Genomic DNA, 288358 nt, shown 5'->3' on the forward strand with positions numbered 1-288358 from the left:
CACATGCATGCAATCAAAAAGAAAAATCCAGCACTCTAAACGCTGAAAAAATCTCAGAGGTACAGTCATCCCACATATTCGGAACACTTTTGTGATAATTTGTCAATAGCATGCCATCTTTTCTGTTAACCCTTTTGTTTTAAGGACCATTATTTGGACTTTCTTTAGCTTAGAGTGTACAATTTCCCGGTGTTACAAATTTCCCTGGAAACGGGAAATTTTTAATCAATTTCCCGGGAATTCCCGGGAAATTTAAATTTATTAAAAATTGTTCTGACCTTGGCTCTGATTAATATTTTGCATCAAAATAGTATATGACAACGACTCTATTGGTTAAAATAAGTGTTTGGTGTAAATAAGTGTGATCAACTAGTAGCTTGACTGCATGTAAAAAATCTTACAACTACAAGAAAATGTATATTTTTTCTAATCGTTTTCTAAATCGTACAATAATTCAAAAAATGATCTTTGGTATTTTTTTTCTTTATTTAATTAAGTTTTGTTTAATACAACCGAATTAGTTAAGAATAACTGTTGTCGGTCGTGTACTGCAGCGTTCAAATTCAATTTCAATGTGTGCTCTTAATACTATAGTTTGCTTTTAATTCATGTTTGCTACTACCAATTCAGGATTAGGATAAGGATGAGGAAACGGGAAACGGATGGTTGCTGTCAATGCTATAACAATAGAGTCCAACTCCAGGGTGTACACGGTTAAGAGAGCCATTTACTGCTCTCCACTCCCAAGAGTCCATAGGTTTGACAAGATTTACCGCGCTTGCCACGCGTTGCTTTTGTGGATTGGGTAATGTCTTGGGCAGGGATGGAATAATCACAAAAAAATCAATTTCGCTTGCGAACTTTCTTCACCCACGAAATAGAGAGGAGGCAAATCACGCAAAAGAAAATCGCTCCCGAAATTCTCCAAGAAAATCAATCTGTTGATGATTTTTTGTGAATTTCCTTGTCAGCACTTCTTAATAATATTTATTTCACTTTGTTTACACACATTGCCCATCTACAAAATGTGACAGGTCATTTTTCGACGTGTGACGTTACACTTGCAAGTGTAGTATTGAAAAAGATGATCCGCCGAATAATCAAGATGATGATTTTTTTAGATTCTTTTTACCGATCTTTCGTGCGCGAGAGAGGAGAGCTATGCTCCTTTCGGATTTTGTCTCTTGATGAACGTCCAGAGAATTTCTTTTGATGATGATTATTCCATCGCTGGTCTTGGGAGATCCGTGCGGGCTTAAAAATTATCGATTTTTCGATTTATGCGAAGTATAGTACAGAAACACTTCCAGACTAGTCATACCAGCTATGTACAGTAAGATTTCGTCATGGTAAGCGTCTGCAGATATACTTAGTTACTTTTTAATATACTAGCGTTTTTTTAATGATTTCTTATCAGATAAGATCTTAGTTTTTGTTTAGATATTATTATGTTGACAGTATTTCTAATATCCATTGGCAACATATGGGTCATTCCATCTGAAGCGGAACAGCATTTGAAAATTACCCTCTCCGATCCTGCTCAAATTTGGCAGAGCTATTGATACTATCAAAACATGCAAGAATCCCGAATTTCATCCAAATCGGACCACCCCCTCCATTTTTGTACCTCCCCAAAAAATCGACATTTTGGTGATTTTTGACCAAACCTCCTAGTTTCAAACGACGATAACTCAGGAACCACAAATCTTAGAGGGTCGGTCTTAGACTCAATTTTGAAGGAAATTGAACGTAGAATCCATTTCCGTGATCAAAATTTTGGTAAATTTATTTTGTCTACCTGTATTGCGCAATTGAAAACTTTAAACGGCCGTACCTCAAAACACCCCAACTTATTTTTTTTATTTGACCTCACCATCGTGTTCCCCGGCCAATTTTACATAAGAATCACTTATCGACAGAAATGAATATGTTTCGTTCCAGAGATATCGAATTTTAAAGTTTTGTGTTTTCGAGATTACCTACATCAGCTTCATTCGCCGCATCTGCTAGAAGCACACAAGCGGGCTAATCAATAACTGCTACCTGATCATTTATTAAAATAATGTTTCATCATAAATAATCTTTATCAAATTGGGCAAAAATTAACTGTATAACACTGTAGGAATCTGGAGTTTAATCGCGAATGTTTATCTGCTCAAAAAAATGAATGAGGTGAATTTCTGTGCTAACCCACAGGACAGAGCAATAACGACACACAGTAAAGGGCAGAATTGGATTCCGACGGAGCGAGCAGGAAAATGCAAATTGATCTGAACAATAAGTACACGATACATTATTGAGTAAAAAAATATGAATTAAAATGAATAAAATTTGTTGATACGTTGTACTCTAGTGACGGACGATCACAAGGAGTAGGAAAAGAATTTCTGGAAAGTATAAAACTGAAAAATGTAAGAAAATCACAAAGTTCGATCTGCTGCAAAGAGGCTAATTCCCCAAATTTAGTTGCGATGATTTCGACACCGTCCGAACAACAGTGTTTTTTTTTTCTTCTATCATTCTTGGATGCTTGAAACACAATACGGCTGCTGTCCTCACGTATAAGGATTTTTTTTTTAAATTAAATGTACCTTGACCAAAATCATCTTTTAATCAAATGGAGCTGGCTCACAATATAAAAATTGATTTTTTGCAATTCCGTCGTGAAACTACTTACTTTTCCTGTCATTCCTGAACGACGAAATAGCCTACTTTTCTGTACCAAAAATAACAGAATCGAACAGCAACACTTTTCAAAATAAATGCTGAAAAGTTCTTCTTTTCAGCACTGAAATGGGTGCTGAAAAGTTGAACTTTTCAGCACTTGTTTCGAAAAGTAACACTTTTCAACATTTTTTTTTGATTTAAACGATTTATTGACAAAACACATGCAAATTCGACTTAAAATTTCACTCAATGGGTGTTTTTCGAAATTGCAAAAAATGTTGTATACCATATATGGAACTCGTTGCAAAACTTGATTTTTTCAGCACTCGTCGTATTTATCCAACTCGGTGAACCTCGTTGGATAAATGTACGACTCGTGCTGAAAAAATCCTCTTTTTGCAACTTGTTGCATAAACTACTATAATATGATCAATCTTTTAAACCATAAATCAGATTTGCCAAATTATGGCAATGTGTCAATAATAATTTATAACAATAATAATAATAAAGCAAGTTTTGGGGTTTTTGCTGAATGGCATTATTTTGCTACCGCCCATGATAAAGCCCCTGGTCATGGCCTCGGAGGTACTCTAAAACGGTTAGCAACACGTAAAAAAAACGGTGCATTCAAAATAACCCAATAAATATCCCTTTCACAAAAATAGATTGATCAAGATATGAGAACAGCATCTAATCCCAGTGTTCCTCTAATGTTGCCATATCAGCGCTTTGGCATTCAATTACAGCTGATTAAAAGCGTTTTCAACTGAAATCGAGTGATAAATAGCTCAATGAGAAGTGAACAAGCAAGTTTCTATTAAAAGTTTGCAAAATGTGTTGTTTAAATAGTGAAAATGAGCAAATTGGACGAAACTAGGAGCGAGGACTTAATCTGCCAAACATACGAGAATTTCCCCTGTTAGCCATTTGAATAAATATTTGCGTAAAATTATAAAAATATAAATAAAATTTATCATCTCCCAGAACACCAGGTAACAGTTATTGATCAGCCCGCCTGTGTGCTTCTAGCAGATGCGGCGAATGAAGCTGATGTAGGTAATCTCGAAAACACAAAACTTTAAAATTCGATATCTCTTGAACGAAACATATTCATTTCTGTCGATAAGTGATTCTTATGTAAAATTGGCCGGGGAACACGATGGTGAGGTCAAATAAAAAAAATAAGTTGGGGTGTTTTGAGATACGGCCGTTTAAAGTTTTCAATTGCGCAATACAGGTAGACAAAATAAATTTACCAAAATTTTGATCACGGAAATGGATTCTACGTTCAATTTCCTTCAAAATTGAGTCTAAGACCGACCCTCTAAGATTTGTGGTTCCTGAGTTATCGTCGTTTGAAACTAGGAGGTTTGGTTAAAAATCGCCAAAATGTCGATTTTTTGGGGAGGTACAAAAATGGAGGGGGTGGTCCGATTTGGATGAAATTCGGGATTCTTGCATGTTTTGATAGTATCAATAGCTCTGCCAAATTTGAGCAGGATCGGAGAGGTTAATTTTCAAATTTGCACTTTTTCGTGCACAGTTGAGATGGAATGACCCATATTATACAGAAGAATTCCACGGCTCATTATTCCGTTTTGTGCAAGTGTTGTTCTGCATCTTACAGGGTATAGATTATTATTTGCAACGCTTCGAGTAATTCGATCGTGAATATTTGAAACCAGTGTTAGTTCGAGATTTGTTTTTATAAGATTATTGGCTATTTTGTAAATAAATAAGCATATTTCATATTTATTAAGTAAAGAAAGTGGTAAGGTATGACTATTGTAGAGTTGATTTGTTGGAAACAAAATTGGTAATCTTTTTATAATTTTAATTGATTTGTTTTGTAACGTTCTAATACACTGAAGATGAATTTCAGCAGCTGAACCCCATATTGAGTTCATATAAACCAGGTGGGGATAAATATACGCAAAGTAAATATTCCAAGCAGTTTTTTCACTTATAAAGTGTCTTAATTTTCTTAGAGCAAAAATGTAAGGCGAAATCTTAGATCTTACTAATTCAGTATGTAAATTCCATCGCAAATTTTCATCAATGATAACTCCAAGATACCTAGCACTATTGATTTGTTTTATTTCTTTTCCATTAACGTTAATTGGTATGCTTTGAGGTTTGCCTCGTAACGAAAACACAATATAATTCGTTTTGTCCAAATTGATTGCCATGTATTTATTGTTGAGATGTATTTTTTCATCAAAGTGTTTGGACAGTAAGTAAAATTAATCCACACTCCACAATAAAAAAAATTCTCTAAAACTTTTGACCAGTTTAAGAGAATATGGTTTGACACATCAAGTTAAAATGAAAAAAATCATGCAGAAATTAAGTTTTTAATAGCAAAAAAAAAAATCAAAACAAGTCATACTGGTTTCAGTTCTCTAACTAATTTTTTATGCTTTATAGTATTTCCTTAATTATCTAACTTTTCGTGTTTGTTTTACTTCAAACAACTTAATTTTTTCAAATATTTAGAGAAGGTTTTAAAATATGTTTGCATTTTTTGGGCACCCCTCAAACAATACAGTGTTCAGGTTTATAATTGACTTCAGACGTTATTTTTCTTAGCCAAAAATCATGAACTAAATTATACGATAAATTAACATCAATCCACAATCACTCTTCCATTTTTATTTTATTTTTTTCATATTTAACCCTAACACTTATTGAATACAAGGTATTGAACGAATTGTAGTAATTCTTCTTGCAAAAACCTATTTTAAATAATTAATGATTTCAATTCAATTTTCATCTTATTTGATCATGGTAAACAAAACCTTGAACAATCTCAATTTTGCTTTGGCGGTAAGGGGTTTAACTATTCTTTATTCTTTTTCTTCCAATTATACTTTAAAAAGTTTACCTGAATTGTAACAGATTATTTTCATAAAGCAAGGTCTATTTCCAGTTGCTTCAAAAATTAATATAATCAGACATAAATCTTGATATTAAATTGAGTTTCATCATTGATTATTTTTTTCCAGAGCATTTTCAAAAAATTGGTTCCAACAAATTAAGAAAATGTAAGGGGGATAGACAATAAAAAATATCAGACCATGTATAAATAATTACTAAGCTTGAGTTTCATTGGTTTCAGTGTGTGAAGTTATTTTTTTTGTTAAAAATATGTACTCCAGGAGTGAACCAAAGTTTGTTTACATCTGTTAGAAAAAAGTGTTCCGAATTTGTGGATTTTAAGGGTCCATGCATTCCATGATATAAAACGTAAAAAATTACAGTCGGTCGATACATCAATCGAAAGATAACAAGAAAAGCTTTCCCGTGAAGTTAAAAGCAAATCATCATGTTCAATAATCGATTTTCAATGATTTTTTAAACATTGGCTAATCTGTAAACCGTTCCGAATATGTGGGATGACTGTATTTTTCGTAATACTTTATCTTTTTTTATCCTTCACTAAATCAAAACATCCAACGATTTTAGTTTATTTTTGCCAGCTTAAAGAACGCCGTGCTACGATAAAGTACTACGATATCAACACTCGACGAACTTGGTGTTCCAGGTGATGCCGTCTGATCTCCGGGTTGGTCGTATTAGTTTAACTAGGCCACAGGGTGCTTGCGTCCTTTCTGGGTTGTGACCACACACTGGTACTACTGTACTGTTTGTCATTCATCATTCGGTTCAACTGGCAGAACGAAGCTTAATTTAAATGAGGATTCTCGAAACTTTTATCCTGCGCAAAGGAGGGGGAAGAATTCCGGGTGGAATGTTTATTCAATCAATTGCTGCTCATCGGTATGGCAATTGGGAATGTTTACCCAGGACTGATATGTTTTACACATTGAACGTATGCTCTCTTCTTTTCAAATAAAAGTTCAAATAAAACAAACGGGATCGGGAGGGTGGGTGAGGTTCGCGTTGATCGAATTTAATGTTGTTTTACTTCGTTGCAACACATGTTCGTGGCAATTGGCCCAAATTTAAGCATTGATTTCAAGAGAAGTTAAAATCAAGTCAAGTCTAGTCCTACATTCTCAATACCGTTCCGTAATCCTACAAACTTGTTAGAAGTCTAATCAATTACGTGTTCGTGCTTTCTGCCACTTAGAGCCCCATCCATGACAAGGCAGTATTGATGTCGCTGATAAATGACCCCTTTTGGGATACTTTGCTCCATTACTAGGTCGAACGAAATTAATCGACTCCTTGGGAGGGGCCATTACAGTGCTAATGGCAATTACTCACTTTGGTAATCGACAATAAAGGACCATCTAAAAGCTAAGACTTGCTACAAGCAGTAAGTGTTTCGTTTCCTCAAAGTTGTGGCAGAGCGGAATAACTACAGTATAGAGATAGCCAAGGATTCAGTGTTAAGCTGACACTAATAATACAGTAATTTATGCTTTATAAAAGTTCACCACTGTCAAGATGTTTCGTACAGTCTTTGAATGAGATGCAAATTGTTCTAGATTTCTTTCAGTTTCTTCTCCACATTCTTACGGACAGAGACAATGAACAACTTTTGTTACAATCCTACAACCTACATTGGATAAACTTTGTTTTTTTTTTCAGCAATACTTCTTCTTAACAGTTTCAAATCACTTCCATCTCATGTTTGAAACGTGAACCTACTCAATTTTGATCATCAAACTGTTCATTTCACGATTGCTATCAACTCGAACGGACAGCAAAAGTCTTCCAAGAAGCTACTCGAAAAAGCCCGAAAACATTCCTCGAGTGATTGAAATTGAAATTCCGTCAGCAGTTTTGCTGTAATGACAAGAAAAAGTAGCTGGCTATCGAAAGATATGGAGGGGAAATCCATTTGCAAATTGAAAGAAACGCTTCAGTGCTTTCGAATTTCTTTTGGGTTATCAATTTTTGGTTTAAAATTATAAACTTCAGGATGTGCCCTAAAATTTGAACGGTTAAGTTGATACCTAACAATACATTTGAAATTTAAGTGAGAATTACTAATAACTTCTTCTCCCAATAACTTCTTGAAAACACTAAATTCAAAATGCTCACTTTAAAAATTATTTCACAATCCTAAAAATCGACATGCTCCACCCCAGAGTCCGGAAATCGAAACGGAAGGAAATGGAAAATATGACAATTAACGAATGCCACACAGCCACCACGACTGAAACTGTGCTGTGCAGACGGCGAGTGATGGAGATTGTGAAAAGTAAACATTTACCTACTTTTTGACGAGCCCACAGGGACGGGGCTGGATTTTCCAGGATAATTTATCGCCATTCTGGCACTTACTGATCGCAAACGGGGGGAGGCTTCCGTTTGACATTAATGGTCCTCCACTGATGACTTTTAGCTGAAGCTTTCTGTTTGATTTGCCTAATAACCACACTGAAACGCAAATGAATTGACTCACAATCTGGGGATTTCAATCTCGCTTCAGTGGCGTTTCAAAAATATTGCCACTTTGGACATCGTCTTATTTTTAATATCTTTGTTGACGGTAACTTTTCGGAAAGAGATAAAAATCGATGGCAATTTTACACCAACTTGAAGTGGACTCATTGACGCGAATCAAACTGCTCCTCCATCAATCTAACTATAGTCCCTGTTTCAGATGGCTTCAGAAATGTGTACAGTTGCCATGCGACAGGGACGAAATGAATTCTTGAAGGGATTTTCCGGCACCGAAGAGGTGTGGGCAAATTGGCAGTTGGCCTCGTTAAGCTTAATTACATAAAATTCCAAATCGGAGGTTCACCGTGGTAACGGCTTTAATCTCTGCGGCGAACGTTGGTCAGAAAGGGTTCATATTAGGTGCAAAAGTAAATTTTAATTCCTATAATTGGGAAAATGTGTATTTATTTTTTTCAAGGCGGTTGAAAAAACTAGGACAATAAATATCAAAGAATCACTAAGGTTAGGTTTTAGGCTGAGCATAGTTGTAATGACGTATTGTAAAAGTGGTCTTAAAAAACAATAGCTTAAAATAAATCAAATTCAAGATTTCAAGATATGACAACTTGAAATAAAACAAAGAAATATAAAGAATAAAAGATACAACAAAAAATTTCATCGAAACCAGGCAAATAATTTAATTCACATGAAATAAAAGTTTTCAAAGTTGACAAATTTCTTTCCTAAAAAATTCTAATCAAATCAATTGTTTCAAGCATGGCAATAAGGGTCTTCTGTGTCTGTGAGATATCCACAAAAATAGCAATTTTTCGTTTATATGGCTTAATTGATATTCAATATTAAGAATGTTTTTTGATAAGACATTTGAAAAAGTCTTTATTTGTTTTAAGTGTTCAGTTACCGTAAACTAGGGCTTTAAATGTTTGTTTTACTTAGTTTTACAGTTACGACTTTGCTTAAAATTCATTTAAAGCATTTTTTCCAATTTTGATTTTAACAAACTTTTTTTTTTGTTGTTTAAGTGCAAACTTATGATCGATTTTGTTTGACAGATTGATTAGTTTTGGCATTGCTATAATTGGTTAATCAAAGATTTAATTTTTTTTTTTCAAAAATAGGACAGAGGACCGAGAAATCGCCCACTTCGTAGTGGGAATCTAGGAAATTTGACGAGAATTTAATGATAATTTATGGTTTTCGGTTCTATTTGATGTAGAATGTTGATAAACTATTAGATTTGAGGTTTCCACAAGCTTTTTGTCATTTACAAGATCATTTTTGTTGAAATTTTGCGTTTTAATAAAGTGCTCTGAAGTGCCCCCCTAAATCCAATTTTAAACCATCCTTGGAACCAGCCTTTAAATTTTAAAAATTTCTAGTTTTCTTTTGATTTCGGATTTGAAAATGTTATTAAAGAGTAAATGTGATATTTTGATGAAGTGTACCGCTTTCTATTTAAGCTATTTTTGATTTTTTTTTTCTAAATAATAAAGAAACCATTTATTTCTGAAAAAGTCGAATCAATGAGAACATTATCTGCCTTTTTCTTTATGAAGATTGTTTATCCATTACTTCGTTTCTGAGTTACATAACTCACTGTCGTGAGAAATGTCATTTTATGGGCAATTGGATGTACTTTTTGTATTTGAAATAACCCAGAAAGGTCATTTTTCATTTAGTAAAAAAATCATTTTTAAATTACGTGATTTTGGTAACTTTGCTATTAAGAGTGATCAATGTTCTGCCAAGTCTTGGAGCAGACAAAAACAATTTTTAATTTAAACATTTTTTTTACTTTTTGATGAAAAATAAGTTTTTTTTATTTATTTTGAGTACATCGTGGAATAGGACGTCCAATTTCACACCAAATTTCTATCTCTTCAAGGTTTTAAGCTTAAACTCATTGAATAACGTGTCTTAATAAAAATGTCGTACCGCCCCTCCGTCACGAGATATCGAAAACAAACGTAGGATTCGTGATCAGGGACTAAAATTACCTCAATGCATGCAAATTTTTACAGAAATCGAAGAGGAACCGGGGCATTTTTTCTCGATTTCGTGTAAGTTGGCGTAGAATTACTTACATGCAACGAATAATGTGACAAAAAAGCATGAATTGCATTTTTTAATATTTTTTCGTGTAAGCCTCGGTTTAAAATTTTTGAGAATTTTCCATTTAAATATGTGTAAAATTTTACTACACTGTAGTTGAAAATAGAATCCATAATTGCCAAGATAACAACAATAAAAAAGTGGGCAAATTGGGTAACACTTAGAAAAAACATGTTCGTTTATTTCGAGTACGATGCAATTTTTTTTAATTAATAAAATTCCTAGCGACTGCAATTTTTTGAAAGTTTTTTTAGTGTATTATCCATACTTTCTAAAGGTCAATTAATTAAAGATCGTTGCTTGCATTTAAATCAAATGTTGGGACTTTTCCCCCAAAAATTAGGTTGATACAAATTTTATTTTAAGTTTTTGACCCATGACTCTCGTTGAAATCGAGGAGGGGGGGAGACGTGGTGGTGAACTTAATTCCAAATTTCAATCCAGATTTTCAAAAAACTATGAGGCGAAAAGTATCTCAAAATGCTCCATACAAAATGCTCTTGCTCACTTCAAATTCTGTAATCGATCGCCAAACTTCAAACTTCCGATTGGGCTTATAATTGGACTAGAGGTTCATTGGCCAAAATAATAATTCAAACCGTATTTTTTTGGCCCTTTGGGCTCATGCATAACTTACGTGACGAAAAATCACGTTTCATACATAAGGTTTAAGTTTTGTATGGAGTAAAAATCACGTAGGGGGTAGGGGTTGATAATTTCAAATTTGAAGGCCACGTGGTTTATTCACGTTTATGCCGCTTTGTTGGGGTGGTCCAAAAATGGCACGTTTTCAAAAAAAAAAACAAAAAACTAAAAACTCCGCGGCATTTTAACCGAATTTAGCTCTCTAGCGCAAATAAAATACGGGGTATTTTTTAAGGGGGGTAAGGGAAATATACCCATTTTAAGCCTAATAAGCGGTCGTGTTTGAATGATGCTGAATAATCTGGAGTGTTCCTTGAATTTTACTAAAACCAAGTACACCAACGAGTAGAGCAACTTTTTGTGAACATTTCTGTTTATTTTCACTTTTATTAAAAGTTATGCTAATCCTTTTACAAGTATTTAAAAAATATATTTCCCAAACGCATTCTAATCAGTCGAGTGCATCGAGGCCACGCCCATTTTCCTATTTTCAGCTTAGTTCTTTTTTTCTTCCAGCGCTCTTTTGGGTCTGCTTAGTGCTGCCAACATTGATGAAATTTTAAGCGAACACTCACGAAAAGTATCATTTATAGAGAAAATTTCCTGGCCTCACTGGCTCACTCCAACAGGCGCTGCTGGTGGTGTTGGTGGCCACCCTTTGTTCTTTATTTGCCTTCGCTTTTCGCTCGGTTTTCTTCAGCCTTCGATTGGAATGGGTCGTCAGAATTGAAACGTCAAAAGACTTAGCGCGTTTTTTTTATGGCGCTTGCTAATTATTTCCATGTTTCGGGATTATTTTTCAAGTGAGTGACTAACTAATGTGCAGAAGAACATGTTGCTGGTAGTTGGAAGCAATTTTATATCTTAAGCGCTTTGAAATCGTTAGCGCAAGTGAAAAGATATTGATGGCGACTTTCGTTAAGCAGTTAACCGAATCAACATATTTTGGTGTGTTATGGTTATAAAATGAACGTTTTCATTATATTGACTATTAAAGAAGAGATCTGGATCTTCAGTGAACGATGGTTGGCTCCCACTGATCATTTTTGATTTTTTGATGCTGCTATAATTTTGTACACAGAAAAAAAATCATGGTAATATTACATCTGGGAAGGGGTACATCTTTTATGTCAGAAAAAAGGTGTAATTTTACCTCTGGAAATGTGTAATTTTACCACTTTTCTGGTGTAATGTCACTTTTTCAGTCTAAGTTGAGGTAAAATTACATCATAAAAGAGGTAATATTCAACCTTCCAAAATTAAAGCTTCCAAATTTACATAATTTTTTTCTGTGTAACTGAAAGACGCAACTCGTGGGGAATTGCTGAAAAGAACTTCAATCATCGGTATCCGTCATCTTCGCAAGAAAAAAGTATCCTTCTGAGATCATTTCACTCCAATTTTGAAACGTTCCACACTTGCAACGTTCCACAGATGAGTCAGCAGGTTCAAATCCAGCCATTATTGGCAATTAGTTAGCGCTCGTGTGCAGCTACTACATTAGTTCGCATGAGTTGGCCCCAGCTGTCAATAGAGAAAATTGATATCGATTTTCCGTGGAAAATTTCACCGTTTTGATTCCTGCCATTGCATGTTGGTGGTGGTGCCCATCAATCAGGGCCAGGTTCCGACATCAAATCATTTCCGGGATCATCCCCCCCCCCCCCCCATGTGGCAACGTCCGGCGGAAGCTGTGTCCATTTGGCCATATAATTTCATCAACGCTCAGCTCCGATTGGTCCGAACTAAGCCATGTCCTATCCCGGCTTGGCTGGATGCAGTTTCCCAGATTTGAATTATTCAGCCGTGCTGGTGGACAGTGAATAGCTTTTGTGGGTGGCGGCACAGGTACGTGCTGTGTGTGTGTCCGATTCCACGTGTCCCCGGGGTGTTGGAACAAAAAGAACACCCCCCACGAATCACGTTTTGATTGTTTAACTTTGGGATTTGTGGTGGGAATATTGCACCAACTGCTGCAACACCGGACAAAACACGTTGGGTGCACACTTTGTTTAGGTGTTTTTGCTGTCAATAATTGAGTTGCGGGGAATAATTTAAATGGGTTTACGATTTATTTATGCGAGGTAATGATATTAACCTATTTGAGAAGGGAAATTTGTTTGTATTTATAGTTAAATAAATTCAAATGCTATAATAAAACATTAAGGTAATTCAAAGTTCTACTTCAACACATTTTTAAAAGAAACAAATGTAAGTTACCCACAATCTCAAATTGCTGAAAATTTCCTCAAAGGACCATTGGGATATAATATGACACAAGCAAACATCAATGGTCGTCTTTTTTTAACTTTGCATGAAGAATAAAAAAAAATTAAATTTGCTGAAAACACAAAATTTAATGTTTTTTCAATTCAACGGGATCACAACAGAGAACAAAACTGGACCTCAATGAGGAGAGATTTAGATAAATAAACACACGAAATTGCTGCAGGACGACCACAAAACATAAATGCCTCCTCCAACCTCCAACCAAAAACCATTGTTGAGATGATTTTCCACTTGCTTTACCTTTTCACACGTACCCAACGTGGGTTGGGTAAGTGAGTGTGTATTTGCAGTACGTGTGAAAGCATACAACTATTTTTACGACCTTCCTCCCATGAGTTTCCGGGACTCCCTGTTTTCCGACTGATTTCATTTGCTGCTGCTGGTAAGAAGATTACGAGTTTATGTTCGGGCAATAGAGGAGACACATTTGTGTGAGCTGTTTTTCCTCGAAATTTGGGACAGCAGAGATCTCGCGAGGAATTCGAGTTTCGCTGGAACGATGTATGACTTGTTCCGGGAACGTCAATTTAGGCCAATTGCGTTGGAGAGTTGTTCAGTTTAGGAACGTTATTGAATTTTTTGGCAAGATTTTTTTTCTTGGTATCATAAAGGCGAAAAATTTGAGACATTGAAAAGAAGGACATAATGCACCCCTTGCTTTTCTTGTCACTGGGTGGAATTTTCCGGGGAAAATCAAAAACTAGAAGCCTAACATTGCACAATACTGCTAAAACTATAAAATATTGAGTTTTGATCTTAGTTTTGATTTACAAATCATATGATTTTAAGGTAAGGTTAAAAGTAAATTATTCGAAAAATGCGCTTATTTGATCAACATTTCAATCGGGACAACACGCACCGCTTTGACGAGCTTGCATAAGATCAGCAGTGTCATCTAGTGATGAGTAGTGACAACTGCTTGTAGTGAGTTTTTTCTTTTTTTTTTGTGGTGGTTCATTTTGCCCCAACGTTGTGTTGCATATTGCTCCGCACGTTTGCTTTGCTTGAATTAAAACTTTTTTTAAAAAATACAAAAAAGGTAAATTTTAGATTAGAAATTACTAAAAACCTTATCTACAACTTGAAATTATAGAATATGACCCTGAAACGCTATAAAAATGGGTATCGTAAAGTTTCAAAGCAGGGAATTTCTAATTTTAAGTTTTTTATATGCGTTCTCAAGCCTTTTTTAGGCTAGGTACCACCTTTCGTTTCTATTAAGCTTCTGGTGCTGGTGAATTGAATTTTTTGCATCAAAAAATTTCGAAATATTTTTAATGAAAAACTTGAAATTTGGAAAAATAAAAAGTCGTTAAACATTTTATTATTCTAACCCGAGGTGACAGGCTGAAATTTAATTTTACTTTTAAAATATTGTTAAACCGGTAAGTTTTGTTTCGATAGTTGTTTGAAAAAATGTATGTGGCCACACAATGTCCTTGTACCTCATTTAGTATCCGTGCCTTAAAAAAAATATTATTTTAAAATTCTGGCTAATACTGTCTTTCTTACAAAATTTTAGATTAATGGTGTGTGATAATCAGGTGAAACATTAGTAAGAATGCGTTTCTTTCGAAAACTCAGAATTTAATGTGTGTCGTATCCAGTTTAGAGCTGGACTTCGGATATCCGGATAATTTGCAGCATTAATCATTCTATTAGAAAATGAACTAATTTATTCAAGCCAGCTTTGTCTCACGACTGTGGGGTGACATAAAGATGAAACAAAATTATTTTACAGGTTTTTAAATGACCTTTAATTTTGTATTACATTTTGAATACTATTATCCAAAATACTATCCGATCCGTTACATTTTTATTCTTAAATCTATTTTGGATTCATCAATTATTTTTATCAAAATAATTTTCAGTTCTGCTACGATTTTCGTTTATCTCTTTTGATTTGGTTCGATTAAAAACATGATATCTGATGATTTTACATAGAAAAAAATGTAAATTATCCGGATATCCGAAATCCCAACTCTAATCCAGTTTAGAAGTTAAAACATTTTCTAAATTCATAAAACAAGATATTTGATAAACATATCAGTATAAACACAGTTTAGAATGATGATTTGAAAAAAGTCCTAATTTAATATGATATTTGATATTTAAAAACCTTATTTTTTTAAATATTTGCCCTACCCAAAGTGCAAACATATGATCAATAGTGTTCGACAGACAATTTGTTTCTGGCATTGCTATGAATCTTTGAAATAGATTTTTCAGAAATTGTTTAAAATTCATTTTAAAAGATTTGTTAAACCTTTTTTGATTTGGAATTTAAGGGTGCACAGCAACGAAGGAAGTTGTTGTCTTCTTATACCAAAATTGTCAAACTTACGAACCCAATCCTGCAACTACGGGATTGTAAAATTAATGAAACTTTGCTGTAAATTACTTGGTGGACAGTACTTTAGGGGATGAATAAAAAAATATTTCAATAGTACCCGTAGTTTTGAAGATACTAAAATGTCTGTAACAAAAATCTGGGTGCAAAAGCTCTGGTTGATGTGCACCGTTAAAAGTAATATCAAAAAATATTCGTAATATTTTGATAAAATTCTCCGTTTCAGGTTATAACTCTTAATTTTTTAATTAAAAAATACCTTTTTGAAAAAAAACGAATACAATACAAAATTCTATACTTTTTTTTTCTATTTTGAACATTTTTCATCCATTTTGTCATTGCTGAAATAAGATCATGAATTGATTTTTTTTTTATATTTTTAATGTTAAGGCCCATATTTGAAATATAATAATTTTATCAAATATTTTGTTCAAAAATAAGACATAATTTCACCACAGCGATGTTTTTGTTATACATTGAGAAAAGATGCCATAATTTTCAAGATACCATCAATAAAAAAATAAGGGCATTATTTAAAAAAAGATGTGAGGTAGAAATATTTACAAACTTAAAACAAACAAAAAAATATATAAAAATCATTCTTAAAAATTCTTAACGATTCCAATTTTTTTTATTTTCTTTTTAATTAGTTGCAGTGTTTTGATGACGTGCACACAAATCGATCACGTTTTGGTGGATGGTCGACACTTCTCGGACGTGATGGACGTCCGATCGTACAGAGGACCGAACATCGACTCTGATCACTTCCTGGTAGCGTGCAAGATCCGAGCTAGGCTGTCGAACGTGTTGACCATGCGGTTGAACGTCCAGCGCCTCGCGAGCAGCGACGTTGCTGCAGAGTACAGTCGGAAGCTCGACGAGCGGATCAACGAGGACGCGCCTACGGGTAACCTGGACGAGCAATGGGGAGCCCTCCAGAGCATCGTCAACACAACGGCTACCGAAGTGATCGGCCGACCAGAGGACGCAAACCTAAAGGGTGGTTCGATGCGGAGTGCCAGCGAGTGACGGAAGAGAAGAACGAGGCCAGGAAGCGTATGCTGGTGAAGGGTACGCGCCGAAACTGTGAGCGATACAGCGAGCTGCGAAGAGCTGAGAAACGAACCCACCGCCGAAAAGAACGGGAGTACGACGAGAGAGTACTTGCCGAAGCTCAAGCACAATACAACGCGAACGATAAGCGGAGGTTTTATGCAACTGTCAACGGTGTAAGAAAGAAAGCGACGCCTTCCCCTGTTATGTGCAACGACAGGGAAGGTAACCTGTTGACAGATAAGACAGCGGTAGCGGCCAGGTGGAAGGAGCACTTTCAACAGCTGTTGAACGGTGAGATGCGAGAGGGAATCGTCGAGGACAGGATGAACGTTGAGGATGATGGAATAGCTGTGGACCCGCCTACGTTGGAGGACGTGGAAAAAGCCGTAAAGGAGCTGAAGAACGCAAAATCCGCGGGAAAGGACGGACTTCCGGCCGAACTTTTCAAGCACGGGAGCGCGCGGATGATCGAGATTCTGCATCAAATCGTCCAGCGAATTTGGTGCGAAGAACAGCTTCCGACCGACTGGTTAGACGGGCTCATCACCCCAATCTACAAGAAAGGGCAAAGACTCGATTGTGCCAACTATCGAGGCATCACAATCCTCAACTCAGCGTACAAAGTACTATCCCGAATCCTGTGGAGCAAGCTGAGACCGTTGACCGAGACCTTTGTCGGCGAATACCAGTGCGGTTTTCGAGCGGGTCGGTCAACGACGGACCAGATGTTCACTCTGCGACAAATCCTCGACAAGTTCCGGAGTACAACCTGCAAACACACCATTTGTTCATCGACTTCAAGGCGGCGTACGATTCAGTCAAAAGAAACGAACTTTGGAAAATTATGCTAGAACACGGCTTTCCGGCGAAGCTAATTAGACTGATTCGTGCAACGCTCGACGGAGCAAAATCAAGCGTGCGAATAGCTAACGAGACATCTGAAGCTTTCGTTACGTTGGATGGATTGAAGCAGGGCGATGCTCTCTCGAACTTACTGTTCATCATAGCGTTGGAAGGTGCTGCTCGAAGGGCAGGCGTGCAAAGAAACGGAACACTCATCACTAAATCGCACATGCTGCTTGGATACGCTGACGACATCGACATCATTGGTATCGACCGTCGTTCAGTGGAGGAGGCGTTCGTCCCTTTCAAGCGGGAAGCTGCGAAGATCGGACTGACCATCAACACTGCCAAGACCAAGTATCTGGTTGCTGGCAGAGCGCGTGGCAGTGCAGGTGATGGTGTTTCGGAGGTGGAAATAGATGGAGAAAGATGAGGTGGTGGATGAATTTGTATATCTTGGTACACTCGTGACGTGCGACAACGATGTGAGCTGCGAAGTGAAACGGCGGATTAGTGCTGCAAACAGGGCTTCTACGGTCTTCGTAGCCAGCTAAGGTCCCGCAGCCTAAGGACGCCTACGAAAATCACGCTGTACAGGACCTTGATACTCCCTGTAGCTCTTTACGGTCACGAGTCGTGGACGCTAAAGGAGGCTGACCAGAGAGCACTTGGGGTCTTTGAGCGGAGAATCCTGCGTTCTATCTTCGGCGGCAAGCAAGTAGGAGACCGGTGGCGCAGGCGCATGAATTTCGAGTTGTACCAAGACTACAAACATGCTGATATCGTAAAGTCATCAAGCACGACAGGCTGAAGTGGGCTGGACATGTAGCCAGAATGTCGGACGAGCGGGCGGCTAAAACGATATTCAGCAGCGAACCTGGACGCGGTCGTCGGCTTCGTGGAAGGCCTCGTACGCGTTGGCTGTGTGCAGTCGACGAAGATGCAAGAGCGGCCAACATTGTAGGCGACTGGAGACGAGCGGCCCAAGATCGAGCATCCTGGAAATCTTCGATTAGTTCAGCGTTGGGTCGATAGACCTGTTGCTGATAAAGTAAAGTAAGTAGTAGTTTTGATGATATACTATTTAAAAAATTACAATTTTGAATTTAACCAAAGTAGGCCAAAACCAACTCATCCATCATTCCCATCGGCTACATATATAGTTGGCATTTTCTCTGCAAACATGATCATAATTTACAACTTTGGCAAAGATAATCAGAAAATTATTTTATTATTTCCAATTTTTGCATTTTAGGTGTTTTCGAAACCGCCTTGAGTTATACCCCGTTCGCACGGGCGAGTTAAAGCCGGTTTTAACGAAATGGTTATAAGTTATAACCAAGTTAAAACCAACCCGTTCGCACGGGCGCGAGAGGTTTTAACGGTTTTAACTGTTTTGACAGATTATAGCAGGCTGTGATGTGTTCTGTTTGATATATTTGCTCGGTTTGGTTTGTTTGATTTGGTTCGGCGTTCGTGCCAATGGCCGCGTTGAGAACCCGACCACCGGACATCATCTTATTCCGGAAACGGACGCGGCTCTGACGCAACTGTGTACGCCAATCCAGACCGCTTCCCTTGGATACATTCGAGTGGAGTGCTCCCAGAAGCAAACGGGCGCAACGGAAAAAGGTCGATTGGTTGTGTGTAAATTGTTCACAAGATTATTGTTTTCATTGGTCTCTTTTTAGCGATTCCGATGAATTTTGCCGGAATGCTTCCGTACCCCGTGTTGTACTACAGCGAGCTCGAACCGGAAATCGAAAGACTCCCAAGAGGCCTTAAATTACCCTTCCCAAATCGATTGAATACGATTCGGTGTTCTGTTTGGACCCACAAGCTGTAATCTCGATAGTTATGACTAAGCTGACCATCGTTTTTAGTTTGTAGTTTACTTATCTAAACATGCCCACAGCACGCAAGGAACCCATCAACGTTGTCCCGCGAACACCGATCCGCTCTACGTGAACGGACACCCGCTGGACCAGATCGAACCCAAGATTCTCCAGTATAATCTGCAGGAGCCGCTGCAGCAGCTCGTCAAGGAAAAATTCACCGGCGTGTACATCCGTAACTTGGTTTGCGGTGGTTGTCATGTCGTTCAGTTCTACGACATCCGCCAGACCATCTCATAGGCCTTGGATTCGTTTTATAAGAAGTACGTCGATGAGGCGTCTTTGAAGGCACTCATTACCATCCTGACTCAGTACGACCGAAACCAGCTGGTTGCTGACCCGTGTCGTTGCGAACCGAAGAAGTTCGAAGGTCCCGATGCCAGTGCTCGTTACCAGAAGTACCGTTAAACCCCGGCGTGGCCTCTCCATTATGTGTGGGGGAATTCTGTTCGGTATGCCCCATTTGGACACCTGGCTTTTGTTCTGGTGGGTTGGTACTGGATGTCAGTACATTCTAAGAATAGGAAAATCATTACAAAAAATGTGAGGAATAAAAGAAGAAGGATAATTCCCCAAAGCTGAAGCGTAACATACAGAGATGAAGTGGCAGGAGATGGATTCAAATGCGGGCTTTGTTCACTGAATAATCAGGGAAACAACGAACCCACGATGTAGACCAAACTGAAGTACGTCAGTCACTTTACTGAGATTAGATATTTCGTGGTAAGCGTGGTTCTCACACCAGTTGAACTGGGTTCGGTCCCAGTCTGCCCGGTGGCATTATTCGATATAAGATTTGTCTGATCATGCCTTCTTGAAACATTCGGACTCATAGTTTCGCGTAGGAACCTTGAAATAGAGAACGCCAAGGTAAAAGATTTAGAGCGAACAATTTGTTTTTTTTTTTCAATTGGTTCCTCGAATAAAAAAATATGTAGTACGCCCCCAACAAATTAAAATTTTATTTAACAAATTACAAAACGAGTGCTTCAACTAAATAAGATCGAACCAAAATGAATATCCACTCGTACTCCCGACGCGGTTCATGTCTATCAAGCTAACAGGTATCTGCAGATAAGTCGTGAGTAGGAACGTTCTTCCTACAGCTCCTTGGTACGGTAGGGCGTTTCCAGGGCGGAGTTTTTTTTAGCAGGTAGGGTTCCTCGCTTGTTGTGGAACCAGTACCGGGGGAGCATCAGTGACGTCACGAGCAGCTTGTTTTCAGTGGAGGATGTTCGGCTTCGCTGTTCGGTTCACACCACTGTTTTATCTGGTTACATTGCGATCGGACCAGGTTCTGCTTAGTCCGGCAGCTGAACGTTGTAGATGACCTGTCCAACACGCTCGTGCATTTAACCAAGTTGACTAAATTTATTACAATTACGCTACATATGAATTGCCTGAAAACGCAGAATCGACCGTTTCGATCTGCAGGTACGAGGGATCTAATAACTTAAATCTAAAAATCAGGATTACCGGATCAGCAGCTTAAGATTGCGTGCAGCCGTGGTCAGAGTGGTCACCTGCGTAGAATGGTCACAGTTGAACCCGACAGTGATGACCTGACCTTGGATGCAGGGTTGTTAGGCATGAACACTTCGACTCTGGTTCTCCTGCTTGCTGCTTGAGCAGGTTGAGCAATTTCCGGAGTGGTCTGCCCAGGAGTACTTAAGCCGGTGTATGTGTGGAAGCTTCTGCCTGGCCCGGCCAAGAGCTTCTCCCCTCGCTGTGATTTTCGTCAGTGCCCTCTTGAGGCCCGTTGGACTGCGGAATTGATATGCACTCTTTCTTCGGTATTGGCCAATACTCAAGAGTTGATATGTCGTTTGTTTTGGCAACCGATGCGCAGTCAGGTACAGGTGCGGACAAGCTGCGCGGTGCTGTGCAGGTAAATACGCGTAGTTTCGGACGATCGCCCTTATCTCCACGACACCAGCCCACTGAGAATTTTGGCTCGAGCCTCGAATCGATTCAGGCTCGATATCGAGCCAGATCGACTCGAGGCTCGAGCCAAAATTCTCAGTGGGAGGGTGACCCTTGCGCAGCAGTTGGGAGACGCGTTTGTGGAACTACAAAGGGATGACCAAACGTAAGTAAGACACCCGTAAACTGCAGACAGTCCGCCTCGGTGAAGGTAGAAATGCTGGAACTGGGAGTCCTTTTTGTTTGACCAGACTTCATGTACGTAACTCTTAACTTGCTTGCAAACTGGATCCGTTTCCGTGCCAGTCTCGACTAACTTTAAAGTGAGCGATAGAACTTCTTAAGACCGGCCGACGATCTCCTGCATGGTGTTGCGGTCCGACCTCCGACTAGGATGTTAGCCAGATAACCACAGGTTGATGGTGTTGATGGTGAGAAGGTTCTAGAAATGGAAATGTCGGTGAGAAGGTTCTGGATGTGGAAATGTCACCGCAGATGCTTATGGTCCATTTGGGCTTCCGCACAACGACACCTTCCATGCTGTAGTCTAAGGGGGCCTCGGTCGGAACATAGATTTCGGGTTGCCCCGAATGGAAAGCTTGACTTTGGGATTGGTGCAGAGTACCATTGAGTCGATTAAATCGATGGTGTACTTTGCTTGAAGCTGATCGACGTCGAGGCTGAGGCTGAGGCTGAGCTGGGGCACGAATTGTTGCAGAACGAGCTGATGGGATTCGCCTGATCAGCGGATCGTGGGTTGAGGCTCTGGTTTTGATCCTGGTGAACTGAAGTGGGATAAGACACGAGAACCGTCATAGATTCGACTACAGCTCAACGAGCCTGGGTGAAGCGAGTCATCCAGGAACTCCAGAACCCCGCGATTCGGATACTCCGGCATCACCGGTGGCTAACTCGTGGTTTATCCACTCAACATCGTGGCCAGAAACGGACGAGCAGCGACCAGCCGGCATTGCTGAATTGTGCTTCCTCCGTACGAACCATGAGCCAAACCGAAGACCAGCTCTACAACTACTACCCGTCGGAAACCGAGCAATTCACACTTTCGTCAACATACTCGAGTGCGATAGGGCAGGCACAAGGGGTCAGCGTAGACTACAACGACGTTGGGACGCCGGGGAGTTAAAGGTATACCACCGAGCAGCAGAACGAGACGGCTGAAGGTGCTTCCGGAGATGATTTCCTGCCTGAGCCCATGCCGACCCTGCAGAACAATAGGGGTTTCATTTAGACCGCCACAACCCTCGCTGTCGTCAGCAAACCTCCAACTGTCTATCGGCTCAGGGTCGTTTGGTACGCCGTCTAGCGATGGGTCTAAGTGGTTCAGCACTGAATCCGAGGTTGCACTTGCAGTCGGAAAAGGCGTATCCGGCCAGGGAAATGCAGTATTGTTTTAACTGAAAATTAAAAATTACCAGTTTCTATTATTTCAACTAAAATTTAAAACAAAATCCTGGATTCCTTCCGGTGGTGGTTGTTCTCCATTTGTTCTAGTTCCGGGTATTTTTTTTTCACGGTGCCTTGTCCGCTCCGGGGAATTGGGACGTGCCAGTACGCAAAAAGTTTTTTTTCCTGTCAATGTCAAAAGTTTTGCAAGTTTTCCAAAGACTACTATGAGTTTTCAAGTAGTCGAGTTCCCTTTTCGAGCAGTTTTAACCTGGTTATAACTTTTAAAACCAGTTTTAATTTGACAGATCGTTGTATGGGCAAAACCAAAGTTATAGCCGGTTTTAAGAGTTATAACCACTTTTGGTCTTATAACCGGTTATAACTCGCCCGTGCGAACGGGGTATTAGGGGTATTCAAAAACACCCAAAAAGCAAAAAAAAAATTGGACCTTTTTTTTAAAAAAAAACTCTAGACTTGTGCTTAACAAACCGAAAAAAATTCATACAAATAAAAAATGCCATGAAAGTTGACGAAATCAAAAGGTATGAAATAGTCTGTTTAAAAAATATATTTGGGATATTTTTTATAAGTCCACCATTACTAAATGAGTCTACTGGTACACCCTGAGACCGCTAGTTGTACACAGTAAAAAAATGTGTAAATTTGGAAGGTGTAAGTATTGAAGGTTGAATATTACCTCTTTTATGACGTAGTTTTACCTCAATCCATAAAGTATGTCACGCTAAAATCAGCCAAAACTTAAATATAAAAAAAATTAAATAACAACCCATAGTCTCAAAATTTTAAATACAAAAAGTGTTTTAAAATGCTTTTAACACTAGTTAAGTTGTTTTGCAATCATTAGTTTTCAAAAAAGTAAGATTTGACAAACAAAAAAATAGCGAAAAAATCTTTTTGCGATACTAAACATCGCAAATTTTCAAAAATTCAACCCAAAAATGCTAAAAATGATTTTAAACGCATGGGGATTACATTTTAAATCAATTTCATCTTATTGCACTTGAATTTCCACTGAAATTTTGAAGTTTTTTGAATAAATATATTTTTGCCCCCTGATTTTTCGGGCCAACTTTGAAGGAGGGGGCGACAAAAACTTTAAATATAATTTGTACCAGCCTTATTATTGGAGCAAAATCTGATTCCAGTAGTATGATTCTGTGATTTTGTAAAATTTCCAAATAAGTGACATAATTACTATCTTCTTCAGATTTTATGTTGACCACACAATACTGTGATACGGCAATTATCTTGAAAAAGTTAGTTTTTTTCTAGAAAATATCTAGTATTTTATACGAATAATGAATTTTAGTTACTAGTGCAATCAGCGACTTTTCACACCAAAGAATATGAACTTTCATTGATCTGCGATCCGATCACGTACCAGTCCACACCATCATATATCAAACCTGTCCATCGTGATGGACTGTGGCCTCTGTTGGACATCATTCAACTCCAACAAAGTTCCACCTCGTAACTCCTCACTAAACATCCCCAATAAAATATAGGATTACAGGGTCTCAACAAACAAAGCCTTGCTTCGACAGTCGTCTACCTCGTCTTCGTTCGCCGTCCACATTGGTACAAACTCACCCCAAGCTAGGAATCCATCACCGCCGCCGCTCGGAAGCCTCCGAAGTAATCCCGGAGCTTTCCGAGCCAGGTCCCGTGTCCTGTTGCTGCTGCTCCTTTATGGTCGTTCGAGGCCAAAACTTGCACACCCCTCACAAATCCCAAAGACAACTCGCACCCAGCAAAGATACACAGGAAAGGTTGCTTCCTCTCCCCTTCTAATGAATCCAGGCGACGACGTCCAGGCTAGGACCTTCCGTAAATTGATTGATCAAATCCTTCCGAACTCTTCACGCACCACCTTGCTTCCGTTGCAATCAATTTTTCAAACTTCACACGACCTCAACTGCGATTTTCTTCCTCCCCTCCCTTTTTCCAGTGTAGTAGCAAACACCCAAATTTGATTTTCCTCGATTTTCCTCGATGTGGCAACCCCTCGTTGCGTGGTTCTGTGTTTTCCGATTTGGTCGTCAACCTTCAACCTCTACTCTGTAATCCGTTTTTGGACCCAAGATTGGTCCTTTGAATCTTTCGATTGAATCCCAGGAAAAACACGTTGCGATTAAGCTTACATTTATGTGGTAGATACCCGTTTTGCGGAAGAAATTCGTTTGTTTAGAAAAAAATAAATCTAACGGTGAAATCGACGATTTTTCTTTTTTTTACAGTAAGCAGCTTCCAAAAAACACTAAATAGCTATCACAGACAATTAGGGGCGTACGTGATTGTAGTTATGCCTTACTTTTCTATGAACATATTGCACACTCACACACAGCGAGACAGAGCTTTTGAAAGGATTATTTTCATCCAGACTTTTCCTTTTTCCGGGAAATTTTCACGAAAATGACACCAAATAGATCACACACTTTTAAGACGACGTTGCACACGTAGCTGGCATGACGAACACTGATTCGCTGCGAAGTCCTTTGCCTCCTTCCTGTGGGATCTCTTCCGGGATATCCCAACACTGTAGAAAACTTTTCATTTAAACTACTCTAAACACGAATGGAATTAAGAACACAAAAAATTGCATTTTCAACCAAAAAACTTGCTAAATCAAACAAAAACTCATTCCAAACCACAAAAAAAAACTTCTCGCAGTGTTGCCAGCAGAGCTGGAAACTATTTTTGGACTGCGTTGCGCGCTCGCACCCGGAAATTCACTCACTCCACCCTCCCTTGCTCCTCCTCCTTCCAGTCTGGAAGCACTTCCGCCGTGACTTCCCCCTCCTGGAATCAACTGGTGTCCAACCGCGACGACGACGACGGCGGCTGAATCTACGAGAGAGCGCGCGCGGGAAAATCCGTTCCGTCCGACGGTTCGCGAGCGACTAAAATGTCCCGTTTGGCGCCCCAACTTCGTCGGTGATAACACACAGGGAAATGTGGTGGCGCTCTTCGTCGATTATTTTTGGCGATGAGAGAGAGAGAATTTTCCGAAGAGGGATTTTCAGCTCGGGCGGGAAAATGCGCAACAAGTAAGGAAAGGGGGGAAAGCTTTCTCGCACTTTATTAGTTGCATCCAGACCTGATGGATCGGGGCAGCTGTGAAGCAACAGATGCTGGCTGCAGAAGTGCAGCGGGTGCACACTCACGGGGTGCAAATTTGATTGATGGCAACAGGGGCTCTCCTGGCGGAAAAGGGTCACGCACTTTTGAAGAGGACAATTTTTTTTCCCGTAAAGGACATGAAGGACATAATAAAAACAAGCTGAAAAAAATTGCAGGTAGATTGCAATATGTCCATCAGAATTATACTCCGGAGCAAAAGTGCAGTGTTGCCATAACTTAATTTTACAAACTTCACCACAAAAGTTTCCCGCAGTTATCGGATGACTAACCTCCTTTTTGCAAGCCACAAAACAGCCGAGACTTAACAAACTCTCATGGTCCACCGTGACCCAGCTCCTTTCCTCTGCAAAAGGGCATCAGGACTACGCTACACTGTTTTCATCGTCGTCGTTGGTAAACACTTCAGCCGCATGAAGCGCTCACTCATCCAATAACCTAAACGCTTTGCCACCGTTTACGCCAAGGTACCTGCAAGGCTTTACGTTGTACCCCCCCTGGAAAAAAGGGTCTAGACTTGGTTGTGCGAAACGCTACCTTACGCGATTTTCCCGCGTATCAGATTTAAGGTGACGCTGGGGTTATGGGGGTTAAACGGGACTACCTTAACGTAAAAGTTTAATATTTTCAAAATTTATTTGTTTTATTTATGGTTCCAATATATCAATTTGTAAATCTGTATAAACAAAAATTGTAACCAAAAAACTTTAGCCCAAATTCCTCCATTCTAGTCTGCTGCGAGGAGATTATCTTCACCAGGTTCGATACCACTTCAGCAGGTAACCCAGAAAACGACGGAAGGAAGAGCATCTCTGACTGACGGTTTGTTTGCTATCGAGAAGCAATTTTCTCCTGAGCTTTTTCTCCCTATTTTATTGCGGTGCGATAAAGTGATCAACAGAAATTTCATCAACGGTTTTGCCAATTTTCTCCCAGTCTCAACCGTGTTTTCGTCCCTGCTTAATCGTGATTTAGTTGGACAGTTGATGGCTCTCCGAGGGTTTTATTTTTAATGTTTTGAGGATAAATCAAAAATACAAAAACTATACAAAAATACAAAAACAATACAAAAATACAAAAATACAAAAATACAAAAATACAAAAATACAAAAATACAAAAATACAAAAATACAAAAATACAAAAATACAAAAATACAAAAATACAAAAATACAAAAATACAAAAATACAAAAATACAAAAATACAAAATACAAAAATACAAAAATACAAAAATACAAAAAATACAAAATACAAAATACAAAAATACAAAAATACAAAATACAAAATACAAAAAATACAAAAAATACAAAAATACAAAATACAAAATACAAAAATACAAAAATACAAAAATACAAAAATACAAAATACAAAATACAAAAATACAAAATACAAAAATACAAAAATACAAAAAATACAAAATACAAAAATACAAAATACAAAAATACAAAATACAAAATACAAAAATACAAAAATACAAAATACAAAATACAAAAATACAAAAATACAAAAATACAAAATACAAAAATACAAAAAATACAAAAAATACAAAAATACAAAAAATACAAAAATACAAAAATACAAAAATACAAAATACAAAAATACAAAAATACAAAATACAAAAATACAAAAATACAAAAATACAAAAATACAAAAATACAAAATACAAAAATACAAAAATACAAAAATACAAAAATACAAAAATACAAAAATACAAAAATACAAAAATACAAAAATACAAAAATACAAAAATACAAAATACAAAAATACAAAAATACAAAAAATACAAAAAATACAAAATACAAAAATACAAAAATACAAAATACAAAATACAAAAATACAAAATACAAAATACAAAAATACAAAATACAAAATACAAAAATACAAAAAAATACAAAATACAAAATACAAAAATACAAAAATACAAAAAATACAAAATACAAAATACAAAAATACAAAATACAAAATACAAAAATACAAAAATACAAAAATACAAAAATACAAAAATACAAAAATAAAAATACAAAAATACAAAAATACAAAAATACAAAAATACAAAAATACAAAAATACAAAAATACAAAATACAAAATACAAAATACAAAATACAAAAATACAAAAATACAAAAATACAAAAATACAAAATACAAAAATACAAAAATACAAAAAATACAAAAATACAAAAATACAAAAATACAAAAATACAAAAAAATACAAAAATACAAAAATACAAAAATACAAAAATAAAAAATACAAAATACAAAATACAAAAATACAAAAATACAAAAATACAAAAATAAAAAATACAAAAATACAAAAATACAAAAATACAAAATACAAAATACAAAATACAAAAATACAAATACAAAAATACAAAATACAAAATACAAAAATACAAAAATACAAAAATAAAATACAAAAAATACAAAAATACAAAATACAAAAATACAATACAAAATACAAAATACAAAATACAAAAATACAAAAATACAAAATACAAAAATACAAAAATACAAAATACAAAAATACAAAATACAAAAAAATACAAAAAATACAAAATACAAAAATACAAAAATACAAAAATACAAAAATACAAAAATACAAAATACAAAATACAAAAATACAAAAATACAAAAATACAAAAATACAAAAATACAAAAATACAAAAATACAAAATACAAAAAATACAAAAATACAAAATACAAAATACAAAAATACAAAATACAAAAAATACAAAATACAAAATACAAAAATACAAAATACAAAAAATACAAAATACAAAAATACAAAAATACAAAAATACAAAAATACAAAAATACAAAATACAAAAATATTAAAATACAAAAATACAAAAATACAAAAATACAAAAATACAAAAAATACAAAATACAAAAAATACAAAAATACAAAAATACAAAAAATAAAAATACAAAAATACAAAAAATACAAAAATACAAAAATACAAAAATACAAAAATACAAAAATACAAAAATACAAAATACAAAATACAAACATAAAAAATACAAAAATACAAAATACAAAATACAAAAATACAAAAAATACAAAAATACAAAAATACAAAAACAAAATACAAAAATACAAAAATACAAAAATACAAAAATACAAAATACAAAAAATACAAAAATACAAAATACAAAAAATACAAAATACAAAATACAAAATACAAAAATACAAAAATACAAAATACAAAAATACAAAAATACAAAAATACAAAAAATGCCAAAAAATACAAAATACAAAAATACAAAAATACAAAAATACAAAAATACAAAAATACAAAAAATACAAAAATACAAAATACAAAATACAAAAATACAAAATACAAAATACAAAAATACAAAATACAAAATACAAAATACAAAAAATACAAAAAATACAAAAATACAAAATACAAAAATACAAAATACAAAATACAAAAATACAAAATACAAAATACAAAAAATACAAAATACAAAAATACAAAATACAAAATACAAAATACAAAAAATACAAAATACAAAATACAAAAATACAAAAATACAAAATACAAAAAATACAAAAATACAAAATACAAAATACAAAAATACAAAATACAAAAATACAAAATACAAAATACAAAAATACAAAATACAAAAATACAAAAATACAAAAATACAAAAATACAAAATACAAAAATACAAAATACAAAATACAAAAATACAAAATACAAAATACAAAAATACAAAAATACAAAAAATACAAAAATACAAAAAATACAAAAAATACAAAATACAAAAATACAAAATACAAAAATACAAAATACAAAATACAAAAATACAAAAATACAAAAATACAAAAAATACAAAAATACAAAAATACAAAAATACAAAAAATACAAAATACAAAAATACAAAAATACAAAAATACAAAAATACAAAAATACAAAATACAAAATACAAAATACAAAAATACAAAATACAAAATACAAAATACAAAAATACAAAAATACAAAAATACAAAAATACAAAAATACAAAAATACAAAAAATACAAAAATACAAAAATACAAAATACAAAATACAAAAATACAAAATACAAAAATACAAAAATACAAAAATACAAAAATACAAAAATACAAAAATACAAAATACAAAAATACAAAAATACAAAAATACAAAATACAAAAATACAAAAATACAAAATACAAAAAATACAAAAATACAAAAATACAAAAAATACAAAAATACAAAAATACAAAATACAAAAATACAAAATACAAAATACAAAATACAAAAATACAAAAATACAAAAATACAAAATACAAAATACAAAATACAAAAATACAAAATACAAAAATACAAAATACAAAATACAAAAATACAAAATACAAAAATACAAAAATACAAAAATACAAAAAATACAAAATACAAAAATACAAAAATACAAAAATACAAAATACAAAAATACAAAAATACAAAAATACAAAAATACAAAATACAAAATACAAAAATACAAAATACAAAAATACAAAATACAAAAATACAAAAATACAAAAATACAAAAATACAAAATACAAAAATACAAAAATACTAAAATACAAAATACAAAAATACAAAATACAAAAATACTAAAATACTAAAATACTAAAATACAAAAATACAAAATACAAAAATACAAAATACCAAAAATACAAAATACAAAAAATACAAAATACAAAATACAAAAATACAAAATATAAAATACAAAATACAAAATACAAATACAAAATACTAAAAATACAAAAATACAAAATACAAAATACAAAATACAAAATACAAAAATACAAAATACAAAATACAAAAATACAAAATAAAAAAATACAAAAATACAAAATACAAAAATACAAAATACAAAAATACAAAATACAAAAATACAAAATACAAAAAATACAAAATACAAAAATACAAAATACAAAATACAAAATACAAAAATACAAAATACAAAAATACAAAATACAAAAATACAAAAATACAAAAAATACAAAATACAAAAATACAAAATACAAAAATACAAAAAATACAAAATACAAAAATACAAAATACAAAAATACAAAAAATACAAAAATACAAAATACAAAATACAAAAATACAAAAATACAAAAATACAAAAATACAAAAATACAAAATACAAAATACAAAAATACAAAAATACAAAAATACAAAAATACAAAATACAAAATACAAAAATACAAAAATACAAAATACAAAAATACAAAAAATACAAAAATACAAAAATACAAAATACAAAATACAAAATACAAAATACAAAAATACAAAATACAAAAATACAAAAAAACGTACAAAAATACAAAAATACAAAATACAAAAATACAAAAATACAAAAATACAAAATACAAAAAATACAAAATACAAAAATACAAAATACAAAAATACAAAAATACAAAAAATACAAAAAAATACAAAAATAAAAAATACAAAAAATACAAAATACAAAATACAAAATACAAAAATACAAAAATACAAAAATACAAAAATAATTAAAATACTAAAATAATTAAAATACAAAATACTAAAATACAAAAATACAAAAATACTAAAATAAAAAATACAAAATACTAAAATACTAAAATAATTAAAATTACAAAAAATACAAAAATACAAAAAATACAAAATACAAAATACAAAAATACAAAAATACAAAAAATACAAAATACAAAAAATACAAAAATACAAAAATACAAAATACAAAAATACAAAAATACAAAAATACAAAAATACAAAAATACAAAATACAAAAATACAAAAATACAAGTGTAAGATAAAAATACAAAAATACAAAAATACAAAAAATACAAAAATACAAAAAAAAGTACAAATACAAAAAAAATACAAAAAAAACACAAAAATACAAAAATACAAAAATACAAAAATACAAAAATACAAAAAATACAAAAATACAAAAATACAAAAATACAAAAAATACAAAATACAAAAAATACAAAAAATACAAAAATACAAAAATACAAAATACAAAATACAAAATACAAAAATACAAAAATACAAAAATACAAACACAAAATACAAAATAAAATACAAAAAATACAAAAATACAAAAATACAAAAATACAAAATACAAAAATACAAAAATACAAAAAATACAAAAATACAAAAATACAAAATACAAAAATACAAAAATACAAAAATACAAAAATACAAAAATACAAAAATACAAAATACAAAAAATACAAAAATACAAAAATACAAAAATACAAAAAACAAAAATACAAAATACAAAAATACAAAAATACAAAAATACAAAATACAAAAATACAAAAATACAAAAATACAAAAATACAAAATACAAAAATACTTAAAATACAAAAATACAAAAATACAAAAATACAAAAATACAAAAATACAAAATACAAAAATACAAAAATACAAAATACAAAAATACAAAAATACAAAAATACAAAAATACAAAAAAATATAAAAAAATACAAAAATACAAAAATACAAAAATACAAAAATACAAAATACAAAAATACAAAAATACAAAATACAAAATACAAAAAATACAAAATACAAAAATACAAAATACAAAAATACAAAAATACAAAATAACAAAAATAAAAATACAAAAAATACAAAATACAAAAATACAAAAATACAAAATACAAAAATACAAAAATACAAAATACAAAAATACAAAATACAAAAATACAAAATACAAAAATACAAAAATACAAAATACAAAAAATACAAAAATACAAAAAATACAAAATACTGTAAAAATACAAAAAATACAAAATACAAAATACAAAAATACAAAATACAAAAATACAAAAATACAAAATACAAAAATACAAAATACAAAAAATACAAAAATACAAAAATACAAAATACAAAAATACAAAAATACAAAAATACAAAATACAAAAAATACAAAAATACAAAAATACAAAAATACAAAAATACAAAAATACAAAAATACAAAATACAAAAAATACAAAAAATACAAAATACAAAAATACAAAATACAAAAATACAAAATACAAAAATACAAAAAATACAAAAATACAAAATACAAAAATACAAAAATACAAAATACAAAAATACAAAAATACAAAAAATACAAAAATACAAAAAATACAAAAATACAAAATACAAAAATACAAAATACAAAAATACAAAATACAAAATACAAAAATACAAAAAATACAAAAATGCAAAAATACAAAATACAAAAATACAAAAATACAAAAATACAAAAATACAAAATACAAAAATACAAAAATACAAAAATACAAATATACAAAAATACAAAATACAAAAATACAAAAATACAAAAATACAAAAATACAAAATACAAAATACAAAAATAAAAAAAACACAAAATACAAAAATGTAAAAATACAAAATACAAAAATACAAAAATACAAAAAATACTAAAATACCAAAAACAAAAAAATACAAAAATACAAAAATACAAAAATACAAAATACAAAATACAAAAATACAAAAATACAAAATACAAAAATACAAAATACATAAATACGTAAATACATAAATACAAAAATACAAAAATACAAAAATACAAAATACAAAAATACAAAAATACAAAAATACAAAAATACAAAAATACAAAAATACAAAAAATACAAAAATACAAAAATACAAAAATACAAAATACAAAAATACAAAATACAAAAATACAAAAATACAAAATACAAAAATACAAAATACAAAATACAAAAATACAAAAATACAAAAATACAAAAATACAAAAATACAAAAAATACAAAATACAAAATACAAAAATACAAAAATACAAAAATACAAAAAATACAAAATACAAAAATACAAAATACAAAATACAAAAATACAAAAATACAAAAAATACAAAATACAAAAACACAAAATACAAAAATACAAAAAATACAAAATACAAAATACAAAAATACAAAATACAAAATACAAAAATACAAAATACAAAATACAAAAATACAAAAATACAAAAATACAAAAATACAAAATACAAAATACAAAAATACAAAAATACAAAATACAAAAATACAAAATACAAAAATACAAAATACAAAAAATACAAAAATACAAAAATACAAAAATACAAAAATACAAAAATACAAAAATACAAAATACAAAATACAAAAATACAAAAAATACAAAAAAATACAAAATACAAAAATACAAAAATACAAAATACAAAAATACAAAAATACAAAAACACAAAATACAAAAATACAAAAATACAAAAATACAAAAATACAAAAATACAAAAATACAAAAAATACAAAAATACAAAATACAAAAATACAAAATACAAAAAATACAAAATACAAAATACAAAAATACAAAATACAAAAAATACAAAATACAAAAATACAAAAATACAAAAATACAAAATACAAAAATACAAAAATACAAAATACAAAATACAAAAATACAAAAAAAAAAAAATACAAAAATACAAAAAATACAAAAATACAAAAATACAAAAATACAAAATACAAAATACAAAAAATACAAAATACAAAATACAAAAATACAAAATACAAAATACAAAATACAAAATACAAAATACAAAAATACAAAATACAAAATACAAAATACAAAAATACAAAATACAAAAAAATACAAAATATAAAAATACAAAAATACAAAAATACAAAAATACAAAATACAAAAATACAAAAATACAAAATACAAAAATACAAAATACAAAATACAAAAATACAAAAATACAAAAATACAAAATACAAAAATACAAAATACAAAAATACAAAAAATAAAATACAAAATACAAAATACAAAAATACAAAAATACAAAAATACAAAAATACAAAATACAAAAATACAAAAATACAAAATACAAAAATACAAAATACAAAAATACAAAAATACAAAAATACAAAAATACAAAATACAAAATACAAAAATACAAAAATACAAAAATACAAAAATACAAAATACAAAAATACAAAATACAAAATACAAAAATACAAAATACAAAAATACAAAAAATAAAAATACAAAATACAAAAATACAAAATACAAAAATACAAAAATACAAAATACAAAAATACAAAAATACAAAAATACAAAATACAAAAATACAAAAATACAAAAATACAAAAATACAAAAATACAAAAATACAAAAATACAAAAATACAAAATACAAAAATACAAAAATACAAAAATACAAAATACAAAATACAAAAATACAAAATACAAAAATACAAAATACAAAAATACAAAATACAAAAATACAAAATACAAAATACAAAAATACAAAAATACAAAAATACAAAATACAAAAATACAAAAATACAAAAATACAAAAATACAAAAATACAAAATACAAAAATACAAAAATACAAAATACAAAAATACAAAATACAAAAATACAAAATACAAAAAAATACAAAATACAAAAATACAAAAATACAAAATACAAAAATACAAAAATACAAAAAATACAAAATACAAAAATACAAAAATACAAAAATACAAAATACAAAATACAAAAATACAAAATACAAAAATACAAAATACAAAAATACAAAAATACAAAATGCAAAAATACAAAATACAAAAATACAAAATACAAAAATACAAAAATACAAAAATACAAAAATACAAAAATACAAAATACAAAAATACAAAAATACAAAAATACAAAAATACAAAAATACAAAAATACAAAATACAAAAATACAAAAATACAAAAATACAAAAATACAAAAACAAAAATACAAAATACAAAATACAAAAATACAAAATACAAAAATACAAAATACAAAATACAAAAATACAAAAATACAAAAATACAAAAATACAAAAATACAAAAATACAAAAATACAAAAATACAAAATACAAAATACAAAAATACAAAAATACAAAAATACAAAATACAAAATACAAAAATAAAATACAAAAATACAAAAATACAAAAATACAAAAATACAAAAATACAAAAATACAAAAATACAAAAATACAAAATGCAAAAATACAAAATACAAAAATACAAAAATACAAAATACAAAAATACAAAAATACAAAAATACAAAAATACAAAAATACAAAATACAAAAAAATACAAAAATACAAAAATACAAAAATACAAAAATACAAAAATACAAAAATACAAAAATACAAAAATACAAAAATACAAAAATACAAAAATACAAAAATACAAAAATACAAAAATACAAAAATACAAAAATACAAAAATACAAAAATACAAAAATACAAAAATTCCATCCGCTTCAGCACACACTCATTTTATTGCTCCAAAAATTTTCAATCCATGTTTATTTATTTGACGAGTCAATGAAAAGTAAATCGTACGTCTGTTTTGCAATCAAAACGTAGTTCATAAAACATACAACAACACAGCACAAAGGGAAAATGGCCCGCCAGGACCAATTTCAGGGCAAGAGCTTTATGGCGCTTGCATGACTTTCTGGGTGTGGGCTGTTAAATTGGAAACCACCCCCACCTTGAATGCCAGGAGTTCCAGACTGGAATGTGTATCAGGAAGCGACGATTTATGTTATGACGGCAAACTCGTGTGAGCTTTGTTTTTCTCGTGGAAACAGTTGGAAGATTTTGGCATATGCTTCATGAAATTTTAAAATGGTTTTAAAGGTATTTTTGAAGAATTTATTTTTAGGTCGAACATTTATCTTGGGCGTCATCCATAAAGTATGTCACGCTAAAATCGGCCAAAATTAACCCCCCCTCCCCCCTATGTCACACTTTGTCACACTTGCTCCGACCCCCCCTCGAAAAGTATGTCACGCTTTGTCGGACTCCCCCCCCCCCCCTCCTTACCATCTTGTTTTTTGTACAATTTTAGCATGATTATTTGGATTATTTTCAAATTCGAGGTTCAATCGAGAAAGTTTTGAATTTTTACAGGTGTATTTGGATTTTTTTTTTTTTGAATGTTGTAGAAATCATTATCAATAGTTTTTTTTTTGCAATCTTATGATTTAAGCATATTAAATCTATCATCAAAAACTCTGTTTCTTAATGCCTTGAATCGTGTTTTATTTATGACTAAAGTTTATCAAACATTAAAGTTTTTTATAACAATTTTTTAAGACTGAATTTTTAGTATTCAAGAAATTGTCTAGCGTGACGTCACAGTTTCACGTACCCCCCCTCTCCCCCTTGTCACACTTTGTCACACTTGCGACATCCCCCCCTCCCTCCCTAGAGCGTGACGTACTTTATGGATGACGCCTTGCTGAAAATTGTCTTTTTGAAAACTCATTCCATTAGGTGAATTACACCGAGTTCCTTAAAAGCTCCTTGCCGGCTCACCACACGTGTACAATGCACACACACACACACACACACACACCTTTATTTGTTTGACTGGCATTTGAGAAATGAGCAATTTTCCTCGGCACGCGAATCGAACGTTATTGCGGGCGGGAAAATGGCTTCCCGTCAGGTGAGAGTTCAGCAGCGCCGTTCGTGTTTGCTGTTTGTTGTTTCACGCTGAACGAAGCACGTGGCGTTTTAAATTCAAATTGATTGCTTGTGCAGCAAATTGATTTCCAACCTATGGCCTTACCCCTTTCTGCAATAAATTGTGGTTAAAGGTGAACCGGACAAAGGATCTTTTTTCATTGACTTTTAGTGTTACAACGTGTGATATGTCAACAAATTTGTTGAAAACAACATGTTTCAGCAAAGCTCATTTATATTTTGACTGAACATCAGCTGGGCCTTTTTGTCCAATTTTTAACTGCTTCTTTTGGCTTGTGAAGTTAGAGGGATGAAAAATAAAACATCAAAAACTCATCTCGCCTCAGCTGAAACAGTGCTTGAAAAAATCTGTCTGAATCAAGTCTGAATAAAGAAATTAAACAAAGAGAGGGGTGGATTTTTTTGCTGGTTCTCTTATTCGTTGAAACCAGCTGAGCGAACTTTTTCAATTTCAAGCACCCCTTTTCGTGTGGTTTTAAATACAGGCATAATTATCGGTGAACTTATTTGCACACTAATATCTCGGACAAACTAAAATATCCGGACCAAAAAGGTACATTTTGCGCTTGAGTTAAGGATGGTACAAAATCTGTTTCCAAAGCTTTTTTTAAATATGATTACTATTTACCTAGGGCTAGTAATTTAAAGAAGTAAAAATATCTTCAAAACAAAGCACATTTCAAATAAAATATTTACCAAAAGTACAATCTATACAATAAGGGAAATAAAATTGTGTTTGTTGTATTGGTTTTCAGCAAAACGAAAATATTAATATTTCAAAAAAGTTTAGGCAAAATTTCATTTATCAAATTATCATTCAACATACTTTTGTATTTTAAACCAAATTCAATTAAAACTTCAATCACAACTATTTTTTCCGAAATAATCTGCAATTTGCGCATCGCTAAAAAAATAGTCTTTAATAAAATATATCAACTGCTTTGCGTTTTTTGTTTTTTTTTTTTTTTCTTTGATGCTTTAAGTATGGTTAATAACCATTCTTTTTTATACATAATTGTACATGTGATGCTTTAATGTTCACATTGTGTTGCTCTTATTTAAAAAAAAAACATTGTTTTTTTAAAGCTTTACTTTTAAAATTGTACAAAATTTGCCTTTAAATTTCAAAACAATAATTCCAGTGACCGATTTCAAAATCATAATTAATGAGAAGTAAACATTGGCAAACTAAAAACCCTTATAATGCTTTGAAAGTTGCTACTCCGTTATTGACCAGGACCTCCAGAAGTTACATCCACGAGCCGTGGAAGTTGAGTGGGAGCTATCTTTCCTCGCTTTGCAACTTATCAAAGGCCCCTATCATGCTGATCAATACCGGCGCCGGCCACGACCAGTGGTAGGGCCACGGGGAAGTGGATGGGAATGTTAGTCCGATACTTGAGTGACCGCCCAATCGACTGCATCTCCGACAAAGTATCACATGAGTTTTGAGGGGGTTAGTAGATGGGTATGAGGTCAGGATTCACGAGTGACAGTGATGTGACCATGAGCATTTTGTTTATCGGTTGAAAATTTAAAATCTGAGGCAGCCGGCTGCGGAAAGATATATAATTGATTATTTAAAAAGTTTTTTAATCGAACGCGTGCCAACCGAGCAGTAGTGTTATGGGCTGGACTTATCAGCATATTTAACTGTTTGTAAAATTTAGATAACGCGAGCAAATTTCAAAAATAGTAAATAAAAGACGCTTTACTCTTCATAAAATCGATAGTTTGATAAGTTAATACTAAAACTGCCGGTTGGAATAAATTTTTGCGATCAACGAATATAAACAAATAGAAAACAGGACACCACGTAACCGATTAAAATGAAATTAAAACAATAACTTAAACGAACTAAACCTTTGGCGTGCCTTCCAATCAACGATGATAAAAGAAGAAGAAATAAAATATCAAATAAAAGGCTCCGAAAAACACGTTGCAGAGTAACCGCGAGGTCTCACTGGTCTATCCTAAATGTCAGCGTGTCTTTCGGTAAAATGAATTTTTCACCGTGAAAATTTAACACATTATTTGAAAAATAATTGCTAAATTTACCCGGCGCCGTACCTTCTGATCAACGGTGATATAGGAAGGGCTTTTAAAATCACAAAACAATTAATGTAACATTAATTAACGCACAAAAAAACACCAATCACTGAAAAAATGACACTCGAAACACGAATAAACCTGCAAGGCGTGCGCACTGCCCCACCATCCAATTCGACTCTGCTTTGAAAAATCTAAAATTATGCTTAAGTTAGCCTACATGGAAAAAGACAAATCGCGAAATGGTTATAAGAGGAGGAAATCAACTCGCGAGAACTCAGCTTTCTCCTCTATTGTGAATTTGAAAACCACCATACTCATGAATATGTTTTTTCGTGACTCTCAAATTCATGAACAGCAAAAAATTTGAAACTGAAATTGTTTTTTATTCTGTGTAGTTTTCGTAACTCTGATCTTGCTGATCTTATTTTTTCTCTTGTTAGAGCTTATAAGCAGTACTCAGAACAAGATCGCCGTCGATCTTGTTCGGGGAAATTCGTCGAAAATCGACGAAGACCATCTAAACAGTGCCCTCGAGCTGTCAAATGACGTCACGGCGTAAAATCTAATCGTAGCCAAACTGAAAAATCGCATGATCGCAATCGTTGATCTCCTTTAGTAAGTTAAAGTAATTTTTTCCCAGACCCATGAAGAGTATCGGGGCCGCATTTCCAAAGTGTTTTCAGTGGCTAATTCATAACTTAGTGTTAACATGTTGAGGTTAATGTTAAACATGCCATAGGTCGCCTCCCTAAGGTGTCGTGATAGGGTCTAGCTTGTGGTGATACACTACCTTTGATTTACTAAGCAATCGAATCGAAGGGAAAAGAAAAGATCACCAGTTGTGTTGGTCCGAGCCGGGATTTGAACCCCGATCTACCGCTTACGAGGCGAAAGCGTGACCACCAACACCATGATAAATATGATGCTTCCGCTATCTTGACATTTTTGACGGCGATCTTTCGTTTGAGTGTTCAGCAACACAGCATCCGAACCGGAACAAGTACCGGTCATCCTATACGGGATTATGCTAAATTGAATTGAAATTACTTTCCCAGGGACTTTCTTGTTGTGTAGAGTTCGTACATTCATTCAGAGAAATCTCGCACCCACGTGAAGCACCGGGGAGGTTGAATTTCATTATCGGAAGGTATCTAGAGGGGGGCGGCGGAGAAGAGGGTGCACCTTTTGAGCGCAAATGACGCCAACTTTACAGTTGTACACACTTGAAAGCGACTCTGCCATTTCTATGCTGCTGCTTTTCTAGTGGGAGAAGGAGCTTTTCTGTACGGTTCCTGAATATGGTTGCACTAATGGCTTGTTGCCTTTCAACCGTCTTTGGAGTACGTGATATGGATGTAGTTTTCTTGCTGCTCGAATTGGCTTGCCAATGCTGTAGCGGAGCGGAGGTTCATATTAAAATGGCACGTGTTGAGCTTTCCTGGGAGCTCATTTCAAAGTTGAGACGACTTATACAGGTATGGTAATAAGTGTTATGAAGCGGAACACTTTGTTAGAATAAACTATTCGTTTTTCTTGTAAATGCTTTTGAGTTACGTGGAAACGACTCGTTACATGTTTTATTGAGCAAAACATTGTTGTTCCAACACAGTGAATTCCAGGAGTAGATTTTCATCTCGGACAAACGCGAGCAGCAAAGACACAGCTCAAAGGATTAATCGTAGCATCTAGGGGCATCTTTTGAGTTGGAAAAACAGTGACCTGTTTTTCCTCACAACTGATATCCTTTGCTTCTTCCGCGAAAACAAAATAATGAAAACCGTGAAAACTCTTTTTTCCTTTCTCGTGTCCAGCAAATTCTTATCGTTGGCAGGAACAGCAATATCCTTTCCGGCTGACGATTCTACTGCTGTCGTAGTCATGGTTCCGGACCTCGGACGTCTCTATGTTGTGTTGCACCTTCTGGGTGATAAGAATCACGATGAGTTCCAGGAACAGCTACCTCTGTTTCGTATTTTTCATTCGATGCAACGAGCAAAAAAAAAGTATGCTGCTTGAAAACTCCAGTTGAAACGAGTTCTACAGCCGGCAAGCCGGCATATCGGTGCAAAGTTTTGCTGCTGGCTGGAACTAATTAATTTAATTAGAAAACTTGTATCATCAGCTTGATACCTGCAATGAGGAAGAGACACGCTGACGCTGCAGGCCGACAATGACTGCGTGATGAGGTCTTATTACAGTGAAGGATATTTGAAATAAATCCTAGCATTTAATTTAATGTGTTTTTTGCTGGAAATAAATATTGCACACATAAAACCATCAACTTTCCCCGAATAGAATGAGTTTTCACTTCGCATAACGAAAAATTTTGAAAACCACGGTAAAATGTTGTGGCTTTTCAGCTCAAAAACATTTTGATTGAAGCGAAACTATGTTTGCAGGCATTCACAATGTTCCAAAACTACTTTATCCCAACAATTTTGGGTTTTCTACACTCCTTTCACTAAGCTGGTCTAGTCACTCACTTTCTAAAAATGTGTGGCTATAAACAAAACAACCCTAGTAACAATGTAGGTTTTAAGTAGGCCATAAAGCCTATTTAAGTTGGATGAGGGTTTTCAGAACCCTGATAAAACCTGTAAGTTTAAAAATGTTACTAGGAATCAGTATCAATGTAAATATCAATTTCCCATAAAACCATATATTTAAAAAAAACAATTTGAAAAATCATCAAAACTTATGAAAAAATCAATGAAGCAGTCTGAGTAGGGAAAGCAGTTTTTAGAGCACTTTTATAGCTTCAAATTTGAAAACCGAAGAAGGGTAGCGTAGCCATCAATGAGAATTTAGTTATTTTTTTGTTTAATTTAGTTGAATTTGACCAAATTAGTTAAATTAAGTTGTATTAAGTTAAATTTAGTAAAATTAAGTAATATTAAGATAAAATAAGTAAAATTAAGTGAAATTGAGTAAATTTTAGTAAAATTAAGTATATTTTAGTAAAATTAGGAAAAATTATGTATAATTAAGTAATCTTTAGTCAAATTAAGTAAAATTGAGAAAAGTTAGGTAAAATTTAGTTAAATTAAGTAAAATTAAGTCAAATTTAATATTAATTAAGTAAAATAAATATGTTAAATTAAGTGTAATGGTTTTATATTTAGGATAATTTTGTTGAATTTAGTAAAATTTACGTACATTCATTTAAATTTTCCTGCATTTGGCAGAATTTTGTTAAATTTATTGTAATTTGGTAAAATTTCGTTAAATAAAGTTGTATTAAATTAAATTATGTTAAATTAAGTTAAATTAAGTAAAATTAAGTTTAATTAAGTTAAATTACATTAAATTAAGTTAAATTAAGTAAAATTAAGTTAAATTAAGTTAAATTAAGTTAAATTAAATTAAATTAAGTTAAATTAAGTTAAATTAAGTTAAATTAAGTTAAATTAAATTAAATTAAATTAAATTAAGTTAAATTAAGTTAAATTAAGTTAAATTAAGTTAAATTAAGTTAAATTAAGTTAAATTAAGTTAAATTAAGTTAAATTAAGTTAAATTAAGTTAAATTATGTTAAATTAAGTTAAATTAAGTTAAACTAAGTTCAATTTATTTTAATTAAGTTCAATTAAGTTTAATTTAGTTCGAATAAGTTAAATTAAGTTAAATAAAAAAAAAGTTAAATTAAGTTAAATTAAGTTAAATTGAGTTAAATTAAGTTAAATTAAGTTAAATTAAATTAACTTAAGTTCAAATAAGTTCAATTATGTTAAATTAAGTTAAATTACATTAAATTAAGTTTAATTAAATTAAAATATATTAAATAAAGGTAAATAAATTTAAATAAAGTTAAATAAAGTTTAATTAATATAAATTAAGATCAATTAAGTTCAATTAAGTTATATTAAGTTAAATTACGTTAAATTAAGTTTAATTAAGTTAAAATATATAAAATAAAGTTAAATAAAGTTAAATTAGGTTAAATTACGTTAAATCAAGTAAAATTAAGTAAAATTAATTTAAACTAAGTTAAATTAAGTAAAATTAACATAAATTAAGATTAATTAAGTTAAATTAAGTTAAATCAAGTTAAATTAAGTTAAATTAAGTTAAATTAAGTTAAATTAAGTTAAATTAAGTTTAATAAAGTTAAATTAAGTAAAATTAAGTAAAATTAAGTAAAATTAAGTAAAATTAAGTAAAATTAAGTAAAATTAAGTAAAATTAAGTAAAATTAAGTAAAATTAAGTAAAATTAAGTAAAATTAAGTAAAATTAAGTTAAATTAAGTTTTATTAAGTTTAATTAAGTTCAATTAAGTTAAATTAAGTTAAATTAAGTTAAACTAAGTTAAATTAAGATTAATTAAGTTAAATTATGTTAAATTAAGTAAAATTAAGTAAAATTAAGTTTAATTAAGTTTAATTATGTTGAATTAAGTTAAAATAAGTAAAATTAGGTAAAATGAAGTTATATTAAGTAATATGAAGTTAAATGAAGTGAAATTAAGCTAAATTAATTTAAATTAAGTTAAATTAAGTTTTTTTTAGTTAAATTAGGTGAAATTAAGTTAAATTTAGTTAAATTGAGATTAATTAAGATAAATTAAGTTAAATTAGGTTGGATCAAATAAATAAGTTCAATCAAGATAAAGAAAGCTACATTAGGTCAAATTAAGAGTAATTTAATTAAATTTAGTTGAATTTGGTAATTTTTGGAGAAATTTAGTTAAATTTGGTTAAATAAATTTAGTGAAATGAAGATTATTATTTAAATAAAGTTAAAACTAGCCAAATTAGCAACCATTAGAAAAATATAAAATAAAACCAGCAGAATTCAGTTACATATAAAAACGAGGTTCATTTAGTTCAATTTAATTTAATTTCGGGAAATATAGTTAAATTTAGTTGAGATCAGTTCAATTTTGGTAAATTTAGTAAAGTTTTGTTGAATTTAGTGAAATTTAGGTTAAATTAAATGTAGTTTGGTTTAAGGTTAAATAAAGTTCATTTTTCAAATATGTTAATAATTGATAGGATTAGCAAAAATCAGGAAAAAAAATAAACGAGTAGAAAGAGGTTTGGGTGCTCTCCCCCCATTCAAGCCTTTGGACTCCTAGGTTCGAGCAGAAACGTCGTTAATGTGGATGGTTTGTGTTGGTTTGTGTTTGAACATATAGTGTTCACATATCGTTCTTCGTTCGATCTCATAATCCGGACAAAACCATATTTACTGGTAATAATGTACATATCTTTAGCATAGTGCAAATTTAAACCCTTCAAACTTTAAATTAGCTTCTCATTCACTCTTCTATTTGTGTGTGTGTGTGTGTGTGTGTGTGTGTGTGTGTGTGTGTGTGTGTGTGTGTGTGTGTGTGTGTGTGTGTGCAACCAATTAAACGGGACCACGCGGTCGCTTCTTACAAATTGAGTTGTTTCCATGTATTTTTAGATCTTCATTCTATACATGCAAATAACTCGCATAGGCATTTGGAAGGTGTTAGCTCTGCCGAGCTTCGGTGACCCATTTCTACGCTGGCTAGCCGAGCGCGAGGTTCTTCAGCTTTATCGACAAGCCCCGCCCTGAAGAACGTTTGCACCAATCGCCTTGTCCTCAAATAGACAAGGACCCAGCGCGTATATAGTTGATAGTAACAGTATTCCTGATTCCAGTCATCGCTCACCAAGCTGTGATGGCGTAGTGGTTAGCATTTTTACTTGCCAATCCAAAGGACGGGGGATCGAACCCCGACTCGGGCGACTTTGATTTTTCGTTCATGTTCAGAGTTTCAAGATTAATATTTCCTATGAGCAGTTCTCTAGGATTTCGGTCATTCGATTTTTTTTTGTATTTTTTAATCCGGCTAAAACTTTTTTGGTGCCTTCGGTATGCCCAAAGAAGCCATTTTGCATCATTAGTTTGTCCATATAATTTTCCATACAAATTTGGCAGCTGTCCATACAAAAATGATGTATGAAAATTCAAAAATCTGTATCTTTTGAAGGAAATTTTTGATCGATTTGGTGTCTTCGGCAAAGTTGTAGGTATGGATACGGACTACACTGAAAAAAATGATACACGGTAAAAAAATATGGTGATTTTTTTTATTTAACTTTTTATCACTAAAACTTGATTTGCAAAAAAACACTATTTTTATTTTTTTTTTATATGTTTTAGAGGACATAAAATGCCAACTTTTCAGAAATTTCCAGGTTGTGCAAAAAATCATTGAGCGAGTTATGAATTTTTGAATCGATACTGATTTTTTCAAAAAATCGAAAAATTGGTCGAAAAATTTTTTTAACTTCATTTTTCGATGTAAAATCGAATTTGCAATCAAAAAGTACTTTAGTGAAATTTTGATAAAGTGCACCGTTTTCATGTTAAATCCAGTTTTAGGTGACTTTTTTGAAAATAGTCGCAGTTTTTCATTTTTAAAAAATAGTGCACATGTTTGCCCACTTTTGAAAAACATATTTTTGAAAAGCTGAGAATATTGAATGTTTAGCCCTTTTGAAATGTTAGGCTTGATTTGAAAATTTTGAAAATATTGTTTTCGAAAAGATCGGAAAATTTTACAAATGTTTCATATATTAACATTGAAAATCGGACCATTAGTTGCTGAGATATCGACATTGAAAAATGGTGGGCTGTTTGGGTGAGACTTAGAAAACATCAATTTTCCTGTTTTAAAACCTTTGCATTGTAATATCTCAGCAAATAAAGGTCGTATCAACAAAGTCCGAAGAAGTAAAATATCGAGAATTTTCTCAGCATTTCAAAAATATTTTGTTCAAAGGTGGGCAAACATGTGCACTATTTTTAAGAAATGAAAAACTGCGACTATTTTCAAAAAAGTCACCTAAAAATGGATTTAACATGAAAACGGTGCACTTTATCAAAATTTCACTAAAGTACTTTTTGATTGCAAATTCGATTTTACATCGAAAAATGAAGTTGAAAAATTTTTTCGACCAATTTTTCGATTTTTTGAAAAAATCAGTATTGATTCAAAAATTCATAGCTCGCTCAATGATTTTTTGCACAACCTGGAAATTTCTGAAAAGTTGGCATTTTATGTCCTCTAAAACATATCAAAAAATAAAAAAAAATTAAAATAGTGTTTTTTTGCAAGTCAAGTTTTAGTGATAAAAAATTAAATAAAAAAATCACCATATTTTTTTACCGTGTATCATTTTTTTCCAGTGTAGGTCGTATCCATACCTACAACTTTGCCGAAGACACCAAATCGATCAAAAATTTCCTTCAAAAGATACAGATTTTTGAATTTTCATACATCATTTTTGTATGGACAGCTGCCAAATTTGTATGGAAAATTATATGGACAAACTAATGATGCAAAATGGCTTCTTTGGGCATACCGAAGGCACCAAAAAAGTTTCAGCCGGATTAAAAAATACAAAAAATAAAATTGAAGAAAAAAGACCGATTTCGTAGAGAATTGCTCCTATACTTTCTCGTTGGGAGCAGATGGGAATCGAACCCAGGACCATTCGCTTAGAAAGCGAACACCGTAACCAGTCAGCCACGGCCGCTCCTTCATTCACTCTTCTATTTGACACCAAATTTACTCTCAAGCGAACTCCGACTCAGCAAACTTTTCCTTCAACTCCAGACGATATCAACCGTTTCTTTGTTCAGTTCTGGTCAAGGTGGTCTATGTAAAGGCGAACAAGTTAAAAAAAACTGCTTTTTTAAGTTTAGTTTTTACTTTTCTTTAAATTGACTTTGCATAAACAAAAACATAACATTGTAGAAACTCACCTTAAAAACAATGTCTTGGCATAATCCATATAGGAGCGAGCATGTGATGTCACCGCACCTCCCCGCGGTGCTAAGCTGTCTGAGCCAGTTTCCAACATCAACGCGTTCCCTCCAGCGGAAGGAGAAAACTTTTCCCACAAAAGGAAAAGAACCGGGCGCTGACATCTGTTGCTCGCAGCGATGGCTTTCGTCCGACCTGAACTCTTCCTTTTTTTTATTGGACAAGTTTTATTGTTTATTCCCCCGGGGGAGGGAAAAACTGCAAGGAATAAGGAGACATCTAAACATCTTGAGAAAAGGAGTAAATGCCTTCTTGGTTGACTCTTGTGGTTTAGAGGTGGGCTGAGGGGCGTGCAGTTGTCACCTTTTGTGCAGTAGCATTTTTATTTATTTATGCAGTACTCTCGTTAGAACAACGGAAACATTAAAGATGGGCAATGTACTGATATGTGCATGTGATATGTGCATCAACTTCCTTAGCTCGTATCTGTAACATCAATCATACATTTAAAAAAGTTAATGAAAAATCACAAATATTGCACTGTTGAAAATGGCAGCGACCTTTATTTTGACCCTATTTTAAGAAATTCGCTTTATTTTTTTTACTTCTTTCTGAAGTACCAGTAAGTTATTATCACAAAGCATCAAACGCCAATCACAATAAGCTAGATTAGCTAAATCAAACCACAACAAAAGTCCCAATCTGTGCCGATAAATCCGTGTAATACTATTTAATCCCCATAATTAGTACGGCTCATTCACGCCACGTGCTGGTCAATAAGGGACCTGCACACAGGCACTTGTGTTTCCTCCCTGCAGAGGAACAAAATTTAATTACGCTCCGGTAAACCAACCACTCACTCACTGACAGGACCAACGAGGTCGTGTGGGGGTGCTGCCAGACGCCGAACGGAAGTGGGTGCGGTGTTCGTTCCCGCAGCGTTGAATAATCCATTAGCCATTTGAATAATTGAGCAGGCAAACCAGACAATCTGGGTTTTGGTAGGAAAAAAGTTATCGACTGAGGAGAAGAGTGCTTAATTTAACAGTTTTCGAACGATTTTTGATGCAATGATTGGGAAAAAAACAAGAAACATGAAACAAGAAACAAGAAACAAGAAACAAGAAACAAGAAACAAGAAACAAGAAACAAGAAACAAGAAACAAGAAACAAGAAACAAGAAACAAGAAACAAGAAACAAGAAACAAGAAACAAGAAACAAGAAACAAGAAACAAGAAACAAGAAACAAGAAACAAGAAACAAGAAACAAGAAACAAGAAACAAGAAACAAGAAACAAGAAACAAGAAACAAGAAACAAGAAACAAGAAACAAGAAACAAGAAACAAGAAACAAGAAACAAGAAACAAGAAACAAGAAACAAGAAACAAGAAACAAGAAACAAGAAACAAGAAACAAGAAACAAGAAACAAGAAACAAGAAACAAGAAACAAGAAACAAGAAACAAGAAACAAGAAACAAGAAACAAGAAACAAGAAACAAGAAACAAGAAACAAGAAACAAGAAACAAGAAACAAGAAACAAGAAACAAGAAACAAGAAACAAGAAACAAGAAACAAGAAACAAGAAACAAGAAACAAGAAACAAGAAACAAGAAACAAGAAACAAGAAACAAGAAACAAGAAACAAGAAACAAGAAACAAGAAACAAGAAACAAGAAACAAGAAACAAGAAACAAGAAACAAGAAACAAGAAACAAGAAACAAGAAACAAGAAACAAGAAACAAGAAACAAGAAACAAGAAACAAGAAACAAGAAACAAGAAACAAGAAACAAGAAACAAGAAACAAGAAACAAGAAACAAGAAACAAGAAACAAGAAACAAGAAACAAGAAACAAGAAACAAGAAACAAGAAACAAGAAACAAGAAACAAGAAACAAGAAACAAGAAACAAGAAACAAGAAACAAGAAACAAGAAACAAGAAACAAGAAACAAGAAACACCAAACTCGTGCACTTCAAAACATTCAATCTTGCACAGCAAACCGACAAAGCAGTTCACACAACACTTTTGCAACATTGCAGTAAAGTTCCGCATCCTTTTTGCCGATGAGTTCGACACAATAATTACATTTATCAACAAGGATCCGCCTTGTCATGGATGTGAGCCCCCCGGGAGGATCAAAGAGCGCGCGCAAATTCTATTATTTATGTTCCATGTTGCGAAAACTGAAACTTGTGCCCAAGGTACGGTGAACTTTTCCCAACGCTGTAGCACACGCGTTTCTTTGCACAACTTGCCAAACAAAGAAGTCTTACTACTTCGTTTTCTGGAAAATTGTTTGCCACTGTTGCGGTGTTTTTGAACGTTCAGCGAAATTTTCATCTAAAAATCGATCGATTCTTGAAGGGCCAAACGTGGAGCAACTTTCAACCTTATGAAAGTCTTCTATCGGAAGCTGTCGAACGCTGTTCAAGACAGGAGTAGTAAAAATCGTTTTTTCTCAAATGAATAATCTTATTCGTATTCATGTTCACATGTCCATAAAATTTTGGCAGTTGTCTATACAAACCGGCTTTTAAAATATTCATAAATCTGAAAACTGAGGACGGATTTTCAGATAGTTTTGATGTTTTCGGAAAAAGCCTGATTATATGGATTTTCGAGCATTTCAAATGATAGGGTTGTTTAAAAAATGTTAAAGATATTTTTATTCCAAAAATCTACAAATGTTTCCAGTCTTCTTTTTCTTGAAATCAAATTTACAGGAAACTTTCTGATCTTTTCGTTTTTTTTTGTAGATGGTCAAGCTTGGCCATGACTTCTACAGGCGAAAAAATCAAATTTTGCAAAAAAAAAACATGTTTATTGGCTTTAACTACATTTGTAATGGACTTTTCGTGATTGGCGCTATTTATAATTAAGTAAATAAAATGTTTCTTTTTTTAATTATTTTCTTATTTTTATATTTCCTGACATTTAACATCAAATAGCAATTCTCTACCAAAATCGGAAATGGATTTTATTTTATTTTTTTTTATTTGGCTCAACATTTGTGAGGGCCTTCCCTATGGCCGAAGAAGCTATTTTGTGTCCTTGGTTCACCTATACAAGTCTCCATACAATTTTGGCTGCTGTCCATACAAAAATGGTACGTAAATATTCAAACAGCTGTAACTTTTGAGTAAATTTCTTCGGCAAACGTGTAGGTATTCTTGAGGACTAATGAGAAAAAACTAGTACACGGAAAAAAAATTGCCGATTTTTTATTATCTTTTTTTTCACAGAAACTCAATTTCCCAAAATACGTATTTTCGAAAAAATTTTAAATGTTTTAGAGGAGCCCTCATGGCGCTGTGGTTAGCGGCTTCGGCTGCCGATCCCTAAGTTGCTATGGGGCACGGCTTCGATTCCCGCCTTATCCTCCTGGCCTTCTATCGGATGGGGAAGTAAAACGTCGGTCCATTTGCGTAAAAGAGGTTTTGAGTGACTCACCACACATAACCTTCGGACGCCTAGAAATGAGCAGAAACTTGCAACAGAGACCACAAAAGACCCGGGGGTCGTTAAAGTGGATTGCTTTGCTTTTTAGGGGACAAACACCCGCAACTTTTGAGCCATAAAGAAGTATGGTCAAAAAATCTGCCGCCGAGTGATGCATTTTTGGAAAAAAACGAAATTTCATGCATAAACAAATTTGACCTAATTTGTTTATGTTAAATTGAATTTGCAATCGAAAAGTACTTTACAATTTTTTGATAAAAGGCTCCGTTTTCAAGATGTAGCCACCGAAAGTTTGATTTTATTGAAATATTTACAGTTTTTCGATTTTTTAAAAATAGTGATCATGTGTGTCCATTTCTAAAAATATTTTGAAAAGTACAGAAAATTTACTATAAAATTGTCTAAGAGACGTTGAAGATTGGACCTCTGGTTGCTGAGATACAGCGGCTTAAAGAAAAAGAAAAAGGAAAATTTAAATAATTTTCCGATCTTTTCGAAAACAATATTTTCAAAAAAATTTAATCAAGACTAACATTTCAAAAGGGTGTAATATTAAATGTTTAGACCTTTCAAAATGTTAGTCATGATTCAAAAAAATTTAAAATATTATTTTCGAAAAGATCGGAAAATTTTACGAATGTCATTTTTTTGTGTACGAAATTTTGATATTTTCAAAAAAATCATAACTCTGCCGATTTCGTAGAGAATTGCTCCAAATTTGAATTCTGAGACCTCATTTAAGTCCAATTTGAATAGTTGATTGCATATTCAATAATAAAATGCATTTTGTTCGGGCCGACATTTTTTCGAGTATCAAAAAAATCGAGTCTGGACTGTACTGTACAATTACATTTTGGCCAACTTGTGCCTAAACTCAAAAGTTAGCAATTTTGGTCATTTAATTTTCATAAAAAGGAGAAATTTCAAAAACGGGTATTTAACGCAATTATTTTTTTGTCTCGCTTGGAGTCGATGATTTTAGCGGATTGCAGACTAGATTTCGCCATGTAGTGTGATTGGTTGCCTAAGTCCAAGTTGCCTAGGAATTGATACATGGGAATATAACCTATTCCAACTGAATCAGATTCTCACCACCCATTGTCAGCCACTCCCATTTACACCGTGCATCAGGAACAAGGAAAGAGATTTGAAAGACAGGAAGTGTTTATGGTCAACTTTTTTAAGGGGATAACTATTTTTCTGAGAAGTCTAAGCAATATCTACAATTTGCCGAAGACACCAAATCGATTAGAAAATTCGTTCTCAAGATACAGATTTTTGAGTACTTTATTAGTTTTTTTTTGTTTTTATGGAAAGCTGCCAAAATTGTATGGTGATTTGAATGAACGAACCAATGATACAAAAAAATCCAATAAACTTGCTCAATCTTGGTAGGATTGCTCTATTATGATGGTTTTCGTTTTTCATGTTGATTATTTCTGTGTTTAATGTTATTGGTGCTGAAAAAGTAATCAACATTCTAAATTTTGAAAATTAGCTTTAAAGGCCAGGGCCGAGGGATTTTTTATCCAACCATTAAAATGGATTTTTTAGAAAGTATTCTTGAAAGATAATTTTTAAGTTTATATTCATTTGTTTTATATATTTTTAAAGTTCAAAATCAACCCACTTCCTTTTTTGTACCCATCAAACAAAGCGTAAAATATCGCTGCTCTTTACCATTGTTGTCTGCAATCGGAACTTCATTATTAGCATTAACAAGTGTAACATAATATATTCCACTCACTTCCAGGCGGGAACAAAGCGAGTAAATGCGTGGCGTGTGAAACTTTATGAGAATTGCAGTTACATCGTAAAACGACGTAAGCGACATTTCACATTTATATTTCATAAAACCATACGTTTTCTAAGACACTTTCGCCACATTGCTAGATTAAGCGACCGGCAGCAGCAGCGAGAAACCCATCAAATGAATTGATATAACCTTTCCGGTTGACTGGCTATCCACTTTGCAGACTTCATCCGGCCACCACAATCCGTTGGTGGTTGTTCCTCCGGGGAATCCTTCCCACCCCACTCACATACCATACATGTGTGAGCAACGGAAGTCGTAAGAGGTTAGGTGTCTGTCATAAAGTGGGAAAGTGATTGATTGTGCAATGCTGGATATGGTATTTCCGGTCATGGGTCCGCTCTTTGACCTCGCCGTCCCGGGGGGCGTCAAGGATAATTGTGGACTGAGTGGAATCGGCTGCGGATGCTCAGTTTCCGGAGTCCGGTCTGTAGAGACAGAGAAAGCGAGGGATTGAGTTGAAGAGCTGGTTTCCGAGAAATCGACAAGGGTAATCAATATGGCTCCAACACTTGTGGTTTTGAAGAGGATGTGGTTGAGCGAAGAGGAAAAGAAAATTGATATGATCTGCAGTACAATCAACCGATGGATTGCAAAAAAAAACAACCGCAAACGTAGAAAATAGCTACCTCTCATCATTTCTTAAAGCAAAAATCATCCAGGGATGCCACTTGGTTTTTTTAAATGTCTGTAAAAAAGTCTGTGTATGTCTGTGCATTTGTCTAAAATTCAAATATATCAATGCACAGTCATTGAAATACATCACAAATTGCATTTTAAGCATATGAAGACTAACGAAATAAGTTTCGACAAACAAAAAATTACAAAATATTAATTTAATGAAGTTTTTTAAAAGTCTGTGCCCCTCAAAAATGTCAAGCACAAGCTCAAAAGTCTGTGAAACACAGACAAATCTGTGCATCTGGCATCCCTGTTGGTGGCAGACATAGTAAAGGAAATCTGCCATTTTGAAATGGGTCATTGGAAGCAGCGCGATGGCTGTCACCATGTAATACCCGGGACTGAGATAAGCTGTATAGGCATAAGCCAAGTCTGATACAAAATAAACATTCCCATAATTTCGCTGCCACACACACAAGATTTCGTCTCCGTCGTGCAAACTTGTCGTACGTGCATTTTAGGCCAAATTGAGTTAGGATCGCCATTTTGTGCAGCTCACAATGCCTCACCTTTTGACCTTTACAGATCCCCAAAATTCGATTTTAGTCCTGAAACAAAGTCATCAAAAGCTCAAAATCACTCCAAGTGTTTTGGAGGCACTTTGAAATAACAAACTTACAACATTATTATTATATGCTTCATCAAAAATCAATCAAACTTATAGTAGATTAATGGGGTGTACGGACATTGTTTGGCCTAAACTTCGGACTTTAATTAGTTAATTATTTTTTGTAATTTTTTGATTACATTTTTTTCACAAATCAATGGGCAAGTCGGGGTCGTAATGAGGACATTCTCCCGCGTCGATTGATATATAAAACGTTACTTAATCCACCGTAGGGTGGTTGATGCCTTCCTAAGAATAACATAGTTTTGTTTTTGGTAAAATAAAAATGTCCAACCTACAAATCTAGAGTTTTTTTTTAAACGTCCCATGAACAAAAAAATAAATTTATGCTTTTTGGGTGTTTTTAAAACCGCCTTGTGTCAGGAGTAATCAGAAATACTTAAAAAGCAAAAAATTATTTTTTTTTTATAAGGTTGGTACAAATATTTTTAAAAGTTTTTGGCCCGAAAAATCAGGGGGCAAAAAAATTATTTTTACAATAAACTTCAAAATTTCAATGAAAATTCAAGTGCAACCAACTGAAATCAAATTAAACTACATTCTCCTACGTTTAAAATCATTTTTAGCATGTTTGGGTTTATTAAAAAATCTTAAGATTTTTTGAAAATTTTCGATGCAAAATCTTTTTTTTCGATACAATTTTTGTTTTTGTCAGATCTTAGATATTTTGAAAAAAAAAATGATTGCAAAACAACTGAACTAGTGTAAAATGCATTTTAAAACACTTTTTTCATTTAAATGTGAAGACTATGGCTTGTTATTTAAATTTTTATATTTTTTTTATTTTTTTGCCCCCCGCCCTTGACCTCGGCCAGGGCCGAGGGACAAAAACTTTTTTAAATATTTGCATCGGCCTAAGACCTTTTAAAAAAAAAATTACAAATCTTCTCTAATTATAAATTCATAAACTCATAACTAGGGTTAGTGAAATTTCACGATTTCGCGAACAGCGTGAAATCCGCAAAATTTGCCTATTTCCGCGAAATTCCGTGAAATTATATGTTTGTGTGAAAATGTAACGATTTTTCTCAAAATAATTTATTAAACTCAAAAAATAATAAAAATAATCCTGTGAACTAATGTAGAATTAAGCGAGTGAATACCCTGGTTTAATTACTAATATAGGGTTAGTGGTTTTTGAAATTCATTAAATTTATCAATTTTCTCAAATCATATTTTTTAAATAACGAACGAAGTTGACTTCATAGCTGTCGGCCACCATTGCTAGTGCCAACCACTAGTGTCTTCCTTTTTATCTAAAAGGACTTCGCCGCCCTGGGCTCCTAAGTGTATGAATGTATGGCACGGAGCGACGGCGCCGAATACCCTTATTTACACAAAGAAGGCGACCTCTGGATTGTGAGTCCAGTGCGCGGTCCGATTGATCCACACAGAAAAAAATAATGTAAATTTGGAAGCTTTAATTTTGGAAGGTTGAATATTACCTCTTTTATGATGTAATTTTACCTCAACTTAGACTGAAAAAGTGACATTACACCAGAAAAGTGGTAAAATTACACATTTCCAGAGGTAAAATTACACCTTTTTTCTGACATAAAAGATGTACCCCTTCCCAGATGTAATATTACCATGATTTTTTTTCTGTGCACACGGGCGGGCAAATATTTTAAATAACACCTTAATAAATATTTTATCCAAAAAGACTGTTTAATTAAATTTTATTAGTTTTCAATTAAAAAGCTTGAATATATATATGGGGACCATCCACAAACCACGTGGACACGGGTTTTCTCACAAAACCAACCTTTTTACGATCTTCCGGACTTTCTTCAAAATGGTTTTTTTAGCTTTTGAAGTACTTTACTAAACTTCATAATTTTAAGTAGGGACTTATGGGACCCCAAGACGAAACGAATGAAACCAAAACGGTCAAAATCGGTTTTGCCAGTTTTGAGATAATTGAGTGAGAATGTCTGTGCATTTGTTTAAAATTTAAATATATTAATTTAGTGTTATAGAAATCCATCCGAAATTGCGTTTTTAAGCATTTTAAGACAAAATAAGTAAGTTTTGGATGATATTTTTATAAATTATTTATATATTGAAGCGTTTCAAAAGTCTGTGTACCTCAAAAAATGTCTGACACGTGCTCAAATGTCTGTAAAACACAGACAAATCTATGCATATGGCCTGAGGATTAATGCCTATTTGCATTAATCTGAACAATGTTCGTCGAAGTCTTGATGAAAAATTAGAGTGTTTACTATTTAAAAATCTTCATATCGAGAAATTAAAAGTGAGAGTGTGTGCGTGCAACATGGAGTTAAACTTTTCTAAGTGCCATGAGAACCTTCACAGCAACTGCACAGAAAGTTTAACACCATGATGCACACACTCTCACTTTTAATTTCTCGATTATTAGGCTCTCCAATGGTAAACATTCGCACCTCGCCTGCCTCTCACGTGGGTCTCGTGGCGCAGGGGTAGCGGCTTCGGCTGCCGATCCCGATGATGCTATGAGACGCGGGTTCGATTCCCGCCTTATCCACTGAGCTTCTATCGGATGGTGAAGTAAAACGTCGGTCCCGTTTTCTCCTGTCTCGTCAGAGGCGCTGGAGCAGAAATCCCACGTTAGAGGAAGGCCATGCCCCGGGGGGCGTAGTGCCAATAGTTTCGTTTTCGTTTTTTTTTCTGCCTCTCACGCGCAACTCAACGAATCGCTTCGCCGATTGCCTGCGCAAAGGCGTATTCATCCAGTCCGGCTTCGTCAAATCCTCTCTTTCCAAGCAAGAAGCAGCTCAAACATACCGACCGTGCTCTCTCAATTCTACCAACCGGCATGCGCGATGCCGGTTCCTCCACCACCCCCCTTCGTCATGTTTCGTTATGCTGAGACCCCAAACACTCTCTTTTGTTCTCTTCGCTTGCTCTCTCTCCGTCGTGATTTGTTTGTTACGCGCTCGCAATTTCTTGGCTTGCTTCGATGCTTCTTCGTGCTCACCTGTGTTGATGATGCCACGCGCAGCAACAAGTTGCTTCCTTCTCATCCTCCAGCTGCTCTCAGTTGAGATTTGACCGTTGATCGTGTCGGTTGCGCGCCGATTCCGCGGACGATTCCTCCACGTGTGTGTGTGTGCCGTGTCGCCACCGAGATTTGCGGTTGTGTTTGTGTTTTGGTGTTGCGAAGGGGTTCTGTCACCGCGTCTCAAGAAGGTGAGTCGAGCAGTTTCGGCGATCGATCGTGATCTTCTCGGAGATCGCGCTTGTGCTATAGTTCTTCGCGGGTGGAAGCTTCGGAGAAGACTCGGCTGAGTGGATCGATGTTCCCAGGCCTTAAGAGGTTTGGCATGCCGAAAGTGAGTTAAGCCGCGGGAAAACTTGTGTAACGATACTCGCTGGGGACGTTTGCTTTTGTGACCAAGGTGCCCTTTTCGGAGGTCTGTTTCGGCGCGGACTGATGGAACATTCCGTAATGGAGCAAGGTGTTTTATGAGGGAAGGTATTCTTCCATCGACGTGAACAAACAGAGTGCCTAGTGTGAGAACAGCTTGGTTTTGTTTGGTAAATATTTCGGGTGGTAAATTAACATTCATGAATAGATTTGACTTTTTTTCGTCGTCGTCGTCGACTTGTGTCACTTTGAGAAGCTTTCCGAGGCGTTTAAGTCCCACCTGAAGCGAAGTGCGTGATCATTCGCGCTTGCGGGGAAATGAAAGTTGAACGTTGCTGAACAAATCTCAACCAACCAGCAGTAGAAAGTGTGAATAGACTCTGTCATTTTGGACATACGCTGCGCGCCAGTCAAATGACTGCGCGAAGATGATATCGCGCGCGAGTTGGCAATAGTAAACGTACAATATCTGCAAAGTCGTCGCCGAGAAGCAACGCGGAAACGGGTTTTGGACAGTTTTTCCGGCCCGCTCGGAGTCCGGACATTGAAGCGGGAAGTGATCAAGCGTAGCGTCTTCGCTTTGACGGATGATTGGACGGACGCGCACCATCGAAGAAGACGAGAGCTCTGTTTTCCAATTTCTCCAATTTCAGTTGGTGGAAGTTTTCGCACGCGCACGCGCAATTTTCTTGTTTTGTTTGGAACGCAGGTTGATGGAGAGGTGCAAACTGTTTTTGAAAAAAAAAAAAAAAAAACGTTGCATGAAATTTGAACACTTTGATCGTTATTCCTAATATCATGAACGCTTGTTCACGATTTTGGAAACTAATTTTATTGCGTCACACAGCAAACAAATCCAATGCTTGCAAAAGCATGCACATTACCTTTGTATTAAAAGTCACTTAATACTAAACACTGCAAAATTGCACTCAATCCCAGGACTCACAGAGAAGACTGGCGCCTTATCAGCTACATATTTCTGAGTGTAATATTACACACCGCTGAATTAATACTTATTTTGCTGTGGACAAAACAAGTCAAACTGGCACACAAAAAGCGAAGAAGATAAAGATGACTACTCTAAACTAGAGGCACAGTCTACAACGAGGAAAACAATATGCAATTTTCTTACCAAACGAAGAAGCGCTTCTCCGGTTGATGCTTTATTGTTGTGGATTTGCGCCATCGATTTCACGTGAGGAAAATAAAAGCTCTTCGACTCTTCTTTAAGCTCTTCAGCAGCAACAACAACAACATTGGCATGCATCTTCCATCGAAAGTGCAACAGGCTGCAACAACAACAACAACACTGGCAAGCAAGTCAGCTAGTCAGAGTGTTTTCGACCAGGCCACGAGCATCGAATTGCTCGAAACACGCTAGTTGAAGAGGATTCGTGTACGACGAAAGTAAAACGTCTTCTCCAGGGTGGCCTGAAGCAGCAGCGGATACAACTCGAGCACAACATTTCATTGGGGCGTGTTGCTGTATTGTAAACAAATTTTTTTGTAACAATAATTCGAATTTTGAAACGATTGCTAGCTTAGACGAAAATCTTGTCAAGTTCATGAAATTGTATTCACACAAACAAGATAGTTTCTTAGAAACAATTTTGCCCGCACGAAAAGTTATCTCCGGAACTCAGATGCAACTGCTGCTTGGGGAAAAGTTGCAGCGGCCTGATGGGTGTCGATAACGTTACCGCTGGAGGAGGAGTAGGCCCGGGAGGAAGATGCATCCAACAGAGCAGAGTGACGAGGCAGCGGCAACGAGGAATGTTTTGCAACGCTACAGCGATTGGTATGTCCGGCATTTGGGTAATGGCCGTCGAATGCCCCATCGGGGCCCGGGGTGGAGAGCCGAACGCCTCCTTCTGCTTCATCAACTCCAGGGGCGTAAATTGCAAACAACGATATTAGCGGTGCATTAGGCGGAGAAGGAAAGGAGCCTAATGTAACGCTGTGTTGTAGAGGCGAGCTCGACCTGGCGAGTCTGGCTGTTGGTGTGCAAATTGTCAGACAACCTAGACGGCATACCGGAGAGGTTGTTATGAAGTTTGAACAAAGTGCATATTAGTTGATTGAAGCTGATGGAGCTTAGATTGCAACATGCAAGCTAAGATTCATAGGTGTCAATGAGTTGAGGTGGGGCAAACTGCAAGTGTTTGTTTTTGATTTTACGAAAGTGAATGATCTTGTTTGATTGTTTCGACAGGTAGTCCGATATCAACACTGTTCGACTTGGTTATCCGGTGTCCTCGCCAAAGGTTTACTAAGCGATTCTTCGTGAAAAACTATTATTTTCTTGATTAATTAGAAGTCGAGTTAGAGTTCAGCGACCTGAAATTTGTAAAATGAGCTGATTCTTCTTTATCTTCTGGCCAATATTATGTAACATATTACCGGATTACTTAGTCTTATTTCAAATGATAATCTTATCTGATCTTCTACAAACCTAAACTAGAAAAAAAAAAGTTAAATTGAAATGTTTTGAAAAAACACGTCTTTTGTAAAAAATAAACTTTATTTTTCGCTGAATCTTTACTTAAAATGCAAATTATGAAAAACTAGTTTTTTATAAGTCATCTGTTCAGCTCACATTTTTCAACAAACTATATTTGTCAGTGTAAAAAATAATGCTTTCGTGTTTTTTTAACGCTCAGAAAAATATATTTAAAAAAATGTATAATCCGGTGTAATTCATAAAAATATTCGAACTAGAAATTCTTAGAGTTAGCATTGAAAAAATTAAATCGCGCAGTTTTTGCGAAAATTAATCATTTGAAAGCAACAAAAAAAACAGCAACAATATTCAAAATCTTAGCAATTCTCCCAAGAATGTTTTTTTTTGTTTGTACTTTTTCTACGACCAAAATCAAGTTGGTGTCTATAAAGTTAAACAGAATCACTACAAAAATCTTTTGAGCTATGGCATAAAATCCTGATTTTTGAAAATCGTGGACAAGAAGTCGAAGTTATTATTTTGTTTAAATTTCTAGATGAAAAATAAAATTTGCAATCCAAAGTAAGATATTGTGACTTGACTTTGTTACCTGTAAAAGTCAAGACTAAAAAGGGAAAGTGATTTTTGAATTTCGTATTTGAACGTAAGGCCGTTGCAAATATTTTTCAAAGTTTATGTCGCCCCCCCTTCAAAATCGGTCCGAAAAATCAGAGGGCAAAAAAAATATTTTTTTGTAAAAACTTCAAAATTTTAAAGGAAATAGAAGTCTAGCCAACTGAAAGCCATTAGAAATGCATTTTCCTGCGTTTAAAACCATATTGAGCATGTCTGTGATCGATCAAAAATATTTTTAATTTTTGTGAAATTCCCATGTACAGCACCGCAAAAAAACATTTTTTCGGCGAAAAAAATAAATCTCTTCAATACTTGGATATTTTGAAAACTAATGATTGCAAAACAACTGAGCAGGTGTAAAATGCATTTTAAAACACTTTTTTCATTCAAATGTTGAGACCATGGCTTGTTATTTGAATTTTATATATTTTTTATTTTTTTGCCCCCCCCCCCTCGATCCCTAAACAAAAGAAACTTTTTTGTATGGAGCGTGGACAATCGCCAACTCTCCTCCTTTCGAAAGTGTCCACGTACTCTATGGATGGCCCGAATGTGTATATTAATTTCACTGATTTTGCCTTCCTCACTAATCCTGCTCAAAAAATATACTATTCACATAAAGCTCATAGACGCACCTTCATGAAAACCTTTCGACTCAGAATCAAAAATTGAGCCGGATTTCATTTATTTAATCTAATCTAATCTAATCTAATCGAACACAAGCGCAGCCAGTCCGAAGAAAGCATCCTGGAAGAACTTGCGGTTAGATTACGCCTCAAGTCCTTTCTTGTCAATATTAATAATTGCAGTACATCCGAGTAACCCCAAAAATGTACAGCAAAAATTAAAGCGGCCAGGCCTACTGCGTTGCATTAACCGCAGAGACAGATTCGGTGAACGGATCACATTTCACAGAATCAACAGGGGAGGAAGGAGCCGGATTTCATTTATTTGTATTAAAAGTATGCCCGGATCAATCATGTGACTTATCGTTGGATAGGTATTCGGAATACCTTCCAAACGAGTCCAAACATTTGAAGATCTGGCAACACTGTCTCAAGTTATGACCAGTTAAGTGATATTTATGTACTTAAAAAAAAATCATAAGGAAGCATCCACATAGGTGGATTAAGTTAGCTTTTTTTTGTTTTCTTTTAAAAATTAATATTTCTTTGAAAATACTTAGGTTCGTTCCTTGACTACAATTTTTTCATCGAATGATTATAATATCAAATATCACAATTGTTTTTTTTTTATTAATGGTAGTGTATGCAACAAGTTGCAAAATGATTACTTTTTCAGCACGAATTGTACATTTATCAAACGGTGCCCTGCCGAGCTGGATAAATATGACGAGTGCTAATTAAAATCGAGTTTTGCAACGATCTTTTTTAGAAATTCAAAAAAAAAACATTTGAATGATTTTTAAGATAAATATTTGTTTACATCTTTAGTTGGACTTTCATGTGTTTAAGGGGTTACATACATGTAAATCGGAAAAACATGTCAGAGGTTAGTTTGAGCACACATTTAAACTTTTTTTAAATCTGTTTAGGGATATTAAAGTATACATTCCCATCTATTAACAAAATAAATTTGAAGACATTTGGTTGTATAATTGCCGAGATATTTGAAGTAAGCAGTTTAAAAAAACGGGTGCCACGATATCTCAACAATCACAGCAAAAAATCCAATGGTATAATCGCATGCAAAAGCACATCACCTTCGTCAAAATAAACACTTAATATTACATACTGCATGTGCATTTTTTACAAACATAAAAAAAAGTTTCAACCGACGGGATTCAAACCCCAGCACCAACAGTAAGGACTGGCGCCTTAGCCCACTCGGCCATCAGACCGATGTAAAGCTGAAAGAATAACCGCTTATATGAGCTTGACATTTCGGTCAAGTAGGTTTCTCATACTGGTGGGCTACATATTTCAGGGTGTAAAATTACATAAAATTGCATAAAATAATGCAATATTTATTTTACACCCAGGCCTTTCACACGCAGTCCTTTGGATTGGTAAGCAAAAATGCTAACCACTAGGCCATGACGACTTGGTGAACTTAGACTGGAATTAGGAATACTGTTACAGAGAGCGAGTTGTGGCGCTATAACCACGGCAGATAGAGTCCAGGGCATTCGTGGAAATACAATGTCCCATCCCAGAGGGTCCCGGAGTACCAAACCTTCTTAGCATGGTGCTCCCAACGAATACAACCAAATCTCGGAGCGTATGGTGGTGTGTCCCCACGCTTCTTCCTCCCCTGTCGATTCAGAATTGTGTTGTTGTTCGAACACTCAGTGCTCAAACTCAACCCAATTACGAGTCATCTCTGCGATACGGCTTTACGCAGTAGGCCTGGCCGGTTTAACGCTTGTGATGTTTCAATGCATTCTAATGCAATGGCGCACTACAAATGTTAATAAATGACAAGAAGAGTGCTAGGCGTCATCTAACCTAAAGCACTCTCCAGGATCCCTTCGAAAGATTGGCTGCGCTAGGGTCTGATTAGATTAGATTAGATTAGATGAGCCCATGAGTAAAGTACTCTGGGTAATTTCGGGATTTATCCTCTCCGTCCGCACACAGTACCATTTTACTACCGAACCGTGCTCTTTATTCTCTCGTATGCCGATGCCCAGTTCTGGGTGTTGAAAACGGATTCTTGATTTGTCTTTGGCAAAGTTGTAGGACTTCTTAGAAAAAAATAGTTATACACGGAGAAAAAAGAGTTCCCAAAATCGTGAACAAGCGTTCATGAAAATGGGAACCTCGAACAAAGTGTTCAAATCCTAGGTACGATTTTGAAAAACGTACCATGAAATTTGAACACTTTGTTCGTGGTTCCCATTTTCATGAACGCTTGTTCACGATTTTGGGAACTCTTTTTTCTCCGTGTACTAAAAAAAAAACTTTTTTAAAGAGACTTTTACACAACAAATTGGAATGCGCAAAATAACTTTTTTTTAATCTCATTTTCAGACATATTTTAGCTGACAAAAAAGAAAATTTTCGAGCTGTGGCGCAAAAATCAATTGGCAGTGCTGGCAATTCTTCGAAAAAAAAGATGCTTTTAGGAAACAATTACTATGTTTTGATTTTTATATTTGAAATCAAATTTGCAACCGAAAAGTACTTCCATAAATTTTGATATTGTGCACCGGTTTCGAATAATATACTCCTTAACGGTGCACATCAAACAGAGCTTTGGCACCCAGATTTTTGTTACAGATATTTTAGTATCTTCAAAACTACGGGTACTATCGAAATAATTTTTATTCATCCCCTAAAGTACTGTCCACAAAGTAATTTACAACAAAGTTTGACTATTTTTACAATCACATTGTTGCAGGATTGGGTCCGTAAGTTTGACAATTTTGGAATAAGAAGACAACTACTTCCTTCGTTGCTGTGCACCCTTACAAAAGTATTTTGTTGATAACGTGACTTTTTTTTCTGTCTTGAAAAAAATTAAAGTGGTTTTTAACATAAGTGTTGAGATGTGAAATATTTCTAACCAAGAAAAATCCTTGAAAAAAAGCAAAAGGTTTTAAGGGTGCACAGCAACGAAGGATGTTGTTGTCTTCTTATTCCAAAATTGTCAAACTTACGGACCCAATCCTGCAACTACGGGATTGTAAAATTAGTGAAACTTTGTTGTAAATTACTTTGTGGACAGTATTTTAGGGGAAGAATCAAAAAATATTTCGATAGTACCCGTAGTTTTGAAGATACTAAAATGTCTGCAACAAAAATCTGGGTGCAAAAGTTCTGGTTGCTGTGCACCGTTAATCATATTTTTAATTTCGCGTTTCATCATAAACAGATATGCTGGTTTGTTTATTTCTGTGAATTTAAACATAAAATGAGCAGTTTTTCAAATTCTTAAAATTATTGTACTAACTGTAAGTTTTTTTTCAAACTCTTACAGTCATGGCAGGATTTTTTTAAATATTTTTTAATCATGTCTCGTGTTTTTGGATGTTTGATCATAGGTAGATCATACATTTCTTCAGGAAGACAATTAATTTCTGTGTTTTTTAAATATAAACATTTCTTCGGAAATACTTATGTTCCTCGGTAGTTATTTTTTCTTCGAATATAATCAAATAACACAATCGATAACCATTTTTCAATTTTTAGTAGTTTATGCAACAAGTTGCAAATGATGACTTTTTCAGCATTATTTGTACATTTTTCCAACGATGCCCTGCCAAGCAGGATAAATATGACGAGTGCTAATAAAAATCGAGTTTTGCAACGATTTTTTTTTTGAAGCTCCGAAAAACACATTTGAATGTGCATACTTTGAAGCTAAACTTTTTTTTAAATTTATATATATTCAGATTTTTTTATGTGCATTTATTCAGTTAAAAAATAATAATGAGTATCCAATCACAATCGGTAACTTTTCACCTCAATCATGAAGGTAAACGTTTGTTTACCGTCATCAGGGGTGACATTGGGTCTGGGGGGTGAGAATGCTGAAATTTGTATGACCCAATCTCGCATGACAAATTTGTCCCACACATAAGGTCTGATTATAAGGGTCATCATAAGGGTCTGATTAGATTAGATTAGATTATTTGTACATTTTTCCAACGATGCCCTGCCAAGCAGGATAAATATGACGAGTGCTAATAAAAATCGAGTTTTGCAACGATTTTTTTTTTGAAGCTCCGAAAAACACATTTGAATGTGCATACTTTGAAGCTAAACTTTTTTTTAAATTTATATATATTCAGATTTTTTTATGTGCATTTATTCAGTTAAAAAATAATAATGAGTATCCAATCACAATCGGTAACTTTTCACCTCAATCATGAAGGTAAACGTTTGTTTACCGTCATCAGGGGTGACATTGGGTCTGGGGGGTGAGAATGCTGAAATTTGTATGACCCAATCTCGCATGACAAATTTGTCCCACACATAAGGTTACGTGTTAAATTTTCACGAAAAAACTGGATTTCCTCTTGATTTCTAGAAAAAAGTACTGAATGTTATAAGCTTTTCTGAAAGAGCACATGATTTTGAACCAAATTGCATCCATAACTCAAAAGTGATGAAAATGCATATGGGACATTAATGCGATCAGGGGCAGTATAGGACCTTTTGAAAAAACTCAAACTCAAGATATGTTTGGTTAACTCAAATACCAAAACAGTTTCGCAAACATTGCCGATACAAGTGGTAAAAACTTGATTGAAAAGACTTACTCGGAATCGACCTAACACCTTATAATGTGGCCCTCTTAAACCTTGCGGTTTCGTCAACGGATCCACAGACGTGTATCGTTCTTTTTGCGACAAGACTCCGCCTCCCGGGTCTCCTAAGTGTGATGGTATGGCACAGGGAGAGGGCACCGAATACCTATATTAACACTTAGATTTTTTTGCGTCCGCCTCGGGATTCGAACCGGCAACCTCTGGATTGTGAGTCCAGTTCGCGGTCCGATTGATCCACACAGGCAAACATTACTCTCGCACTCGAATGAATGAACTTTTCAGCGATATTTCGTAAGTATTATTAAACGGAATTACAAAAAAAAATGTTTTCGATTTGGGAAGAAAGTAACTTTTGGTGTGCCGTAATCATAAAAGTATCAATCATTTCAAAATCTAAATGATTCAATTAAAACACGCACACTAAAGTGTAACAATCCACCTTTAAAAAAAGAATTCATACCCCATAGAACTACTCTCCACTGACAGAATACAGTAGACTATCTGGCACAAAATAATCCAGTGGAGGGAAGCCCACGCTAAACTTTCTTTGAATCGTCACCGTCGTTAACGCCGCCACAGTACCCTCTATTGAGTACTTCCGGTAACGTTCCCGACTCAACTCAGCTGCAGGGCCGCCTAATTGGATAAGTGATCGTGTGCGCCCGCGAATCTCTGTACACATTGCTTAGTCCGGCTTCTCGGATTAGCTTGAAGAGTGCCAAATCAAGATTATTTCTCCACCGAAAAAAAAAGATCGTAAAGTGCCATTACTCAGACGGGATGAGTTAATTTAAAGTTGCTACTCGTCATCGTCCAGTTTCAGCAGATCCGCACTGCAGTCCCGTCGACGACCAGCAGCCTGACTCACTCGCAGAGTGCGTTTTCACTCGTGGACAAATCCGCGCTAGAAAGTGTTAATACAGTGACTGGCGAACCGGCTCGCATTACCATTCCGGGGCGAAAGGAGCGTCTATCATCAATCCAGTTTGTATCAATCGGCCACTGCCGGAGCTGAAGCGGCCCTGCGAAAGGTGTGGTGTCATGCCGGGCTATACGCAACAAACTTCTTTCTTTTTTTTGCACAGCGTTTCAATTTCATTCCAGCGCCAATGGGGCGATTTGTGCCGTTCCAGACGATTTGCAAAGGTTGTGCGTACCGAAATTTGAACGACGACTTTTCACTTGTTGTGACTGTTATTAGGCGTGCTCGTTGCGTTACGTGACTTGTACTCAACAGCTTCAATCAACGAAACTATGTTCAGATTTTCACGAACCCAACCCTTAGTAACTCTATCGAGTAAGTCTTTCAAGGTCTTCGTCCGACCTGGGTCTTGTTTACTTGTTTTTTCCTGGTTCGATACCACCACCGACGAAGACCAGAGCCCGTAGTAAGATGTACTAAGGCAAGCCAAATAACCAATTCACAGAGCTACTGGTAAATGCGGCAACTAGCTGGTGACCGGTTTTTTTTTCTGCGATTATCTTGCCACTGCCCGGCGGACCCGGTGACGACGACGGTGATGATGGAAGTCCAGGAAGAAAAGTGACACGACGACCAAGAAAACTTTCTCTTTCGTCGACGTGTGTTGTTGACCGGTGCGCTGCGACGACTGGGCCCGGGCTGCGAATCAAATGTTTGGTCACCGTATTAACGTGTTGCAAATTTTTACCGGGAATGTCAACTTGATCATAACGTTAGATGTTGAAATCTGGATCAGACATTGCAATCAAAAATGGCAAAAATCTCTGAAATGAATCTTGTATTTGTTGATTCACTATTACGATTTAAGATTTGGGTCCAAATTAAATCACTCACTTTAAATTTGGCACCAAACTGTTTATTTCTCTCGCACGACAGTCCAGATTGTTCCGCATTTCGTCGCTTGTATATTGGACCTTCTAAGCGTAAAGCTTTGCTATTTGATGTGTGCTGATTGCACCTAGTTTAATTCTACAAGGAAAGCGAGATGTTCAGGATGGTGACCAATATGGCGACAATATGGAATATTCACAATATTCCAGTAACACATGTTTTCGACTGAACGATTAACAATAAATTCGGGTCGCTAAACCTTAAACCGTCCAAAGTAACCTGGGAGTATGCAATCCAAGCTGGATTCCATTAGGCGTACACAGAATATTATTTAATTTTCAAACAACTTGCCTGTGACCGATCAACTAGGGGAAATACACCCTTTCTAATCTAACACCTATCATCGTCATATGAAGAGTTTGATGGCTATAAACTTACCAGCAAAAGCACCGCCTCAAGTAAGCACGCAAATTTATGTTATTTACTGACCAAAAAGATCAAATTTAATGCACTTTTGATCATAATTTCTATTTTGCGAGACCATTTCACACGCACACGCAAGATGAGAGGTTAACTGCTTAACGAAAGTCGCCATCAAAATCTTTTCACTTGCGCTAACGATTTCAAAGCGCTTAAGATATAAGATTGCTTCCAACTACCGGCAACATGTCTTCTGACGTTTGAATTTTGAATACCCATTCCAATCGAAGGCTGAAGAAAACCGAGCGAGAAGCGAAGGCAAATAAAGAACAAAGGGTGGTCACCAACACCACCAGCAGCGCCTGTTGGAGTGAGCCAGTGCTGCCAGGAAATTTTCTCTATAAATGCTACTTTTCATGAGTGTTCGCTTAAAATTTTATCAATTTTGGCAGCACTAAGCAGACCCAAAAGAGCGCTTGAAGAAAAAAAGAACTAAGCTGAAAATAGGAAAATGGGCGTGGCCCAATGCACTCGATTGATTGTAATGCATTTGAGAAATATAACATTACATAACTTTTAATAAAAGTGAAAATAAACAGAAATGTTCACAAAAAGTTGCTCTAATCGTTGGTGTACTTGGTTTTAGTAAATTTCAAGGAACCATATTATCCAGCATCATTTTGTAAGAAAACCCGTCATGCTATATGTTGTTAGAAAGGTATTTGAAAGACCTTTTCAACGCCTTCGAAAGATTGAAGATCTGACAAACCCATCAAAAGTTATGAGCACTTAAGTGTTATTTATAAACTTTTTTGAGGCCGAAGCTCAAATATTTTGATGAAGAAGTTGTCCGGATCTATCATGCGACCCATCGTTGCATAGGTAATCAAGAGACCTTTCCTACAAGCCCAAGAGATTGAAGATCTGACAACCCTATCGAAAGTTATAAGTACCTTAGTGTTTTAAATAATTTTTTTGTTGAGGCCGAATCTTACATATTTTGATAAAATGAGTATTATTTATACACTTTTTTGATGCTGTGTGGTTTATTCACTTTATGAATGCGAGGAAGGTAAGAAATACCTAAACGTGGATTAAGTAACGTTTTTAAGATAAAGACGTTTTAAAACTCTTTTTCTTTTCGAAAATGTCTTTATTTTGGCATTTAAACAAAGAAGAATTTTTTTTTGTTTATAGACTTTGTAAAATGGACTTCTGGACGATTTTTTCCCCTATACAACCCAATAAGACCCATTTTTTCAAACTACTGTAAAAAAAAACTTTCAGTAAAAATCAAGCCTAACATTAGAAAACGCCCAAAATTAGTGCTTATTAGAAAATTGTGAGTGTTTAGGTGAGACTTAGAAAACTGCAATTTTCCTGATTCTTTTTCTTTAAGCAGCTGAGCAATTCTCTACCAAAACCGGAAATGGATTTTATTTGTATTTTTTTATTTGACTCAAACTTTGTGGGGGCCTTCCCTATGACTAAGCTATTTTGCGTCATTGGTTCGCCCATACAAGTCTCCATACAATTTTGGCTGCTGTCCATACAAAAATGGTATGTAAATATTCAAACAGCTGTAACTTTTGAGTAAATTTTCTGATCAATTTGGTGTCTTCGGCAAAGTTGTAGGTATTGTTGAGGACTTTTGAGAAAAAAATAGGTACACGGAAAAAAAATTGTAGATTTTTTAATCAACTTTTTTTTCACTAAAACTCAATTTCCCAAAATACGTATTTTTTGATTTTCGAGATTTCGATATGTTTTGGGGGACAAAAATCCGCAACTTTTGAGCCATAGAGAAACAGGGTCAAAAAATCTGCCGCCGAGTTATGAATTTTTGAAAAAATAGTGATTTTTGGAAAAAAATGAAATAACTTGCAAAAACAAATTTGACATTATTTTTGATGCAAAATTGAATTTGCAATCGAAAAGTACTTTACAAATTTTTTGATAAAGGGCTCCGTTTTCAAGATATAGCCACCGAAAGTTTGATTTTAGTGAAATATTTGCAGTTTTTCGATTTTTAAAAATAGTGACCATGAGTGACCATTTCTAAAAATATTTTTTTTTAAAAGTTCTGAAAATGTGCTATAAAATTGTCTTAGAGACATTGAAGATTGGACCTCGGGTTGCTGAGATAGAGCCGCTTTAAGAAAAAGAAACACAAAATTGAAGTTTTCTAAATCTCACCAAAATAACCCACCATTTTCTAATGACGATATCTCAGCAACTAATGGTCCGATTTTCAAACATTTTTTTAAATCAAGACTTACATTTTTAAAGGGCCAAACATTGAATATTACGACCATTCAAAATACTAGTCTTGATTTAAAAAAATTAAAATATTTTTTTCGAAGAGATCGGAAAATTTCACGAATGTTTCATGTATCAACATTGAAAATCGGACCATTAGTTGCTGAGATATCGTCATTAGAAAATGGTGGGTTGTTTTGGTGAGATTTAGAAAACTTCAATTTTTAATTTTCAAAATTTGCAATTTTTTTTCCGTGTGCCTATTTTTTTCTCAAAAGTCCTCAACAATACCTACAACTTTGCAGAAGACACCAAATTGATCAGAAAATTCACTCAAAAGTTACAGCTGTTTGAATATTTACATAGGGGAGAGTGGGGAGACTTGATCCCCTTTTTTTGTATCGCACATAACTCTGTCAATTTCTCACAAAACTATAAACTTTTTGCATGAATTGAAAGCTTAAACATTCATCTATGTTTGGCTAATAAGGGTATTTCATCAGATGAACTCTTCGAATCATGCCAAGCGTTTTAAAAAAATATTTTAAACCGGCATTTTCAAAATGTTAGCGGTAACTTGATTCCCCTTTCAACATTTTGAAGAAATCTTAAGCAAAATGTTTCTTATTCATCCAAACTTTTAATTTTCTATAAGTTACAGAAATTTCACATAAAACCTGTACGTTTGTGTTCAAAATATAACAAGTTTAGTATGTAAAATATTTAAAAACTTAAAATATTATTTTTTAGACCAAAATTAAGCATGTTTACAAAAGCTGGAATTTTTTGTTTACAAAACTTTTGAAAAAAACATCAAACTGCAGTAAGTTATGTACAACTATGCTAAAGGAAACTATGTATGAAAACCCAGCCCAATTTATTAATCTTGAGGCTGATTCCAGTGACTGTAAAAATGCAGGGATCAAGTCTCCCTAAACGCACTTTTTTAAACAATTGATTGTAAAAATAGTATGACGATAAATTTAACATCAAATGCTTAAGGGTTTTGGAGTTGATAAGTTTATCATACAATTCATGTATAAAAAATATTTTTTAAAATAATTTTTGAGTGTTTTCTATACATATCAAAACAAAGAAAAACAAAACTCTTGGAAGTTTTTTGCAGCTCGTTTTAGAAAAATGTGTGTAACTCAATCTGAACATTTTTTAATTTTTTTCTTTGTTTTCTACAATGAGTTTTAGTTAATTTCGCACAACATTCTAGAACAAAGCTAATTGTTTTACCCACATGCTGACGAGATACAGGCTTGGGATCAAGTCTCCCCGGGGATCAAGTCTCCCCACTCTCCCCTACCATTTTTGTATGGACAGCAACCAAAATTGTATTGAGACTTGTATGGGTGAACCAATGACGCAAAATAGCTTATTTGGTCATAAAGAAGGCCCCCACAAAGTTTGAGTCAAATCAAAAAATACAAAAAATAAAAATGATCTAAATCGGCCGATTTCGTAGAGAGTTGCTCAGCTGTATCTTAGCAACCAGAGGTCCAATCTTCAATGTCTCTTAGACAATTTTATAGCAAATTTTCTGAACTTAAAAAAATATATTTTTAGAAGTGGTCACAAATCGTCAATATTTTCCAAAATCAAAAAACTGCAAATATTTCGCTAAAATCAAACTTTCGGTGGCTGTATCTTGAAAACGGTGCCCTTTGTCAAAAATCTGTTAAGTACTTTGCAAACGATTGCAAATTAAATTTTAAATTAAAAATTAGATCAATTTTTGTTTTGTATAAAAATTTAATTTTTTTTTTCCAAAAATCACAATTTTTTCAAAAATTCATAACTTGGCGGCAAATTTTTGACCATAGTTTTCTATGGCTCAAAAGATGCGTCCCCTAAAATATATTTTAAAAATCTAAAAAATCTTAAAATGTGTATTTTGAGAAATTGAGTTTTTGTGAAAAAAAAAGTTAATTAAAAAAAATTCTCCAATTTTTTCCGTGTGCTTATTTGTATGGAGACTTGTATGGGAGAACCAATGACACAAAATAGCTTCTTTGGTCATAGGAAAGGTCCCCACAAAATTTGAGCAAAATTAAAAAATACAAAAAATTTAAATGGTCGAAATTGGCCAATTTCGCAGAGAATTGCTCTACTAGAAGTTAAATAATTTTCAATTGCAAATTTTATTTTATATCTTGAAACAAATTTTGATATTCTATGTAAATTCGTGATTCCGGTATTAAACTTGGTTACGCTAAAAACTCTTGTTAACTCTAGAAAGATGCATTTTGTAGTTCCCTGAAGCATTTTTTTTTATTGTGAAAATTGATACTATCTATCTAGGAAATTGATTTTTAAGTAATACAAAATTTGAAAATTTGTTTTTTTATATGTAACTTTTTTTCTGATAAGTCTTTATCATAACCTACAACTTTGCCGATACACGAATTTATATTCACATGTCCATTTTGTATGACCAGTTCGCTATTTTAAGGAAAAACGAATGATGCAATATAGATTCTTTGACATTGAGAATTTATGGAAACAGTTTCGAGCAAATAAAAAATAAATAAATCAAAAAAGTAGGCCTTTTTAAAAATTCGTAAAATTTTGCTTTCAGATGTATAAAGATTTTGTTTAATTGAAAGATTATTTTTAATTGAAATTAATACAGAAGTCTGTACTGCCCATGTTTGAAAAACTGCTAAAACACCTTAATTGTTTGAATAGTTTCCAACCCAATTGCAAAGGTAGGCCAAATCTTATGTAAATTCGCTATCAGTCTCAATGCACCACCACAACAAATAATTTTCACCTTTCCCGATGATTACCCGGTCCGCGTCCAAACCCATTGATTTTCCCAACGTTGAAATTTAACACTTTTCAATTATTCAATCACGTGCTAGCGCGCACGCTGCTGCTGCCTTCAATTAACTTTCGCTTTGTAGGTTAGCAGTGCAAAACAAACAATAATGGCCGACGTTTCGTTTGTAATGACACCTCTTTGTATGTTTCCCAATTGAAGAGGAGAGGTGAGCCTGGCGTGCCTTCGCGGCGTTCAAATTAGGCTCCGCAATTACATCACGTTCGATTCACGTGTGAGAGGGAGCGTCATTTTCCCTCGCGCCCAATGAGCCGGGGAAAATCATCGATCGCACTCACAACTTACGTGAAAAAGCTTACACCGTCAGCTTTTAGGCAACGCTTTTCACTGGAAAATTGAGGGGGTGGAGGGAGGAGAGGATGGCTTTTTCCCCTTTTCATCATTCTTTCGTTTAATTTGGTACGTGCCAGCATAACAATTTGCTCGTGGTGTTAGATTGCTGCACTAGGGTGGTTCAGTTGATTTTAATTTCAAATATATTTGTTTTGGGAAATTGAACCTTAAGAAAAATCAAAGACAAGATTCCAAAAAAGCATTTTGAAAGACAAATCGAATTTGAGAAATTGCACTTTCCTAAAATTCCAAACCCTGCCAATTATCGAATTATATGCCCCGCGCAAATAGCTAGCAAATTCTTCTTCATCACGTGTATTAATTATTTCCTGTAGGGGGGGTAGAGTGGCGGGGTGGTATTGTGCTCTTTGGGTGCATCACCATGGAACCACCTTTTTACCATGGCAACATTTCAGCGCATGCATGCCAGCAGCAAACCGCACCCGGCTTCTTCTTTCCCTAGCCGAGCGTGCAATTTTGTTGCCAGCTTGAAAGTGCAAAGCCCCATATTTTCCATGTAACTAATTTGTGTAAACAAAAGCACTAAACTAAGTCGTTTTTGGGCCGGCCTGCAAATGTTTTGGGCACATTAGCCTCGGCACGGGGCCGAGAAATTTTGTAACGAAACTTATCGAATCGCGGGAAGGTAGCGTGATCGATCGCAATTATTGGGTGTTGCAAATGGAGGGATTATTATTCAATCAGATGGATGTGTGTTGTTGCAGTTTAAAGATGCATATTTAAAAAGAAATGGTTAGCAACTAGGTTAAAGATCACATATTTTATCTTCTTCACATAATTAAAAAAAAAACTTAAAGAAAAGAAAAAATCATTCTGAGAAACAATGTTTAGATTTTTTTTGTGTTCAATTGCGTATTCTGATTTTAATTTATTTATTTTTTCTTGCAAAAAAAATTAAGCAGTTGATTATTTTTTTAAATTGACCTTCTCTAGTTTAACTTTTGTATCCACCTCGATCCCAAACTTTTGCTGTAGTTTGAATTTTGCTTTAACATTTTGTTTTGTAGGCAATGTTCAGGAACTGAGCAGCAATTCAAATGATTTCATAAGAAAGCTGAGCAACTCTCTACGAAATCGGTCGATTTCGACCATTTTTATTTTTTGTATTTTTTTATTTGACTCAAACTATGTGGGGGCCTTCCCTATGAACAAATAAGCTATTTTGCGTCATTGGTTCACCCATACAAGTCTCCATACAATTTTGGCTGCTGTCCATACAAAAATGGTATGTAAATATTCAAAAAGCTGTAACTTTTGAGTGAATTTTCTGATCAATTTGGTGTCTTCTGCAAAGTTGTAGGTATTGTTGAGGACTTTTGAGAAAAAAAATAGGTACACGGAAAAAAAAAATTGCAGATTTTTTAATCAACTTTTTTTCACTAAAACTCAATTTCCCAAAATACGTATTTTTTGATTTTCGAGATTTTTTTAATATGTTTTAGGGGACAAAAATCCGCAACTTTTGAGCTATAGAGAAACATGGTCAAAAAATCTGCCGCCGAGTTATGAATTTTTTGAAAAAATAGTGATTTTTGGAAAAATCGAAATTTTATGCAAAAACAAGTTTGACATTATTTTTTAATGCAAAATTGAATTTGCAATTGGAAAGTACTTTACAGATTTTTTGATAAAGGGCTCCGTTTTCAAGATATAGCCACCGAAAGTTTGATTTTAGCGAAATATTTGCAGTTTTTCGATTCTTAAAAATAGTGACCATGAGTGACCATTTCCAAAAATATTTTTTTTTTGAAAAGTTCAGAAAATTTGCTATAAAATTGTCTAAGAGACATTGAAGATTGGACATCGGGTTGCTTAGATAGAGCCGCTTTAAGAAAAAGAAACACGAAAATTGAAGTTTTCTAAGTCTCACCCAAACAGCCCACCATTTTCTAATGACGATATCTCAGCAATTAATGGTCCGATTTTCAATCTTAATACATGAAACATCGTGAAATTTTCCGATCTCTTCGAAAAAATATTTTTAAATCAATACTTACATTTTAAAAGGGCCAAACATTGATTTAAAAAATTTCAAAATATTTTTTTCGAAAAGATCGGAAAATTTCACGAATGTTTCATATTTTAACATTGAAAATCGGACCATTAGTTGCTGAGATATCGTCATTAGAAAATGGTGGGTTGTTTTGGTGAGATTTAGAAAACTTCAATTTTCGTGTTTCTTTTTCTTAAAGCGGCTTTATCTCAGCAACCCGATGTCCAATCTTCAATGTCTCTAAGATAATTTTATAGAAAATTTTCTGAACTTATCAAAAAAAATATTTTTAGAAATGGTCACTCATGGTCCCTATTTTTAAAAATCGAAAAACTGCAAATATTTCGCAAAAATCAAACTTTCGGTGGCCATATCTTGAAAACGGAGCCCTTTATCAAAAAATCTGTAAAGTACTTTTCGATTGAAAATTCAATTTTGCATTAAAAAGTAATGTCAAACCTGTTTTTGCATGAAACTTCAATTTTTTCCAAAAATCACTATTTTTTCAAAAATTCATAACTCGGCGGCAGATTTTTTGACCATGTTTCTCTATGGCTCAAAAGTTGCGAATTTGTGTCCCCTAAAACATATCAAAAATCTCGAAAATCAAAAATACGTATTTTGGGAAATTGAGTGAAAAAAGTTGATAAAAAATCTGCAATTTTTTTTTCCGTGTACCTATTTTTTCTCAAAAGTCCTCAACAATACCTACAATTTTGCCGAAGACACCAAATTGATCAGAAAATTCACTCAAAAGTTACAGCTGTTTGAATATTTACATACCATTTTTGTATGGACAGCTGCCAAAATTGTATGGAGACTTGTATGGGTGAACCAATGACACAAAATAGCATATTTGGTCATAGGGAAGGCCCCCACAAAGTTTGAGCCAAATCAAAAAATACAAATAAAGTCCATTTCCGGTTTTGGGAGAGAATTGCTCATTTATGGTCCATTTTTTATTGTTTAGCAATTATTTTTAAGACATTTATTTCAGAGATTTGAACATCTCTAAAAAGAAATTTCAATGTTTTTATTTTTATTTTTAATAGCACCCAAATAAGTCGTTGCCTTCTTATTCCAATATTTTTTAAACTTACGGACCCAATCATGCAACAATTTGATTGTAAAAAGGTCAAACTTGTTTGAAAATAATTGTGTAGCCAGTACCAGGGATGCCACATGATTTTTTAAAATGTCTGTTTAAAAAAGTCTGTGTATGTCTATGCATTTGTCTAAAATTCAAACAAAGTATGTAAAAAAAGTATTTACACCCCTTGGGCACTATGAACATTTTGTGATGAAACATGTAAACAATTTAAAGTTTGACAGAAACCTAGTACTATGTTTTGTTCAGAAACTCATGCCGAACATTTTCCAAAAAAAGCTCATGAAAAGATGATTTCCATAAAAAGTTATATAACAAAAACTATTACAGAAATCAAAAAAGGTGCTAAAAAAGTTTGTACACCTTTCGAAAAATTAGCATAGACATTTAGTTAAATTAAAAGTTTGCAAAATTAAGTTTGGATAAGTTTTATATAGAATTTCAAGAGTTATATAAAATTTTATTCTAAGTAATTAGTAAACTATTCAAACTAAATTATTTTTTTAATCAGTCAAGGATGCCTATTTGGAGTTGGGAGACTGGATTTATGGTGATTTGTCAACAAATAACATTATTTATGTTAATTTTTCGAAAAGTGTACAAACTTTTTTTGTACCTTTTTTTATTTCTGTAATAGTGTTTGTTATATAACTTTTTATAGAAAATATATTTTCATGAGCTTTTTGTAGCAAAATGTTCGGCATGAGTTTCTGAACAAAAGTAGTACTAGGTTTCTGTCAAACTTTAAATTGTTTACATGTTTTATCACAAAATGTGCATAGTACCCAAGGGGTGTAAATACTTTTTTTACATACTGTATATCAATTTACAGTCATGGAAATCCATCAGAAATTTCGTCTAACGAAACACATTTTTGTTGATATTTATATAAAATATTAATTTACTGAAGTTTTTTTTAAAGTCTGTGTGCCTCAACAAATGTCTGACGCAAGCTCAAAAGTCTGTGAATCATAGACGTATCTGGAATCCCTGGCCAGTACTTTAGGAGATGAATCAAAAATGAAATTGTATAGTTCCCGTATTTTTGAAGATACTAAAATTCAAACTAAAATGTATGTAACGAAAATCTTGGTTCATAATTTCATAATTTTTAAGGAAATAAGTTTCCTGATATTAACGTTTCGTGACGTGAAAAGGAAACAGGCAAAAATTTGTTTTTTCGTTTCACCTAAATTCGCACGGGCTAATTATAACCGGTTTTAGAATGTGAAAAAGGTGAACTCTTTTGACAGTTGAGGTTTTTGAAATTGCTGTAACTAGCTTTACAGTGCACGTGTGATTGTGGTATAACATTTGAAAAGGTCTTAAGATGTAAAATTAGGCCCTGATCAAATGTTTGTCAAGAGTTTAAAATTTCGATTAATTTTTTTCGGAAATATCAGACAATTTCACGAATGTTTAATCTTTTGCCATTGAAATCGGATCAACAGTTAAGCACATTTTTTCTGTTTTTTTTTTCTTTTATCCCTCTACTGCCCAAAATTTTATATTTATTTTTCCCGTGTTCTACGAAAAACTTTTGTTCTACGAAAAACTTTACTTTTCTTGTTTTATGTTTTTGTTGTTTCATTTTTAATATTTTAATTTGCATTTATCTTGTTTAGTTTATGTTTGTTTTTGGTAGTATTTGGCCTACTCTACCACCAAATATAATTACATTTTGCCTATCTAATTTTTTCATGTTTTTACAGTCACTTTTTCAATTTTTTGCATGTTTTTCACATTATCTGCTATAGAATCGCACCAAAATTTTAAGAGTTCTTCTTTCCAATGCTTTTTAAAGATCAAAAATCGGTTGGAAAATTGATTTATGGCGATTTATTATATCGAAGCCCGTCTAAAGGCGGGGTTAGGTTGTAGAGGGTTAAGGCTGTATTTCATCAACTACAGTAGAGGTCCAAGCTTCAAAATTTCTAAACAAATTTATAGGAAATTTTCTGAAACTTGACTCCCTCGATTTATTAGGGAAAATTAGGCATCTGGACTTAGGGATCGCTGTTAAAATAGGTGGAAAAAAAATATAATAAAATAATAAAATTACAAAATCAGTGGCCGAAATTTTGGACACTAACTTATACAGTTGAAATTAATTCATCTTTCTTTAAAAATTATGTCATCCAGATTTTTATTTGTTAAACTATACATTATTGAAATAAAACACTGCTGAACTAAACCAGAAAGTCAATCGCTTAGCCAGCATTACGCAATGTTATCCAACAGTTAAAATCCGATACCGGACTAGTTATAAAAGTTATCTTTCACCTCACCACCGTAGGAGGGGCGAATATTTGCTCTGCACGGTTCAACTCTGTTGTCACCCCCAGAGCGTTGGAATTTTTTTTTGAATTTTTTTTTTTTGAATTAAATATACTTTATTGAATCTTTCTTATAATAATTACATTTGGTTTACATAATAAGTGGTCAGCTGTGGCTCTTCAGCTTTAATTTGCTTTTCGTGATTTAAACACTGTTCATTTTCATAACTTTAAAAGTATATGATTTATCATTTTTGTAACACTAGGTACAATGAGGAAAAAAAAATGTTAAGAAAACATAACCTAACCTAAAACTAACTTAAACTTACAATAAACTAAACCAATCCTTGAATCAAGGGGTATTCAGAAATAGCACATTTTTCCCTGAATTTCAAACATTTTTCTTGAATCTTCTGATCCAACATTTTTACTTCTGCTAATTCATGAACCTCACTTGATCTTGTCCAGCCAGGAACATTAAAAACCATTTTGAGTACCTTGTTTTGGACACGCTGGAGCTTCAATTTATGAGTTCTAGCGCAACACTCCCAAACAGGTACTGCATACTCAATAACGGGGTAAATTATTTGTTTGTAAACTGCTAGCTTATTTTTCAAAGAAAGCTTTGATTTTCTGTTAATTAAAGGGTACAAGCACCTGATGAGAATGCTGCACTTGTTCAATATTTTGTCTACATGCTGCCGAAACAAAAGTTTCGAGTCAAGTATGAGACCTAAGTAGACAACTTCCTTTGACCAGGGTATCGAAACATCATTCATTTTTATCAAAACATCATCCTTTGGGACAAATCTGGCCGATTTGGAAAGAGGAAAAATGATGGTTTGAGTTTTTGCTGCATTTATACGAATTTTCCAGTCGCCAAAGTATTCGGAAAGAACGTCAAGACCCTTCTGAAGACGGCCAACTAAATATCTGGTTATTTTACCCTTATAAATAACGGCAGTGTCATCAGCAAAAGTGACAACACACCATTACCAGGAAGAGTAGGCAAATCAGATGTAAAAATATTGTACAGAAGTGGGCCAAGAATACTTCCTTGGGAACCCCAGCATCAATGTTGAATAATCCAGAAGCAATCCCATTCAGAAAAACCCTGAACGATCTCTCCGAAAGATAGTGCTGGATAATTTTGATAAGATACATTGGAAAACCGTACAAATACAGTTTATGTATCAAACCATCATGCCAAACATTGTCAAAAGCCTTCTCAACATCCAACAAAGCCATAGCAGTTGATTTAGACTCAAGCTTATTCTGCTTGATGATTTTGGTTACTCTCGTAAGCTGATGAGCAGTATTATGTCCCTTACGGAAGCCAAACTGCTCATTCAAAATTATATTATTATCGTTGGTAAAATCCAAAAGCCTTGAATAGATGACCTTTTCAAAGAGTTTGGACAGACTACTCAAAAGACTAATGGGACGATAACTTGTTGGCGATGTTGGATCTTTTTGAGGCTTCAAAATTGGTATGACTTTGCCCAGTTTCCAATTGGTGGGGAAGTAACCAAGTTTTTTTTTTTTTTTTTGAAATTAAATATGTCTTTATTGAACATTCTTACAATAATTACATTTCTTTTACATGATAAGTGGTATGGCCTAATGCTCTTCATCTTTGTTGTATTTTTCGTTTTATTATTAACCGATCACATTTATTTATTTGCTTCAAATTGTTTTACATTATTGCATTGAATTGAATACATTTGGGTAAAAAAGAAAAAAAATCACTTTAACAGCTAATCCTAACCTAAAACTTAAAAAAATAAATCCATTGAAATATTCAAAATCACTAGAACGAGTAAACTACGAACTGTATTTTAAGATGAATGCTCCAAGAGTTCTTACTTGTTCCTGACGAGTTTTGCAACCTCGCAGTGTTGTTGTCATCTCGATGAAAATGTTCAAAAGTTCTTGTGGTGAAAACAGGTCACTGCTGCCTTCACCCGTTGATGCTGGTTGGTTTTCCCTCGGTTGCTGACTGAAGCCAGGAGGTGTTGTATTCTCTGCAACTCTTTGCCGCTGATTCAACGGCAATGGCTGCAGATTTGGAACCACTCGAACAGATCCTGCTCCTGGTGACGCCAAAGCAGGAAAATCCACGTCCGTGTATGCTGGTGGTGTTTTGCGACGATTTGGTTGGTGCCTCGTCGTCGCTTGCTGCCGAATTTTACAAACTCAGCACGTTTTGGGCAGCTTCGATTCTTGGTAGAATGGTCGCCGCCGCAATTGAAGCATTTGGCTTCGATGTTCTCGTTGATTGTTTCGCAAGCTTGAGTTTTGTGCTCACCTCCGCAGGTTGCACAACGACTCTTGATGAAACAGTTCCTTCCACCATGTCCAAACTGCAAGCAGTTCGAACACTGTGTCACGTCACGGTGCACTGGACGATAACGTTCCCAAGTCACGATGATGTTGAAAATTGCCCGAACTGCTTTCAGCTCAGACGGCGATGTCGATCCTTTCTCGAGATGAACCAGGTACAGTTGATCACGATACTTGATGTCCTTGTTGTGTCTCGTCATCTTGAAGACTTCGATCACGTTCAACTTAAGAGTTTTGAGCTCTTCTTTCAGCACACTCACATCCATGTCGTACAGGCCTCGGAGGACCTGTTTCATGGGGCGTTTACCTGGATCGTCATGGCTGTAGTATTCAATCTTGGTGTTGTTCAGGAAATCCCGAACGTAGTTGTAATCCTTTCTGGTAGGTAGCAGAATTTTAAGTCCAGCAGCACACAAGCGAATGGAAGCTCGTAAAGCACCAGATTTGATAAACCCCGTCAGCCACTTTCGCACCGAATCCGATGACGATGTTTTCACAAAATGGGTGGCAACTTTTCCCGTCGTTCAAATTCTTCCTTCTCGCTCACGTCCACAGGGAGGGTAGCGAACTGGTTTCCAGACGAATTTTGAGCGTCCTTGCTCAAACTGCCTGGCTTTGCAGGTAGCGCTTCGGCGTTCTTTAGCTTCTTCAAATCTGCCGATCCTGCTGGTGAGGACCGCCTCTTTTTCTTGCCGTGAGGCATTTTTGCACTTTTTAAGCACTTTTCAGGAGCTAAAATCCAGGAGTACCTCACTGAATGATGGTCCACAAAGGAATCATGAAGTAACCAAGTTGCAAACATTTATTGAAAATATTGGCTAGATGTTGAAAGAACTGATCACTTTGTTTTTTCAACACTAGATTAAAAATGTTATCAAAGCCAGGAGCTTTCATATTTTTCATTTGTTTTACTGCAACTTTGACTTCCTCACCAGAAACATGGGAATCTGCAGGAAATTCAAAGGTAGAGTTATTGATTGTTGAAATACTATTGGCAACTGATGTTTCTTTACGGCTGGTCATGGAAGCGCCAAGATTATGAGAACTAACAAAATGAAGCCCAAGTGCATTTGCCTTTTCCTCGGATGTAATCAAGGGAGAATCCTCAACAATAAGAGGAGGAATAGGCTTTGGTTTGTTTTTAAGAACTTTAGAAAGTTTCCAAAATGGTTTTGAATAATTCCCAAGCTGGCTTACATGTTTTGAAAATTCTTGATTTCTGATATTGTCAAGTCGGTCTTGTATGATTTTGTTCAAATTGTTCACTGAAATCTTTTTGTCATAGTCCCCAGTCCGTTGATATTGTCTCCTATAAACATTCCTTAGTCTTATCAAGTGTTTAGTATCTACGTCAATATCAGTTACCTTAAAATTAACAGGAACCTCCCGAACGTTGGCAGCCTCTGCTTGGTTGATAGCCTGCTGGATCACCTCCAGCGAACGATCAATATCGGCAGAAGTTTCCGGGTGTTGATCATAGTCGATGTTGCTGTCGACCACTTGCTGAAACTGCTGCCAGTCAACGTTGTGGTAATCTTTCCGGGTTGGTTGCCGCTGCGGAGTAACGGATGCTCCAACCTCCACAACCACCGGATAGTGATCAGAACTCAACTCTTCAAACACCTCAGGATGAGCCACGTTCTCAGCCATATTGGTAATGAAGAAGTCGATGATTGAGTGATTCCCAGACCGAGCCACCCTCGTTGGACGATCTGGACTCACAACGTTGTAGTATCCGTTTTGCAGATCGTTGTGCAGAATCACTCCGTTCCGATTCCTCCTGCTGTTGCCCCAAACTTCATGCTTCGCGTTGAGGTCACCAGCGATGATGTACTTTGCGCTCCGCCGTGTCAGCTTCTGGATATCGCTCTTCAGTTTTGCTGCTGAACCATCTCTGGAATTCACCTGACGTGGGCAGTATGCAGCAATGAAGAGTACTGGGCCAACCGAAGTGGGAATTTCCACCCCAACGGCCTCGATGATGTCCAGCTTGAAGTGTGGCAGCCGGCGTGGCTTGAGATCACGATGAACAGCGACAAGCACACCTCCTCCTCCAGAGGTGGTCCTGTCGAGCTGCGTCGCGATCTTGTAGTTTTGCAGATAAACTTTTTCACCGGGCTTCAGATGAGTTTCCGTGATGGCAGCTACGTCGATCTCCTTCTCGCGAAGAAAATCCACCAGCTCTAAGTTCTTCCTCCTAATGGAGCAAGCGTTCCAATTCAGCAGCTTGAGGGACCTACGATCCATACTGGATGACGAACGAGGTCAGCACTTCAATCTGCTGGGTCTTGGTTTTGCATCCACGCAGTGCAGCGGACATCTGTTTGAAAATATTGAGGAGTTCGGTTGAGGTGTAAAGATCATTACCATTTTCCTCAACTGCTGGTTCTTGGGTTGGTCTTGGCTCCTGGCTGAAGCCCGGTGGTGGCGGTCTCGGCTCCTGGCTGGAACCCGGCCGTGGATGATTCATCTCAGCTCTCTTCCTGGGATCCAACGGCAACGGTGCCAAGTTTGGGACCTGGCGTCGCGGTTGAAGAGGTGGAAAGTTTTGCTCCACCAGGGCTGGAGGAGTTCTACGACGCTGAGGCTGATTCTTCGTCGATGCTTGCTGCCGAATTTTCACGAACTCAGCTCTCTTGGGGCACTTTCGGTCGGTTGACGAGTGCTCACCGTTGCAGTTGAGGCACTTCACCAGCGAATCTTGGATGCACTGGGATGTGATGTGCGCATCGGTACCACATTTGGCGCAACGACGCTTTAGGTGGCAGTTCTTACCTCCGTGCCCGAAACCCAGGCAGTTGAAGCATTGTGTGACGTCACGGTGCACTGGTCGGTATCGCTCCCACGACACGATAATGTTGAAAACCGCTCGGATTGCCTTCAGCTCAGGAAGCGTCGTCGATCCCTTAGCCAAATGCAGCAGGTAGAGCTGGTCACGGTACTTGATGTCTTTGTTGCGTCGGCTCATTTTGTGCACGGCCAACACATCCAGTTTCAAAACTTTTAGCTCGGCAGCTAATTCCTCCACTGGCATGTCGTACAGACCTCTGACGACGATTTTGTACGGCTTATCCATGGCGACATCATGGGTAAAGTACTCCGCCTCGTTTTCGGTCAAGTATTCCTTAACCAGTTGATAGTGCTGCCTGGATTGCACCAGCACCTTAAATCCGTCCTGACACAGACGAATGTTGCCTTGGACTTTCCCAGACTTGATGAGTTCAACCAGCCCCGCTCGAAAGTCGATCGTTGCTGCTGATTGCCGCACATAAAAAGGAGGCAGTTTCTCCTTTCGCTGTTTCACTTCATTCTCCTTTGCTTCCGCTACCTGGTCCTCGTCAGGCAGTCCAGCGAACTTGTTGTTCTTCAAAAGCTGCTCCTCGTGCGACGAAGAGTTCTCCTCCTCCTCATCCATCGGTACAGTACCGTCGCTCTTTTTCGTCTTTTTGCTGTTCGATGTCACTTCCAAAAGCACCTTCCTCTTGGAAATCCCCGGTTTTTGGCCATCAGTTGAGGCCTCAACCTTCCTTTTGGAAATTCCCACTTTTTTGCCTGCTTGAGCCGCAGGTAGGGCGATATTGCCGGCGTTTTGCGCCGGGACGCGACGAGTCATGTTGAATCAGACAACCTTCTCCAACGAATGCTCGGATAACAATGCCAGAGCGTTGGAGATTTGCATGGTTCAACGAAAGTTAAAAAACTAGTATTTGCAAAAACTCCCATCCAGCGTTATGGTTCCCGCTCGCTGAACCGGTGATAGTTGAGAGTTCCATGACCACTGCGGCGCCACTCACCCTCCCGAGACTCCCGGGTCCGATCTGGTTTGTCATGTGACAAATTTTGAAATCCTATAGCCGAATGCGTCTCTTGCAAAAATCTGTGTGCGCATTCAAAAGTGCATTTCGAGTGCGTGACTGTCTGCCCTCGCTCTAGTTGCTGTTTTTATTTCTGCACCGCAAGTGTCATGCAAATACTGTGTGTGTTTGTGTGTGTGGAAAGCCGTTCCCACTTCACAGCGCGGCACTGCTTATTTTAGGGGTTGTTGGTTGACGTTGAACAACAGGCCTCGAAATTTCCAGATTAAAATTATTCTTTTGAAACTTTTTCAGCTCGCTGTTTGATCAACTCTGACTACTGGCCACTCTCCCCTACGACTTAACACCCACGAGAGTCCAGCCGGTCGTTGCAGCGAATTATTTCGCTTTTTTTTTCGTTGCTCGAAACACAATCTCTAATTACCGGCATGTATATATCAAAATTGCATTATCTAATGTGGGGTTCAGCTTTATTTTTTCGACTTTGTTTTTAACTTTTGCTCTCGGCGCGAGCGCCTTTTGGTCTGGCTTTGTCATGGAGTTCAGAGCGCGGGAAAACAGCAAAAAGTGCTCTGATTATGTCAGGTTGCGCCATGCCGGATTTAATTTTTCCTCTCATTGACGACGGAGCTGCTGACGGTTCGTGTCAACTACAGCAGTGTAGCAACTTGTTAGGGGTATGCAAAGTAGTCATCAGGTTTTTTAAATTTTATTTTCATCATCTGGTCTTTATGGGAACTGTCTCTTTCAGTTGTTGCTTTGAATTGCTATCCGAATTCATTCAGCATGTTCAACGTAATCATGCTAAAGGAATCCAAACTAACTTGAAGAAATTAAACAGGTTGCATTTTATAGGAAATCCATAAATACATCCCAATTTTATTTTTTTACACTTGAACATTTCTCCACTAAAACCGGAAATGGCTTCTATCTATATTTTGATTTGGTTCAAACTTTGTGGGGTCCTTCCCAATGACTTAAGAAGTCATTTTGTGTCATTTGTTCACCCATAAAAGTCTCCATACAATTTTGGCAGCTGTTCATACAAAAATGCTACGTAAATATTCGAAAACTGTAACTTTTGAAGGAATTTTCTGATCGATTTGGTGTCTTCGACAAAGTTGTAGAAATTGATGAGGACTGTTCAGAAAAAAATATTCCTACAAAAAACGCCAATTTAAAAAATCCTGATTATTTTTAATTTTTGAAACTTTTTATATGTTTACGGGGACGAAAATTCGCAACTTTTGAGCCATATATTAATAAATGTTAGGGGGTCCAATTTTCCCGGGTTTTGAAATTCCCGGGAAACGGGAAAAATATTTTTGGAATCCCGGGAATTCCCGGGATCCCGGGAAATTTTTTAAGCAGTAATAAAATCTATGTTTTCATTATATTTGTTGTTTTTCAAGCCTAAAATTACAGAATTAGCTCAATACTGTTAATTGGTGATAGTTCACACTTCAATCTTAACAAGGACAGCAGTTTTTTAAGATAGCTTAAAATACATTAAAAATCGCTCTTTGATGTGCTTTGAAATTTAAATGAACCGCAATTTTTAATATATTTCTTTTTTTTTAATTTATTTATATATCATGACCACAAAACCTTCAACAATTTCATTGAAACTGTCTAAAACAACAAGAATAAAAGACAAAAACACTTTGGATAAGTATAGAATTTTATGTTTTATATTAAAACATATTTTTAAAAATATCCCTAAGTCACTTCCGCCTACTGGAGATAATCGGGACTGCAGTCTAAACAGGAGATTTTAGAGCAATAAATTTGGAAATCGGTGTACTAACTGTTTTGTGCTATTCCTGTTGTAACTAAAATCAATCAAAACAATCAGAACAAAACAATAAAATTGCTAAAACAGCTGTCTAAATTCCTTACTTTTGTCCTGATTTGCTACAGGTGCCGGCTTTTGATGAAAAATAATTAAAAATAATAGTTTTTTTTTTCAAATTTAAAGCCATGAATATACGACAATATAATTCCAATTCTTTTTTAAATAAATAAAATTTAATAGAAAATATTTAAAGCGCAAGGCATTTTGCGGATCTGTAAACTAAAATTTCTGCAATTTTCCCTTACAAGCCAAATTAATGCTGATACATGCCGAATATAATTTTTAATGCTTTAGAATTCTTATCGAGTACTAATTATTCAACTATTCATGTATTTCCACAACCAAATCTGTAATTCCAAGCCAAAATTTGATTTGTTTTTAATTTCGGGAATTCCCGGGACAAAATTTAAAAAATCCCGGGATTCGGGAATTCCCGGTTTTGGAAAAATCCCGGGATTTTTGTCCCGGGAATTCCCGGGATGGACGCACTAATAAATGTTAATAAAATTGTGTTTTTTTTTGGAGAAATATAAATTTTCGCCAAATTATTTTTTTGACTTCGGTTTTTTATATAAAATAAAATCTGCAATCGAGAAGTACACTTCAGATTTTTTGATAAAATGCAACGTTTTTAAGATATTGCCACTTAAAGTTTAATTTTAAATTAAAAATTCCCGTTATTCGTTTCTAATAGTGTTAATCCCTAAATCCCTAAAAATATTGTTTTTGAAAAGTTGAAAAAAAAATTCCTATGAAACATTTCAGGTTGCTGAAAACAGCGAATAAAAGAAAAATAAACAAGAAAATTTAAGTTTTTACAGGGCAAGTGCAAACATTCAATAATACATCCATTTGAAATGTTAGTCTTGATTCCAAAATTTTAAAAATAATATTTTTGAAGAGATCATAAAATTTTACAAATGTTTCATTTTTCAACATTGAAAAGTGAACCATTAGTTGCTGAGATATTGTCATTAGAAAATGTGGGAATGTTTGGATGAGACTTAAAACTTCTATTTTCTTGTTTTTTTTTATTAATTCGCTGTATTTCAGAAACCAAAGGTACAATCTTTAATGTCACTTAGGCAATTTCATTGGAAATTTTCTAAACTTTTTGAACAAATGGAATAAAAAATCATTAAGGTGAAGCGGTGAAGCCGTCAATTAAAAAACAGGATTTTTTTCATTTAAAATTAATTTTAATTTCATTCAATGTCCACATTATCAAAAAATCTTATAACTTCTTTTCGATTGCAAATTTAATTTCAAAATTTTTTGTTGACCTAAATTATTTTTTCTTCCAAAAAAAACACAATTTTCCAAAAGATCATAACTCGGTGGCAACATTTTTATCCATACTCCTTTATGGCTCAAAAGTCCCCTAAAACATACCAAAAAAATTAAAAAAAATGCCGATATCGGGAATTTTTTTTTTTTGTAAAAAAAAGTCATTTTGTATGGACAGCTGTGAAATTTGTATGGAGCCTTGTATGCTTCAAATTTCAAAATGTTTGAACCAATTCAAAAATATAAATAAAATTATTTCCGGTTTTAGTGGAGAATTGCTTTATTTTTAGTAATAAAAAATCCAAATTAACAAAAGAAATTTTTAAAATTTTACAGGATATTTCAGAAAAAGTCACTTAAATTCAATTGGATAGTGTTATTCATTTAATTTCAAATCAACTCGATGTCAACTCGAACCATCAAAAACTGATGAATATTCCTCAATTCTTGATGTAATATTACACATTACAAATGGTAGATGAAAAATATGAAAATTAAACAAAATTTATAATTAAACATATTTAACAAAAAATGTTTATTTGAAAATTCTTATGTTTTATGTCTTTTTTCGATTGGGAACCAAAATTCAAAATTTTCAAAATAGAGCAATTCCAGCTCAAATCAGGAATTTTTCTGGTACTTTTGTACCCGACCCTCTCCGATTTCAATGAAACTTTGTAGACATGTTATTCTAGGCCTATATAAGCCATTTTTGTGTATATGGAGCCAATTGTACTCGAAAATGACATTTTAGAAGGGCGTAAGTTATTTAGATATTTTTGTATTCTGTAATTTAAAAATGACTGTATCTCGAAGGCGTTGCATCGTACCAAAAAGTGGTCAAAGACAAACTTGTAGGAAATTGGACGGGCTTTCTGAAAAAAATACACTGAAAGAAGAATACACTCCACTTCTATGGGATTTTTCAATTTTTATGTTTAAAAGTTAAATTTTAAGGTGAAGTCACGATTTTTTTTCGTTCAAATTTTTTGAGGAAATAGCTTAAAATGTTACAAAAAGACTTCCGGAAAACGCAAATGGTATGTCTCTCCTAAAAAAATACAAAAATCCTTTACTAAAACTGTTTTTTGAAAAGTGGTCAAAACGTCAAAATTTTCAAAAACCGACAGTGGGAATCGATTTTCCAGACAATTTTACATAAAAGTCTCCATATTAACCATTGTCCTAAGTCCAATCCTTGCGAAGTTACAGTGGTTTTAAAAATAAAAATGTTGAAAAAACAGCTTTTTTGGTGGTTTTTGGCATTTTCTATATGACAGACTTGATTTTTCAGCCTCGAAAATATTTTTACCAGAAAGCTCTTCCAATTTCCCATAAGTTTGCCTTTGACAGCTTTTCAATTTGACTTGTTTTAATATTTACGTAAGATGATTTACTATCCAGATTTCTACCACACTGAAAAAAATATTCTGTTTTAAGTAATGAACAATGTAATTAAGCTTATATCTGTAAACCCATGCATCCAGTTGAAATGCTGTCAAAGGCAAACTTATGAGAAATTGGACGAGCTTTCCGGTAAAAATATTTACGTGACTGAAAAACCAAGTCTGTCATATAGAAATCGCCAAAAACCACCAAGAAACCATTTTTTTCAACATTTTTATTTTTAAAATTGCTGTATCTTCCCAAGGATTGGACATAGGACAATGGTCAATATGGAGACTTTTATGTAAAATTGTCTGGGGAATCGATTCCCACTATGGGTTTTTGAAAATTTTGACGTTTAGACCACTTTTCAAAAAAACAGTGTTAGTAAATGATTTTTGTATTTTTTTAGGAGAGACATACCATCCTTCATTTTTCGTCAGTCTTTTGGTAACATCTTAGGCTATTTCCTCAAAAATATTGAATGAAAAAAAATCGTGACAACACCTTCAAATTTATGTTTTAGACTTAAAAATCAAAAAAACTCATAGAAGTGGCGTGTATTTTTGTTTCAGTGTATTTTTTTCAGAAAGCCCGTCCAATTTCCTACAAGTTTGTCTATGACCACTTTTTGATACGACGCAATGGCTTCGAGATACAGTAATTTTTAAATTGCAAAATACAAAAATATTTAAATACCATACGCCCTTCTCAAATGTTATTTTCGAGTACTATTGGCTCCATATACACAAAAATGGCTTATATAGGCCTAGGATAACATGTCTAAAAAGTTTCATTGAAATCGGAGAGGGTCGGGTACAAAAGTTCCAAAAAAAATCCTGATTTGAGCTGGAATTGCTCAATATTTAAAAATCCACCAGGGCATTAAACAATAATATAACGTTAATTAGTAGTTTATGCAACAAGTTGCAAAATGAAGATTTTTTCAGCACGTGTCGTACATTTATCCAACGAGGTTCACCGAGTTGGATAAATACGACGAGTGTTGAAAAAATCAAGTTTTGCAACGAGTTCCATATAACATTTTTTTGCAATTCCGAAAAACGCCCTTTGAGTGAAATCAAAAGTCAAATGTTTATCTGTTTTGTCAACTAACCGGTTAAACAAAAACATGTTGAAAAGCATTACTTTTAAAAAAAAGTGCTGAAAAGTTCAACTTTTCAGCATCCATTTCAGTGCTGAAAAGTAGAACTTTTCAGCATTTATTTTGAAAAGTGTTACTATTCAATTTTGTTATTTTTGGTAAAGAAAAAGTAGGCTTTTTCATTGTTCAAGAATGACTGGAAAAGTAAGAAGTTTCACGACGGAATTGCAAAAAAAAACGTACAACTATTTGCAGTGAAAATTTAAATTTTTGAAGGAAGGGGGGACAAACTCGAAGAAATAACAAGAATTTATAGATTTTGTAACTGGAAAACTCAATAATGGCAGCAACCTCCTAACTTCATTATTTGAATGTTCTCATAATTTCCTTGTTCAGGTGGATTTGAGGCAAAAGTTTTTTTAGGCAAATTATCAACCATTGCATTGTAACCTAGAGTTATTGTTTTGTCTTAAAATAACGGGGAATTTTATTCACACCATTTCAACCAGAATCAGTCTCGAAACCAAAGTAGGTCAATCACGCGTGGCCCCGACGTTAATAAACGCGGCACGTTTCTTACACCTTTCGAAAAGTTAGAAACCGTCCGACAAGTGCCTATGGCACTCATCGAAGAGATACCCCTTTCCATAAAATAGATGAACTACGTTCCGTCTGAATCTGAAATCAGAATCAACTCTAGAGAAGAAGCAACACAACTTACCATAAAAGTCAGTTCTGTCTCAACATACGGTCTTTCGTCCGATTCACTATTTTAGTGATTCGTACACGGTATGGTATCTTGTGAAAAGTGAAATTTTTGTCTATTTTCGTAAATTACACCTAATAAAATCACTGTTGAGAAACTTACAGGAAAGCAATTTTGGTTTAACTTATCTAGATAAGTTGATGTAACATCACAGTACACCACTGACGATCATCAACGTGCAGCTGCCGAGACTCAACGAAGATCGTTTTCCATTAACGAGAATCATCATTAAGGTATACCTTAGTAGAAGAGTTTAGCCTCACGACGATTGACTTTTCAAACTTTTTCTACGACTCCGGAGTAGAACTCCGCCGCCGGTAAACAATGCCATATTTGATGGGAGCTCTTCTACCTCTATTTATCTTCTGTATACACGGAGACCAGTTTATGATTCTAAGCCGGGGTAGGTTGCACAACTCGACGCAGTCTGGCGTCTCGAGGCTCTGTATTGATCTCCTCTGTTGATGTTGGAAGGAATTTTTCCCCAGAACTGCACGAGTTCGTCACTGCGCGTTGAAGTCACTGCCAGCGCGGATTTGTTTGTGTTTGCCCTTGGGGTAACCGTTTACACCGGTGTGGATGGATCTTCATGGCACGACCTGCGTCATGATCATGATCGCGCTGGACGATCTTTCTAATTTCGATCGAATGTCGCTGTCGTGCCGTCCATTGTTTATAAGGGTGATGGACTCGAGCTTAAATGTCAAACCGCGACTCAACTCGGAACTCTGTTGCTTCAAAATCTGCAAACAAATCCAATTTTAAGCTTAATTTCCTCAAATCGACACGCTTCCGTCCTGCTGAGCTGTTGACGGTCCGAAAGATTCGTTCCCTGTGAACCGGATGACTCAACGGGTCGAATTAGCTGTTGACCTCGAACGAGATTGAATCTTGGGAATTGGCGTTGAACTCGAAGATGTCTTGAATCATCGTCAGAACCAGCAACTTTGCCACAATTGATGGGATATTCAATCGTTGGCTTCAGCTCAACTAGTCGGCTAATATTCGTGTCATCATTATTGCCGTAACAAAATAGCAGCCACTTTTAATCTCCACAGGTTAATTCACATTTCATTAGCATCATAATACTCCAACTCGCCAAAGAAAGAGCCTCTCTTTCTATACTCCGGAACGCGTGCCTCAACCCTGAGCCCTGCGGTTACTTTTTCGAAGCCCCCTCTCCCGAACCCAAACTCTTGGAGGTCACTCGACCCCGGCCGGTTTGGAACCGCCGCCGCCGTGCACAGCTGCCGGGAACCGGTTTCTCCAGCTCGCGCTCTCGGCCTCTGTTTACGGTTCTACACCGCGTTCCAGAAGATCTTGTTTTGCTTTTGTTGTGTTCTCTCTCCACACACTCAAACACTCTTCTTTCCCTTCTGCGCGGCTTTGCTTTGCCTCTCTCCTCTCTTTCTCTTCACTTTCTTACGCCGCGCATTCTTTTCTTCCTCTTCTTCAATCATCTCTTCCGCCGCCACCGCCTTCTATGTTTTGTCTGGTATTGTGTGTTTACTTCTGCTTTTTCCTCCGCTGTGTTTACCTGTTGCGTTGTTTTTTCTTTTCTCTTTTCTCTCCCTCTTTTCCTTCGCGGTATCCCGCGAACGAGAATCGCGCGTTCCAATCGTCGTTGTCGTTGGATTTTCGTCCCGCGGGATGATGTGTGAAGAGATTCTTTCGGTTTGTGTGTAAATTTTACATTTACATGCGCTGCGCGTCCGGTTTTTTTCGAGTGGTTTTAGTGTGTGAGTTTGTGTGCCTTTTTACGGCATTGTCCCGTTTTGTTCTTGCTCGTGCTACGAGCGTTGAAAATGGGTTTGAAGGAATGATAAAAAATCTTGAAGAAAACAAACAATGAACTAACTATTTTTGATAGCATTTTGGAAACCTACCTTAATTATTTTTATCACATTCTCAAGTTAGTTTTTAACAGAATGCGGGAATTTGCCTCTTAAAAAAATAAACAAAATAGATACTAATTGTTCATCAAAAGCTATCAGCGATTCCACGTCAAACCAGCAGGATCCAGATCAAAAGTGTCCCGATTTGGCTCAAATTTGGCATGGGAGCAATTATCTACCAAAACCGGAAATAATTTTAACTTATATTATTTTATTTGGCTCAAACTTTGTGGGGGCCTTCCCTGTGACCAAAGAAGTAATTTTGTGTCATTGATTCACCCATAAAAGTCTCCATACAATTTTGGCAGCTGTTCATACAAAAATGGTACGCAAATATTCGAAAAGCTATAACTTTTCAAAGAATTTTTAGATTGATTTGGTGTCTTCGGGAAAATTGTATGTATAGAAATTTTGTTTTATTTTTTAATTAACTTTTTTTTTTACAAAATTTGTCCTACCCAAAATCTGTTTTTTTTTAATTTTTGATTGTTTTTTTATATATTTTAGGGGACAAAACCCGCATCTTTTAAGCAATTTAGAAGCTGGGTGCAGAATAGTTGTCCGCAAAGCGGCCTTAATTTAGAACTGTCAAAGCGGAACCAATTTACTGTTCGCATAATTATACCAAGAAGTGGCAAGTATTGTGATCGATCTAAAATTTATTTAGTCAGGAATAAAAAAAAATCGATGACTATTGAGGTATTCGAAGTCAAAACATCTTAATAAGAGGTTTGAAATCGAGTTTGGCATAAATCGTCGCTAAAATTTTATAATCGCTATGTCTACAAAATCTATGTTTATGACGCTTTTTTAAATGTTAGCGAGGAATTATCAATAACTATCAATAGTACTTTCCAAATAATATTGGATACTCCGATATTATCACTACACATCAAAGATACATAATCTCGGAACTTCCATTCGGTTGCTCTTCTGATTCACGAAATTCCACCCACTTTTGACACAATTTTTCATCACGTGGAAAACAAAAAAGGCCTCTTTTGGCCGCCCATCGTTTAGTCTACGAAGAAAAAAGTGCGAAGCACTTAATTTTTCATCTAAAACATCAACATCAACAGATCCAAAATGTTTCATAATAATTCACTTCAGCAGCAAAAAATATGTCACGCTTGAGCTTGAAAATAGCCTTCTACTTTGTTTATGTTTACAGCTGTAGTGCAGATGTATTAGTGTGGAGCAGTGGGGAGCTTTCGAAAATCACGTTACGCATTCTGTCTTTTCAGCACCCAGTTTAGAAGTATGAAATTTTTTTTTATTTTTGTTAAAAAAATGGTTTTTAACATTTTTTCACCTCATTTTTTTATGTAAAATCGAATTTGCAATCGGAAAGTACTTTTATTTTTTATAAAATGCACCGTTTTCAAAATATAGCCATTCAAAGTTAAATTTTACCGATAAATTCCGGTTTTTTGAATTTTTTAATTAATTTCCATGATCGTCCATACCTGAAAAAAAAATTCCAAAAATTCTGATCATTGAACATTGTACCTCTGGTTGCTGAGATATAGCGGATAAAAGAAATAGAAACAGGAAAATTTAAGTTTTCTAACACGGAGAGACTGTGCCCAGAAATTTTAACAATTAAAATTGTTGATTTTACTTTCGTAAATTTTAACAAAAACGTACTTGTTACTGCCAATATTCCGTTAAAATAACTAAAATTCAGTATTTATTTAATAACCTGTTTGTTGAAAATGCTAGAGGCAAAATGCTAACAGATTTCCCGAACTCGAATGAACGTGCTCGACTGTTAGCTTTTGTTTTAGGAAAATCAAAAATTTTGTTGGTTGAATATAATTTACATTTGGTTGAATATTTAGAAGATAAACTTGGGTTTGTTTACATCTGTCATTTGAAGTCAGGATTCGAACGAGAGCGGTCGGTTTGTTGAGTTTGTGTTGTTAATTGTGAAGTAAGAGGATGTGAAAGGTGAAAATTACACTATTTGGCTAGGTTGAAGTGGCAAATCGAAGTGCACACTGCTGCAACTGTGAAGGTGGAATTGGTGAGTAAGTTTGTTGATGATTTCTTTGCAGGTGATAAACTATGAAGAGCAAAACGAGGACATTCGCAATGGGGACCTCTGATGCGAGGGTACTTTATGATAATGTTTGGAGGAAAGAGAGGGGCAGTGGAAGGAAGAGGCGGGCCAACTCTTGCACGACAATACTTGCACGGGCAAATTTAACAAAATGTTGGTTAATCTAAGTAAGTATGGGTTTAATTTTACACAACAATTTATCTATTGTGTTTTTAATTAGAAAACTGAATCACCAGGAACCTTCGTGCTTACGATGGATATTTCAGAATCATCAACCATAAAATACATGGAAATGCGTACACATTATATCAAAATAAAAATTCGATGGTGGGAAATGTCTAAAAAATAAAATATATAAAAGATATAAAAAGAAGATATTAATATTTTAAAAATGCTGTTGAAAAAGACTGCTCAATAAACTGGTAAGTAAAACTCAAAATATTGTTTTCAGGAATCGGAGTACGTTAAATAAATTGAATCAAATGCAATGAAAGTATGTTGCCAAAAGTAGTTGTTAAATTAGTGCAAACTGGGTAAGTAGCATTATTGATATTTCTTGTTTATAATTACATTTATTTACGTTCCTTTTATCAGTTTAGAGCCGGAATTAATTTTTTATTAGATTATTAATAAATTTCATATGTCTATTTGCAGCAAAAGGTTCGCCTTGGTGTAAATTCTGGGTCCAACCTCAAGAAAAATAACTAAACATGAGACCGTTGTAGATGATGACGACTTATCGGATGATTTCTCAGTGATGGTAAGTGAATACAACACTTAATTGTATACAACATAATAAAAATATAAGCTTAAAACTTGGTGAAATTTTTGCTCGGTTTCTACTTTTAAGGAATTTACGAGAAATTAAACATATTTTTTGAACATGTTTAACAAAATTTGTAAAATGCTTTTTTTATTATAATTATTTTTAAAACATTAATCAAACATAACATGTTTTATAATAACAATTAAAAAAATACAAATAAGTACAAGTACAACAAGTTAATTTGTGAGGCATTATTACAAAATTTACTGCAAATTAAATAAAAATATTGCTAACTACAGCTAATTACTGACTACATGTACGAATATTTTTCTGTATTCAAGTAAGACATTAGTTAAAAATATAGCTAGAAATTCGGCCCAGCCTGTATCGTTAAATAATTAAAGAAAATATATATAGACACTAACATAAATTATGTTTAATTAAGAAATGTTTTGTTATAAACCACTAATAATTTGCTGCATGCAAAAATAGTTCAGTTGATACAACGAAAAAAAAAGTTAAAAAATAGTTGAAAAATATTGTCCAGCCTGTTTTTTACAGAATATTTAACAATTATTCAGCTGAAAACAAAAAAAAATAGTTAATTTTCTGAAAAAAAATATTCTAGCAGTCGACTGCTAGAATTTTTTTTTTCGGTCATTTAACCAACAAAAATGGCAATTCTAACTATTTTTTTGTTACTTTTACCTACTGGTGGTCAGCAATTTCGGGTTAACAAAATCAACAATCGATTGTTGAAAAAAAGCTGTGTAAAAAATTAGCCCATACTTTTAGTTAAATTAACCAAGAATTTCTTAGATTTGCCCTGGCCGGTCTCTCCGTGAAGTTTTACCCAAACAACCCTCCAATTTCTGATGTCTATTTCTCAGCAACTAATGGTCCGATTTTCAATGTTTTAAAACTGAAACATTCGTGAAACTTTCTGATCTTTTCGATGTATTTCAGTAACCAGTGGTCCAATCTTAAATTATTCTTAGATGAAAATGTTTACTTAATTAAAAATGATGTTAAGTACTTTTCGATTGCCAATTCTATTTTAACATAAAAAATGGGGTCAACAATTTCAAGTACAAGATTTATTTTTTTTTTTAAATCACTCAATTAAACAAAATCAAAACTCGTCGGTAAAATTTAGGTCCATACTTCTGAATGACTTAAAAGATGTGTTTTTTTTTCTCGAAAACATATAAAATTATCAAAAAAATTAAAACTACGAATTTTGGGAAATTGGTTTTCTGAGAGAGAAATCAATTTAAAAATTAGCAATTTTTTTCGAGTACCTATTTTTTCGGAATAGTCTTCATCAATACCTTCAACTTTGCCAAAGACACCAAATTGATCAGAAAATTCATTCAAAACTTACAGACTTGTATGGGTGAACCAATGACAAAAATGGCTTAATTGGTCATAGGGAAGGCCTCCACAAAGTTTGAGTCAAATAAAAAAATACAAAAAATAAAAATGTTCTAAATCGCCCGAGTAGAGAATCGCTCATGGGAGTTCCTTGGCCAAAATAATTCCGCCCGTATCTTTTTTTATGCGTAAAAGACGTTTTGGGTGAATCACCACACGTAACCTTCGGACGCCTAGAAATGAGCAGAAACTTGCAATAGATACCACAAAAGACCCGGGGGTCGTTAAAGTAGATTGCTTTGCTTTTTTTGCTTTTTTTGTTGGTGATTTATGTTAGTCATATCACAAATAGGGTGGTCAAAAAAATTAAGTTTTTCAACGATTTTTGGAACGGCTGGACCAATCTTAGCTCGCCACGTTTCAAATTAAAAAACTCAGATAACTTGAAAGCAAACAAAAACTATTTTTTTTTTTTTTTTTTTTGCGATGGCCTTTACTTTTTGGTAACCTTTCTTTCACTTTCACTTAACAGCCCAACCAATCACCTTTTCTTAAACTTGGCGAGCCAAAAAATATCAGCCCATCAGGAGATACGTTTTTTTTTTAAATGGGTTTTTTCGAAAATCGTTGAAATCGTTGAAATTTTTTAGACCTCCCTATTTTGGATAAGACCACCCTGATCGCAGAACAAAAAAATGCAGGTCTTACTATTTTGGGCAACAAATAAGCAAGACCTTTTTAAAGTTAAAAAATATTTCCGATTCCAAAATTATCTAAAATAGGAGAAATTCTCTGAGATTTCGGTCATTCGATTTTTTTGTATATTTGAATCCGGCTGAAACTTTTTTGGAGCCTTCGTTATGCCCAAAAACTTTAAATCAAGACTAACATTTCAAAAGGGCGTAATATTAAATGTTTGGTCTTTTTGAAATGTTAGATTTCATTTAACACCTTTGAAAATATTTTTTTCTAAAATATCGGAAAATTTCACGAATGTTTCATACTTTGACATTGTAAATCGGACCATTAGTTGCTGAGATATCGACGTTAGAAAATGGTGAGTGTTTTAGGTGAGACTTAGAAAACATCAATTTTCCCGTTTTCAAACCTTTGCATGGCAATATCTCAGCAACTAAGGGTCGTATCAACAAAGTTCATAAAAGCAAAATATAGCGAATTTTCTCAGCTTTTCGTTTTTTTTTTTAAATTTAAAAAAAAAAATAATAACTGCGACTATTTTGAAAAAAGCTACATAAAAATGGCTATATCTTGAAAACGGTGCACTTTATCAAAATTTCACTAGAGTACTTTTTGATTGCAAATTTGATTTTACATCGAAAAATGAAGTTTGAAAAATTTTTGCGACCAATATTTCGATTTTTTGAAAAAATCAGTATTGATAAAAAAATCATAAATCGGTCAAAGATTTTTTGCACAACCTGAAAATTTCAGAAAAGTTGGTATTTGATGTCCTTTAAAACATATCAAAAAATGAAATAAAATAAAAATAGTGTTTTTTTTGCAAATCAAGTTTTAGTGACAAAAAGTGAAATAAAAATCACCAAAATTGTTTTTACCTTGCAACATTTTTTTTCCAGTGTAGTCCGTATCCATACCTACATTTTTACCGAAAACACCGAATCGATCAAAAAATTCCTTCAAATGATACAGATTTTCGAATTCTCATAAATCATTTTTGTATGGACAGCTGCCAAATTGTATGGAAAATTATATGGACAAACTAATGATGCAAAATGGCTTCTTTGGGCATACCGAAGGCACATAAAAAGTTTCAGTCGGATTAAAAAATACAAAAAAAAACGAATGACCGAAATCTGAGAGAACTGCTCATTTTAAAAATTAAAGAACCGAGCCACCAAATTCTTACTTCTTAATTTAGTACCGTCAACTGGGGTGAATCGGGACAGCACGTTTTAAATCATTGAAAAGTTTCAAATTTGGAAATGAATGTACACATTTTGTTGCTCTGAAACCGAAACCACTCAAGAATATCAAAATATTAGGCTGCAACATTGCTAAAACTGCTGTCTCAATTCGCCCCATGTGTCCCAATTCGCCCCAGATGACATTACTACTGTTTTTTCATTCAATGAAAATTTACTAAAATTTAAAAATAAGAATTCCGTGAAAGAAAATTATTCCCTGCAATTCAAATTCCGACAATCACCCTGTATAATAAAAAAATATAACATTTCCAATAAAAAAAAATCAGGTCGTTATATGAACTCAAGCAAACATCAAAAATCCGTTTGACAGTCCCAAATCTCATCAAGAATCATGTCAGAAAATTTATGCAAATTATCGTGAAATTGAGCTTCACCGTCCTATCCCAATTATCCCCAGGCTAATTGATGGCTATCATCGCATCTGAGGAGCATTACACCAGTCAGCTTCAATCACCTGTTTTGTCAATCACATTCCGCTGGAGTTGAGCGCAGATTCCGCCGTCATGATTTGCTAATCAATTATACGACGGCTTCTTGGAAGCACACGATCGTTATGGCGTTTTTGCTATTGTTACTTCAGGGTAGAGATTTATTATTATTTGAGCCTGTATGGCTGCTATTTTTGCTGAATCAAGCTCCAAAAAAGTAAAATACTTGGAATTCGTGTACATTAGTCACACAGCAACTCCAACATCCGTTTGGTGACTTCCGTTAAAAAACAAACATCAATACATATAACCCCAAAAAAGCAACTCTTCCAAGGCGCCTCCAACGAAGTATTCTCCCTCAATATCCGCCATTCAAGTGCAGCTCTGAGGTTTGGTGACAATACACTTCCATAAGCGCGGTGGAACGCGCGTGAATTGCATTCCAATTAGCTCGGCGTTAAATCACCACCGCCCACTCACTACTGATTGCCTCTCCTCCTTTCGCGAGCTCGTTAATCTTAGTCATTCGACGACGTCGCCGAGATCAACATTTTGCGTGGTAAACCGTTTTGCGTGTACCTGTTCATTGAGCCGGTTATGCAACCAGCTACGCCGAGGCGCTACTGTTGCTGCTCGTAAATCCCAGTGATTCAATAAACTACGTGGTTTAATTAGCGTTTGGCATCGAGCGACCTTAAGCTTTTTCCACTTTTGGCTGCTCATTTAGAATGAACTCTGGTGAGGCATTACCTGTGTCGGATGAGCTGTACGGCTATTAATAAAGCTACCATATATCAATCTGTACGGCTGAGCCTCGACGTCATCGGAATGGACTTCCCCAAGGTAAAGGCCTGAGACGTTTGCTACGCTCAGTTATGGCAGTTCACGGTTAGTCGCTGCGCAACTACTCTGAGCAACGTGTTGCGCCCCATTCATCAACTCTGCGACCACGTGGTTCAAGCTGGCTCGTGTGCAGCGACTTATTTTTATACTCGTACTCGTCGTATCTACTCGAAAAAAATGAGTTCCGAAAATCGTGAACAATCGTTCATGGAAATGGGAATCATGAAATTTTGAAAAACGTATCATGAAATTTGAACACTTTGTTCGTGGTTCCTAATTTCATGAATGCTTGGTCACGATTTTCGGAACTCATTTTCTCTGCGTGTTCAACTTATATTGCAACTTGTTGCATAAATGTCTAACATGTCAACGCTGTCGTGCTATCTTGTCGTACGTCGCTTTTTGACGTTCCGAAAAAAACGCGTTTTAATGTTTGACCTTCAATAAATAAAAACAAGAGCACGCAATGTAAACAAAACAAACGCGATTTGTTTGGTTAACCATTTTGTGCGTTGTCCTGAAATTTGGTTGAATTTGGTTGCCGGAGTCCCGAGTTATAATTACAAATGTTTACGGTAGTCGGGCAAGTACGTGTGTCAAACGCGTTCTGACCTGAAATTCCTTTGGCCAATTGTCGCACGTACATCAATTTTCAGGCTGTGTCAAGATAGCATGACAAGATTGAAACTTCTTTCATATGAAAAGTGACAAAAATGCAGGAAGTTTTTTTTGGTTTTTATTGAATATCTCAGGATTCAAATCAAATTTTGGGGATCTGTGAAGGTCAAATGGTAAGGCATTGTGAGCTGCACAAAATGGCGTTCTTAACTCAATTTGGCCCAAAATGCGACAAGTTAGCAAGAAAGCGACGATTTGACCTGTGAAGTCTCTATCAAATCTTCTTCAAAATTGGATTAACATTTCTAAAAAATAAACTTGAACTACCCTTAATCCACCCGCGTGACGTCATCGCTCCACTTTAGTACACGCACCCTGATTCATTCATACCGAAATCTCAACCCTTGCCGAAAGCCCCGTCCTCGCTGGCCTCCACATGGTCGCACATTCACAGACACCAAAACGAGTGTTTATAGTTTTTTGCCTCCCCCCATAGTGTTCTCCCCTATTCGTTATTGGTGGTGGTGGTAACTCTCCCAAAGCACGAGTGCAGCACTACTCTCCGCTCAAGCTCGGTTTAGTTGCACTCTCGTGGTTCGTTCGTTCGGTTCGGTTGTTGGTGCTGATCGTCGCGTTGACGAAATCTCCGCGCGAAGATCACGAGTTTTATTAGCATTTTTGGTTTGTTGTTGCTGCTTTCATTTGTTGGTGGTCCCTGAAGAGTTTGCTGCAGACTATTGCCGGTGGGTTGTGCTACTCAACATTAGGATGGGGTTGGTGTTTGTGTGTGTGTTTATGTGTGATTTAAGAGAGCCTCTGCAGTAAACCCTGGGTAATTGGTTTGACTTTTGGCAAATCTCATCAAAAGCAGACGAATTGCTGCAGTGTACCTCACTAGTAATGTTGAAAAAATGAGGATTATGTACGATTGTTCGTTAAAAAGAAATAATAGTGCTTGTTTGTGAAACTGAAGTTCAATTTGCTCAAACAAATTGAATTTAATAAATCATTCAAATATATTCAATAAAAGAGTGATTTACTTGTCATTATCAATTTTCTTAGAGTTTTAAATTTTAGGAATTGTTATGAAATAATAGTTACACATAAAATATTTGATTTTTTTGTTTAAAAATCACGTGGAATTTCCCGAGGATTCCGAGTATGTCAAAATCGAGCCCAAAAAGTACCGTCTTGTTGGCCTACAGGGCAAAAGCTAACGGTGTTGAAAGATTGTTACATCGTAGAAACTATGAGAAAAACTGTGATTTGCCCAAACGTTATCACCCCTGACTTATAGTCCACGAAGTTCCATGAGGGCTGTTACAAAAAGATATTGGAGTTTCAAAACTATTTATTTTTAACAGTAATTTTTACGAGAAAACGTTAAACCAACCTTGAGAAAACGTCAAACCAACCTTGGATTTTGAAGTGCTTCAAAAGGCCTTTCAAATGCAACCAAAAGAATTGGATCTCTTCAAGTTGTTTGAAAAAATAACAGAATCGAATAAAAATCAAAATAAATGCTGAAAAGTTTTACTTTTCAGCACTGAAATGGGTGCTAAAAAGTTGAACTTTTCAGCACTTGTTTCGAAAAGTAACACTTTTCAACATTTTTTTTATTTAAACAATTTATTGACAAAATACATGAAAATTCGACTTGAAATTTCACTCAATGGGTGTTTTTCGAAATTGCAAAAAATGTTGTATGGAACTCGTTGCAAAACTTGATTTTTTCAGCACTCGTCGTATTTATCCAACTCGGTGAACCTCGTTGGATAAATGTACGACTCGTGCTGAAAAAATCCTCTTTTTGCAACTTGTTGCATAAACTACTATTATGAGTTCTGAATAAAAACTTGGTTAACTAATTAAAATTTATAAATAGGATAAAATCAAAGTTATTTTTGTAAACTTTGATATATGGCTTTATTGCGAAATTATAAGGATAACAATCATTTTTTATGTTTTTGTCTTAAATTAGCTAACTTCAATATTTACTTTTAAAATAAAATCAGTTGTTAAAACACTACATTTAAGAATATCTTTAAAAACTCATGCAAACGGCTGTAAACTGATATAAATACTTAAGGCCGTTGCAAATATTTTTCAAGGTTTATGTTACACTTTTTTCATCCAAATGTTGAAACCTAGGCTTGTAATTTCAATTTTTATATGTTTTTTTTTATTTTTTTTGCCCCCCCCCCCCTCGACTTTGGTCAGAGCCGAGGGACATAAACTTCAAAAAATATTTGCAACGGCCCAATTCAATTTTCACTAAAGTTCTGAAAAAAGAGATGATGGATGGATGAAGATGATTTGGAATAAAAAGTTTTTTTTATGTTATAATTTTTCTTTTGGAAATCAATTTTTTAGTCTTCCGTAATCAACTACAAATATTTCGACAACCCTTGAGTTTATTTCAATGTAAAAAATCAATATTTTGTAAGAACTTCCTATCTTTTCATTTCAAATTTTCCAACCAACTTTGAATTTTCAAAGGCTTTAAAACGGATCTCTTTTTTTTTCAAAGTAGTGGGAACACATTTTTACTCCCACGATTTCAAATGGACTTTGTTTTTGCAAAAATGGTACATTACACATAATAATATAAAAATTTCTCACAAGCTACACAGTAAATCAATGTTTATTCTGTTTAATTATTTTTTTACGATACAAAAAAAATCAAAAATAAACAGAGCAGACTTAAAAAATAAAACAGTAAACTTATGACAAAGACTTAAATAATAAAAATAGTAAAAATAACAGTAAATAGAAAAAAAAAGTGAAGCTAGGAGTCAGGGTTGTTAAAATATCAAAATATCAGCTCTCAGCAACTACAATTATCCCGCCTGAATATTCATGCCTCAAATACAAATGCTTTTCTCTCTATATTGAAACTCTCAGTGCCGAACATAGCCGAACACGTTTTCGTGTTTACACACTCGCGATTGACTTTTTCCTTTTCTCTCTCATTCCCGCTTGCACGATTATCCAACCCTCACAGCCTTTAACCATAAAAGCCGGCACAAAACCAATTTCTGCAAGCGCAGTTTTATGGGACGTCATGCGAGGTCGGCTTCTAATAGCCATCTCGCGTTCTCTCATTGCAGTTTTCGGAGAGAATGAGAGACTCCACGGTGAGAGCGCATAGTCGAGGAAAAGGGGAGGAGTGATAGAGAGAGAATGATATCGCTGGGAATTACGAGACACAAGAAGAGATCTCACAAGCTATAGTGACAGCCGCTATACTCTCGGATATTTTTGGTGCAGAGATAATCAATTGACAGCTTTTCTATCACTCATTTGCAACACTGCTACACGGATAGAAATCCTGTCCGTGTGTTCAGAAACATTCGTCGATAAAATCGAAAACATTGAATGTTTTCGATTTTGAAAACAAAATTTCCAATTATGTCAACAATGTCGACGAAATCTGCTACTTTGTTGCCTACATCTCGGCGTCAGCCGTTTCGTGTGTTAGAAATATCGACCACAACGCTAAGCAGTGATGACGTTTCGGGACTTTGTTTTTTTTTTCAGCTAACAGATCACAACACACCTTTTGGCCACCAAGTCGCGTCGCGCCGGTTTTCCGGGCCGTTTCCTGTTACCGTGACCAAGTCTTTCCGGTTTCGTGAACGTTTCCGGATTTTTGATTTACGCGGCAGTTGCGATTGCGTTTTTTGACTGACAAATTCGGCAAACGGTCTTCTCGTTCCTCGTTTTCGGTTCCAGAAAATTCCGATGCGGTGGCAGTTTTCGGCAAACGAAAATAAAAGTTTAGTGAAACATGAAGACTCGAAAAAACCTGGTTCCTGGTGTTATCAGTGACCTCGGTAAAGAATTGCTTTTGTCGAACCATGTTATTCTTTTGAACGCTGTTTTTAATGGCAAGTTACAGCCGGAACAACCCGGATCAGCCAAGTGAATATTAGAGAGTGGCCAGCACCAACAATTCCGACCTACGGGACAGCACTGTAACCGTTTCATCAAACTCTGCCCGTTCGAGAGGATGCATCAAGTGGAATAACCAGACAAATGTGGAGTCATTTTGAAAAATTGAGGTAAATTATTTTTTGCCTTGTTTGCTCTACCACCCAACCGAAACAGCCTCGAACCCCCAACACCTCAACACCTTCTTAACCCTCTAGTTCCCAATCTAGTTCAATCTAAATGACATTTCTATGGAACCATCCATAAACCACGAGGACACTTTTGAGAAATTTAGTAAAATAATAAATGCCAAAGATTTTAAGGTTTGAGTACTATTGTTAATTTGATTTGGTTAACCGCGGTGGATTTTCTTGAAATAATTCGAACTGTCAAAAATCCACCAAAGCATCTACCACATTGATCGCAAAAAAAAAACTGTGGAAGCAAAAAATCCACCGGTAGATGCTTTGATGGATTTTTAACAGTTCGAATTATTTCAAGAATATCCACCGCGGTTAACCAAATCAAATTAACAATAGTACTCAAATCTTAAAATCTTTGGCATTTATTACTTTTACTAAATCAAATTAACATTAGTACTATGAAAATTACGATGATTTTGATATTTTAAAGTAATCTAAAAATCTAAAATCTAAAAATCTAAAAATCTAAAAATCTAAAAATCTGAAAATCTAAAAATCTAGAAATCTAAAAATCTAAAAATCTAAAAATCTAAAAATCTAAAAATCTAAAAATCTACAAATCTCAAAATCTCAAAATCTAAAAATCTAAAAATCTAGAAATCTAAAAATCTAAAAATCTAAAAATCTAAAAATCTAAAAATCTAAAAATCTAAAAATCTAAAAATCTAAAAATCTAAAAATCTAAAAATCTAAAAATATAAAAATCTAAAAATCTAAAAATCTAAAAATCTAAAAATCTAAAAATCTAAAAATCTAAAAATCTAAAAATCTAAAAATCTAAAAATCTAAAAATCTAAAAATCTAAAAATCCAAAAATCTAAAAATCTAAAAATCTAAAAATCTAAAAATCTAAAAATCTAAAAATCTAAAAATCTAAAAATCTAAAAATCTAAAAATCTAAAAATCTAAAAATCTAAAAATCTAAAAATCTAAATATCTAAAAATCTAAAAATCTAAAAATCTAAAAATCTAAAAATCTAAAATCTAAAAATCTAAAAATCTAAAAATCTAAAATCTAAAAATCTAAAAATCTAAAAATCTAAAAATCTAAAAATCTAAAAATCTAAAAATCTAAAAATCTAAAAATCTAAAAATCTAAAAATCTAAAAATCTAAAATCTAAAAATCTAAAAATCTAAAAATCTAAAATCTAAAAATCTAAAATCTAAAAATCTAAAAATCTAAAAATCTAAAATCTAAAAATCTAAAAATCTAAAATCTAAAAATCTAAAAATCTAAAAATCTAAAATCTAAAATCTAAAAATCTAAAAATCTAAAAATCTAAAAATCTAAAAATCTAAAAATCTAAAAATCTAAAAATCTAAAATCTAAAAATCTAAAAATCTAAAAATCTAAAAATCTAAAAATCTAAAAATCTAAAAATCTAAAAATCTAAAAATCTAAAAATCTAAAAATCTAAAAATCTAAAAATCTAAAATCTAAAAATCTAAAAATCTAAAATCTAAAAATCTAAAAATCTAAAAGTCTAAAAATCTAAAAATCTAAAAATCTAAAAATCTGAAAATCTAAAAATCTAAAAATCTAAAAATCTAAAAATTTAAAAATCTAAAATCTAAAAATCTAAAAATCTAAAAATCTAATAATCTAAAAATCTAAAAATCTAAAAATCTAAAAATCTAAAAATCTAAAAATCTAAAAATCTAAAATCTAAAAATCTAAAAATCTAAAAATCTAAAAATCTAAAATCTAAAAATCTAAAAATCTAAAATCTAAAAATCTAAAAATCTAAAAATCTAAAAATCTAAAAATCTAAAAATCTAAAAATCTAAAAATCTAAAATCTAAAAATCTAAAAATCTAAAAATCTAAAAATCTAAAAATCTAAAAATCTAAAAATCTAAAAATCTAAAAATCTAAAAATCTAAAAATCTAAAAATCTAAAAATCTAAAAATCTAAAAATCTAAAAATCTAAAAATCTAAAAATCTAAAAATCTAAAAATCTAAAAATCTAAAAATCTAAAATCTAAAATCTAAAAATCTAAAAATCTAAAAATCTAAAAATCTAAAATCTAAAAATCTAATAATCTAATAATCTAAAATCTAAAAATCTAAAATCTAAAAATCTAAAAATCTAAAAATCTAAAAATCTAAAAATCTAAAATCTAAAAATCTAAAATCTAAAAATCTAAAAATCTAAAAATCTAAAAATCTAAAAATCTAAAATCTAAAAATCTAAAAATCTAAAAATCTAAAAATCTAAAAATCTAAAATCTAAAATCTAAAAATCTAAAAATCTAAAAATCTAAAAATCTAAAATCTAAAAATCTAAAAATCTAAAAATCTAAAAATCTAGAAATCTAAAATCTAAAAATCTAAAAATCTAAAAATCTAAAAATCTAAAAATCTAAAAATCTAGAAATCTAAAAATCTAAAAATCTAAAAATCTAAAAATCTAAAAATCTAAAAATCTAAAAATCTAAAAATCTAAAAATCTAAAAATCTAGAAATCTAAAAATCTAAAAATCTAAAAATCTAAAAATCTAAAATCTAAAAATCTAAAAATCTAAAAATCTAAAAATCTAAAAATCTAAAAATCTAAAAATCTAAAAATCTAAAAATCTAAAAATCTAAAAATCTAAAATCTAAAAATCTAAAATCTAAAAATCTAAAAATCTAAAAATCTAAAAATCTAAAAATCTAAAATCTAAAAATCTAAAAATCTAAAAATCTAAAAATCTAAAAATCTAAAAATCTAAAATCTAAAAATCTAAAAATCTAAAAATCTAAAAATCTAAAAATCTAAAAATCTAGAAATCTAAAAATCTAAAAATCTAAAAATCTAAAAATCTAAAAATCTAAAATCTAAAAATCTAAAATCTAAAAATCTAAAAATCTAAAATCTAAAATCTAAAAATCTAAAATCTAAAAATCTAAAAATCTAAAAATCTAAAATCTAAAAATCTAAAAATCTAAAAATCTAAAAATCTAAAAATCTAAAATCTAAAAATCTAAAATCTAAAAATCTAAAAATCTAAAAATCTAAAATCTAAAAATCTAAAATCTAAAAATCTAAAAATCTAAAATCTAAAAATCTAAAATCTAAAATCTAAAAATCTAAAAATCTAAAAATCTAAAATCTAAAAATCTAAAATCTAAAATCTAAAATCTAAAATCTAAAAATCTAAAAATCTAAAATCTAAAATCTAAAAATCTAAAATCTAAAAATCTAAAATCTAAAATCTAAAAATCTAAAATCTAAAAATCTAAAATCTAAAATCTAAAATCTAAAATCTAAAAATCTAAAAATCTAAAATCTAAAAATCTAAAAATCTAAAATCTAAAAATCTAAAATCTAAAAATCTAAAATCTAAAATCTAAAAATCTAAAATCTAAAAATCTAAAATCTAAAAATCTAAAAATCTAAAAATCTAAAAATCTAAAATCTAAAAATCTAAAATCTAAAATCTAAAATCTAAAATCTAAAATCTAAAATCTAAAATCTAAAATCTAAAATCTAAAATCTAAAATCTAAAAATCTAAAATCTAAAATCTAAAATCTAAAATCTAAAATCTAAAATCTAAAATCTATCTAAAATCTAAAATCTAAAATCTAAAAATCTAAAATCTAAAATCTAAAATCTAAAATCTAAAATCTAAAAATCTAAAATCTAAAATCTAAAATCTAAAATCTAAAAATCTAAAATCTAAAATCTAAAATCTAAAATCTAAAAATCTAAAATCTAAAATCTAAATCTCTAAAAATCTAAAATCTAAAAATCTAAAAATCTAAAAATCTTAAAATTAAGATTTTCAAATTTTAAATTTTTAAGATTTTAAGATTTTAAGATTTTAAGATTTTAAGATTTTAAGATTTTAAGATTTTAAGATTTTAAGATTTTAAGATTTTAAGATTTTAAGATTTTAAGATTTTAAGATTTTAAGATTTTAAGATTTTAAGATTTTAAGATTTTAAGATTTTAAGATTTTAAGATTTTAAGATTTTAAGATTTTAAGATTTTAAGATTTTAAGATTTTAAGATTTTAAGATTTTAAGATTTTAAGATTTTAAGATTTTAAGATTTTAAGATTTTAAGATTTTAAGATTTTAAGATTTTAAGATTTTAAGATTTTAAGATTTTAAGATTTTAAGATTTTAAGATTTTAAGATTTTAAGATTTTAAGATTTTAAGATTTTAAGATTTTAAGATTTTAAGATTTTAAGATTTTAAGATTTTAAGATTTTAAGATTTTAAGATTTTAAGATTTTAAGATTTTAAGATTTTAAGATTTTAAGATTTTAAGATTTTAAGATTTTAAGATTTTAAGATTTTAAGATTTTAAGATTTTAAGATTTTAAGATTTTAAGATTTTAAGATTTTAAGATTTTAAGATTTTAAGATTTTAAGATTTTAAGATTTTAAGATTTTAAGATATTAAGATTTTAAGATTTTAAGATTTTAAGATTTTAAGATTTTAAGATTTTAAGATTTTAAGATTTTAAGATTTTAAGATTTTTAGATTTTAAGATTTTAAGATTTTAAGATTTTAAGATTTTAAGATTTTAAGATTTTAAGATTTTAAGATTTTAAGATTTTAAGATTTTAAGATTTTAAGATTTTAAGATTTTAAGATTTTAAGATTTTTAGATTTTTAGATTTTAAGATTTTAAGATTTTAAGATTCTTAGATTTTTAGATTTTTAGATTTTTAGATTTTTAGATTTTTAGATTTTTAGATTTTTAGATTTTTAGATTTTTAGATTTTTAGATTTTTAGATTTTTAGATTTTTAGATTTTTAGATTTTTAGATTTTTAGATTTTTAGATTTTTAGATTTTTAGATTTTTAGATTTTAGATTTTTAGATTTTTAGATTTTTAGATTTTTAGATTTTAGATTTTTAGATTTTAGATTTTTAGATTTTTAGATTTTTAGATTTTTAATCGATAGATTTTATTTTTTTGGGTAGATTTGAAAATTATGGGATTTTTTCGTTACATTTCAGATTTTAAGATTTCTTTTTTAAATTTTTTTAGAGGATTTGAATTTCATAGTTTTTGGTTTTTGATGTTTAGATTTCTGAATTTGAGATTTTTATAGTATTAGATTTTTAGAATTTTTATCTCATGATTTTTGAATTTCAAAATTTTTAGGATTTAAATTTTAAGATATTATATAGTTTAACATTGTAATATTTTCGTTTTTTATTGTTTTTGTTGTTCATTGTTTATTATTGTTTATTTATTTTTACTGATTCCATTTCTAGGCAGCTTGTTGCCAGCAGTTCGTGCCATTCGATGTGGTCAAATTCGATGACCAGGATCCGTTGCCGTTGTTTAGAACTGCTTTTTGTTGTTGGCCGAACTCGAAGAAGAAAATTTAACTCAGGTGTGCAGCAGGGTGAGTTGATTTAAAGAATATTTAGATGAAATACAGCCTAATTGTTCTCTCGTTCAATTTTAGTACAAAACGCCGGAGGAAATCGCGGTTTGGATGAATCGATAGCATCTTAACCAAAGGCATAAAAGTACTCCTGCGTCATCCGGCCGAGGACGATCCTGACGCTCAAGAACTAAAAGAACAAACAGAAACATTCATGACATAGATTCGAGCCAGCACGCTAACACCGGAAGCTGGTGAAATGTCAAATGATGAGGTTAGCTCGTTTGTGGTGCCGCGAACTTAACTCGTCATCTTGCCAGCTAGATCAAATATAACTGATCGAACTCTCATCTGGACCAGACCTGCTACAGGCTGTCGCTTTTGGAAATCACGTTCGACGATATGAAAGAAGAAGCAAGCCATGATCAACGTGCCGCTGGAAACTCTTGGTGGGAAGGAAAATCCACTAGGACCTTACATAAATGGACTTTTCATGCCCCGACGTGTGTCCCAATCTGGCCTTGTGAAATTGGTCTGATGGAAGTAAGTAGTCTTCAGATATATTCAAGTTTCACAAACTAATCACCTCTTTCAACAGGCCTATTCGGTGATGCCAAGAAGTAACTTCCCACCTGCCGGTTGTCAAGGCGCCCGCCTTTCGTTCAAGTCTGGCCGACCGTACTTCGTTGAGCTGATGCTGCGCACCGACGTAGCCAAACTGACCGCGCCTGATGAGAACGTCGCAATTGGCTCTAAGTACTGATCCAAACGAGCAGCGGGTAAGATCCTCAAGTTCAAACTCCTTTGCACAATCTCTAATCCCTCTTCCAATCAATTTAGCTCTGATGCCTGATGCACGTTCATCGTGACTACGAACCACCTGCTTATGTTGCGCGAATACATTAGGACTCAACTTCGTCGGTCTACCTCAGGCGCAGGAGGTCATAGCAACTCCAGCTTGATGCTATCCTCGACTAAGGAGACTGTCAACCCGAACACGCAGCGGTGCTGACAAACCACGTTCCGGCATCAATTCGGATGGTAGGCCTTCCTTCTGGAGCAGTTCCGACATGGGCCCAAAGCTGACGAAATTAATCAGTATATTGGACTAATCTTTTAGATTTTAATTCACATTATGCCTAAATATTTGTGTGCAAGTTAATTGCTCGTTTTAAAATGAAAATAAAGTAATTTTATGCAAATAAATTGTTTTTTAATATTATTTACTGTTCCGAAATTGTTTTGAACTATAACGGTCGATTTGAAAAGCAAAATATCGACGCTACATCGATACTTTGCAAATTGCATACATTTCGGCGCATTCAGACCATGATATTTATGTTGACGAAATCAACAACATTTTTTATCGATTTCGTTGCAAATGTTACCGGACGACTGGTCGATAACATTCTGAAACGAATTTTAGAACGAATCGACAACAATGTTGTCGATTTCGCGGACAGGATTTCTATCCGTGTAGGAGTGCATTTTTAAATTATGTTTTTTTTTTGTATTTGCTCATGAATTCTCAAAGTATGAACATGTCTTAATACATTTTTTTTAAAAATGTTGCATTTTAGTTTTTTAAACATTATCTTGCGAGTATTTTTTAAAACCCTTTTAAAAACAATTATTGAATAACATAGTTTAATATTTCGCGATTGAAGTTATTCAAAATTCAGTCCAGACTCGATTTTCCGAAGGCCTTGTCAAATTTCCACTTTGAATAATCGAATCACGAAAAAACATTTTTTTTCGTTGTCTTATTTTTGATTGTTGAGTTTAAACTACTATAAAGTGATTTAAAATTTTTTCAATCCAACATGGCGGCCAAAATGACGGTGATGAAGTACAGTCCAGACTCGATTATCCGAAGGCCTCGGACAAATTTCACTTTGGATAATCGAAACATCTGATAATCAAATCTCGAAAAAAATGATTTAGACATTTTTAATCCAAGATGGCGGGCAAAATGGTGGTGATGCAATGTTTCAAAAATGCATTTTATTTTTTGATAGGCAATCCACACCTGAAATTTGACTAAAATGGGGTCGTAGAACTCAAATTTTATGTTAAAAACACGAAAAAGAAAATTTTGTTCGTGATTCGATTATCCGAAGTCCCAAAAAAAACCTTCGGATAATCGAACTTCGGATAATCGAGGCTTCGGATAATCGAGTCTGGACTGTATTGAAAAAAGGCATTATGCTATTCAATAGGCATTCAACAATTCAAATTCGACTTAAATGGGGTTGCAGAACTCGAATTTGATGTTAAAAGTAAGAGAATAAAAAATACGAAAAAATTTGTTTGTTCGTGATTCGATTATGCAGAGTCTCATACAAACCTTTGAATAATTTTGAACAATCGAACTTCGGATAATGGAGTCTGGACTGTATATCAAGCATTTAACTCATTTTCGATTGACATTTACCAAACATTTGATAAATTTATTTTTCGTTGAATTGTACTTATTTTAGGAAATCATGGTAATATTTTATCTGGGAAAGAATACAATATGTTAGAAATTTTACCTCTGAAAATGTGTAATTTACCGCTTTTCTGGTGTAAATGTAACTTTTTCAGTCTAGCTTGAGGTAACCATCCACAATTACACCTTCCAAATCTACTCAATTTTTTACTGTGTAATTATCAACAGCTAAATTTGACTGAATTTTCCAAATGAAAGTTTATAGCATTGCTTTTTAAGTATAATGAAATGAGTTCTTTCGATTTTATTCATTTGGAATTGGAATTGTTGACAAATAATTGTATCATAATTTAGCACTATGCTTATCATAACTTATCACATTTCCAAATCGTGAGAACCACTCCAATATTACGTGCTAAGTTACAGTAAACATAACCTTAAGCATCACGTTGAACTTTCTCCCAGCGAAACGCAGTAGTTTATGTCCACAAAAACCTTACTAATGGCAGTGAGAAAAGCAACACACCCCGAAAATAAAGCCATCTTCGCACCGCAGTCTTTGGATGCTGAAACCCGGCCCTGATGGTTAATTAGTCCACCCCCTTCGGGCTTAAAGGTGACTCCAAACCCCCTTTGCAAACAAAAGGCAGAGTCGTAAAACGTTGGTTTAGGGTTGTTGTTTTTCGTTTTTTGCTCTATTTTATAGGTTTGCTCACTTTCGTTAATCAGTTTGTTTTTTGTTTTCTCTATTTTCAGGTGACAAAGCAGGAATCGTTTGACCACTGCCGCAAGGTTTTTTGAGAGTTTGTGTTTAAAGTTGGTGTGTGTGTGAGATAATTGGTCCGAGCAGAAGAAGAAGAAATAGCGAAGAAATATTGAAACGACGAAACATAACAGCAAAAAGTGAAGAAAAAAGAAAAGTCATAACCAAACCAGTGTCATAAAAGTGGTTAACAAAAAAAGAGCAGAAATAAAATGTGATCAATCGGATCGGTGTGGTGTAACGAAAGTAAGAGATGGAAAGAAATATAATATAGTGAAGAGAGAGAGAAAAAAAAACGAAGAAGTAAAAGTAATAAAACCATTCGATGGAGAAAAATGTTGTAGCGGCCGATCATCGCCTTTTGCGTAACCGTCACCAAAAAAAAAGTGCTTTCACTGCGAATGCCTTTGTGAGGCGGTGTAATTAACCTCTGCCAAGATAGTCGTTTGTGCGTGGGAGAACGGGCTACTTTTAAGGAGTGCAACCAGAAAAAAACGCAAAAAGAGGCAAATCTGTGAAATTTTCGGGGGCTCTCGACGATACCCCTTAATCATTTCGGGGAGGGGGAAAAAAACGAGTAAAGTGTGGCGCGGAAAAATGGGAAAATCAAACCATCGATTGTTGCGCCTGATTGGGCTGATTGGATTACAGTGCAGCCTAATGATGGTGCTGGTGGCGGTTTGTGAGGGGCAGACTAGTGGCGGCAGCAGCAGTGGAGAAGGTAAGGGAAGCGCTTGTGATAATGTAGCGCTAGACGCTATCGATCGGTGGAGAAGTTCTGGGGAAAGATGTGAGCGGAATGGCAATTAGGTCGCAACGTGGTCAGGAAACTGACAAATACTTGAAGAAGTGTTTACTCTGATGTTGTTCTTCATAGTTTTTTTCCCCAGGGTTACCCGAAATAGTAGCCTTTGAAGCAATTCCGATTCCTGCCTTTGAAAATTTGGGGACTCCAACTGAATCTGACTCCACAGCCCTGGTTTAACCCTACATCTGCAGGGTGGCCACTTGAGTACAGAATTCTACCAAATCCACACAAAAGAATATTGCAAAAAAGTCGAAAATTTTGGATTTTGTTTTTCAAAATTTCGAAAATTCTGAGCAAACTGCATTAGAAAATACTATCGTAATCTTGAATAATTTTATATTTTTCAAAATATTAAAATCAAATGCACGTTAAGAGAACTTTCTTCAAAACTGTAGATTCATTTGACTATGTTAATCTAATTAAGAATGATAGGGATTTATTTTTGACTGAGTTCATAAAATATAATAGTAAAAGTTAAGAGCGAGTTTTTCACCAATGTGTAACAGGTCGTATCGAGGTGCTCCGATTTGGATGAAACTTTCAGCGTTTGTTTGTCTATACATGAGATGAACTCATGCCAAATATGAGCCCTCTACGACAAAGGGAATACCCCACTTCCCTTTGACGGGCTTTGAAGTTTGAGGTCCAAAAAACCTAAAAAATATTAAAATTGCTCGCATTTCCGTAAAACTTCATCAATTCCAACTCTCTTAGATGCATTCAAAAGGTCTTTTGAAGCACTTCAAAATGTGCCATAGATATCCAGGATTGGTTTGACTTTTTCTCATAGCTTTTGCAAATTACTGTCAAAATGGATTTTTTTAAAACCTTAATATCTTTTTGCAACAGCCTCCAACACCCATACTCCCATAGTTCAAAAGATAGGTAATTACATGGACTATAAGCCTACGGTGCTAACTTTTTGGCCAATCGCAGTATTTCTCATAGTTTTTCGATTTTTCTAGAACAAACATTTTACAACGTTAGTTTTTGCCCTGTAGGCCGCCATAGCGGCACTTTTTGGTCTCAATTTTGTCATATTCGGAATCCTCGGACAATTTCACGTGAGTTAGTAGTATTGGAGTTGTAAATTTGATTTAAAAAATAATTAAATAAAACATTTTTGAAAAAAGAAATAGATCTTATTTACCCTATGATCAATACGTCAAATGCTGTATCAAGTAGGCGAAAACCTGTTTTACCCCTAATCCAACAAATTGTGAAAAATATTTTAATTCATTCTTAATGGCAATTTTTCCAATCAAATTTACAACTCCAATACTACTAACTTACGTGAAATTGTCCGAGGATTCCGAATATGACAAAGTTGAGACTAAAAAGTGCCGCTATGGCGGTCTACAAGGCAAAAACTAACGTTGTAAAATGTTTGTTCTAGAAAAATCGAAAAACTATGAGAAAAACTGCGATTGGCCAAAAAGTTAACACCGTAAGCTTATAGTCCATGTCATTACCTATCTTTTGACCTATGGGAGTATGGGTGTTGGAGGCTGAATTTTGAAGTGCTTCAAAAGACCTTTCGAATGCATCTAAGAGAGTTGGAATTGATGAAGTTTTACGGAAATGCGAGCAATTTTAATATTTTTTAGATTTTTTGGACCTCAAACTTCAATGCCCGTTTTACCCCACTTCCCTTTGTCGTAGAGGGCTCATATTTGGCATGAGTTCATCTCATGTATAGACAAACAAACGCTGAAAGTTTCATCCAAATCGGAGCACCTCGATACGACCTCTAGAACAAACCGAGCAATATTTACAAATACTGCCTCTTAATTTAAAACTAAGATTTCGAAAGCCCAATTCTTAAAAAAAAAATTAAACATATATCATTCCAAGCAAAACATTGTAAATGGACCGATATGAGTTTGTAAACAAAGAATGTATCTTGCTCACGTCAGATGAGGAGTGAGAAGGAAAAACTTTTCATTTCAATTTCACATTGACCCATTTACATTGTTTTGCTTGATGTTAATGGCATTTTGTCACATTGTTAAAATATTTGAAAAACAGTTCATACTAAAGTTCGACAATTTTTTTCATGAAAATATAGCAAAATCTTGATCAGAAACAAATCTGAGCATTGAAAAGCTGTTTACCTAATAGGTTCCCAAAATTATTTTTTCTATTCTCAGTAGGGTGACAATAATAAAAATCGACATCAGGGATATCCTCTGACTCGATTCCTTAGTATCTGTGCCAAATCGGTCAAGGTTTAAGGGTCGCTTTTTATCGTCGAAGTTTATATGGGGAAAATAGCAAAAAATGTATGGGTAAATACATCGTTTCAGTATTTTTCTGCCAGGTAGCGCGGGTCTTGCCCCAAAATTGTCCAAGTGTGAGATTCTTGTAAGAAATTTAATTTGCTACAATTTTGCCGAAGGGTGCAAAACGACCCGAGTTGATCCTGATTTTTGGTGATTTTTTTAGTAATAGGTATTTTTATATATACTTCCTATACACCCTTTATATACTTTCAAGCCGATATCTTTTTATCGCATTGCTAATAACTAAGGCTACCAACTGTATGGATTTTTTCCTTACCATACGGATTTTCGACCTCTTCGCGGATTATTAACAGGCCGGAATTTTTGTAGGGAATTTTACGCATAATACGGATTTGTACGGAATTTTTGCAATTTTTTAAACATTGAATTGCTTGCAATTGTTTAAACATTGAAAAGCTTTTGTTAACTAGACATTTTTATTTAACTGTGAGTTTGATTTAAAAAGGGAGAGTTTTCCGGGTTTTCCTCAATTAAAACTTGAATTTTTATGTTAATATGTTAAAAGGACCTTTAAAAATGAACTCTAGAATTGTTCTTTTAGAAATTCCTTACAAAATATATGTATCCATTAAAGGATCCAAAAGCTTTCTAAAATTTGTCAAAACCTTTGGACATTTGAATTAGCAAATCTAAAGTTTTTTTTTTAATGGTCCTATAAACTGTTGTGTTTCACATGTTATAGGACCTTTTCAATAAAAAAAAACTCTGGAAAAGTGTTCGCGAAAACACTGAGAACCAGGGTAGGTAAACCATCACCATCGCACTATCATTGATGCATATTTCGGTGCGTTCCTCGTCTCTTAAAATTTCTCTTCTCTTTCGCAGCCGAGTGATGGTCGGCTTGCTATCGCGAATATCGAAAGCCCAACGAACCGATGAGAAATACCGTATCGCTGGCTCCGATGGAAGTATCGTTCCAACCGGAGAGACACGCACACGAAATTGCTGTATACATACACTGGAGCTCACGCACACAAATGAACTCATTTCTACAGGGCTTACGGGCGAGAGAATTTCACGATTGCTCTTTCTCTTGCTTTTTGAGCGAGGGGACTGGCCGTGTGAGAGATTTTTTTCCGTCTTACGCATCGGTTTGTTCGTTGCTCGCTATTTCATCGGCGTCGTTTTCGCTTCGCTCTCTTGATGCAGTTTTGGGAGAGCGCCAAAAATTTGATGATTTGAGCGAGGGACGATATTTAAAAGCCCTAGCCATCGGCGAGGAAACGAGAAAATACCATCCCTGCTGAGAACGATATTATTCGTAAAAGCAAACTTGACATTTCGTAAACTTTCAAACGTTTACCAAAAAAAATTGAAGAACATAATGATTTGATTCAAATCACAGTTTATTTTATGAATACTTTTAAACGTTCATTTTGTGAAATTTTTTAGCTGTTTAAACGACACAGTTTTATATTTTAATTCTCAAATTTATTTAATTTGATTAATCTAAATAATTCCTTGACAGTTTTTGTTATACCATGGTGTCATATCGGCAAAGTGTACGGATTTTTGCTCAGCAAGAGTTGATAGCCTTACTAATAACTAAGGCTACCAACTGTACGGATTTTTTCCTTACCGTACGGATTTTCGACCTTCTCCGCGGATTTTGAACAGACCGGAATTTTTGTACGGAATTTTTCGCATAATACGGATTTGTACGGAATTTTAACAACTGTGTGTGTGTGTGTGTGTGCAACCAACCAAACGGGACCACGCGGTCGCATCTTACAAATTGAGTTGTTTCCATGTATTTTTAGATTTTAAAATTCTATACATGCAAATAACTCGCATAGGCATTTGGTGGGTGTTAGCTCTGCCGAGCTTCGGTGACCCATTTCTACGCTGGCTAGCCGAGCGCGAGGTACCTCAGCTTGAACCGACAAGCCCCGCCCTGAAGAACGTTTGCATCAATCGGATTCAAACGTTATTTAGAACTTCCGAACCCTTGTCAAATGGACAAAGACCCAGCGTGTATTTAGCAGGTATCATTTGTTATGCATTTGTTTTGGATTGATCTCACCAAATATCAGCTGTTCTCTCCTAGTTCGTCCTTATTCTCACTCTACGAACTGCGCCAGCGGCCCGATGATATTCCTCCAAAGTGATGTTGATGGGGCCGCTACTATTTCTTCACGATCCAGAGCCGGATATTCAGCCACGGCCCTGATGTAGGCTTTTTTCTCCACGTCGTTCAAGCACTATGCACAACTGGAACTTTTCACAATTACACAATTTCAAATAATTTCACGGCCTCCCGGAATCCACTGGGCAATAATGTCGAAAAGTCTACGAAACAACACCAAAACACCCAAAGCAGGATCGAACACACTATGGATGACGGCGACGACGACGATGGTGAAATCCTGGCTTATGGACTATGCTTATGGACGCGCGAGCGGAAGTCGACTCGTTACGTCTTCTCCGATACAAACCGCCTAACTTCACCCAACTTAACCCAGCTTTTCCACAGATTTCACAAAATAAAAATATAGCAATTTAATGTTTGTAAACAGTCCTGAGTCCTCGGATAACACTTGTCAAATTGCGAACCCATGAAGCAGAAATTGATATTTCTGACAACTCGTCGAGCAGAAAATCTGACACGGCACGAAAACGAAACGCGAGTCCGAAGCGCAAAGAAGATGAAGAAGACAACTTTTTAGGCATTCAAAATTCGTATTAAAACACCAAAAAACAATTGAAAACTTTTGAAAATCCGCATGGAAACAATAAAAGGAATAATTGCGCAACTTTTTCGCACTAAATCAACACTTCAAAATCACTTTTACACTGTACAATGACGTAATTAACAGCCGCGCTGTTTCCAACGAACCGAACGCTACCACAGACTCAACAGACCCCTTCTTTGTACGGAATTTTAACAACTTTGTAAAAATTTCATTGCTTTTTTGATTGGGCCAAAGCTTTCTCTAATTAGATATTTTTATTTAACTGTCAATTTGATTTTAAAGGGATACCTTGCATAATTTTCCGGGTTTTCCTCAGTTCAAACTTGATTGTCAATGATTGTTCTTTTCAAATTCCTTACAAAACATATTTATTAAATTGAAGATCAAATTTTGGCTTGTGAAAACCTTGTGTTGTGCTTGTATTTATAGGATCTCTAGAAATGTTTTCGTGAAAACACTAACAGCGATATTATTCGTAAAAGCAAACTTGACATTTCGTAAACTTTTAAACGTTTATTAAAAATATTTTTAATTCCCAAATTCCAAACTTATCTAAATACAGTGGACTCTCTGGCTGTCGATCTTCTCGATGACAATATTGCTCCAGCTGTCAATAAAATTGTCAGTCCCTTAAAGAAGATTGCTTGGATTTTCCGTTCTATAATTTGATAACTCCCTCTCTCGACGGTCTCTTCAATATCGACAACGAGAGAGTCCACTGTAATTCCTTGACAGTTTTTGTTATACCATGGTGTCATATCGGTAAAGTACACTGGTTGGTCACTTTTTCGTTTGACACTTTTTTAGTTTGTACCCCGTTGGTTGGTCAAAGTCAAACTAAAAAGTGACGAACTGTCACTTTTTACACGGCGCTCACGCACACTATCAAAACAAACGTTTGGTAGTGTGTGTGAACGGAGTTTTAAAAGGGGTGTCAAACTAAAAAGTGACCCCGTTCGTTTGACAACAGTTGGTGTCAAACAATCGGGGTTTGAGTGTATACGGATTTTGGCTCAGCAAGAGTTGGTAGCCTTACTAATAACTCATCAGGATCAACTCGGATCTACTTGCATCCTTCGACAAAGTTGTAGGAAATTAAATTTCCTAGAAGATTCTCACACTTGGGCAATTTTAGGCGCGACCTGCGCTATCTGCAGCCAAAATCTTGAAGCGAAGTTTTTCCCCATACATTTCCGCGATTTTCCCCATATAAACTTCAACGATAAATAGCGACCCTTAAACCTTAACCGATTTGGCTCAAAATTGGCACAGTTACTTATTATTGCCTAAAGAATCTCTAAAGGGTATCTCTTGGGATTTTTTTTTAAATTTCAATTTTTCTTGTCACCCTAATCCTCAGTCAAGTTACACCATTATATTTGGAAACATTTTCGAATCAATCACATTGTAGTAGAGAATAGTTTTCTGAGCAAATTCCGTAAAATAAGTATCAGTGTTGGCTCAATATAGAGAATTGAAAAAAATAATTTGGGAACAGCTTTTTAACGAAATAATCTATGGTTTGCATTTTATTATGCTCAAATTTGTTTCTGGGCAAGATACAGCTGTATTTTCATGACAAATTGTATTGGTTCTTCCAACTTTGATTTTGGGAGAATTAATAGAAAGTTACAAATCTGATAATTTTGTTCGGAAACTTTGTCTTGAAGGTCAAACACTTGCTTTTTAACCTATTCAAAATTGTTTGAACTTCTTTTTTTCAAGTGTATATTGAAATTATGAAGAGGAATACAAAACAATTAAAATTTTTCTTTACTGCATAAATTACCCAAGTAAAGTCCTACGAAAGGTTATCAACATTCCACGCGTAATCTTTCCATTACAATCTCACCGCAATCAATCGCTGTAGGGTGATCTACGCGGATTGAGAAACATAAACGCAACTCATTCTCATTGCGGCCCCATGCTCCGTATCTTCCTTCTACTCTCATCATCTCCAAAGACTTAAACACGTCCGAACGGCGGAAACCTGTTTTCCTTCGAGCTTCAAAGCGAAAGGCTAAATTTGCTCGGCATTTTTCTGCGGCATCTTGCGCAGCAAAACAAACATTATAAACAACAACATTACAACGTCTGCGGTTTTTTTTCTAGACTTGTTTACTTGAAGTGATGTAGGGTTTTCACTAGGGAAATGTGAATTTTACGTTTGAGTATAAATTGTGAGTAGAGTTCTTCAAACTAAAATAAATGTTTTACATTTTTTGTTATTCTCAATTTCTCCAAAATCCCTTTAAAGTTAATTAGATTCAAATTTCATTAATGATTTACTTGCTTTGATGTTTTAAATTTGACTCGTTAACATTATCAATTCGTTTTATAATTTTGTTTAGAATATTAGAAAGCCCACCATAAATTAAGTTTATTTTTTGTCCTAGACATTAATATTAATTATTCACAGAAAAGTGATAAAAATCATCACAAAAATCCCTTTCTAACCCAGTCAACAGAAACGCATACAAATTAGCCCCAACATCATCAACTGGGACAGTACCCCTTCGATTAAACGCATATTTCCCCACACAAAAGCTCCATCACTTATGGGCTATAGTCTCATTAAGCCCTGCCGCGTCAAACCACACGTTCACCTTAATGGGAAGCGTCATTGATTTTCAAAACAAGCCCCCTCACATTAACACAGTTTGTTTGTTTTTTTTCCTTCATGCTCTACTTTCGACGATCATTCAGTGGCGTTCAGTTGGTTTAACTAAAGCATGCACCACGATTATTGACTTGATTTTGTTTTTGCAGCTAGCGTACCAACACGTATGGAAACACGTTTATTCATGGGACAAATTGAGCCTGGGATCGTGAGCGAATTGAAACAGAACGCTCATGCCTAGATATGCGATGAGTTTGAGATTACATGAGCAATTTGCCCCATCAGTTATAATTTTAGCCAAATAAATAAATTTATAAATAGAACGATGCCTTAACTAAAAAAAAAATCGAAAGCCATGGGATTTTTTGCCTGAATCAATTTTCAAGAACATTGAACTTAGTCAGTTTGAACAAAACTGTCAGTTCAGGTTTGCAAAAGTGATAATTGCGTTTTCTATTTTTAAAACTTTGAAATTGGTAAACTGTACTAAAATTTTGGCAAATGTTATTAAACAATCTGCAAACTTAAGCAAATTCAATGTTACCCTAAATGCATTAAGTAATTTGTAGATGATTTCTGTAAACTGCCAAACATTGAAAAAGGGTTTATATCACCTTTTGGCGAAATCGAGATTTTCACTACAAGTTCTAAAACAGATGCCAATGTATCATTTGAAGAAAATCAATAAAATAGTGTTATAGGTTGGCTGCCGATCCAAAAAACCAAACGGCTAATATGCCATTCTAATGAGAAATTGCTTTGACGAAAATTTGGTGACGAAAAAATTAATTCAATAATACGCCCTTTTAAAATGTTAGTCTTTATTGCAACATTTTCATAATATTTTTCAGACAATTTCACAAATGTATTATTTTAAATGGGGGGCTGTTAAGTTGAGACTTTGAAAACTTCAATTTCTCTATTTATTTTATCGGCTGTATCTCAGCAACAAGACCATCAATATTTCTTGGACAAATTCTTAAAAAACTGTGAGCTCCACGATTTTTTTTTTCAGAAATGGCCAATCATGGGCATTATTTAAAACAATAGAAAAACTGCTAGATTTTAGTTGAAACCAAACATCAAGTGAAAACATCTCCAAAACACTTTATGAGAATTTGTGTAAAGTACTTTTCGATTGCAAATCCAATTTTATATTTCTTTTCGATAAATATATTTTGAAATTTTTTGAATCAAGACTAACATTTCGAAAGAGCCAAACACTCAATATTACGTCAATTTAAATTGCGAGTCTATATTTCAAAATTTTCAGAATATTTGTTTAAAAGACCATATTTTTTTTAAATAAAATTAAACTTTAAGTGGCTATATCTTGAAAACGGTGCACTTTACGAAAAATCTGTTAAGAACTTTTCAAATTAGATTTTACATTTAAAACTGAAGTCAAAAAATGTTCTTGACAATTATTTTTATTTAAGAAAAACGAATTATTTTTAAATTGCCGGTAACATATTTGTCTCTATGGCTCGAAATTTGCGTGTTTTTATCACATACAAAAAAAAATTGAAATATACGGTTTTTGATTTTTTTTTTGTGAAAAATAGTTAGTTAAAAAATCGGCCCATTTGTTTTTCTGAATAGTCCTCATCAATACTACAATACTTTGCGGTAGACACCAAATCGATCAGGATATTCCTTTAAAAGTTACTGATTTTCGAATATTTACGTCCAAATTTATGAACAGCTGCCAAATTTGTATGGAGATTTATATGGGTAAAACGGGGTGACTTTGATAGGTTTAAGATTTTTCCGCAAAATAAAGAGTACAGATTAAATACTTACGGAATGCTATGGAATCATACTAACCATGGTAGAGAAGGGTTCATAGTAATTCAAGAAGAAGTTTTCATAACATTTTTAAAAGTTAAAATAATTAGTTAACTATAATTAAGAAAATGTTGTTGAACAGCATTATTTTAATATTCGCAAAGTGTTATGATTTTCTCAATGAACATGATTTTGAATCGGAAAACGGATTGCATTTTCGGATTCTTTGGACAATTTTCCATTAGAAGAAGGTAAAATAAGTTTGTAAATAATAAATATTATGTGTTTTTAAAACCATTATTCCAAAGGAACTTCAAATTTATAGGCATTTGCAGTTGAACAAATTTCATATAAAATGTGAATCGATAATTTTAAACACAACACTGGTTTTTACGAATAAGAGGTAAAATTGTGATCAATTTTTCCTGAAATTTATATGTATTTTGTTGAAAAGCTTTAAAAACTTAGTTAACTTAATATGAGTTTGTTTTTTTTATGGAATATAGAAGCAACCTACGAAAAAACGAAGTTGACTTTATAGCTGTCGGCCACCATTGCTAGTACCAACCACTAGTGTCTTCCTTTTTATCTACAAGGACTTCGCCGCCCTGGGCTCCTAAGTGTATGAAAGTATGGCACGGAGCGACGGCGCCGAATACCCATATTTACACAAAGAATTTTAGAGCGCCCGCCGCGGGATTCGAGCCGGCGACCTCTGGATTGTGAGTCCAGTGCGCGGTCCGATTGATCCACACGGGCGGGACATAGAAGCAACCTTAGCGATTGTAAATTTTACGTAAAAATAAAATTTTTTGCAATTCCGTCGTGAAACTACTTACTTTTTCTGTCACTCTTGAACGACGAAATAGCCTACTTTTCTGTACCAATCATAACAGAATCGAATAGCAACACTTTTCAAAATAAATGCTGAAAAGTTCTACTTTTCAGCACTCCAATGGGTGCTGAAAAGTTGAACTTTTCAGCACTTGTTTCGAAATGTAACACTTTTCAACATTTTTTTGATTTAAACGATTTATTGACGAAATACATGGAAATTTGACTTAAAATTTCACTCAATGGGTGTTTTTCGGAATTGCAAAAAATGTTGTATGGAACTCGTTGCAAAACTTGATTTTTTCAGCACTCTTCGTATTTATCCAACTCGGTGAACCTCGTTGGATAAATGTACGACTCGTGCTGAAAAAATCCTCTTTTTGCAACTTGTTGCATAAACTACTATTAACATCCTCAATTTGATTTTAAAAAGAAAACTGTTACTTAATCCACCTTTAGGTAGTTGATGCCTTCCTCACATTCATAAAGGGAATACACTACACAGCCTCAAAAAAGTATATAAATAACACTTACTTTATCAAAATCTCTGAAATTCGGCCTAAAAAAAGTGTAATAAAAAAACTAAAGTACCTATAACTTTTGATAGGGTTAGGGTAGGCTCTTTGAAAATATCTATTGATTACCCATCCATGGTACCCAGCATGGTAGATCCGGACAACGTTTTCATCAAAATATTGAGATCCGGCCTCTAAAAAGGTTATAAATAACACTTAAGTGGTTATAACTTTCGATAGGGTTGTCAGATCTTCAACGTTTTGGGCTCGTTGGAAATGTCTTTTGAATACCTTTCTAAAAATGTATAGCATGACGGGTTTTATTTCAAAAACCACCCTTTTTACAATCTTCCGAAGTTTAGCTAAAATCGTTTTTTAGCATGACTTTTGAAGTATAATTCTAAACTACATAATATTAACTAGGGTCTTGTGGGACCCCAAGACGGATCGAATGAGACCAAAACGGTCCAAATCGGTTCAGCCAGTCCAAAGATAATCGAGTGCATATTTTTCGGTGCACGGACTTACAGACAAACACATGCACAGACATTTGTTCAGAATTTGATTCTGAGTCGATAGGTATACGTGAAGGTGGGTCTATGAGGTCGAATAAAGAATTTCTTTTTTCGAGTGATTTTTTAGCCTTTCCTCATTAAGGTGAGGAAGGCAAAACTAGGACTATCAAAGTCACTCCGGAATTCAAAATAATAATTTTCAACACAATTATTTTTTAAGAACTATTGAAAAAAGAACTTGTTTTTTACAAAAATAGTGCATGGATCATGTGTGCCCTACCACAGTACATTTTTTTAAAATAATAATCTTGAGGCAAACCTTAACAGTTTGAAAACATTTCAAAAATAAATTGAAATCCTATCAATGTCACCCCGGTATGTTACCGAAGTTTGAGACACATAAACAAAATACAAAAAATAAAAATGCACAAAATCGGCCGATTTGGTTAAGATTTGCTCATAGAAAAATGACACTGTATAGAAAACAAACTTTTTTTTAAATTTATTTTTCTCCCTCTCCTTTTTCCAGACCTTTCCACGACCACCGCCGAAGCCAGCACCACGACCCTCACCAACGCCATCGATCCAGATCAATCATCCTCGACTGTGATACCGCTGGATGTTCTTCCGCTGAGTAACAGTACCACTCCGGGTCACGAAAATGACGTGACCACCATCACCACAACCAAAGAAAGTCTCGAAAGTGGCGCTCCATCAACAGAGTCGTCCACGTCGACAACCACAACAACGTCCCACTTGACCTCGTCCGAATCCGGCGCGAATGAGGTAAGCACCGAGTCCGAACTGCTGGACCAGGTCACCGCGAGACAACAGAGCGCCGACAACAAACCGGTTCTGCTGCACGTGAAGAGTTCGGAGGAGGTCGCCAACGACCGCGACCCGGCCAACCCCCCGTCGATCTTGAACCACTTTGTTCCGGGCGGGGAAAGCTCGTCGGAGGAACTGCTCAAGATGAGCGAGGGCTCGAAGGAGGTCGAGGTGACGCCGCGAGGTCGCTCGATCAGCTTCGGGGCGGAAGGTCCGATCAACTTTGTGACGGCACCGGATCTGGCCACGACGCTGGGACCCAGTTCGACGACGACCACGGCCAGGTCTGCGGCGCACACGGAACTCGGTGATTTGTCCGATATTAGTATGGAGGAGGAAGAAGAGGAAGAGGGTTCGAAAACGAAGAAGACCGGGGATGATGTGATGAACGCCGTGAGTCATCACAGTACGACGACGGAGGGGCCCCAAGTGATGGCCGGGCGGGATCTCGAGACGGCGATGATGATGGTCGTAGACGAGTGCATCTACAACGGTGTCGAGTACAAGGTAAGTGGTGTGAGTTGTCAATAATTGGCAATAAAGTGGAAGTGTGGTGTCGTTGTCGTTTTGGGGAAGTAAAGTGAAATTTTATTGCCTGTTTGATGAGGTACTTGTGTATGGCTTTGCGGTTCGGTTAGCCGCAAAGTAATTTTATGGTAATTTTAGGATTTGTTTTAATAGAAACTGTCACACATTTACAAAAAAAATTGTAATTTATAAGGATTTCCAGGTTACTTGCCAGTCAGTCTATTAATTACACTAATTATTGGACTTTAATGTTTAATTACTTTTATTACTCAATCAATTGAAATAAAAAAGTTACTTAATCCACCTTTAGGTGGTTGGCGCCTTCCTCACATTTAAAGGGTGCTATCCAAAATAGACACAAAATGGCGGTGTTTTTCAGTGTTTTATCAATTTGACTCATTATGTGCTTACAACTTATGATAGGGTAGTCAGATCTTCAATTCAATTCGTGTTCGTTGAAAAGTTCTTTGAATAACCTATCCAAAGATAGGTCGCATGAATATCATGAGATGAGATGAGATGATCAAGAGATCTGGCCTCGAAAAAGTTCATAAATAACACTTAAGTGTTTATAAATTTTGATAGGGTTATCAGATCTTCAATGTTTTGGACGTGTTGGAAAGGTCTTTTGATTACCTATCCAACGATAGGTCGCATGAGAGATCCGGACAACGTTTTCATCAAAATATCTGAGATCCGGCCTCTAAAGAGTGCATAAATAACACTTAAGTGCTTATAACTTTTGATAGGGTAAAGGTCTTTCAAATATCTTTCTGAAAATGAATAGGATGAGGGGTTTTCTTAGAAAAAACACCCTTTTATCAATCTTCCAAACTTTAGTTAATTTCGTTTTTTAGGCATAACTTTTGAAGTACCTAACGTAACTCCATAATTTTTAATAGAGACTTAAGGGACCCCAAGACGGATCGAATGAGGCCAAAACTGATTAAATCGGTTTAGCCAGTCTTGAGATAATCGAGTGACAATTTTTTGATCAACATCCCACCACACACACAGACATTTGCTCAGAATTTGATTGAATTTTTGATAATTTCATAAAACCACTATTTAATAATAGCTCAAAAGGTGGCACTTTTTGTTCACTAAAACATATCAATGAAGAAAAAACGGAGGTACTACGCAACGGAAAGTTTTGGCTTCATACTCATTTTTTTTAAATATAAATTTTCTGAAAATTAAGAATTAAATAAGCGACTCTAACTCATATTCCAACTCCGGTTTCTTAAATATTTGTGGAATCTTATTGCGGATTTTGAATTTATTTAATTGAAAATTATTTTTTTAACGTCAAATGAATTTGCAATCGAAAAGTACTTTACTCCTTTTTATTTTTTATTTTTTTGATAAAATGTACCGTTTGCATGTTGAAGAAACCTATTTTTTTTTTCAAGTTTTATGAGTTAAAAAAAATATTCATGAATCGTAAGAGAGTAATCGTAAGAGCAGAGAAAATTACCAAAAATGTTGTTCCTAGAACAAATAGTTTCTAAGATTCAGCCTCACAAAGAATTATAATCGATGAAAATTAATTCCTCCAAGTGTCATCAAATAAGCCAGGAATTTTCCTCTGACGATATCTCGCACACTATTGGTCTGATTTCCAATGTCAACAATTGAAACTTTTGCAAAATTTTCTGATGCGTCAGAGTTTTATTTTATTTTATTTTTAAAGTTTGTCTTGAATATAAAATAAGAAAAAAATATCTATTTCTGAAATATTAACAGATGAGCATGATTTTAAAATTCAAAATTTATTTTTACTGTAAATATCAGAGAATGTTTTAATATTTTTCATTGAAATCAGACCAAAAAATTCCGAGATATCGTCAGTTAAAAATACAGGCTAATTAGGTGACACTTATGGAAATTCATTTTCATCCATTCGAATGCTTTGTAAGGCTGTTTTTCAGAATTTATTTGCCTAGTTTTCAAGTTTTAGACAAAAAATATTTGCAAAATTTTGTCAGTTTTTCAAAAATATGTAATAAAAGCAACAAAAGGAAAGCATTTCTTTCAAGAATTTTTTATAAAAAAAAAACAACTGAAAATCCAAATGTATGCCAAAAAGAAGCTATAACTTAAAAACGGTGAATTCTATCATATGGGTAATTCTCTACCAACTCACACGAAATCGGGAAAAGTTGTCCCGGCCCCTCTTCGATTTGCGTGAAACTTTGTCCTTAGGGGTAACTTTTGTCTCTGATCACGAATCCGAGGTCCGTTTTTTGATATCTCGTGACGGAGGGGTGGTACGACCCTTCCATTTTTGAACATGCGAAAAAAGAGGTGTTTTTCAATAATTTGCAGCCTGAAACGGTGATAAGATAGAAGTTTGGTGTCAAAGGGACTCAGAATTCCGAAAAAACTTATTTTTCATCGAAAAAAAACCCTAAAAAAGTTTTAAAAATTCTCCCATTTTCCGTTACTCGACAGTAATTTTTTTTTGAAACATGTCATTTTATGGGAAATTTAATTTACTTTTCGAATCTACATTGACCCAGAAGGGTCACTTTTTCATTTAGAACAAAAATTTCATTTTAAAGTTTCGTGTTTTTTCTAACTTTGCAGGGTTATTTTTTAGAGTGTAACAATGTTGTACAAAGTTGTAGAGCAGACAGTTACAAAAATTTTGATATATAGACATAAGGGGTTTGCTTACAAACATCACAAGTTATCGCAATTTTACGAAAAAAAAGTTTTAAAAAGTAGCTCTACAACTTTGTAGAACATTGTTACACTCTAAAAAATAACCCTGCAAAGTTAGAAAAAACACGAAATTCTAAAATGAAAATTTTTGTTCTAAATGAAAAAGTGACCCTTCTGCGACGGTTTTAACGTGGGAATAACATTTTTTGATATTTGAAAATACTAGACCAATAACATTTTATGTTATTTATAACAAGATTTGTTATTCGTCGTTATGATTTTTTTTGTTATTGGATTGTTATTGTAATAACAGACTAATATTATTTTTAGTTATTTTTCGAACAAATCTTTGTTATTATTTTTTGTTATTTTAACAACTAATCCAATCATTCCAATAACAGTTGGAGGTATTCTTCCATAACAAAAAATGTTATTCCAAAGCTATTTTGGCTTTCAACCAATATCAGACCAATAACAATTTTTATTATAACATAAAGTGTTATTAAACCCTAATGCAAAAATGGATTTTTCAAGAAGATTCCATAACACTTTCTATTAGTTCAACAATATTTGTTATTGAATTGGCATGAATTTTGTTATTACCGTCTGCCCGGGTTTCCCTGGCTAATTTTTATCCAAGATTATATAAATATAATGGAAATTAACCAACATTGAACAACTATGTAACATTTTGGCTATACTTCTTTATAATGAAGTTTTCAAAAACTTGTTTTTGATAAATATTAAAAAAAAAAGAAATTTGTTAATCAATAATGAAATTGAAAACAATCATTTCATTCTTTTTAATCTGCTGATCCTTGAGTAGCGAGCGAACCTTTAATTAGTATTCTATTATTTTAGGTAAAAAATACATTGAATATAGATTGCTAACCAAACTCAAAAAGATCCAAATATTTTATCTTTCTAACTGTTGCAATTAATAAGTTTGTTTAAATAAATAATTATTTAAATTACTCATTAATTACTTTGTAAATCCTTAGTAATTATTCGATAGAATGCATGAGGCAGCTATATTTGTTTTTTTTTTTCACTTTTGAATACAAATTAATGTTCATAGATAATTTGCCATTAAAAATTTTATAATTAACCTGGCCATGGTCTTCGTTTTCTACATACACGAATGGTATTCCGGGTCTATAGGACCCAGAAATGTTTTCGGCTGCCAAAATTCGAAATTGTAACCGATTTTGGATGTCTTGGCCGCAAATGAAAGGCTAGGATGTCTACTTTCTGAATCTGACCGGCAGAACCGGTTTTGGACACCGTGGCCACCGGGAACCTGCTCTAACTGAAAAAAGTCCTTCTTGAGGCCCCTACTTTAAGGAACTGTATCTCCGAAACGATTGCACATAGCAGGTTGCTTCCGGTTGCATTCGACAGATAATAACCTGAATTTTAAGCTCCAGAAAAAATAATTGGTCCATAGTGGCCACCGGTTCCGGTAACACGGAACTTCCGGAAAACTTGATTTTTGCAGTTATTGACATAAAACCGTCACACGAACCAGTCTTTTGAAACGGATTATTTTGCAAATCATTGCAGAAGGATACTACATACTACCCCTGACTATTTGGTATCGGTTCTGGCCAACTGTGGCCAATCCGGAACCGGTTCCAGGGTACCACAAAAACGGATCCAATAATTGTCACGCTAGAAACCCGTCATGTTGCATATCAAACTTCATGAAATTGAAAGTTATGATCATCTGAGGTCATGCCGATGTCTTCTGACCCACCCTGGTGACTCCGGAACCGGTTACCGGTGGCCACTGAGAGACACTATCGGAATATGCAATGAACCCTATCATCCGACGTATCAAACTTCATGAAATTGAAAGTTATGACCATCTGAGGTCATGCCGATGTCCCCTGACCCAACCTGGTCACCCAGGAACCGGTTACCGGTGGCCACTGAGAGACACTATCGGAATATGCAATGAACCCTATCATCCGATGTATCAAACTTCATGAAATTGAAAGTTATGACGATCTGAGATCACGTCGGATGATAGGGTTGATTGCATATTCCGACAGTGTCCCCAAGTGGCCACCGGTAACTGGTTCCGGAGTGACCAAGTTGGGTCAGAGGACATCGGCATGATCTCAGATGGTCATAACTTGCAATTTCATGAAGTTTGATACGTCGGATGATAGGGTTCATTGCATATTCCGATAGTGTCCCTCAATGGCCACCGGTAGCCGGTTCCGGAGTGACCAGGTTGGGTCAGAGGACATCAGCATGACCTCAGATGGTCATAACGTTCAATTTCATGAAGTTTGATACGTCGGATGATAGGGTTCATTGCATATTCCGATAGTGTCTCTCAGTGGCCACCGGTAACCGGTTCCGGAGTGACCAGGTTGGGTCAGAGGACATCGGCATGACCTCAGATGGTCATAACTTTCAATTTCATGAAGTTTGATATGCAACATGACGGATTTCTAGCGTGACAATTATTGGAACCGTTTAGGTACCCTGGAACGGTTCCGGATTGGCCACAGTTGGCCAGAACCGATACCAAACAGTCAGGGGTAGTATGTAGTATCCTTCTGCAATGATTTGCAAAATAATCCGTTTCAAAAGACTGGTCCGTGTGACGGTTTTATGTCAAAAACTGCAAAAATCAAGTTTTCCGGAAGTTCCGGGTTACCGGAACCGGTGGCCACTATGGACCAATTATTTTTTCTGGGGCTTAAAATTCAGGTTATTATCTGTCGAATGCAACCGGAAGCAACCTGCTATGTGCAATCGTTTCGGAGATACAGTTCCTCAAAGAAATTTGCAATCTTTTTTCAAAATTTTTCAAAGAAGTATACACCTCATTTTTCGAAGAAGACCGCGACCGCGACTACTTTTCATATATACCGGAATTTCCAAATGACGTCTCAGTCAATTCTTTGTCAGAAACGGAAGTACGCCAGGCATTGAAGGACTTAGACTCATCAAAAGGACCAGGACCCGACGGAATAGCACCTGCATTCCTAAAGAACCTTGCAGAAGAATTGGCATATCCACTGCATCATCTTTTCAACATGTCAATAAATACTGGAAAATTCCCACAAACATGGAAAAAGTCTTTTTTGGTGCCTATTTTCAAGTCAGGCCCAAAATCAGACATACGTAATTATCGCGGAATTGCCCTTTTGTCTTGCATTCCAAAACTTTTTGAATCTATTATAAATGAAAAAATCCTTCAGCAAGTAAAAAACCGCATCACATGTAAACAGAACGGCTTTTTTAAAGGCCGCTCTACTAGCACCAACCTTTTAGAATTTGTAAATTTTACACTGAATGCAATGCATAATCGCAATTTCGTAGAAGTAATTTACACAGACTTTAGTAAGGCATTTGGCAGAATCGACATACCATTATTAATCTTCAAACTGCAAAAAATTGGAATTCAACCGAATCTTTTGGAATGGCTTGAGTCATATTTGACTAAGCGCGAACAAACTGTTCGCTTCCAAAATGTACTATCGGAATCAATTCACGTCACCTCTGGGGTTCCGCAAGGATCCCATCTAGGACCTCTTCTTTTCATCTTGTATGTAAACGACATTTCCTTCATTCTTAAAAAAATTAACGTACTTGTATATGCAGACGACATGAAATTGTATATGGAAATAGGAAATGCCAATGACAGTCATGTATTCCAAAACGAAATTAATCTTTTCTACACATGGTGTAGTAAAAGCCTACTCCAATTGAATGTAAATAAATGTAATTCCATTGCCTTCAGCAGAAAACATGAAACACCAAACATAACAGTATTATTAGGAAACCAACCAGTAGAAAAATGCAAAGTAGTACGTGATCTATCCTAGACTCACAACTAACTTTTGTAGAACACTATAACACCATAATAAACAAGACAAAAAGTACATTAGGCTTTATAAAGCGCTTTGCATTCAACTTCCAGGACCCGTATACTATTAAATTACTCTATATAACGTATGTCAGGCCACTCTTGGAATACTGTAGTATCGTCTGGAATCCATACTATGCCGTACACCAAGCACGTATTGAATCTGTCCAAAAACATTTCTTACTGTACGCACTACGTAAACTTAACTGGACTGCATTTCCTCTCCCATCGTATGAAGCACGCTGCATGCTCATAAACATACAATCATTACAAGAACGTCGTAAATTTGCCATGCTCTTTTTCATCAACGACATTATTTCTCAACGCATACAGTCAGCAGCATTATTTTCAGTAATACGCAATAGTATTCATGAACCAAGCCGTACTCTTAGACATTCACAACTTTTTGGAATAACTGCATACACGACAAATTATTTAAAAAATTCGCCATTAAATCAAATGATGCGCTTTTATAATGAAAATTCACAGTACATACATTTCGACATGTCTAAACCGGAACTACGAAAAAATCTGTACAATAGAAATAATATCTAGTATGTAAGAAAATTGTAAGTAGTCTACATAAGCTTGACGAATAAACAATAAAAAAAATTAAAGTAGGGGCCTCAAAAAGGACTTTTTTCGGTTATAGCAGGTTCCTGGTGGCCACAGTGTCCAAAACCGGTTCTGCCGGTCGGATTCAAAAAGTAGACATCCTAGCCTTTCATTCGAGGTCAAGACATCTAAAATCGGTTACAATCTCGAATTTTGGCAGCCGAAAACATTTCTGGGTCCTATAGACCCGGAATACCATTGGTGTCAGTTTTTTTGGCGGGCACTTCCGGTGGCCACCGGAAGTTCATTTTTGGCCAGAATGTGTGTCTTAATAAGTTACACAAAGTCACAAAATTTCATATCTCTAGGTGTTTTTGGTCAAAAGTTACAATCACTTTTATAGTGCTACTGGGTCCTATAGACCCGAAGACCATGCCCGGGTTAAGGTTCAATCTCAAAACAAAGTCCTACCATTGAAGTCAAAACCTGTTTCGATACGGTTGCTCAAAGCTTCCTGTCCCACATCCATCACTCCCCGATTCCACAACAAATCCGGCAATTAAATTACGACCCCGTAACGAAAACCTTAAACTACTCCCCCTTCTGAACAACTAGCAGTGTTGTCACAGACGGGTGCTGGTTGTTCTAGGTTATGTTAATTAGTTTGCGAGCCGCGGTCCCATTGTCCAAAATCAGTCTCGCATGCCCAATTAGACAAGTTTTGGAACGCTCAACTTTTGCGATTGAATAATTTTTCGCAGCACCCGAATTTAATGGCCCAGGTGATGGTAATTTTTTAATTGCTTTCGAAACGGAACCGGAACAGCAAAAAAAACCAACTCGGAGATAAAAATCCTGTTTTGAAATTGTTCGACCAAATAATGGGCGCAGAAATAAAATCATTTTCGCATTTCAAATTGCGGCTTGCGCAAGTGGCCCGCGCCGATTGCGAGGTGTCCGTGGCCAATGTCGTAACTCGCCACCAGATGGCCACCAGATAATAGTGATGATGATGAACGTGTAAACCCCGCTGACGAGATCATCATAACAATGGGCCAGACTGGAGGTTGGGGTGTGAATTTCATAAGAGAGTGATTGTAGGCTTTATTTACTTTTTAAGTTCAAGGTCTTGCATTCACATACGAGAACACACAATGGGAAAGACCTCAGTCCAAGGGCCACTAGTACAAGTCACTATAGTTAGCATAAGTGGGTGAGATGATTTTCTTATCAGGGCGAAGAAAATGGGGTTGGCCCACTTTTCAGTGCAAGCAGCCTAAGCGTAATGGCAGGGTGTTGAAACGGGCACTTGTATGGCTGGAGCTTTTAATATTGGGTGCCGCTTTTAACGACCTATTAACTAAGGCGGTAGTCCGTGTAAATATGTTGTTGGCTGATGGCGCCACCGCTGCTGTAAGTGATCCGAGGTAGAGTGTAGCCGTAAAATGGGATTTCAGGCTAAATAAAAATCAGTTTATTTGAAAGGTTTATCGATTACCTCAACAGCTGCGCATCATTAGATTTTGTCGAATATTTAATCATCGGAATAGCTGTGAAAAAAAAGTTTTCCAAAATACTAGGCGGAAAATATAAATTGTTTATTGAATTCTAAATTGCCATAAAAAATTGGAAAATGTTTGGAAGTAATTTTATACATAATCACATAATTATTACATGTTCAAACTATGAAATTTATAATTTATCGTGTATAACTGTAACCATAAAAATATTACATCTCAAAAGCTTTCAAAATCCTCAGCAAGCCAATAAGTGATCCTTATGTAAAACATAAAAAAAAACAAAACAAAAAAAAACAAATTACATTATTACAAATGTGCAGTTGTTAAAAAAAAATACAAAAAATCCTTTAAAAAATATTTTTTCTAAAGATTTACTTTTTTTGGTTCGATTTTCACTGTTAAAAATGTAACTTTATAGCAATTCTAACTCAAATCAGTTATTTTTCTGGTACTTATGTACCCGACTCTCTCCGATTTCAATGAAACTTTTCAGACATCTTATCCTAGGCCTATATGAGCCATTTTTGTGTATATGGAGCCAATTGCACTCGAAAATTACATTTGAGAAGGGCGTAAGTTATTTAAATATTGTTGCATTTTGTAATTTGAAAATAACTGTAACTCAAATCCGTTGCATCCTATCAAAGACGTGGTTAAAGACAAACTTGTAGGAAATTGAACGGGTTTTCTAAAAAAAAAAATACACTGAAAGAAAAATATACGCCGCTTCTATGAGATTTTTAAATTTTTAAGTTTGAAAGTTAATTTTTTATGGTGATGTCACGATTTTTTTCGTTCAAAATTTTTGAGGAAATAGCCTAAGATGATACAAAAAGACTCTTGAAAAATGCAGGATGGTATGTCTCTCTTACCTTAATGCAATAATCATTTACTAAAAGTGTTTTTTTTTTTTTGGAAAGTGGTCCAAACGTCAAAATTTTCAAAAACCGATAGTGGGAATCAATTCCCAGCGGTTTATTAAATAAAAATTCTGAAAAAAGAGGTTTTTTTTTGCTATTGGCAATTTCTATATGACAGGCTTGGTTTTTCAGTCTCGAAAATATTTTTATCGAAAAGCTCGTCCAATTTCCCATAAGCTTGCGCTGGAATTGCTAGTAAAATCACTTAAGTATAGAAATAATTTTGATATTTTAGAATCAATCAGTATTCAGTATTCTTTTGAAAGGGCTTAAAATACCTTTTGTACAATTTTAAAACATATGTCAGATTTAGCATTTGGTGTGTAATTCCTACAATTACAAAAATCTGAAAGTATTTCGAAAAATTTCATCCCCGGGCAAAAGGTAATAACAAATTTCATGCCATTTCAATAACAAATACTGTTAAAGTAACAAAAAGTGTTATGGAATCTTCTTGAAAAATCCAGTTTTGCATAAGAGTTTGATAACAGTTTATGTTATCATAACAAAAAAATAAAAACAAAATAACAAAAAATAATAACAAAGATTTGTTCGAAGAATAACTTAAAATGTTATTAGTCTGTTATTACAATAACAATCCAATAACAAAAAAATCATAACGACGATTAACAAATCATGTTCTAAATAAAATTAAATGTTATTGGCCTAGTATTTTCAAATGTCAAAAAATGTTATTCCCAAGTTATTTCCGTCTGCTCGGGTCCACATAAAAACGCTGCGCTTTATCAAAAAAAATGTTTAGTCATTTTTGATTCAAAATTTGATTTTGCATCTAAAAATTGCTTGAAAATTTTGTTCGACAATATTTTACAATTTTCCTAAAATCTTATTTTGTCAAATTCTCGGTTTAAGATTTTGCACTGTAGCTGTTTTTTTTCTCCTTAAAATAAATCGAAAATAAAAAAGTTTATTTTGGGATTTGAGATTGGTAATAAAAAGTTAAATAAAAAAAATGCTGATTTTTTTCGTGTATCTATTTTTATTCTTAAATTCATAATTAAATAACTAAAAACTTTTCGAGCAGACGGAAATGACTTGGAAATAACATTATTGTTATTTGAAAATACTAGGCCAATAACATTTTATGTTATTTATAACAAGATTTGTTAATCGTCGTTATGAATTTTGTGTTATTGGATTGTTATTGTAATAACAGACTAATAACATTTTACGTTATTCTTCGAACAAATCTTTGCTATTATTTTTTGTTATTTTAACAGCTAATCCGATTATCCCAATAACATTTGGAGTTATTCTTCCATAACAAAAAATGTTATTCCCAAGTTGTTCTGGCTTTCAACCAATATTAGACCAATAACAAATGTTGTTATGATAACATAAACTGTTATTGAACTCTTATGCAAAAATAGATTTTTCAAGAATATTCCATAACACTTTCTGTTATTTTAACAGTATTTGTTATTGAAATGGCATGCATTTAGTAATTACCGTCTGTTCGGGTTGCCGAAGACACCAAATAGATCAGAATATTCCTTCTTAAGATACAGATTATTTACATGTCCATTATTAATGACCAGTCCGCAAAATTGTATGAATTACATAGGAAATTACTCAGTATTGTTTTAGTAACAATAATATAATAAACAACAACATTAATTTTACGTGTAAAATTAATGCATAAAATGCATTTTGTATGTCTGGCTGTCAAATTTGTATAGAATATCCAATGATGATAAATTTCTACTTTGATAATAAGGAACCACCTCCCAAAGTAAGAATGAATTCTTTAAAGGGACCATCCATAAACCACGTAGACACTTTTTTGGGAATCTGTTACCCCCCCCCCCTTGTGGACTTTTTTGTATGGATCGTAGACAATCACCAACACCCCCCCCCCTGAAGTGACCACGTGGTTTATGGATGGTCCCAAAACAAGATCATGAATAATCGATTGCAGAAGTTCTGGAGAAGTCTCATGCACATGCACATTAGGGTGTATTAAGAAAATCGTTTGTCCAGCAAAGCATTTTTTCAGTTCTTTTTGGGGTCCTAAACAACTCCCTGAAGTTTGGGAGCGATTGGTTAAAACCCCACTTTGCGCATTTTGTTATTTTTATTCTTTACAAATTTCAGCATCAAATACATAGAATTTGCAAATTTTAAGGTATAAATTTGCCTCTTTATGTAATTTTACCCAAATTCATGGGTAAAAAATGAAATAACGCAGGAAAAGATGCAATTTTCAGTTCACTTATTTAATTTAACTTAGTTTCACTATTTCACACACTTTTAGACAACAAAAATTTCAGACCGATTTTGAAATGTTCATCTGTTTATTTATTTATTTTTAAAGAATTAGAAAAATATACATCATCATTATGTAATTTTACATCAGAAAATAAGCGAAAATGCGATGTAAAATGATCACATATTTCTGTTTTTTGTTTTAAGTACACAGAAAAAAAAAGTTGAATTTAAGAGTGTTGAAAATTTGGTAGGTTGAATATTACCTCTTTTTTGAGTAATATTACATAAACAATGTTAAAAAATGTGAACCTGTGTGAAACTGATGAAAATGTCAGTTAGATTACGAAAATTATCATTTATCTGTTAATTATTCAAAAGCTACCTGACGCTAACAAATTCCCACCATCAAAATCATCCACCAAACCGCTCTCTTCCTATTGTTAACAAATTACTAACCTGGTGGTCAGCGAATCCCGTTGACCGATGTGATGAGCGATTGCCTCGGCGGTTTGATTTGCGGGAGGAGCTTCTCCGTTGCGCAAAGCCCGTTGACATCACTTCACCACGCTGAACAGACTGACTGACTCATCCGTCCGGTTTTGGCGCGCGATGTGTTTTGCATTTGAATGCGCATGCAAATGAAATATTGCCCCGATGGTAGCCAACCATTCAGAGTTGCACACCTTCAGTGGTTTTGCACAATTATTCGTGGTTGATTTTTTCTTCCTATTATTGTTTCTCTAAAGCTTCTATACCTTTAGTTTTTGTTTCTTTTGTATTTTGGTGTGCTTCTGTTTTCATTCAAGTTATAAACTTATTTAAAATTGCTGAAAATGTGTACAAAATAGCAAAATACAAAATTGCCTTATTTCAAAAAACAATTAAAACTTGTTGTATTTTCTTCCAATATAAACCCAATGACCCTGAACAAATCTTGAACGATCAGAACCAATTTTCATCCAATTACTCAAAAAAGCACAAACCAATAGTACCCTCAACCTTGGCCCAGGGTCGACTTGCATAACCAAAAATTTCGTCGTTGATTGATGGTTGTTCAAAAACACACACGCAAAAAAATTAACACGTTTTCTCCATCTAATAATGTTGCCACCGTTTGAAAAAGTGCCCTCCATCATTACCTGCGACCTCGTGCGTCCTCGTCATCGTATTGAGTCATGTTTCATCTCAATTTGATAAATTGCCCGCGGTTCCTTTCCCGCCAACCAGCGCGCGCGTACGCATTCAAATCGCTCCAATTTGGCGTTGCGGGGACTCATTATTGAGTTTCGGAGGTGAACTGCAACAACTTGGAAACCAGTTGCTCTACGCGACGAGGTCGCTGCTCTTCAGAGCTCTTTTTTCAGAATTGACATATGGGGGTCTACGAGATGCGTACGAAAGATTTGCAAGAGTGAATAGGTTGAACTGAAATGAAACTTGTTGACCTTTGTTCCTAAAATGGCTTGGATTTACTCAATTTTTTTTTGTTGGATCAAATAATGAAATTCAAATGTTCAGAACAGATGGTAAATAAAAATAAACTCTCTGCCATTTTTCGTTGAATCCACCTTAGCAATCGTGACAAAGTCCCAAACCAGGTCCCGCACGAGATGACCTTTGTAGAAGAGAAGTTTTTATGATTTCGCAAATTGACTTTTCTTTGTATTTTTTTTATTTGCCATACAATTTTGCGGGCTGGTGGGATTTTCTGATCGTTTAGGTGTCTTCAGCAAAGATGTAGATTTTAATTAGGACTACAGTACCATCCCATTGTTGGCAACACGTTTTTTTCAAACATTTCTGCTTGCCAAAAATCAACGCCAATTTTAAATTTTTCATAATTGTGTAAAGTTTTGGCCTTTGATCAACAATTTAGAAGAAAATTAAGGCTCATTCATCAGTCTTGTCGCTAAAAACGAGATGGCATTGTATTCAGAAAAAATAGTTACTATCTCAAAAAAAATACACATTTATTCATTTAACTATTTTTACTGAAAGTAGGATCCCCAAAAACCTACTTTTTTAATTATCGGATTTTTTTATTTTGTTATAGGGAACTGCATAATGGCGCATGGTGCATACTGGATAAAAAAAATACTTAAAAGGCTGTCAAAAAAAAAAAACTTCACAAAATATGTTTAATGGCTAAATCAAACGAAACGTACTTTCCGATTTTTTGATATGGTGCACCGTTTATGAGTTTTAGTAATTTTTAGGTTATGAAGGAAAGCCACCCCTGAATGAAAAAACAACGTCAAAGGCTGACATTTTTTCTTCTTTCCTACCTTTCTCTGAGACTTTGATTCGACCAATTACCTTAGTTTCTGAGACACAGCCTTACATAGAAATAGAATCGATAAAAAAAGTTTTTCAAAGTGTCACCTGATCAGCCTGAAATTTTCAACAGACGATATCTGGAAAACTCTTGGTTCGGTTTTTAAATGTTGAAACAATAATCTTTTGTGATTTTTGCCTTTCTTACAAAAGAAAGGTTTAAGGTTTGCTTTTGGAAAAACGCTTTTCTCAGAAATCTTTAAAAAAAAAATCGTGCCCGGCGAGGATTCGTCCCAGGAAAAAATCCTATTACTAAATTGAAGGTTTAGATGCGCTCTTTCGATTGAATTTTGGCCCGAATGCCGGAACTCAAAGTCTGATTTTTGAGAGCTCTTTTTCTGAAATACACGAGCGATGTCTGTATCCGCTCTTAAAAAATTGTGTCTTCCATCATTGGAAAACCGCTCGTAAAACCCACAATTTTTATATTTCAGATTTGTAGCCGTGGGGTCGGAGACGAACATTTTATTTTTCGATTCACAATTTTCGACCAGCAAATGTGGTCAAAGCCATTTTTAGAGGTTACGATTTTACAGATAACACTATCAAATTAAACGAATTCAGTTTCAAACAAAAAACCATTCGAAAACATGCGCCATAAACTGCTTGGGCCCAAAATTTGTAGCTTTTTAAAAATGTATTTCCAGAGATATAGCCATTTTAGTGTTTTTCGTCTTATTTTTACCCTATTTTTCCACATTATTTTTTTGGTTTTATACAGAATCATATACTGAACATCAAATTCGAAGTCCCGACTCGTTTTCGCTCGAAAGCTTGTCAAGTTGAAGCTTCAACGCCAGCGCTTTTACGCTTGCACGTTTTACGCTGCGCGGGAAAGTGTTCTTTCTGGCTTTTCATAATAGATCGACAAAGTGCAATATCGATACATATTTTTTTAAGTTAATTATAGACTAACAATAAAGACTTAGTACCCTTTGGGACCATCCATAAACCACGTGGACACTTTGGGGGAGGGGGTAAGGCGATTGTCCACGCTCTATACATAAAAGATTTTTTTTGTATGAACAATTGTCCACGATGGGGGGGGGGGGTTCGAGAAATCCAAAAAGGTGTCCACGTGGTTTATGGATGGTCCCTTTATTTTGTTCTTATAATATCAATCCAATATGTTTTTCTTAATTAAATGTTAATATCTTGCGACAAATAATAAACCTCTGAAATTTAAAAAAAAAATGGCATTCGAGGTTTAGCCTAAAAGATTCGAATCTTTAGGTAAAATTCTCACTGGGTGGTATCATTATGTTTCTGAAAAATTAATTGCACCAATTTATATCTGGGAGTTTTATCATTTTGTAAGAAAGGCTCTATTTCACCTCTGGTGATATTAAATCGGGTTTTTTTTCTGATATTTTCAATGAAAATAAATTCAAAATTAAATCAATCAGAAAAGGATTACAAATCGATATTTTTCCTCATTTCATTTTATAGTTCAGATTTTAAAAATTAAAATAATTAAATTTTAAAAGGTCGGAAAATTTCACGAAAGTTTAATCGAAAATTGAACCAATAGCTTTCGTGAATTAAATTGATAACTTTTCAGTACATGGTTAAAATCTAGTGCAATTTTCCAAAGTATTCTTTGCGTTATTTAGTAGATATATTTCTTAAAATAAATGAGACCGTTGATTTTTTTTGTATTACCCCCTCCGTTCAAAATCGGCCTGAAAATCAGGGGGCAAAAAATTGATTAAAAATGTAATTAACATTGGATAAAAAAAACACTGGTAAAATCGATTGTTAACTATTCAGAAAACATTGTATAATGCTTATTTATGTATTTTGAATAAAATAATGACATTTTAAGCATTTAAAAAAAATTGGGACCACGGATGAAAAATTATAAGACAGTTTTTTAATGTTTTTTTTATTGTTAGGCATTTTTTGATACTAGCATATCTGTTATGTTGTATTTTGTAATGCTTTCAATTTTTTTTTAAGTCTGGCTTATAATTTGAAATTTTGATTTTTTGCCCAACATTTTATAATGCTTAAAAATAAGTGTTTTTAGCCAATTCACAAAATATTCTTGATTATAACATTTTATTTTTTTTTAAAAAGAGCAGACAATTTAACAACATTTTTTTACATTGGAAATCGAACCAATAATTTCCGAGACATCACAAGGTGAAAAGGCAACCAGCAGTCCGTTCAACATATTTAAAAAAAGGAAAATCTTAGAAAATTTGCTCAGCCTTTCGAAAATATTTTTGGCAAAAAAAACCTTTCCTTCAAAGTATTTGAAATTGCAAAATACTGAATAATTTTCGAAAAAAATAAATCTTAGGATGCTTATAACGGTGCACTTCATCAAAAAAGGTGTTTAATAATTTTCAATTATAAATTGTTAAAATTTTATTTTACAATATTTTGGATTTTATTTTTGCAAAAAACTCTATTTAAAAAAAAATCATAACTCCGATATGGGACCATCCATAAACCACGTGGACACTTTATTGTCCACGCTCCATACAAAAAAGTTCACGATGGAGGGGGGAGGGTGCGATTTCCAAAAAAGTGTCCACGTGGTTTGTGGATGATCCCCTATAAAATTTTACACCATTTTAAACTAAGAGCTGAAGATGACATTTTCAGTTTCCTAAGACATATAAAAAAATCGAACATTTCAAGATACGTATTTTATAATTGAAATTTTAGTAATAACATGTCAAATAAGGCCGATGCAAATATTTTTCAAAGTTTTTGTCCCTTGGCTCTGGCCTGGGTCGAGGGAAAGAATTAAAATAACAAGCCATAGTTTCCACATTTGCACGGAAAAAGTATTTTAAAATGCATTTTACACTAGTTCAGTTGTTTTGCAATCATAAGTTTTCAAAAAATGTTAGATTTGACGACAACAAAAATTTTAGCAAAAAAAAACTTGTCGCGATAGTAAACATCGAAAATTTTCAAAAATTCAAAAGATTTTTAAATCAACCCAAACATGCTTAAAATGATTCTAAACGCAGGGGAATGCATTTTAAATTGATTTCAGCTGATAGCAATTCTGAAGTTTTCAGAAATTTTTTTTGCCCCTTGATTTTTCGGGCCAACTTTGAAGGGGGATTCACAGTCCTATAAATAACTTAAATATATCTTTGCTGATGACACCAAATCGCCCATTTTGTATGACCAGCCCGCAAAATTGTATGGAGCTATGGAAAAACTCATGATGCAAAATGTCCTTTTTTTGAAAAAAATCTTTAAAATGAAATAAGTAAATCACAAAACAAGAGAAATCAAGTGTAACCTAAACGAAGAAAAATCCGTTCCCAAAATCGTGAACAAGTGTTCATGAAAATCGAAACCACAAACAATGTGTTCAAATTCCATGGTTCGTTACAATTTCTTCCTCAAATTTACTTCCGTAACAATTTCCTAAACAATTAGTTTGCATGTTTTTTTTTTCTCCCTCCTTCCAGACCAACCAAACCGTGGACCGGGGCTGCGACGAGCGGTGCGTGTGCGAGGAGGACGGCAAGTGGCGCTGCGAACCGCGCTGTCCGCGGCCACTGATCAAGCGGGGCAAAACCCTGCCGGACGCGGGCTGCTACGAGAGCCCCTCGAAGACGGACGAGTGCTGCGCCAAGCTGGTCTGCCCCTCGGAACGGCTCGTCGACGGACGATCGGGTGAGTTTGTTTTTGGGGAGTTTCTCGTAAATTTAAATTTTTCTATTATCAAAATTTGCCGAGCAATTTAATTTGATAAACATAAATGCTTCTATTAAAAATCAGATTCAGCAATTGTGCAATCCACTCCGGCATCGTCACACACCCCTTTGGGTTACACGTTTTGATCAGATTTAGCAACAATTTCGTTCAACATTCCGATCGCATAACTTAAATATCGAACAATTAACAAAGGAAAAGGAAAACCCGCTCCGCCACCCATAACATCTTGCATTTTTTTTTCACTTCGTGCTCAGGTCTACCTGCATTTTTCAACTTACCTTCGCGAAGAAGATAGAAACATTGAATTAAACCACCTAGCAGTTAGTTACTGTTTTTTGTACCCTAAATATTTTTTTTCAGTAGAGATTTAATTTCATGTTTAATGCAACTCACTGAAAAAAAAATCATGCAGTCTTCTTTAGATAGTTCAATAAAACAGTCCCAATTTCGTTTTCGTTTTCATCTGGTGCATTTTTTTTTTTGCGAAATTTCGCATCAAATCATTAATGGTTCGGAGGGAGGGGTAATTAATTTGCAATTCTAATTCCTCAATTGCAGCACCGCGACTGTGTTGCGTCCAACAGCTTTATTGTTCGCCCTTTGTTGTTGCTTTTTGTTCTTCTTTGTGTTTTGCCTTTTTTGTGTCTATTTGGCAGGTTAGATAACAAACGAAACGATTGATTCCGGCTGATCGTGTTGGGTGGCACGTGAGAAGACGATAAGTTGACATCAAACCCTCAGCTTTTCAATTTTTTATCGACAAATTTGACAAAATATAGATTTAGAAAGTCAAATGACACCTCTTTTAGATAAGGGGCTGGGCCCGAATAATTTATCGCGGTGAAAATGTTAAAAAATTTTAAATACAAAAAAAATACCAATTAATGCTTCACGATTAACAAAATAAAAAAGTTTAAAAATTGAATTTACGAGCCATGGTTTCAACATTTGAATGAAAAAGGTGTTTGATAATGCATTATACACCTGTCCAGTTGTTTTGCAATCATTAGTTTCCAAAATATCTATGAATTGAGGAAAATTTTATTTTTTGCGAATAAAAAAGCAGTGCTGTACAGCGGAATTTCATCAAAAAAAAAATCAAAATATTTTAATCCAGCCCAAACATGCTAAATAAGATGATCAATGCAAAAAATGCATTTTACATTTTTTTCAATTGATTTAATTTTATTTTTTCTTCATTAAAATTTAAAAAAAAAATAAAATGGCAAAAATTACCAATCAAATTTAAATTTAATGAAATCATAAATCTCACAGAAGGATTCGCCCTTTACATATGTTTTTGGGCTAATTTTATTTTTTCTCACAATTTTGTCTCCTTTTTCCTCACTGTAATGACTTTCAATAATAAATTTTGATTGACCTATGGTTACCATTTGAAAACAGATATTTTCCCATCGTAACTGTTTCACATTTGAGCAATTCTCTTAAAAGTTGACCGAATTTGAGCATTTTTATTTCTGTTTTTTTTTTATTTGACTCAAACTTAATCATTCCCACAAAAGAGTGTAACTTCAGTTTTTTAACCCAAAAGGATTTAATTTCCATTTTTCACTTGACTTCTGGTAATATTCGGAATATTTACAAAAGTGTCCATCTTTGCCCACTTCTGAAAAAAAATCAAATAGTTGGGAAAATATTTTCGACCATTCAAAAAATACAAAATAATTCAATTTGGCAACCATTCTTTAATTTGGGAACTTTTTCCGATCTTTAAAAAAACTAAATTATAAATTCTTGGTTAGAATTTTAATGTTAATCATTTCAAATATTTGGCAAGATTATAAAGAAGAACTATACTTCTTTTGGGCCCAAAAGGTTGGTTTTTTGTCTCCAAGACTATACCAAAACTTATTAAAAATTAAAAAATGCGGAATTTAAAAAATCGTCAAAAAAGCCTTGCACCTATAATTTCTAAACAGACATTCGAAATACCTATTTTTTTCCGTAGACGCCAAATCGATCAAATTAAAAAAAAACCTTTTTCGATTATTTACGTACCTTTTTTGTATGCACAACTCAGTAACAACATTTCAAAAGGGCGAAACCTACGATCCTGCCATTTCGGGAAAATCAACATTCAAAATTTTGCAATTCCGATCAATTCCTATTTCCACAAAAAAGCATGAAAACCATCATTTTTGTCAAAACGTTATAGAAAATAGCAAAAATTGAAATTAATTAAGGTATTTTTGCTATCAAAAATTGAGAAAAACAAATTACGCCTTTTTGAAGAGCGTGCCTCCATTTTCGCCCCACCGTATTCGCCACCCACTCAACCAAAACAACGGTTTAGCCCGTCAGGTTACGCCGCAAAGCAAAAGTAAACAACAGATTCGCCCTTTTGATTTTTGTTCATTTTTCGGATTTTAAAGAAAAAAGGGGTGAAACAACTATTTTATCATTGTGAAACGTTACAGTCAGTGATAATATAGTGATATTTGCCACCTCAGTGATAAAAAAATTGGTCTAGAAAGCCTTCAGAAGGAGTCCGATTCAGGCCAAGAATCGTTGAGCCAGGATACACCGTAAGTAGCAAGTTGGTTTGACGATGTGGTCTATATTGAAGTGACGTTCCTTGGGGTGTCCCCGCCGGAAGTGGGAGACATGGCACCTGACGACTAGGCCACCCCGCGACACCATCCTGCCTTCTCTATCTTTGCATAGCTTCAATGGTTACGGAGGCGATGATTTTGTACGGCATTCCTCCTAAACCTCCCTACACTAACTTTTTGTCCTGCAACTGCTAGACCCAGAATCCCCGGATGTTCCAAGAACCGGTAAATTATGGACCTTCATATCTATATTGTGAATCCAGACCAGATCCGATACTACAATAATTGAAATTAAAAAGTTATGTATTTAGGATCATACAAATCTGTGTTTGTTGTGGAATTGTGGTCAGAGACATCAGAAACATACATTTTGATCCATTTTGAGGATTGTCAGGTTAAAATTCACTAAATTATAACGAAAATTTGGTGTTTCTAAATATACGTCGGAACTTGCAGAAAACACTACATTCGCCCCTCGTGATTGGATGAAAACACAAGGGCGGAAACTCAATTTGGTTTGTTTTGATTGATGTTGTTGATTAGCCCTTTTGTTTTTTGCTTGTAAAACTACGTATTTTCGGAATTTTGTGATGATGGAGGGTGTTTTAGGATCAGTTTTGTTCGCTTTATATGATTCTGACAAAAACTCAGTTTGTTTACATCTGAGGGTTGAAAAGTTGTTACTGAACTGCTAAAATTGTATAGAGATGCCCTTTAAGTCTGAGTCACTGTTATTCTAGGCAATCATCTTTAGGGTTAGTGAATTTTCACGATTTCGCAAGCAGCGTCAAATTCGTGAAATTTGAAAATTTACGTGAAATTCTATGAATTTAACAATGTTCTTATGTTAAGGCTTAAAAATAACAACATTTAACAATAATTTCATCCATAATGCTTTTATATGTAAATTATATTAGTTTTCAATTGAATAGCGTGACAAAAACTATTGGAAGAATAAAAGAAAAACATGCATTCAAAAATGTAACGCAATTTACTTAGAAATGAATGTTCCGAATATCTAAAAAAACTAACTTAATGTACCTTTGTGGTTGGAGCCTTCCTCACTCTTTGCCAACAATGGCTGATATGATGCGTTTGGACACAAGATTTCTATCTATTTTTTTAGATCCGGAACTCGAGACAGGGTTGCCAGATCTTCTATGTTTTGAACTCGATTGAAAGGTCTTTCGATTACCTAATCAACGATGGATCCGGACATAGTTTACATACCGTCAGTGGGGGTGACTATGGGTCAAAAAACGATACACCTCTCGAAATTTCTTAATAACAAAAACAATTTAAATAACATCGAAAATCTTTCAACGTAGATTTGTTCTTAGATAGTTTACTAACATTTTCCCAAAATATGGTGGATTTTGATGAACACTACCTTAAATGCCAATAGTTTGAAAATTGACCCAATCTCACCCCTTAGAGGGGGTGACATTGGGTCAAATGAAACTAAAATGATGCTCAAATACAACGATATGGTAAAAACAAGTCATCCAACAGCGTTTCTTGTTCGAGGGAATCGTATTGACACGCTACAATGTTTGAAGTGGAGATTTTCAAACATTTGGGTAGTTTTCGAGCAATTATAACAAAAACATTAGAAAAATGATTTTTCGTGAGGTCATTTTTGGCCAAAAACGTACCCCCACTTTAGACATCGGCCAAAATAACAGGATTTGTTCTAGGAACGAGATTTTTTCAGCGAAGTCATCTTAAGATGTCCCCTACACAACCCCTTTAACAGAATTCAGTTTCATTGAGAATAACCTGAAAAATGGTAAAATCCGTAAAAAATCACTTTGACCCAATCTCACCCCCCAGACCCAATGTCACCCCCACTGACGGTACATTTAAGTAAAATCCGGATAAATGCAAAAACACATTTTTATACATAACGTTTGAACTACTTATCGAAACTTTATAAAAACCAATAGGTACGTATGGTAATTACCCTAAACAGATTCGAATTCCAAAATTTGAGCATAATCGGTTTAGACAGTGCTGAGAAAACTGAGTAACAATTTTGGTCACACACACACACACACACACACACACACACACAGGCATTTGTTTAGTTTTCGATTCCGAGTCGATATGTATACATGAAGGTTGGTCTACGAGCTTTTTATAAAAAGTTCAAAGTAGAAAGTAAAAAATAAAAGGAAAGGGAAATCGGAAAAAGTTGCCCTGACCCCTCTTCGATTTTCGTGAAACTTTGCTCTAAGGGGTAATTTTGGTCCTTGATCACGGAGCCGAGGTTCATTTTTCGATATCTCATGACGGTGGGGTGGTACGACCTCTTTAATTTTTCTGGATTTTCACTAAGACACGTTTTCAGTGATTTTTAGCTCAAAACCGTAAAGAGATAGAAATTTGGTGTCAAAGGGACTTTTGTGTAAAATTGGACGTCCGATTTGATGGCATACTCAAAATTAAAAAAAAAAATTCATCAAAAAAGTTAATAATATTTTTTACAAACCACTGCCATTTTCTGTTACTCAATTGGTAAAAATCGAGAGACTTGTTATTTTATGGGAAATTAAATGTAGTTTTGAATCTGCAACATAAACATTTTTTGATAAATTGATGATTTGGTCAATTTTTTGAAGTTTTACCCTCTAAAACTCAATGATTTAAAAATTGATAATTAAAAAAACTATTTGTTTTATTCAATCAAAATCAAATTATAAATATTGCTCCTTCCCTCCCCTCCGCAGACCCCTCAACCGACGACACCTCAGCGGACCACCATTCCACTGCCGGCCCAACCACCACCACCTCAACGACAGCCATCGTCGTTACCAGCTGCATTCACCGGAACCAGTCGTACCCGGTCGGGGCCAAGGTGGAGATGGGCTGCGAGAAGATCTGCACGTGCAACGCCGAGGGTGAGCTGGACTGTGCCGCCCGCTGTCCGCCGATCAACGAGACCCGCTCGGAACACTGCGTCACGCTGCCGGACCCGAACGATGCCTGCTGCCATCGGGAGTTTTGCGACGTCATCCTGGACGACCACGAGCAGAACGGCATGGTGATGATGATGGCTCCGGCCTCGGCGTCCTCTTCACCGTCCAAGCTGCTCGTTGATGGCGCTCCGAGTGGCAGCAGCAGCACAGAGAAGAACGACTTCAGTGGGGAGATTGACCAGTGCGAGTTCCGCGGGAAGATGTACACCAAGAACCAGCAGTTCCACGACGACTGTAACGCGCTCTGTCTGTGCACGGACGCCGGCGTTCACTGCGCCAAGATCGAGTGTCCGTCGCACTTTGGACTGGACGTGCTCGATCCGCACTGTCTGCGGTGGGAACCGGAACCGGCCACCTTCCGGGCGATCGCCCCCCGCTGCTGTCCGGAACGGATGCGGTGCGTTGACAATGGGACGTGCGAGTTTAAGGGTCAGTCGTTTGAGAACTGGTCGGAGATTCCGAGCAATCTGACCGGGTGTGATCAGCACTGTTACTGCGAGTCCGGGAATGTGGAGTGTAGGCCGGCGTGTCCACCGGTGCCGAAGAACCCGCCGCCGAGTTTGCCGTGCAGCCCACGAATGGCCCGGCTGGCGCCACTGCCCGATGACGATTGCTGTAAGCACTGGACGTGCTCCGGAGGTGGCGGGGAGCCGGCGATTACCGGTAAGTTTATTGTATGGTTTTGTTTTTTAGAATGACGCTTTTTATATGCACTTTTGTTACTTTTTGATTTGGTCAACATTCATTTAAACGTTCTTTTAGGTTTTAAAAGTTATTTTGTATCATTATGTGATTTTAAAACTAAAACAATAATGCAAAATAAGCAACCAAAAATCGTAATTCTATTTAATTTGGAGTTATGGAAACATGGATCATTTTTTTAACAGTCGACTCTCTGTTAGTCGATCTTCTCGATATCAATATTGCTCCATCTATTAATAATTTTTAGGCCCCTTCAATAGCATGTTTTGATCTTTTCGTTTTTTTTTTTTTAAATTTGATACCTCCCGCTCTCGACGGTCCCTTCTATATTGACGCAGAGTGAGTCCACTGTATCATGTTTTTGTTGAAAAGTGTTGCTATTCGATTCTGGTATTTTTGGTACAGAAAAGTAGGCTATTTCGTCGTTCAAGAATTACAGGAAAAGTAAGTAGTTTCACGACGGAATTGCAAAAAATGAAATAGGAATAAAAATTCCTTGATACAATCGTGATTTTTTTATTTTCTCACTTTTAATTTCAAATTCGAGTTCTGCGACCCCATTTTAGTAATATTTGAATAGTTGATTGCCTTTTAAATTACAAAATGATTTTTTTCAATATTTCGTCGCCACCTTTTGGCCGTCATCTTGGATTTAAAAATTATTGATCCAAAAAATCAAAAATAAGACAGACTTTTTTTCGTGATTCGATTATTAAAAGTCAATTTTTGATAAGAGTGTCGGATAATGTGTTAAATTTTGAGGGACTTTTTAGGCTTTTATGATACAAAATGACTTTTTTTGACCAAAAAGAATGCTCGATTGAGAATGTTAAATTCAAACCAATGACTTGTTGTTGCTTCCCTGCTTGCAAATCTATCCTTTCCCACCCTCCCCCTAACCAACCTACTGTATCGTTTCATGATGTTATGTGCGACGCATCTTTCTCTCACATCCGGCACTACACTCGCGCCACAATGCACCCAAATTCGTCAAATTCTCATTTCATGTCCCCCGCCCCAAAACCACGAACTCAGGCAACGACGTGCTCAAGCCACTGCTCATGCCCCCGGACACGATCACGCAATTTCTCCCGACCAAGTCGCCGAAAAGTGAGAAAGGAGAAAAGGCGCCACCGAAACCGGACCGAGAATCGCCGGAAGAAGGCCCGCCACAGCACTTGCCGTTCTACCCCACGGTCGATGGCAAACCACCCCCGAAAGTGCCCCAGGAAAAGCCGCACAAAAAGTATCCCAAGGACGATTCTAAAAAGGATCACTACAATAATATCTACCCTGGTGGCAGCGGCGTCGGCGGCGGCATCGTCGACCAGCACGGACCACCTCCGCCACCGCCACCCACAAGCTTCGGAACCGGCTACGGGGACGCCCCGAAACCGGCCACACTCGGCGTGCAACGGCCCGGCCCACCCGGCTACTACGGTCCCGACCTCAAACCGAGCTATCCGAACGACTACAATCCGTACGTGCACGTGAGCGGACCTCCCGGCTCGGTTCCGCTTCCCCCCGGAGGACAACTCCCAGTCCATCCACTGGACAAGCAGCTGCTGAACGCGCTCGGCGGTGGCAACCCCCAAAACATCCCGCCAAACATTCGCATCGAACAGCTGCTGCAGCAGATCCACGCCCAAGACCCGAACCCCCAAGGTCCACCTCCTCCGCACGTCCTGCATCACCCCGGTGGCCAGTACCCCCAGTCATCGCAACCGACGGGCGTGGCCGCGGTTGGCAACGGACTCAACTACAACCAGTACGGTGAGCAGCCGCCCCTAGACCTTGGACTATTGCCGCACCATCAAAGACCACCCCCACCGCCACCACCATCACAATCTGCAGGTGCACAAACACACACACTTATCAATCACTTACATTTTACATATAACTAGCACATAAGCATCCAGCATCTAAATGTTACCTGTTTCACGTGTGATCTGTCCTCTTTATTCATTCTCGCAACCTGCGTCACGCCACGTGTGAATGTTTTCAGCATGATTTCAGATATTTCCTACTGTACATTATTGATGCATTTTGTGTTTGTGTGTGTTTTCTATGGCATCAGCGCTCGGAAGGTACGCCGGCGCGCTTTAGATTGATCGTCGTTACTTACTTGCAGCTTATAATTTGCAAGTAATCCACCAGACCTTCAAACATTAAAACTTTCTTCAAAAGTTGTAAATAAAGATAATTGTGAAAATAAGTTGATATCATGAAAAAATATTTCAATAATTCAAACATTCTAACAAAAAAGGATACTATTTATCGTTGGCACGTTATCGATTATTTTATCGGTGAATTGTTTTCGATCCACGATCCAAAACGTTATGAACAATTTTTTTGAGCATACCCTCTCAGGTTAAGAGCAATTTTAGAGCTTTTAGCGTAGGGACCATCCATAAACCACGTGGACACTTTAGGGGGGGGGTATGGCGATTGTCCACGCTCCATACAAAAAAGTTTTTTTTTATATGGACAATTATCCACGAAGGGGGGGGGGGGTCGAGATTCCCAAAAAAGTGTCCACGTGGTTTATAGATGGTCCCGTATGTATTTTTTGTATTTTTATTTTTTTACAATTGAGTGGTTTTCTACGATTTTGCAAAACGACCTTTCTTGTATTTTTCTTATTTGGATGAAACTTTGTCCATACAATTCATATGCCAAAAGAGCAATTTTGCATCATATGTTTTCCATACAATTTTGCGGCCTGGTTATATAAATATATCAAGGTTGTTAACGATAAAATTATCGAGACTTGATAACGATAACGATAGTTCTATCGTTATCGTTTTTTCCGATTATTCTATCGGCGATAATCTTTAAAATCTTTCTAAAATCGATTAATCCAACCATAGGGGCAGGGGGGGCAGAATGGACCGCCTAAGGGAAATGCACCAAAAACCATAGAAAAACATAAAAATCTATGAATCCTGGGTAGTAGGCTTATGCTTTAGAATGTTACCTTCAATGTTGTATACTTGGTTGATGAAAATTTTTTACTTAAAACTATTTTTGAGCCACTTTGAAAAAAAAAGTTTTTTCGAATAATTTTCCAGGGTGCGGGGCAGGATGGACCACCCTGCGGGGCAGAATGGGCCACCTTAGAAAACAAGCCATTTCTTCTAAAACAACGTTAAAGGGTGATAAGAAATTACTTGAGGTACCTTTCCATTATAGTTTCCATGAAATTTGATCACTTTTATAAAAATAGTAACTTTAAAAAACAAAGATTTTTGAAAATAGTGCAAATATGTCGAAAAAAGACACTATTTTTACAACTAAGCGTCGAAACAACTATAAAATCCACTTTTGTTGCATTAAACGTGATTTGTGAAGCTACCAGGAGTAAAATAATCCATTTAGCTCAATTTTTTAAATTTTTGATTGTTTTTACAAGGCAGGAAAAGGGTGGTCCATTCTGCCCCCAAGTGGATTTTAATTTAACACTTCCACCACCAAGCCTCTAAATGATTTTAAGGTTCCGTTGTTGTTTGTATACCTTGGTAGTAGCATCTAGTAACGTTATAAGCATTGAGCAAACTTTTCAAACAATCCAACTTTTCAGAAAGCTTATTTAAGAACCTCGAAATAAACAACATTTGCGTGGTTTTGTCATAAATTTACATTTTTGCTCATAATTCGAAAAATACAATGAATTCAAACGCAGTTTTCGGTATGGTGATGTTATTTGACGTCCTTTATAAGACCCTTGCCTTACAGTTGGTCTAAATCCATCCTAAAGCCCAAAACCAAGGGTGGCCCATTCTGCCCCCATGGTCCATTCTGCCCCCCCTGCCCCTATCATGTTAACCCTCTACAACTTAACCCCGCCTTTAGACGGGCTTCGATCTAAAAAATCGCCAAATATCCATTTTTCAACCAATTTTCGATCTTTAAAAAGCATTGGAAAGAAGAACTCTTAATATTTTCGAAAATTTTAGGGTTGGAAGTTTAACTTGTTTTATGTGACTTTGCCAATGTTTTTAAAAATTACATTTTTTTAGGGGTCAACTTTGGCTGTGTTTTTTATTAACATTTCCTATATTTTCAGTAGAAAGAAGTATGCAGTAATTTTTGTAGTGCCCAGACTATGCCTCTACGCATTTTTTTTACAATTTAAATGATGATGGGGACATTCTATAGCAGAAAAGTGAAAAACAAGCAAAAAATTTAAAAAGTACTGTAAAAACGTGAAAAATTAGATAGGCAAAATGTTATTATATTAGGTGGTAGAATAAGCCAAACACTACCAAAAACAAACATAAACTAAACAAGTTAAATGCAAATTAAAATACTAAAAATAAAACAAGAAAAACATAAAATAAGAGAAGTAAATAAAAAATAAAAAATAAATCGATAAAAAAAATTCGGGCGGTAGAGGGTTAAATTTTCAATGCTGTTTCACTGTTTCACTAAGAATATATTTTTTGAAAATGTAGTAAGTTTCAAAAAATAAATATGTACTCAAATTGTTGACAAATTACCAAATTTTTTTATATACTCAAATTTTCAAAATATGCAATATGTATGGGTATCTAATCAAGGGAAATTTTGTAAGCTTTTTTTCTTTTATTAGATTTTTTCTTTTGGAATACTTAAACTTTCACATATTACCGTATTTTTTGTAAAAATTCAAATACGCAATATGGGTATCAAACGACGCAAAATTTTGTATGATATGAAGCAAACACAAATTTCACTTCGTTTGATACGCATATTGCGTATTTTGAAAATATTAGTATTATCGACAAAAACGGTGATTTGTAAAAAAATTCAGTATTTTCCAAAAAAAAAACTCTATTAAATTGAAAAAGCAAACGAAATTCCAATTCGTTTGATACCCATATTTCGAATCTTGAAAATTTGAGTAATTTTGAAAATATAGGTATTTTGTGTTTTTTTTTTGGTATTTTACAAAAATACTTTAATGAAGTGAAAAGAACATACCAAATTTCGCTTCGTTTGATACCCATATTGTAAATTATAAAATTTTTAGTATTTTCGAGAAAATACGGTATTTTTTTACAATTTTGAGAACTTTGAAACTTACTACATTTAAGAAAATATATTCTTAGTGAGAACATTGAAAATTTAACATGATATGGAATTAATCGATTTTAGAAAGATTTTAAAAATGAGTTATCGTTCATTATCGGCGATAAGATTATCGCCGATAGAATTATCGAAACAACGATAATAACGATAACCATTATGAGACGATAATATTATCGATTAACAACCTTGAAATATATGAAAATCTGTATCTTGGGACGGTATTTTTTGATCGATATGATGTCTTCGGCAAAGTTGTAGATTTGAATTAGGACTAACAAGAAAAAAAATAGTTACACTTTAAAAGAAAAATCCATTTTCATTATTTTATTTTATCAAGTAGGAATCTCATAGATCAAAGATATGAATTTTTGAAGAAAAAAAATATGACTCTTTAAAATATCGAAAAAGGGGTCATAAAATTAACCAATTTTCGATAAAGTGGACGGTTTTGAAAGATTAATCACTATAATGTTATAATTTTTGGAAATGACATTCCTTCAACTCACTTTCTGAGACTTTGATAATTTGGCAATTGGTTTTGGATACAGCCTCACAAACAATTGGAATCGATGAAATTTTTTTTTTCTAAGTTTCATCTCGGATATCTCGGAAATTCTTGGTTCGATTTTCATGTTAGAAATGAAACTTAAGTGAAATTTTCTGATTTTTTAAATAAAAATTATTTCAATATTTAAAAATCAACCATAACTTTTGAAAATTTAATTTTGTAGACTTTATTTTTTCCTCATTTCATATTCTAGACCGAGCATTAAAATTTAGAATTTATTTTTATTGAAAAAAAAATCACAATAAAAAATCTCAGCTTATAAAAAATGATAGTTTTAGGGGTAATCTACCCTTTATGATTTTTTTTTTAAATTGAAAAACGTTAAAAAATTCCGAAAATTATAACCTCAAAGTGACTATAACTCCAAAGCGGTGCACTTTATCAAAAAATCGTATGGTTGCAAATTTTATTTAGATTCAAAAAAATTTTTTGATTGCATTTTCGAAATAAAAAAGAAATCTTAAATGTATATATCTGGAACTTAATTTTGAACCATCATGCACTATGGCTTGTAAGATGTGTTTTTGAGTATTTTTTGAATAAAAATTGAAATAAGGAGCCATGTTTTCAACATTTCAGTGAAAAACGTGTTTTAAAATGCATTATACACCTGTCCAGTTGGTTTGCAATCTTTAATTTTGGCGAAAAAAAAGTTTTTGCCGTGCTGTACATCGGAATTTCATAAAAATTCTAAACATTTTTAAACGAGCCCAAACATCCTAAATATGATTATCAATGCAGATAAATGCATTTTAGATTGTTCTTCTGTTTTCGGAGACATTTTGAAGTTTTTTTTAAACAATTTTTTTTGCCCCTGATGTTTTGGACCAATTTTGAAGGTTTTTCCTCAGCTAGTCCTACAACATTGTCCTAGACACCAAATCGATCAGAATGTTCCTTCAAAAGGTACAGATTTTCGAATTTTATGTAATTTTATTTTAGTCTTTGTACGGACAGCTGCCAAAATTGTATGGAATCCTGTATGTTTTGTTTGGTCATGGGGGCCTCACTAAGTTTGAGCCAAATCGGCCGATTTCGTAGAGAATTGCTCCCTTTTTTACAAGATTTAAAGATAACGAAAAATGAATCTATGACATTTCCCCGAAACCCACATTCCCGAAGAGACATTTCCCCGAATGCCACATCTCCGAAAAGACACTTTCCCGAAATTTCATTTACCCGAAAATCATTTCCCCGAACAATCCATTTCCCCGAACGGCCACATCCCCGAATGGCGACTTCCCCTAAAAACCATTTTCCCGAATGACCACTTCCCCTAATTTTCCATATCCCTGAAAATCATTTTCCCGAATGACCATATCCCCGAACGGCCATTTCCCCGAACGCCACGTCCCCGAACCTGGTCAGGCGGGTATGGCCGTTGCCCTGAACCGCGCGCGCTGTTCTGGGCAACGGCCATACCCGCCTGACCAGGTTCGAAAGTAGCGATCAATAAAGTATCATGTCCACAATGGAACGTTCAAAAATTCCGAGCTTCACTTGAATTTTGAATATTCAAATTGATGTAAGTGCGACAACTGGCCAAATGGATTTAAGGTCAAAACGTGTTTGACACACGTTCAGGCCCGACTACCGCAAAAATTTGTAATTGTTCCTCGGGACCTTGGCAACTAAAATCAACCAAACTTCGGGACAATGCACAGAATGGTCAACCAAACAAAACGTGTTTGGCTCTATTTTTCGTTTATTCAAGGCCAAACATAAAAACGCGTTTTTCTCGGAACGTCAAAAAGCGACAAACGACAAGACAACACAACAACGTCGATTTGATACATTGATCATTTCGCAAAAATGCTTTTAGTTGAAAATCAAAATACAGTCAGACTCGATTATCCGAAGGCCTTGTCAAAAGTTCACTTCGGATAATCAAATAATACAAAAAAAATAAGTCGTCTTTTTTTTTTTGGCTGTCGAGCCCCTAAACTACTTTAAAGTGATCAAGTAATTTTAAATCTAAAATGGCGGTGATGAAATATTCAAAAAATGCATTTTGTAATTCAATAATCAACTATTTAGATTTGATTGAAAGGGTTGGTCGCGGAACTCGCATTGGACGTAAAATTTTTTAAAAAAAATGTTCATAGCCATATGCCAAAATTGATTAAGACAAATCAGTTCAGTTAAACAAAATCTAGGAACAAACTGAATCCTGCGCATCGAGTCGTCGCATAAAGCCGTTGCTATTTAATCCTTACCACGTAGATACCGTTTTGGAAAATTGTCCTTTGCTGAAAATTGCCGCTACAAAAAAAATCTTTATTTTATGGAACGTGGATGATCTCAATAACCCGCACTCTTGAAGCGTCCGCGTGTTTTATGGATGGCCTTCTACGGTTATTTGTTTTTTTTTTTCAATCTAAAAAAACACGTAGGAGAATTTAATATTAACGTCATACTTTAAAAAAAAAATCCCTAAATAACAATATAGTTTATATCAAGGTTATCATTCGGGAAAATTGATTTTCGGTGAAGTAACCATTCGGGTATATGTAAATTCGGGAAAACGACAGTTCGGTAAAATGGCCATTCAGGTAAATGACATTCGGGGATATGGAATTTTCGGGAAAATGATTTTCGGGGATGTGGAATTTTCGGGAAAATGATTTTCGGGGAAGTGGCACTTTCAGGGAAATGATTTTCGGGGATGTGGAATTTTCGGGGAAATGATTTTCGGGGATATGGGATTCGGGAAAGTGGGATTCGGGGATAAGGGATAAAACCCGAAAAATAGGGTATTTGTTTTGAGATTTATGAGGATGACACAGTATTTTCAAGTAAAATTTCAGATTTCCAAAATACATATATTTCATCAACAATAGTCAAATTCCTAACACATTTCTTCCCATCCAGGTCCCAACCTCGGCTACCCCTCGTCCTTGGCAACTGACCTGCGCGTGCTCCAACTGGACGCGATCGACCCCAACACCGTTCGGGTGATCTTCATCGTACCACAAGTTTACGTCGGTCTGCACGGTCGCGTCGAGTTGCGCTACACTCGCACCCGCAACAACGACACCAGCACGTGGCAGGCACAGGTCTTCGCCCCACCAGACGATCTGATCGCGACTTCGCAGCTGGAGTTTGAACTGCCCGGGTTGGAACCCAACACCGAGTACCGAGTCAAGATTACGCTGGTGCTGCGGGATGTCAACTCGCAGCCATCTAGTCAGGTGTACAACGTGAGGACGCCCTCGGACCGGGTCATTACGCCACCGACGTTGATCAACACGGACTTGGGACACTATCCACACCTGGGACATCCGACCAACTTCCTGAAGGAGATCATCCAGGATCCGATGCTGCAGACGCAGGACGTCAACGCGTCCTGGGCGCGGATCAGCTGGCGCAAGCTAGACGACGAAGAGTTGGACTACGTGGACGGGATTCAGCTGCGGTTCAAGGAAATCGACGGCATGGTGTACGACGCGACACCGTTGATCCACCGGGCGCTCAGCGAGTACACGCTGGAGAACCTGAAGCCGCAGACGCGATACGAGGTGGGCATCTTCTTCATTCCGTTCCCGGGCCATGGCGAAGAGGTCCGCGCCGGAGAGATGCTCCAGTTCACGACGGCTGCCCGCGTTGACATGTACGGTTTCGAGGTGATCGTGAACGTGAGCAAGGTGAAGGCCGGCAGTGTGGAGGTTAGCTGGTCGGGCGTACCGTACCCTGAGGATAAGTACATCAACATCTACCGGGCGATCTACCAGAGTGATAGTGGCAAGGAGGACTCCAGGTGAGAGTCACTTAAACTTTAGCAAACCCGAAACCGAATTAATCTCTTTGTTTTAATTTATTTTCAGTGTCTTCAAGGTGGCCAAACGCGACTCGACGACGGGGACGCTGATTGCGGACCTTAAGCCTGGCACCCGGTATCGGCTCTGGCTGGAGATGTACCTCACCAACGGAAGCATCAAGAAGAGCAACGTGGTGAACTTCATCACGAAACCCGGCGGGCCGGCGATTCCGGGCAAGACTGGTGAGTAAAAAGTCAATTTTCAGCTAAAATTGGTTCAGGAAAACACTTTAGCGAGCACAAGATATATAAAATTTGCATTAATCCAGGAGAAATTCTACCTGTTATTAAAAAAAAAATCAATATATGACCAACAGTTCCTTAAAAATAAAACCTTAAAAATATGTAATAATCTGTTTTCTACATTTTGATCGTTGTAGTCATAACTTTATTCGAGAATGTTTCTGAATTGAAAACCTTAATATGACTGGTTTTGAAATGCGTACAAAAAATAATTCAAAAAAAGGAAAAAAAGGAAACGACATAGACGTAAGTTCTCCCTCAATAAGTTTTGCTTAGAAATCTCCGAAACTTTGAGCGAATGAAACCTAAAGCTGAATTATGTGATCAATGCCTTATGATCTAATGATGAAAACAAATTTGTGTTTTATACAGTTTATAGTTTCAAAAAACGGAAGAATGTAATAATTCAATAAATTGTTTCTATATAATTAAATAAAAGAAATTGAAAATGCTCAATTTAAAAATAATCCAAGCAAAATCTTAAAATTAAATAAAAAAAAATAAAAAGGTTAAACCATTTCAACTTCATAACGATAAAATTATCGAGGTTCGATAACGATAGTTCTATCAGCGTTCAAACTATTTACAATTTTCGTAAAAAAAAGAAACTCAACACCAAACTCCTAAAAAATACTTTTTTAAATGGAAGCACTCATTATTTTGATTCAGAGTAGAAACATAAACAAAATAATAGTCTTTGAAAAATAACTGAAAGCTTAAAAATACTTATTATTTCAATGTTAATTTTGTAAACTTGAAAACGTATAGTTTATTAACTTCAATTCAACTCGAAATTCCAAAAAGTGAAAGATTATTGAATATAATATTTTATTCCTAATTTTATTTTATGTAATATCTAGGAATTCGTTTAAAAATGTTGATAAATAGATCTTGTTTGATAAACAAAAATAAGTAAAAATCTTTTGATTCATAATAAATAATATGAAAATCTGTGTCAAATGCATTTAATATTTATTATGATTTAAATGGCCTTTTTATTCTAAAATAGATTGAAATCGTAAACCTTTGACCAGCGAGGGTCAGAGTCGAGACGGCTAAAAGAAAGGGGCGCGACAATGTGGGAAAGGGAAATAATTTGTGATTGTAGACGGTATTGTTTTGATTCGCAGTATGTTGAGTCTACTGCTGTGGATGTACCTGAAACATCGCACAACGGGGTTTCTCTTCTCTTCATTCTCAGCTACCACCTATCTCCTTTTTTTTATTATTTTGCTCTACTGATTCTTCTATTTAATATCCATCATTTGATTTTGATTTTACTAACTTTTGATTCTCTTATCTCTCAAAGCTTTTCCACTCTTTTTTACCAATTGATACTGCTGTAACAAACTTTGTTTTGTTTTTCCTTAAAAATATACTTTTCCTTAATGTACTAGTAATATCAAGTCTATTTATCATTCGCCTAATCTTTTTTGATTTTATTGCGAATTTATTTATTTGAATAATTCTTTATCTGTCCTATAAATTATCATTACTATAATCTAAGCTTGTTTTGTATCTCTATTTATTATCTATTGTCTAATTTTACATCTAATACATCCAGCTTCTCATTTTTATTCTTTTAAATACGCTCATCATTCTCTTACTATTGATTCTTGATTTTTATAAAATATATTCTCTTTTACTGTCTATTGTTTTCAATCTTCACCCTTTTTTCAAATAAGTGAGGTTTGAGCCCTTACTCAATTTATGGAATGGTTAAAGGATTAACACAAATATTACTATTGTACTTTTGGTAAACTTTTATAACATGCTTAGGACCAAAAATTGTAACAAAACACCGCGACAAAAGAAATAGCAACATATAAACACGACTCAACACTAGGAAAGGTTTCAGAAGAAAACAATACACAGTAAAATAACAACTAGTTTTTGAATTCAAACTAAAAATTAAACAGTTTTTTTCTTTCCTGAAAATTGATAGGCACACTATAAATGGTTAGGCGCTTATACTTACATCAAACCCTACGTAATGTACCACCCCGGCCGAGTTAAAATGCGTAACCGGAAAAGAAGGTGTGCATGCCTGGCACGAACACTCAAAGCGTGTTCTAGCGTGTTGCTCGTACTGACTCAGAGCAAGGGTAAGATGTAGGTGTAAGGGCAGTGCGTGTTCGTCGGGAACCTGGTGCATAAGATCGGTCAAGGCCCGTTCTTACACTGAAAATTGCGAATTGCGAATTGCGAATTTATTTATTTGAATAATTCTTTATCTGTCCTATAAATTATCATTACTATAATCTAAGCTTGTTTTGTATCTCTATTTATTAACTATTGTCTAATTTTACATCTAATACATCTAGCTTCTCATTTTTATTCTTTAAAATACGATCATCATTCTCTTACTATTGGTTCTTGATTTTTATAAAATAAATTCTCTTTTACTGTCTATTGTTTTCAATCTTCACCCTTTTTTTCAAACTTGTGAGGTTTGAGCCCTTACTCAATTTATGGAATGGTTAAAGGATTAACACAAATATTACTATTGTATTTTTGGTAAACTTTTATAACATGCTTAGGACCAAAAATTGTAACAAAACACCGCGACAAAAGAAATAACAACATATAAACACGACTCAACACTAGGAAAGGTTTCAGAAGAAAACAATACACAGTAAAATAACAACTAGTTTTTGAATTCAAACTAAAAATAAAACAGTTTTGCTTTAATGAAAATTGATAGGCACACTATTAATGGTTAGGCGCTTATACTTACATCAAACCCTACGTAATGTACCACCCCCGGCCGAGTTAAAATGCGTAACCGGAAAAGAAGGTGTGCATGCCTGGCACGAACACTCAAAGCGTGTTCTAGCGTGCTGCTCGTACTGACTCAGAGCAAGGGTGAGATGTAGGTGTAAGGGCAGTGCGTGTTCGTCGGGAACCTGGTGCATAAGATCGGTCAAGGCCCGTTCTTACACTGAAAATTGCGAAATTGCGAATTGCGAATTTTGCTTCGCTCTTATTGTTTTCAAAAAAGTACGGTATTTTTGAAAATTGGAGTATTTTACACAAAAAAAACTCTAATAAAGTGAAAATGCATTCAAGATTGAAAATATATGGTAAACACACACACACACACACACACACACACACACACACACACACACACGGTATTTTTTTTTTTTTTGAGTATTTATACGTTTGAAAAATTGAAACAAGTGGTAAAACTCCATTCCCATGACCCTAGTTTTTTTTTTAATTTTAGTGCTTCAACATATTATTATTATTATTATTAAATTTAGGTTATGAGTATAGCTTTGTCCTTGAATTTTCTAAATCAAAGAAGCCATTTTTCATTATACAAAAAAATATCATAATTGAGTTTGGAGGGGGGTCTGGAAGTTTACTTTTATTTTTTGTTGATAAAATATAATGCATCGATGTCCCCTCGTCATTTTATATCAGCCCAGAGATTGATTTAAGTTTATCAGAAGTTGTCAAAGTCTCGTTTCACCTTAAATAATACAAGATCAATGTCGATGATAATATTTAGTCAAATTTAAAAAAAAATGCATTTTCGTGACAAAAAATTAACAGCAAAAAAATGTTCTCTTTCTCCAGGCAAACTGTCGGTCGCCGGTGCGGACGCGCCCCCCGGCGATTACTACGGCCCGCTGGTGGTGGTCGCCGTGATCGCGGCCCTCGCCGTCATGTCCACGCTGATTCTGCTGCTGATCCTGACGAGACGGCGCGTGCAAAGTGCCACCATCACGCCACCGCGCAAGAACGAAGTGTCGTACGACAATCCCAGCTACAAGGTCGAGATTCAGCAGGAAACGATGAGTGAGTTTGGGAGTGATTCCAGAATTGAATTGTTGCTAACGGGGTTCTTATTTCAGATCTGTAACCACGTGGCTGCGGAAGGGAGGAACAACCTACTTTGGGAGATTTTAATCTAACTTATCTACGAACAAAAAAAACCGACTGCCATACACCACCGCATGGGTAGTTTCTGTATATTTATTTTACTCCGTAAAACTGCTTGAAGAGAAACAAAAAAAAACTGTAAATAGGCTAGATTGTAGGAACTTATGTCAATAACGCAGAAAAAAAAAACTTTCAAATCCGTCCTGCAGCAATCTGCAGCTAAACCAAAAGTCTTCCTGTCCGCACATTCCATCCCCCCACCAAACTTTGTAAAGACTTGTAACCAATACTGCACGTGGCTGGCACGTGTAGTACGAATTCCCAGTGACCATTCCAAACTCTCAAACAGTTATTAAAAGTTAGATATGAGTTTATCATTTTTTTTGCTAGCAGAATAAAACGTGAAAAGGCTGTAAATATACGTTAAAGTTAACGCGAATCCTTGTTCAATAGTTTAGAGCGTTAGGTCAATGTCTCTGTCCTAGTTTAAATCTCGACTTACTTTTTTTTGTGTAAATAAGGAAATATATTTTTAAATAAATTGATTTGTGTTTTCAGATGTCAATCCGAAATGCCGTTAGCATATCTATCATATCTAGATTACTTTTTCCTATTCTGATAGAACCTTTTTAAAAGGAATGTCTCACTCCTAAAATACCCGTAGATATTATTGCCAAATATGAAAGACAAACAAATGCATTATGTATCAACATTTTCTCATTTAAAATTAAACATGATTCGATTCTGACGTAACTTCTGGTATCCAGAAATGTATAGGCCATCGCTTAAATTTTTGAGTTATGGCAGTGATATATTTTTCCTTAGAAGCCCAACTAATAACCTTTCTTTTAAATTGTGGCGCTTTAAAATTGGTTCAACCATTCCGGAGATATGATTTTTTTTATTATTTTTATTTTTTTTTTAAATCAGTTGCAAAGTAACCGCCGACAATACAAGTCGCATTCTCAACACCAGTCCACAGTTTGTGTGCGCGTCGCCGCTTTTTCAAAATGTACACCGTAGACAAAAACAGTGTGGTTCTGGATTTTTGTCAACTCCAAAACCAACCAAGCCCAAAGCTTGTAAAAAAAACTTCTCGCAGACCTTCAAACAAACCAAGAAAACTTGCGAGCATTGCAATTATGCAATAGAAGAAGAATAGCCGTGCTGCAGTTTGCCGATTCAGCAATGGCCTCGTCCATCATCGACAAACCTCTGGTATATCAGGGTTGCAAAATCCCGATTTACCTGGACAACAACGCTACGGAAGTTCGTGTGCTTGACCTACCTCTAGGCATAAGCAATGATGACGTAGTCAAAGTGATGAGTAAATACGGCGAAATTTTAACCATCACCAACGACCGCTGGATTAACTTCTTCCCAGGGATCCCAAATGGAGTTCGGACCCTGCGGATGTTGCTGAAACAGCCAACGCCGAAATCAATCACTGTAAACAACGCTGCTGCAGCAGTGACGATTATAGGCAAAAAATCGCTTTGCAAACTCAAAGCAAAGAACAAAAAATGTGGGGATTCGAGTAAAAAGGTGAACCAAAAAAGCAGTACACCACCGACTGAACCTGAGCCAAGCAGCAGCAGCAGCAGCAGAAAAAGCAACAACAGTAAGCCAGACCAAAATGCAATGCAAACAAGTGAAATTGCCGAAGAATCTAACGATGGATTCGAGACCGTGCTTTCTAAGCACACTCGCAAATCCCGGAAGCGCTTGCAAGCATATTTGGACGCGGATTACGACTTAAGAACAAAACGAAGAGAGATGGCCGAAGAAGAAACAACAGATGAAGAAGACGAAGATGCCATACAAGCAAAATATTATTACAATAAGTATTATGAGTTAACGGTTAAATCCTCGAAGGAAGAAGACGAAGAAAAAAGTAAAGAACTTGATAATTTAAGATCCAAATTTGCCCGTAAATATTTGAAACTAAGACAGAAATCGTTAGAAAAAAGGCATGGTATCAATTATTGAAATATAGCCAGACAAGTGATCAAAAACTTTGTAAACTTTCCTCTTCTACTATCCACCTTGAAGAGACGAATGCACAATGGTGTAAAATCTCTATAATAAATCAAAAAAAAAAATTTAAATGTGATTTTTGCTAAATTTGACGGAAAACGCAATTTTTTGGACCACCCTATTTCGGAAAGGAGCACCCCACTCGGAAAATAATCTGGTAAATTTGAGTGTCTGGCGCAGGCGGACGTTTGTCGTACAGTTCAGACACACTTGGCACTCTTATTCTAGCCAAGTTTTGCGTAACGCCAGACGAATCTGGCGAAAATCGGGCAAAATTTCAGCCAGCTGTCTGGCAGCAAAATCAACCGGTTCAATCGGTTGAACCGTGCACGACCGGTTTGTGTCATATTCGCCAGAAATCATGGCAGAAATCTGGGGCAAATCTGGGAGAATTTCTGCCAGATGGCTGGCGCAAGCCCCCAGACGAACGCCAGAAATGCGTCCGCCATTTCCGACCGGGACACTAATCGCCAAACAAAAAATACGGATCTTATTGTTTTGGCCAAGGAATTCCCATGGTAATTTTGAGCCGAATTGGAGCACTTTTGATTTGGATACATTCTGTTTGACGTGGAATCGCTGTATTATAAATCTTTTCGATTCAATCTATTTTGTCGTTTTGATTTTTGACTTTTTTGTGTTAAATTATGTTTTGTTTTAGATTTTTTTTTCATCTTTTTTGATTAGTTTAAGATTTATTTTTATGTTTGATTCCTGTCGATTTTTTTTTCGATTTTATAATTTTTTGATGATTTTATTTTGTTTTTGTTAGTTTTAAAGATTTTAAACGTTTTTAAATTATTTTCAAATCTAAAGAACCAAGAGCAAGACGAAAAAATTTAAATTTCTAGCCATTAAAAAAAATATCACAAAATGCTTTGAGTTAACGCCAATTATGCTGCTTTCATAAATTATCAAAAAATTTTAGAATTCATAAAAAAGTTTCATGTCTTTTTTTAAATTTTGTTTTAATACTTAAATGATGTTACAAAAATCAGCCAAAGAAAAAAAATCTCAAAGTTTATTTTTAATAAATGTGTTCTTTTTCAACCAAAACTTGTTAAATTGACTGAACAAGTATATTGTGATATTTTTTTAAGACTGCAATTGATTTATTTTGAGAAATCAATTAAAAGCGAACATTCATGTCAAAGCAACATTCAAAGAAAATAGTCGCCTTTGCCAAAATTAATTGAAAAATTGAATTCCATCAGAGCAATGAAAAATATTGAGAAAATAGATTGCTATTTTCTTGATACTCTAAATAATAGTTTATTAATTTTTCGTAGGAAACTAACAGAATTTAGCAATATTTTCATTCGCCGTAATAACAATTTAACTATTATTTAATTTTAAATTTGAAAGATATAATTTTAAAAGAAATCAAATGATTTAAGCATGATATTTAAAGATTAAATAAATAGTTCTTTTTTATCATTTTAGTAACCTTTCAGATTTTTTCTGAGTCCTGTTTAATTTTCACAATATTTGAATTTTGAAAAATTCAATGTTTGAATTTTGAAAAATTCGTAACAGATAAGATTATATTTTCCTATTGATTTTTTATTCTATTTTTGAAAAGTGAGATGAAAACTTTAAAAATATTTATAAAAGTTATTTTAATTGTTAGATATTTTTATTAAATTTGGCTTTAATATGAAATTCAATTCAATCAGCGAAAACTGTTTAGCTATATAAGTCGAACATTAAAAAAAGCAGCTCAATAAATGACAATACGCATACCCTACATTATGGTTTAAAAAAATATTTTTTAGTTTTATTTATATTTATTTGAAATTAGTTAAAAGTTTCTTTTTCGTGGCACGTTAAGTGCAGATTTTTTTTTTTTAGTTTATTGAAAAATAATATATAAGGCCGTTGCAAATATTTTTTGAAGTTTATGTCCCTCGACTCTGACCAAAGTCGATTGGGGGGGCAAAAAAATAAAAAAGTATAAAAATTGAAATTACGAGCTATGGTTTCAACATTTTAATGAAAAAAGTGTTTTAAAATGCATTATACACCTGTCCAGTTGTTTTGTCATCACTAGTTTCCAAAATATCAAAATATTGACGAAAATTTTATTTTTTGCGAAAAATAATTTTTTTGCGGTGCTGTACATTGGAATTTCATAAAAATTCAAAACATTTTTAAACCAGCCCAAACACGCTAAATATGAATATCAATGCAGAAAAATGCTTTTTAGATTGTTTTCAGTTGATTAGACTTCTATTTTCATGGAAATTTTGAAGTTTTTTGGAAAACTATTTTTTTTGCCCCCTGATTTTTCAGACCAATTTTGAAGGGGGGGGCGTTTGCAACGGCCTAATAAAACAAAAAAAAATAGTTTCTGTAAGTTTAACAAAAGATTTTAATAGTTATTTTAATATTTTTAACGTTCCTTGAAATTTCCGTGAAATTTGCAATTTTTTAGCGCGGAAAATCACTAAGCCTTAATATAAAGCACGATTTAAACACGAATAAAATAAACACGAAGCAAAATCTAAATCCAATTATTAATAATTTAAGTTTTAAGATTTATCATTCTACTTTTATATTTCTAAGAAAGTGTAATCCATATGAATTTTGAACACATTAGTTGCTTTTCAACCCAACACATCAAAAACACCCTTTAATGTTCAAAATATATTTTTTGCAATTTCGTTGTTAAACTAAATACCTACTTTTCCTTTCATTCTGGCATAACGTCATTCAATTGCAATTAGCTGATTCTACTACCACATAACCGCCAAAACGACGTAAACGCCACGGGGCATAAGATTTAATGAAGTTTTTTTTCAAAACCTTTGTTTCCTTATAATATTTGGAAAGTACAAAATAAGGCTTAGGGTTCGTTTTAAGGCTCATTTTATCAAAATGCTATTTTTCCAAGATCAGTAGTGTCCCTCTTAAGAGACTCTTAAGAGAGAGAGAGAGCTCTTAAAAAATCTTGTTTAGGTGGGGCAAGTGTACCATATGGATTTTTAGTATGGAAAAAAATTACGAATTGCTGCAACAACAAATTTTAATGTGAAAAAAAATACATAAAAGTTCTTAAAAACTGATAATCAATTGTTTAAAAAATTGTCCATACGGAAACGGAATCGACGTAACACCTTATAATGTGGCCCTCTTAAACCTTGCGGTTTCGTCAACGAATCCACAGGCGTGTATCGTTCTTTTTGCGACAAGACTCCGCCTCCCGGGTCTCCTAAGTGTGAAGGTATGACACGGGGAGAGGGCACCGAATACCTATATTTACACTTAGAATTCTTTGCGTCCGCCTCGGGATTCGAACCGACGACCTCTGGATTGTGAGTCCAGTGCGCGGTCCGATTGATCCACACAGGCAGACGTCCATACGCGATATAATAATATCATGAAAATTTACTATTTATCATCTAAGTATTTTTTTTTTTTCGTAAAAACGGTCAAATTTTAAGTAAAATTTTATTTTTTAATCTAAAAATGAAAGAAACGTTTCAAATACATCCTAATCTGATGTATCTAAGTGATAATAGTTCAATTGTTAGTAAATTAGCATGTTTTTTCATGCATTGTTCCTCTTGCCCCAACGGGTTGTTCGTCTTGCCCCACTAGTTGAGTAGAACGTACGAAAAATCTAAAATATTAAAATCAATTTTTTACATTAAAAAACAGATTTTTTTTTAAAACTTGTTCTATCAAAGTCTCAGTCAAGACCTGGAATAAGATGATTCTAAAAAATCCGACAGATTTTTTAACGTTTTTAATGGGTTATAACGAGCATTTCCTTAGCTTGTTACACTTGCCCCACTTTCCCCTAAGTAAATATAATGTAAATGTTAGGGGGAAGAATGAGGTTTAAAAAAATATAAATTGCGGATCCCTCTAACGATTATCTTGAGATATGGCGGAAAAAATAGATAAATGAAACTGTGTTTTTATTTTATATAAAATATTTAATACTCGGTATTTCTTTTCGAAACAAATCAGTCTTCGTTTAGAACAGGTAGATTAAGGATCAAACGTAACAACAGCTAATAACGCTAACTCATTAAAAAATACAGGAACACGCCTCAATCAGCAGTAAACCTGTACAACCCCTGCCCCGTCTTCAGCAGGAACCCCTGAATATTCATCGTATCCAGCAGCGCGTTAAAATCCGGTCCCCCTCCGCCCGCAATCGCCTGCAGCTCTGCCACCGAAAACAGAAACTTCTTCGTCGCCTGCACCTGCGTCTGGAGCGCCCGCACCAGCCGCTTAACCTGGCTCGTCTGGCTGGTGCCCGTTCCGTTCATCATACGCAGCGGCTGCAGATCACCGGCGTCGTTGCTGAACACGTCCACCATGCTGAAGCGCAGAATGGCAATCACGTCCAGGGCGTGCGCCACGGTCGCTTCCGCAGCGAGGTCCATCCGGGCGCGGGCCTGTGTCAGCCGGATGAGCGCCTCGATTTGGCGCGTCGTCACCGGGAAGCAGTGCATGCCCTGCTGGGCGCGGCGGATTTCCCCGTAGAACGAGCGCAGTTCTTGGGCGGCATCGCGGCTGAGGCGCGGGTTGAAGTTTTTGCGGGTGAAGGCTGGAATAAGAGATATTGAAGTTTGGATTGAGATTCGAAAGGGTTTGAGACGTACCGATGTACTTTTGCATCAGTTCCTCTGGCAGGGTGTCCATTTTCTCGCCAGGGCGCAACTTCAAGCTCTGGTGCAACGGCGGCGCTTGGGAAGATTGCGATTGGGACGAGTGGTGGCCGTTGGTGAGGAGTGCTTGCAGGGCTGCGCCGCCCTGAGCGCCGAGGTTTCCACGGAGGTCCATGTGTTTGGTGTACATCCAGTCAAGCTGAACGTCGTTTTGGTCCAGCTGGGTGAAGACGAGATCGAACCGGGAGAGGAGGGCCGGTTTCATTCGGATGTTTTCCGACACGGTTTTCGACCTGTCGTAGCTGCCTCCGGCCGGGTTGGCCGCGGCCAGGATGGAGGTTCGGGCGGGCATGGTGCACATGACGCCGGCCTTGGTGACGCTGATGACTTGCTGTTCCATGGCTTCCAGGAGGACCTGGTTGTTGGCGGACATTTTGTCAAACTCGTCGATGCAGCAGACGCCCTGGTCGGCGAGGACGAGCGCGCCGGCTTCCAGGGTTGCTCCGGTGCCCTTTTCCGAGCGGACGTTCACCGTCAGACCTGCGTTGGTGGTGCTGTTGCCACAGACAAAGATTCCACGGGGAGAAACTCGGGCACAGGCTTGCAGGATTTGACTCTTGCCGATGCCGGGATCGCCCACGACGAGGACGTGAATCTCGGAGCGACGACCTCCAGCGATGGCAGATCCGCCGAATATTCCCAGAAGAAGTCCGGCTTTGATCATTTCGTGGCCGTGGATCATCGGGCAGAGCGATTGGACCATCAACCGAAACACGCTTGGTTCCGCTCGAATCGCATTGACGGCCTCCAAGTCCAACTCCGTGAATTCCTCGCCCCGATGCCAACCCGGTTTGGCGTTCTTGTTGCTCCGGACGGCCACTGCCTTCAGGTAGGTCTTGTACATGGTGGCCGAGCTGTTCGCCCTTGCCGAGTTCTCTTCCTGCGAGCGGCACATCACGACACCGGTCACGGTCACGTCATCCCCCGGACAAACCGCGTCTACCAACTCGTGACCGAACTCAACCTCGATACTCCGTGGAACCTGTCCCTGCTCCGACCGAGCGCCCATATTCGACTCCTGCAGCCGGACCTTCTGAAACGGTTCGTTCCTCGTGTACGGCGACCAACGTTCCGCCGCAAAGTTACTCCGCGCCTTGCAGCCCTTCCGGCAGGACGTCGGAACCGTGTACGCACCAGTCGGCTGCCTAATCACCTGCAGCCCGTGGCACAGCGAACATCGGAACGTCAGCCAAGTCGAAATTATGATCGAACCTTCCGCTCGCGTAATTGTCCCTCGCACAGCAATCAACTTCTGCCAGTTGTTAATGTTCAGGTAGCGCAAATGAACCTCCGGACCGTACCCAAGAACTCGCGCCCGTATCGGCCGCAACGGATTGTCCTCGCGCATCCCCACACCTCCCTCCTCCTTAACGGTCCGCTTCGTCACCGTCTGGTGCATGGCCAACCCCACAATCGCCAACGTTCTCTCCGGACTATTCGTCAGCTCCTCCCCGAACGACGGCCAATCCCGTCCCAAACCCCCGTCCTTCTCCACCTCCCCCAACTCAAAGTGAAACGAGCAGTGGTACCGAACCTCGCCCCAATCATACTCCCCCCTCCCCAAAAACGCCTCCATCGCCTGCACCTTCCCCACAATCGCCGACCCAGCGCGATACCCCTCCTCCGGCAAATACAGCTTCCAACCAGGATACTCACACGTTTCCCTCTCCACCATAATCGAATCGATCGGCTGCAGTTTCTGACTTTCGGCCCCATCGGCCACCACATACCCGACGGGTTTCTCCCGCGAAGAGGCCGCTCCACGGGATGGGCCACGCCAGAATACGCGACTGCGCCAGCTGGATTTGCCGCGGGCGGTGGAGCCGCCACGGCCCCGGGAGCTGGACGGTGCCGGAGGGTCCATTCTGTGGTGGGATTTAAACTGGAACGAGAGCGCGCGCGCTCAAACAATGAACACAACCGCGGAACGGGCGAATGTTTTGAATTTTGACAGAAGGTTTGTTTTCGTCGTGTACCGTTAGTAGGGAAGGACAACTTTGATGTGGAAATTACTTTTTTTACGCATTTCAAACACAGTCAAACTTTTTTGTACAATTAAATGGTTCGACAAACCCATAAAAAAAAATAAAGTTTATTCACAACTCAATTTTAATTCTATTATTTTTCAGTTCAAAGCAATTCGTCGATATCATGTTAACTTGTCGTACGTGCATTTTGGGCCAAATTGAGTTAAGAACGCCATTTTGTGCAGCTCACAATGCTTCACCTTTTGACCTTCACAGATCCCCAAAATTTGATTTCAAACCTGAGATAATCCATAAAAACCGAAAACACTCTGTGCATTTTTATCACTTTTCATATGAAAGAAGTTGCAATCTTGTCGTGCTATCTTGACACAGCCTGAAAATTGACGTTAGTGCGACAAATGGCCAAAGGGATTTCAGTTCGACTACCGTATTTAAACATTTGTAATTAAAACTCTGGATTTCAGCAACCAAATTTAACCAATCTTCAGGAAGATGCACATAATGATCAACCAAACAAAACGTGTTTGTTATTGCTTACATTACGTGCTCTCGTTTTTTTATTATTCAAGGTACACTCAAACCCCGATGGTTTGACACCAACTGTTGTCAAACGAACGGGGTCACGTTTTAGTTTGACACCCCTTTTACACGGAGTTCACACACACTGCCAAACGTTTGTTTTGATAGTGTGCGTGAGCGCCGTGTAAAATGTGACAGTTCGTCACTTTTTAGTTTGACTTTGACCAACCAACGGGGTACAAGCTAAAAAAGTGTCAAACGAAAAAGTGACAAAAAGCGACGTACGACAAGCACGACAGCGTCGAATTGTCACGAACTGTCACTTTTTACACGGCGCTCACGCATACTATCAAAACAAACGTTTGGTAGTGTGTGTGAACTCAGTGTAAAAAGGGTGTCAAACTAAAAAGTGAGCCCGCTCGTTTGACAACAGTTGGTGTCTGCTTTTTCATGATGGTTCATTCCAGTGGCGACTCTGACAGAAGGGAGCACGCGTATGGGAAAGGTTTTACGGTATCTGTGACAAATCGACGCTGTCGTGCTATCTTGTCGCACCCGCCGTTTCGACGTTCCGAGAAAAACGCGTTTTAATATTTGACATTGACTAAACAAAAACTAGAGCCCGCAATGTAAACAATAACAAACACGTTTTGTTTGGATGACCATTCTGTGCATTGTCCCGAAGTTTGGTTGAAGTTGGTTGCTGGAGTCCCGAGTTATAGTTACAAATGTTTACGGTAGGCTAACTTGTACGTGCGTCAAACGCGTTCTGACCTGAAATCCCTTTGGCCAGTTGTCGCACTTACAACAATTTTCAGGGAGTGACAAGATAGCACATGATTGAAACTTCTTTTATATGTAGAGTGACAACAATGCACGGAGTTTTTTCGGTTTTTCTTGAATATCTAGGATTGAAATCAAATTTTGGGGATCTGTGAAGGTCAAAAGAAGAGGCATTGTTAGTTGCACAAAATGGCATTCTTAACTAAATTTGGCCCAAAATGCACGTGCGACAAGTTAGCACGGCGGCGACGAAATCTTGAATTTCTTGCGAAGGGAGAGGCACGTAAACTATTTTTACTGAGAAAATCAGCATATTTCGCAAAAGTTTCAGCAATTAACATTGAAAATCGAATCAATAGAGACATCGTTAGTTGAAAATGGCATACTAATTAGGTAACACTTCGAGTAAGTCATTTTTATCAACTCGAATTATTTGTTAGGCTGTACCTCAGAAACTATTTGCCCAATTTTCCAAGTTCTAGAGAGAAAAATATAGGAAATTATCTCAGCTGTTTTTCGGTAAAAAATAAAATATTTAAATATTTAAACATCAAAATGCTAAAACGACCGCAAATACAAAAATATAATAGCTGAAAAAAGTGATATAAAAATCTGTAAACAAAACTCTAAACAATAGAATTTTAAATGAAACAAGCTAAACCCGACAAACTTCGTCTTGTCTTTTTTCTACTTTTCTTGACGTTTTAAACTAGTTTGCTTATTCAGCCTCTTGTTATCAAAATTTGATTTTACGTAACTTTTCCGATACAATCTGCAGATTTTTCCCAATTGGTTCCAGAGTAGCCATAGTTGGCAGTTTTTGGTGTAAGAACCTTCCTTGGGCTTATACGAACCCAACGCAACAAAGAGCACTGATTCGCGTTCGAACAAAACCGTCGATTTTTTTTATATAGGGGAAATATACCCATTTTAATCACTCTAAGCCGTTCGACCAATTCCCATCACTTTTGCGCGTTTCCACTATTAAATCAAAATTTTGTTTCATCAATGGAAAGTTGCTTGCTCACTCTAATTGGAGCTATTTATTACTTTGGAACAGTCAAAAACACTTTATGTAAGCTGTAATTCATGATCAAAGTGCTGATAGGCCGATAATAGAAATAGGCTGAGAAAGGGTATAGTTCCCCTATATAGGGGAAATTCTCGTATGTTTGGCAGGTTAAGCACTCGCTCCTAATTCCGTCCAATTTGCTCATTTTCACTACTTAAACAACTAGATTTGCAAAACTTTTGATGGAAACTTGTTTGCTCACTTCTTATTGAGCTATTTATCACTCGATTTCAGTTGAAAACGCTTTTGATGAGCTGTAATTGAATGTCAAAGTTCTGATATGGCAATATTAGAGGCACGCTGGAATTAAATGCTGTTCCCCTAGATAAAAATAATTTTCAATTCTTTTAATTCTAAAATCCTTGAACTCTTTAATTCTCGGATTACTTTTCAAAAGGCCGTAAGAGCCATCGATAAACAAAGTCCTTTTTGCATCGGTATTCGACATACTTACGAAAAACCAAACTCAACAATGCTTGAGATTGTTCATCTACATGTCCTTCATGTGCCCCAAACTAAAAATAAATGGAATTTTGTTTCATTTTGCAGAAAAACGAAAATTAGTGTCGAAGGTCACGGTGCCTCTTACGGCTTTTTGAAAACTCACAACTTCTTAAATTTCTAAATATCTAAATAAAAATATCTTCGGATCACTTCAGATAATCGAATCTTTGGTTACTCGAACCAGAGATTTTATGTTGTTATCTTATTTTGGATGGTCGACCCATAAACTAATCTAAAATGATTTAGAATTTCTAAATCAATGATGGCGGCCAATATGGCGATGATAACATATTGAAAAAAAAAATGCATTTTTCAATTTAAATCAAATATTTAAATTTGATTAAAAGAGGGTCGCAGACCTCAAATTTGATATTAAAAGCAAGAAAATTAAAAGAAACGTGAAAAAATTTTTTGCTCATGATTTGATTTACCGAAGTTTGGATAATCGAACTTCGGATAATCGAAACATCGGATGATCGAGGTTCTCGGATTATCGAGTCTGAAATCTATTTACAATTTTGTTTTTTTTTATTTTTAAATTTCTGATTTTTTTTTACTTCTTTGCCGGAAAATTTCATGATAATTGTTCTTGTGCTTTAATATAAAGATTCTGCGTTTTGAGCAATATGAAAATAAGTGATGTGTTGATGTGCAAGCCAGAAACAAATCCTAAAGTGATGAAAAGCAAACAGGCTTAGAATGTGTTAAATTTATCAATTTATTTTGTTGTTACACATTTCAACTTAAAATGGAGTTAACAATTGTAACAAACCTCTGGATACGGAATCTCCGCCAGTGCAACATTCAAGAGATTCTGGAAATTCCACCTCCGAAATGGTTCCAGCATGTGATCTCGGAATGCATAATTTGTAGTTATCTAGAAATAAAAGAACAAATCATAAATTTTTTTTCTACTTAATAATTCATTGTTCTTACCCCTCTCGCAATCATTTGCACGTAGCCGTTGTTCGGATGCCCAACCACGACAATATCGTTCTGGTTGTTGATGGACATAAAGTACAAACTGCCGGTCACCTCTCCCGTGGCAAAGTCCCGCCGCGTGTTGAGCGGAAGGTTAAACTGCCCGTAGGTTACCAGCAGCGTTCCCGTGCCCTGATAACCCTCGACGTCTGCGTAGAAATCCAACGCCACTCCAATGTTCCTCCACAGCAGGGAAGCTTCGATGGCCACGTGGGTGTCCAGCCGAATCTCTCGGAAACCTTGCATGTTCAACTCGATGGCCCCGATCCGGGCAACGAAGGCCGAGTGGAAGGAAACGTTTCCATCCAGCCGGATTCCCTCCGAAGAAATGCTGATGGATTTTGCGTTAAGGCATCGTTGAATTTGTGTAATAAGATTGGTCTTACTTGATCGAAGCCGTGTAGTCATCGATAGGCAAATCCGGGCCAGTTATGAATCGAGTTTCCAAAATTTCGACAACTCGCTTGGCGACTTTTTCGATGTACATTTTGGAATTCTGAACTGAAAAAAAAACGAAACATACTTCTTTTTTTATTTGAAAATTTCAAAGTAAGCAATATCTACCTGTCACAGCAGCATCTCCAAACTTTACATCAAATACTACGAAAATTATTATTAAAAATAAACGAATAATTCTCGGAAACATTTTATAGACAGTCAGATCGGTAGCAATCACTGAAGCAATGAGTTTAAACAGCTCCTGCTTCAAGTGATAAACTTAATCGAACCGACTAATCAACGGTGACGTTAGCCTGGATTGGTGGAGATTAACTTGATTCTGGCATCAGCGTAGTTCAAGGGAACTGTAATAAGAGTATGCTCTCTCAAAGGAAGAATTAATTTCTATCGATTTTCTAAGTAATTTATAATTGAAAATTAATTGAGTTCTGCTCAAAAATTAAAAAAAAAAATATAAAGTATCTGTATTTATTTTAAAAATTTAACAAATATATGAAAATTTATTCAAATATATCAAGTGGAATTAATGATTTCGTAAGTTACTTTTCAGCATTTGGCATTTTGTACTTTATTTTGTATTAAAATTAGTTTACTTATAAACATGAACAGCACTAGAAATCATTTTTTATCAAAATTTGTTAAAAGGACATTTTTCAAAACTGTTATGCCTCGGGATTCAAAATTAGAAATTCCAAAACAGCTTAAAAAATATTGGGTTATTTTTTTTATGTGAAATATGGAAAATTATTAAATTAACAACAGTTTATTCCCTAAACACAGAAAAACTTTTCTTTAATACCATTTTTTAAGCTAATCAAATTTTATTTTTTTTATTGCTTCGTTAAGCATAATTTTCTACATGATATATCTTAAAAAATAAAATCGAATGAATTGTTCGTTCAACACCATTGCCTTGTCCATTCTCTATCGCTCTCTCCATTAAAAACAAGTTTTTTTTTTATAAATTCATTGATATCTTGCAATTTTTTTTGATAGCAACGTAACTGTAATGATGGCTTCCCACCCACTAACATTTACCCACAATATCCTCTATAACAGCCGGGAAACCGTGCCACAGCAAATAAAGTAGTAATCCAGCTGCGTGTAAAAGGCCTGGGTGTAAAATAAATGTTGCATTATTTTATGAAATTCTATGTAATATTACACACTGAAATATGTAGCCCATCAGTATGGGAAACCTACTTGACCGAAATGTCAAGCTCATATATGCGTTTATCCTTTCAATTCTTCATCGGTCTGATGGCCGAGCGGGCTAAGGCGCCAGCCCTTACTGTTGGTGCTGGGTTTGAATCCCGTCGGTTGCAACTTTGTGAGTAGAAAAATTGTACATGCAGTGTGTAATATTAAGTGTTTATTTTGACGAAGGTGATGTGCATGCTTTTGCATGCGATTTTACCATCGGATTTTTTGCTGTGTGGTGTAGGGGTAAGCGTGATTGCTTCTCACCCAGTCGGCCTGGGTTCGATCCCAGACGGTCCCGGTGGCATTTTTAAAGACGAGATTTGTCTGATCACGCCTTCCGTCGGACGGGAAGTAAATCGATGCTTGTGTGCTCTCTTATACTAACTGACATTTTGGTGGTTACGAGAAAATCGATTTTTTAACTTTGAATTACTGTTTCTGGGAAACTATTCGACAAACAATTGTCCTAATAATTTTAAAGTATGCTCCTGACATAACTTAAAGACATGGTAAAATATGAAAACTTTTGAAATGCAAAAAAAAATTTGGCAGAGAAATTACGAAAAAAATCACGCTTGCAATTAGCACAAGTGTGTCTTGAACAGTGATTTGTATGAGTTAGCACAAACGTGCACAGGGCGAATTTTGCAGTTGAGCTAAAATGCTTCTTCGATGGCAGAGTCGTGTATACTTCCAACGTGGCACTTGGTACAAAAGTGCGCAGAGTCATTTTATTGTAAAAATAGTAGTTATTTGTTGTTTAAATGTTTTTTGCGTAGTAACTTTGAATTGTTGCTAGTTAAGGAACATTTTTCTCAACAATACTTTTTTAATATACTTGTTTATCATTAAATTTAGTGTGAAAATTGCAGTTTTTGAGAGCAACTACCGTTAAAACTTGAATTTTATGAAGAAAAACATAGTGAAATGTGAGGTTTCATAAATATAAGTATGATAATCCATGAAATAGCTTCAATAAGACCAAGTATAACGAAAACCGAATAGATCTACGCTTACAAACAGAAGAAAAAGATTTTGTAAAAACTTTGAGCTAGTTTATTTTATTTCCATCATGTCATACGACCTTTTTAGAAATGCGAGATATCCAGGACACAACCCCTAGAACTGTTATGGTAGATTGCAGTTAGAACAAGTGTGTCTCTTGCAATGGATTCTTGGTTTGTATCGAATAGAACAAAAGTGCTCCAAAAAAATCAATGCTTAGTCTTTGAACATGGACGACCCCTACAGTTGTGCTAAGTGTGCACAACTAAGTGAATGATGTTGTTACGTAATTTTTTGGTTTGGACGACCCCTGCAGTTGTGCTAAGTGTGCACAACTACTTAAAAATGGTTTAAATTGGATATTTGAGTAAGGCTAAGTTTGAGATTGGCTAGTGGATATTATGTTACGTAGTTTTTTTGGATTGGACGATCCCTGCAATTGTGCTGAGTGTGCACAACAAGAGTTCCCAAATGAACCGGTTAGGGTAGGTTCACCTATTGATTCAGCTTAAACCTCCCTTTGTGGTTCAATCCTGGTTCAGTGAACCATGAACCATTCGTTACACCGTGACATTAGTTACACCGAACATACGTTTCACCGTAAAATTCGTTACACCGCAACATTCGTTAAACCGCAACATTCATTACACCGCAACATTCGTTACACCGTAACATTCGTTACACCTTAACATTCGTTACACCGTAAAATTCGTTACACCGTAGTATGGTTACACCGTAACATTCGTTACACCGCAGTATGGTTACACCGTAACATTCGTTGCACCGTAGTATGGTTACACCGTAACATTCGTTACACCGTAGTATGGTTACACCGTAACATTCGTTACACCGCAGTATGGTTACACCGTAACATTCGTTACACCGTAGTATGGTTACACCGTAACATTCGTTACACCGTAGTATGGTTACACCGTAGTATAGTTACACCGTAACATTCGTTACACCGCATCATTCGTTACACCGTAACATTAATTACACCGTAACATTCGTTACACCGTATCACTCGTTACACCGTATCCTTCGTTACACTGTATCATTCGTTACACCGTAAAATTCGTTACACCGTAACATTCGTTACACCATCACATTCGTTACACCGTAACATTCGTTACACCGCATCATTCGTTACACCGTATCATTCGTTACACCGTAGTATAATTACACCGTAATATTCGTTACACCGTAGTATGGTTACACAATAACATTCGTTACACCGTATCATTCGTTACACCGTATCATTCGTTATACCGTATCATTCGTTACACCGTATCATTCGTTATACCGTATCATTCGTTACACCGTATCATTCGTTACACCGTATCATTCGTTACATCGTAACATTCGTTACACCGCAACATACATTTCACCGTAAAATTCGTTACACCGTAACATTCATTACACCATAACATTCGTTACACCGTGACATTCGTTACACCGTGACATTCGTTACACCGTAACATTCGTTACACCATAACATACGTTACACCGTAACATTCGTTACACCGTAACATACGTTACACCGTAACATTCGTTACACCGTAACATACGTTACACCGTAACATTCGTTACACCGTAATATTCTTTACACCGTAACATTCGTTACACCGTAACATTTGTTACACCGTAGTATGGTTACACCGTAACAATCGTTACACCGTAACATTCGTTACACCGTAACATTTGTTACACCGTAACATTCGTTACACCGTAGTATGGTTACACCGTAACCTTCGTTACACCGCAGTATGGTTACACCGTAGTATGGTTACACCGTAACATTGTTATACCGCAACATTCGTTGCATCGTAGCATTCTTTACACCGTGACATTCGTTACACCGTAATACACCGCAATTGAAACATTTTTAAGTCGTTGTGCACACTTATCATAACTGCCGGGGTCGTCCAATAAAAAAAACTACGTAACAACATCATTCATTCACCAATATCACACTTAGCCTAACTCAAATATCCAATTCAAAAACCCCCCAAGTAGTTGTGCACACTTAGCACAACTGCAGGGGTCATCCATTAAAAAACTATGTAACAATAACATTCACTAATTAATCTCACACTTAGCCTAACAAAAATATCCAATTTAAAACATTTTTAAGACATTGTCACACTTAGAACAACTGCGGGGGTCGTCCAATCCAAAAACTACGTAACAATAACATCCACCTACCACCCGGTCGGGAAAAAATCTGGTAAATTTGAGTGTCTGGCGCAGGCGGACGTTTGTCGTGCAGTTCAGACACACTTGGCACATTTCTTTTAGCCAGGTTTTGCGTGACGCCCGACGAATCTGGCGAAAATCTGGCGGGATAACTCACAGCTGTCTGGCACAAAAACCAATCGGTTCAATCGGTTGAACCGTGCACGACCGGTTTGTTGCATATTCGCCAGAATTCTGGCAACATTCTTGGGCCAGTCGGGGGGAAAATCTGCCAGACGTCTTGCGCAGCTAAGTGCAGCGCCCAAGACAAAACGCCCGCCAGGCGCCCCCCTTTTCCGTCTGGGCAATGTCACACTTAGGGGTCATCCAATTAAAAAAACGCTGCCACTAAATAATTATTTGACACACTTCGTCTAACTTGCAACTTCTTCACGTATCCAAATGTGCACACTTGTGCTAATTGCCTTCCAAAATAGTGCTCCATAATATTGCTCAAACTAGTAAGGACACCTGGCAATTCACCATAATATTATAGTGTAATCGTATTTTTATGGATTTGCGTGTTTTCAAAAGGTCAAGCCATCCCACTCTAACTTTTGGGGGGGGAGCGGGCAATTATCGGGCATCGCCAGTGCCAGTTAAGATTCTTAAGCCAAGACACCCACCCTAAAAATTTCGATTTTTGTGTTGCACACTCACACAATATCACTCGCGCCCGCCGGCACGCACACTACCTCAGTTATCGTAACGCGCAAGCTGTCAAACATTTTTGTTTGCTTTTTTCAAACGTGTTTAGAAAAATTAATTGACTGGAGCGCTTTTTTCTTCGATTTAAACAAATAGCATGCGAAATTGAAGGTAAGTTTTCTTATTAATTAATCACATAACATATAATCAACTTCTTTTCCCGAAAACAGATTTGATGATTTTTCCAGCCTGTGGAACACCGGGATGACTTGGCAGCTTCCTCCTCCGCCACCTCTTCCTAGCGGCGCACAGCATCTCCGACGACCAAAACGGCAATCGTGGCCTGACCCAACTCCCGGCAACATTGGCGACAATCCGGATCATGCTGAACGCGCTGCAGGTCGTCGAACCGGTCGCTGCCAATCCGGCAGGCAGTTTTTCCAGGCTGCAAGAGCGGAATGATTCTCCGCGCCGTCGCCTCGGCCAACTCAATGTTCCCCGACGGATCAACCGTGGACGAGCTGGTCAACTCGCTGCAGCGCAAGATGCTGTACGAGCAGGCAGTCGAACCGGCCGCCGCCAATCCGGCCGTCCAGCAGTTTGTCCAGTCCGTCTGCCCCAACATCGGTGCTGATTGAAACGGTCGCCGGAGCGAAACAATTCTCTTCGTCGTCACCGCAGCAGTCTGTGGCCAACTCATTGTTCCCCGGCGGATCAACTACGACCAAGCAGTCCAACTCGCTGCAGCAGATTCAATCTCTCGCAACTTCAGGGACGTCACGCAGCCGGGGCCGGTTTTTTTGCACTTGAGGAGACTATCGTGGAAGCGACCACCCCGGAGGTCAGCACGACGAAGGTTACCACGGAATCGCTGAAGGAATCCCTGCGGAAACCTCGCCGTCGGAAGACCGAACCGACTCGAAGCAACAAGATCTTCCAGCGGAAGTTGATTCAGTGGTCACCGCAGCAGTCAGTGGCCAACTCATTGTTCCCCGGCGGATCAACCGCGACCAAGCAGTCCAACTCGATTCTTCACTGTGTTCCGTTCTCTCGCTATTTTTTTACGACATAAAGTTACAAAATTGCCTAAATGCAATTTTACCTAAATTTTACTATATTCAACTAAATGTTGCGTAATTTATCAAAAATAGATTTCACAAATTTAAAAACTATATTTATAGGAATTGAATTAAATTGTACTAAAAAAAATTGAATCTAATTTAAGCTTAAGTTTAAATTTTAAACTAATGTTTACTTATTTTGACTTGTTGAAACTAAATTCATAAAAACCTAACTAAATTTTACTTCATTGAATGTAATATAACTTAATACAACTTATTTTACTAAATTTAACTAAATTCAATACAATTTACCAAAAATAACTAAATTCAATGAAACTTAACAGCATTTGACCTAATTTAACTTTATTAAATTTATCTTAATTTTACTAAATTCATCAAAAATTAAGTAAATTCAGTCAAATTAACTTATATTCTATTATACTTAACTAAATTTGACTGAATTTAACATAATTAACTAAATTCAACATAAACTAACTGAAATCTACTACATCCAATAAAGCTTAACTAGATCTGACCTAGTTTAACTTAATTTTATTTTAATTTAACTTAATTCTACAAAATTTATCAAAATTTCACTTTAATCTTAACTAAACATAATTTAACTGAATTCAACGCAATTCAACGTTATTTAACTTAATTCAATGTAATTCAACTTAATTTAACTTAATATAACTTAGTTTATCAAAATTTAACTTAGTTTATCAAAATATAATGTAATTTAACTCAACTGAACTCTATTTGACTAAATTTAACTATACTTAATAAATTTTTTAAATTTATTTTACCTAATTTATCTTTATTGAACCTAATTTACCTTAATTTAACTTTGTCTATTTTAATTTAAAATTGAATAACCAAATTCAACTAAATTCAATTGAATTACGTAAAATTTAGCTAAACAAAGAAACTTAGATTAACTTAGTTAATTGAACATAATTTAACTTACTAAATTTTACTTAGGTTATTTAAATTAAGCTTTATGTAACTCAATTTATTTTTATTTAACTTAAATTACCCTTATTAAGCTAAATTTAGCTTAATTTATATTTATTAAAAGTTAGGTTTTTTCAATTTAACTAAATTTATCTATTCCGAACTTAATTTTGCTTAATTTATCTTTATTTAAATTATTTTACCGTATTTTTTTTAAATTCATTTCAATTTATAATTATTAAACTTTTTTTCTTTAGTTAACCTAATTTACCTTAATTCAACTCAATTTTTCTTTATTTAACTTAATTCAAATTATTTTACCTAATTTAACTTAATTTAAATGAATTAAACTTAATTTGACTTAATTTAACATAACTTAATTGAACTTATTTCAACTTAATTTAACATTACTTAATTTATTTTTTGAAAATTTATTTTACCTAATTTATTTTTATTGAAACAAATTGAACTTTATTTAATTTAGTTTATTTGAATTTATCTTTATTTATCCTAATTAAAATAATTTAACTTAATTAACGTTATTCAATTTATTTTACTGACTAACTAAATTTACTTCTATTTAAAAAAAATAAACCAAATTCAAAAAAAATCAGTAAAACTTCACTAAGTTTAACTAAATTTAAATTAATTTAACTTAATTTACATTGATTGAACATAATTTTAGTAATTTAGTTTAGTATTATTATGTTATATTATGTTAAATTTTGTTATATTTAGTTAAATTGAGTTATGTTTATTTAAGTTTGATTGAGTTTAGTTGAATGTAGTTATTTTTTTAAATAGAATTATATTTATTTAAATTAAGTTGAATTATGTTAACTAAACTAAGTTAAGTCCAATTTATAGAAATAAGTTAAATAAAGTTAAATTCATTAAATTAAGTCAAATTAAGTTAAATTAAGTTAACTAAAGATAAATTGAGTAAAATTAAGTTAAATAATGATAAACTAAGATAAATTTACATACACTAAGGTAAGTTAAGTTGAATTACGTTTAATTAAGTTAAATACAGATAAATTAATTTGAATACAGATACAGTAAAATTAAGTTAAATAAATGTGAATGCAGTTAAATTTTGTTGAATAACGTTAATTAAGTTAAATAATTACAATTCAGATGAATTAAGTTAAAAAAAAAGAAAAACTTAGTTAAATTAAGTCAAATTTAGAGAAATAAGTTAAATTTAGTTAAATTTCGTTAAAGTTAGTTACATTTAGTTAAATTTAGTTAAATTTAGTTGAATTTAGTTTAATTAAGTTAAATTAAGTTAAATTAAAATAAATTCAGTAAAAGTAAGTTGAATTAAGTCAAATTAAGTAAAATTATGTTAAATTAAGTTAAATTAAGTCAAATTTAGTTAATTTAAGTAAAAATAAGTTAGATTATGTTAAATAAATTAAATTAACTAAAGATAAATTAAGTAAACTAAGATAAATTCAGTTTAACTAAGTTAAATAAGTTAAATTAAGTTATATTAAGTTAAATTAAGTTAAATTAAAATAAATTCAGCAAAAGTAAGTTGAATTAAGTCAAATTAAGTGAAATAATGTTAAGTTAAGTCAAATTAAGTTAATTTAAGTAAAAATAAGTTAGATTATGTTAAATAAATTAAATTAACTAAAGATAAATTAAGTAAATTAAGATAAATTCAGTTAAACTAAGTTAAATTAAGTTATATTAAGTTAAATTAAGTTAAATTTAGTTAAATTAAGTTAATTTAGGTTAAATTTTAGATAAATTAAGTTAAATACAGATATAGAAAGTCAAATTTAGATAAACAAGTTAAAAATGTTAAATTCAGTTAAATTAAGTCAAATTAAGTCAAAGTAAGTTGAATCAAGTTAAATTAAGTATTATTAAGTTAAATTAAATTCAATTAACAAAGATAAATTAAGTAAAATTGAGTTAATTTAAGATAAATTAAGTTTAGTTAAGTTAAATAAGTTAAATTAAATTATATTAAATTAAATTAAGTTATATTAAGTTAAATTAAGTTATATTAAGTTAAATTAAGTTAATTTAGGTTAAATTTATTAAAATTAAGTTAAATTAGGATAAATAAGTTAAATAAAGACAAATTGAGTTGAATTAAGATAAATTAAGTAAACTAAAGATTAATTTACCTAAACTAAGGTAAGTTAAGTTGAACTACTTTGAATTAATTTAAATACAGGTGAATTTAGTTAAATAATTCAACATTCTCAAACTTAATTTGATTTAGACAAACAAAAATTTAACTTAATTCAACTGAATTTATTTTTATTTAACTTGATTAATTTTTATAAAATTAAATTCACCTCATTTTAATTTATTTTATCTTAATTTAAATTATTTGAACCTAATTGACGCAATTCAACTCAATTTAACTTAATTTAACTAAATGCAACTTAACTTTACAAAATTTTACTAAATTAACTAAATTCAACAACATTCAATGTTAAAAGTTAAATTAGGACAAATATTAAGATAAATTAAGTTAAATTAAGTTAAATTATGTTAAATTCAGATATATTAATTTACATGAAGATTAATAAGGTTTAATTAAGATCTATAAACTAATTTGAGTTTAATTATGTTGAATAAAGTTAAATTAAGCTTAAATAAAATGAATTAAAATTGATAAAATTTAAATAATTTAAATTATGTTAACTTACGATAAATTAATTTAAATTTAGATAAAATACGTTAAATTAAGTTGAATTTTGTTAAAATGAGTTGAATTACATAAAGTTTAGCTAAAATAGAAATTAAGATAAACTAATTTCATTGAACATAGTTTAACTTCCAACAACTTAATTTAACTTAGGTTATTTAAATTAAGCTTAACTTAACTTAATTTAGCTTTATTAAACTGAAATAACCCTTATGTAGCTAAATTTAGCTCAATTAATCTTTATTTAAATTAATTCAACTCAATTTAACAGAATTTAACTTAATAAATCTGCTCTGAACTAAATTTTGCTTAATTTATCTTTATTTACTTAATTTACCTTAATTCACAATTTATCTTTAGTTAACTTGATTGATCTCAATTTAAATTTTACTAAATTTAAATCTATTTAACAAAAAAAAAATAATTTAACGTATTTTATCTCAATTTAACCTTATTTATCGTGAGTTAACTTAATTTAAATTATTTAAACTTTATCAAACTTAATTTATAATACTTTAGCTTAATTTAACTTCATTCAACTTAATTAAACTCAATTTAACTTTATTTATCTTTACTAAACCTTTTTTATCTTTATGTAAATTAATATATATGAATTTAGCATAATTGAACTTTTTACATTGAATGTAGTTGAATTTAGTAAAATTTTGTAAAGTTAAGTTGCATTTAGTTAAAATAAGTTAAAGGGAGTTGAATTGCGTTAATTTTTTTTAGGTTCAAATAATTTAAATTAAGATAAAGTAAGTTAAACTAAGGTAAATTTAGTTTAATAAAAATAAATCAAGTTAAATAAAGATTAATTCAGTTCAATTTAGTTAAATTTTTGACAATCAAAATCAAATTAAGTTTAATAAAGTTGAATTATTTAACTTAATTTATCTGTATTTAACTTAATTCAAAGTAGTTCAACTTAACTTACCTTAGTTTAGGTAAATTTATCTTTAGTTTACTTAATTTATTTTAATTCAATTCAATTTGTCTTTATTTCACTTAATTTATCCTAATTTAACTTAATTTAACTTAATTTATCTAAATTTAACTAAATTTAACTTAATTTACCTTAATTTGACTTAATTTAACTAAATTTAACTTAATTTCATTCAATTTTACTGAATTTAACTTAATTTTACTTAATTTTACTTAATTTTACTTAATTTTACTTAATTTTACTTAATTTTACTTAATTTAACTTAATTGAACTTAATTTTACTTAATTAAATTTAATTTTACTGATTTTTACTGAATTTAACTTAATTTTACGTAATTTAACATAATTTAACTTACTTTAACTAAATTAATTTAACTGAATTTAACTATATTCAACTTATTTTTCTTAATTGGACTTAATTTAACTTAGTTTATTTTTTTTTCAACTTAATTCATCTGAATTGTAATGATTTTCACTTAATTACCGTAATTCAATTTAATTTAACTGAATTTACCATTATTTAACTTAGTTTTACTTAATGTATCTGTTTTCAACTTAATTTATCTGTATTCAACTTAATTCAACGTAATTCAACTTAATTTACCATAGTTTATGTAAATTTAACTTAATTTACCTTTATTTCACGTAATTTTACTTAATTTAACTCAATTTAACTGAATTTACCTTAATTTAACTTATTTTTACTTAATTTAACTTAATTTAACTTTATTCAACTTAATTTAACTTAATTTAACTTACTTTAACTAAATTAATTTTACTGAATTTAACTTTATTTTACTTATTTCTCTTAATTGGACTTAATTTAACTTAGTTTTTTTTTTTTTTTTTTTTTTCAACTTAATTCTCTCATGCTCATGCTCATGCTTAGTTTATTTTTTTCAACTTAATTCATCTGAATTGTAATGATTCTAACTCAATTAACGTAATTCAATTTAATTTAACTGAATTTACCATTATTTAACTTATTTTTACTAAATGTATCTGTTTTTAACTTAATTTATCTGTATTTAACTTAATTCAACATAATTCAACTAAACTTACCATAGTTCATGTAAATTTATCTTAATTTAACTTAATTTACCTTTATTTTACTTAATTTATCTTTAGTTAACTCAATTTAACTTATTTTTACTTAATTTAATTTAATTTTATTTAAGTTTAGTCAATTTACCTTAATTTTTTTTTTTTACTTAACTTACTTTGACTTAATTTAACTTAATTTTGCTAATTAACTTATTTCTCTAAATTTGACTTAATTTATCTGTATTTAACTTAATTCAACGTAATTGAACTTAACTTACCTTAGTTTACGTAAATTTATCTTAATTAACTTTTATTTAACTTAATTTTACTTATTTTATCTTTAGTTAACTTAATTAATCTCAATTCAACTCAATTTGTCTTTACTTAACCTAATTTGACTTATTTTAATGAATAAAACTTTATTTAACTTATTTCTATAAATTGGACTTAACTTAACTTAGTTTATCTTTTTTCAACTTAATTCATCTGAATTGAAATGATTTAAACTTAATTAACGTAATTCAACTAAATTTAACTGAATTAACCTTTATTTAACTGTTTTTTACTTAATGTATCTGTATTTAACTTAATTCAACGTAATTCAACTTAATTTATCTAATTTCAACTTAATTTTACTAAGTTCTTCAAAATTTAACTAAATTTAACTTTATTAAACTAATTTTAACTAAATTTATCTAAATTTATTTGAAGTTAACTAAGTTCAACTAAATAGACCTTTACCTCACTAATTTCAACAAATTTAGCCATCAGAACCAATAAGACCACTTGAAAGTCATGTAATCATACTAACCAAACTTATATTTATCTTAACATGTACAATTAGATTAAGTTTTCGTTGATTTCATAAGATTTTTTTTCAATAAAACGAAAATCTGGTGTGTCAACCAATTTTTATTTCCGTAACCTGTAATCCGAAATGAAAAAAAGAAGAAGAAGCACCCCCCAAAATGCGGCCCGTTCCGCTCCCGTTTTTTAGCCCGTTATCGTGGACAAAATGTGCCCAAAAGCGTGCCACAGACGGGCGTAACACATCGGCCAAAATACGTAACGCCCGCCTAAATGTTGCATTCTGGCACGAAAAAGGCCACAACGAGGGGAAAAAGCGTGCTGAAAATCGGGCCCGCTTTCTGGCAAAACGTCCCCGCTTTTTGGCCGTTTTCCGCCCATTTTTCTATGTGGGATGATGAAAAATAAGAGAGCACATCCATGATGCGTTCAAAAATGTCAGTTAGTACAAATGGTTGCAAGGCGATATCACCGCGTAGGAAACGAATTTTTCAGATCTGTTAGAAGCGTTTTGTAGGGAATTTAATTAGCTAAAAGATGTCATCATTAACTCATTTTGGCCCAAAAGTAAGTTAGTACATCAGAGCACAGAGGCATCGAAATGTTGACCCCGGACTAACTTAAAGGTTAGGTCGTTAGCTCAGTCCAGGTGTAGGAGTCGTCTCCCTGGGTCCTGCCTCGGTGGAGTCGCTGGTAGGCATTTGGACTAACAATCCAAATGTCGTCAGTTCGAATCCCGGGGTGGATGGATGCTAAGGTGTAAAAAGAGGTTTGCAATTGCCTCAACAATCAAGCCTTCGGACACCTAGTTTCGAGTAGGAATCTCGCAATCGAGAACGCCAAGGCAATGCTGTAGAGCGAATAATTTGATTTTTTTGATCCTCTATAATTACTGTAAGCTTGAAGAAAAATGTAATTACAAAAACTGACTCTGTCCTAACCAAGTTCCAGTACTGAAAAGGACCTAATTAAAAATAATTCTATGAAAAAAATAACTGTAATGATGTTTTGCCTTTCTTACAAAAGAAAGGTTTAAGGTTTGCTTTTGGAAAAACGCTTTTTTCGGAAATCTTAAAAACATCGTGCACGGCGAGGATTCTTCCCAGGAAAAAATCCTATTACTAAATTGAAGGTTTAGATGCGCTCTTTCGATTGAATTTTGGCCCGAAACCCAGAACTCAAAGTCTGATTTTTGAGAGCTCTTTTTCTGAAATACATGGCCGATGTCTGTATCCGCTCTTAAAAATTTGTGTCTTCCATCACTGGAAAACCGCTCGTAAAACCCACAATTTTTATAAGTCAGATCTGTAGCCGTGGGGTCGGAGACGAACATTTTATTTTTCGATTCACAATTTTCGACCAGTAAATGTGGTCAAAGCCATTTTTGGAGGTATTTTTTGGACTATTTTACAAATTCAATTCAATTCAATTAGTTTTTATTAGTAAATAATCAATTCACAATATCGTAATTTTATAACCTAATAGAGTTTTGGAGTACCTTTCAACTATGATTTGTACTATAGTTCATTTTGATGTAATTGGATATTCTAACAATGGATTTGCCAAGAGAAGGAAAAATTATTTAAAAAAAAAAAAACCTTCGAAATTTGCTAAGGAAAAGGATAGAAATAGAAAAGCTTAAAACTAGATCACAATTTGTTTTGTCTGTTGACGTCGAAAAAACTGCGCTGCACTAGGCAGCTTATCCGTTGTAGATATACTTCATCATCAGCTCACTAAGAGCTTGGAATTGTTCTGCCTTGTTTCGGCAGGCACGAAAGCGCGTGAGCATCTCTCCAGCAAGGGCGAAAAACTCAGGAAGCGTGAAGAGATCATCACCAGTAACATCAGCTTGTCCCGGGGGAGTACCGACGCCAGAAGCGGCTACTCTAGCGTACGAACCTCCCCAACCGGGAGGGAACGCTGGTTTGGTCGATGGAACCGCTCCGCCGCCAGCTGCTGCAGCGTTCGAGCTCAAAGTCTTCGGAGGTTGGCGGGACGCTGGCGCTTTCTTCTTCTTGTCCTGCTCCTCGAGGTACTTTTTCCGCGCGGCACAGCCACGGAAATTCGCCGTGTGGTTTCCACCACAGTTCGCGCACTTGACGCGCGCTTTGTGCTGCTGGGCGTTTTCCCCAGCTGGTCTTTCCGCGGAAGATTGCACCTTTCGGTGAAGTGGGTCTCACCGCACTTTACGCACCGGGGCGGAAGATTGCAGTTTCTTGAACCGTGTCCGAACTTTTGACAGCGGTGGCATTGGGCTGCGTCGGCGGGATTCTTCATGTAGAATCGCCACGTCACAAAGAATCCGTCCAGTGCTTTGATCCGCCGAAGGTCCTGGATTTTGACGGACTCACGATCGAAGTACATGAGGTACAATGTGTACGTACCTGTCACCGTTATCGTCTTTGATAGCACCTTAATCTCTCGAGGCTTAACCTTGATGCCCGATAGGTGTTCTTCCAGGTCGGAGATCGGGCGGTCCGGATATCCCTGAAGGACGATCTTCACTGGGACCTTCTCTGCAGGGTCAAATGTAAAAAACTTGAAGTTTCGCAACTTCAACTTCTTCACCACCATGTTGAAATTCAGTTTGTTATGTGTAATAACTTGCACTGACGTTTTACCTATTTTCAGACAATATTGGAGGCCCTCAAGCAACTCGTCAACATCGTCTGCCAGCGTATCCAAAATAAAAATTGGAGGTGGACGTCGTTCCTTCGGAGAGTTACATTTTTTCTTCTTTTCTTGCTTGCGCGCAAGTTCAACATCGTCATCGTCGTCGCCAGTACTGCTGCTGTCACTGGCGGTGTTGTTTTCTTCTCCACTCAGCATCTCAAATTCGTTGCTGGTGGGAACGTTGGAAGTGGTTGTTGTCGTGGTGCTTGTGTACGGCTGCTGCTGCTGCTGCTGGCCGGAAGTGCTTCCGGATGCCCGGGTCGATTGTCTCGTCCGTACAGGGGACTCACGTGGACGGTATGACACGTGTAAAAACGATGGATCGGTGACGTCACTGGGCACGCTCCCGTGCGCGATGGCGGTCGATGCGGCGTTGGTGTGTTTACCTTTCTGCACTCTGCCGGTAGATGAGCTTCGCGGGTTTTTCGAGGCCGCACTCGAACTGCCACGGCCACGGCCGGCCCTTGGCATGCTGGAGCAGCAAACTCGCGGGTAATCACGGTAAATTACGGCGAAAAAATCGAAAAGTTTGAAGAGCTCCGAACACTTGACTGTTGCTGGCTGGTGTTGCCAGTCCCGTTTTGATTTTACAAATAACACTACCAAATTTTAAGAATTCAGTTTCAAACAAAAAGCCATTCGAAAACATGCGCCATAAACTGTTTGGGCCCAAAATTTGAAGCTTTTCCAAAATGTATTTCCAGAGATATAGCGATTTTAGTGTTTTTCGTCTTATTTTTACCATATTTTTTCCTATTATTTTTTTGGATTTATGCAAAATCATATACTGAACATCAAATTCGAAGTCCCGGCTCGTTCTCGCTCGACAAGTCGTCAAGTCGAAGCTTCAACGCCAGCTCTTTTACGCTTGCGCGTTTTACGCTGCGCGTGAAAGTGTTCTTTCTGGCTTCTCATAATTGATCGACAAAGTGCAATAGCGATACATATTTTTTTAAGTTAATCATAGACTAACATTATAGACTGAGTACCCTTTATTTTTTTTTCTAATAATGTCAATCCAATATGTTTTTCTTAATTAAATTTAAATGTCTTGCGACAAATAATGTACTTCTGAAATTAAAAAAATGGCATTTGAGGTTTAGCCTAAAAAGATTCGAAGCTTTAGGTAAAATTCTCACTGGATGGTATCATTATGTTTCTGAAAAATTAATTGCACCAATATATTTCTCGGAGTTTCATCATTTTGTGAGAAAGGCTCTATTTCACCTCTGGTGATATTAAATCGGGTTTTTTTTTGAAATTTTTTTCGCTGAAAATGTTTGAACATTAGGCTTGCAATAGATTTGAAATTAAAAATGTAATTTTTTTTATTATGGAAATGAAGGTCTTAACAACTGAAAACAATTTGAAATATATTTTTCTGCGTTGAGATATTACACACTGAAACCACGATGGTTTGGCCATGGACTATTAATTATGGTTTGACACCAACTGTTGTCAAACGAAGGGGGTCATTGTTTAGTTTGACACTCTCTTTACACAGAGCTCACACTTACTACCCAATGTTTGGTTTGATAGCTATAGTAAGTGTGAGTCCCGTGTAGAAAGTGACAGTTTGTCACTTTTTAGTTTGACTTTGTCAAACCAACGGGGTATAAACTAAAAAGTGTCAAACAAAAAAGTTACCAGTCACCGGGGATTGAGTGTATTCACAAGAATATAAAATTCCGACGAAACAACACGAAATATTCTTTTGCTGTCTAAGTCAAAAAATATATTTAAAAAAAACTTTTAGAAACATGTTTGACCTTTTCACTCTCCACCACCCTATCCAGTCACGTTCGACACACAGACACACTATTGATAACAACTGATAACGCACCACCAGATTGCTAATATCTGGAAGGTGTGAATGGAATTCGGTGCGGTTCGCAGAATGCGTCGCCTGAGGTGGTGAACTTAGTACGAATTTTTCCTCCGACCGCGTCAGTTTACTAGACATTTGCTTGGGAAAGGAGTTTAAGACGGTGAATGAAAAAATAAAATAATAATAATCACGAAACGGTTCTCAACTAGGCGCATAAAAAAGGTGAATATGATACGGACTTTGTCGTTTTAAAAGTCGTTTTATAAAAAAAAAAAAACATTTTGCGAACACAAGCTAAATAACCTTGTTCAACATTATTTGCAATTTTTCACTATGGATCGGCTGCAAACGCTTTCAAGTTTACTTGAAATTCGGATGATCCAAATATAGACATGTTGTTGAAATAGGAGGATATTCCGTATAAAACAACGTACAAATGCTATTTCAAAATTGTGCTTCAACACGTTAAAAATAAAGGTTGCCTATCTTTTTCGAGCTCAATTTGAAACATATTGTCGGAAGTGTAATTTTAAGGTCAGGATAATCCTTATCTTCAAATTGAATTAGCTTCAAAGTTGATATAGCGATATTGAAAACATGTTAGGTCTTATCTGTGATAGTGAGTAAATTTTAATTGAAGAATTCATTGCGGCCATTTCCCATTTTTCACAAGAATTTGTTAATTGACTAACCTAGACTTGCTGCACCATATTGTGACCCAGGTGATTAGATATCGAGCGGAGCTTGTTATCGTACCTCGTATAAAAATCCGCCATTTTTGCATTCGGCATCCCCAATAAAAGTTCATTGCTCATGGCCCGGCGGATGGCTTATCTGGAAATTATTTTGATACCCGGGGGACATATTTGACACCCAAATGTCGTAGAGATTGCCGTCAAACTGTTCAAATTCGACAGTTTGCATTCCGAAAAGTTGACCAATCAATCAGAAAGCAAGCTTCCACGTGAGTCCCGAGCTGTCGCACGTTGACAGCTGCTCCACTGAGATATCAGCTTTGAATTCCGCTTGGGCGATCGTTATCAGTTCGGACATTAAGTGCTAAGCCACGCACCACCAATATTTGCCAAATTGTGTTTGCAGTTAAAAAATTGTTACAATGTCTAACATTGTTTGCTATGAATCTCCTCTTTCAGATGAAGGCGCTAAGCTGCATCGGCGTCTGTTCGGTGCTGGCAGCACTGCTTGTTGGTGTCTACTCGGCTCCAAATCCGTGCGAGAACTTTTCGGAAGGTCTGGTATGCAACGAAACGCACTACGAAAGGTATCGACAGTGCATAGAAGAATCGAAAACGGTTCGCCAGAAGCGACAGTCACTGTGCGAACAGCTGGCGAAGCTCCAGGAAGGTCCCACGCTGGTAGAAGCGGCTCAAGCCGATGAGGCAGTTGTGGTGTTACCTTCCGTTCAGGTTATTCCTGCATTGGAATCTGTTAAAACAGTTGATCCGATTGAAACCAACGATATTCCGGACCTGGATCCGCCCAGCATTGAGTTGAAGTCTCTCAATCGGAAGGTAATTATTCAAGGAGACGACGAGGACGAAGAGTACGAGTACCACGTACCGACGAACGTAACGACCGTGATCCGACTGACCAACGTGGTCAACAACACGAACGTGGTAAACGTCCCGACGCACGTCAACACGACCAACGTGAACAACATCCACATCTACTCGAACATTACCGGAGTCGGCGATGATCAGCCAGCGTCCGGAGAAGAAGCAGAGAAGTGCTGCACGGCTGTTCGACCAAAGACCTGTCACGCATCGACGCAAGGATTCAAGTGTCAGCACAAAAAGTTTCGAACCTGTGGACCGCAGTGCACGTCCAAGATCGTTCACGTGCAGCGGAGAAAGCGTTGCGATCGCAATGGAAACTGCAAGGAAAAGCTCGCGTACGTGCCGCAACCGGAGAAGCCCACCTGCGTCTACGTCGATCAGTGGCCGTTCATCGCCTGTGGCAAGCCGGCTAACATGGAAGTCATCTGCGATGGATGCTACGATCACTACGGGTACGGATACGATGCATTCAACGGTCCAGTGCCAGCCCAATGCCAAGGTTGTTACGACGATGCGATCGATCAAGGTCCGCTGTACCGTCGAGGTCCGGTTTTGCAACCCTTCTATTACCACGAACCTCCGTGCTACCTCACCGGATCGTGTCCCCCGACTTACGGCGATTGCGGTTACGGATGCTTCGGACACCAGATGATCGATCCGGCGTGGGGACCACAGGCGTCCCAGTACGATCCCATGATGGACCCCTCCAACACCGGTTACTACGAGGAAGATCTGCAACTCTCCAACGGAACCGATACGGACTGGGGCGTTCCCGTGCACAAGTGTACCGTCGTGTCAGAGGACAACACCATCTCCGTGCAGAACTGCACCAGCGGCGTGGACAACCAGTACGCGGCAGCACCGTCCAACTATCCGTACTACAAACCGATGCAGTATCCTCCAGCAAACCGGCGGTCACCCTACACGGTCAAACAGCGACAGCAGCGGCCAGAGGTGGACGAACGGGAACCGGCGTCCGGCTTCGGTTCGGAAAACGTCGCGTTCGTCGTAGACGACGAAGAAGATTACGATTTTGACCTGTAGTGAGCGTGTGCTCAGTTGTGAATCACCCCTTTGATGGACGGCAGCTCTGCCTGATTAATCAAAACACTGCCGGATTTTTTAATTTTTGTTTTTGAGTGACTTTGAACCGATTACCGAATTGCTATCTTCGAAGTTTGCGGAGCATAGCGATCGATGAGTGATTCACAAATCTAGTTCAATTTAAACTGCTCGTGAGCTGTCTTTTATTCAAGTCTATGATGCGATGTGTGTGTATGTCTACTATATTTGTTGTTCTGAACTGCCGTTGGAACCTGAGCTGCTAATCGTGAATAAGACCTTTAGTTAACAATAAAGGAGATAAAAAACCGACTAATTTTGAAACTTTTAATTTTTCACAATAACCGCTTGTCCTTGAGCTTAAAAAGTCATCGTAAATTCTTCACTGTATTCGGAACTTTGAGCAGATCAATAAAACGAACAAGTACAGCGTTCGGATTTGATAAGAGCAAGCCCCATCTAAACTCGTCCACTTGTTATTACTCAATATGGCGATAAGAGCGCGTTAACGATGGCAACTTCCTCTGTCAAGCCCCACATTTTTTCGGCACGATCGTGCTCCCGATTCGCGATCATCAGTTGTTTGCCGACGATCGTCGGAGTTGCCGTCAACAAAAAATGCAGCTTTCACTCATAACCTGCGTTGCACTGGGTTGCATTCTTGCCGTCACGACGACTGCGGACAACAGCGTCGATGATCTTTGCCTCAACGGAACACGTGACGAGTCGGGAGCGTGTGTTTGCAAACCTGGCTACAGTGAGTTCCAAGGAAGATGCTACCTGTCGATCAAACCCGTTGAACGTGGACCAGATGTTCTACCACGATCATCGTACAACTACTGTCCGCCTGGATCGGGTTGTGCTCCCGCGGTTTGCACTGGAACGCTCTGCGGAAGCTCGTGTCCTCCGGGTTACGTACTGCAGGCTGGATTCTGCGTCATACCTAGTCCACAGTGCCCAGCGGGTACGCTGTACCGCAACGGCTTCTGCTACTCTCACATTCCACCGCTAACCCGGCTTGAGATAGTGGAACCCCTGAAGGTGGACATTCCGGTTCCACCACTTCCCGAGGGCAGCATCGAAGAGGAATCTACCGCGTCCGACATCGAAATCGTGCCAACTCGCAGACCCCTCCGACCACGGCCCAACCCGATAGACCACGTAGTGAACAACGTGAACACCGTCAGCTCGCCGACCAACGTTAGCACGCACAACGTAAACAACGTGTTCATCCACATTACGCACTCCCGGAAGAACGGAGCGGTCAAGGCTGTGGTGATAAGAAACAACGAAACGACGGTTTACGAGGATCAACCAAAGCTGCCACCAAGCAAGCCAACCCCACCAACGGACGAAGAAGTCGAAATTCTCGAACCCGAAGTGGTGGAACGGCCGGAAAATCGGTGCTGCATCATCGTGTCGCCGCGAATCTGCCGCAAGCAGGAACACGACGAGTGGGTTTGCTTCCACCGGAAGCACTACCGCTGTGGGCGCTTCTGCACGGCTGAGGTGGTTTATTTGCGACCAAGGCGGCCGCTGTACAACAACTCCGTGCTGATCATGCCGCCCAGTTACGAGACGGCGCTGCGGTACGGCGTGTGTCGCTGGGGCGTCTGTCCGCCGATTGGTGAGTACATCGGAGTAATGTTGTAGTACAGTGCAAGGTACAGGCGGATAGGCGAGAGTCTTAGAAGAGTTCAACTGGTCACAGTTCAACCACTGAAGCTTAAATATGCCACACATTAGGCGTGATCAATTATTTGAATTAATGGGGAGATTTCAAATGTTTAGAATTTTCTCTTGGCAGGACTTTAAAATTGTTGCCAATGGGTTGCGCTTATGTCAATTTTTATGTACAACGGTAAAAAACACGATTAAAATCCTTTGTTGATCACTTTTTTTTTTCATTTTAACGCAAAAAAAAGACAAGACAACATTTGTTCGTTGGATCAACAATGGTCCCCTTGGCCCGAGCATGGGTAAATAACAAGGAGATGTGTAATAATACCTTTCTCTGTTATCAATACCAAATTTTGGTATTCCTGGGCCCATTAAAAATCAAGATCAAATTTGGTATCATGCCAATTTAATGTATTGTTTTGATATTGCAAAATTGCAGAATTTGTCAATGGTCCGACTCCACATTTTGGTATTCTTTTGGTATTACAGTATTTTTTCAAATTCTTTTGAAACTATGGGAAAATTATGATCAATTTTGACAATATAAATGATTTTGCGCTAAAATGACATCTCAAAGCGAATGTTTTTATAGAAAACGGGAAATTTCAAACTTGATTTTAAACATTTTTGATATACCCCCTGAAGAAATAACTTGAAATTGTGGAATATTTTCTAAGCCAGAATACCATAATTTGGTATTAAAGTGTTTTATCAAATTCCTCTTGAACTATGGGAAAATTTTGACCAATTTTGACAAAATAAATAATTTTGCGCTAAAATGGGGGAGCGGCCGTGGCTGACTGGTTACGGTGTTCGCTTTCTAAGCGAATGGTCCTGGGTTCGATTCCCATCTGCTCCCAACGAGAAATTATAGGAAATATTAATCTTGAAACTCTGAACATGAACGAAAAATCAAAGTCACCCGAGTCGGGGTTCGATCCCCCGTCCTTTGGATTGGTAGGCAAAAATGCTAACCACTAGGCCATCACGGCTTGGTGAGCGATGCCTGGAATTAGGAATACTGTTACTATCAAACTATATACGCGCTGGGTCCTTGTCCATTTGACAAGGGTTCGGAAGTTCTAAATAACGTTTGAACCCGATTGGTGCAAACGTTCTTCGGGGCGGGGCTTGTCGATAAAAAGCTGAGGGACCTCGCGCTCGGCTAGCCAGCGTAGAAATGGGTCACCGATGCTCGGCAGAGCTAACACCTTCCAAATGCCTATGCGAGTTATTTGCATGTATAGAATGAAGATCTAAAAATACATGGAAACAACTCAATTTGTAAGAAGCGACCGCGTGGTCCCGTTTGGTTGGTTGCACACACACACACACAATAAATAATTTTGCGCTAAAATGAAATCTCAAAGCGAATGCTTTCATTAAAAATCGAAAATTTCAAACTTGATTTTAAACAATTTTGATATACCCTCTGAAGAAATAACATGAAATTGTCAAACTTTTCTAAGTCCGGATACCATATTTTGGTATTAAAGTGTTTTATCAAATTCCTCTGAAACTATGGGAAAACTTTTACCAATTTTGACAAGATAATTAATTTTGCGCTAAAATGACTTGAAACCACCCAACAATGTTAAAGCTGATTTTCATTTTTTTTTTATATACCCACTAAACAAATTTTTAAAACCGTTGAAATTTTAGAATTTTGGTGAATTTCAATCCAATTTCATTTCAATAACACATTTTTTTCAATCTTGTTATTTTCAAAAAGCTTCAAGAACTTCAAGCACAAGCCGTTCATCAATGACAAATGTATTCGATGTGGTGAAGAATTTCACTAAGAACAACATGGAATCATCAGGTGAATAGATGTGGCTGTTGCATATGGATCATTTCCGTTTTTTCACTAACTGCAACTGCTGCCCTTAAAAATGGCATGAAAAAACCAAATTTTGGTATTACTTGTGCAAATACCAGCGACCAAAATGTGCCCTTGGTTGCCTAGTAATAGATGGTAAAATACCATGAAATCATACCAAAATCATGTATGTGGGAGACCACAGGAATACCAAAATATGATTTTCCAAGGGTGCAGGAATACCTAAAAATAAAACCATGGCAATACCAAGTTTTGATATTCAAGCAATGTTCAAATATCCAGAAGACCTCAATTTGGTATTGAAATGGTTTTATTTTGTGTAATTATTTTACCTTTGGAATAATATGGTTTGGTATTGTTGTGCCCTTCTACTTACAAGACGTTGGTATGATTTCATGGTATTTTACCATCTATTACTGGGCAACCAAGAGCACATTTTGGTCGCTGTTATTTGCCCAAGTATTACCAAAATTTGGTATTCCCGTGTTATTTACCCCTGCTCGGGGGAGCGAGCTGTCAAGTAGGACATTTTCTATTAAGAAGGGCCGCGAACTAAATTTGTTTAAATTGATTTGAAAATCCATTATAAATCCTTTGCGATTGTACAAAGGGTCATTGTACTCAGGAAAATAATCATTATGGTTGTGAACAATAATATTACAAATTTAGGTTTAATTTTAGAACCCAATTGTATTTTGACAAAATATCAGCAAAAGATAGGGTTAATCTGTCACATTATTGTTTTACAGATTGTTCCGGCTGCCTGTTTGGAAAGTATCGTTGTCACTACAAATGTTACACGTACGATTGTGCCCACCAAGGCGGCCCTGGCTGTAACTTTTTGAATCAGGACGAATTTTGCGGCGATAACAGCGACGAATTGTGCGGGGCGCAGACTGGAGCGGATGAATGAACTTTAGACAGTGTAATGAGAGTTGTTCAATGTGTTCCTAAATAACAAATCACGATTTTTAATAAAAAGTCCTTTTATGTACGTTATTTTTCTTTTTTTAAGCTCTGTTATTTCTGACTGCATGATATTATTTTAAATATAGATATAAATACATAAGTACAGTTTCAAACCCGATTGAATAAAATAATAATACTTGATTCAAACATTTTGTTTATTAACTTGACTAAAAAAAAGTAAAGAAAAAGAAACAAAATTGCAATAACATATTTTTTCAATGTCTTAATATTTAAAAATCATTAAAGCTTTTTTCGCTGTGTTGACTCTGAAATGATACCGAAGTTCTTGGAACTGCTTGGTCAGAGGAGGTAATACTGTTGTGATATTCGGTGATTATTTAAGGTGAACATGAAACGGTTCTACTTTTCAGTTTATTTTTGTAGCTTCAACGAGTAGGATTTTGTCTTCCATTTGTCTTAAATTGATCATAAAATTTATAATTCAAAGGTAAGTGAAACTAGATGCATTATAGATAGTAAGGATGGGACCATCCATAAACCACGTGGACACTTTTTTGACAATCGCTGAATCCTCCCCCCTCCCCTTGTCCACCTTGTGTCCACGTGGTTTATGGATGGTCCCGATGTAATGTAATTTAATCGCTTTTCCACAGATGAAACCGACAACTCTTCTATTTCTATTTGGCTTGCTGCTGGTGGTTTCAACAGCAAATCCTGTGCCGTCGCAAAACTATAAAAAGAGTCTTGCTGAGATTCTTTTTTCCAGCGAGGTGGATGACACTGTTGAAAGTCGCCCGAAACGTCAGCTGGTAATGACGGCCTGTGATTACATGCCGTACGAGGCTTGTCCTTACTCTCAACCTGTTGTCATGTGTCCTCCAGGTAGTCATCTGCACAATGGTCAGTGCGTAGTGCACCCACCTTACTGTCCGTACTGTTATGTTTGATTTCAAGGACAATAAAATCGAAATAAAAAAAGTGTTGTTGTTTTATTTAGCCCGTAAACAAAGGTGACAAGGATAGGACCTTATGTTGGCATATCAGCAATTTGATTTTCAGTGACAGCTTCTATAAAGCGTTTTCAACTGAAATCAAGTGATGAATATTGAATTTATAGAAGGAAGTTTTCCAAAAGATTTTTTGTTTTAATAGTGAGAAAAAGAAAGTTGGGTGGAAATAGGTATAAACTTGTTTCGGTAGAGTCGTAGTTAGGCTAGTAATCCAAAGGTCGTGCGTTTTCGGTAACTGGGCAGAGAACCGAATTCTGCTCGCTAACTGGGCTGAATGAAAAATTACGAGGGGACCACCGATACAGAATATTTTTTCTGAAGAGATACAAAAATAAAAGTTACTCATATTTATTTACAATGCTTACTTTTTCACTAATTGTGACTTAAAATTAAATAAAAAGTAAAAAAAAGTTATTTATTGAACATGATATTTGCCTCCATTAACCCCTCGGCCATTTCGATTTGTATTGGTTTTTTGACGTTTGTCTGCTTTTTAACTGGGCTGCGGAGAGTATTATTTTGCGATGTCGCAGATAAATTCCCTGGCTGATTTTTGAATCCTGCAGCTCTTCCTGGTCCAGCGAATAAACACCGCTAATTCTAACGAAGCTAATCCAACAAACAGAGAACATTTTCACTAAACCAGTAGGTTTTCAAACGAAATCAAACAATAAAGACAGCTTCTGGATAGATACAACCGCATCGACTTCATAAACAACTTCCATTCATAATTATCAAAAATGACGATCTCGCCGTGAACTTTCTTAAGATTTCTTGACTTCAACTGCAAGTTCCAAAAGCAACATTTTTTTTTATTTTTGTAAAAAAAAAAACAATTTGTAATGATCGATAACAATACTCTCTACTTTTGGCGAACAGTTAATTGGTTCCACTTTGACAGTTTAAAATTGAGACCGTTTTGCGAACCACTATTCAGCACCCAGTGTAGGACCTTTAAAAAAAACCCTGAAATTTCAAGATTTTGTATTGAGTGGAAAAAAATTCCTAAAAAGAACCATTTGGCTAATGAAACAATCACCAAATCTCAAAATATATTCTTGATTTAGCACAAACAGATATATTTTCTCGATATATTTTTTGAAAATATTATGTTTGGTTTTGTTTTCAGGACTGAAAATGTCTGTTGGCACAAATAATGCATCAAGAAAGGATATAAGCAAATAGTATTTTTTTAAAATAATTTTCGTAATTTAAAGACGCAACTTTTGGTACATTTATAGGTCATCGCTTAAATTTTGAATTTATCGCAGTTTGAATGAAAAAAGTTTTTTTTTTCCCCGTTTCCGCCATTTTCCCGTTTTTTTGCGCGCTGCGCTTCGAAAAACCCAGCTTTATTTACAAAAAATCATTTCTCCAAATCCTGTTGATAAAACTTCACAATTTTTACATATATTACGTAAAATTATTCGAGGAATTTGATAAAAATATTTTCAGTCATAGGCTCACCTAATGACCAAACAATAATTTTTAATTTCCGCCAAGGAATCCCCAGAAATTGAGCTCGACGGGAGATTTTTTTTCGAATCATACTGTTTTTGTGAGGAATTGCTGTATAGAAAGGTCAATTTGTGATTTTTTTTGGATTATTTGCTCAATTTCCAGCAAAAAAAGGTTTATAACTTTGATTATTTTAGAAACCAAATTTAACAATTTCTAGCCTCGTCTTTAACTTCAATCCAGTTCGAAAATACATGGGAATCTATGTGCGCAATAAACTAGACCAGCTTAATAACTGATAATAATTCTAAGCAATATTTCTAAGAAAAGGATTGGTTAATTTCAAATCATTACACTGACCAACAAAAATTCTGCGCAGGTTCAACTCGAGAGGTAGCATGAAGTTTTGGGTCCCCGAAACCACGAGTACTTTGATTTTTTCAAAAATATTTACACAAGGCCGAATGGTTTTTCTCCAAAGTTTGTATGGAGAATTAGTGCTGTTCGCTACTCCCACATATTGCATGTAATTTTTTGCTTGTATGCAATAGCGACGAACCGCCCTTATTCTCCATACAAACTTTGGAGAAAAACCATTCGGCCATGTCTAAATATTTTTGAAAAATTTAAAGTACATGTGGTTCTGGGGACCTTAAACTTCATGCTTCCCCTCGAGTTAAACCTGCGCAGTCATTTTTGTCAATTTTTGTAGGTCAGTGTTATCTTATAATAACCGAGTCATTCTCGGAAATGGAAAAACAAGAAGTTTGTGAATTTATATAACTTGCATAAATAATAATAATCAAAATCAAAAATACTATGCAAAGTACTTCGATATTAGGTTTAAAAAAAGATTACTTTAAGTTTCAACCTCTGTACCCACACAACCTTCATTCTATCAACTATTCTTAGAACATAGATCATGGCTACGAGAACACGATTGATGATAAGTTGCTACAATGTTTGTTCGAAATACTCAGCCTGATGATTTCTTGGAACGGACCGATCGGGTCAACATAGGTCAAAATCGTGCGAAATTTGGTGATTATTTAAAAAACCCCTCCAGATCGCTCGCTCAGTTTGCTCCGGGTGTTTCGCGAGAAAGGATGGTTTTATAAATTTGCGAAACTGTTTGGAAGAGTGGATTTCATGGTAAGTACGAATTTTAAAATTGTTCATAGTGGTAAAAGTTGATGTTAAAATCAAACTAATGAATTTAATAAGCCTTTGGGTAGCTCGAACAATAAGTTCAAAATTTGCATAATCTTTTTCTAAATTTGAAATATAATGGAATTACGTAACGTCTGAAAAAGTAGGAAAACCTTGGACTAACGGAGTTTCAAAAATCGTTTCTTTTTCCAGATGCGATCAACGGTCGTTTTCCCGTTGTGGGTCGTTCTGCTGGTTGCGCTTGCAGAACCAGCGCGGGCCATCAATTTGAGAAAGAGTCTCCAAACGTTCAATCTGACCGAAGAGGCTGATGAGACACCCAAGAATCGCTCGGCGCGTCAACTGATGGCGACGCCATGTGGCTACCGACCTCAGGGGGCTTGTCCCTACACACAACCCATCATTTGCCCCCCAGGAAGTAATCTGGAGAATGGCCGCTGCATAGTCCGCCAAACGTACTGTCCGGCCGGCTATCAACTGATTGGTAACCAGTGCCAGCAACCTGTTTGTCCCACCGGGTACCAGATGTACAACAACATGTGCCACCGTATTCCGGCCGAGTTAGCTACTCAGTGTACTAAGGATACAAAAGTTCCAACCTGTGCAACTAATTACACGTTCACCGGAACGCAGTGCATGAAGCAGGAATCTCAACCCTCCCAGACGGAGTCCATAACTTCTACCAATATCGCCCCTCTTGTCTGTCTGCAAGGCTACACCCTGAGTCAGGACAAGTGCATCCGGTATGATCGACAACCGGCCAGATGTTACCGAGGTGAGCTACGACTTGGAGATTGCGTTGTGGATGCGGAGTGTCCAGTACAGTTCAGGATGGATGAGTACGGTCGTTGCGTCAGTGTTGTAGATGTACCAGCGGTCTGTCCGAACGGAACTGTACTCAACGGTGGAGTATGTCAGTATCCTAACCCGATATGTCCAGGAAACTATACCTCCGTTAATGGACGATGCGTTCTGGAACATTCGGTGCCGGTCCAGTGTCAGGGTTCTTCGCGCTTTGTAGACAACTACTGCGTAGTATCGGAACCGACTTGTCCATCGGGCTTCACCCTCAACAACAGCCAGTGTGTGCAAACGCGACAAGATCAAGCCAGATGTCCACCCGGAAGTTACATGCAAGATAGACAGTGCATCACCAAAGAAGTGCGCTGCTCCTCTGGAGTTCTTCAGGATGGATACTGCGTTGAGCACGACCGACAGCCAATCCGATGCCCACCGGGATCGCGTTTCGAGCGAGGCTACTGTGTGTCGGATCAGCCTCTGTGCCGCGGTGGTTACGAGTACGACCAGCGGTACGGACAGTGCGTAAAGTACGACCGTCGTCCAGCCATTTGCGATAAGGGCTTCCGGTACACCGAAGGCGAGTGTGTCAGTGAGCGTGTTTCGTGTGATGCTGATTACACTATCAAAAATGGCGAATGTGTACGAGTGGAACATAGTGTCGAAAAGTGCCCATCGGGAAGCTATCTGCTTCATGGTAGGTGCGTACAATCAACCCCAAGCTGTGATCGTGGCTTTGAGCTCAAGGACGGAATATGTGTTATGCAAGATCAGAGGGCGCCAATTTGCCCCGACGGATCATACTACCGTGACGGATACTGCAGACTGGCTGGCGGACAAGCATGTTCGGCTGGATTCCTACTGAAGGATTCCCAGTGCGTTAGAGAGCAGTCGGCTCAGCCGGGTTGTCCGAGTGGATTTGTCTACAAACGAGGATACTGCCTTGCCCTACCAACGTGTGACAGTGGGTACGTTCTGGAGCAAGGAGTTTGTCGGCAACGCATGGTCGGACCAGTCTCGTGTCCGGAGAATTCAAGGTACGAACAAGGCATGTGCATAAGCAATGATCTTGAATGCATTTCTGGATTTGAACTACGCGAAGGAACGTGTGTTCGCGTACACAAGGTTAACCCAACCTGTCCACCGAATGCCGAGTTTTACCAAAACCAGTGCCGTGTCAAGACAACAGCAACGTGCCCTTTTGGAGCAACTATCATGAATGGCGAATGTCGTATGTATGAAACGGTGCAGCCGACCTGTCCTGGAGGCACATATTTCCAAAATGGTGCCTGTTATGGCGCTATGCAACAGCTTCCGGCCTTACCAACTCCATGCGCAACTGGATGTATCCAACAGCAGCAGCCCTGCGCTGGAATCTGTAACCAACAACCGTGCGGATACAACTGGATGTGCGGAGCTGGATCATGTGGATCTTGCGGTGTTGCTCAACAGTTAGTACAGCCAGTCGTCCAGCCAATTGTTCAGCCGCAAGCGCTGATCGGTCAAACAGCGCCGGTGGCCGCAACCTGTGCTGCTGGATTTGAGATGATCGGTGGAATGTGTACCCGCAGCTACACTGTCGCAATGCAATGTGCAGCAGGATCTCAACTAGTGAACAACGAGTGTGTGTACAATTACCCAATGAGTTGTGCAGAGGGTACGAACATGGTGGATGGACAGTGCGTTCAGTACGAACGTATGCCACCAAACTGTCGAGCTGGATTCCACTTGAAGAACAACAGGTGTGTTTACATGTATCCGGACTGCAGCACCGGCTATCGATTGATAAGTGGCATATGCACTAAACTTGTTGAGAAGCCTTCGGTTTGTCCGTCAGGCATTCGTAAGATGAAGAACTACTGTGTCGCACCACCGGTTTGTGTTTCGGGATTACAGCTGCGTGACAATGTCTGCCAAAAGGTAGAGTACGAAGTACCTCGTTGTCCCGTGGGTTACATTGTTCGAGATGACTTTTGCGTGGCTGCTTTCACATGTTCCGAAGGATATCGCTTCGCTGACAATTATTGTGTTAAAAGCGAACAACGGACCCCTGTTTGTCCGACGGGTGCAAGACTGATAGACAACCAGTGTGTTGTTCCTGGTCCCACGTGTGACAATGGTTATGATCTTCGCAGTGGAACATGTACGAAGATTCACCGTAAGCCTATTTCTTGTCCACCGAACAGTCGCTTACAGCAGGACGTTTGCGTTGGATCGGCTAGGTGTGACCAAGGCTACCAGATGATCTCGGGTCAATGCTCTCGGCCGGATCACATTCCAGCACAGTGCCCGCATGGATTCTTCATCGACTACAACCGTTGCGTTTCTAAGGATCTGATCTGTCCCAGCGAGTACCGCATTGAACGGGAGGAGTGCGTTCGAGATCGCCACGATGCGGTTTCGTGTCCAGCGGGTTCTACCCTGCAGGGCAATGTTTGCGTAGCAGGTCAACCAATTTGTGAGGCTGGATTCAAGGCACAACAAGGGGCATGTGTGAAGCATACCTATCAAATGCCGCAGTGTCCTGCGCAAACGGTCATGATGGGTAGTTATTGTGTGCGTAATCCGGAATGTCCCACAGATTACCGTTTCACTGGTGGCGTTTGCGTCAAGTTACAGTACGCTACTATCCACTGCACTGTGGGAACTCTGCTGGACGGCAAGTGCATTGCTCCAGGTCCCAACTGTCCGGATGATTATAATTTTGTAGAGAACCACTGCATTCAAAACCGTTACGAGAGCCCGTCTTGTCCGGATCGAAGCCGGCTCGCGCAGAATTACTGCGTCGTTGATCGACCTCAGTGTCCCGAAGGATTCAAGTACAGTAGCTCGATGTGTATCAGAGCCATTTCGGTTGCGGCCACATGCCCTCCAAATTATACCCTGCGAGAAGAACGTTGCGTAACCGACCGAGTCGTCACGCTGCAGACTTGTCCCAGCGGGTACAGCCTAAAGGGATCGCTGTGCGTCAAGGTGGAATACACTGCGGTTTCTTGTCCAGCAGGATACAATCTGGAGATGGGACTTTGCGCGAAGACGGTATGCAGCGATCCTGTTCAACCTGTAGCACCCATCGCACCCCTTCCCGATGTTGGTTTTCCAGTGCCTTACCCTGGACAAACCATCAGCTCTCAAATCATAGCTGGACAAGCAATCAGTCCTGGCCCAATCATTTCAACTGTTATCAGTACCGATCCAAGACCCGTAGATGTGGCCATCACCGCTTCAGAGCCCAGCGGAGATATTTTCGATGATTTCTTTGCTAATTTGGGTAATACCAATCTGCACTACGTTGCCTCTTCCGTCGGATCCAGCGCATCGTGGCAGGGAATTGACAGTGCACCGTTGGTGATCAGCAATGAAACAAGAGAACAGGTTCACAGCTCCAACGAAGAAAGCGTGGTGGCTGTGCCGGTGCAAGCCGAATTTTACTCCTGCACGGTGATTTCACCGAAGATTTGTACCAAATACGACGACGAGTGGAGCTGTACTAATAAGCATTTTGAGAACATTGAATCTCGCTACTGCCGTGAAGGTCAAAACATTACGCTGACGGTCGAAATTTCGGACTATGACGACGAGAATGAGGTGCTGGTGATGCCAGTTCGTACCGATGAAGCTGATGAGGATTACACCGAAGATAACGGAGACGAAGAGGCTGAATATGGTTTGTTGAACAGACTTGATTTTCAGTAGAGAAAGATCGTTACATTTCTATGACTCTTTTTAGATTGTTCCGACTGTACTGGAGGGGACTACGACTGTTCCAAGTCCTGTTACGATTACTGTCCAGGATGTAGTCACTATCTGAACGTGAACGATTTTTGCGGCGAAGAACCGAAACCGACCGAAGGATGCTCGAGGGAGGATGGTTGCCGAGGGGACAACTGTGTTGACTGAATGGTGTCGAGCTTGTGTTAGTTCAGTCTTTAATGTGAAATTAGGTTTCAGTAGGAGCCTAGGAAATTAATCATAAAACTTGTCGAAATATGTTTTGAAGTTGAGCTTAATAAAGTTTGATTACCAATAAAATGTTTAATAAAAAAAAATATTATTATTTTCCGAATAGGGTGTAAATAAGGCTACCAACTCTTGCTGTGCAAAAATCCGTACACTTTGCCGACTTGACACCATGGTATAACAAAAACTGTCAATGAATTATTTAGATGAATTAAATTTAATAAATTTGAGACATAAACATATAAAATTGTGTCGTTTTTATAGCTAACAAATTTCACAAAATGCTATCAGAGTGCTTATGACTTGCACGTTAAAAGTATTCATAAAATAAACCGTGATTTGAATCAAATCATTATGTTCTTCAATTGTTTTGTTAAACGTTTAAAAGTTTATGAAATGTCAAGTTTGCTTTTACGAATAATATCGTTCTTAGTGTTTTCACGGTCGCTTTTCCAGAGTTTTGTTTTATTGAAAAGGTCCTATAACATGTGAATAGAGAGAGGGTGACGAGCGGGAATTCCCGGGAAATCGATCATTTTTGGACCTCTCGATTCCCGGGAAATTTGGTCGAGACTCCCGCATGGGAGGGCAGCGAATGACAAACATGTTAAAGCTGCCTGAAATAAATTAACTACCACCCGCATGTGAAACACAACAGTTTATAGGACCTTTAAAAAACCATAGATTTGTTAATTCAAATGTTCAAATGTTTTCACAAGTTTTAGAAAGCCTTTGGAAAGGGATAAATATGTTTATTAAGGAATTTCTAAAAGAACAATTCTAGAGCTTTTTTTAAAAGGTCCTATCAACATATGAAAGACACTCAACTCTAGAATTATTGATAATCAAGTATGAATTGAGGAAACCTAAAAAAAAGTCTCCCTTTTTAAATCAAACTCACAGAAAAACAAAATAATATAGTTAACAAAAGCTTCGAGCAAATCAAAAAAGCAATTCAATGATTAAAAAGTTGTTAAAATTCCGTACAAATCCTTATTATGCGTAAAATTCCCTACAAAAATTCCGGCCTGTTAAAAATCCGCGAAGAGGTTCGAAAATCCGTATGGTAAGGAAAAAATCCGTACAGTTGGTAGCCTTAGGTATAAATAATAAAAATAAAAGTGGATTGTTTCCATTGTCGAGCAAACACGGTGTCTTCCTGCTTGAGGCTTTGCTGGGCTGCAGGTTGTTTGATTGGAGTCTGCATCTTCGATTGATTGATCTGGACCTCTTGATGCAGCAATGGGCCAGGCTTGGATGCGATGTGGTTAACATCGAAAACGCCTCTGGAGTTGGGAGTTTGCTGCAATCAATTCTGCCATTATTGCTCTAGATTCTGACTATCCTCGTCATCACATCAAACATGCTTTGAGAAATTGTTGCAACAGAGTGGTTATCCATGGATTTGACTAAAAGCAAATAGTGATCCAAATCAGTGTGCGAGAGTTTTTCAATTAAAGATACTAAACTGAACTGTGCACAATAATTCGCCTTCCATTTCCCTCTGTCTGAAACTTTTTGTGCACGTCTCGAAATTTACACGAACTTAACATTCCGTCAATTTTTGCGACCTATTTCTTAATGAGCCTAGTAACACGCAGTGCATGTAATCAATCGACACGTTTCTAATTACATCGAATCCCGGAAATCAGCTTCTTTATGTTTTCTGCTTTCCAAAATAGCTTTAGTGTATCGTAATGCGTTTTTAGAGTAACATTTGTTTCATATCCAAAACTAATCTGTCTGTTGACTAAATCTCCTGGATGGAAACTGTCGTATACGCGCGCTGGACGTTGGATTACCCGCGACGGGCAAATAGACTAGCGAACGTAACGGAAATAAAACAGACTTAGTACAAGTTAAAACGTTTATTCTTGTCCGCAGACGGAAGTAGAATGGCACGATGGCACAACACAAAACGGGACAGCTTATAAAACATCGAACGCGCTGTGCTGCGTCACACAGTGGCAGACTGGCAGCCACTTGTGAGCCAGCGGCGCGCGGAAGGTGGGGGCACTCCGCGCACTTTCTCTGTCCTCAACATCTCCCCTCTTAATACAGCTGGTAGTAGTCGAATCTTACAGGCGGTCTACGATTCCTATCGGAACGCCGAAGTTCAGGTACCAGCTGCGGCACGATGGTTGGCTCCGACGTACTTGATGAAGACGAGGAAGACAACGACGACGCAGCCGAAGAAGATGGTGTTGCACCACTCTCTTGTGGAGGTAGCGATCCAGGACGCGGCGTAGAGGACGCACACGGCGGCGTCTCAACTTGGTCCGGAGATTCTGGGGTTGACGGGCGTGGTGTACTGGACGCGCTCGTTTGCGTCTCAGGAGGGTCCGCAAGCTCGGGAGAAGACGGACACGGCGTCAACTGCATCGGGCTCAACGGTGGCAGCTCAAGGACCAACGACGGTTGCGTAAGCTTCCACTCACCGAGTAGGACGTCTAACGGCAGCGCTTTCGGTTTGGCACGCAGTGAAGCAGCTGGTCCGCTCTCGGAACGACTTCGCAGTTGGTTGATGTGCGAGCGGATGACGCGTTGGTTGCCGACGTGCACGTTGTACATCACACTTCCAATCCGCTCGAGGATGACTCCAGGTGTCCATTTCCATGCGTTGCCGGAGTGAACTTGAGCGTACACGAGGTCTTGCTTGGCGAAGCTTCGACGTTGGTCTTCCTTCTGGGGCGGTTCGGGATCGGCAGGTGGGCGAAGTAGTTCGAGACAGGTTCGGATTTTGCGACCGAACATTATCTCGGCTGGAGACTTGCCCTCAGGTGCGCAGCGGTTTGGGGTGCTGCGGTACGCCAACAGGAAGATGTCTAAAGCTTCTTCGATGGTGCCTCTCCCCTCCGAAATCTTCTTGACGGCACGCTTGAAAGTGTCCACGAATCGTTCCGCTTGCCCGTTGGACTGCGGGTGGTACGGAGCGGTCGTGGTGTGGTGGATGCCGTTCGAAGCGCAAAACTCTGCAAATTCGGCACTCGTGAACTGCGTCCCGTTGTCGCTCACGATGATAGTAGGCATGCCGAGTTGGGAAAACATCCGGCGGAGGATAGCGATGGTTGCGTGGGCAGAGATGCGCTGCGTGCGAACTACTTCAGGCCACTTCGAAAGGAGTCCACTGCTATCAGGAAATAGTCGCCGTTGATCGGTCCCGCAAAATCTATATGGATCCGTTGCCACGGGCCAGCTGCTTTCGGCCATGGCACAGGAGCAGAGTGCGGCGGGGACCGTGCTACCGAGGCGCATGGCTGGCATGCTTTCACGTAGCCCACGATTTCGTCATCCAGGCTGGGCCAGTACACGTAGCTCCTGGCAATCTGCTTCATGCGCACCATCCCAGGATGGCCTCGGTGCAGCTGCTCCAGACACCGCTTGCGATGCTGAGCAGGGATGACTAGTCGTTCGGCGAACATGATGCACCCGTCCACAACGGTGAGCGAGTCGGCACGGGTTTGGTAGCGCCGGATCTCCGGATCGGCGACTTTCACTCTTGGCCAACCCTCAAGAACGTACCGATAGATCTTGCGGAGTTGTGGATCGGACTGGGTGCTTTTGGCAACGGCTCTAAAACTGAGAGGCAACGCATTAATCGACTCCGTGGCTACTGACCTGATGTCCTCCTCTAGGCGGACGCTGGCGATAACGTAGTCCTCCTCTGGTCGTACGTGCTGATTGATCAGACGAGATAGCACGTCGGCGTCGCCAAACTTGTCGGTGGAGACGTACTGGATGGAGAAATCGTAGAGGAGCAGGTTCAGTGCGAAGCGTTGCAACCGGTTTGCTGTGTAGACCGGAATCCCCTTTTTTGACCCGAATATGCGAAGTAGCGGCGCGTGGTCGGTCTGTAGCAAAAATCTCCGACCAAAAATCATTTTGTGGAACTTTGTAACCGCAAACACGATGGCCAAACCCTCGCGATCCGGCTGACTGTAGTTCTGCTCCGCCTTCGTGAGCGCTCGCGATGCGTGTTGGACCACCTTCACAGAACCATCGGGGAACTTGTGCGAGATCGTCGCCCCGAGTCCAACGGATGAGGCGTCAGCAGAGACAATAATCTCCTGCCTTGGGTCGTAATGTGTAAGAAGCAGACCGGAGGTGAGGATTTGCTTGAACTTCTCAAAAGCTTTTTGGCACTCCGAGTCCCACACAAACTTCGCATCCTCCTTCAGCAGCTTGTCGATTGGGTAGCGCAGCATCCGCATGTTAGGCACGAACTTCCCGTAGTAATTTATTGCGCCCAGGAAGGATCGAACACCAGACACATCAGTAGGAGGCGGCATGTTGACAATGGCCTCGATCTTCGCAGAGTCTGGTCGCAGCCCGCGGCTGTCGATGATGTGCCCCAAGTAGCGGATCTCAGTCTTCCCAAACGAGCACTTCTCGAGACGAATTGTGAAGCCGTAGTCTTGAATACGTTGCAGAACGGCTTTGAGGTTGCGATCGTGCTCTTCTTGGGTTGCGCCGCCGACGATGACGTCATCGAGATAGCAGGACGCTGCTGGGATTCCGGCCAGCATGGTGGACGTGATCTGCTGGAATGCGCCGGGGGCATTCTTGACGCCGGGCGCAAGGCGGTTGTAGAGGTAGAGGCCACGATGGGTGTTGATCGTGAGCAAGTGGCGGTCCTGTTCGTCTACCTCAACCTGCAAGAAAGCATCAGAGAGGTCGATCTGGCTAAATACCTTGCAGTTGGCCAGCTTGGCGAAGATGTCCTCTGGAAGCGGCAGCGGGTACTGGTGTGGCTGAAGGACAGCGTTGAGGCCGGTGGAGTAGTCTCCGCAAATCCGGATGGAGCCGTTGGCCTTCCGCACCACGACAATCGGGGCGGCCCACTCCGAGTAGTCGATCGGAGTGATGATGTTGAGCTGCTGCAACCTGTCCAGTTCGCGGTCGACGGCCTCAACCATCGCGTAGGCCACCGGACGTTTGGGACAGAAAACTGGTCGGCAGTTTTCTTTCAGCTCCAACTTCACCTTTGTTTTGGTGCACAATCCGAGGTTTTTGCTGAACACCTTGGGAAGGCCGACTTGAGTGCCGGCGCTGGGTCGGGAACGCTGGATACGTTGCAGCAGTAGCTGTCCATCGGGATGGATGCTAGCCCAAAGCTGTCCACAAGATCCGAGCCAAGCAGCTGGAGTGGTTTCTCGGTTACGCGGATCAGCTCGTTGCGGGTGCTTCCGGCGATGGTGATGTCGCAGCGGAACTCGCCGTTCAGCGACAATTCCGTCCCAGAAGCTGTTTTAGCGCGAACGGAGGGCGGCGATAACCTTGGGCAGCCAACTTCGCTCCACAGTTCCTTGCTGATCACGGTGATGTCGGATGCTGTGTCCAGTTGAAGCCGGATCAGTGTCCCGCCGAAATCAACCGAAACGAATCTCCGTCGCTTCTGCACCGTGCACTCGTTGATAACCACCACGTTACTGCTGACCGAGTCCCTCGGGCCTCCTCGTTTGAAGGGTTTCAGCGGCTTGGCAGAACTGCAATAGCCCTCGCGATGTCCGGTGACTCCGCAATCGGCGCACTTGTGGTTCCGGAAGGTGCAGTCGCGGACGTAGTGTTCCGCTCCACAAAACCAGCACGGACGCGGCGGCTTGCTTTTGGACTTGCCGGCAGCGTAAGGTTGTTGATCTCGGTCGCGCCTGTTGCTTTTGTTGCGTTCGAATCGTTGCTCGACTTTGTTTACGTCGGAGGTTGACGGCGTCTCGATCATGGCGTTGTCATGTTGTAGGTTTAGTAGACGCTGACACTCGTCTGACAGCTGCTGCAGTGTGACGTTAGTGTTCTCCTCGATCTTGGAAAGAAGTCGCGTACGGATTTCGGCGTCGCTCCCCGACTTCAATCCGCAAACGTAAACAAGGCATTTGAACTCATCTTGGGTGAGTTTGCCTAAGTCGAATTCGACGCAAAGCTTGTTCACTCTGCAGGCGTACGAGACGTGATCCTCGGTTGGCTGCTTCGAGATTTGGAGGCACCGATAGCGCCTGCTCACGACCGATTCCTTCGCACCGAAGAGGCTCTTGAGCGTGTCAACGGTGTCGGCGAAGCTGAAGTCCTTGGGGACGGCGGGGAGTATGAAACTCACGTATCGTTCGTGCTCGGGAAGGCCGAGCTTTCGCAGCAATAGCCGGACCTTGGCGTCATCCTGCAGACGGGCAGCGTCTTGGGCGAACAGATCGTCGTACCGGGAGTACCACGCCGCGAAGGTTACGCTGTTGTCGGCGTCGTACCGGAAGTCCTTGATGTTCCCAGCAAGCGAGTCGATGATCTGTTCCGGGTTGAGAGGTGGCTGGGTTGCGCTTCTTGAAAATCGCTCCATGAACTGCTGCTGCTGCTGGACAGTTTGCTGCACCGAAGCTACCAGCTGCTCGAACATCCCCATCATCCGGATCATCGGATCAGGATTCTGCAGCTGCTGCTGCTGGCGGAGTTGTTCTTGACGGAGTTGTTCTTGACGGAGTTGTTCCTGCTGGAGTTGTTCCTGCCGGCGCTGTTCCTGCAGCTGTTCTTGGCGCAGTTGTTCCTGCCGGAGCTGTTCCTGGCGCAGTTGTTCCTGCTGGAGCTGTTCTTGGCGCAGTTGTTCCTGCTGGAGCTGCTCCTGCCGCAGTCGTTCCTGGCGAAGCTGCTCCTGGTAGAGGAGCTGGGCATCCGAGTCGCTCATTTCGGATCCGCTGGAGCTCCTCCTTCGTTTGCACGCGGGTGCCGAAATTTTTGTTGTTTTAGGTTAGGACGTTTCCCACCTTCAAAAAACGAATAAAATCCCGGCGATTCGACGAATTTTCGTCGCCACTGTCGTATACGCGCGCTGGACGTTGGATTACCCGCGACGGGCAAATAGACTAGCGAACGTAACGGAAATAAAACAGACTTAGTACAAGTTAAAACGTTTATTCTTGTCCGCAGACGGAAGTAGAATGGCACGATGGCACAACACAAAACGGGACAGCTTATAAAACATCGAACGCGCTGTGCTGCGTCACACAGTGGCAGACTGGCAGCCACTTGTGAGCCAGCGGCGCGCGGAAGGTGGGGGCACTCCGCGCACTTTCTCTGTCCTCAACAGAAACAATAACTGTATGCTTCGTAACTGTAACGACCGTGAAAAGTCCTTTTGGAGGGGTCATAAATCAACAACACAACGAATAACACATTAAAATTATTTTTATTAATTAGGCGATACAAACAATTATAAAAACACGAAGTGTACTCGCGGGAGAAGTTCACAACCAACTGTAAGATGCTGTTTTAACGTCGACGAGGTGATGCAGCAATAACACTCGTGAGTCCTGCTGTAGGTGGTGGTGCATGTGGATAGGGATCCTCACAATTCCATATCCAGCAGTAACCATTGAACTGCTTCATTGCTTGTAGTTTACATCTTGCTATCGAGAAATTAAAAGTGAGAGTGTGTGCGTGCAACATGGAGTTAAACTTTTCAAAGAGCCATGGTAATCTTCACAGCAACTTCACAGAAAGTTTAACTCCATGTTGCACACACTCTCACTTTTAATTTCTCGATAGTATTCACACAACATGCGACTATCTGCACTGAATCTGTTTTTGTTACTCGAATGTGTACTGTAACCTGGGGCGAATCGGGACTTCAGTCTGAATAGGGACAGCAGGTTTTAGAGCACTCAAAAGTTTGGAAATCAAAACACTATTTTTTGTTAATCTGTGTCTGTTCTATCCGAAACCATTAAAAAATATCCAAATCTTGTGCAGTAACAATCCTAAAACAGCTGTCCCACTTCACCCCAGATGACGGTAAGCCTTCGATGGACATTTCTAATCTAATCTAATCTAATCAGACCCTAGCGCAGCCAATCTTTCGAAGGGATCCTGGAGAGTGCCTTAGGTTAGATGACGCCTAGCACTCTTCTTGTCATTTATTAACATTTGTAGTGCGCCATTGCATCGGAATGCATTGAAACATCACAAGCGTTAAAGCGGCCAGGCCTACTGCGTAAAGCCGTATCGCAGAGATGACTCGTAATTGGGTTGAGTTTGAGCACTAAGTGTTCGAACAACAACACAATTCTGAATCGACAGGGGAGGAAGAAGCGTGGGGACACACCACCATACGCTCCGAGATTTGGTTGTATTCGTTGGGAGCACCATGCTAAGAAGGTTTGGTACTCCGGGACCCTCTGGGATGGGACATTGTATTTCCACGAATGCCCTGGACACTATTTGCCGTGGTTATAGCGCCACCAACTCGCTCTCTGAAACAGTATTCCTAATTCCAGTCCACGCTCACTAAGTCGTCATGGCCTAGTGGTTAGCATTTTTGCTTACCAATCCAAAGGACGGGGGATCGAACCACGCCTCGAGCGACTTTGAGTTTTTCGTTCATATTCATCATTTCAAATTTATGTGTTCTTAACTTTCTCGTTGGGAGCAGATGGGAATCGAACCCAGAACCATTCGCTTACAAAGCGAACACCGTAACCAGTCAGCCACGGCCGCTCCCTGTAAGCCTTCGATGGACATTTAAAGAAAAAAATGGAAATCAACGGTTAAGCAAACATTCAATATTCCATCGTATGGGGAAGTTAAAAGTCGGGCCTGGCTTTAGTTGTTGTTAGGCCGTTAAGTCATCCTAGGGTTAGGTGTGTCCTCCCTCATATAAATACACACATAAAAAAAAAGCAGTTTGGCGTCGCTGCTGGTCGTCGGTTCGATTCGCAATCCAAAAGTCGTCGTTTCAAATCCAGGGGTGGTAGGTTCCTTGAAGTAACAACACTTTGGGTTGTTACATTCAAGCCTTTGGACTCCTAGGTTCGAGCAGAAACTGTGTAGCCCTCAAGTAAGAGGGCGTGAAGTATCACGCCCTCTTACTTGAGCGAAGTGATATCCAGCAATAAAAACACAAGCCCAAGACGTTCGCTAAAACTGTCAGATATATCATTTATTCTCTCATTGTGATGATTTTCCATAATTAACATAAATTTCCTTAAAAACTAAAACGTAACGTTCGCTGCCGGGAGCATTTTTAAAATATTCGCTTAGCTATTGATAAACTCTGTAATCTCAAATTCATGATAACATTACTCTTACGGGCTGAACACACAGACATGAAGTGGTTACTGGCTATGGGAAGGGGGTGGAAGTAAAACTGGACGAATAAATTCTCTTGTAAACAAAGGTAATAAACAAATAGGACCAACATGAAATCTCCTCACCAGCATCGTGGGCACTAGCATTATTGTGGGGTTATCAGCGTGCCTGTGTTCTAGAGTTAAGATTCCGCCTATGGTAGTGATGCTTGGCTCTGGTATCGGTGCACTGGGAACGGGTGGTTTCACCTAGCTTTCATCATTTTGTGTGTGTCAATTGGTTGCTAACGCTTAGTGCGAGTTGACCTTCTTCAGCTCTTCGAGCTCCTCCTCCGAGTTAACCGAGTCCTGTTCGTCGTCGGAACCGTGCAGCGAGGGGGCCGGCGTGGTGTGACCTTCAAAATATAAACAAAAACACTAAGAATAGGAACATTTGGTAGGGATGTGGTCAGAATACGAACGGGAAGAGCTGGGACTTGGTGGAGCGCTGACCGGACGTGGGTAGTTGAAATCGGAGGCGCGCTTCAGGTACGACTCCGACTCGTCGACGTAATCCGGGTAGACCGTCTGCAGGGCCTTGATGCGGGCTTGGCGGTAGTACTGTGAAAAGATTGGATTTGCGTAAGTGGATGAGGGTGGACGAAATATGTCTGTACTTACGATTCCCAGATTTCTCCAGTCGAGCAGGTCGCTCAACCGCTCGGTACGGTTACGCTGGATGATGCGTTGACGCCGGTTGAGCTTGGAGAACTCAAACATATACTTGGACAGTTCCTGCACGCTCTCCTCGACGCTGACGTGGCGCCGGTCGACAATATAGATACCGTACGACTTGGGGTCGGCGATGTGCTCGTGCATGAAGCACCCAAAGCCGGACAGGTTGGTCGTGATGCTCGGGATGCCCATCACGGTGCACTCGGCCGGAGTGTAGCCCCACGGTTCGTAGTACGAAGGGAAAACGCCCAGATGGCAACCACGCACAAACTCCTCGTAGTCCAGCCCGAACAGAGGGTTGGTCGAGTTGAGGAACTCCGGATGGAAGACGATCTTGACGCGATCGTACTTGGTGTTGAAGAGGTGACATCTGCGCACCGAATCCAGCACGGGGTCGTTCCAGTCGTCCACGATGTTGTGGGTGGTCACCGGTGGGTTGGTGTCGCGTTGCAAGCTGTACAGACAACGCTTAATCTTGACGATATCTTCCTTGGTGAGAATTTCGTTGCCATCGGGGAGGGAACCTTGCAGGCAGGTCTCGTACATGCGCTTGCCAATCTGCTGCTGTACACTGTTGATGGTTTCGCGCAACTGTTTGATGACCGCATGACCACGGAGCGACTCCACGTTGAAATTGTTGGTTTTGGCTGGGAAAATCAAAAATGCAACCACCGTAACATCGGGCAGGTGATTCTTCAACAGGTGGTTCAACCGAGCCAGTGCTTCGATGAAGATGTCAGCACCCTTGTTCGAAAACTCGTACCTTCCGGCAATGAACATGTACAGCGTCTTCTCCAGGTCAAAGTTGATGTGACCGTAAAAGTGTCCGCGAGTGAACTCGTGAATCTTTTCCTTAGCCATGGCGTGCAGATTCTGGAACTCGTGGATCGCGGAAAACTTTTTCACGTTCAACCCGTTCGGCGTGATGATGTCCGGCTTGCGCTTCAGCAGATGCTCCGACTCGTAACCGGTAATCTCCGAAACCGTAGTGAACACGTGCGATAAATGAGTAGCGGCCCGTTCCAGGCAGTACCGATGGTAGATCTGACGCTTGCCCGCTTCCTCGTCCACCGGGAACTTGCTCAGGTTGTTGTAGAAATCGGTATTACCCGCGCACAGATATCGTCCCAGCAGGGTTGCATGGGTCGTGAACACCGTAGCTACGTCCACGTGGCGGGTACGCAGCGCAATCAAACCCACACCCGCCTGCCACTCGTGAAAGTGTGCCACAATACGCGGCGGTCCGTACTCGTTGTCACGGGAGTATTGCTCGGCGCAACGCTTAAACTGCAATACAAAACAAACCATTAAGCCAATCGCTCCCACCAACTCCCTTCACGACCATACCTCCGCGATAAAGGTAGCAATAGTGTAGCCCAGGATGACGGCATCGTTGCTCTCGACGTCCAGGTGCGGAATTCCAACATTGGACGACTCCCACAACTCATGCTTGTAGCCGTCCATCTTCCAGGCGGCCGAACCCAGATCAAAAAGAATGATCTGCGGGTTTCCGTCGACCAGCCAGCGTCCACAGTGCACCTTGATGCCCTGGTTGCGCATCTCGCTGACGGCCTTGTACAGCGGACCATTGCTCGGGAACTCGCACGCCTCAACTTCGGTTCGGGCGGACGCCTCCTTATAAGGACCAATCAGGCAGTACTGATCCCCGAGCTCCTCCGTAGACACGAACGCCTTCGAGCGGATAACCGTGTAAATTCCACCGACTACCAAAAAAACAACAAAACAAGAATTAAAACCTCAACACCCCAATCAAATCGATCTCGCCTCACCCTTGTTGGCGACCTCCCATGCGACCTCGAACGTCCAGCGGTTCTCGGTGTTGGCCGAGTGGCCCCGGTCCAGGAAGGCCAACAGGTCCGATCCGGACTCGACGCGCGAGTAGCGACGACTCATCCTGCTGCAGGAAGGAAGAAAGGGCAACAAATTAGAGCAGGTGACAAGGTCAAGCGTGGTAAGTTCCGCCGCCGCAGCGGTGCCAAAAGTGTGTAAAGGGATATTTTTAGCCGTCGAAACGTCGCGGTGGTGGTGTTGGTCATTAACTTCAATACATTTGCAACAGCTGAATGAGAAACGTGGCGGTGGTGGCGCAGCAGTCTGAATCAATCCGAGCGCGATACACAGCTGATTGAGGTGGTGAAAGGCGGGAAGGGGGGTTGTGGTGGTTGGGAGGATTGAAACATGAAGTAGAGTGTATCGAGAAGTCCTAAAACCAATTGAATTTTTTTTTAAACACTCCAAAAACATCGGAATTAAAAACTATGCTATGGTTGTCAAATACTGCAGACCGAGACATCTAATCGCATCCTGCAATTGTGACAAGTCTTCAGCCAAATAAAATTTGTTATCTTTGGTTATTTCAACATCAAACACTAAAACGCGTTTTACATTACACGCCAAATATTTTGTTAAAAAATGAAGGATTAATGGAATAATTATATTAACCCTCTACCGCCCAAATTTTTTTTTTCGGAAATATTTATTTTTCCCGTGTTCAGGAGGTCATTTTGAGCAACTTTTGTTCTGCACACTTGGCTTCGACAGCTTCGAGAGAGTAGACGTTTGTGACGTGCGCGCTAAAGGCATCGTTGTGCCTCGAGTTGTTTGACGGATGGAGGTGGAAGAGACCTCCGAGACGGATGATTTCCAACTCATCCCCGGAAATCGGAAGCGGAAGAAGTCCCCTGAGATCACCGGAGCTGTCGTCGGAGAAGGAGAAGTGGAGCAGAATGTGCTCAACAACAACAAGTTCAGCCCGTTAGCGGAAAACAACAACAATGCCAGCCCAGCGGGAGGAGGCGACGCCCGGCGGTTCCACCGCCCGGTAAACAAAAGCAACCACCGTTGGTGGTAAAGAACTCCACGGCCTTTTACAGGCTTGTGAAGATAACGTCGCTGTGTCTATACGATTTCGAGCCAATTTTCAAGATTACTCGGTTTGGCACCAAGGTAACCAGCTTCTCTGTCGAAGACTTCGACAAGTTGCAAGTGCATTTCAAGAAACATAAAGTGGAATTCTACACCTACCAACGACGAAGCGAACGATCGCAGCGGGTCGTTCTACGTGGTCTCCCGGATGTGGATCCGGAACAAGTAAAGAAGCTGCTGAAAAGGGATCTCAAACTGGACGTTTTGGAGGTGCATGCCATCAAGCGGAAGGAGCAAACCACCGCGGACGAAATTCCGTACATCATCGTCTTCCCCAAGGGATACACTACGCTGAAGAAGCTTTCTCCAATGAAAATCATAGCAAGCACGATCATCCGGTGGGAGGCCTACCGGAACAAACAACCCAGAGTGACCCAGTGTAAGAATTGCCTGCTTCTGGGGCACGGAACCAAGAACTGTCACCTCAAGGGCAGGTGCAACAGCTGTGGGGACCCCACAAGACGGACGAGTGCAAAATCCAAGAAGCTGAGCCGAAGCGGTGTGCCAACTGCTCTGGAGCCCACGAAGCCACGGACCGCAGCTGCCCCAAGCGAGCGGACTTCATCCGGAGGCGCCAGCAGGCGTCGCAACCAAAACCGCCGGCAAGGAAGGCGGAGAAGCAGAGTCCAGCAGTTCCAGCGTTCACGCCGGCGGAGTTCCCTCCGCTGCCGGGCGCAGTTTCGGACGTAAAATCTAAGGATCGCCCTCGACCCGCAGGAAGCAGTCAAGAAAATACCGGCGCCGGCGCCGGTGCCACCCCTACGGCGGAACGAGAGGAGGTGCTCTACAGTTCAACTGAGCTGTGGCACATTTTCAACGAATACAGCGCCAGGTTCCAGACCTGCAAGACCCGCGTAGACCAATTAAGACTTGTTAGCTACATGCTTGGCAAATATGGAGGAAAATGAACATATTTTTGTAATGTACTCTAAATTATTTTGAACCGTTCCTCGGTCCTAACCTGGTCATAGCACCTAAACGGACCTAATAAAAATAAGCTGAGAATAAAAAAAAACTTTTGTTCTGCGAAAAACTTTTCTTCTCTTGTTTTATGTTTTTCTCGTTTCATTTTTAGTATTTTAATTTGCATTTATCTTGTTTAGTTTATGTTTGTTTTTGGTAGTATTTGGCCTACTCTACTACCTAGTATAATTACATTTCGCCTATCTAATTTTTTCATGTTTTTACAGCCACTTTTTCAATTTTTTGCATGTTTTTCACATTTTCTGCTATAGAATCACACCATCATCATTTAAATTGCAAAAAATGCGTAGAGGCATAGTCTGGGACACTACAAAAATTACTGCATACTTATTTTTACTGAAAATATAGGAAATGTTAGTAAAAAACACAGCCAAAGTTGAACCCTAAAAAAATGACATTTTTATAAACATTGGCAAAGTCACATAAAACAAGTTAAACTTCCAACCCTAAAATTTTCAAAAAAATTAAGAGTTCTTCTTTCCAATGCTTTTTAAAGATCAAAAATCTATTGGAAAATTGATATTTGGCGATTTTTTAGATCGAAGCCCGTCTAAAGGCGGGGTTAGGTTGTAGAGGGTTAATGTTTTAGATTTTTGAAAATTTTAACAAAAAAAAATATTTGGAAAAAATAAGCAAAAACTATTATTAAGAAACGTTTAAAAAGAACAAGTAGCACCACATGATGACTACTTTTTTTGTTTAGGGCGGATTCAGCAATTCGTATTTCCCTTTTTCTAATTCGTTCGAGTTAAAAGCATTAAATTAAGATTCTAGAAAGGTGTTTTTGAATTGCAATCATTTTGGAAATAATTCTAGATTACTTTTTCAAAACAACCAATGCGCCAATCGAACAGTTGATTGCTTATTAAATTACAAAATGCTTTTTTGCAATAATTCATCACTGCCATTTTGGCCGCCATCTTGGATTTAAAAATTCTAAATCACTTTAGAGTAGTTTATGGGTCATATTTAAGTTTATGGGTCATAAAATCAAAAATATGACAAAGAAAAAAAAAGTTTTTTCGTGATTCGATTATCCGAAGTGAAATTTTTCCGATGCCTTCAGATAATCGAGTCTGTACTGTAGTACTCTTCTCTTGTATTAATACTAAACTTTGGTATTCGTGAAACCTTAAAAATTAGTTTTTAGGATTATGCCAGAATAAAATTTTAGTATTGTAACAATTTGTTTTGTTACCTTGTTTTGATATTTGCAAAATTGCTCAAATTTTAGATGATGGATACCGAATTTAGGTGTTTTTTTGATTTCACAGTGCACTGCAGTGTTTTTCAAATTCATTTGTAACTAAGGAAAAATTTGGACCAATCTTGACAAGTTCATAAATTTTGCGCACAGTTTCAAAGTTGATTTTTTGAATTGTTGACATATATCCTCGAAGAAAATGTCTTAAAGTCGTTGAAAATTAATGAGTCGAACTTAAATACCACGCTTCTCCATCGAACTGAGTTTCTAGTACATTTTGCTGGAAACGCATGGTGCTTCATGTTTTAAGTCCGCAAAAATCTTCATAAAGGGCCGAATAGTTTTTTTGGTTTGTTGCACTTGAGTACAATCTTGACATTTGCGTATAAATGCATGCAATGTGTACAAGAAGCGAACCACACTAATTCTCTCCATACACGCTTTGAAGAAAAACTTTTCGAACCTGTCTTAAATAATTATATCTAAAATTCCCCCCTTCTTAACCACGTAATACATGATGAAAAATCATAAAAGATATGTTCAGCTGTGTGCTCTTTGATGCTGAGACCTTCAAATCGGTAAATTATGTTTCAAATTGATCTAAAAGTGTATTTTATGTTATGATTTTATATATCTAAGTATTTTTCAGTGAACGCTCAACTAATCACCTTTGTTTTGCAAAGTAAAATGCAAAAAATTGATCAAATTTGTGAAAATTTAAAGTAATTTTCGCGAACCATAGGGAAAATATACTCTTTCTAATCAAACACCTATCTTCGTCATATGAAGAGTTTGATGCTCGATTAAAGCTCCAAAAATACTATTTAGGCTAATAACTTACCAGCAACAGCCTTGAGTAAGCACGCAAATTTATGCCATTTACTGGCTAAAAAGATCAAATTTAATGCACTTTTGATCATAATTGCTATTTTGCGAGACCATTTCTCATCATTTTGGTGGCACACACATCCACACGCAAGATCAGAGGTTAACTGCTTAACAAAAGTCGCCATCAATATCTTTTCACTTGCGCTAACGATTTCAAATCGTTTAAGATATAAAATTACTTCCAACTACCGGCAACATGTTCTTTTGCACATTAGTTAGTCACTCACTTGAAAAAAAAATCCGAAACATATAAATAATTAGCAAGCGCCATCAAAAAAACAAACGCGCCAAGTCTTTTGACGTTTAGATTTTGAATACCCATTCCAATCGAAGGCTGAAGAAAACCGAGCGAGAAGCGAAGGCTAATAAAGAACAAAGGGTGACCACCAACACCACCAGCAGCGCTGTTGGAGTGAGCCAGTGATGCCAGGATTTTTTTTTCTATAAATGCTACTTTTCGTGAGTGTTCGGTTAAAATTTCATCAATTTTGGTAGCACGAAGCAGATCCAAAAGGGCGCTGGAAGAAAAAAAGAATTAAGTTGAAAATAGGAAAATGGGCATAGCCCAATGCACTCGACTGATTAGAATGCGTTTGGAAAACATATTTTTTAAATGCTTGTAAATAGAATAGCATAACTTTTAATAAAAGTGAAAATAAACATAAATGTTCACAACAAGTTGCTCTACTCGTTGGTGTACTTGGTTATAGAAAATTTCAAGGAACACTCCAGATTATCCAGCATCAATCAAACACGACCGCTTATTAGGCTTAAAATGGGTATATTTCCCCTAATTAAAAAAAATACTGGTCGAAATATTTTGCCCAAGGAACTACCATGTCATATTTGTGCCATATTTGTAATTTGTAATTTGTTTGTTTATTTGTAACGATAGCCTGTTAGTGTATACACTTTGCTTAAGGTCAAGGAAATAACGGTAAAGGAAATTACAATGGATAGTTTGATAAATCAAACAAATTATAGCTTATTTTAACTACAGCTAGAACAGTGGCAGAAGGCTCAAAATTAAGTGGCAGAAGGCTCAAAATTAAGTGGCAGAAGGCTCATAATAAATGACGGACAAATTTTTTAAACGTGCTCAATGTTGGTTTGTTTTTGGCATCAGTCGGTAGTCCGTTCCAGCAGGTTGATCCATACACCAACACACTCTTTCCACTGGTTGTTGTGTGCCGAGGAATGATGAAGCATCGTGTTCGCTCTAGCTGTCCACGCTGCAGGTGCTGCTGGATGTAATCCGGAACGTTCTTGTAGTAGGCCTGGCGCATAAAGCTACAGATCCTAAGTTGATAGTTCGCAGGCAGATCAACACCCAGGATGGTAGTCCTCACGGCTGCAGTAGTGTCTCGCCGGCGCATGTTGTACACGAAACGCACAGCGGCTTTGAAACAGCGGTACAGCTGATCCTTGAGCGCAGCTGACAGTCCAGGGTAGTAGACAACGTCGGCGTAGGTGAAAATTGGCATAACCACCGCCTGCACCAGCTTGCGTCGTGTCAACGTAGAGAGTACAGGGCCAAAACGACGAAACGTACGCAAAGTGTTGAACACCTTTTGAACAACGTCGTTGATTTGGTGGGACCACGACAGCTGACAATCCATCTTCAGGCCGAGATTCGTAACGACGTCAGACCACGGCACGGCTTCGCCACAGAATTTTATTTCTGCCTGTGGCACAACCGCTCCAGACTTGCAGAAGATAATCGCTTTGGTCTTCTTGGGGTTGGGTGCGAGCCAGTTAGCATCGGCCCAACGAGCTATTGCCGCGAGATCTTCGTTGATAGCGTCGACCAGAGTGTCCACTTCGGCTGATGGTCCGGAAACGTAGACTTGGAGATCGTCAGCATACAGATGGTACTCGCACCTCAGGGACCCTGGGAGACTGTTGATGTACAGGCTAAAAAGTAGCGCGCTGAGGCAGGATCCCTGAGGTGTGCCGTCAATCACATCACGTTCTCCCGACACAACATCTCCCAGCCTGACGGACTGCTTCCGATCCGCAAGAAACGACGAGATCAGGTCACAGGCTCCTCGAGAAAACCGAAACTCTCCTCGAAGCTTCGTTTCCAAAGTTCGATGGTTCACACAGTTGAAGGCGAGAGAAAAGTCGACCAGAACCATGACAGTGCAGCGGTCGTTGTCGAGGTTCCCATACAGATCGTGAACCACTTTTGTCAAAGCTGTTGTCGTGCTGTGTCCCTTCCTGTATCCTGACTGCTGCCGAGCCAGAAGCGGTGCAGCCGGGTTGTCGAGGTGCTCGGAAATTTGCGACAGCAGTATCTTCTCAAGAATTTTTTGAGATCGCCGGGAGAACGCTGATTGGCCGGAAGTCTTTGGGCTGCGAGGGATTGGTCTGCTTCGGGATAGGGGTGATGAGAGCCTTTTTCCAGCTTGAGGGGAACGACTTGGTCTGGATGATGTGGTTGAACAGATGGGACAAGTGCGGGAGAATGAAAGGGCAGAGCAGTTTGATGAAGGAGATGGGAATTCCGTCAGGGCCAGTAGCGTTGGTCTGAATCTCATAGATTTTCCGGCAGATTTCTTCTTCGGATGTCCGACGAAAACCGAATTCGGCCGCGCCATGGTCAACCGCAGTCCGATGAGGTGGTTCTGCAGTTACTCCGGGTTGGCGTCCGTTTTGAAGCTGACGATGGCCATCACTGAAGAACATGTTCAGTTCATCAGCGTCGATCCCTTCATCCAGCGAAGACTTCTTCGCGTTGTTGTGCACCCCTTCCCTCCTCAGATTAGACCAGAGCGTTTTTGCTGGCAGATCGTGGCTGAAGTGTTGCTCGGCATAACGTTTCTTGGCAGCATAGATGAGAGAGTTGGCCCGATCGCGCTTCCCGACATAATCTTGCCACTGGTTGTCTCCCCTGGCCCGGTTGGGATTTCGCGAGTAAAGAGCAAATGCCAAATCCCGCAGCGCGACAGCTTGTTTGATGGTTTCCGATATCCAGGGGGTGCGTTTATCGCGGACAGTAATGGTTCGTTCTGGGGCGTGCTGCTGGAGCAGATCAGTGAGCACCCCGGTGAGCAGATCTGCCTTTGAAGACGCGTCAAGGGCGGTGTGGAAGGGTCGGATATCTCTGGTTTGGAAGTCGGTTTGCAGTCTCACTGGATCGATGCCACGAAGGTTGCGCACACGCAGCGTCTGCGGCGCAGAGCGCGGTATTCTGATGTTCACCAGCATGTACACCACATCGTGGTCCGAGATAGAGTTGCCAGTGTGAGTTCTTGACTTTATCACCGAATCAGGAGAGTCGGTAATCAGTAGATCGATGGTTGTCGACGATGTCTCGGTGATTCTGGTAGGGCTGGTTGGGAGTACCGTCAGGTTGAAAGTGTCGTTGATACGAGCCAGCGCAACCAAGTTTGCGCTTTGCTGAGTTGACGTTACGTTGATATTAAAATCGCCTACCACGTAGAGACGATCGAAACCAACGTCGAGGAGATCCAGGAGCAGTTTCTCGTAGCCTTGCGCGAAATGAGGGTTTGTACTGACAGGATTGTATATTACCACGACGCAAATGTTTTGGTCGTTAATTTTCGCTTGGACTGCCAGATACTCGAACCGTTGGCTGACGGGAACCTCTGGGTCGGGCGAAGATTTCAAAATCGGTGTTGCTTTGATCCCCTTCTGCACGTACAGCCCAACACCTCCGCACGTTCTACTTCCTCGTCCACGGCCAGCTGGCAGTGAATTTTTAATGAAGTTGTAAGCTGGAACGCGGATGGGGCCAGCAGGAGCTGAGACTTTGAGTTTTGTCTCCGACACAGCGAAGAAATGGTACGGCGTCTGATCCAAAAGCAGCTTCACTCCGTCGATGTGACACTCGAGTCCGCGGACATTAAGGTGTCCGATTCGTAGGTTTGGTAGGTTGGTTCGGGACATAGTAGGGAAAATCGTCGGCGTTTGGATGTGTATCAACAGCGGGAAGAAGAAAGTCCATCGGATGACAGGGCATCGAAGAACACGGACGAGTCATCGGCTTCCGGATTGGGTCCCACCAGATCGAGGAGGTGTTCTGTGCTATCAACAGCTGTATACCGCTTGTGTCCGGGCAGGAGAACGGATATGTTGTCATTTCGGACGAAAACTGAACGAATCAGCTTACGTAGCTTAAGGCGCAACGCGAGATTTCGTATCCGGAAGGCTTGCACAGACAACATCTCGTTGACGGTGAAACGGTACTCGAGGTCGGGAGCGTTCTTGAGTTGACATCAGGCCCGTGATACTGACGTAGCTTGCTGAAGCCGCCACCAAATGTTTGGTGGCGCTGTTTCGGGAATAACATTTCAGAGGGTCACAAATCAAAATATAAGCCAAATTTTTTTTTTGAAGATAATCCTGTAGCTGCTCAGAATGATTCTTTTCATTAAAATAAACCATAAATGCCGCCAACAACAATTTACGTTTAGCATCAGGTCTCAGGCAAAGCTTCCCAGCAGGTGTCTTTTTCAAATCCTCTGAAATGTCTTCCGCAAATTCTTATTTGGCCAATGAACTTACAGATCATCATAATGTTAATTTAAATCTACAATTTGAGGCGGTTAAACCAATATGTGAGCTCATCCATGTTGTTGGGAAACCTTAAGAGCGAGTCCACGAACAGGGACATTGTTAGGGACATTGTGGAGCTCACCAATCTGCCCGAATTTCAGGGGTTGTTTGAACTTATATAACTAACATCTGGGCTAAATATGAGCACTATGAAGCATCCCAGTTGTTCAAATCTAACGGAAGTTATAAGCATTTCAGTTGAAAGAATTGCAATTATTGACATTTCGAACTGAAGCTCATTGTAAGAACTAAAAAGTTGATTTTCATCCATTTATGCCTACTCTTTAAAAATTAAAGTAAAAAGAAAATAAGAATCTGCTCTTGTCGGTTGACATTGCGTATTGTTGGATATGAACCTAGTTTCCAATAAATGTGAATCGGTGATTTCTTTAAATTTTAGTTTAGTAAAGAGTGTAAATGGATAAATATAAACATTTTAATACATGTTATTTTGAAATTGGCTCAGGAACTAGAATTTGATAAATCCATCTCCAAAAAATGGGATATCCGAGCAAAAGTTTCCACCTGAAACAATTCATCGTACCATTAAGTTTAAAGCTAGATAATACTTAAATCATCATGCACTGAAAGCCCAATCACGGTTTTTGCTACCATATTGTGGAGTTGAATTGAGGCACACACCGATGTATTTAGCTAAAAACAAACCGTACAAACTTGATTTGAATGTGTTGTTAAATTTTCGACAAGAAAGCCTTCTATAAACAGCTGTTTTTAGATATAAAAGTTCAAATTTAGAAACTAATTTTGTTGTTTTATTCCTACTGAAACAAATAAAAAATATTCAAATATTGTGCAAAAACATTGCTAAAATCACTTCTCAATTCACCCCATGTGTCTCGATTTGCCCCGGATAATGGTACACATTTAATTTCATTTTAACTAGCGAAACAAAAATAAAGAAAAAAATTTTTTTTCGTCCTTTCGATTTTGCGCCCTTTTCGTCATGTTACTTCCCATAATTTTGACACTAGACACCAAAACTTTGGTACTTTTTAGGCTTCAGTGACATTGTATGCAGATGACAGCCGAAGCATCCCCGTGGTTGACATAGTTTGGCGTCTTTGTGTCTCTCAAAATACCTCCTCAAAACTCGTTCTCGTGCTCCATGACTGTCGAAAACAGCGACGATGGTCGGCGTCAGAGCTCGGTCTGACCATTTCGATGGTTTTACGTCGACCCGGAAACAGCTTGTTACATTTGCCATCACTTCAGGGACACCGAGAAGATCTGTGACACTTTCGACAATGCTGCGTACGTTCTCACCTTCGCGGAACGGGATCTTGTTGATAGCCAGACGACATGAGTTCACAGATTGCGTACAGCTTTGCGCAAGCTTCGCACCTGCTGTGATGGTTTCCAGTTTGTCTCCTATGCTGTTAACCAGGGCACTTTGGACAGCACACCGGTTTTCTCGCTGATGGGCATTGTTCACGCTGCTACGAATCTGATCAATTTGCTTCTTACTCGTTGATCGCACGCTGCCCACCTCGGCTTGGAGTTTTGTCAGCTGCGCCGACAAGTCGTTGATGGTTTTTCTCAGTTCGAGAACGGTTTGCTCCAGCTGTTCGGTTTGCTCATTGGTAGAGACCGGTTCTGCTGGTTTTGCGACAAGGCATCCGCGGATGGCACACTTTTCGCAGAAGTAGAAAAACTTCTTCACATCGCTCATTAGCGAATCGCTGATTTGGACGCAGCTGGAGTGGAACCAAGCAGGACACCCATCGCAACCAATCCAGTTGATCGGGGATTTCCGTTTCTTCCCTTTTTTTGCTGGTGGTTCAGAAGATCCACACAGGTTGCACTTTCCTCCCATGGTGATAAGCACACGACGAAACGCCGACGATTTAAATAAGTTAGCACATCAAAACACACATCCGTCACACACGATAAAAACGATCAGTTCAACTTTGTTTACACTTTTTTCTTTGCTTCAGCTGACGCTCGCAGGTGGAAAAATAATTTGGACTTCTTTGCGTAAAATCAAAGTAAAACCTTGGCAATCACTACGACGACGAACTAGGACCACCTCAAAGTAACTTTCACTATATTTTAGTTTTCAGATCGTTGAAATCCCGGTGAAAATCGCGATTTTTGAGAGCGCGCGATTTCGCGTGTAGCGGTTTAGTCAGTGTTGCCAGAATACATTTGAGCACTTTTGATTTCGATCATGCTGGTTTGACGTGGAATTGCTGACGATAACATTTCGTTGTAGGTACTTGAGCATTTTGGACCAAATGTAGTTTAGAACACCATTTTGGGCGGCTTTCAATTTATCACCCTTTGACCTTCACAAATCCCCAGTTTTCGATTTCATTCCTGACAACAATTCCATAAGAAAGTAAGTAGCAATCTGATCGAACTATCTTGTCACATCCTGCAAATGCGACAACTCGCCAAAGGAAATTTTGTCAGAGGACGTTTTGTCACATGTCAATGCGCGACTACTGCATGTATTTTGAATTGTAGCTTTGGGAAACTGGCAACCAACCTTAACCAATTTTTTTGACAATGCACATATTGGTCAGGCAATCAAAACGTGTTTGTTATTGTTTACATTGATTGCTCTTGTTGTTGTTTATTCAAGGTATACAGATTCAAGCATAAAGAAGCTTATATAATAAATTTTATTGATTGACTACGATTTTTAAGCATTGGAAGATTTTTGACAACAGTTTTAATGGATTATTTGTTCAGAATTCATGTGATTTGAATAAATAATTAATAAAAAAGAATGGTAACAGCTCGGCTCATAACTCAAAGTTCGGCTATGATGTCAATAAAAGTTTTACGAGAAAAACGCGTCTTTGTGTTTGACACCAAATCTTCGCCACTGCTATGGGATGTTAGCCATTTCGTTTTTCGCATCGGCAGCCAAATCTAAACAGTTTTTTAAATTGAAATTCAAGTTGCAGGAGATGCGTTGAAAAATCTTCTATCACCTGGAGCAAAAATCTCGATTATGCCAAAAGTGGATAATAGCCGTTTTTTCAATGATGTGCAGAGCTTTTAAATATTATGTCGCAAAATACGTTTCAACCGATACCAGTTTTCTATAATTTAATCATTTTTTTTTATCAAATTTATTTTTGTTTCAATCAGATTCTCAGATCTTCTGCGACGCTGGCACCATTCCAATCCCCCTCGCAAAACCATCAACTACAGACGCTTCTTCCTTCGCGCGATCGCCGGCTGCAATCCAGACGCCACCACCCCGTGCACCATCAAGTTCAAGGTTATCGCCACGACCTTGACCATGCACCGGCGTACAGCCGGTGTGTTCAAGCATGCCGCCGCGTTTTCGTCACCACACAAACGCACGCTTGTTCCGGTACCGTTTGTACACTCGTTGCTCGTCAGATGGCGCCAGCAGCTGAACTATTCGCTGCATGTGATGCAAGCGATCGTCGCGCGATCGTTGATCTGTTTGTAAACAACCGTCGACAACTATCGGGCGCGTTCGTCAGCTAGAACTGGCGACAACAGGGACAGATCAACGGAAATCAGAGAGCTTATCAGGAGAGATTTGCGGTTGTAAGCAAACACCATTTATGGGACAAGTCAAGAAGGTTATGCAACGCTTGAAGTTCAAAGAGGACGTACACGCAGGACTAAGTTGTGGAACGGGTTTTTTTTTGTTGGTGCCACGGTGGACCAATTTGGTTCCAAAATGGAGTACGCACACAAGAGAGCCGGCATGTTTGGTGTGATTGAACCTGTAGAATTTCGCGCGTACTGGTCGTCGTTATCAAACGCGACCGTAGCTGACGACGAGGTCGTCGTCTTCGCCGGTAATCCAGACCCATCACCATTTCTCGCCAGCGCTGGCACTCGTGGAAAGTGCTCTACAAAGCGATTCAATCGCGACAGCCACCATATCACCTTACAATCCTCACTTGGCACAACGACGGCAGGGAGGGGAATTGTGTTAATGTCAAATAAAGGTCAGTGTCTAACCTTACTCAAGCGGCCGGAGACGACGTCTACTGGGTGTTTCCGCTGAACAAACCGCACTCACTCAAGACACCTCTACACTTCCGTTACCACCGCGGAGATTCGTTACGATCCGATCCAAACCAAACTCGGCTCACCAAGGATCCAATTACAAGCCACACACAAGCACTTGCAGTGACTCCAGCAGTCAAAGTCACCTTAGCAAATCTTCATCGAAAATTTCGGAACCCAAGAGGAACCACTCTCGTCGACCGCGCGCTGTACGACGACACACACTGAGCAGAACTGAACTGAGAGTTGGTTGGATGCGTTCAACACACCTCTTTCTCGCACCGCCGGGAGAGAGTATTTTTTTATATTTTTGTATTTTCTTTTTTATTCGGTGAACGCAGGAGAGCCGGGACTTGGGCCACGCCGGTCGCGACCAATGCTAGAGGAATACTGCTGGTAGTGGATGATGAGGAATCGACGACGACCGGGAGAGACAATTTCTTCTCGCGCATTAGGGTGGGTCAAAATACGGCTCGGAGAGGTTGTGTGATAGAATTGAAATTGTTTATTCGAGTGCGCGTTTTTATTATCTGCGTCAAGCGAAGCGATTAACGGTATGAAGAATAGCAAATCAATTGATAAGATGCATTAGCAGGATTCTTTGTGCAAGTGATATTGTAACTTACAATTGTGTTGAAAGAATTGTGTTACAAATGTTACTTTAATTTTTAAACACAATAATTCTCCATGATTGCAATGCAGTGGGAGTTTCACGGAACCAGGTGGCTCTGAAACCTCCAAAATATTCGGAAGAAAATATTAAGCCCCAACACCCAAACCAAACTCCGCTAACAAGTGATGCTCAAGCTATTGAAATCGTTTTTCAGCTCTTCTCCCAACCAATGACGGGATCATCTCTTCATTTTGACGCAAACGATTCCATACTAGGGGAAATATACCCATTTTAAGCCTAATAAGCGGTCGGGTTTGAATGATGCTGGATAATCTGGATTGTTCCTTGAAATTCACTAAACCAAGTACACCAACGAGTAGAGCAACTTTTTGTGAACATTTCTGTTTATTTTCACTTTTATTAAAAGTTATGCTATTCCTTTTACAAGCATTTAAAAAAAATATTTCAGAAATGGATTCTAATCAGTCGATTGCATTGGGCCACACCCATTTTTCTATTTTTAGCTTAGTTCTTTTTTTCTTCCAACGCTCGTTTGGGTCTGCTTCGTGCTGCCAAAATTGATGAAATTTTGAGCGAACACTCACGAAAAGTAGCATTTCTAGAGAAAGTTTCCTGGCAACACCACAAGCGCTGCTGGTGGTGTTGGTGGCCACCCTTTGTTCTTTATTTGCCTTCGCTTCTCGCTCGGTTTTCTTCAGCCTTCGATTGGAATGGGCGGTCAAAATTGAAACGTCAAAAGACTTAGCGCGTTTGTTTTTTTGATGGTGCTTGCTAATTATTTTCATTTTTCGGGATTATTTTTCAAGTGAGTGACTAACTAATGTGCAAAAGAACATGTTGCAGGTAGTTGGAAGCAATTTTATATCTAAATAGTATTTTTGGAGCTTTAATCGAGCATCAAACTCTCCATATGACGAAGATAGGTGTTTGAATAGAAAGGGTATATTTCTCCTATTGTAAAAAAAACTATACACAGAAAAAATTGTGGTGATAGATTTTGTGTCAAAAAATGTGTTATATTACATCAGGAACTGGTGGATTTTCATCAGTTTTTGATGAACCTTATCAGGTTCACATTTTCACACATTTATATAGTAAAATTACAAAAAAAGGTAATATCCTACTAAAAAAATTTCAACCAGTGTTTGATGCTTTAGTGTTTGATGCTTTAGGATGCAAACAAAATGCAATTTTGCAACTTTCAGGGCAGACGGTAATAACAAAATTCATGCAATTTTAATAACAAATACTGTTAAAATAACAGAAAATGTTATGGAATCTTCTTGAAAAATCAATTTTTGCATAAGAATTTAATAACAGTATATGTTATCATAGCAAAATTTGTTATTGGTCTGATATTGGTTGAAAGCCATAACAACTTTGGAATAACATTTTTTGTTATGGAAGAATACCTCCAATTGTTATTGGGAAGATCGGATTAGTTGTTAAAATAACAAAAAATAATAACAAAGATTTGTTCTAAGAATAACAAAAATTGTTATAAGTCTGTTATAACAATAACAATCCAATAACAAAAAAATCATGACGAATAACAAATCTTGTTATAAATAACATATAATGTTATTGGCCTAGTATTTTCAAATATCAAAAAAAAAAATGTTATTCCAAAGTTATTTCCGTCTGCTCGGGTTGACGATTACATCCAAAAAGTGTTCCCCGTGCGGCCGAATCGGGCTTTGAACGAACCGAAATCTCAGGTTATTTTTCAAAAGGTCCTAGGCGTCAGCTGTAAACAAGGCCGTTTTTTCGATCAATTTATGAACTATCCAAATTGGAAATGCGTTCAATTATTCATCTGCATGTCATTTAAGTACTTTTTACTGAATGTTATACGTTTCAGAGAAAAAGTCAAATACGTGTCGAATGAATTAATTGAAAAATTAAAAAGAGAGTGTCCACGTGGTTTATGGAGAAGAGATTTTTCGTTCGATGTGGAGGCTTCGGTAAAGATGTAGTTTATGGTTAGAATAGTTCTCTCAGTTTTCGTTTTTTTTCGATTCATCTCACCGACTCCCCCCTTCTTTTCATCTTTCCACCCAAAATTGTCTTCCTTGACCTGATTAACAGTGTAAACTAACAAGTTGTCGTATCCAATACCAACAAATTACAAAAATTACAAATTATATTGTGACCATTTCTTTTTGCTTCAGCATGTAATAATTTATTATTGTTGAGGCGGTATCTCTGCCAATCTAGAATGAAAACTTATTCAATTCTAGAGTTTTTTAATGGTCCTATAAGCTTGTGTGTTCATACGTTTACAGGACTTATATTAATAAAAATCTCTAGAAACCAAATACATTTTTCTCGTTAACTTAAATTAATTAATCTTTTTAAAACGTCAATGGTTTTGTATTTTCAAAAAAAAAAAAAATCAATAAAAAAGAATAGTCTAGATAAGTAAAATCTCAAAGTCAACCTATTTCCATTCCTTTATTTTTATTGGTTATGATTGCTGCAGTAATCTATTTGTTTTCAAACGTTGTGGTCAATATAGAGTTGTTATTGCACTTCACTTATCTCTGATAAAATTTACGACACTCTTCAAATAACTTTTTCTCAATGTTTACAGTCAAGATGATAACAGGAAAAGAAAAAAACACAATTGCAATCGCAATCCAAATAACCCGATCCTGATAACCGCATCTTTTTCCTGATCAAACTCAGTGAACTTTTCTAATACGCACATTGGCACACTTGAAAATGAGCCTGTGTTCGTTTGCTACCGTCAGTGTCCCTCGTTCCGGCCGAACCCTCCATTTGGCTACTATCCATTTTCACAGCCCCCTTCAGAGCAGTTCCTACCAGCATAAATGGCATGTTGACGGTTTCATTCTCACTAGCCACACGTGACTTGATGGTAGTTCTCTTTCTCTGCTTACCGAAATCGCCACGCTGCCTTTGGCTCTCTCATACTTTCGATCAAGCAATTTGGTTCATTTCACTTGTACGTTGCCATGTAACAAACATGCGCTCTCGTGAGAGCATTCATAACATTCTCTTCGTGAAAGTGTTCATGGTGCAAATCGTTTAGGGAGAGAGCTTTTTGAAATATTTCAGTTTCGTTTGAAATGTTTGACATTAGGGGTTCGTTACATTCTGGAATAAGGTCTCATTTCAAAAGTACATTTTTTTTACTTTTTTCATAAGGACTTAAGAACCAAATATAAACATTAGGTGTGTTCCACATACTTAGTTTTCAGCATTACAGAGTGAGCAGGAAACACTGATGTCCTGGGCCGTATAATTAAACTGAAATTTTTGGGGAATATTTCATCGTCAAACTTTTCACTGACATGGCATAGGCAAGCTTACCGATGAAACGTTTCAAAAATACACTAATATTATCAGTTCATCGAAATGTGATAATTTGATATTTTTCACATATTTTTGAATACTTTTTTTTTTGCCGTTAATCTAACAATCTTTCAAAATAAAACAATCATCGGATATTGTTAACAGCACGTTTCAGTCTGACATTTGTCGAGCGCGGTCAAACAAACATGACATGACATGTCGAAGGTTACTGAAGAAACGTTTCAAATAATTCACCAAATCGTCAGATTAACAATTCTAACCACAATTTCTTCCAAAAGCATCGCAAGGTTTCATGTTATGGTATGCAGTACTAGATTGAAATGTTTCATTCTATACTTTTATTGCTACTTGGTATGTTGAAAGATAGATGTCTCAATTATGAAACAATTAACCACAAAAAAATTAACATTTTTTTGGAAATTGCAGCATCTAGGGGAAATATACCTATTTTAAGCCTAATAAGCGGTCGTGTTTGAATGATGCTGGATAATCTGGAGTGTTCCTTGAAAATTACTAAAACCAAGTACACCAACGAGTAGAGCAACTTTTTGTGAACATTTCTGTTTATTTTCACTTTTATTAAAAGTTATGCTATTCTTTTTACAAGCATTTGAAAAAAAAATCCTAAATGCATTCTAATCAGTCGAGTGCATTGGGCCACGCCCATTTTCCTATTTTCAGCTTAGTTCTTTTTTTTTCTTCCAGCGCTCTTTTGGGTCTGCTAAGTGCTGCCAAAATTGATGAAATTTTAAGCGAACACTCACGAAAAGAAGCATTTATAGAGAAAATTTCCTGGAATCCCTGGCTCACTCCAACAGGCGCTGCTGGTGGTATTGGTGGCCACTCTTTGTTCTTTATTTGCCTTCGCTTCTCGCTCGGTTTTCTTCAGCCTTCGATTGGAATGGGTAGTCAAAATTGAAACGTCAAAAGACTGGGCGCGTTTGTTTTTTGTGATGGCGCTTGCAAATTATTTACATGTTTCGGGATTATTTTTCAAGTGAGTGACTAACTAATGTGCAAAAGAACATGTTGCCGGTAGTTGGAAGCAATTTTATATCTTAAGCGCTTTGAAATCGTTACCGCAAGTGAAAAGATATTGATGGCGACTGTCGTTAAGCAGTTAAAAAAATGATGAGAAATGGTCTCGCAAAATAGAAATTATGATCAAAAGTGCATAAAAATTTGATCATTTTGGCCAGTAAATGCCATAAATTTGCGTGCTTACTCGAGGCTGCTTGCTGGTAAGTTTATAGCCCAAATAGTATTTTTGGAGCTTTAATCGAGCATCAATCTCTCCATACGACGAAGATAGGTGTTTGATTAGAATGGGTATAATTTCCCCTACCTGACTCACACGTTTGAATCATTTTTTAGTGCATTGCATTATTTTTTTTCGCAAAATGCATGCAAGATTTATGCATCTTTTTAAATAATGTATGATAATTTATCAAAACATTTTAAACTTTTAAAAATCTTGATAATCAAACAAATAAATAAAAATGTTTAATTTGAAATTAATAAAAAAGTTTATTCTAGTTCAAAAATTTGAGATAAAATTTGTTTTTAAGAGAAAATGGCAATCACATTGCTCACATGCTGGAGCAAACTAATCAAAATACCACTGTTGAATCAAATTATGAATAGTTCCGAGGCTCAACTCCTAATCTAATCTAATATATTCTAATCTAACAGCAATTCTCCACGAAAATAGAATGATTCAAAAAAAAAGTTCTCCGATCGGGCTAAACAAAATTGTGGGGGTTCCTTGGTCGAAATAATTAAACCCGATTTTCTTGTTTAGCCATTAGGGTGACCGTGATAGGGTGGTCCGAAAAAATTGTCATTTACGTCGATTTTCGCTAAAACCTCTTTTTTTTCTAAAAATAATAATTCCCCGCCATTTCAACCGATTTTAATACTCTTTTTAGGAAAAATAGTTAGCCTAACATTTGAAAGGTCGATTGAAAACTTAAAATGCTGTTTTAATGGTCTCGGGACCAAAGAGCATATGTCTGAAAATATTTTTTTTATCGGAAATTTACATAACAATAAAAAAAACTAGATGCGATTTTTTGAAAATAAAAACTAGGGTTTCCCAAATTTTAAACGATGACCTATGCATGTTTGAGAACCAGAATTTTTGTAATAGAAAGACGCAACTTATATTATTACTTATATATAATTTCAAACTTCCAGCTATTTTTTTTTTTGAAAACCTATCTAATACTCTTTCGTTTGCGTCCAAGACAGTTAAAATCGGTTGAAATGGTGCGAAGTTACGTTTTTTTGATAAATGTGGTTTTTGCCATGCCTAGTTATTTTGACCGGGAACCGTGGTGTAGGGGTAAGCGTGGTTGCCTCTTACCCAGTCGGCCTGGGTTCGATCCCAGACGGCTCGGGTGGCATTTTTCGAGACGAGATTTGTCTGATTACGGCTTCCGTTGGACGGGGAAGTAAATGTTGGCCCCGGTCTAACCTAGAGGTTAGGTCGTTAACTCAGTCCAAGCGGAGGAGTCGCTGGTAGGCAGTTGGACTCACAATCCAAAGGTTGTCAGTTCAAATCCCGGGGTGGATGGAAGCTTAGGCGTAAAAAGAGGTTTGCAATTGCCTCAACAATCAAGCCTTCGGAAACCTGGTTTCGAGTAGGAATCTCGCAATCAAGAACGCCAAGGCAATGGTGTGGAGCGAATAATTTGATTTTGATTTTTGTTATTTTTCAGTTTTTGAAAGAAAAGTTCTAGAATATTCGATAATACATTTTTCATCTATTGTTAACCCTAATGTTGTTTCAATTGCAGAACAATCAAAAACCGATTAATTCTGCATGACACATTTTAAAACCCTCGCCTGGGTGCGGTAAGTACTCAGTTAATAATGTTGCGCTGGTCTAAAAAGTTCTCCCTGGTTTGGCCTTTCCTACTGGGCCTAGTTGGGTTTGTTCTGGTATAATGACTCCACATCGAGTAGTTTCGAAGGTTTTTCTCTAATAAGCACAATTCGCAGGCTTCCATGGAAGTGCACGAGAGCCCCAACAGTTTGGACGAGGAAACTCATTCGGAAGAACCCGTTACGGCGGGAGAGTTTCCTGCAACGATCAGTGAGCTGTTGGGAACGGAACCCATAACGGAACCGATCACGGATGATCTGTTGGAAACGACAATCAGCGGTGATCCGTTGAATGTAACCGAGTCATTGATGAATTTAACAGCTGTGGGCAATGAAAGTGCGTTCGGTGATGTAGGTGGTATGACCGTGGATTCCGTTACGGGACTTATACCGATTATCGAAGCAAATAATACTGAGCCATATGCTGAAAACGATTCGATCAAGAACGATGAAACATTCGATTCATTGAAACCGGAGGAAAACAGCACCGTGTGGTACCCTGCTAGAGTCCAAAATGGTCCCATTCCATCGATGATACTGTTTGAGCCGGCAAGTAAAAATCTAAGCGTATCAGAGTCACAGTTTAACGAAAATGACGTGATTCTTAAATCACTTGAACCGGTTGAAATTGGAAACTCCACATTATCTGACACCATCACGACGATTCAAAATAGGTTCAGTTCAATTAATAAGAGCAGGCCGTATGAAATCATGAATTATATTTCACCTGTAATGCTGAGATTCCATGATCCAAACTCATCAGATGGTCAGGAAATTCCCGAAAATATCACAATGTCACCTGACAGCATCGTTCCTCCCCTAGCAGTATCATATGCTCTTCCGGTTAAGGGTCCAGAGCTACCACTAAATGATTCCAACATTCCGTTTCGATTATATTCTCTTCCGGTTGGAAATGTCGGGCCACCAACAAACTCCACGTTACCTGTTTCCACAGACCGTCCAAATGATCTAAATGACCAACTTGGATCGAGTACAGAAAATTTGCCAATACATTCAGAGTGGTTACGAGGTAGGCCACCGATAAATCCATACGCCTACGGTGGACCTTCCGAACACAAACTAGATTTTGAGCCAAGAAAAGGCCACAACATAATCCAAATTGCATTACCAACAAGCAAACCGACAACCGTGAAGCCCACCACGAAGAAATCGGGCTTCCGTACGAAAACCGGGCTGAAAAAACCCAAAGTAAAGCCCACCCAGAAGCCGAAGGTTCGCAAGGTGGTCAAAAAGACCCTCAAAACAACCAAAGGCAAGCCCGCAGCTAGCTTCCGCTCGGGGCGGAAGGTGCGCACCGTAATCAAGCGCAGGTTCCGGAAGGTGGTACGGCGGGCCACTACAACCCGGTTGGTCTTTAGGCGCCGTCGCAGGACGACCAGACTGGTGAGGAAAACGACAGCGCCCCGATTGATGACGACTGCTAGGGACTTTGGAATTGGACAACATTGAATTAATGGAAAAACATGTTAGAGTATCATGAAAATTTAAAGTTTGTGTTGATTAAAAATCAATGAAATAAAAAAGATAACGTGTGGCAAAAAGTTGTTTGACTATTCTGACTTCGATCAGCTTTCGAAATAGACCCACTCTACCGACTAATACCAAGACTCCAGCAACAACTTGCATAGAATATTGTTGTCGTTGGCTTTTCAAATTTTCAGGGTTTGTAGATTCAAATTCCTTCTTTGTTCAAGAAAACTATATCACATAAACTAATTTAAAAAATGTGGATTGTTAACCTCTTTTTTGTCGCTGTCAGCTCTAAATTTGTGTTAAACAATACTGCATTGTTACTCTGAAAGGTTGATGGAATTTCGATTTAAATATTGTTGAACTGGTGAGGCTTGTTCCGCAAGATATTTGGGGCCCATCCATAAACCAGGTGGACACTGCACAGTGGTCCAGATCGCAAAATTAAGGGGAAAATTGATATTCCGAAAAATGATGAAGTTTTGGAGCTTTGGTGTCTTCAGAAGAGTTGTTGCAAATCGTCGCCATCGTGCTAACTTGTCGTACGTGCATTTTGGACCAAATTGAGTTAAGAACGCCATTTTGTGCAGCTCACAATGCCTCACCTTTTGACCTTCACAGATCCCCAAAATTCGATTTAAAAATGTTGTCACTTTTCATATGAAAGTAGTTTCAATCTTGTCGTGCTATCTTGTCAATCCCTGAAAATTGATGTAAGTGCGACAAAGGGCAAAGGGATTTCAGGTCAGGAAGCGTTTGACGCACGTACAAGAGAGACTGCCGTAAACATTTGTAATTATAACTCGGGGCAATGCACAGAATGGTCAACCAAACAAAACGTGTTTGTTATTGTTTACAATGCGTGCTCTCGTTTTTGTTTATTCAAGGTCAAACATTAGAAAGCATTTTTCTCGGAACGTCGAAATGGCGGGTGCGACAAGATAGCACGACGACGTTGAAATGTAAAGGGGCAACTATTGGTTTGGTTGAAAATTAAGGTGGTTCACGACTAGGGTGATTTTCAAAAGCTGATATTTCAGGAATATTTTTGGGATTTTTTTCGTTTTCTAGAAAGGTGTTAGGCTTGCCAATCCAATGACACCAAAATATTATCTCGCAATCTACGCCTTCTACGTCCAAGTTTAGAGATCTGAGCGAACCTTCAAAAATCAGTTTTTTTGTCGTAGAAATTCAGGGTTAATTTTTAGAGAAAAGTGATGTTTGGGGCACTTTTAGAGCTTTAAAAAACAAACTTTTTTTACGTGCCAATTTGGACTTAAGTTTGGGTTGGGTTTCCATGTAAAATTATCATAGAAACCTAAAGCATGACCAAAAATCGATTTTTGTTTTACACTATGGTGCAGATTTGGATTCAGCGGGCAAAATTACAAGGAAAACATACAGTTGGACATATTCCGAAAAAAGAAAAAAAGAATATTCTGTCGTCTTAGTTCTTTCAGATTTGATTTTGTGGTTATTTCAAAGAAAGCTAGGAGTCTAGAAAGTGTGGTTTCGGTAACTTTAGTAATAGAGCTCTGCTAGACCCCCGACTGAATATTTCATGTTGTCAAATATCAGACTTGTATTTTTTTGTATTTTAAGTTCGCTCTTCGAAACACTCCGTGTATCAACTAATTTATCCAGAATTGGCTTTAATGTGCTTTATAAAATTGAAAATGTAAAAATAGCAAACTTTTTGCTTACGGTTTATGAATTTTTTTCTGACATTCGCTTTTTTTTCAAAAAAAGTGTTTTCTTAGAACATTTTTTGATAATTTTTTTTGGTAAATCAGAGTCTTTTGTCATTGACCACTCTTTTTTAGGAGCCGTTCACTTTTGAAGCAATTTGTAGTTATTGATGCTTTTTGTTTATTTTTTGAAGACCGATAAAAATATTTTTCAATTTTTTTATCCCTCGGTTCTGGCCGAGGTTGAGGGGGGAGGGGAAAAAATGGTAATTACATTGTAATTGTAAACTATAACTTCAACATATCAATGAAAAAACCATTCGAAAATGCATTATACACCCGTACAGTTGATATGCAATCATTAGTTTAAAAAAATGTTAAAATTTCACGAAAATATTTTTTTGCGGTACAAACAAACTTTTAGCGTCTTTTTACATGAAAAAGTTACTAAAATTCAAAAGATTTTTGAACAAATCCAAACATGCTAAACATGATTCTAAATGCAGGGGATTGCATTGTAGAATGATTTCAGCACTTAAAGTTCTATTGAAATTTACACTTTTTCGAAAACAATTTTTGCCCCTTGATTTTTCGGGCCGACTTGGAGGGAGGGGGAGGGGGGCTATTTGAATTTTTGAACTTTTCGAAAATAAAATTAGAAAGAACAATCATGGACAATATTTAACAAAAAGCGAAAACGGGAATTCTTCAGTAAATTTGAACTTTATGTGCCTATATCTTGGGAACGGTGCACTTTAGCAAAAAAAATCTAGAGTTCTTTTTGAATGCAAATTTAATTTCACATTGAAAACTGAGGTTTTTCGAAAAAAACTTTTTTTTTCAAAAAGGTTAATTTGGCGGAATTTTTTTATCGATGCTTCTTTATGACTCAAAAGTTCAAAAAATAAAAAAAAACGCTAAACATATCAAAAAATTTCAAAAAATTAAGCACACGGATTTTGGGAAATTGAATTAAAAACAAAGTAAATTTTTACAATTGGCAGAAATCATGTACCTATTTTTTCTTAATAGTCCTCATCAATACCTACACCTTTTGCCCAAGACAGCAAATTGATCAGAAAATTCTCTCAAAAGTTACAGATTTTCGAATATTTACGTACCATTTTTGTATGAAAAGCTTCCAAATTTGAATGGAGACTTGTATGGGTGAACCAATGACACAAAATGGCTTCTTTGGTCATAGGAAAGGCCCCCACAAAGTTTGAACCTAATCCAAAAATATAATTAAAATTCATTTCTGGTTTTGGTGGAGATTTGCTCACAAGGAAATTGCAGAACATGTTGATTATTTTTCTAAGTATATGATGATTAGTCAAAGCTATTTTTGATAAATGTTAAATTTTGCTGTTTTCTGATGGATATTTTGGACAATCTTGCGACCTCAAACAAAAAATAAATAAATTGTAATCCACACAGTAAAAAAATTGTGTAAATTTGGAAGGTTGAACACGAAAAAAAATGAATTCCGGAAATCGTGGATTGTGTGTATGAATTTGAGATCCATGAAGTAACATCACGGACGAACGGACATGACACAGGAACAAATTTTCTTCAAATTTCAGAAGCAAACTATCACTTGCGCCATCTACATTCAAGTTGTCGAAGTAACATCGCGCGATTACGCATGATTTCTCAAAATGTCTTATGCAATAATTAATTAAAACATTTAGCATTAGTATGGTGCTAGAAACAGTTTTTTGGCATTAAGTTTGTCTTTATGATTCTCTGTAATTTATCATAGATACTCAAATTGCCAAAAATTGATAGCTGGCTTTGTTTCCATTTTAAACCGCGTGGCGCGAAGATTTTGACATAAGCGATCTCGGTTGCGCAGGTTTTCACCAAGAAGAAGTAAAAGTGCAAATGCGCCATACTCATGAATAAAATCCTTCGTAGTTCTTAAATTCATGAACACAATTCACGATTTCGGGAATTATTTTTTTACTGTTAATATTACCTCTTTCATGATGTAATTTTACCACAATGTAGAATAAAAAAGTGTCATTACACTAGAAAAGTGACACATTTTCAGTGGTAAAATTACATTTTTTTCCTGGCATAAAAGATATAATATAACCATGATTTTTTTTACTGTGCATATCCATTTTAATTTCATGTCAGTTTGGTAAAAGTCTGTGTTTTCACAATTCGTTTAGGGAAATTTAGAACCAAATTGTTCAAAGGACATTTTTGTGGCTTCAAAACGTTGGGCGCTGTTTCTTCTTGTCTTAAGCCGTGTTCGCTCAGTTTATGTTTGGACAGCACAGCTGATCAAGCTAGTGATAATTGTACTAAAATAACGATTGATTCCACAATTATTCAACATCTCTTTATTTACAAACGTCTTCCTGCGTCATCGTCTCCACCTTAACGGCCGGAATGGCCACCGCCGCCACGTTCTGCTCCCCCCGCCCAGTGGCCCGCGCCTTCAACCGCAGGTAGACAATCTCGAACAGCCACGGCAGCACGCACATGGCCATAAACAGCGTAAGACAGTGGAACGAAATCGTGTAGCTTCCGGTCACGTCCCGGATGTAGCCCACAATCGGTCCGACGGCGAAGGTGATGTTTCCCTGCAGGAACATAAATAACCCGTAGCCGGAAGGAAATCTGCGGGGCAAACGTCATCATCCATCAACATTTTGCACATCCGACTCCCACGGGGTCAATATTCGGGGATTTTTTTATCGGCCGTTGTTTATCGATTTCGATAAACAAATGTACCTTGGGTTTTTTAAACCACCCTACCCGGGGATGTTCGGAAGCTTACCTCGCCTGCGAAAGATACTCGGAAAACACCAGCGGAAGCGGCACGTGGATCCAGGTTCGCAGAAATCCCATTATGGCAGTTATGATGGCCATCCCGTAAAAATCGTAAACGAATAAAAATGCTATCGGAAGGAAGAAAAAGTAGGTGGCGGGTGTGAGTAGGAAGTGTAAAACATGGAACGTTACAATCCGAATGGCCTCATCCTATTAACATATTGTTTTTCCTATCCTGTGGGGGAGGTTGGAGGGCGCATCCGAAAGCGTTTTACTGCCCATCGGAAGCCCCGGTCCGGGATTTTCAAGTGGGGCAAAAGTAATTACCGAAACGTGCCAGGATGGTGAAGAGCGCCCCGGCCAGATAGACGTAGCGGGCCTTAATGTTCAAGCATGTGCTCGAAATGGCCAGAAAGACTCGCGAGAGCAGATCCGCCGCGGCGCCGATGGCAATGATTAGCGAGACGTCCGGCTGTAGTGAGGGAAGAACAGAGCGATTAGCGGGTCAGCATTAGTATTCAAAGGGCCGTTGGATTTTCTTTTATGGGTAGTACTTTGCCAAATCCAATCATGAACAAGTACATGGGCTGCAGCGTGAAGAACGCCAGATCCGAGTACAGAGCGAACGAAATTCCAAGCACGATGTTCACGTAGATGGGATCCTTCAGCAGGGTAAGATCCAGGAAATCAATGAGAACCTGCCACTTGGTCGCGGGCTGCTTGTCCCGCTCGGTACTGTCACTGACCACCACCGGTCCGGACCAGTTTCCTAGTCCTGGAATCGAAGACGCCCGTCTCGAACCCAAACCCTTGGAAACATGTGACAGATTCTCGTCGGACCTATCAGGCTTCTCGCGGACAATCTTCTCCGGTGCCATCTGCTGCTCTTCCGGTTCAACCGGGACCAACCGCATATGCCACTCGACCGGATGCATCACCATCATGGCCACCAGCGTGTGACTGTTTACCGCCGCCAGCACCGCCATGCAACCCCGGAATCCGTACGCTTCCATCGTTTTCTGGATAAAGATCGGATAGAACATGGTACCCAAGCCAATCAACGTTTGCGACACGCTCATCATCACCACCCGCTTCTCCACAAAGTAGGCGTTGAACGTCGTGTACGACACCGGAATCATCAGCCCGAAGCCAGCTCCTAAAAAAACATCTATGTATCAACGCCTACCACCCCAAAAAAAACCCACCTACCTTGAAACACGCTAAACGAAATCAACAGCTCATTGGTGGACCGTACGAAAATCGTCAAGAAGCTTCCAATCACGTACGAAAACGCCCCCAGCAGTCCCACCGTCCGGCAGGAGTACTTCTTCATCAACGTGTTCGTAAACAGCCCGGCGAAACTCAACGCACTGAAGAAACAACTCGTAATCAGCGCGATTGCACCCGTTTCCTCCCCAAGTGCGGTCAAAAAGTCTCCAAACATCAACCCAAACGACGGCAGCGACCCCAGCGAAACGGTGAACATGGCGGCCATCCCGATCCCCACCAGCAGACCCCAACCTCCCTCGGGAGGAACCTTCCGGTACGCAACGGACATGATCACCACGAATGCAGACTCAAAACTGAAGATCACCGCGTAACGGTAGCGACTGCCGCCAGATATCGCCCAGAACTTATCTCTCCACCTTGAACGTAGCCACACAATCTCGCTGGGATCCAGCGGCTTAGTGGAAGCGCATGAAGACGTCGCGTCGACCATGGTGATAAAAATAGTTGGAAAAGGATCAACCGTTGTTGGGCGAGCGTGTTTCGAGCGATATGGCGCTCCGGTAAACATTGTTGGACGGGAGATGCTTTGGCAATAGTTTTACTTTCTAGGCAGGCAAACAGAGATGGGCACACAACAAGACGCTGCTGTTGTGAGCTGCTGGATTTGAGCAACTACACGGAGCTTCAGAAATTGAAACGGAAATTTTGCAGTACAGTCCACACTCGTTTATCCGAAGGCCTTGGAAAAATTTCACTTCGGATAATCGAATCTTTAGATAATCAAACCACGATTTTTTTAGTTTTCTTATGATTGATTTTTGAGCTTAAGTAGGGGAACCGCATCTAATTCCAGCGTGCCTCTAATATTGGCAGGTCAGAACTTTGGCATTCAATTAAAACTAATTAAAAGCGTTTTCAACTGAAATCGAGTGATAAATAGCTCAATAAGAAATGAGCAAGCAAGTTTCTATCAAAAGTTTTGCAAAATTGGGTGTTTAAATAGTGAAAATCAGCAAATTATATGGAGTTAGGAGCAAGTGCTTAACCTGCCAAACATACGAGAATTTCCCCTATGACTTCTAAACTATTCTAAAAATATTTAGATTTGTTGATCCAAGAAGGCAGCGAAGAAATATAGAGGAAATGCATTTAGTTATTAAATGCATTTCCTCGCTCGCAGAATTTGAATGGAGGAAAGCTAAAAATTAAACAAAAAATGTACCATACAAACCTTCAGATAATCAAAACTTTTGATAATCGAGGCTTCGAATAATCGAGGATGGACTCGGAAAAAAATCACTTCGGATAATCGAATTACGAAAAAAATATTTTTTTCGTAATCTTATTTTTGTTTGTCGAGCTTAAGTGTGACCTAGAGCGTCCAATATCCCGGGGTTACAAATTTCCCGGAAAACGGGAAATTCTCAACCGATTTCCCGGAAAATCCCGGGAAATTTTAATTTTATTCAAAACTGTTCTGATCTTGGTTTTGATTAATATTTTGCAACAAAATTGTATAGGAAAGCAACTTTAATGGTTAAAATAAGTGTGAAGATCAATTAACAGCATAACTGCATGTAAAAAATCATACAACTACAAGAAATTTAATTCTTCTTCTTATTTTATAAGCTCAAATCGTACAATAAATCAAAAAAATATCATAGGAATATTTAAATTAGAAATATTTTTTGATCAATATGTTTGGACAGTGAGTGAAATGAATCCATACTCCACAATCATAACAATTTATTTTAAACTTGCCTCTGTGACCAGGTTGAGAGACTGTGGTTTGACACATAAAAATGAAATGAAAAAAAAAAACATGCAGAAATGATGTTTTTCATGATAAATAACTTTTTTAAAACGAGTCATACTGGCTTCAGCTCTTGAACAAAATTACAAATCTTTTTAGTTCTTGCTTAAAAATATAACTTCTCGTGTTCTTTTTATTTCAAACAACTAAATGCTTTCAAATATTTTGAGCAAGGTTTAAAAGTATTTTTGCATTTTTGGGCACCTCTGAAACAATACAAAGTAGTTTTTTTTTTATGGTTTTATTAGGTCACATGACTTTCAGGTTTATAATTGACTTCAATTGAAAGTTTTTTCATACCACAAAAACATGATTTAAATTATGCGATAAACTAACATCATTCCACAATCAATATTCATTTTTTTCTTGTTTAATAGTCATATCTTGAATACTTTACCTGGCATCGAATTGAAAAAATTCTTCATGCAAAAACTTATTTGAAATATTTAACGATACCAATCCGATTTTCATCTCATTTGATCATGGTAAAAAAAAACATAAAAAAATCTCAATTATACTTTGGCAGTATGGGGTTAATTCTTTAAAAAAGCTCACCAAAAGCATGATCTATTTCTAGTTGCTTCAGGAATCAATATTATCAGAAATAAATCTTGATATAATTTTTCTGATCATCTGATTAATTGTATATAAACTAAACAATAAATTTAATAGAACAAAATCATGTTAAGTTTCTTCATTTAATATTTTTTTCAAGGCATTTAAAAAAAATGTTCCAAAAAGTCAAGAAAATGTACACTGCCGCTTCAATTTCGGGAATTCCCGGGAAATTTACAAATTTCCCCGGAAACGGGAAATATTTTTTTTCGGGAAATCCTGGGAATTCCCGGGATTTTTTTCCCGGGACGGGAAATTGGACGCTCTGATGCTTTGATGACCTCTAAGCTACATTAAAGTGATTTAGAATTTTCAAATCCAAAATGGCGGTGATGAAATATTAAAAAAATGCGATCGACTGATCAAATTTTACTAAACTGTGGTCGCAGAACTCGAATTTGTTGTTTAAAATAAGAAAATAAAAAAAACGAAAAAAATGTGGTTAGGCTTCATCTATAAAGTACGTCACACTAAAATCAGCCAAAATTTACCCCCTCCCCCCCTTGTCACGCTTTTCCTATACTTATAACACGCAATGTCACACTTGCTCAGACCCCCCCCCTCCCCCCACCTAAGGCGTGACATACTTTATGGATGACGCCTTACTCATGATACAATGAAAAAAATACCCTTCTAAGTTAATATAGATTCAAAAAGCACATTAAATTTCCCTGTTAGCCGAGTTATTTATAAGTCTATTTCTGTCGAGATTGCCCTTTAGAAGTGTTTATTGATCGTCAAAGTGCTGATATGGCAACATTATGGAATGGAATGGAATGCATGCTGTTCCTCGATTTAAATAAAAAAAAATAGATACTTACTCACAAAATACCCAATATCTATTCTGCAAAAATTGCAAACTTTAATTTCATGAATATATGGGATGAAGCAAGCAATTATTTCATGAAATTATAGGTTTCATGTTCCATTTTATATTTTTGGTAATAATAACAAAATAATTGCCCGATAAATTGTTTTGATCAAAGCCACTACAAAGAGCGTAACAACAATGACCTTAATTGGTCAGAACTAATATAAGAGTGTCCTTTAATACTAATTTGATTATAATAGTCCTTTCATGACTTTCGAACAATATATTATTCCACGTTCCAGTCCCCCCAATGCTCAGTCCAACAGTGACAATCTACCGCGATGGCACCCACACTTTGGCCACTTTTAGCTCTGCTACCCTTAACCGCAATAGCGACCACTCCGGCAAAACTTCCCCGCGATTGCCTGCCGGAGCACTACGAACTGCGGATCGAAACCACCGACAGTGAGCTGTCAACGTTCAGCGGGTCCGTCCAGATAAGTTTGAAGTGCCACGTGGACACTAGCCGGATCGTCCTCCACTGGAAGAATCTGTTTATCTACGAAGAAGATACCACGTTGAAGCAGGTTAACCTGACGAAGACGACGGTGGTGAAGGTAGCTGGGATAAGCTTTGAGCGGGATCGCGACTGGATGCAGGTGGAGTTGGTGGAAAAGTTGAAGAAGGGTTCGTTTTATGTGCTGACGGTGGCGTTTACGTCGACGCTGGAGTCGGCTGGACTGCACCGGGCTTCTTCGTTTGGCAACGACTCGCAGGCGGATCTGAGGTGGATCGTGGTGAGCAGATTTTACCCGTACAATGCTCATACGTTTTTCCCTTGCTTTGATGAGCCCGATTTGGAGGCTTCATTTAACCTTACGTTGATCTACGATCAACGGTTTAGTGGTATTTGCAATATGAAATTACTGCAGGAGTATTCAATGGTAAAAGAATTGAATAACTACACGGTACAGAAGTATGCAGGCACAAAGCTGATGGCTCCTTATCAGTTGGCGTTTTCGTTGAATGACTTGACGGAAGTTGAAGAATGTGATGAACTTCACTTTAATATCTACGGTTACAGTGATGTTAATTTAAGTGCTATTGAGTACGCTATCAACCACACTGCCGTGATTCTGCAGTTCTACGAAGACACGCTTGGTTTGATGTGGAAAACGGAGAATCTGTCGCTTATCAGTACGCCAGGATTCTCACTGGAGTATTCTGGAGCGGCTGGTTTGCTTGGAGTTCCGTACACGGTGGACCGGAATGACAATGAGGAGTTGATTCAGCAGCTTGCTAGAGGACTGATGCGGCACTTACTGTTCGACGGGATCACGTTGAAAAGCTGGTCTGATCTGTGGTTTATCGAGGGATTCGCTTGGTATTACGGGTACGAGGCGTGGAAGTATCTGCTTCCGAGACATGATACGTCCGGCTGGTACGAAGGTTGCTGGACGCTGCTTAGCTTAGATATGTTAAATTCAAGTGGATCACTGGTCGATCCTCGTCTTCCTCTTGAAGAAATGGGCCAAAAGGCATTCTGTACTTTCCAAACCATTGCGCAGATGATCGGACCAGCAAACTTTTTCAACGAAAGTAAGGCATTCGTGAATGGGATATTTGGAGGGGTGTTCGACATTCAAGCGTTTGCAGATTCGTTCATAAGCACCAATAAGATGAGTAATCCAACAATGAAGGAACTGCTTGGAAGCTGGTTAAACGGTTCGGGAGTTGCTGTGCTTAACGTGACTCGCTCGGCAAACACGACAACGTTGCAGGTTAATCAGCTAGGCAATAGTACGGGAACGACCCGATGGATTCAAGCATCTTCTAATTCACAAGGGTCGATCTGGATCGGTTCGAAGCAAATCAGTACGAAAGTAGCACTTCTTGATCCACTGAATCCGGATAACATCTTCTACTACAAGATTTTGTACGACAGAGCTACGTACCGATCGATAGCAGACCAACTAACGCGAGCAAAGCGAGATTCAGCTGTGACGCTGGCTCAGCTGATCAATGATGCGATGGATTTTGCCTGGTATGGACACACCGAGTACAGCGTTGCTCTAGAGATGGTTAGTTTATTGGTAAACGAAACCAACTACTTGCCCTGGCAGAGTGCCCTCAATCATTTCGAAAAACTCTGGTACGTGTTAAAAGGTGTCTCAAAACATGAATCTCTGAGAAACTATCTCCAAGCGTTGATCACTCCAGTGTACACTAAAATCGGAATTTTCACCAAGCTCCTAGGGCTGACCCCTAGCGAAAAGAAGCTCCAAACGTTGATCGCGACCTGGGCCTGTCGGCTTGGTTCGTCAAACTGCTCTTCCACAGCCAGAAAGCTATTTCTCAACATCGACCAAGTTCCGGACCATCTGCTCGGGGTAGTACTACGGGAATCGGCCCGCTCTGGGAATCAAACCGAGTGGTTCCTCATTCAAGGCATGTACACAAAATCAACCACCACCAAGCGGCTGGTCCACGCCGTCCGAGCTATCGGAAGCTTCGCCCAGACGTCCACCAAGGCGCTGGAACTGATCAACGGTCACACATCTTTCGTTCAGCCCCATCATAAGCGAATCCTGCTGGAAACCCTGCTCGAGGAAGTGCCCAACCCACTGCTTCTGCATGGAACTCTCCTCCTGGAATATCACAACATTGACGAGTCCATCAGGCGGCACGTTCTGCGCAAGATGGCCCAACGGATGGTGCTGGCCGATGACCTGCTGGTGCTGCAGAAGCTGGCCGGACGGTACCAGGATGCCCAAGCCGTTGACGTTACGGCGCTGCAGGACGCCATCGAAATCACGCAACAGAAACTGGAGTGGCTGAAGGGGCGGAGTGCAGAGTTTTTGGCGGCACTCAAGCGAAAGTAGCATTGTTTTGTAAATGAATCGAAAATTTGAAGAACTAAAATTCCTACCCTTACGGCATACTAAAAACCTTACTTAATCCACCCTAAGGTGGCTGAAGCCTTTCTCACATTAATATACATTTGATAGGGTTGTCAGATTTTCAATCTATTGTCACATTGGAAAGATCTGTTGATTACGCATCCAACGATGGGTCGCATGATTGATCCAGACATCATTTTCATCAAAATATCTGAGATCCGGCTTCAAAAAAGTGTATGGATAAAACTTAAGTGTTTATAACTTTGGATAGGGTTGTCAGATCATCTTTTTTTGGATTCGTTAGAAAGGTATTTTAAATACTTTTGTAAAAATGTATAACATGACGGATTCTCTTACAAAAAAACACCCTTTTTACAATTTTCCGAACTTTTTATGAAAAGGGTTTTTTAGCATTAGGGTAGAGTAGTCATCAATGAGACACGGGGAACAATAATAAAATGGCTCTCACAAGACGTAGTGTCAACTCAGGCTCATATTTGAGGGAAAGATGTGTCTGCAGGATACACGTCTACCATAATAGTGGCTTTGGTTATGGAAGCTCCCTTGCAAAGTTATTCATACATGTTTGATTCTGGGGTGTAAAAGTAAATTATGACTAAAAATTACATTTTCGCGCATAGGCTACCATTAACCCTCTACTGCCCAAATTTTTTTTTCGAAAATATTTATTTTTCCCGTGTTCAGGAGGTCATTTTGAGCAACTTTTGTTCTACGAAAAACTTTACTTCTCTTGTTTTATGTTTTACTTGTTTCATTTTTAGTATTTTAATTTGCATTTATCTTGTTTAGTTTATGTTTGTTTTTGGTAGTATTTGGCCTACTCTACCACCTAATATAATTACATTTCGCCTATCTAATTTTTTCATGTTTTTACAGTCACTTTTTCAATTTTTTGCATGTTTTTCACATTTTCTGCTATAGAATCGCACCATCATCATTTAAATTGCAAAAAAAAATGCGTAGAGGCATAGTCTGGGACACTCCAAAAATTACTGCATACTTCTTTTTACTTAAAATATAGGAAATGTTAGTAACAAACACAGCCAAAGTTGACCCCTAAAAAAATGACATTTTTAAAAACATTGGCAAAGTCACATAAAACATGTTTGACTTCCAACCCTGAAATTTTCTAAAATTTTAAGAGTTCTTCTTTCCAATGCTTTTTAAAGATCAAAAATCGGTTGGAAAATTGATTTTTGGCGATTTTTTAGATCGAAGCCCGTCTAAAGGCGGGGTTAGGTTGTAGAGGGTTAACACAAAAACTAATATTTCTCCAAATTTCTTTCGTCATTTCACAGGGCATGAGTTGGGCTACAATGTCCTTTTATTAGGTTTGACCAAAAATTTGAATATATAGAATATAAGTAAATTTTGACAAAAAATTACATTTTCTCTCATAGGCTACCATTAACACAAAAACTAATATTTCTCCAAATTTCTTTCGTCATTTCACAGGGTATGTGTCGGGCCACAATGTTAGGTTTGAATATTAGGTTTGATCAACATTTAGAATGAACCCAGAATCCAGTGCTGTCTCATTGTTCCCCACTCTTTTCGGTCCATGGGTAACAATGAGACACTTTGGTTTTTCTTCATTAAATTTTTCAAAATATATGGAAATCATTCAAAACATGAATTGGAAGTGTTTTTTGGCATATTTATTGAGTTTGAATTTCATTTAACCAAAAATATAATGTTATTTGGTAAAATTTATGAATTTTACAAAATTTATATTCTTTTTAGTATAACTTTTGTTAAGTGAAGTTCCATGTTGACAAAATTGCTTGAAAATGTTCAAAGCAAGTCACCTGCAATGGAACAATATAAAAACATGATGTTTTACTAGAAAAGTATTGATTTTTGTAGAGTGTCTCATTGTTCCCCAGCTGTCTCATTGTTCCTGCCAAGTGCATCTACAATGAGACAGTTGTATAACTCTGGCTGTAGACGTCAGATCGATCTCATATTTTGGTCAATGTTAGAACACATTATAAGAAAGAAAATGCAAGTGGCTTTTGACGCGTTTTAATGTTTGGCCTGGAATAAACCAACAATAGAGCACGCAACGTAAACACAAAAAAAAAAACACGTTTTGTTAACTATTTTGTGCATTGTTTCGAAATTGGGTTGAACTTGGTTGCTGGAGTCCCGAGTTATAATTACAAATGTTTACGGTAGTCGGGCATGTACGTGTGTCAAACTTGTTCTGACTGATATCCCTGTGGCCAGTTGACACACTTACAGCAATTTTCAGGGTGTGTCGAGATAGCAGGACAAGATTGACACTTCTTTCATATGAAGAGTGACAACAAAGGACGGAGTTTGTTTTTTCGATTTTTATTGAATATCTCAGGTTTGATATCGAATTTTAGGGATTTGTGAAGGTCAAAAGATGAGGCATTGGCAAAATGGCGTTCTTAGCTCAATTTGGTCCAAAATGCACATGCGACAAGTTTCACCATCACGACGAAAGGAAGTCATAAATTGAACAATACAGTGTTTTTTTGCAAACCCAATCAGGGTTATTTAGTTTTATAGTATAAATATTTGTTTTTTTTTGAGTCACATTAATATTTCACATTAAACATAGTATTTAATAATAAATCTAAAGTTACATAGTCTGACCTAAAGAGCTATACTGCCCATGTTCGCATAAATGTCCCATATGCAAAAACAGCAAGCTGAGAAAAACGCATTTGAAGTTTGTCCCATACATAAGGCTACGTGTTAAGTTTTCGCGAAAAAACTGGATTTCCTCCTGAATTCTAGAACAAAGTACTGGATGTTATATGCTCTTTCGAAAGAGCACACGATTTTGAACCAAACTGCATCAATAACTCGAAATCGATGAAAACGCATATGGGACATTTTTGCGATCAGGGGCAGTATAACAAATTCAATTTCAACCCACTGACAATACCGATTTCCGCCAAAGATCCACACTAATGAATAGCTCTCAATTTCGAGAATTACAAATAATGCAAAATTAAAAGGACCTAGAAAGACACTGGAACTATTTCCGCAGATAATGAACCCATTAAAATAACTTTTTCCCCCTCTCCGAATCGCCACCGCCCACGCAGCCGGCCAGTGTTGTGTTCTCCAGACGAAGTTCTCCCGGTCCAAAGAAGCGGGCTGATTTAGTGAACAATAATTAATTTTAAATTGTAATCATCGTCAATTTGCATGTTTACGAAGAAAAGTTGCTTCATTTTTGAATGGAAATTTAACCGAGCTGAGGAGGAAAGCAATTAAAGCCCACAGCAGCATCCAATAGAGCGCACCAAATGAAGCTGATTAATGCCACTAATTGGCGTTCTGAGTTCTGAGAGAGAGAGACAGTTGGTCTGTGTATGATCATTAAACCATTTCGATCAATGGATTCACAGCGGGGGAGCATCAGCTCAGGGGATCGATTAAACTCTGTTTGCCGGGAAAACATAATCGGATCTATCAATTAAAATAATAGCCAAGCTAAAATCATTAGTAAAGCATTCGCATTGTTGGCCGGGCAGATGAGGGGAGCTTTGGGAGTTTGAATGCAGAGTAGCATTAATTAACAGTTTACGTTGAGGTGCTATAAATTACTGAATGCAGAGCTGACAGAAATATAGATTGATTTGAATTATTGAATGTTTTACAAACAAATTTCAAAAACTTAAAAACGACAACTTTAAATACACATAAAAGACTCAATCAAAGCGTACAGTTGTTACTAGGTCAACCTCGTAATCTAGTCTACTATAATTAATTACAATGTATTGGACTGAAATTCCCTTCCCTTTTAGCAGTCTGAATCGCTCGCTAATCAGTGCCAATAGCTCACAACAGCTAAGCCTTTTGGCCCCACCCAGCGTGACTATTCACTATCAATAAGCCTCAAAACGGAACCACCTAGTGCCAGAACTCTTTCGTTCTTGTTCATCGCCATTCCCGCCCGTTCTTCATTCAGTTTCGATTAAATACGCACGAGAGCACATCAAACGCAACCTCTATCGCAGGCATTTTAGCGCGTACAAACAGCCGACTTGTTTGAGCAACAACACTCGCTGAACTATACCAAAGTTCTCCTCGGATCAACGCCGCGTTGTGAGCGATTCTGCTTTCTCACCCCCAACACGCACACCCCGCTAGACGATAGATTGAGCTGTAATTAGATATTAATAGAGTTACCATGATAGTCAGTTTTGAGCAGCTGAGGTGCCTGCGAGCAAAACTTAAGACCCCTACCCACGTTCGCTGTGGGGCAAGATGGAAGTGGTAATCTTAAAATGTTTAATCTAAAAATGAGAATCGTTTCCAACGGGAACGGAACGCGGTGGGGATTTCATCGTCTGAATTTCGATGTTGGAGTACGCATCACTGGAATGTGATCATGTTTTTTTTTTAATTTATCAGATCACTCGATTGTGCTTACAATGCGTTATCCTTTGTGGAGTGAAACAAAACACAAAATGTCTTTTTTCAATTTCAGCAGAAAATCTAATTTTGTAACCAAGAGGTTCATTTTTATTGGGTCTATAAACTGTAGCTAGATGATAAAGTCTGGCATGATTTTGTCTGTGATACCAAAGTTCGTGTTGTTTCCCTCTGAATCCAGGGTCGTCAATTTTAGAGTATAACCGCCATCTTTGCATTCTTTATTAATACGTACATTGTGTAGGCAGGATTTTACGATGCAATTGGTATGTGCGTTGGTATTGGTTATGTAGCTGTGTTGTATATCACTCATTTTTTTAAGTACGTTTGATTTTTTTTAATTTATCAAGGTGAAATGGGAAGCCTGCTTGACGTAAGTCATTGAAAGCACCTTTTACGATAAAAGCGTCAATAGGTAACGCAAGTAATTTATGTTGCAGACGAAGGATAGGACGAAACAAGGAATCTGTCGAGCTCAGAAATGGATTTTATTGATCAGGAAGTTTGATAGGAACGAAATTCCCGAAAATGTCCTATTTGGTGATTTCCTTTGGGACCATCCATAAACCACGTGGACATTTTTTTGGAAATCTCTAACCCCCCTCTCCCCCTCGTGGACAATTGTCGATACAAATAAAATCTTTTTTGTATGGAGCGTGGACAATCGCCGTACCCTCCCCCCCCCGTTTAAATGTTCACGTGGTTTATGGATGGTCCCTTTCCTACTTGTGGGCAATCGGACGAGTTTTTCGGTAAAAATATTCATCAGACTGATAAATCAAGTCTGTCAAATAGAAATGGCCAGAAAAATGGCCCAAACCCCTGTTTTTCAACATTTTTATTAGACCAATTTCTTAGGAGAGACCTACCATCCTGCATTTTTGTGAGTCTTTTTATAACATCTTAGGCAATTTTCTAAAAAAAATGAACGAAAAAAATCGTGTCATCATCATAAAATTTAATTTTTAAACTGAAAAATCAATAAATCTCATTGAAGTGTCGTGTATTTTTCTTTCAGTGTATTTTTTTCAGAAAGCCCGTCCAATTGCCTACAAGTTTGTCTCTGACCACTTTTTGATACGATGCAACGGCTTCGAGGCACAGTAATTTTAAATTACGAAATGTAAATACCGTAAAACGGGGTGACTTAGATAGCCGGAGTGACTTTGATAGGTTTGCGATTTTTCCGCAAAATGAAGAGTACAATTTAAATACGTACCGAATGGTTTAGAATCATACTGACCGTGGTAGAGAAGTGTTCAAAGTAGTTAACTATAGTTAAGAAAATTTTAAAAGTTAGTTAACTATAGTTAAGAAAATGTTGATGAAAGTCATTATTTTAAACTTCTCAAAGTGTCATGATTTTCTCAATGAACATTATTTTGAATCGGAAAACGGAATGCATTTTCGGATTCTTTGGACATTTTTCTATTAGGAGAAGGCTAAAAAAGTTTGTAAATAACAAATAATATGTGTTTTTGAAACACAAATAAAAAAAAATCTCCAAATTTATAGGCAATTTCAGTTAAACAAATTTCATGTAAAATGTAAAAACTTGTGATTCGTGCTTCGAATTCAGTATGAAATGCAATTTAAATCGATAGTTTTATAAACAAAACTAGTTTTAACAAATTTCTGGCAAAATTCCGACTTTTTACCTAAGTTTTACCTAAAATTTATATGTATTTTGTTGAAAAGCTTATAAACTTAGTTAACTAAATATAAACATGGATTTTTTTTTTCTTAAAACTATATCAACTACTTTAGTGATGGTACATTTAACGTACAAATAAAGTTTGAACATCTTAAATATGATTTTAATAAGAAAAAATATGACTATCAAAGTCACCCTGGAATTTAAACTAAGAAAAAAGAAAAAAAATAACTATTTTTCTAAACACTATTGAAAAAACTTTTTTTCAAAATAGTACATGGACTTGGTGTGGCGTACCCCAGTACATGTTTTAGAAATAATAATCTTGAGAAAATCCTTTCCTGTTGGAAAATATTCCAAAAACAAATTGAAATCCTATCAAAGTCACCCCGGTTTACGGTATATTTAAATAACCTTTTCAAATATGGCGTCAAAATGACTTGTATAATATAAGCCTACGATAACATGTCTACAAAGTTTTTTTGGAAATCGGAGAGGGTCGGGTACAAAAGTACAAGGAAAATCCTGATTTGAGCTGGCATTGCTCCACATTAAAAAAAATAGCTTTTCAATATTTTCCAAGTGAATTTTCGCAATTTTCAATGTTTTTTAGCTAGTCAAACATAATGGTTATGTAAATGTATGAAATTCTGTACCTTAAAAAGGGATTTTCTGAGCGATTTGGTGTCTTCGGCAAATTTGTGGGAATAAAATATGCAAATAGAAAAAAACCTATTTTTAATTTATTTTTTTTGGACTAAAAGTAGAAATCCCAACCGTAAACCGAGGTGACATTGATGGGATTTCTATTTGTTTTTCGCTAAGACATGCACTGGGGTAGGCCACACAATGTCCGTGTTGCTGAAAACACGTTTTTACAGTTTTTTTTGCAATTGTGTATAATATATAGTTTTATTGATTTTTTTTTATTTAAAAAATCGGGATGACTTTGTTTTGTTCAATGTGTTTCTTTAAAATTTCAGCTCAAAAGTGCGCATATTCAATTAATTACGTCAATACATCCATTATCAAGGTTTCTTGGAATGTATCATTTTAAAAAATCACAATAAAATGTTTGTTTAGCTCAGTTCATTTTTTTTTAAGTATATAAATTATGGTATAGTAAATGAAAAGATTCAAATTTGATCAAAATTCATTAGAAGATGATTTTTTCATAAAAATATAAAATTTTATTGCTACCAAAATCAATTTTGTAGCATGGTATTTTAATTTTCCAAATTTACTATATTTACTTGTTCTACTGAAAATGGCTATAAATCTGATGATATATTTAAATTCTGTTTCAAAAAACAGTTGAAATTGAAACATAAAAACTTATTTCAGCTGTTCTTAGTGTAAAGTGATCCAAATAATTTCGTTTTTTTAGTTATAGGGGACTTAAAAATACATCTTTTGAGTTAAAATTAAAAAAAAGTGAATTTTGGAAAATATCGAATATGTGGACAAAAATATTATTCAAAATCATGTATCAAGCAAAATCGAATTTGAAAAATAAAAATACCCTTCAATTTCTAAAAAAATGTTCTTGTAGAATAAAAACAGCTCAGCAAAAAATATTTTTGAACTGTCGGAAAAAATCTCTATCTGAAACATAAAAAATCAGGCAATTAGTTTCTGAGATAAAGCCTCACAAAGAATTCAGGACTACATTTTTCGATTTCCTCAGTAACGTGAGTAAGGCAAAAATCAAAAAGTCATAAATTCGAATTCCGCACTGAAAAAGGGGATGCGTTTCATGGTGGTTTGGATGGCTCACTGTTTAAATATCTTTTGAACAGAACAGAAATTATTAAAAGGATCGGGCCAATAATATTTTCTATCAAATCATTAAAAAAATATTAGATATTACTCAGAAAATCATTTTTTCCGAATCTTAACATTTGTTTTGAAAGCAGTTTCTCAATCCAAAGAACAAAAAAACAAGACTTTTTTTTGATTAGGTCCGATAAACATTTGAAACACAATAGCTTATTGAACCTTCTAGAACTCTAGATATGTTGTAAATTGCCATTTTTTAATTTTGGGTTTTAGAGATGAAATTAATTCATGCAGAAAGTGATTTTTATACATTTTCTGGAATTCATTTCTTAAAGAGGTTAAACCTTATGAGCGATGTACTTAACGGTACACAGCATCCAAGGAAGTTGTTGTCTTCTTATTAAAAAAATGGTTGAACTTATGGACCCAATCCTAAAATAATTTGATGATAAAAATTGACAACTTTTGTTGTTATTAATATATTTATGGAGATAGTGCTTAGGGATTGAATCAAAAATTATATCGATTGTTCCCGTAGTTTCTAAGATACTTATCTGTGTAAGAAATATCTGGGTGCTCCATGCTCTGGTTGATGGGCACCGTTAAACGAAATGTTTGTTAATACTTTTGATTTGGCATTTTCAAAATTGAATTGTTATCTTCTCTATCAAAATAAAAACATTCGAGAGAATTTTAGGGGGTTTAAATGAACTCATTCTTTATTTCTATAATGTTATCTGCTTTGTTATTTACGATAAATTTGAACTATGTTTCAAAAAAAAAAAAATATTACGCCATGGAGAAAAACTTTTGAGCTAAATGTGTGGTTTTCAGCTGAATCTCAACGAAAGAATCCCTAAATTAAGAAAAGTCTTAGAAAATATTTAGATGGCCTCTTCAGTTTTCCATGACTTTTTTTTACCGCTTATACACAATTAATAAAGCAACGTTTCCAACTAAAAATCCGCAATCCCTTGACAGTTGATTCAATTACTGGTCCCGTTTGCTACCATCATCATCACCATAAATTGTCTGGTCGCAGAGTCTGTTTAGAGAGTGGGGAGAACCATGTCCACCAAACCGGGGGCACCATGTTTGTTCATCAGAAATTCAAACATTCCCACCACGGCTCACCCTTCCGTTTTGGGCAGTCCGAGTGATTGCTTATTAAAAGTGGAATCAAAAAATGTCATGTAATTTAGCTGCAAATGTCGGGCGTTTCAAACTCTGCCCCAAAAAGCAGACAAACACACGCGCGTCACATTTCACATAAATCATCATCAATTTTGCGGATTTTGAGCCTCGGTCAGCGAGGGCGAGGACTCCCCCCTCAGAAACTGCTGACGACAGGTGAATCCGATGACATTTTATGGCCGCCGGCAGGCTTCATTTGTGGTTTTGCGACCGCCGCCACCGGTGGACAAATGAGTTGACATGTTCCGCGCGCGGGTGTCACCAGGTTCCACCCGGGCCAAACCCCGAAAACGCGGACAAATTTGGTTTCGTTTGATCTGCAGCGACCACACCGCGGTGGAATCGAGGGCCGGATGACCAGCTGGCATGACGGGTGGATGCTGCTCTGTGGGGGACGGGGTTTCAGCCGGGGTTCTGGTGTGGCAGTTGAATTATTCATGGTAGTTCAAGGGGAAATAGGAAGGCCGGATAGTTCGTGGAATTTTGGGAGAGGTGTTTTGGTTTGGTTGTATATTTAATTCAAACAAATAATTTTGATGTTCTTTATTTTTAACAATAAACAAAATTTCTAAACGTCATTCTTGTTGTGTTAAACGTCATTTATTGCATATTAACATTCAAGCAATTCATGTTTTATCTATTTTCACCTCCTTGTACGCACGAGAGCAAACAGCAGTGAAGTGCTCAGTGCTCTATCGTTTTTTCGGATTTCTTCGCTGTAATTGATTGTGATCACCCACGAGTTTGCTTCTCCAGCATGTCAAAGGCCGGCCGTAGCCGTGGCAGTTCGAGGGCGACCTCGAAAAACCCGCGAAGTTCGTCCACCGGCCGTGTGCAAAAAGGTAAACAAACCAACGCCGTGTCGACCGCAATCGCGCAGGGGAGCGTGAGCGCAGCAGGCATCGACAAAAAGTTACTACATCCCAGATATGTTCCGAGATCACCAGTGCGAACCCGTTCAGGTACTTCCGGTGCCACGACCAACACGTCAACATCCGCCAACATTCCCATCAGGAACGAGTTCCAGATGCTGAGCGACGACGAAGAAAACAACAACAACAACACCGACGGTAGCAGCACTACCGACGACGACGACGATGGACGTGCACGGAAAAAAGTGCCGACGCCAAAAACGAACAATTCTCCAAAGGAACGTAGACCACCTCCAATTTTTGTTTTGGACACGTTGGCGAACGATATTGACGAGTTGCTGGAATTGAAAATTGAATAAATCTATTTTTTCTGTAGTCGTAATCTACCACATCGTCCAGTAACTTAGATCTACAGGGTGTTTGGTTCATGGATGCGGATACTTGCTGGTCCCCTAGAGGACCCCGAAACATGAAAAAAAGTCTTCTACGGCATGGTCGAATTCTCATCCTAAACCGAGTTAAATAGAATTTACTGTTTTGAGGAGTTTGTACACTAAAATCGATTTATCTCATGATTGTGATCACGAAAAGCTTCGCTTCTGAATTCATGCGAAAGCTGAGTAAATTTCACGATAAAAAATGATTTTTGAAATTTTTTAAACTTTACTTAAGTCTGCCTACAGAGCCTTTACATTTTTTTCTTGCCCTGGTGTTGTTAGTTTTTTGCATTTATTTTGCGTACATGGCAGGTAAATGGTTTGTTTTATGTATCAAAACGATGCTCCTAGATCCCCTCTACAAATCTCTCTAAATAACCATTTCCCGATTTCTTTTCCTAAAGCCGCTATTTTAATTTTATTGGTGAAAAAAATCGAAGCCAGAAAATCTGAAATGGTATCTTAATAAATCAAACCGACGCCTGTCAGAGCATCGCGCAAAGCATACTTGGGATTTTAAAACGGTGAAAATGGTAAAGATCGACATTTTTCACTAAAACTGCTATAGCTCTGAGATTAAAGCGCATTTTCTATTTCGCAAAAAACAACGTTTTTAAAAAAATCATATGAACAGATTTTTTGAAAAACGTTGTTTTTTGCGAAAATAGGACAAAATGCTAACACCAAAATGGGAAAAAACTGGTCTAATTATTTGTGCCAAAGAATCTCCAGTTAAAATATTATTCCATTCCACAGTGGTTCAGATGGCAAAATTAAGTGGAAAATGGATTTTCCGAAAAATGGTGAAGTTTTGGAGCTTTGGTGTCTTGAAAAGTGTTGTTGCAAATGGAAAGGGACAACTTTTGGTTTGGTTCAAAATTAGGGTGGTTCACGATTAGGGTGATTTTGAAAATCTAACTTTTCAGGAATATTTTTTGGATTTTTTCCGTCTTCTAGAAAGTTGTTTGGCTTGCCAATCCAAGCAACTTTGTCGAGGACACCAACATTTTAACTCGCAATCTACGCCTTCTACGAACAAATTTAGAGAAAGCATCTAAGCAAACCTTCAAAATTCAGTGTTTTGAACGCAGCAATTCAGGGTTTATTTTTAGAGAAAAGTGAGGTTGGAGGCAATTTTAGAGCTCTAAAAAATGAACATTTATATTTTCTGAAAAGTCAATTTGGACTTAAGGGTTAAAAGTTACAGCCATTTTAAAGGTAAAAAAGATGCAAATTTTAAACTCAAATATCTCCAAAAGGCGCTAGCCAAATTTGAAAGAGGAGATCCAGCACTACAAACGCTGAAAAATCTCATGAGTATTTTTCTAATACTTACATTTCAAAAGGGCCAAACATTCAGTATTACGCCCTTTTGAAATGTTAGTTTTACATATTTGCAAATTTTCCCATACATATTTCAACGACCCGGGATTTCCCAAAAAAAATTTCCCCTTTCCCGAAATCCAAGCGGAAGTATACATTTTCTTAAATTTTTGGAACTATTTTTATGTAAATGCTCTGGAAAAATAATAAATTAACAAACTCAACATGATTTTGTTCAATTAATTGTATGGCTTGGTTTATATATAATTAATCAGATTATCAGAAATTATGATATCAGAATTATTTTTGATAATATTAATTTTTGAAGCAACTGGTAATAGATCTTGCTTAATGAGTATGAAATTATTACAATTAGGTAAGCTTTCAACAGATTGATGTCATTTCATCAAAAAAAGATTAACTCCTTACGTCCAAATTAAAATTGTGATTTTTTTACGTTTATGTTTACCATGATCAAATGAGATGAAAATCGAATTTGTGCAAAAAGAATTAATTCAATTGGTTGAATACCTAGTACTAATGAAATTACAATTTGTAGTAAAAGAATTATGGAGCACTGGTGCAACTACAGGTGTTAGAGGGTTAAATGTGGAAAAGTAGAAGATTTTTTGTGGAATGATGTTAATTTATCGTATAATTTAAATCATGTTGCATAATAAAACAAAAAAAAATCAAAATTACTTTCTATTGTTTGTTCTCAAAAAATGCAAAAATATATTCAAAGCTTGCTTTAAATATTTGAAAACATTTGGTTGTTTCGAGTAAAACCAACACTAAAAAGCTTTACCATTTGTTCAAGAGCTGAAACCAGTATTTTTCATGAAAAACATAATTTCATTGTTTATTGATCTTCACGCTTATTTAAACCATTAATGTTGATGTTCTATACAAAGTTTGTTGCATAACATTAATTAAAACCAAAATCATAACAATTTTCAATAAATTTAAAATTTCCCCGGAATTCCTTAAAAAAAATCTTTAAAATTTCCCGGGAAATTGACTGAAAAATTCCCGTTTCCCGGGAAATTTGTATTCCCGGGAAATTGGACGCTCTAATTTTTTGACATTGTAAACCGGACCATTTTATGAACCATCAATGTTTCTTAAAGAATTTGTTTTAGGAACATTTCTTGGCTCTTTGAAAAATAAAAAAAAAGCCGAAATGGGTTGTTTTTCAATTAGCAAATTGTTATTTGTTTTCAGAATTGAATATAAGCGAGGCAGTATGTCAAGAATGGTGCACTTTAAAGAAAGATTTTTGTCGGTGGCAAATTGGATATTTTTTTGGAAACGTTTTTGCATGAAATTTGTTTTTTTCTACAATCAAATTACTTCTAGAAATCATAATTTAGCGGCAAAATTTTGGCCCATCTTTTTGTGGCTCAAAAGATGCCCTCTTCGATTCCCTGAAATATAAAAAAAGAAAAAGGGTGAGTAAGAGGTGAAACTGTTTAAAAGATCCCTTCCCAAGATATAGATTTTTAAATATTAACATACCATTGTGACTTGTGACAAGCCTCCTCGTATGTTTGAATTAAACAAAAAATTTATGAAGAATCGTTCTTGTGCAATTAGTTGTAAAATGATCATTTTTCAGCACGGGTCGTACTTTTATTCAACGGGGCTCTAGCGGGTTTTGGTAAATACGACAAGTGCTGAAAAATGTCGAGTTTCGCAACGAGTTGTGTTTCCCACGATAACATCATCTTACTGCTTTTAAAAGATTAGTTCTTGATCTAGGGTATGCACGGCATCAACTTTGCACTCATTAATAGTCAATAAACGACCATCCGGTCAACGCAAATATCCCCTTTGAATGTGCGGCATTAAGTGAATTGCCCAAAGTATTTAACTAAATTGGGTTGTTTTGTTGTACAATTAAGAAATCAACTGACATTTTAGCAAGTTTGAAAATGTAGTGAATGTTTTTTTGTCGAAATAAAAGTTTACTCTCTTTTGAAAAATGATTTGCTAAGTAAAATTATTACTCTGTAAGCAGAGTCCTCTGACTCACCTGTTGTGTGTTGATTAGGGTGACTATCAAGAAAAAATCCTAATTTTGTCAAATGGACCACTTTGTGCAAATTTCGAAATATTACGAAATTTTCATGAATAAAATAGCAATTTTCAGCATATCGTCGCTTGTGTGCTATCTTGTGACATGTCTGCTGTAAAAAAATAGGACGTGACTTATTTTTTAAAGTTAATAAGTTTAGTATGACCAAAGGGAGTAATAAATTGATAGGCACCCTAATGTGCACCGTATTCCCCGTTGATCGATCCTATCCGGGGATAAACTTATGAATGACTTTGCACTCTCCGACAACAATCTGGACGCGAAACAAAATGGAACTGTTTCAAGGTTAACCAATTATCATCATTACACATTGTGTTGGTGACTCACACGAGCGCAGAGTTGGATGCATGTCAAGGGATTCCTGGGCTGTTGCTGTTGCAACTGATTGATGCAATTGTAAACAGGCCATTCGTGAATATATTAAAGATAATGTGTACAAAACGGACGCGCGGGGTTTTGCGATTTGTGATTAGTTCGATTCCAGTACGGAACGAGATTAGACCAGCGAGTTCAGCTCAACTGAGGGTGTCATGTGGAGTACGTTCGGATTTGTAGTGTTGTGTGGTTTGGCGAGTGTCCTGGCGGCACCGACCGTCGTGAGTTTACGGGTCAGTAAATACGGACTCTGTAGATTTACATAGAATTATCTGTTTTACAGCACCTGGTCAAGGTGGACGAGTCCGAGGGATTTCCCGACTATCAGCAACTGCTCCCAACGGATCTCCCACCGATTGTGGACCCAGTTTGGATGACTGTAACGATGAAACCACTGGTGAAAACGACAGTCGTTGAACCGCTGAATCCTCAGTATCCTCAGCCGACGGAACGACCAGTTCAACCGGACCCAGCAACATCCTACCAACAGCCCATAGCCCCGACATGGCAACCCTCCCAACAGAATCCACCATCAACGTACTATCCGTACTTCTACGGAGCACCAACGGAAGGATCCCGACTTCCCGCACTTGCCCAGAGTACCCAGCAGTTCCCACAGCAGCCGTATCCATTCAACGTCCAACCCCAGTTCCAGTACCACTACCAAAGCTATCCGCAACTCACGTGGAAACCCGCGGTCCAACCGCAGCAGCAGCACCAGCCCCAACCTTGTGGAGGCGTTCAACAGGCTTATCAGCAGCATCAGTATCTTCAGCGTGGTTACTGAAACATTCATTAAATAGGGAGTGCTTAATTTTACGAGTGAAATCAACTGAATGGAAGAAAATTTGAACGGTTTTTGTGTGTTTTGCTGGGTGAGGGTGGAAATTGAAAAGACGCAATGAGGGAAAATCTCAATCTTTGCTCGAATTGTCAGCGGGAAGGAGACGCGGATTGAAAGCTCACCAGATAATAAAGAATCGCTCGATTGAACTTGAACTGTCTCGATAATCTCTGGTGGGAAGGAAAAACGTTTTTTTTTACTTCATTTTGATGAATTTGGCGGGTTTTGTTCGTTTTTCATTTGATGCCAGTAGTCTTACAAATATTTTATTTCAGCCTTGATGTCCTTGTGTATTTTGCCGTTCTTGGATTACCTAAACAAATGAGTAGTTCTCTACGACCTCGCATTTTTTTTTTCGTTTTTTGATTTAGATGAAACCTATGATGTAATTTTGCATCATTATTTTTTCCATATGGTCTCGATACAATTTTGGGGGGCTCATCATACAAAATAAGTAAGTAAATGTCTGATATTCTGTACTTGAGAAGGGATTTCTGATCGATTAAGCATCTTTGGCAAACTTGTAGGTTATAATAAGGACTTTTCAGATAAAAACTACACGGAAAATATACCCCATTTTTGTATTTCACTTTTTATTATTAAAAGTTAAATTCCCAAAATAATTTTTTAACAATTTTTTTTTGAAAATATCGAAAATCTGAACAACAAATTATTAAAAATATTTGTTCAAGCTAAATTGAAAAAATTAAAACATTTTCAAGTTATAGCTACATACTTTAAGGTATTTTTCTTTGATTTTTTAAGGTTTTTTGAATTTAAAAACTAATTCTTGTAAGATAAGCCCAATTGAAAAAATATTTTTGAATAGCAGAGAAAATTTCCTACAAGTTTCTCTCTGGAACTTTGAAAATCGGACAATTAGTTTCTGGAATACAGTCTCACAAATAATTCGAATCGATGAAAATGAAGTTCTTTTAGTGTCACCTAATGTAATTTTCAACTGTTAATAACTGTTGGTCGATTTTTAATGTTAAAACTTGAAGCTTTTTCGAAATTTTATGATTTCTTTTAATAAATGTAGTTTTAAAATATTTTAGACTGAATCATTTTTTTTAAATACGCAAACTTTTGGTACCCAAACAAGTTATTGCAGTTTTAGTAAGAAAGTTGTTTTTTTCTCGTTTTCCGTCATATTCCGGTTTCCGCGCGCGGCCATTCGAAAAAAAGAAATCCTGTTTGAAATTCCATAATTTTGTTTAAAACATTAAATGAAAGTTTCTGAGGAACCCGAAAAAAATACTTTCAGACAAAAGATTTTTGATCCCGAGACCTTCAAAGCAGCATTTCAAGTTTTCATAAGACATTTTTAAAAGTTATTAGGCTAGATTTTTTGAAACTAATCACCTTTCATTTGCGTGTAAGAGAGTTAAAATTGGTTGAAATGACATAAAGTTATTATTTTTCCGAAAAAATGTTTTTTGTTTTTTTTTTTGCGAAAATTGACAAAGGTTGCCCTTTTTATTGACCACCCTAACACGGTGGAGGTCACCCTAATGGCCAAATAAAAAAATACGGGTTTAAATATTTCGGCCTAGGAATCCCCAGTCCAATGTTGGGCCCAATCGGACAACTTTTATTTTAATCGTGCCGTTTTCGTTGGGAACTGCTGTTTTAAGAAAGATACTATTTATATTTTTGGAATTAAGTTTTCAAATTTAAATTCCATGTCTAATTAAGAAGAATGGCAGAGATATCACAAAATGCCAAATACGTTATAAAAGTTAAGTATTCTGTTCAGAAATTGGAAGGGTGAAGGAGACTTCTAGAAGTTTTTTTTACTGCATTATAAAGGACGAAAAACAGTCATCCTTCATATTCGGAAGAGTTTACAGCTCGGCCAATGTTCAAAAAATTATAGAAAATCGATAATTGAACTAAATGATTCGCTTTTACCTTCATTTGAAAGCTTTTCTTGCGATCTTTCGAATACTGTATCGAATACATGCAAATTTGACTTTTATATCAAGTTTTTGAAGAAAAACTTTGACCCTTGAAATCCACAAATTCAGAACACTTTTTTCTTACGGATGTAAACAAACTTTGGTTCTCTCCATGAGTACATATTTTTTACAAAATAATGAAAAACTTCACCCACTGAAACCAACGAAACTCAAGCTAAGTTATGTTTTATGAATGGTCTGATAACATTTTTTGTAAAAAATTTACTTAAATTCAGGTGTTCCACAATTGTGGGAGGCACAATAACATCCCACAATTATGGAACAGGCAATTTGGAGGCAGTGTTTAGCTGCTCTGAATGAAATAGTCTTGAAATGAAGTTTTTTGTTCAAAAGGAACTACTTTTACTAGTGAAATAGCAAGAGAATGTCCAAATAAAGGTACTAAAAATAGCAGGGGCGCCAGAAAAGATGCATTTTGCATGCAATTGACAAACTATCACAAAAGTGTCCCGAATTTGTGGGTGTTCCGAATATGTGGGATGACTGTACACTAGGGTGCCCAGAATATGGGACATTTTCTCAAAACCTCGCTCCACAAGCTGATTATTGTTCCTTGAGCTATTTTAGGACTTTGGGCCAAATATGAGCAAAATCGGTCAACATTTACCCATTGATACTCGGAGGTGAAGTTTCCCGAGCAGGGGTAAATAACACGGGAATACCAAATTTTGGTATTACTTGGGCAAATAACAGCGACCAAAATGTGCCCTTGGTTGCCCAGTAATAGATGGTAAAATACCATAAAATCATACCAAAGTCTTGTATGTGGAAGGGCACAACAATACCAAACCATGTTATTCCAAAGGTAAAATAATACCAAAAAATAGAACCATTTCAATACCAAGTTGAGGTCTTCTGGATTTTTGAAATTAGCTTGAATACCAAAACTTGGTATTGACATGGTTTTAATTTTACGTATTCCCGCGCCCTTGGAAAATCATATTTTGGTATTTCTGTGGTCTTCCACATACATGATTTTGGTATGATTTCATGGTATTTTACCATCTATTACTGGGCAACCAAGGGCACATTTTGGTCGCTGTTATTTGCCCAAGTAATACCAAAATTTGGTATTTTCATACCATTTTTAGTGCAGCAGTTGCAGTTAGTGAAAAAATGGAAATGATTCATATGCAACAGCCAAATCTACTCACCTAATGATTCCATGTTGTTCTTAGTGATATTCTTCACCACACCGAATGCATTTGTCATTGATGAACGGCCTGTGCTTGAAGTTCTTGAAGCTTCTGAAAAATAACAAGATTGAAATATAAGTGTTATTAAAATGAAACTGAATTGAAATTCACCAAAATTCAATCATCTGTCGATTGACTCGTTTTTCAAAGTATTTGGTTATCCCGACTTAGAAAAATTTCAAGGTTTTTGAAAAAAATATTTGTGGGTATATCACAAATTTTTTTCAAATCATCTTTAACATTTTTGGGTTTCAAGTCATTTTAGCGCAAAATTAATTATTTTGTCAAAATTTAAAAAAAAATCCCATAGTTTCAGAGAAAATTGATGAAACCTTTCAATACCAATATAAAACCAAAATGTGGCATCTTGACTTAGAAAATTTTCTACAATTTCAAGTCATTTCTTTAGGGGGTATATCAAAAATGTTTAAAATCAAGTTTGAAATTTCCGGTTTTCAATGAAAGCATTCGCTTTGAGACATCATTTTAGCGCAAAATTAATTATTTTGACAAAATTGGTCAAAATTTTCCCATAGTTTCCGAGGAATTTGATAGATTACTGTAATACCAAAAGAATACCAAAATGTGGTGTTCGATCATTGACAAATTCTGCAATTTTGCCATATCAAAACAAAACCATAAATTGGTATGATACCACATTTTGCTCTTGCATAATCCTGAAGACAAATTTTAAAGGGTCCAGAAATACCAAAATTTGGTAATGATACCAGAAAAAGGTATTATTACGTATTTCCCTTGTTATTTACCCATGCTCGGGTTGTATGGGAAAAATCGAAAAAATGTATGGAAAACTCAATTTTCTTACCGTTTGGTCTGCACGGTGCGCTACTTCCATCCAAATATTCTCAAAAGTGAGATTCTCAATGGAAATTTAATGCTCTATAACTTTGTAGAACATACCAAAGCTGTAAAACTCGATACTGAAAAGTTATTGGCGATTTAAAAAAGTCATTTTTGTATGAAAATCTTTTTTTTTCACCAACTTTAGGCTCGGGTATCAATGGGTTAGTCTCAATCAATTTCGCTCAAAATTTGCATAGATGCTTAAAATAACCCAAAAAACCGTTTTCCGCTTGTGGAGCAGGGGGTCATTTTTTCTGGGCACCCTACTGTACACATGTTTGTGCCAGGTTTGCACTTTTGATGATTTAAAATGTGTCAAAATTTTCATTTCAGCAATGGAAATTGTACCTACTCTGGCGAGATATCTGTAAAATTAATTTTCAAGGTATCGTTTTTCAAACATTAAATCAGGAGAATTTATTTATATTATTAATATTAATATTATTAATTGTTTTTAACTACACCATCTTTAAAAAATATCTGAAAATTTAATGATTTTATGGTTAAGATTTTTTGTTTGTGAGTTCTTAGATATTTTTTGTCAGTAGTACATCTATTTATGCTTTATGTACTTTGATGAACGTTTTAATAAAAAATAATCTTCAGCAATATTTAAGTTCATGGGCCAAATATTTATTTTTTTGTCTCTAAAACTTTAAATAATATTTTTAACGGTTGAACTACGGAACTTATATGTGGAGTACACTAAATCCCCCATGTGCGCTCTTTTTAGGGGGGCGCACACCGGGGGAGAGCGCAATTCGGGGGAGCGTTATTTCGGGGTTTGAGCGCAAACGGGGGGAGCGTAATTTCGGGGTGTTGGCGTAAAATGGGGTTTTCTTTATTAATGTACTTTATTTACAAATAAATGAAAAATTTATACAAGGGGTCATCAACAAAACACGGGTAAGGGACCATCCACAAATCTGGGTATCCAAGAACTCCCGGAAGTCATGCCCTACACGCAAACGAGAAATCCGTGAGGTTGGCCCTCCCAATTTGAGTTGTGTGGGACAGAGCTGAAATCGCGTGGAAATCCCTCCCGATTTAAACGGTCTCGAAAATTCACGCATACCATCACAGGAAAATGTCGAAATGTTTCAAATTCATTGACCAAGAACGTAAACACTCGAAGGGCAGTTGTATCTCACACGTCAGTGCTGTGCACAAGTATGCGTGCTTAATTTGTATCACCGATCAGCACAAATTCACTTCGCAGTGTGGTGCAAGACTGACATGACTCAAACAAATGGAAACATTGAAGAATTTACATGTTTGTTTAATTGTTTAATTGTTTAATTGTTTAATTGTTTAATTGTTTAATTGTTTAATTGTTTAATTGTTTAATTGTTTAATTGTTTAATTGTTTAATTGTTTAATTGTTTAATTGTTTAATTGTTTAATTGTTTAATTGTTTAATTGTTTAATTGTTTAATTGTTTAATTGTTTAATTGTTTAATTGTTTAATTGTTTAATTGTTTAATTGTTTAATTGTTTAATTGTTTAATTGTTTAATTGTTTAATTGTTTAATTGTTTAATTGTTTAATTGTTTAATTGTTTAATTGTTTAATTGTTTAATTGTTTAATTGTTTAATTGTTTAATAGTTTAATTGTTTAATTGTTTAATTGTTTAATTGTTTAATTGTTTAATAGTTTAATTGTTTAATTGTTTAATTGTTTTATTGTTTAATTGTTTAATTGTTTAATTGTTTAATTGTTTAATTGTTTAATTGTTTAATTGTTTAATTGTTTAATTGTTTAATTGTTTAATTGTTTAATTGTTTAATTGTTTAATTGTTTAATTGTTTAATTGTTTAATTGTTTAATTGTTTAATTGTTTAATTGTTTAATTGTTTAATTGTTTAATTGTTTAATAGTTTAATTGTTTAATAGTTTAATTGTTTAATTGTTTAATTGTTTAATTGTTTAATTGTTTAATTGTTTAATTGTTTAATTGTTTAATTGTTTAATTGTTTAATTGTTTAATTGTTTAATTGTTTAATTGTTTAATTGTTTAATTGTTTAATTGTTTAATTGTTTAATAGTTTAATTGTTTAATTGTTTAATTGTTTAATTGTTTAATTGTTTAATTGTTTAATAGTTTAATTGTTTAATAGTTTAATTGTTTAATAGTTTAATTGTTTAATTGTTTAATTGTTTAATTGTTTAATTGTTTAATTGCTTAATTGTTTAATTGTTTAATTGTTTAATTGTTTAATAGTTTAATTGTTTAATTGTTTAATTGTTTAATTGTTTAATTGTTTAATTGTTTAATTGTTTAATTGTTTAATTGTTTAATTGTTTAATTGTTTAATTGTTTAATTGTTTAATTGTTTAATTGTTTAATAGTTTAATTGTTTAATAGTTTAATAGTTTAATTGTTTAATAGTTTAATAGTTTAATAGTTTAATAGTTTAATTGTTTAATTGTTTAATTGTTTAATTGTTTAATTGTTTAATTGTTTAATTGTTTAATTGTTTAATTGTTTAATTGTTTAATTGTTTAATTGTTTAATTGTTTAATTGTTTAATTGTTTAATTGTTTAATTGTTTAATTGTTTAATTGTTTAATTGTTTAATTGTTTAATTGTTTAATTGTTTAATTGTTTAATTGTTTAATTGTTTAATTGTTTAATTGTTTAATTGTTTAATTGTTTAATTGTTTAATTGTTTAATTGTTTAATTGTTTAATTGTTTAATTGTTTAATTGTTTAATTGTTTAATTGTTTAATTGTTTAATTGTTTAATTGTTTAATTGTTTAATTGTTTAATTGTTTAATTGTTTAATTGTTTAATTGTTTAATTGTTTAATTGTTTAATTGTTTAATTGTTTAATTGTTTAATTGTTTAATTGTTTAATAGTTTAATTGTTTAATAGTTTAATAGTTTAATTGTTTAATAGTTTAATAGTTTAATAGTTTAATTGTTTAATTGTTTAATTGTTTAATTGTTTAATTGTTTAATTGTTTAATTGTTTAATTGTTTAATTGTTTAATTGTTTAATTGTTTAATTGTTTAATTGTTTAATTGTTTAATTGTTTAATTGTTTAATTGTTTAATTGTTTAATTGTTTAATTGTTTAATTGTTTAATTGTTTAATTGTTTAATTGTTTAATTGTTTAATTGTTTAATTGTTTAATTGTTTAATTGTTAAATTGTTTAATTGTTTAATTGTTTAATAGTTTAATTGTTTAATAGTTTAATTGTTTAATAGTTTAATTGTTTAATTGTTTAATTGTTTAATTGTTTAATTGTTTAATTGTTTAATTGTTTAATTGTTTAATTGCTTAATTGTTTAATTGTTTAATTGTTTAATTGTTTAATAGTTTAATTGTTTAATTGTTTAATTGTTTAATTGTTTAATTGTTTAATTGTTTAATTGTTTAATTGTTTAATTGTTTAATTGTTTAATTGTTTAATTGTTTAATTGTTTAATTGTTTAATTGTTTAATTGTTTAATTGTTTAATTGTTTAATTGTTTAATTGTTTAATTGTTTAATTGTTTAATTGTTTAATTGTTTAATTGTTTAATAGTTTAATTGTTTAATTGTTTAATAGTTTAATTGTTTAATTGTTTAATAGTTTAATTGTTTAATAGTTTAATTGTTTAATAGTTTAATTGTTTAATTGTTTAATTGTTTAATTGTTTAATTGTTTAATTGTTTAATTGTTTAATTGTTTAATAGTTTAATTGTTTAATTGTTTAATTGTTTAATTGTTTAATTGTTTAATTGTTTAATTGTTTAATTGTTTAATTGTTTAATTGTTTAATTGTTTAATTGTTTAATTGTTTAATAGTTTAATTGTTTAATAGTTTAATTGTTTAATTGTTTAATTGTTTAATTGTTTAATTGTTTAATTGTTTAATTGTTTAATTGTTTAATTGTTTAATTGTTTAATTGTTTAATTGTTTAATTGTTTAATTGTTTAATTGTTTAATTGTTTAATTGTTTAATTGTTTAATTGTTTAATTGTTTAATTGTTTAATTGTTTAATTGTTTAATTGTTTAATTGTTTAATTGTTTAATTGTTTAATTGTTTAATTGTTTAATTGTTTAATTGTTTAATTGTTTAATTGTTTAATTGTTTAATTGTTTAATTGTTTAATTGTTTAATTGTTTAATTGTTTAATTGTTTAATTGTTTAATTGTTTAATTGTTTAATTGTTTAATTGTTTAATTGTTTAATTGTTTAATTGTTTAATTGTTTAATTGTTTAATTGTTTAATTGTTTAATTGTTTAATTGTTTAATTGTTTAATTGTTTAATTGTTTAATTGTTTAATTGTTTAATTGTTTAATTGTTTAATTGTTTAATTGTTTAATTGTTTAATTGTTTAATTGTTTAATTGTTTAATTGTTTAATTGTTTAATTGTTTAATTGTTTAATTGTTTAATTGTTTAATTGTTTAATTGTTTAATTGTTTAATTGTTTAATTGTTTAATTGTTTAATTGTTTAATTGTTTAATTGTTTAATTGTTTAATTGTTTAATTGTTTAATTGTTTAATTGTTTAATTGTTTAATTGTTTAATTGTTTAATTGTTTAATTGTTTAATTGTTTAATTGTTTAATTGTTTAATTGTTTAATTGTTTAATTGTTTAATTGTTTAATTGTTTAATTGTTTAATTGTTTAATTGTTTAATTGTTTAATTGTTTAATTGTTTAATTGTTTAATTGTTTAATTGTTTAACTGTTTAATTGTTTAATTGTTTTATTGTTTAATTGACAATTTGACAATTTGACAATTTGACAATTTGACAATTTGACAATTTGACAATTTGACAATTTGACAATTTGACAATTTGACAATTTGACAATTTGACAATTTGACAATTTGACAATTTGACAATTTGACAATTTGACAATTTGACAATTTGACAATTTGACAATTTGACAATTTGACAATTTGACAATTTGACAATTTGACAATTTGACAATTTTACAATTTTACAATTTTACAATTTTACAATTTTACAATTTTACAATTTTACAATTTTACAATTTTACAATTTTACAATTTTACAATTTTACAATTTTACAATTTTACAATTTTACAATTTTACAATTTTACCATTTTACAATTTTACAATTTACAATTTTACAATTTACAATTTTACAATTTTACAATTTTACAATTTTACAATTTTACAATTTTACAATTTTACAATTTTACAATTTTACAATTTTACAATTTTACAATTTTACAATTTTACAATTTTACAATTTTACAATTTTACAATTTTACAATTTTACAATTTTACAATTTTACAATTTTACAATTTTACAATTTTACAATTTTACAATTTTACAATTTTACAATTTTACAATTTTACAATTTTACAATTTTACAATTTTAACATTTTCTTATATAAAAATTGCAATACTAGTATCATTGTGATCAAAAGAACAGTAACTTTAGAAAGCACATGCAATGATGACGATTATACAAGGTAAGGCTGATGTTTGATGATGGTGGGAACGGGAAGTACAACTTATATCAATCTTTGTGTTAAATTTTGTGTTAAAAAAATCACTAATATTTTTAACTAGCCAATGCAAATAATTTATAAGCAAGTTGAGATATTTGCAAGGATATTTGCATAGAAAAAGAAATACAAAAAACGCCATACCTTTAACATTCTATTGACTTTGCTTTTTCGCCCACTGCTCTTTGTTCTGCGCTTCTCATGACAGTTTTCAGTTTTGTTTTCGACCGGACCGAAGCGTGTCGTTTGCGTGCAGCTGATTTTTTTTTAAAGAAAATTCGAAAGGTGCTGTTTTGGAATCCTGAATTACGTATTCTCGATGAAAATTACAGAAAATGTTTTGTTGGGAGGTAAGTGTAAACCGGAAACTGGTTGTTTTATTAAATCATTGTGTGATGTTTGAATCGAGCTTAATGTATTATTTTGGTCTTAAATTTCAGATCGTTTGTTGGTGGATATTTGCCATAATTGGGTGTCAACATCTGCGGACCGGCCAGCGGTATGGCTACGGGATTCTGGTTCCGGGTAATACGTCGGCTGGAGTGTGACGAGAGCCCCAACCGGCACGGATTGAAGAGATTTCCGATGGAGCCTTTCTCACAAGCTGGAGGCAGCCGGAAGATTTGTAGTGCATAAGTGATGAGTGTGAAAAACGAATTGAAAAGTGTTGAGTGCAGTTTTTTCGCAAATAAAGTTCATGAAAAATCATGTTTTTGTTGTTTCAATTTATCGGGAAAAAAAGGAAGCCATTTTCTGGATGAAAATGCTCACTAATACAAGTGCACAATTTGGGGTTTGAAGACACTAATACACTGACAAGAGGTTCACCAAAATATCACCAATACATGTAAAAGGGCATGAATGTGTGCGTTGATTTGATTTCTTTGAGCCTGAAATATTTCTTGCGTTTTTCCCTCAAGCAGTTTGCGAGGGAGATCTCGCCTGTCCGTGCATGGTGACAATTCCCTTTCAACTCGGGAGGGATTCCTCACAATTTTCCCCCGATCTCGGTTGCGTGTAGATATCTACTTGATCATCGAGGGTCTATATGGTTGAACTAACCATCGGTATAGCTTCAGGTAGCTTCAGTGAACCACGATGGATACCCTTCGCCATGTTGGATTGTTATGGGTCCTCCAGGAACTCCCGGCAGTTATGACCTGATAATCTACCTGATCAACGGGGGTCTATATGTATATATTACCCATCGGTATAGCTTCAGGTAGCTTCAGTGAACCACGCTGGATACCCTTCGCCATATTGGATTGTTATGGGTCCTCCAGGAACTCTCGGAAGTTATGACCTGATGATCTACCTGATCAACGGGGGTCTATATTGGTATATTAACCATCGGTCTAGCTTCAGGTAGCTTCAGTGAACCACCATGGATATTCTGGGCTACGTTGGATTGTTATGGGTCCTCCAGGAACTCCCAAGAGTTATGACCTGATGATCTACCTGATCAACGGAGTCTATATGGGTGTATAAATCATCGGTATAGCTTCAGGTAGCTTCACTGCACCACGATGGATGTTCTGGAGTTCGTTGAATTGTTGGACCCATATAGACCAACCCTCGTTGATCAGGTAGATCATCAGGTCATAACTCCCGGGAGTTCCTGGAGGACCCATAACAATCCAACGTACCCCAGAATATCCATGGTGGTTCACTGAAGCTACCTGAAGCTATACCGATGGTTAATATACCAAAATAGACCCCCGTTGATCAGGTAGATCATCAGGTCATAACTCCCTGGAGTTTCTGGAGGACCGATAACAATCCATCGTACTCCAGAGTATCCATCGTAGTTTACTGAAGCTACCTGAAGCTATACCGATGGTTAATACACCCATATAGACCCCCGTTGATCAGGTAGATCATCAGTTCATAACTCCACGGAGTTCGTGGAGGACCCATAATAATCCAACCTACCCCAGAGTACCCATCGTGGTTCACTGAAGCTACCTGAAGCTATACCGATGGTTAATATACCAATATAGACCCCCGTTGATCAGGTAGATCATCAGGTCATAACTCCATGGAGTTCCTGGAGGACCCATAACAATCCAACGTACCCCAGAGTATCCATCGTGGTTTACTGAAGCTACCTGAAGCTATACCGATGGTTAATAGACCCATGTAGACTCCGTTGATCAGGTAGATATCTAGGGCATGACTTCCGGGAGTTCTTGGATACTCATATTTGTGGATGGCCCCTTATCCGTGTTTTGTGGATGACCCCTTATACAAATGTTTCATTTATATGTAAAAAAGTACATTAAAAAAGAAAACCCCATTTTACGCAAAACCCCGAAATAACGCTCCCCCGATTTGCGCCAATTAGAGCGTTATTTGGGGGGAGCGTTATTTCGGGGTTTGAGCGCAATTCGGGGGGCGCAAAACGGGGGAGGCGCAATCGGGGGGAGCGTATTTAGGGGATTTAGTGTAAAACATATCGTTTTTGCTCTATAAAATACTATTTTTCAAAAACTTAAAAATGAGACTTCCAGCTTCAGTGAAATAAAGTGAAATACAGATTAAGAAAATTTGATTTAACATAAAATTGTTTCCAAGGTACTGATATTGTAATATTAACGTACTTTCTTATAATTTATGATCAATTTGTTAAATTATATTTAATCTCGTTGAAAAAAAAACTATTCATGCAAAATGAAATCAATCAACTCAGAATTATTTATATATTAAATTTGTTTTGCACTTTTCCAATTCAAATACTCTTCAGAACATATTTGTGCAATTACTACCAATGTCAAGACAACCCTTCAAATCTCCCAAGGTAATTGGATTCCACAAAACTAGCAAACCTATTTCGTTCCACAAAAAAAAAACCTAATTTGCTTCCAAAGACATCCCAAACCCCAAAGCTAGAATGTCCTTTTTTTTCGTCACTCCGATCAACTCGGATTTTTATCGCCCAACCACCCACACACTCGCACATGTCCAACCTTTCCCATAAAGTGGATCAAAAATCAGTCCCCTCAAATACTTTTATTCTTGGGCTTTTTCTTTCTTCGTTTTCCCATTTTCCGTTCATTGTTCACCGAATAGAACTCAACAAACTTAACAAGAAGGTTCTAACTTTTGGCCACTTCCTACCTGGGCGCCTGCCTTTCCGGTCGTGAAACCGTTCAACTGTCGCCTTCAGGACTTCCATTTGCAAATGAACTACAATAATGGACCCCCCCCCCCACCCTTAACCTTTCTTAGGTCCTCGAAAGAACCCAAAAAGGATCCAAGTGGGATGCTGTGTGTGTGTGCGCACGCCAAAGTGATTTCCATTTGTTGCATAGAATTCCATTTGCCTATTCGGTTGGTCGGCCTTAAGGTACAGCTATTAGCACACGTGTCCGAAGGGGGGGTTTTCGATGGATGTTATTGTTGGGTGCGCGCTAAACGATTGTGTTTGGCGAAGGTGGACCACCACAACATTGAGTCGAGTGCCCTCGTGAGCTCTTCGTGGTCTGTTCTGGAATGGCTTGTGCTCTTGCCGTAAATTCTTATGCAAGATAACGGATGGAAAGTGTTATTGCCTTGCCTCCTTCTCATTTGTGGTAATGGGTTGAACCTGAGAAATTAGGAAATTTTGGGTCAAGAACTGAGTTCGATTCAGGTGTTCGAGCGGAAGCTATTGGCAATTTAGATATGGATGAAATTATAACTGGCGGAGCAATTATTCCATATGGGTCACGTCTTGGCAAATTCAACTTTGTAATTCAATTTTCTATCAAAAAAACCTATTTTTTCCTTGGTATTATCTTAGGAGACTGTAACTCAGAGTGAAGTATTTAAGTCCTTTTCAAAATCCTCTATTTTTATTTTTACTTAATTAGTCACAGAGATCGAATCTCAATCAGATTTTCAATTTCTCGCTCCCCACACAGGATACTGATTATCACATCTAATCAGAATCAAGCCGACGATTTATCCAACCCCAACACGCACAGAAATAAATTCCATTCTATGCAAATGAGGAAAATTCCAAATGGAAAACTCTCATCAATAAAGTGCCTTCTAATGGCCAGGTTAGCTCACGAGATGAAACAAAAGCATCGAACAGGTTAAATACTCCAGCATGACCCCACCCCCCATCCCAAGCATTCATTCATTCTACCGGCTGAGCCTCATTGTGTGTGTCGTGTTTTGATCTATAAATATTTATGCGAAAATATCCTATGCATATCAAATATTTCATCAACCCGGTTGCATGCCGGTGCTGGTGCTGGCTGCTCTTTATTCATACAAGTCATGCGTGTGTCAGGTTTCGAGCCCCGGAATGGCACCACACAATGGCAGTTTTGATGCGTGACCTGACGACCTCCTGTTTTGGATTTATTTCAGTTGGTACCTACAAATCCTGAGCGTGCATCGTTCATCTAGATCTGTGACTAGATCTAGATCTGTGACATCAATGACATACTTTTGCACTAAAGGTCGTTTTTTTGGATGGGTATGAATTCAATGATTGAAAATGAAACTGCATGATCAATTAAGGTTTTTTTTATGCATTCCATAATTTTGTCTAATACGAATATCTTGTTAAATTGTTCTTAAAATCTCTTCAAATGATTTCACCTTCACTGTTTACATTTTTCGTTTTCAATGAATTTGTAGGAATAATTCACCTTGTTCAATTTATCTCAAGTCAAAACAAATATTTTATTCACAATGCATTTCTGTTAGTTATATTAATTTGAAATAGAAGAGGAAAACCTATATTGAACCAAAATTGTTACAACATTAACCAAGAATAAAATACCATGAAAATGAAAAAAATAAGCCAAACATATAATTTGAAAAGAAATTATTTTTAGAATCATCAAGTTATCACAAAAAGCAAATGGTAAGTTTATTTCTTGTTATATTTACGTTGTTCTTCAACCAAACATGATTTAAATTTCTTACACTTGTGGCCTTTTGATTGTTAAGTTTTTTGCAAATGATTTTTTTATAATTTTAATTATTTTTTTAAATTGACTGTATTAAGTAGTATGTTGCGATAAGATTTCAAAAGATTGCTTAGATTTTTCTCGAGTGAATTAATTTATTTTTAATAAGAAAAGCAAACATTCTTTAAAAAAAATCAGTAGGAAAAGTCAACTTTCCTTGAGTTGATATAACCTCCTGTATTAATACTAAGAAATCAGTGATCGCTATTTGGAGCATCGTATTTTTTCCTGGAAAACTTACTGAATGAAATCATAATTCTATTCTCTGTTATACAAATTGACTGCCTTTTTATTTGAGGTAGAACTTCAAAATAAATTGAATGGTTCGAACAAGATTAAATGAATTATGCTATATCATATTATTGTTGATCTTCAAAAGCAGATCTTCGGGAGCGTTTTTTTAAAACGTTACGCAAAAAATAAAATAAGATCCGGTACAAATATTTTCGGAAAAGGCTCTTTGATTTCTATTTTGTAAAACAGGGGTGCTCAATGTTTTTCGAGGTCAAATGTTAAAAAATTGCTTAAAGAAAAAAAAAACTAACCTAATCCACCTATGTGGTTGATACCTTCCTCACTTTTTACCAAAAATGGGTAATATGAGTGGTTTGTACACACATTTCAGCTTTTTTTAGATCCAGAAAAAAAACACAGATATAACTTATGTGGTAATAACTCGATACAGGGTTGTCAGTTCTTCAATGTTTTGGACTCGTTAGAAAGTTCTTTCGATTGCTTAACCAACGATGGGTTGGATGATGGATCCGGACATCGTATACATACATTTAAGTGTGATACGGCTTCAAAAAAGTACATGAATATCACTTAGTGGTCATAACTCGAGACAGGGTTGCCAGATCTTCAATGTGTTGGACTCATTGGAAAAGCCTTTCAATTACCTAACCAACGATGGGTCGGATGATGGATCCGGACATAGTTTACATACATTTAAGTGAGATCCGGCTTCAAAAAAGTACATAAATATCACTTAGTGGTCATAACTCGAGACAGGGTTGCCAGATCTTCAATATTTTAGACTCTTTGGAAAGGCCTTTCAATTACCTAACCAACAATGGGTCGGATGATGGATCCGGACCACATTTACATGCATATAAATGAGATCCGGATATATGTGAAAACACATTTTTATACATAACTTTTGAACTACTTATCGAAACTTCAAACAATTCAATAGCGATGTATGGGACCCTAAACCAAGTCGAATGCAACTGGTTCGATCAAAATTGGTTCAGCCAATGCTGAGAAAACTCAGTGAGAATTTTGGTCACTTACATACATACACACACACATACACACACACATACACACATATACACACACACAGACATTTGTTCAGTTTTCGATTCTGAGTCGATATGTATACATGAAGGTGGGTCTAGGAGCTTTTTATAAAAAGTTCATTTCATTTCATTCATTAACTTATTAAAATCTAGAAAATACAAAAAGGCCGGTACGAATTTTATTTAAAGTTTTAAAATATGTTTTTTTTTGTTTTCGTCAAATCTTCCACTTTTTGAAAACGAATGTTTGAAAAACAACTGAACTAGGGGAAATATACCCTTTCTAATCATACACCTATCTTCGTCATATGGAGAGTTTGATGCTCGATTAAAGCTCCAAAAATACTATTTAGCAAGCTTCCCTGCACCGTGCGGTACACGCGGTTCACTCGTACCTCGGGTTTGCTTTGCGCCTGCTTTGTTCGGTTTACACCCGTACCCGACTCACACGAACCGAGGGTATTTTGGTTCATCGTACCAGCGCACCACGACACTCTCGGTTCGCCGCGTCGGTTTTGTGTCTGGCACTCACCCATGGCATGAACCCGGTATATGAGCCAAGGTGCTTCACTCGTTACGAGCCGAGGTACGTGCCGTGGTACGCGCTGGCGGTACAAAACGGGTTCAATACCACGACACGTACCACGGCACGCTGTGTTCATGCCATGGGTGAGTGCCAGACACAAAACCGATGGGGCGAGCCGAGAATGTCGTGGTGCGCTGGTACGATGTACCAAGATACCAATACACAAATGGGTTCAGGCACGTACCGAAGCTAGAAAACCAAACCCGCGGTGTGCGTTGGCACTGGCGCATGGCAAGCTTGCTATTTAGGCTTACCAGCAATAGCACCGCCTCGAGTAAGCACCAAATTTATGCCATTTACTGGCCAAAAGGATCAAATTTAATGCACTTTTGATCATAATTTCTATTTTGCGAGACCATTTTTCATCATTTTGGTGGCACACGCAAGATGAGAGGTTAACTGCTTAACGAAAGTCGCCATCAATATCTTTTCACTTGCGCTAACGATTTAAAAGCGCTTAAGATATAAAATTGCTTCCAACTATCGGCAACATGTTCTTTTGCACATTAGTTAGTTACTCACTTGAAAAATAATCCCGAAACATGCAAATAATTAGCAAGCGTCATCAAAAAAACAAACGCGCCAAGTCTTTTGACATTTGAATTTTGACGACCCATTCCAATCGAAGGCTGAAGAAAACCGAGCGAGAGGCGAAGACAAACAAAGAACAAAAGGTGGCCACCAACACTACCAGCAGCGCCTGTGCTGCCAGGAAACTTTCGCTATAAATGCTACTTTTCGTGAGTGTTCGCTTAAAATTTCATCAATTTTGGCAGCACTGAGCAGACTCAAAAGAGTGCTGGAAGAAAAAAAGAACTAAGCTGAAAATAGAAAAATGGGCGTGGCCTAATGCACTCGACTGATTAGAATGCATTTTTGAAATAATTTTTTTTAATGCTTGTAAAAGGAATAGCATAACTTTTAATAAAAGTGAAAATAAACAGAAATGTTCACAAAAAGTTGCTCTACTCGTTGGTGTACTTGGTTTTAGTGAATTTCAAGGAACAATCCAGCATTATCCAGCATCATTCAAACACGACTGCTTATTAGCAGGGATGGAATAATCGCAAAAAAATCAATTTCGCTGGCGAACTTTCTTCACCCGCGAAAGAGAGAGGAGGCAAATCACGCAAAAGAAAATCGCTCCCAATCTGCTGATGATTTTTTGTGAATTTCCTTGTCAGCACCACTTAACAATATTTATTTCACTTTGTTTACACACATTGTCCATCTACAAAATGTGACAGGTCATTTTTTGACGTGTGACGTTACACTTGCAAGTGTAGTGGTGAAAAAGATGTTCCGCCGAATAATCAAGATGATGATTTTTTTAGATTCTTTTTACCGATCTTTCGTGCGCGAGAGAGGAGAGCTATGCTCCTTTCAGATTTTTTCTCTTGATGAACGTCCAGAGATTTTCTTTGGTGATGATTATTTCATCGCTGCTTATTAGGCTTGAATTGGCATATTTTCCCTAGCGTAAAATGCATTTTTAAACACTTTTTACATTCAAACATTGAGACTTTGGCTTGTTATTTAAATTTCTATATGTTTAATTTTTTTGCCTTCAGATTTCTAAAACAAAGTACTGAATATTTTTGGAACCAAACTGCACAAGTAACTCAAAAGCGATAAAAATGCATATAAGACATTTATGCGAACAGGGGCAGTAAGGTTCATAAAAAAATTTTAACTTTAAATTATACTTTAAAAAGTAAAAAGAAATTTCGAAAAGATTGGTGATATTGATAATAAAAAAATTACATTTTTACGTTCTGTGAAATTTTCGTAAAATTTTGTGCGCTGGAATTGAGGTCTCCGTGAAAATTGCAGTTTTTAAGCGTAAAAAATCACTAAGCTTACAGTGACCAATATGCCGAATGAGATAAACCCCCTGAATCACATGCATTTTTTATAATCCAAAAAATATATGGAATTGCCGAATGGGTTTTATCCGAAGTTTGTAAGTTTGTAATTGCAATTTCTAAGTTGTACGCAACAGTGATGAACTGCCTTAACTCTTCATAGAAACATTGAGAAAAGGTACCGAGCCCTCCATTTTTGTTGTATTGTGTAATGGTCAGAAAAAAAAATGCAATCCAAGAGACAAGAAAGCAATTTTCCTACCTAATGAACACCTGGGACTTTTCCACACTTTACAAGTTGCCACGTTGA

The 288358-nt window shown here is 36.2% G+C and overlaps 13 protein-coding genes across 18 annotated transcripts; 6 read left to right on the forward strand and 7 right to left on the reverse strand.

Annotated features, from left to right (window-relative positions):
* Window positions 1-56635: 56635 nt before the first annotated feature.
* Window positions 56636-165142, forward strand: LOC6036925 (putative epidermal cell surface receptor). 6 transcript variants are annotated; one of them, XM_038262450.1, is made up of 10 exons: window positions 56636-56780; window positions 113516-114243; window positions 126128-126933; window positions 144506-144713; window positions 150058-150969; window positions 152044-152862; window positions 159518-160403; window positions 160471-160646; window positions 164292-164513; window positions 164570-165142. In XM_038262450.1, the coding sequence occupies exons 2-10, from the start codon at window positions 114120-114122 to the stop codon at window positions 164575-164577; spliced, it is 4161 nt and encodes a 1386-aa protein (XP_038118378.1). In that variant the 5' UTR covers window positions 56636-56780; window positions 113516-114119; the 3' UTR covers window positions 164578-165142. The 6 variants fall into 6 exon arrangements, with proteins under 6 accessions (XP_038118378.1, XP_038118383.1, XP_038118384.1 ...); XM_038262455.1 differs by having other exon boundaries at window positions 152044-152781; XM_038262453.1 differs by lacking the exon at window positions 56636-56780 and adding an exon at window positions 56820-56923.
* A 5445-nt stretch (window positions 165143-170587) lies between these two features.
* LOC6036924 (DNA helicase MCM8) lies at window positions 170588-173217 on the reverse strand. Its single transcript, XM_001846849.2, has 2 exons — window positions 171251-173217; window positions 170588-171195 (listed from the first exon to the last, which is right to left on the reverse strand). The coding sequence occupies exons 1-2, from the start codon at window positions 173178-173180 to the stop codon at window positions 170693-170695; spliced, it is 2433 nt and encodes an 810-aa protein (XP_001846901.2). The 5' UTR covers window positions 173181-173217; the 3' UTR covers window positions 170588-170692.
* Window positions 173218-176920: 3703 nt separating this feature from the next.
* LOC6036923 lies at window positions 176921-177750 on the reverse strand. Its single transcript, XM_038264926.1, has 4 exons — window positions 177728-177750; window positions 177550-177664; window positions 177119-177494; window positions 176921-177059 (listed from the first exon to the last, which is right to left on the reverse strand). The coding sequence occupies exons 2-4, from the start codon at window positions 177648-177650 to the stop codon at window positions 176937-176939; spliced, it is 600 nt and encodes a 199-aa protein (XP_038120854.1). The 5' UTR covers window positions 177651-177664; window positions 177728-177750; the 3' UTR covers window positions 176921-176936.
* Window positions 177751-183171: 5421 nt separating this feature from the next.
* Window positions 183172-197374, forward strand: LOC6036927. The gene is made up of 3 exons (XM_038260779.1): window positions 183172-183324; window positions 183486-183752; window positions 195858-197374. Exons 1-3 carry the CDS (start codon window positions 183172-183174, stop codon window positions 197322-197324), a joined length of 1887 nt encoding a protein of 628 aa, XP_038116707.1. The 3' UTR covers window positions 197325-197374.
* A 514-nt stretch (window positions 197375-197888) lies between these two features.
* Window positions 197889-201799, forward strand: LOC6036926. The gene is made up of 2 exons (XM_001846846.2): window positions 197889-198969; window positions 201612-201799. The coding sequence occupies exons 1-2, from the start codon at window positions 197961-197963 to the stop codon at window positions 201773-201775; spliced, it is 1173 nt and encodes a 390-aa protein (XP_001846898.2). The 5' UTR covers window positions 197889-197960; the 3' UTR covers window positions 201776-201799.
* A 3842-nt stretch (window positions 201800-205641) lies between these two features.
* On the forward strand, window positions 205642-210224 carry LOC6036922 (proprotein convertase subtilisin/kexin type 5). The gene is made up of 2 exons (XM_038265598.1): window positions 205642-209895; window positions 209959-210224. Exons 1-2 carry the CDS (start codon window positions 205776-205778, stop codon window positions 210126-210128), a joined length of 4290 nt encoding a protein of 1429 aa, XP_038121526.1. The 5' UTR covers window positions 205642-205775; the 3' UTR covers window positions 210129-210224.
* Window positions 210225-212240: 2016 nt separating this feature from the next.
* Window positions 212241-213218, reverse strand: LOC119768944 (uncharacterized protein K02A2.6-like). The gene has a single exon (XM_038260781.1). It carries the CDS (start codon window positions 213216-213218, stop codon window positions 212241-212243), a length of 978 nt encoding a protein of 325 aa, XP_038116709.1.
* A 68-nt stretch (window positions 213219-213286) lies between these two features.
* Window positions 213287-216855, reverse strand: LOC119768945 (uncharacterized protein K02A2.6-like). The gene is made up of 2 exons (XM_038260782.1): window positions 215260-216855; window positions 213287-215209 (listed from the first exon to the last, which is right to left on the reverse strand). The coding sequence occupies exons 1-2, from the start codon at window positions 216853-216855 to the stop codon at window positions 213287-213289; spliced, it is 3519 nt and encodes a 1172-aa protein (XP_038116710.1).
* A 2228-nt stretch (window positions 216856-219083) lies between these two features.
* On the reverse strand, window positions 219084-234975 carry LOC6036958 (glycogen [starch] synthase). The gene is made up of 6 exons (XM_038262158.1): window positions 234546-234975; window positions 221758-221885; window positions 221315-221691; window positions 219914-221254; window positions 219715-219853; window positions 219084-219648 (listed from the first exon to the last, which is right to left on the reverse strand). The coding sequence occupies exons 2-6, from the start codon at window positions 221879-221881 to the stop codon at window positions 219545-219547; spliced, it is 2085 nt and encodes a 694-aa protein (XP_038118086.1). The 5' UTR covers window positions 221882-221885; window positions 234546-234975; the 3' UTR covers window positions 219084-219544.
* Window positions 228291-229901, reverse strand: LOC119768946. Its single transcript, XM_038260783.1, has one exon. It carries the CDS (start codon window positions 229899-229901, stop codon window positions 228291-228293), a length of 1611 nt encoding a protein of 536 aa, XP_038116711.1.
* A 12007-nt stretch (window positions 234976-246982) lies between the features above and the next one.
* On the reverse strand, window positions 246983-249025 carry LOC6053540 (monocarboxylate transporter 9). Its single transcript, XM_001869572.2, has 5 exons — window positions 248625-249025; window positions 247970-248571; window positions 247743-247887; window positions 247423-247543; window positions 246983-247262 (listed from the first exon to the last, which is right to left on the reverse strand). Exons 1-5 carry the CDS (start codon window positions 248971-248973, stop codon window positions 246983-246985), a joined length of 1497 nt encoding a protein of 498 aa, XP_001869607.2. The 5' UTR covers window positions 248974-249025.
* A 3200-nt stretch (window positions 249026-252225) lies between these two features.
* On the forward strand, window positions 252226-254766 carry LOC6053539 (aminopeptidase Q). The gene has a single exon (XM_001869571.2). The coding sequence runs from the start codon at window positions 252226-252228 to the stop codon at window positions 254764-254766; it is 2541 nt and encodes an 846-aa protein (XP_001869606.2).
* A 14259-nt stretch (window positions 254767-269025) lies between these two features.
* LOC6053542 (DNA translocase FtsK) lies at window positions 269026-269955 on the forward strand. The gene is made up of 2 exons (XM_001869570.2): window positions 269026-269177; window positions 269240-269955. Exons 1-2 carry the CDS (start codon window positions 269112-269114, stop codon window positions 269741-269743), a joined length of 570 nt encoding a protein of 189 aa, XP_001869605.2. The 5' UTR covers window positions 269026-269111; the 3' UTR covers window positions 269744-269955.
* The last annotated feature ends 18403 nt before the right edge of the window (window positions 269956-288358 follow it).

Source organism: Culex quinquefasciatus, chromosome 3 (genome assembly GCF_015732765.1).
Source record: "Culex quinquefasciatus strain JHB chromosome 3, VPISU_Cqui_1.0_pri_paternal, whole genome shotgun sequence".
NCBI lineage: Eukaryota > Metazoa > Arthropoda > Insecta > Diptera > Culicidae > Culex > Culex quinquefasciatus.

Coding starts and splice junctions, on each gene's coding strand:
- LOC6036925 (XM_038262450.1), top strand. CDS start 114,120: ATGGGAAAATCAAACCATCGATTGTTGCGCCTGATTGGGCTGATTGGA. Junction 144,714..150,057: donor GCTCGTCGACGGACGATCGG/GTGAGTTTGTTT, acceptor TCCCCTCCGCAG/ACCCCTCAACCGACGACACC. Junction 160,647..164,291: donor GGCGATTCCGGGCAAGACTG/GTGAGTAAAAAG, acceptor CTCTTTCTCCAG/GCAAACTGTCGGTCGCCGGT.
- LOC6036924 (XM_001846849.2), bottom strand. CDS start 173,180: ATGGACCCTCCGGCACCGTCCAGCTCCCGGGGCCGTGGCGGCTCCACC. Junction 171,196..171,250: donor ACTGATGCAAAAGTACATCG/GTACGTCTCAAA, acceptor CTCTTATTCCAG/CCTTCACCCGCAAAAACTTC.
- LOC6036923 (XM_038264926.1), bottom strand. CDS start 177,650: ATGTACATCGAAAAAGTCGCCAAGCGAGTTGTCGAAATTTTGGAAACT. Junction 177,495..177,549: donor GACTACACGGCTTCGATCAA/GTAAGACCAATC, acceptor AAAATCCATCAG/CATTTCTTCGGAGGGAATCC. Junction 177,060..177,118: donor TGCAAATGATTGCGAGAGGG/GTAAGAACAATG, acceptor TTTTATTTCTAG/ATAACTACAAATTATGCATT.
- LOC6036927 (XM_038260779.1), top strand. CDS start 183,172: ATGATTCTCCGCGCCGTCGCCTCGGCCAACTCAATGTTCCCCGACGGA. Junction 183,325..183,485: donor TCCAGCAGTTTGTCCAGTCC/GTCTGCCCCAAC, acceptor TCGCAACTTCAG/GGACGTCACGCAGCCGGGGC. Junction 183,753..195,857: donor CCAACTCGATTCTTCACTGT/GTTCCGTTCTCT, acceptor CTCCTCTTTCAG/ATGAAGGCGCTAAGCTGCAT.
- LOC6036926 (XM_001846846.2), top strand. CDS start 197,961: ATGCAGCTTTCACTCATAACCTGCGTTGCACTGGGTTGCATTCTTGCC. Junction 198,970..201,611: donor GGGCGTCTGTCCGCCGATTG/GTGAGTACATCG, acceptor ATTGTTTTACAG/ATTGTTCCGGCTGCCTGTTT.
- LOC6036922 (XM_038265598.1), top strand. CDS start 205,776: ATGGCGACGCCATGTGGCTACCGACCTCAGGGGGCTTGTCCCTACACA. Junction 209,896..209,958: donor AGACGAAGAGGCTGAATATG/GTTTGTTGAACA, acceptor GACTCTTTTTAG/ATTGTTCCGACTGTACTGGA.
- LOC119768944 (XM_038260781.1), bottom strand. CDS start 213,218: ATGCCTACTATCATCGTGAGCGACAACGGGACGCAGTTCACGAGTGCC.
- LOC119768945 (XM_038260782.1), bottom strand. CDS start 216,855: ATGAGCGACTCGGATGCCCAGCTCCTCTACCAGGAGCAGCTTCGCCAG. Junction 215,210..215,259: donor TGGACAGCTACTGCTGCAAC/GTATCCAGCGTT, acceptor GGCCTTCCCAAG/GTGTTCAGCAAAAACCTCGG.
- LOC6036958 (XM_038262158.1), bottom strand. CDS start 221,881: ATGAGTCGTCGCTACTCGCGCGTCGAGTCCGGATCGGACCTGTTGGCC. Junction 221,255..221,314: donor TTGCTACCTTTATCGCGGAG/GTATGGTCGTGA, acceptor TTTGTATTGCAG/TTTAAGCGTTGCGCCGAGCA. Junction 219,854..219,913: donor ACTGGAGAAATCTGGGAATC/GTAAGTACAGAC, acceptor ATCTTTTCACAG/TACTACCGCCAAGCCCGCAT.
- LOC119768946 (XM_038260783.1), bottom strand. CDS start 229,901: ATGTCCCGAACCAACCTACCAAACCTACGAATCGGACACCTTAATGTC.
- LOC6053540 (XM_001869572.2), bottom strand. CDS start 248,973: ATGTCCGTTGCGTACCGGAAGGTTCCTCCCGAGGGAGGTTGGGGTCTG. Junction 247,888..247,969: donor TCATGATTGGATTTGGCAAA/GTACTACCCATA, acceptor CCCTCACTACAG/CCGGACGTCTCGCTAATCAT. Junction 247,544..247,742: donor CACCATCCTGGCACGTTTCG/GTAATTACTTTT, acceptor TCCTTCCGATAG/CATTTTTATTCGTTTACGAT.
- LOC6053539 (XM_001869571.2), top strand. CDS start 252,226: ATGGCACCCACACTTTGGCCACTTTTAGCTCTGCTACCCTTAACCGCA.
- LOC6053542 (XM_001869570.2), top strand. CDS start 269,112: ATGTGGAGTACGTTCGGATTTGTAGTGTTGTGTGGTTTGGCGAGTGTC. Junction 269,178..269,239: donor TCCTGGCGGCACCGACCGTC/GTGAGTTTACGG, acceptor TCTGTTTTACAG/CACCTGGTCAAGGTGGACGA.